Source organism: Melanotaenia boesemani, chromosome 10, assembly GCF_017639745.1.
Source record: "Melanotaenia boesemani isolate fMelBoe1 chromosome 10, fMelBoe1.pri, whole genome shotgun sequence".
NCBI classification, from domain to species: Eukaryota; Metazoa; Chordata; class Actinopteri; order Atheriniformes; family Melanotaeniidae; genus Melanotaenia; species Melanotaenia boesemani.
In genome coordinates this window covers 2,151,322-2,439,679 of record NC_055691.1, presented here as the reverse complement: position 1 = coordinate 2,439,679, position 288,358 = coordinate 2,151,322, and the positions used below count along the sequence as shown (strand labels likewise).

Below are 288,358 nucleotides of genomic sequence, written 5' to 3'. Positions count from 1 at the left end.
CGCTGCTGAGCCTTCTTGGTGATTGACGTGATGTTCTCTGACCAGGAGATGTCGGCCGAGATGATGACGCCAAGAAACCTGATGGTGTGGACCCTCTCCACACACTCGCCATTTATGTAGAGGGGGGCTGGGTCTGTGCTGAACCTCCTGAAGTCGATGATGATCTCCCTGGTTTTCTTGGTGTTGAGAGCGAGGTTGTTCTCAGAACACCAAGCAGCCAGCTTCAGGATCTCCTCCCTGTAGGCAGCCTCATCACCCCCGGAGATGAGTCCGACCACTGTAGTGTCGTCAGCGAACTTGACGATGAGGTTGTCATTGTGGGCCGGCCTGCAGTCATGGGTGTAGAGGCAGTACAGGAGGGGGCTCAGCACACAGCCCTGTGGGGAGCCGATGCTCAGCATGCGGGTGGAGGAGACGTGGGGACCTAGTCTCACAGTCTGGGGTAGTAATAATAATAATAATAATAATAGTAATAATAATAATAATACTAATACTAATAGTAATAACAATAATAATAATAATAGTAATAATAATAATAATAATAATAATAATAATAATAATAATAATAATAATAATAATAATATAATAGTAATAACAATAATAATAATAATAGTAATAACAATAATAATAATAATAATAATAGTAATAATAATAATAATAATAATAATAATAATAATAATAATAATAATAATAATGATAATATAATAGTAATAACAATAATAATAATAATAATAGTAATAACAATAATAATAATAATAATAATAGTAATAATAATAATAATAATAAAGTATAAATTGTTGAATTATCAGTAATAACTGATCATAATAATTATAATAATATTTGAACATTTTACAGTTGTATTCTTTGTTTTTACCATTTCTATAATTGTAATAATAATTTATCCATAAACATTGGTGAGTGTTATGATTGATGATTTTTAGGAATTATTGTATCAGAAAATATTAAATTAAAAAGCAGATTCAGTGTTTTTTTTTAGATAAATAAGCAACTTCATTTATTTGTCATTAATCATTCACACAATTTTCAAGTGTATAAATATAAAGTTTCAAATTTTTCCACAACAAACAAAAAGCACATACAGACAAAAACATTAAATACATAATTAATACTTTCACTTGGAACAATCAGCTCTTATTTACATCATATTTACACATGAAAAGAAAAACTGGTCCTCTGCAATTTGTTCTGACTGAAGGAGGTCTGACAAACTTTTAAACCGACATGGAAACAAACATTTAAAGAAAACGCGTCTCAAGTTGGATTTTCTGATTGAGTTTCACTGCAGAAATTTGTGGTGTATTTCTAAAATATGATGGGATTATTTCCTGAGGGAACTGAACAGCTGGGGCCATCAGGACTTCAGACGGATGAAAGTGGAGGAATGTTAATGAGGGGGTTTGGCCTCCGTCCTTCATCAAATAGACAGAAAGGATGAGTCCATGTGAACGAGTCTTGAAACACTCGTCATATTTAAAAAAGAAACCAAATAAAAATGATCCATCTGTAAACAGCTTTTCTGGGCATTTTAACCCCTATAGGTCATCGGGGACGTTTTAGTCCTTTCAGGTCATTTTTCCCTCAGATTCTGGCCACATTCCCCATGTGGGATGGTTTTTAATTTTCCTTAAAGGTCAACAGGACTATTTAACTATCCTGTTGGGTCATTAGAGAACAAGAAAGTCCTCTTCCAAAAGCTGCAGCACGTTACAGATTCTTTTTTTAATACTTCTTTGCTCACATCGCTCACTGACCTTCATTAAACCTGTAAATACCAAATGTGTGATTGCTGAATTTATTTTAACCCTTTAAATGCCAATTTGATCCAATTCACATAAAATTAGTTATTTTCCACATAAAAACATGTTAGGGGGTTGGATTAAATAAAAAATCTAAATAAATATTTTTACCAATTTTAATACATTTACAATTGATAGAAAAACAAAAACATGTATTTTATGGGAAATAACACTGTGTGTGTGTGTGTGTGTGTCATCATGTTATTAATTCCCCATTTAAAGTGTTAAAATAGTTAAAATCCTTTTATATGTGTTAGTTTTGATTTAGAATAAATCTGACTGAAAGATCTGAGGAAAAATAAAAGAAAAATATGAATCTGTGATGTTTTTATTGCCGTTTTAGTCAGAGGACTTTTTCTCCTCTAATGATCTGAAAGGGTTTAAATTAAAGTAAAACACTAAACAATCTAAGATAAACTAACAATGCATCAAAATCGATTCTGTTACTTTTAAGACTGATTTCAAAATAAAATCCCCTAAAGTCCCCTAAACTGTTTTATATGGAAAATAACTTTATTTTTCACATATTTGGTAGTTTTGATCTGGAATAAGTTTGACTAAAAAATTTGAGGGGAAGTTTGTGGGACAGGACATTTTTGTCCAATAATGACCCAATAATGGTCTTTTGTTAAGTGACCCACAAGGGTTAAAACTACAAACGGGAAGAAACGGGTCGGACGAAGCTCATTTCTGCTGGAAAAAAAATTCCACTTCTGGGATGATAAAATCAACCTCTTGTTTATGTGACTTTTCTCGTTTTTACCGTCAGCTTCTCTTCACGGGACTGACTCAATGTGTCTGGAATATGAACAAAGTTTACTTAAAAATATATATATATATATATTTACATATAAAGACTAAGTTCGGATCATTTTACTCTGAAAACAACAGAAAATGTTTGCTTTTATCATTACCTTTTAAAACAGCTATGCTATTAAGACTAAAGTAAAACAGGCAAAAACAAAAATCTCTGTCTGGTGGTCTTCATCACTACACTGATGAAGATTTGTACATGTCTTTTCTTTCCTGGCAGGAATGAGCTTCCATGTGACGACCGAACAGGAAGAAACGTGGATGTGGAACATTTTCTCTGAATAATAACATGTTACTGTTGATGCAAACAGACTCATTTCAGCCACAATAACCAGTGTGTATGCGTGTGTGTGTGTATGCCGACGTGTGTGTTTTATGAGTAGACAGTGCAGCAGTGTGTTCATCTGTGTGGGGGTCTATAGGACTTGATAGATGAGGTTTGGGTCCTGGCTGGCAGTTGGGGAGGGGACCTGAGCGGGCCCCGCGGCCGTCCCCGCCTCGCTGATGGGAGCTGTGGTCGGGGACCCGGGGCCGTCAGCGACAGGCAGCAGGCTGCTGTTGTCGGTGGAGATTCGCTCCACGATGCTGGACAGACAGTCCAGACTGGAGACCACAGAGCTCCGCTCGCTCCTTGGACCACCTGAACACGAGACAGAAACAGAACATCACTGATCTGGTATCAGCTCAGTTTTCATTTTATTCTATTATTTTATCTTCCATGTTTGAAAAAGATGCAAATAAAACATTTGATGATAAGTAGTAATCAATAAACCAAAACCATGAAGCAAAGAAAAGATTTTCCATCTGTTCAGCTGGAAGCTTTCAGCCTGTTAACATGCTGGTTTCAGACTGCTGGATTAATGGGAATGACAGAGACGGTGAGCAGTGCTGCCTCACCTGAGGCAGAAGCTTTGGTTTTATTTATGAATTTAACACATTTTTCACTTTTCTTTTGTCAAACTCAAGTTTCTCCAATTTACTGACAAAGTAATAAACAGAGAAAACAAATATTCTGCAGCTGTGTCCTCAAAAACTGAAGTCTATTTTATTTTCATTTCTATTTTAATTTTTATCCTAAAAATAAAAATAAACTGTCAACTTTAACTTTTTAAAAATATTTTTTCTTTTTTATCTTACTCCAGGTCAGAATTAAATAAAACAAAATAAAATGTACCTTTGTGAGTGTCAGAGAAATAGGAGCTGCTTTCATAACTTCCTCTTCTGGTGGACTGACAGCTCGGACCATTAAAATCAGTCTGAAAGGAGAAGAAGAAAATCATTTAGCACATGGAAACTCCACAGAAATGCTAAATAATTATATTAATTACAATATCCAGGCTAAGTTCATGATAACCCAACTACCCTATAAACAAAAAAAAAACAAAAAAAACAAAAAAAAACAAAACCACAATAAATAAATTCAACCAAAAACCGGTGATATAGTCTCATTACTGATAGTTTTATTTAATATATTTAATTCTTCTGAACGTTTAAGCAAAAAAAAAAAAAAAAAAAAAAAAGAAAAGAAAAGAAAAGAAAAGAAACTCTTGTTCCTTCACAGAAACATGAAGAAATTGTCTGACAGTCGTTTTGGCTCAACCTGGTTTTCATTTGGAATTTAAGAAAACGGAAAAAGTGGATTAAAAACATTTAGTATGAAACTCAAATGAACATTAAAAATGGCATCTAACGAAATAAAAACTTTAAAAACTCAGATTTGCACGAAGTCCGAAACAAAGTGTAAAAATATAATATATAAATAAACAAACAAATAAATAGAAATAGAAAATTATGCTGGGTTTTCGGCCGACAGAAACTTTACAATAACTTACTTAAAATACAAAGATGAGATTGGAAACTATTATTATTATTATTATTATTATTATTGTTATTATTATTATTATTATTAATGTTAAAAGAAACATTAAATTTCCAAATCGGCGCCATCTAAATAAGAAATGAATAACTGAATAATTATGAAGCAACAACTCGGGATCTTTTCTGTAAATTTGTCTGAAATTGACTTGAACATATTTGATGTCTTCTATGAAAATTATTCCGTTTAGTTATCAGATTTTTAGAGGATGACGTAAAAAGAAATATCTTATAGCTTCAATGTAAAAAGTCTGAAGTGACCCAAACTGAAGAATTTCAGACCAGAACTTCACCTTAGACCAAACAAGAGACCTGCAGAATCTCATATCCGAACCTCCTGTCGGTGGTTCTCCACTCACCATTCCGTCGGAGCAGTTGGACCGGGGGCTAGACGCGTCCGAGTCCCCGCTGTAGTGTTCCAGCACCGGGTAGAAGCCGTCCTCCTGGCCGCCGCGCAGCAGCGCCTGCAGGGACTCGATGTAGCTGATGGCGTTGCGCAGGATCTCCACCTTGGGCAGCCTCTGGTTCGGGTTGGCGGTCGTGCACCGCTTCAGGGTCTCGAAGGCGTCGTTGACCTTGCTGAGCCGCCGGCGCTCGCGCAGCGTCGCCGCCTTCCGCCTGTCCGCGTTGGTGGTCTTCCTCTTGCAGGCTTTACAGGCCCACAGCAGGCAGCGGCCCGCCTGGTGGTGCCCGCTGGGCGCGCGGACGTGCTCGTCGTCCTCCGCGTCGGCGTGGTGGTGGAGGTGCAGGAGCGAGGACGGGGAGGAGGAGGAGGTGGACGAAGGAGAGGATGAGGACGAAGAGGAGGAGTCATCCGGCTTCAGCAGACCCACATGGACCAGCCGCGGGTCCAGGTCTTCGAAGAAGTGCATGTCGCTGGTGTTGAAGCAGGGGTCGTCGTAGAAGTCATCAGGGGCGGGGATGGGGAAGGAAATATCCGACAACTCCATGATTCAGTCCAACACACTCCAAAAATCCAGCAGAGCAGATTCTACTGCCCAAAGCAAACTCTTCTTTACAGGAACGAAGAAGAACGAGGATGATGGTGAGGAAGAGGAGCAGGATCTGGGAGTTCAGGGGAATGTAGAGTCCTGTCACCAACTGGTCTGTACCGAGTCAGCTGCTGACCTGGATAGTTTTTATACCTGAGACCCGGGGCGGGGTGGGCTCAGGATTAGGGGCCCACTGAGGTCTGACCAATCAACAGGCCGCAGGAGGGGTTTACAGCTTCACGGTAATTAGTTTGGGCCTACAATTACCCCGACCCGCAGCAGGACCGGGACCACTGAGACCGAGGCCATGTGGAAAACCCGCAGTCTGACACAACACATACACATAATCTGCCTTTAGACACACACAGCTTTCACGCATTACACACACATATGAATATCATATGAAGCCCAAAACATTTGTTTTATCTTCATGTTTCTTCTTTACTTCGCTTTTGCGTATCTTACTTCTTTTTGTCTTCTTGTTCATTGCTGTTTATGGAGGCACATAAATAATAATTCTCGCTGCACACTGTGGAGTAAACGTTATTATTATTGTCGATTACAATATGAAAATACTCTAAAATAATAAATAAAGAATAATAAAGAAAATAAAAAAAAACGCAATTGGATTTTTTCTTGAAACAAGAACAACAACAACAATAATAATAATAATAATAATAATGTTAATAACAATAATAATAATAAACTGTACATAATTTAAATTGGGGAAACAAGAAATATATAGCATGAATACATTTATTTAATGATTATAGTTTGATACATATAACGATTTATTTAAAAAGAAAAAACTACTTTGAAATTATCGAAGATGTTCAATGTTGAAAGTTAAACATTTTCCATTGTTATTTAATAATAAATAATTTCTGCTTATGAAAAAGAATAACTCATCATTGAAAGGAGCTCAGAGCCGAACCCCCTGGAGGCCAACCTCTTACTACACAAACAGATTTTTTATTAATCTGATTGTAACATACTATCTCGTAGATGTGGATTTATTCAGTCATGTTTGTTCACGTTTCCATTTCCTACCTGAAGTGCCTTCAGCTGATGATAAACCAGACGATGAAAACAGAAAATGCTTAAAGATCAAACAAAACAGTAAATACAGCACATTTTCGTTTTCTACGGATCCAATAGCGATGAAAAGATTCATCCCACAGCGCTCATATTCCGTCGAGTCAAAAATATTTAATTCATTTAAAAGCGTAAATGCTGCATGGAAGTGTGTGAACAGAGCAATCACATGAAATGCCAGTTTATTTTTAGATCGAGTGTTTTGTCCACGGTGAGAATTCAGAGATTTGTTGACCTCCTCCTCTCTGTCTGCAGCTCCTCTCTCAGCTGTCATCGCTTCACCCACAAACATCAAAATGCACTTTTTTCTTTTTCAAAGTCTCACTTCACTTTATCAGCTGCAGTAAAGACGCGTCCCCGCTGGAGGGCGCTGCAGAGCAGATGGCCCTCCATTCATCCATCTGCAGGGCTGCGGGGGCCTGGAGAGCCCACCCCCGCAGATCACACACCGCCAGTCGCTGCGAACGTTTTCAAAAGTCTGTTGATAAACTTGTTCACAAGACTTTTAATCAAAGAAACTCACAGACTGGCAAATACATTTAATTAAAATTTAACCTTTTTATGTGTTTGTGTATGTGTGTGTGAGAGACAAGAGAAACAGTAAAATGATACACTGATGTAGGACAAATGAGGAACATTAGTAGTAGTAAAAAAAAGAAAAAAAAGAAAAAAGAAGCCTGTTGAGAGTTCATACATGGACACAGATCTTACAAATAATAATAATAATAATCATAATAATAAAATAATAATAAAATAATAATAATAATAATAATAATAATAACAAAATAATAATAATAATAATAATAATAATAATAATAACAAAATAATAATAATAATAATAATAATAATATATTTAACCCCTAAAAACCAAATGGTCCTTATCAGGACTAAATAAATAACATACATAATCATATACTATAAAAACTAATAAAACAGGATAATGGTGTTTATTTTATTTTAGCAATTTCATTCATAGTCCCATGTCAGATTAAAAAAAAAGAAAAAAAAGAAAAAATCATGAAAATAAAACCATGCACGGAGAGCTAAACAATGAGTTACAATAAACAAACAACTGAAGAGAAAAGAAGCTGAGAAATTACCCTGCACAGCTTGTATTTTTTCAGGACACTGCATCACTGTGCAGCTGCATTTCACTTAAAGGCACCACTTCACATGCTAGATGTCAACACTGGCTGTTTCATCAAGGCAAGTTTATCTGTACATCACATTTAATGTACAAGACAACTCAAAGAGCTTTACATAAAACATTAAAACCATTACAGTTGGATGCAGAAGAAACATTTCAAAACTGCATAAAAGAACCTAAAGAGAATCAACATGTTGTTAAGACATAACTAAAATGATGTGCAAAAATCCTAATATAATCATGTACATATCTAAATAAAATCAAAATGTTTAAAAGCAAGCAACAGTCTAAATAAGTTAAAATATATGGTGCTGATTTGATGCATAAGGCATATGCAAAAAGAAATGTTTTTAATCTGGATTTAAAAGTGTTTACATATGGTAAAAATTTAATCCCCACTGGCAGCTAAATGCTGCTTCTCCATATTTAATCTTTACTCTGGTCTGGACTGGCTGACCTGAGGCCTTGGCTCTTAGAGTCCTGCTAGGTTTCTATTCTCTGAGCATGTCAGAGATGGATTCTGGGATTTGTAAATGTCAGCTAGGATTTCAAATGTATTTTGTGAGACTGGAAACCAGTGTAAACATTTCAAAGCTGGTGTGATGTGTTCAGATCTCTTAGTCCTGGTTAAAACTCTAGCAGCAGCGTTTTGGATGAGCTGCAGATGTTTAATGCTCTTTTTAGGAAGTCCTGTTAAAAGACCATTACAGTAATCCAGCCTACTGGAGATGGATGCATGGATGAGTTTCTACTGGTCTTTAAGGGAGACAAAACGTTAAATTGTGTTAATGTTTCTGAGTTGGTAAAAAGTTTCTTAGTGACTGCTTTGAAAGGCAGATCTGAGTCTATTAACATACCAACGTTACCAACAAAGGTACAGAGCAAGAGTCAATGTCATACTGACTTTTACTGTCTGGAGAGATCTCAGAGAAGAGACATGAAGAAGATGGATGCTAAATTAGCCGACATGATGGGAGACCACAGTTAGAAAATCTTAAAAAGTTTAGTCATGTGGCTTAAAGACATAGACTTTTCCATAATTTACTTCCTTTAACTGACAGTACAGCTGGTAGAGACACAGTACATAAGGATGGCACCAAAGTCAGTGCTGTGTTAGCTCATGGAGAAACTTAAATACAAAATATTTTAGATTTATAAAGTTGTGAAAGCTAAAAATATTTCTAGGATGTTACATTTAGGGAAAGTTAGTTTCCTATAAAGAAAAAAAATAATAACCCTTTAACTTCCTTTGAGCATTAAATTCAAGATCAAATTTACTCTTCATATCATGAATCCAAGATTTCCAACAAACATTCATCTCACACTGAGATTTGAATAAATTAACCTTGGACTTTTATTTACCATCCTAAAAATTTCCAGTAGTCCAATGTAAACTTTTTCATCATCACCATGCCACCATTTTGACTTCTGGGTAAACGTATGTCAGCGTATCATCAGCTCATCTCTAAAATATAACCTTTCATTCATATTTTACTCAGCTTTTTTACTAACAATATTCTAAACCTTGGCTGTTTTTAAAGTATCCCTCACCTGGATGAAAGATTCTAGTCCCTAGTCTGTAAAATCTGTGATTTTTGCCACACTTTACAATAAAACTGGCACTGACAGCGTGGATAACCCTGACAGCGTGGATAACCCTGACAGCGTGGACAACCCTGACAGCGTGGACAACCCTGACAGCGGACAAAAACAGTCAGACTACCTGCCTGTGCTCTCACCAAACATCTTTTACCAGCAGTCTAGTTGCTACCCTCCTGAATCCCATTCTCCGCATCATCTCATTCCTGGGCTCTTGTTGCCCCTGCGTTGGATCTCATCTGTCTCCTCCGTTAACTCAAACCAACCGCTGCAGGCTCCCTGCTGGAGCCCATGTGTCCACCCCTACAACAGCTCATGGCTCCACTTACCTCTCCATCTGGCTGTGTCACCTGTGCCCACCTGGCCAATAAAATCGCTGAGCTGGAAGAAAGAATATCCACACTCTGTCAGATCCAGGAGGCTGACAAGTTCCTAGACACCATCATCCTTGGTCCAAGCCAAGCTGACTCAAAAGAAGTGTCTAATGCCACAGCTTCATGTCCTGCTGCTGGGGCTGCCTCTCCTCCAGAGTCTGACGTCGCTCCCACATCTCCTGCACTAATTGCTGTCCTCTATCCAAAGAAGGATAGTTCATGTGGGAACAAACGACACAGTCGGATCTGACCAGAACCAATTTTACTCATCTGCTTAACCTCATAAACAGTTTCATTAGTGGCCCAGTTCCTACTCTAGTTCGTAGTTCTGGACGTTTCAGCTGACTCCTAAGCCCCCACACCGGCTCCAGTAGGGCCCACAATGTCCAGTTTATTGACACCTTCAATTTATTCTGGGATTGTTCCTCATTTTTCAAGATAGACAGGATTTATTCAGACAAGCTGGGTAGTCGCGTGCTGGCGGCTCACATTACTGCACACGTGTATGACCGATCAGCCACTGCCCCTCTTCTTCTTCTTCTTCTTCTTCTTCTTCTCCTTCTTCTACAGTGTCTCATCTCAGTACTGCCTCCCATGAGATTGCCCCTCTCAGGCCTCAGCTGCCATTAATAGGTCTTGCTACCCAGAATATCCAGTCTATTGTGACTGACAGGGTGCCAAGGCCATACAATCATTTTAATGCTGCCAAAAAGAACAATCTAGCATACTTAAGACACAGTGTCCCAGTTTCCTTTCCACCTAATACCTTAAAGTTTGTGCTTCTTAATGTCAGATCTTTTATCAATAAGACTTTTATCATTGATGATTTTATAATTTCTCACAGGCTTAAGTGTATTTTTCTTACTGACATGGCTTGATGTAAGTGGTTGAAAGAAAGTAACTGTAGCATCTCCTCCCAACATTTCATCCCTGCATTGTTCCAGGGTTTCTGCTATATTCTTTGACAATAGTAAAAATGTCTTCTTTGGTAGCTACTCTAAGTTTGAGTACTTATGAAATCTGTATATCCCTGTCTAGGACTCACAGTTTATCTTCCACCAAGGCATAAAAATTACCACCATACCCCAACCTAGACTACAATCAATGAAATGACGCTCCATGCACACACACATTCAACAAGTTTTTTAATATACTTGCAGGTCACTCTGTTTTTAATCTCAGTTGTGGTTCTGAACAGTCCTCACTGCCTTTATGTGACAAATTAGTCAATACTTTTAACTACTTGGTGACACAAATTTTAGATGATATTACTCCACTCAAAATAAAGAATTTTCTAAGTAAATTAAAAGCATCTTGGAAAAATATATACAGTGTGAAAGCACTAAAAAAGATCCTGCTATAAGTCTGAAGGCAAATGGCGCAAAACTAATCTGCAGGATGATTATATCAATTACAGAGAACAACTCAAGAAATATAACACTGAAATAAAAAGATCTAGAAGCAATATTTTTCCTCAAATTATTACAGAAAATCTCCATAATTCCAAGTTTCTGTTTAATGCAATTAATAAACTGGTCAATCTATCCAAAACCTTCAGAGCTCTACTCCTCAGGAAAATGCAGGGAATTTGCCTCTTACTATGATCTCAAAGTTGCCAACAATAGAAACAATATTGTGGCTTCATGTGCTGGTAAAACTCAATACTCTACAACTCCACAGTGTCATACTGCAGTCACCCTCTCCAGGTTTAGTCCTATTCAAAACCATGAACTCCAAAACACGGTACGTCATCTAAGCTCCATAACTAGTGCTCTTGATGCTATGCGTACCAAGTTTTTTAAGCATGTTTTTAATTGTCTGGTAGAGGATGTGCTTGACACTGTTAATACTTTGCTGCTCTCTGGACTTTTCCCCACTGTTCTAAAACATGCTATTGTGACACCATTGTTAAAAAAGCCCAACCTAGATCCACTTGTTATTGGTAATTACAGGCGCATTTCAAACGTTCTATTCATGGGGAAAATTCTAGAAAAAGTTGTATGAGCAATTACATAGCCATCTGCTACAAAACCATCTATTTGACGTGTATCAGTGATTTTAGAGTCAACCACAGCACAGAAACAGCCCTTTTCTGAATTCTTAATGATCTTAAAATCAACTCTGACAGCAAAGTCTCTGTCTTAGTTCTTCTTGATATCAGTGCCACTTCTGACACTGTAGATCCTACTTTGTTTCTATTGGTGTCTATAAACCAACAAAGTTAGCAGTTTATATGGTGTTCAGCAAGGGTCTATGCGTGGCCCTCTTTTGTTCATCTGTACATGCTTCCACTTGGTTGCATAATCTGTAAGCACTACATTTCAGATCATTCCTATGCTGACAACACTAGATATACTTATCTGTTTCTACTGACCACCTGAGTCCAGTAAATGATCTCATTCAGTGTAGTAATGATGTTATACACTGGATGACCGAAAACTTTACAAATGAATGATAATAAAACAGAAATTCTTTTAGTGGACCTGAGGCACCAGATCGTTTCCTTACTAATGTCTTTCTCTGTTAAACCCAGTGAGCATGTTAAAAACTTGCGTGTGATTATGAATGCTGATCTCAACTTTCAGAAACATATTTCTCACAGAGCCAAGACTGTTTTCTACCATCCAAGAAATAAATCTAAAGTTAGACACATTTTATCTCTACTAGATGCTGAAAAGTTGGTTCAGGCATTTATTTCAAGTCAGTTAGATTATGGCAACACACTTTATCCAGGATTAACAAAACAAGCACTGACTAGAACCAAAGGTGTGAACATTTCACTTCAAATTTAGTATATCTGCGGTGGCTTCCAGTGAAGAAAAGGATTGATTTTAAATCTTTACTTATTGTTTTTAAAGCTTTGAATGGCACAGCTCCTCCTTACGTCTCCGACACGCTCACTAAATAAACACCAAACAGATCCTTGAGATAATTAAGTAAAGGTCTACTCTGTAGTCCCAGAATACAGTCAAAATCAGCTCATGGTGCTTTCGGTCACAGCGGTCCTGCTCTTTGGAATTCTTTACTACATGAACTCAGGTCCACTACAACAACACCTTCTTTTAAATGCAGACTGAAAATATTTCTATACTCTCAAGCTTTTAGTTTTTAACGGTGAACTTTTAGTTGTGGCTTCTTGTTCTAATCTGCCGCATTTCCCTTTTAAATTTCATCTTGTGTTTTTTAATAATACTCGTATTGCTTATGTAATGCTGTGCTATGCTGTTGAAGCACGTTGAGTTTGCTCTTGTCATATAAAATATGCTATATAAATAAAATTGACTGGACTTGACTTGCTTAGTGCTCTTATGTGTGTTTAACAATCAGCATAACCCCTCCTTTCAATCAGAATGAATCAGTGACTGGATCAGAATCTTCTGAGTAGTATGTTTATGTTTATAGTATGTTCCGATCTGGCTTTAATTCTGAATACTTGTGTCAATGTAAACATGGCTATTTCTTCAAACTCAAGTAGAGGAGTACGAATCTTTGTCCAGCTGTGGTCCACAGCACATGAGATGGATAACAAGGTGTCCCAAAATGCTGCTGACTGAGTGCAGGCCTCAGGCCTGCAGCAATTTTTCACAACTCATAAACCTGGGGCAGCGGTCGAAGACCATGCTGTGACGTGCCAATGCCACCGCCAAATCTGCCGGCCATCTGGAAACACCATCATCACCACAGTCCTTCTGCCGCAGCATTAATCTGGCCAATTTTCTGGAACTCAGAGAAATGTACACCCTGACCTGCTTATGGCCGAAGCTTAGGGCAGGTCTCCAAGGATTTAACCTACCCTCACTCTCTCCCTCTCCGGCCCCCCGTCCTATCAGACCACTAATGTTTGGCCCAAATGAAGAGCTTCGTTCCAAAAGAGATATCTGCTAGTTGGGAGAAAAAAAAACACCTGCTCTGACAAAATGATGGATAGCACAGGAGGAAAAATAAATCCTTGTGTTGGAATGTTTTGGGATGAACATTGGGTTGCTAGCAGCGTAAAAGGAGAAGGCAGTTACAGACTGAAGCTTCTCTGTCCCATAGATAGAATTCAGATCATAAATTTTCTTTCAAAATGGATCAGCAAATCAGCTCTTCGTAGAGGATCATCTGAGCAGCCATCAGGGCAGCAGAGCTCGACCCTTCACCCCCACACCCTGCTGAGGTGTCTCGAGGCAAAAAACAGTCATAACCCTGACCCCTGAGGCTGCGGGGAGGGGAAATAACGCCTTACATTTGATACTACCCAGATAAACTCAGCTAGATTAGACAAAATCATGTCTTCAGATGGTTGATGTTCCATGTAATCCAACTAAAACATAGTCTAGTTATAGAAAACTCTACAAAGGCCATTTATGTGCTACTTTCTGATAACATTATAACTGTATAAACACTTAAATGTAAGATTTTTTTTACACTAGCTATTTTCATATTTGAATACATTGCAAACTGGATGGATAGTTGCATTCAGTTTTCTTTTTCATCATGGCTTTCATTTATCTGTTTCCTGTTTCATTCTGTGCACTGACGTCTCGTTTCCTGCATCTTCCCTTCCTGCCTTCCTGTAATCAGCATCACTCTATTATCTTTCACCTGTGTCTCATCACTGTCTCCCCTGTCTGTGACAGTATATATACACTCCTCACTGTCCCCTGTGTGTCCAGTGTTACCGTCCCTGTGGTAATGCCTGTTTGTGTAATTTGCCTCACATTCAAACAATGAGAATACTTTCTGCTGCTCTGCAGCACAAAACTTTGGTCCAAAAATAAAAATCTGTCATCCAAGTTGTACTCAATCTTAACCATCCATTGTCTCAGCAGATTAAATAGGGAAGTGAGTCTGCGACAAGCCCGCCAAAGACGCCTTGTCCCAGACTCCTCCCCCTGACAAAATGGACAAGGGCTATCTGACCTTCCACCTATCCATGCCACATGTTTGCTTGTAGCCACTGCCCTGTCCACGATCCTCCACTGGAGATCCACTGAGCGATTCTCTGCAGGAGGCTTCTACAGCAACCTCCAGTTACCTCTGAGAAATGACAAAGGTGCCAACACCCCCAGCCATCTCATTTCTAAATAACTTTTGAGTTTACTTTGACTACACAATGGCTGAGAGGAAATTTAATTATAGTAGATGTTTGTCAGATAAAGCTGTTATCAAATTTAAGAAAGTTTCATTGTTATTTTCTACAATGCTGTGCATCAGTGTTCCATCCGAGCAATACTCCAACACAAGTTGATGAATTTGTTGACAAAACAATAGCTTTAATCCATACAACACTAAATTTAGGGTAATCCAAACTCAGAGTGATGCTGAAAAACTAGTCCATGCTTCCATTACTTCCAGATTGGACCACTACAATTCTTTATTAACGTTCTGTCCCAAATATACCCTGAAAATGCTCCAATGATCCAAAATGCTGTAGCAAGGATTCTGATCAGAACTAGCAGGTGATATCATATTTCTCCAGTTTTATCTTCTCTTCATTGGCTCCCTGTTAAATCTAGGATAGAATTTAAAATACTTCTCCATACATATAAAGCTCCCCATGACCAGGCTCCATTGTATGTCAAAGATCTCGTAGTTCCATTTATACCTAGCAGAGCACTTGGTAAACTGCAGGTTTACCTGTGGTTCCTAAAGCTGCCAAGAGTGGAATGGGAGGCAGAACCTTCGGCTATCAGGCGAGGGGCCTAGAACCAGTTCGCAGTTTGGGTTTGAGAGGTTTCCAGCCTATAAAAGCTTAAGATGAGGCTTAAAACTGTTCCTTTGATAAATCTTATAGTTAGGGGTGGTTTAACCATCCCTAATTATATATATATATGTGTGTTTGTGTGTGTGTGTGTGTGTGTATATGTACATAAATGTGGACAACTCACAAACATCTCACACTAAGTAAAGAATGTGTTTGTGTCCCTGCTCAAAATAGTCTTGTGTTTAAATTCCTCGTCCTCTGAGTCTCATCATTCATCATTGTATCATTTCTGCTTCATAACACCGCAGCATGCATTTGAAGCTCCATCTCTCACTGGGCTCCACTGCTCTATTTTTATCTCATTAATGAAGAAGGGGGCATTCCAGAGGCTTTCTGGGTAATCACTGTGTCTGCTACAAATGATACATGAGGGGGGTCTAAATGGGCTTCTGTGCCAACTTCAGGTTTATTTTTATCCCTTTGCAGAAGTCAAACAAAAACAAAAAACATCCACCAAATGGGCTGAGTTTGTTTGTGCATAATTTATTCTATTTTAGTCACAATAAGAAGAAATGAAGCAGCTCAAGTCATGAAATCAGAAGTATAGGGGCTGCTATCCTGTAACGAGGCAGACTCTGGTGTCGGGTACCGGCAGTCAAACGGGGTTGCCGGCTCGGGTGTCCCTGCATGCTGACGGAATTGTATTTACCTTGTTTCTGTCTTCCCTCCATTAAGGCCGGTAATGAGGCGAGTTGTGAGCTGAGGAGTTTGCTGCTGACGACGTTTTGGAGGATTCTTATTAGACAGCTGTTGGTTCAGTATCAAGAGAGGGCCTACTGATCTCTCTGACAGCTGTGACCCTCGTATGCTGGACCAGCTCAGTAAACCTGTCATGCTTCTGACATGAGGAATGAAACAAGTTTGAGTCCAGCAGTTTATGATTCTGGGCAGTAAAAAGAAACCTTTTAGAAATTAGGTGTTCATCATATGTGTGCATATCATCTGATGAAGCCCATCTTTTTTTCTCTTTTTGTAATTTTGATGTTGATTATTTATTCGGTGTAGAAAAAGCTAAATAAAAGACTTAAAGGAAATATAAAAAATAATTCTAAAAGGGTGTAATCAGAAATGTTTTAAATGTTTGTTATATCTTGCAAATTTTATCTGTCCGCTCTTCCATCCAGCCATCCATTCGTATATCCATTTATCCATCCATCCAACTCCATGGGGGTGTGCTCCGTAGTGCACACCACACTTTAAAAGACAAGAAGAGAGAAATCTTGTGCGATCTGTCTTTTGTCATCATCAAATGCATGGTCTTAAATCTGTGAAGATTTGAGGCCTTTAGACTGTAATAATGAAAACATGACTAAGGCCTGGCACACACACAAAGATTTTCGGGCTGTTTTTGTCCAGATTTTGCCCCTTCCCAACCAAAGATGGCAAATACTCAATTATCTTTAACATTATAAGATTTTCCTATAAAATTATCATGTGGTCTGAGGTGTGTTAAAAGCGAATTTGTCCTGATAACAGGTCGTGGCCAACAATTGGAAATATTAAACATGTTCAACATTTAATATGGAAAACCAACGACTCCTGAATTGTGACTGCGTGGATGGTGACGTGGAATGGAATAGAATGTAGCCAATCAGAGAGCGAGATGACTGGGGAGCAAAGAAGCAAATAAAGGCCAAAGGCAATAGCGACACAGGCTTGATCCTGGAAACATGAAAAGTAGGGTGAACACGGAGCGTACGGGGCAGACCAAGGCGCAAAGCCACCGGGTTAATGGTGCCCACTAAAGGGAAGGGACAGATGAAACAGGGAGCCAGTTTACGATTCTCCAACCGCAGAGGAAGCTGCTTGGTGGAGAGCCAAACCTTCTGTCCAATCTGATACTCAGGGGCAGAAACCCAGCACCTATTCACCGACCTGGTGTTTACAGCGGAGGTGTCTAACAATGCCAGACGAGCCCGCCGCCACACCCGTTGACAGCGCTGGGCCGCCGCATGGGCCGAGGGAACCCCAGCCTCCCTTTCCTGAACTTGGAACACCGGGGGCTGGTAACCATAGACCGCGTAGAATGGGGATAAACCGGAGGCACTGGAAGGTAAAAAGTTTATGGCATATTCCACCCACGACAGGTTCTGGGACCACATAGCAGGATCCTGTTCACACAACATGTGCAGTTTAGTTTCTACCTCCTGATTGGCCCTCTCAGTCTGGCCATCTGTCTGGGGATGGAAACCAGATGAAAGGTCCACCCGAATACCCAGAAGGGTGCAAAACTGCTTTTAAAACCAGGAAACGAACTAGGGGCCCCAATCGGAGACAATACTGACCGGAAGCCCATGGAGACAGAAAAATTCCTTAGAAATGATGACCCCGAGTTCCTTCGATGTTGGCAGTTTAGGGAGTCATTTTGGAGAATCAATCTACAATGGTGAGCAAAACAGTGAAATTGTTAGAACAGGGGAGACCAGTATTAAAATCCATGGACATGTGTGACCAGGACCAGTTAGGTATGGGTAGCGGGCGTTGCAGCCCCATAGGGGGACGACGTGAAGACTTAGCCTGGCAGCAGTGCCAACATGACAGCACATAGTCCTTGACATCCCTAACCAGTGTGCTCCACCAGAAATGGTCTCAGACTATGGACGGTGTCTTGTTAATCCCTGGATGACAATACAGTTGAGAGTTATGGCAAAAAGATAGTACATCAGAGACCAGGTGCCCGGGAACAAAAGGGCGGTCTCTGGGACATTGTGCAGGTACCAGGTGATGCTGATGTGAACCAATCACTAGCTGCTTGATTTCCGTCCTGGTCAGGGATATACGTATGGAGGGTGGCAGGATGTATTCTGGCTGGTCCAAAACGTGGTCGCCCTCCAGGGAATAATGGATCCTAGACAGAGCATCTGGCTTCACGTTTTTGCTCCCCGGCCTGTAAGACAAGGAGAAATTAAACCGGCCAAAAAACAGAGCCCACCTGGCTTGTCTGGGGTTAAGTCGCTTAGCAGTTCGTAAGTATTCCAGGTTTTTACGGTCAGTCCAAACGATGAAAGGTTTGGGGGCCCCTTCCAACCAATGCCACCACTCCTCGAGAGACAATTTGACGGCCAGTAACTCCCGGTTGCCCACATCATAATTGCGCTCTGCAGAAGACAGATTCCTAGAATAAAAAGCACATGGGTGAATCTTGTTGTCTGCATATCTTTGGCTGAGAACCGCCCCTACACTGGTGTTAGATGCATCAACCTACACAATAAATTGCCAGGATATATCTGGGGAAAAAAGAACAGGGGCGTGGTGAATAATGTCTTTAAGTGCTGAAACGCACTCTCCGCCTGTTTAAACCAGGGGAATCGGCATTTGGCGGATGTGAGAGCGTGTAATGGTGAGGTGATGGAGCTGAAATCCCAGATGAAAAGCCTATAAAAATTTGCAAAAATCCTAGGAAAAGTTGTAGTTGTTTCCGATTTTGAGGTGCCGGCCAATCCGTTACTGCTTTAACCTTGGCTGGGTCCTTGGAGATACCGTCCAGGGAAATTACATGCCTGAAAAACGAGGTTGACCAACGGTGGAATTCACACTTCTTGGCTATGACATATAGATTGTTCTGTAACAGTCTGAGAAGTACGGCGCGAACATCATCTTAGTGGGATTCAATGTCTTTGGAAAAGATCAGGATGTCATCCAGGTAGACAAAGACGTACTGACCAACCATGTCCCTGAGGACGTCGTTAACTAGCACCTGGAAGACAGCAGGAGCATTGGATAAACCAAACGGCATTACTAGGTATTTGAAATGCCCTGTGGGCGTGATGAACACTGTTTTCCATTCATCCCCCTCCCTAATGCGAACAAGGTGATAAACATTTCTCAGATCAAGCTTGGTGAAGAATGTGGCCCCTCGGATCTGGTCGAAGGCAGTATTCATGAGAGGCAGGGGATAACGATTCTTCACCGTTATATCATTGAGCCCCTATAATCAATGCAGGGTTGTAGGGAACCGCCTTTCTTTTCCACAAATAAAAATCCGGCTCCCACTGGTGACGAGGAAGGGCGAATAATCCCTGCTTTAAGGGATTCCTCAATGTAGGTCTTCATAGCCTGGTTTTCAGGACCGGACAATGAATACAAACGTCCTCTTGGAGGGAACATTCCTAGTAAAAGATCAATGGAGAAATCGTAGGGATGGTGAGGTGGAAGGGAAGTGGCATGGTGCTTGTTGAAAACCTCCCTGAGGTTGTGATAAACCGGGGGGGGGGGACCTCAGCCAAATTAGGGTACTCCTCGATCCCGGGCCTGGAATTCCTGGGCACCGAAGCCGCGTTACGGAGGCAGTTGGAAGAACAGTCTGGGGACCACCCTAATATCTCCTTACGGGTCCAATCTACGTGCGGATTATGCTTAGCCAAGAGGCTGCGAGAATGACTGGAACCTCTGGTGAGTATATTAACAGGAAGGAGACAAATTCGTGATGATTGCCTCCTATAATCATCTTCAGTGGAACAGTTTCCTGAGTTATGCAGTATAGGACATGGCCACCTAATGCTAACACCTTTACAGTTTTGGAGGTAGCTTGAGTTGTGAGATTTAGTGGGGCAGTAGTTGGTCCAAAAAGGGGCAAAATCCAATTAGGCAGAAATCAAGGCAGTCCGACTGGGGTTCAGGCATCGGGGAATCCAAGAGTGGTAGCAAGGTCGGCAACAGAGATATAGAACAAGACAAGAATTACTGCAGGATATCACACAAGAATTGTTGATGACCATCTGGCAGGAAAGAAGAAACTGAGGAGAGATGAAATAGGGTGATGAACAGGTGAGGAGAGTGAGCACTCATGAGGCCCAGGTGGAGCAGATGAGCCTGATTGCATGAGCTGCAGGGGATGCAGACCAGCCCTCATGACATTTAATTTACTATTAAGTACAATATGAATAACTGTGTCAAATGCTTTAATTCTAGACATATTCCAACCATATATTCTCTTCTATCTATTGGATCTGTATTGGGTCAATAAAATCCGTCAGTGCCAATGAAGTGACTACAGTCTTAACATGTTCTTGTCATCTGAAGTTTTGATGCCATATATTGTAGCATATAGACTGAAGTGTCCTGTGGGGCCATGATTAAAACACACACACAACACAGTTAAATATTAGTAAGTGTGGAATTAAACCAATGAAAAGTGACATAATCATATTTATTTTTACCATTGTTACCTGCAGTGTTGTTAGCAGGACTTCAGACCTTGTCTCAGAAACTGTATGTGACAAATGTGTCACGTTGGGCTCTTATGGGTTATCATCAATGTACACAGTAGACTATCAGATCCTCCTTTGAATACAACTTCCAGGTTCTGTAAAATGTTTAAGTTGTCCTCTTACCTTAGAAACCTTCAGTCTTCTTTCATTGAAATCTGACTTAGTTTTGAGTTTCTCTTCCAATCACAGTGAGGAAAGTGTGAGATATAAAAGGTGAATAATAGCTACAAGTTGAATTATTTAGATTCAGACTGTTTTGTTTCCTTATGCAGGTGTTATTGATCATGTTTTTCTCTTATAGGTGCTCCTGATGATTGTTTGCTTCGTTTTCTTACAGAAGTAGTATTTTCCTGTTATTATTCTATACAAGGGTTGCAGCTGGTTGTCTGTTTTTTCTGGTTGTCTGTTTTTTTCTGTTTTGGTTTTGATCATTCAGTTCTTGTTTTCTCTTCCTTCTTTTGTTCCTCTTGTCAGGTGATCGATCGATCAATCAATCAATCAATCAATCAATCAATCAATCAGTCAGTCAGTCCATATATAACCCATTCAATATTACAGCGAAGAGAGTGGAGTGTGGAGGGGACTTTGTGGGAGGCAGACATCATGTTGTTGTTGTGTTTAGCAGCCCAGCTGTTCGGTCCTGAGTATGAAGACATGAGGTCCGACATGAGCCCAGAGCTGAGAGTATTTCTAAACTAGGTCATATGATGGGAGACAAGGGTTCAGAATGAGAAGTGGTCCTACTGAGCAAGATCTGAGTAGATCCATGACTCTACTAGTGTCCTCTGAACAAAGCTACCCTGGTTTATGTCGGACATCGGGTTATTTCCATAATCTCACCCACAAAGAAAAAAATATATTTATATATTTTCCATTATTGACATTACCACCTGCTTTCACATCAATTGTTGTCAGACTCATTAACACCACCATTGTGTGAAAGTACTGTATTGTTTTCTTATTAGAAAGCATATGCATATATATATAGTAAAAAGTAAAATCGTAAACAGTAAAAAAATGATTGAAAGTCAGTTTCCTTCTGATCTAAATATTAGCTAGTGGTTCAAATCAAAGAAATACAATGAGAAGAAAACTGTGTGGGTGAATTTTCTGTGCCTGTTACATCATACTACCTCTACACACTTATACCATCAGTTATATTTGTTAGTACCAATTCACAACAAAGTTATTACAAAGTACTTTATAGACAATCATTTGAAGCTAATTCACTGTGGTCCAATTAACATGAATCCATATAAGTCCAATTTATGATAACTCTACTCATACAAGCCATAAAAAATAATTGCATTGAATCTTTTCTTCAGTTCTCCATCCTGAGCTGCACGGGGCAGTGGCCAACAGGGCGGGTCAGAGGTGTTAACAAGCATCAGAACTTTTAGCCAGGGATACCTGCTGCGAGAGAATAAGAAAAATACAAGGTAATGACATCAGTAATGTCATAAATGAATACAGAGTCTCACTGGGGTGTATTTGCTACCAGGGGAGAAGAAAGGTACACCTGGACACATCACAAGTCCATTGCAGGACCATTGCAGAGAGACCGATCACCAATCACACTCACTCCTAGGGAGTTTAGAGACACCAGTCAACCTAACATGAATGTCTATGGATGGTGGGAGGAAGCCAGAGTACCTGGAGCGAACCCACACATATCCAGGGAGAACATACAAACTCCACCTAAGGCCCAAAGATTCAAACCTCTCAGGCTAAAATAATAAAAATAAATCTCAAAATAAACATATGAATAAACTTAATAGAAGTGTGAAAATTAAAAGGTTAAACATTTGCAAAAAAAAAAAAAAAAATAGATTGTAAAAAAAAAAGTTTGATTTTTGTTTAGGGGAAAGGATTTAATGAGGTAGAGAAATATGTTCAATAAATCAGTAAATATTTGAGACTTTATAGGTTGTACTTCAGCAACTCGATGAATTTTAGCAAAATCATACACTTTCAACCTTCATGGACATTCATGGTTCATTTCAAACAAAGGCAGAGTCAAAGGCTAGAGAACACACTAGCAGAGGTGTTTGGAGCTGGAATAAAACTTTTAACCACAAACAGCAAAATGATTCATGATTCTGGCTGCCAGCTCCCAAAGGTTTTGTCCCACAGTGATGAGACAGACATCTTTGTAAGCAGCAGAGTCTCTGCTTTCATGTGACTCCTTGTTTGTGTGGTCTGCTTGAAGTGGAGAAATTAGCAGAAGCTCTAAAGTGGACATTGATGTTCTCATGTATTTGTTACATATAATTGCTTGGGGTTTGAACTGTGTTTGGTTTGGATGTCCATGGTTGATTCTTAGCGGAGTTTCTCCCCGTCCTTTTGGTATGCCACATGTTGGGATTGCTGCTTCCTAGTTTGTGCAAACATGCTCTGTACTGTTCTTACTTCAAACAATATCTGAATTACGAGATACAAATAAAAATTAATTTAAGAAGAAAGAAATTATTCAAATCCACATGTTGTCGGTGTTTTTATTCGAGCTGAACCCTGACTTAATGACTGCAGCATGTTGTGTGTTTATGTATGTAGCAGTAAACACTCTGTGGCTGTGTCACACAGCAGTTAATGTTGTGATGAGCAGAGAGCAGATCACAGTCATCCTTCACAGACTAATGAGACTCAGATTACACTGGACGTTTGTGAACTTTGTCATGCATGTGAGTGTGTGGGCATGAAGTGGCCGATCTCTCTGTGTGGTCTGCTACCCTTTAACCTGCAGGCCTGAGAAGTCAATGCACTCAGAGTCTCATGAAGCCAACCACCTTCATCTTCTGTCAACAGAAAGAAAACTTCCTCTTGTCCTGATATGTGTCAATAAGTTCAGATCCTGACAGAATAATTTGTCTTTTTTCATTTTTCATAAATAAAATAAATAAATAAGAACAAATGGAAATCTGTTTAGTGAAAAATGAAAACTACTTTGGTTTCTATAGCTAAGTAGGAAAATTATTTGGTTTGAGCCATTAAATAGGAATAAGGCTTCCACTATATCCCAATTTAATGTCTTCAAATAGAAATGTATTCTTTTCCATGATGTGAATATTTTAAAGCTCAACATTGAAAATGTAGTTCTGCCTGTTTTTGTTCAAAGAACAGATAGCTTTTCATTTCTTTGAGGAAGAAAATGTATTACAGTATGTATATAATAAAGTGTGGTTATTTACGTGTTCATGCACAGTAAAAACAATGTGCAGAGGACAGATGATGTTTGTTGGAAAGAAGGACCTTCATGTCAGTACAGGAGAGCAGCAGTGTATTTTTAAATATATTTTTTTTATATAAAAATATCCTCAATGTAGTAACCTGTATAATAGATGTATTATGTCAGTATGGTAGAATATAATAACACAATTATATTGCCTCCCCGGTCATAACATAAAGGTGAATTAAAAAGAAACAATGGATTGCATCCAATTTTTAACAAGTAGAATGACAATAAAATACTTTTTGGGGCAGGATTTTAGTGGTCTGGGCTGGTCAGTGAGGTGGCAGTTGTGGTTTTGGGTCAGGACTGGTTGTCCCCCTGCCCACTTGGCCCTTTAGACCTCAAATAAGATCACAGCAGCTTTGTGTTTATCTTCGGCATGGACCGTTTGATGCCGTGTTTCCCCTTCCAGCTGAGCTCCCAGAGGAACACACAGAGAGAGGATCTGATTGGACCAGCAGCTGAGAGCAAGCCAAACACAGCTCGAGGCCTGCAGCAGGCCGAGGCTGGACCAGCAGTGTCGTTAGATGATAACGATGGCTCAGAGGTGTCACGTCTTCTCTGTCCTGGTGGTCCACACACTTTGTTACAATCATCCTCTGTGCAAATGGTGACGTATCTGTCACATCAACGCCTCTGCAGGACCATTTGATGGACCTGCGTTGGCATTTGGACAGAACATTCTTTACATAGTTAGAAAAACATATCGTATCAAACAAGAAGCAAGGCTGAAGGATGGCCTTCCTGTTTGCTGCCATTTGGTTTAATAATGGTCAGTTAGATGACTGTTACATTGATGAATTGCTAAGGATAAACTTTATTATTTAGAAGATTACAAGTTAGAAAAAGAACTGTTTTATCAAAACCAAGATATTTTATCATCTGTACAGCAATTAAACACCCAGATGTTTCACCTGCAGTCAGAATTATGTCATGTTTAAGAATTACATGCAAGTTTACGAAATTCTGCAAAATCAATATTTATCAATTTTATGAAAATATACCAGATTATAACATCAAATTCTTTCTTTTTAACCTTTAGAAGCCAAGTCATTTTTTCTATCTTTTGGCCATCTGTTTTTTTTTCTTCTTTTTATTTATTTTTTTTATGAAAAAGTACAAGTAGAAGCTTAACTATTTTAATCCCAGTCAACATCCAGATATTATGTTTTCAGGACAGCAGTTTAAAATATGGGATTGGTAGAAAGTTTGACAGGAAGAGGTTTCATTATAATTTCTAGGTCAAAATAGAGCTTTCTTAGCAAAATAATAGTAAAGTGATCTTTTCATCCATCCATCCATTATCTGCCACTTATCTGGATGTTGGGTCACGGCTGGCCTGGTGTTCCCAGGTCAGCCGAGAGATGTAGTCCATCCAGCGTGTCCTGGGTCTTCCCCTGGGCCTCTTTCTGGTGGGACGTGCCTGGAACACCTCACCAGAGATGCGTCCAGGAGGCATCTTGACCACATGCCCGAGCCACCTCATCTGGCTCCTCTCGATGTGGAGGAGCAGCGACTCTACTCTGAGCGCCTCCCGGATCACCGAGCTTTCTCACCCTATCTCTAAGGGAGAGCCCGGCCACCCTGCAGAAAAAACTTATTTTGGACACTTATATTCGCGATCTTGTTCTTTTGGTCACTACCCACAGGTCGTGACTATAGGTGAGGGTAGGAACGTAGATCAACCGGTCAATCCAGAGCTTTGCCTTTTGGTTCAGCTCCTTCTTCACCACAACAGGCCGATGCCGAGTCCGCATCACTGCAGACGCCGCAGCGATCCACCTGTTGATCTCCTGCTCCATCCTTCCCTCACTCGTGAACAAGACCCGAAGATACATGAACTCCTCCACTTGGGACAGGACCTCATTGCCGACCCGGAGAGAGCACTCCACCCTTGTCCGGCTGAGGACCATGGTCTCGGATTTGGAGGTGCTGATTCTCATCCCAGCCGCTTCACACTCGGCTGTGAATCGCTCCAGTGAGAACTGAAGATCACGGCCCGATGAAGCCAACAGAACCACATCATCTGCAAAGAGCAGAGACCCAATCCTGAGGCCACCGAACCGGATCCCCTCAACACCTCAGCTGCACCTAGAAATTCTGTCCATATAGGTTATGAACAGAATTGGTGACAAAGGGCAGCCTTGGCGGAGTCCAACCCACACTGGAAACGATTCTGATTTACTGGCGGCAATGCGGACCAAGCTCTGACACCGGTCGTACAGGGACCGGACAGCTCGTACAAGTGAGTCCGGCACTCCAAAGTTCACAAAGCACATGTACACTGGTTGAGCGAACTCCCATGCCCCCTCAAAGACCCTGAAGAGGGTGAAGAGCAGGTCCACTGTTCCATGACCGGGACGAAAACCACACTGCTCCTCAACTATCCGACAGACCCTCCTCTCCAGCACCCCTGAATAGACCTTACCGGGGAGGCTGAGGAGTGTGATCCCCTGTAGTTGGAGCACACCCTCTGGTCCCCCCTTTTGAAGAGAGGGATCTTTTCTTTATTATCAAATGTCATAAATAATGTTATCATGATGGATCACTCATTGTGGATTAAACATATAGTTTCTGAAAAAACACTACGTGTAACATACGTGTAACACTGAAGACATGGTGATGAAAATTACCACTCAGTGTGCCTTAATGGGAAAGATCTCTTCTTCCTTTAATAATTATACACTTGTAAAACAAGCATTTTTTTTTTCTTGGAAGCAAAGTTACAGTTATATCTTCACTATAATTCCAGGTTACAATTTGACCAGGATGACCTGTATAGCATGTGTTTGTTTGACTCTCAGGTTAAATTTAACAACCTAGAATGTCAAACATGATCATGTGCAGGCCAACGTCTTCTTCTCCAAACATATTATGAGTCAGCAGAGCTGTTTGTGATCTTTAACAAGACTGAAGAATGTTGTGAGTCATGGAAACCAAACCCAGGCCTGAAACAGCTCCAGACTTCATACCAGCTTCCTGCCTAACTCTTCCTTCTTTCAGCCCATGTCGGTGAGGCACAGACTAGCATGACTGTGACAAAGCAGAACAATTCTCAGTCTGTCGGCAGTAAAAAACCCTCCAGCCTTGACTGCAGAGTTGTAATTGTAGAAAACTTGCCATAAACACCTGGCAGAGAGAGCGAGGAAGGCCTAAGAACCAGCAGAGATCAGGTTTCAGCTTCATGATGGATTTTACATCCTGAAGGCTGAGAGTGAGACACAAGCTGCAGACAGAAGAAAAATCTGATGGATAAGAGAAATTATGACTTATTCTCACTCTCATGTCTTAGTAATTCATTTTTCCTTCAGCTTCCATTAAAATGAATTAATCAATCAGTTGTAGCATGATGATTAATCCCGTCCATTCACACCAACAAAGTGTCAGAAGTGAAATGTGTCCACACGGTGACTCTTCTGTCTCCCAGGTTTTATCTCATGAAACTAAAGTGACAAAATGTCAACGTCAGAGCTACCATCTTCAGGGTGGAATAAAATCTGATTTGATCTCTTTCTAACTCAGTCTCTGCTGAATGCTTTTGTCTCATTTATATTTGTAGACATAAGTGTCAGTACATTTATTCATAGTTTTGTCTTCTAGCATTAACTTTTATTAAGTACTGTCTCGTTTTCATCAAAGGAAAAATATTTATAGTAACCGATAAAAGCTATCACTTAATAAAATGGACACCACTTCTGAGTTTGTCTCTCAGGTTTGTGGCAATTAAATCACAATCATAATAAAAAAATGTGTTTTTATTAGTAAATTTTATGTACTTTTTTCTATGTACATAAAAACTGACATCACATCCTGTTACTATGACGATAATCAGTACCAGCATACTGTGACACCTGGATCCTAAATTAAACTTAGAAAAGCATAAATCAAATTAAATTTTGCTATTTTTTTATGATAACAATGTGAAATATTGGTGTTATCATGGATCACTCATTGTAGATTTACCATATAGAGTCACTGAGTAAACACTGCATTTTGTAGCTGGATTCTAAACCTTCTGGACGGGATATAAATGCTTGGAAAACTTCCATAGATCATCTGAATGGAAAGTCATCCATCACAATTTACCCCACAGAGTAACACACTACCATTCCCGGGAATATGCTGAGATTTTGCTGGAGCTGCTGGCTATCTAGCAGTGTTTTAAGGGTTGCATTAAAAGATAAAATATTCATATCCACAGCTCCAAGATCACCTTGTACTTTGAATATAAAGTAGTGGTAAACACCAGCGTGGTACCATAACAAATTATTAGCATACTAGAGTGAATGTAGCCTGTATATAATTAAGTGGGTTAAGAGTCTTGTAGTTAGCCACCCCTTCGAGCCTCAGGACAGATTATCTCAAGTTACTTTGGATGATGAGGAACTATCATATGATGGTGTTCTGTTCAGGAGAGGTGACATGACACAGGTCCAGAGGGTTATCAGATGGTACTGAGCCAAAGGAAGGATCATTATTCTGGTTTTGACCCGCACACACACTCATACCACAGCATCTGATCTCACTGCCCCCCCCCGAACCCCCCCACCCCGAAGAGCTACAGTGTTTAAAAAATATTTTCCACTGGCAGATCCACAATGGCCAATGGACTGCCCCTCCATTTTTTCTTTTTTTTGTTGTGTTTAGGCAGTCATTAGCCTCTTGGCGCTCAGTTCACTTTGCATTATGGAGTTTGTTCCTATCAGCACATGTCCGCCTGCCAAAATCTGCCCTCAGCCCTTGGGTGGACAAACAAAAGGTCTTTAAGTAGCTGAGGGTTGGAAGAGGACCTGGACATGAAAGTTGGAGAGCGCTAGTGGCTCTCACAGAGGCGAAACACGAGATCGTGTTTTTCCAAAACAAAATTATACAAGATGTAAAAAAAGACACCGAAATAGAGGAGATGTGTGTGTATGGGGATGAGGAAGTCAAACCAGTTGGCTGTCATCTCCATTTGGCTCCCATCACACACTCTCCATTTCTCATAGTGAGCCATAAGGAAGGCCTCAGCATGACCAGTTCCCAGAATGCCCCTCTGCACTTTCCAGTGGCAGCCATTAATCTTTCCCCAGCACACCTCCTCTCAGCTCCACCACTCCCCAGAGCCCTCATTTAAACCCTCCGTTATGACTCGGATCAAGTGTCCCAAACAGTGTGGTGAGCAGAGCAAGGCACACTGACTGCTGAGGTTGAAGGTTTGATTCTCATTAGGACTGCAGACATCTGTGGCACAGTCATGTGACAGGAAGATACTTTACACAGGAAGTATCACGTTATGTGCGACAACTATTAAAAGTTCCAGCCCCACTGAGCACTATCACTGAAATAATTTTCTCAGGAACAGTAGTGTCTAACTCTGTGATCGATAGCTTACCCTTTAGATGATCTACAGAAGTTTTTTTTAATCTCGTCCAGCAGGTTTACAGTTCAGCCGCAAAACGTAGTGTTTATCCAGAGACTCTGTATGGAAAATTCACAACAAGTGATCTATGATAACAGCATTATTTATCACATTTTCATAATAAAAAAGATCACTATCACTACTACGTTGCTAAGAGACCTCTTTTGACCTGGATATTATAATGAAGCCGCTCCTTGTCAAACTTTCCACCAATCAGAGAGCTTAAACTGATGGTAATGTCCAACCATGAGCAGTCAAGGTAAATAGTTAAATAGCATAAATAACTGTACAAATCAAAGAACAGCAGGAGGAAAGAGTGTAAATATGTAAATAGTTTCTGTTGTGTGTTGTGTTAACGCCAATATATTTTTTCTCCTGAAGGCCAAGACTTGAGAGAATGACCAGATGAGAAAAGACTTGATCACTGTTCATCTGTGTGTTATTTCCACAAAGTTCTATTAGAAATAAATTCTGTTTTGTAGTTTTGGTCTGCCTTTATGCTGCTATATCTATTGACACATTCATTTTACATCAGTTTAGCCTCATAATCTGACAACTGATGATGTCCTAAAAAAAATAATGTCTGGATGTTTAGTGGGATTAAAATGATTTCACACACACACACATATAAATATATATATATATATATATATATATATACACACACACACAGTATCTCAGAGAAGGGAGTACACCCCTTGCATTTGCAATCTTTTCATTATATCTTTTCATGGGACAACACTATAGAAATTAAACTTTGATATACAGGACACAAAACTTTAAAAAAATAAACTTTGATATTCTGTATGTCAAAGTTTCATTTCTATAGTGTTGTCCCATGAAAAGATTTAATGAAATATTAGCAAAAATGTGAAGGGTGTACTCCCTTCTGTGAATTATTGTATATATATATATATATATATATATATATATATATATATATAATATGGCTTGGAGTTTTAAGGGTTAAGATTAATGAATGTTTATTAATCAGCTGTTTATTCCTGTGTGTCTCTTCCTGCATTCATGAAATATGTTTGTTAATGTTAGCATATTGTTGCATATTTCCATTTTCTCAGCCTTTGGTGCAGGGCTCCTGGGTTTTCTGAAGTATGTGATTATTTAAAATTTCACAGAACAAAATGAAAAGATCTACAATGGCCACAAAATAGATGCTGGATGATTACTAAAAGAAAAATGACATGATAAAAATGCAGCACCGCATTGCACTGATGCTGATATTACCAACAGGGTCTTTGTTTGAGGACATGTAAAAATGGTATTTACTGCAGCTTAACTAAGTCACATTTTGTGCTTCCAAGATTTGTCAGTTTTTATTATACACAGCACATTGGCCTGTCCTGTGTATTAAATGTGCTGTATAAAAAATAGCCTGACCTTATTGTGTTATTTGAATAGCTAAATACCATGTATGTTACTCTCATGTAAAACCAGAAACATCGTTGGATGTTTGTGATATATTTAGGCTTAGAGCTAGGGATTTTATTTACTCTGGATCCATTGAAGTCACCCAATCAGAACTGTGAGTTATTAGAATAATCACTAAGAAGATTTCTTCTTGAAAGGATGCTCCAACTCATAGCTGAACCTTCCCTGCAAAAGAAAAAGCCCAAACAAAGCAAACCAAATCATTCCTGTGACTGGTGGGACAATGCCCCGCCCAAACATTTATGAGATGCTGCTGCCACCAAACTGATGATGGGCTGATGTTTGTCATGACGTTTAACATTGGTTTGATGTTCTATTGTGAATTAAATATTGATTTATGATACTGACAGATAACTGTGTTCTATTTCATTTACATTTTACAAAATGGTCATTTTGTGGGTTTTTTTTTTGAGCAATGGGTCTTAAAATATTTTTAAAATAGGTTTAATTAAAACTTTTTCATGTTGTTGTCTTTTCACTATAAAAAAGGTCAGATTTCATTTCTCTGTTTATATCATTAAAATGTTTGAGTTTCAGCCTCATAAAGCTCCACCTGCTGCAGTCAGTGCCTGCCGCTTCACTCTCCCGCCAGCTGAATACCTCAAATGTTGGGTAATGGTGGTTCAGGCTCTTAATCAGACAACAGCTTCAGAAAACCACAGAGATCTGTTCTCTTCCCTGGGTCAGTGGATTTAGACAAACCCCAGGGTATAATCCCATTTTCCACTCACAGACGAAGCTCTGAACCTGGTGAGTTTTGTCCTATAAGTAACGGAGGCGCCAACTTGCCCCTCTGCAGCTCGGCACTCAGCCAGGGCAGGGTGGGGGGTCCCCCAACCAAGAACAGCAGGAACAGACCCAACAGGCTATCTGAGAGGGAGTGTGTGTGATCAGGAGAGGGAGAGGGAGCAGTGTGAGGTCCAAACGATGAAAGAGATGAAGAAGCTGTGAGAGCCGGCAGTTTTCTTGTTTGGTTTACCCCAGTGCTCTTAGATTAGCGTATACATTCACCATCCACTTTATCAGCTCCATCTTCTAGTGCCGGGTTGGACCTCAGTTTTCTTTCAAAACTGCGTTAGATTCTTGGTGTGATAGATTCAACAAGGTGGTGGAAACCTTCCTCAGAGGTTTTCTCCATATTAACATGACAGCATCACACAGCTGCTGCAGGTTTGTCGGCTGCATCCATGATGAGAATCTCTCGTTCCACCACATCCCAAAGCTGCTCTACTGGACTGAGATCTGGTGGCTGTGGAGGCCGTTGGAGTCCAGTGAACTCATCATCATGTTCTAGAAAGCAGGTGGAGATGATCTGAGCTTTGTGACATTATCCTGCTGGAGTAGCATCAGAAGATGGTAGACTGTGGTCATAAAGGGATGTGGTGGTTAAACCAGGCCACGTTGGTACTAAGGAGCCAACATGTGAGAAAAAACATGTTTTTCTGTTATCCAGATACCATAGTCAAGTAAGGAATCAAATGGATAAAAGGGGATAATCTATGTTGTTTCCAGGCTGTTTCCAGCAGTAATTGTAACATTTCTCAAGATTCCCGACATTTTTTCCCCCGACAGTATCCTAAAAATAAAACATCACATTTGTGACATTAATAACTTCACCAGTCTAATGTTGTTATGGAGTACTCAGACCAATTAATAAGTATCTGAGGACGAGTATTAATATTCTGTGAAATGTTTTAATGTAAAACAATAATTACAGGGTATCCCTATGAAGTAGCTCTTCGAAACTAATATTTAAACACTGTTGTCAGTCTCAAAGGCTTTAGATTGGAGATGATTTGAGCTTTTCCTTCTCCATAATTATGCAATTATGAAATAAAATAAAATTAAGTTAAACACTTTTAACTTTCTGTTTAAAGACAGTATTGTGTACTGACTTTACCAGTATTGAAGACATTAATACTGTCTTTAATACCTCCTCAAAAAAGTCTGTTTGTGAGTAAATGGGACTTGACATAAAGGACCTTAATGTCTTTTGCAGGCTGGGTTCTGCTGGTTATTTTATATAAACACTTGATGTTACGACCACCAGTCAGGATCAGGTTTAATATTAAAGCCACTAAAGCCCACATTCACTGCACCTCCGGGAGCTGCAGACTCTCGGGGGGTAACCTGAGTGGGTGTGGAGAATTAGCCAGAGTCCTCAGGTGTGTTGGACTGGGAACAAAGCTGCAATGATTCACATTTCTGTAGATTTACTTCATGTAAATGATGAAGAAGATTAACCCATAATAACATAACTCTGCTACAGTGCTGATTAGGATCAGTTGGTGGCGTCACTAAAACAGGAAAATATAACAACTAAATCTTCAGTTTATCTTATCATAAACAATATATTTTTATTTTATTTAAACAAGAATTAACAATAAATAATAAATAAAAAACAACAAGATAAATGTGTAGAATCTTTCTTGTTGCTGACTACTGGGTTTTGTAGAGGGTGTGAAATTTTAACATTTTAAAGATGCCAAATGGAAACCTTTGGAAGCGTAGAGCGGTCAGCCAAATAAAAAAAATCTAATAAAATAAATAAATAAATGAAAAACCTTGAGACCTCATCACGTTAAAATTTGAAAGTTTTATTCTAAACACGTGAAACGTATCATGTTATAACGTGAAAATTTTATTGTAAAAACATAAAATGTATCACGTTATGTCACTACATGCAGGCAGGTGACTCAGACCTGTTAATCCTTGACGAAAAGGATACAAATCTTCTGCTTGACAAAAATAATGTGTGTGTGTGTGTGTGTGTGTGTGTGCGCGCGCGCGCGCGCGTGCGTGTGTGTGTGTGTGAATTAAATATAAATTGTAAAATTATAGTAATATTCCATAATAAAATTACAATGAAAAACTGAATAAACAAAAGAATTGTCTTTCTATCATTTTCTGGCTTTATTATGCAATTTAATGGATTTTTGTTTTCAGCCAGTAAGTAATGTAATAAAATTATGTCACCAATAATTAAAAAAACTACATATTACAACTATATGAAATATACATCAGGAACAAAAGTTATAACACAATGTTTTGATCCCTTTTTCAACAACAAAAAAAGAGAGAAATATTCTGGAGAGGTCAAAGATTCAATCAGACCTAATCAGACATCAACGAGTTGAGGATTTATTACAGAGCATGAAATGATCGTCTCTTTTTCTTTCTTTCACAGATTATTAGTATTTATTTCACCTTGTCATAGGAGGGTGTTGAACATCAACACGGTGAAGCTGTTTGGAATAAAACTGATGAGTCAGTAGAAACACCTCCAGATGTCCCATGATGTCCACCCTTCATCAAGTCCTGTGTGCTTCACCTCAGATCCCGGATCCAGTGGGTGGCACTGAAGCGAGTGGTCTACCACATTGAGTCTGATGTAGAAAACAAGACTTCCAGGTCGCAACGTGCTGTTCGATTACACGGGAACATCATTTGTTCCCCCCAAGGAACTTTACCCCACACACACACTTAATTCCAGGAGCTGGTAGCTGTCTTCTCCAAGTCCTCATCCAGACCTGTGGCCCTTCGCCTGCTGGGGGTGGAGGCTACAGGCTGTGTCAGAGGTGGAGGGGGATGGAGTTTCCAGATGCCCTGCTGACACCACAGTTCACTCTGTGAGCTCTTAACTCCTCGATTTATTGTCTGGGCTTTGGTTTGATTTGTTTCTGGGTCACCTGTTCTCCCAATGTGATGTTTTTCTGTTTCTTTTTTAACCTAAACTGTACTTCAGAGTCACGCATGGCAGTTCTCTATTTTGTTTCTACCTGATAGTGACTGACAGGACTGAGACTGATCAATTTAGCTTACTTTTGCTAGTCCGTGGACAAAAACAACACTTAGGCTTCAAAAAGGCCCGTGGTTCCCAAACTGCTTGTGCGGGGCCCCTTTTCATCAACAAGGATAATGTCTATCTGCACCCGATGCTTCCAACGTGTGAAGAAATATGCCACCAAGTAGTCTTTAGCTTACTGGCTGCTACTTGTTAACTATAGTTAAAACCCGTTCAGTGGCAGAAGGAATTATGGATTCCTCTGCTATCGTGTGAGGCATTTAAACCAGGAAACTCTGCTTTAAGTACCATACCATATTTATTCATATAGCACTTTAAAAAAAACAACACATGGTTGACCAAAGTGCTGCACAAGAAGTAAAACACAGGACAGAAATTTCTAAAGTAATCAACAAGCTTTTTTGTGTTTGGGATGAGAGGTCCCCACGTGACTTCATACTGTCAGATTTTAATATTTTAAGACATACAACCAGTGTTGAGCACGTTACTTTTAAAAAAAAGTAATTACAGTTACTTTTAATTATAGTTAGTAACAGACTTACAGCATTATAAAAATAATTACTCATAAAAGTAATTATTTCATTAAAATGTTCAAATATGTTCCTTTTAATGGGGCTTCCAGATCATCTGCATGTTCATTTATTCATAAAACCACATATTAGATGTGACGAATGAATGAAATGGAAATCTAATGGAATAAATTACTGAAAGAAAAATCATCAACACTATTATCAGGCTGCAGGATGTCGAGACCGTCTCGTACTCGGGGGAGGTGCTTGTCATGATTTTAACTGCATAGTCACCATAAAAAAGAACTTGTTTCTGGCTATGATGAACATTTCTCATAACGTTCTTGTCTTTTAGCTCTTTGAGGGAAAAGTGATGTAAAACTCTTCCTGTGTTTTCTCTGGACTTGCTGCGTTTTCTGGTCGTTTGTATGAACAAAACAAAACAAAAGAGGCAATGGATCTCTCAGGGCGAAACTGATAATAAAAACAATAACAAGTTAATAATTAAGCCATAACCTTTTATTAATTTATTTCAGGTTGTAGTCTTCAGAGTGCAACAGTGTCCCTTGGCGGTCTCTGAAGATAAGGACAATTAGTTGGATTGGAAGAGAATTGCTGCCTGGAGCAGCTGAAAATAATAAAATCAGCAGAAGTTGTTTGAGGAATCATATGAATGCAAAGTTATGTACTGAACAAATAAAGGCCACACATCAACATTATTTATCAGTTTGGGATATTTTCTAAATTTATTGGAAAACCAACAGATTTGTTTGTTCCGTGTTTTAATAGGGCCGTTCTTGGTGAACAAGCCATCGGATGTGAGCGGGTCAACCCCGGCTGGTCGCCTGGTTTTAATAAATGAAAACGCTGCAATAAATAGAGAGACAGCAAGTTCAAATCGTGGCAGTGGCAACATGCCGTGGCACTTCCGGGAGATGCCACGACTTCCCGTGGCACTTCCGGGAAATGCCACGACTTCCCGTGGCACTTCCGGGAAATGCCACGACTTCCCGTGGCACTTCCGGGAAATGCCACGACTTGCCACAGGCTGCCAGAGCAGCTGCCAAGAGGTGCAGAAGTCTGATGGAGTAACAGAAAATGCCTGATTGCATTGATTTCCTCAAAGGTTTGTTCAATAAAATATTAGTTTTCCACACGGTTCAAAAGCAATATCAGGATTTTTATTTGATTTTTATTAACAATTTTTTTTTTTTCAATTTCAACTCATTCCAGTGACAGCTATATTTTTTCCTGATTTGATAGGAGGGTGCCTATACACTTGAGTCTAGATAGAGAATATCAAAACAAAAGTGAGTTTGTAAGAGGAAGATTATACTAATTCACTTCGAGTAGAAAATGACAAGGAGGCAACTGATCTGAAAAAGTTTGACACTGAGGCAAAAATTAAGTTGTACAAGTAAAGGGTTAAATGGGGAGAAAAGTTTTTTTTTTTCATTATTTTTTCTGAAGTCTTTATTTTGGCCTTTAACAAAATGTGGGCAAAAAAAAGGTTAGGGCTTTTTTTTTTTTTTTTTTTTGTATATTTACCATACCTTTCAAACCTCGGCTGGAGGGAGGTTCAAACCTGGGAACCGGTGAACTTTCTCTCTGGAGTTTGCATGTTCTTCCCGTGTATGCGTGGGTTCTCTCCGGGTATTCTGGCTTCCTCCCATCATCCAAAGACATGCATGTTAGGTTAATTGATCACTCTAAGTTCTCCCTAGGAGTGAGTGAGTGTGAATGGTTGTTTGTCCCTTATGTGTTGGCCCTGCGATGGACTGGTGACCTGTCCAAGGTGTAGCCTGCCTCTCACCTGTTAATGCTGGGATAGGCTCCAGCTTACCTGTGACCCATATTCAATTAAACCGTTCAGATAATGAATGAATGAATATATTCAAGTTCCTGTAATAATCAAACTTAATGTGCAAGCTAAAAAGCAAAAAAATATAGTGCCAAAGAACAGTGAGGACAGTAGTCTGTATAGTATGAGACCCCTTTGTAAATATTATCACCATTTATGGATTTGGAAGAAGATCAGAAGCAAGGTAAGTGTTAAATTCATTATTTGACTTAAGTATAATCTTTGCAAATGTGGGGTAACAAATGACCTTTCCATGATAAATTTTATGCTGATTTCAATCAATTTATATCACCACCTGGCAACCGCAGAGTGTGTAAACAAGATCAGAAAAAAGAGGAGTGCAGATACAAGCCATTTTCTGTCGTTTGTCCTGCAAGCATAAAACAAACTCTAGTGGATGAAAAGACTTTTGTGAGTACCAGAAATATCATTAGCTAGAAGCTTCCCTTATATTTTGATAAAAGTTAGGTAATTCTAAATAGCAAAAAAGACCTATCAAATTGTAAGCTAAAGTTAGCAATGCCGCAATCACAACTTTTAAAGTATTTTCAAAAGTTTGATTATATTTCGTTTTAGTCTTTTTCATTTATCGTAAACTACTGTTACATTGCTGTGTAAGGTTAGATGGAGTATAATTTCTTAGTGTAAGGGTTTAACAGTGTGTAAAAGCAAGGCTGCTGGTGACTTCGAAGAACCAGCTCGGGCGCTAATATCCAGGCGAAGGTCCGATACTTGCAATGTTGCTGGAATTTGACCAAAGCTGCCCAGAATATGTTGAAATATGTAGCTAAAGCCATTTTAATACAAATAGAAATGTATTAACCGAAATTAAGGTTAAAAAACAAACAAACAAAAAGCATGGTTGTATCATGAATTATTTATGCGATAACTGGAAATAGATGTGTTCTTACTGTCGCATTAACATATTCACAAAGTCTTGGCTTATTGGCTTTCTATTCCAATCACTAAGAAGTTTGAAAGATGGGAGCTGAGGGGAGATGGGAGTTTACTGAAATGCACTACATTTAAATGTCAGATTATGTACGTACTTCATAAGGTGTTTTTTGTGTGTGTGTGTGTGTGTGCAGATTCAGATCGGACGATCTCAAATGAAACATCATTCCTGGTCTGTACTGGTTCCCAGTGTGTGTTCTGTAAAAAGAACGAACGAACTTGCAAACACAGTCCACCTTGAAAAAAAAGCATCTGAGAGGCTTTATATTTTTCTCACAATAATAAAGGTGTAATACAGCTGAACTATAAAGGCTGTGATGCAAATTAAATGTTGACAGATGTAGTTTCTCATGCATCTGTTGTATGGACCTTCTTTTCTAGAGAAATGTGTGGTTGCCTGCTTCTGTAAAAACGGCCGGCCAGCATCCAGGGCTCCTTATCATTGTCAAATCAAATTTATATGGCACACAGTAGTACAGCTGCCACAAAAACATTAATATCTCTATGTGAGTGAAAATTAACAAGCAGTAAACTAATAATAGATAAATAAATAAGAAAATCATTATTTTTTAATCACTATATAGTAGCAACTAAAAAACATATCAACATTGTGGACCTATTTAAAAATGGGGGTAACTTGAAAATGAATAGTGGAGTGAAATGTCAGTGATTTAGTATTTCTGTCAAAGCTGTGTTCATGGTGTTACCTCTGAATAAGGTGTCTGTTTCTAGCATAGTCTTTAAAACTATCAAGTTTTCAAATTGTCTGTGTATAAACACAATGTTTATATCACAAGTTATTACAATATAAGCAGTGTTGTAGATAACAGCAACTGCACCAAGCTGTTTTTTTTTTTTAACTGCAAGTATTAAGCAATTATTATCCCAACCATACCCATCTGTATATGCTGAATATATATATTTCAGAATGTTTTTGCTGAACCAAAATAGCAAAATCATATGCCAAATAGAGATGTGACATTCATGAATGAATTAATTCTTTTGAACGGATCTTTTAAATGAACGATGGGAACTGGGTCACAGCTGTGAGTCGTGATGGGAAGACTGAAACGGTGTTCCAGTCCCTACTGAAACTGACGGGGAACGTTTGATGTTTCGTGATCTGAATCAAGACGTGGATGTACGATACTGTTCTGCATCGCATCCCATTGTGTCACCAGTTGTTTTGAAACTTCAGGTTGTTTCACCTGCTCTAGACCTGAAAGTCAGTGAAACACAAGTGAATGTGAAACGATCTTTTTGCCTTGTGCTCAAAGTGGAACAATGAAAAATATTTACTACATTTTCTCAAAGTAAAAAGGATCTAATTTATTAATTATTGCTCGTGCCTTTGCTGGCTTGGCAGATGCTCTCCTAACAGCCATTTGTTTGCCAAGTCTTGCCTCATTTATCTCAGTGTGTCGTACCGGGTGTTTTTGAGAAAGTTTGAATTGTCTGGAAATGGAAGGAAGTGGAAAGCGTCGCAGGTCAGCTGTCTGGGATCACTTCGAGCTTTTGACACTTCTTTTTTTTATATAAACTTCTGTGCAAACGTTGCTCCAGTCTCTTTGTGCCTCTGTGCTGCGCGACTCTCCCCCTCCCTCTCCTGTCGCTTCTTGAATCATGACCTGTGGGTGATCAGCTGATCGGTTTTTCTGTCCCAGCATCGTCTCTCTTGTAGTTTGTTAATCGTTCAGCTTGTTGAGGAGGAAGAAACTAACAAGATGTTGATGCAAAACTTTAGCCCATTTCAATTATATAGCCTTTTGTTTGCATTTATTTTCTATTATTTTCTTTATTAACTGAGGTTTGCTGGTGACAGCTGTAAAATCTGCTGGTCATAATACAGCCGGATGGATCAGGTTCAGATGTCTAATGACGTACAAGCTTAAACAAGAGGATGTTTTCTATAAATTATCGGTGCTGTTCAGATGTTGGACAGGCAGGTTTATTTTTTAGGAGCCATAAATGCAGTAAAGGGAAATTATGAACAGGTTCTGAAATCCAAATCAGAGCAGGACCTTTCTCTAAGCAGGTGGTTGACAGGTATTAGGATTTAGTGTATATACAGGGACAGGTACAGAAAAGTTTTGATCAGAGGACCAGGCAGGGAACTAACCAGGAAAAGGATGGCACTATTGAGAATTTTTTTAAGGCCAAGACTTTACTAAATAATTACATGCTTATTAAAACTTAAGGGGTCATCAAATGTGAAATGTGAAAAAAAATCTATATTTGTCAGTGTTGAAGTAATAAACCACATCCCCCACACTTTTGAAAAGCTTGTTACACCCCTGTGTACAGGAGCACCCCGTACAAATACTAACAGTCCTTACATACAAATATCACTACAAACCAGCACAAGAAGTTACAGACAAAACAACCCAAGGCACATAAAAACATTTCAGTTTATTGAGATCAATATTTTAAAATCACTGTTTTTGGCCTCCAGATGTCACCGTGGTGATGTGTTCCCAGCGTTCCACAAGATCGATTCTTTTTCTGGAAGAATTGTTCCAAACGATTCGCACTCCCAAACAATCCATTTCTGCCGTCACTAGCTGTGAGCCGCTCACTTTTGAGCCGTTCTTTTTATATACAAATTCATCACGTTTGTGACAAAATAGAAGTCTGATGTCCAACACGCTCCATTCATGTGAAGCATCGGTGCCATGAAGCAGCGGAACTGAGGACACAAATGCAGACAGTAAAGGCAGGAGGCAGAACGATGCAGCTGAGTAACATTTAATCCAGAATTCAAACAGGAAACAAGACACGACACGGATCAACATCAGGACCTGACAAAGACAAGTGAAAACTAAGTGGCATATATACACAAAGGGAGTAATGAGGAACAGGTGATGTGAATGAGGAATCAGACCAGGTGATCTAATGAAACAAAACACAGAGCACATGAGGAAAAACTACAAACTAAACTAAACATGACAAAAACCAAGAACTTAAACTGTGCTCATGACAGGACTTAAACCAAAACCAAATTATAACAGAAACTAAATATGGCAAAACCAGAACGATAACCCGCAAGCAAAATATGCCAAGCCAAAATAGAGAAAACCTAAACACAAGAAGTAAGACCGTGAAGCATTACACCCTGCATCAAGAAATAAATTCATCTGTTACAGAGCAGGTCAACTGTGAGCTTGCATCTGTGAGGTATTCATTGTGCCAAATGAAAGAGCTTCACTTTAAAGAGACTGTAAGGGTGTTGATTGATCTACACAATGAAGGCACTAACAGGTGTTTTAAGGCTGAAATGGATGCTGTGTGTAACTCTGTTAACTGTTGGGCTGAAGGGGATGTTGGGACTACAGTCTGCAGGTAAGTGGGAGATTTGTATGACTTAAACTAAATATTTGAGAAATAGTTCAAATATACGTATGGAAATTTTAAAATTAGAGTCTGTGCTATACACGGTATGATTAAATGTAATGACCTTGTTAAGGACTAAACTACTGACTGTATCACACTTTAATAAAGTAAATGTGTTTATAATTTTTATTAGGAATGGACAACCCTGTGTAACACGCCAAGCAGTCTCAACATCCATTCTGTCAGCTCTATGTAATCGTACTGTAATGGTGTCTCCCTGAGGACCCGGAAATTCAGCCACACACACAGTGATAGATTCCAAGAAAGTAATTTATTCAGTCCAGGTAATGGAGGAGATGAGCAGGGTTTGGTCCAGTAGGAAGCGGTGGCGCCTTCCTCAGGTAGAGCAGGGAATAATATCCTGAAAGGGCTCCAGAAACAGTCAGTATGATCCGCAATCCAAACGAGCAGAGATTTAAGAAGCCAAGAGTCATAAACAGGGGTAGCAGGCAGACTACTTAGCTGGGGCAGGCGAATATCCGTGGTCGTTCCAAAACAGGTCAAAATCCAGGAGATCACAAGGCAGGAGCAGTCCGACAGGGGATGAGGCAAGAGAAGTCCAAGGGCCGTAACTAGGTCAAACACAGGAATCAGAAAACAAGAGTAAACGCTGGACATCAACAAGGCAAAACAATGCTGACCATCTGGCAGGGAAGCAAGGACTGGAGTGAGCTTAAGTAGGGAGGGGAGCAGGTGAAGAGAGTGAGCAATCAGGATTGCCACAGGTGGAGCAGATGAGCATGATGAGGGACTGGAGGCCCAGCAGAGCAGCAACCATGACACGTCCTTTGTGGCACAGCAGTATTCTGTTGATAACAACGGCGAGGTGATTGATGAGTATCACGAATGGCGGCGGAGGTGAGGACCCAAATGCAGGCAGAATCATGCAGGAGGCAAAAATCGGTGCAGGTAAAAGGGTTTATTTTCAAAACGCAGGACAGGGAACCACACATGACAGGGAGTGGACCACAAGGATCTGACGAGAGCAGACTGAAAACCACGAGGAATATATGCACAGAGGGAGTAACAAGGAACAGGTGAAGTGAATGAGTAATTAGACCAGGTGAACTAATGAGCCAGAAGCAGAAACCACAGGAACACAAGAGGGAAAACAAGAAAACTGAATTAAACCTGAACAAACCCAGAACTATAAACCAAAACGTAAGACAAAAACTAAAACATGACACAAGCAATGATCCTAACAGAAAACTAGACACAAAAACCAGAACTAGAAACCAAGATGAAAACAGAACATGACAAATTACAAATGTAAAACAGTTCTGTTTTCTTCTTCTTCTCATTATTTATCCAGGATCAACTCAGTAACTTGTTGACTGGGTCTGGATAATTTTCAAACCTTGGCTCGTGCCGCCACACGATTTACAGGGTCCAGAAAGGACGTTGCCAGTGTGTGCCCACCAGAGCATTGGTTATGCCATGGATGAGAGATGATGGGAGTGTAGCTAAGTTATCTTCTTTTGGAAGTAACATTTTGAATAAACATAACTATCATACTTAAAATGACACTTGCTGCAAGAACATTTTTCATACTTAATGCACTTTATCACTTTGTTTTGGTGGTGATAACTGTTGTTTTATTTTTAGCCGGTTAACTATCAAGTTGTATCAGCTGGCTCAAGAAAACATGGATATATATTTCAATCTCTAAAACCTTTTACTTGAAATGTTAGTAATAATGTTTTATGCCTGGTATCTGTTGAAGTCTATTTTTATGGGTACATTTGATTTTATTATACGGAACCAAGAGTGGAAAAGAAATGGAATCATTAGCGACCAGACTTGCAAACACATCCCTGAATTTTTTTATTTATTTATTTAATTTTTTGTATTATTTGATTGATTGTACTATATACAATTTATTAATTAAATGTATGCACATTGTGAGTCAACCTGGAAATTTGCAAAAGAATGAATGCAGTGAAGAAACTGTTTTCTGCTTATTTTTCTTTTTGTTTGTTTTGTTTTGTTCGTACAGGTGTCAGACAAACGGTTCCTCCCAAGAATTGTGGGTCATTTGTGTCCGGAGGCAGGAAATCATTTCCTTATTTCGGTGAATCACCACAAAGCTCAGATTTTTTTTTTGTAATATTTTGCTTCCGAAGAGATAGATATGTAAATGCTTATATCATGTTCTGGGTTTGTAAAATGTTTGTGTTCACTTGGCCCAAATTTGTTTAAAAACAAAGCTAAAATTTATATAGCCAAGAAAGGTGTGTATCAATAGAGGTAAGATATTGTAATAATTTAAAAATATACTGCTCAAAAAATAAAGGGAACACTTAAACAACACAATGCAACTCCAAGTCAATCACACTTCTCTGAAATCAAACTGTCCACTTAGGAAGAAACACTGACCATCAGTTCCACATGCTGTTGTGTAAATGGAAAAGACAACAGGTGGAAATTATAGGCAAATAGCAAGACACCCGAATAAAGGAGGTTCTGCAGGTGGTGACCACAGACCACTTCTCAGTTCTGCTTTCTGGCTGATGTTTTGGTCACTTTTGAATGCTGGTGGTGCTTTCACTCTAGTGGTAGCATGAGACGGAGTCTACACCCACACAAGTGGCTCAGGTAGTGCAGCTCATCCAGGATGGCTCATCAATGCGAGCTGTGGCCAGAAGGTTTGCTGTGTCTGTCAGTGTCGTGTCCAGATCATGGAGGAGCTACCAGGAGACAGGTCAGTACATCAGGAGACGTGGAGGAAGCCGTAGGAGGCAACAACCCAGCAGCAGGACGCTACCTCCACCTTTGTACAAGGAGGAACAGGAGGAGCACTGCCAGAGCCCTGCAGCATGACCTCCAGCAGGCCACAAATGTGCATGTGTAGCTCAAACGGTCAGAAACAGACTCCATGAGGGAGGTATGAGGGCCCGACATCCACAGGTGAGGGTTGTGTTTACAGTCCAACACTGTACAGGACGTTTGGCATTTGCCAGAGAGCACCAAGATTGGCAACTTGGCCACTGGCGCCCTGTGTTCTTCACAGATGAAAGCAGGTTCACACTGAGCACATGTGGCAGACGTGACAGAGTCTGGAGACGCCGTGGAGAACGTTCTGCTGCCTGAACATCCTCCAGCATGACCGGTTTGGCAGTGGGTCAGTAATGGTGGGGGGTGGCATTTCTTTGGGGGGCCACACAGCCCTCCATGTGCTCGCCAGAGGTAGCCTGACTGCCATTAGGTACCGAGATGAGATCCTCAGACCCCTTGTGAGACCATATGCTGGTGTGGTTGGTCCTGGGTTCCTCCTAATGCAAGACAATGCTAGCCCTCATGTAGCGGAGTGTGTCAGCAGTTCCTGCCAGACGAAGCATCGATGCTATGGACTGGCCGCCCGTTCCCCAGACCTGAATCCAACTGAGAACATCTGGGACATCACGTGTGAACCATCGGAGCAGCTTCTGGCACGAGCTGTGGTTGAAGAGGAGGAGCTACGGGAGCAGTTCCTTCCCTCATCAGGTGAGGAGCAGTCATTTCCTGATTTGAGTCATCTGGCAGCTGGACAGCAGGAGGAGCTGTTGGCCATCATACCAAGAGAGCTTTTCAGTGACAAGCCAGGTTATAAACAACTTATACAACATGACATACGGCTTCGCTGCCCGAACCAGCAACCCATCCGGGATACAGCGTATCGGGTACCAGCCAAGCTTGTGCCAGCACTAAAGCAGGAAGTGACCGAGATGCTTGCTAAGGGGGTTATTGAGCCATCCAGAGGTGAGTGGTGTAGTCCTGTGGTGCTAGTGCCAAAAACAGATGACACCAGAGATTCTGTATTAATTTCTCAAAACTCAATGCAGTGTCGATTTTTGATGCCTATCCCATGCCAAGGGTAGGTGAACTGATTGAACGTTTGGGAAACGCCAAGTATTTAACAACACTTGACCTTTGTAACGGATATTGGCAGGTGCCTCTGACTGAATCATCAAAAGATCTAACGACTTTCAGGGTCCCAAGTGGGCTATATCGTTTCAGGACTATGCCTTTTGGACTGCACGGAGCTCCAGCTACCTTCCAAAGACTGGTGGATGCCTTGCTGAGAGGAGCGGAGGCCTATGCAGCGGCCTACATTGATGACATTGTGGTGTTCAGTGAAACCTGGGAAGAGCACCTTACACACCTTGCGGATGTCTTCCAACGGCTTCAAAGAGCAGGAATGGTCATCAACCCACGCAAATGTCACATCGCCAAGGCTGAAGTGGAGTATCTGGGATATGTGATTGTAGGTGAGGTCATTCGTCCTCGTGGGGTCATTGCTGGTTGTTCTCCACCCACAACTAAGAAGAAGGTAAAATCATTCCTAGGATTGGCTGGATGGTACCGTCGGTTCATCCCCAATTTTTCTGCTAGATCAGCTGTGCTGAGTGACTTGACTCGTAACTCCAGTCCCAACAAAGTAAAGTGGACTCTGGAGTGTGAAGCTGCTTTTACAGATTTAAAAGACTGTGTCATGATCCTGTGCTGCAGTGTCCTGATTTTACACGTCCCTTCACTGTACAGATGGATGTGTCGGGAATGGGGCTTGGAGCAGTGTTGTTACAAGGAGAGGGAGAGGACTTGAGACCGGTACAGTACATCAGCCGTAGGCTTTTTCCCAGGGAAATAAAATATTCAACTGTTGAGAAGGAGGCTCTGGCAGTGAAATGGGCTCTCAACACCTTGAGGTATTAGTTGATGGGTGATGAGTTTATCCTGGAGACAGATCATTGCGCACTGCAATGGATGGACAAAATGAAAGATACCAATGCAGGTATTACCAGATGGTATCTGTCCCTACAGCCGTATTGGTTCAGGATTCGGTACAGAACTGGAAACAAGAATGTTGTGGCGGATTACCTTTCCCGGACTTTCGAGGAATGACTGACGTGGGGGGGGTGACAAAGTGGGTGAGCCAGTAGTTCACCACTTGTCCCTATTATTTGGAGTTTATTTCTTCTGTCATCTGGTATACTCCTGTTTAACATTGTTCTGTGTTTGAACCCATATTACAGGCTAGGAGTTTGGGAGTGGCCAACCCAGCACTTCAGAGCTACAGGTGTGGGTGATTTAAGAAAATGGATTAGTCTAAATCAGAGCAGGTGTGTTTTTACAGGGGTATATAATCAGTTTGTTGGGGAAGCTCTCGAGAGGGAAGTAAGGAACCAGAGAATGCATGTGGATAGAACTGGATTAATAAAATTGCTTCATTACACACTAAAAACTGCTGGGTTAAAAATAACCCAATTTGGGTTATTTGGGTAACCCAGCGCTGGGTCCAATATGGACCGATCCAACGCTGGGTTGTTTTGGGTTGGGTTAAAGGTTTGACCCAGCATGTTGGGTTATATTTTCTACTCAATGTTGGGTAAAACTTACCATATCGGTTGGGTTAAATCTACCAAAACCTGAGTTGGGAAAACACAACCCAAATTATGGGTTATCATCATCATCATCTTCTTCTTCTTCTTCCTCTTCTAGCTATAGATTACTAAATGATTTCCTTCTTCTTCTGATCATCATACTTATCATTATAATACTTTTAAAAACGTGCACATATTGCATTCTTCCAGACTTCATTTATTAAAAAAACAAAAACATATATTTTTACAGTGGAAGTGTGACAAGAATTACAACTGATACATTGCTTTGAATATGAAAGTTAAACATATGTACATGAAAAACACAGCCATGCATGGCACTAACGGCATGGCTTGAAGCGGCAAAGGCAAAATGCATTACATCTCTGACAACTGGGCCCTCAGTGTATTCGATTCTTTTCCAGGGATGTCAAAGATAACAATTTGAATAAATTCCCACACTTGGACAAATTGTTTGGGGAAGCAGCAATCAAGGACATAAAATGATTTAAAACACAGGTCAGCTGCATATGTACATGTCAAAAAACACAGCAATGCATGGCACTAACAGCACGGCTTGAAGCAGCAAAGGCAAAATGCCCTTACATCCCTGACAACTGGGCCCTCATGAATTTCACAGTATTCGATTCTTTTCCAGGGATGTCAAAGATAACTGTTTGAATAAATTCCCACACTTGGGCACATTGTTTGGGGTAGCAGCAATCAAGAACATAAAAGGATTTAAAACACACATCAGCTGCACCCAAAAGAGATGGCTGCTCAAGGGCTGCCCCAGAAATGATCACAAATGCTTGCGAGCACACATTGTCCTCACCCAGCATCAACACAAAAGGGTAGTCCACCTGTGCCGAACTCAAGTACTGAACCATGTTGGTTCCGGTCTGGAGAGAGAGAGATAGAGAGAGAGAGAGAGAGAGTTGCATGATTCCACGAGTGCATTAATGTAAATTAGATTGACAAAACAATACAGAGCAGTAGCAGGAAAAAATATCTTCTTAACTCACAGGTTGGACATCAATAAAGGCCTTGCGCTTTTCCAGGCTGCTGGGGCGGAAGACTTTTCTCCCAACTTTATATGGGGCACATGGGAACAACATTGGAAGCAGCAGGAGAGCTACATCCCCTTGTGTGTCTGTAAAAATGAAATTGGTTAATTTTTTTCTAAATGCAATAACTTTCAGTTCTGATTTAAATCTAGTATCAGCATTTAATTCAAAGCAGAGCCACCACAATCATTAAAGAAAGTCTAAGAATAATGTTTTAATGAATACCTGCTGGAAGCAAATCTATATTGGCAGGGAGTTCAGCGACCTTCTCTTTTTTAGCTAATTGAATTAATTTGGAAGAGAAAACTGTGCTCCAATTTTCTGTGAGTCTTCCAGAGGACTCTGGGTACAGCACACCAAAATCCTGTGAAATCTTAAAACAGAAAAAGATAAAATGTTATTTAAAATACCAACCAGCCTGTTGATTTACTCTTCTACTACTACTACTACTACTACTACTATAAATAAAACCTGTGAGATATGCTCACCATGCCTGGAGTGTCCACCAAACGTGGAAACTCTGCAATGACTGCATGCATCGGTGTGTTGCCGTTGGCACGGATCCACTGAGCCCTGTGGACTGCTGTCTCCAGCATGTATTGGGCAACTTGGGCCGGAGGCCAGATATTGTTCTTAAACCACTCTGTTAATTGTATGGCTCTGTCTCCAGTTATATTTGGTTCTGTAATGAATAATGTAAAGAGTCATTTTTAACAGAACCACGATGGTCAAGTACTACAAGGTGTGTAGAGTAAATTGAATGCACTTTTCCAATTTCATCCAATGTTACATACATTAGAGTTCCAAAAGTACATGAACCTGAAATATCAGTTTATATTAAACTCGGCTCCGCTCTCCAAAAAGAACACTGCTGTCTGCCTGCAGTTTGATAAAGGTCATGTGACCAGAGGGCTGCTGGGATAATATGGACTTATGAGACCAGAATAGAATTATTTTAAATAAAGAGCTTAAAGGTACAGTGTGTAACTAATTTGGATTTATATTAATAAAAATCAAGTGTTGCTTTCATAAATACGGATTTTACGAAAGTCTATTTACAATCGCATCAAAATAAAAACATTCTCGTTGCTTAGAATGAGTTATTTACAAATACATATGTGGCGGCATGCCTCATACAAGGCTGCCATTTTGCATCACCATCTTGAAATACGGTAGCCAAAAGGGGACAAACTTGTTAGCAATGCGCGTTTTAGGGACCCCCGCCCCCCGGTGTCGTTGCTACCACAGTCGCTAGTACCTAGGGAGGAGAAGGAGGAAGTAAACACGACCGTGGGGAACACAATCTGTTCTTTTTTCTACTGACACGGAGGACCGTTTTTATTCTTTTCCGTCTGAGAGGGAGGTTAAAATACCACGAAAAAGGAAAAGACATCATAATAGTGAGAAAACAAGAGTCTTCATCGGGCGGCATTTATGACATGGAGAAAATAAATGAGGAGATGTGTGGCTAAAAACGGACACGGAGGTTGCTGCCTTTCTACTAGACGGGTGAGTTAATTCAATGTAACATTATAATTTATGTTTGTGCCATGTTAGAAACAGGGCAGAGATGGTCGGTAACTACTTTACTCCGGTTTAGGTCGGATGATTAACCATTACTTTCTATATAAACGCCATGCTAAGCAGCTGAATCATATGACTGAATTAGCTCATGTGCAGCATGCTAATCAGCTCTGCAGGCTGCTAACGAGACATTTCTATGATTCAGCTGTGTTGGAGAAGGAAAACATCTAAAAGTTACTGGGTAGGAGCTCTGGAGGAGCAGTTAGGTGCACCTATATAACTGTATATAAACAAACCTCGTCACTTAACAAGGCAGGTGATGCGGACGTTGTGTTGCGGTGCATTGTATCCCCTGATGGCTACCATATTCTTGGAAGGTGAGAGGCGGTGGGGGGAGGCGGGGGAGAGGGTAAAGTCCTTGTAAATCTGCAGTCTGACCATTAGATGTCGCGGAAATTACACACTGGGGCTTTAATGCTGGAAGAAAATACTGCACTCCAGAATATGAACCTACCCCTCTGTGAAATGTTCAGGGTTTTTGCTACATCTGAACTTGTCTGCACAAATGGCATAATGAATTCTTAATTACCAGGGAATTCAATATGGAAAACATCAGACAGTCAAATATCTGTCTGTGAGCTCAAGACAAAGTGGATGAAGTAGTAAGACAACAACCAGGCATGTTCTGAAATTATCAGGTCATTTTCAAACCTTATGCTTACTAAATGTTGACAAAGATCCTGAATGTTTGGTTCCTGTTGTTGCTCTACAAAGAATCACTGATGATACTGATAGGAAAGGTTAGAATACCTTTGCAACTCATACGAAACATTGAATCAGTTCCTTGAACAAATAAATGCCAAATTGAAATGTTTCTGTTTCATAAGATAAAGATTTTATTAATCCCGACAGGGAATTAGTTTGATTGTGTTCTCTTTTATAATTTTTCTGACTCCAAGGGTTCACAAGCTTTCAGAGTAGTATTACAATAAGATCAACAACACCTGAAAAGGCATCTACAAACCTGGAAATGTCATACTGGGGTGTTCTTGGGGTGCTTGTGGAGTTCTTCTCATTTGTGTGCTGCGCAGTCTTTTTCTAATATTACGAAGGCGCTCTTCAAGAAACCCTGTCGCAGGTCTGTGCTTTCTGCCTGGAGTGAACCATGCATCCTAAAGTCAGATGCAGGAACAGGAAACGACAAAAAAGGAAAAAAAAAAAAAAAGTAAAGTACATTATTAAATGAAAATAGTACCAACCTCAACCTAAGTAAACAGATCTTATACAGTAGACAGAAGTCTTTCTGCACTGCCATCTCAAGGATCAGGTCCTGGTTGGTGGCAGGAACATCAGACATCGGAAAAAAACATAAACCACGCAAACTGAAACTGAGTGTAGCTGAGATTGTATTCAGAGTGGCTGAATAAAATCTCAGCTACACTCAGTTTCAGTTTGCGTTGGTTTATGTTTTTCCCCATATATTATACAGTATAATGTATATGATATGATACAGCTTAAAGAAAAAGCTGGCTACAGTCTATGGACCCTTTTGGACCGAGCTAGTTCCAGTGCTGGTTTGGAGCCATAGCCAGACTTAGCACCAGTTCTTTGGTTTTTGACCGCCTTAGCACCGGCTCCTGGCTCTCAAAACTGGCTCTTTTCTGGCACCAACTCTTTCCTGGGCCAGAGTTGGAACTTGATCATTTAGCGGCTGTGGGTGGGGCTACCTAGCCACAGTGAAACATGCGAACAGCGTCTCCATACCAGGAAATAGGTAACGAACACAAAAAAACGGGTCGCAGGAGACCCAGTGCTTCTTTCTTCTACTCAGTCATCTGCAGAAATAAAAAATAAACTCTTCAGGACCCTCCTGACAAAGCTCATCTCTGAGCAGCTACAGGGGAAGACGCTGCAGCAGCTACGAACGTAGCATCAGCTAGCTGTCTGTTTAAGGGAGATTTATGGGACCAGAATAGAAACTGGGACGCAGCGGTAACTGGCGATTCCGGCCGTCTCTTTCTGTGGAAAACAAAACCACAGCTCTGGCACCAGCACCTGCTCCACGTTGGTGGAAATGAGGTATATGTAACATTTGCTTTGTGAGTTGTGAGTATGGTGCAGTTAGTAACTTACATAGCCTGTGCCAAGGGGGTCTCTTAAACATGGAAACTGATCCACAATTGATGATGCCAGCGCTGCCTTTGTACCGGAAGTTGGACTAGAGAACAAAAACAACAAAAAAATTTGCAGTTGTTACTCAAAAACAACCAGAAAACACAACATTAAAAATTTTACACAATTATTTTCCTAAGATGGCTGAAAAGTGGGCAGTAAATGAATCAATTCTTCATCAATTATTGAACCTGATGCATTTGACATATCAAAATGTGTTAATATAATGGCTTAAGGATAGGGAACACATCCTCGAGTCAATCCTGCCCAGGCAGTTTTAATGTTGTGGCCAATCAGCTGTAACCTGACAAGGACAAAGTGTAGGTCACCATAGCTGAAGATGAAACAGAATAATACCAAACCTCCTTTTGCATAGTTTAAGATTTTAGATATCTATTGTGCATTTTGAAATATGCCTTAATATGTGTATGTAATTGATGTGGAAAACTCACTTTTCTCCAAAGCGCTCGATGAGATGGGACACGAGTATTCGGACCATGGATCTCCTCTCATTAATTGAGATGTGATGGCTTTCAAGACTGGCAATCAACGCTCTACCATCAGGGGTTTGGTTGAGGATCTCATGGACATTCTAAACAAGGGGAATGAATAAAACAAAAAAGATTTTTCTCAATCAATTGATTTCTCATTCAATTGAAAAGAAATTGGCAGAAAAGGTCAAACCAAACTTAGAACATTTAAACTCACAAATGTTGCTTCTTGCTCAGCAGTAACACTGTGTTGCTCCGTAAGCAGTTCATTAGGTGATGTGCAAACAGCAAGCTCAGGTGCATGAGGGCTGGAAACCTTTCAAATATTTGAAATAAATCAGGGCATTTTTAAGTGTGTATGAAAGAGAATCATCTGATTTAATAGCTTAGTTTTGTTTTTGAACATGAAATACTTACCAGATATACAAGCTGCCAATAAACCTGAAACCTCTTCCCACAACAATAGTTATTCCAATTAAGACTTATTTTATCTGTTTAAAATTGTTGCAATAAAGTAAAACTAGATCATAGACAAGACAAACTGTAAATACTGACTGGCTATTACTATAACTATATACAGTTCATTCTATAAGTCACCATATATTTAAAAGAGTCTGTACCTTAAAGAAATAAAACTGTTGTTGTCTTTGTCATTGTGAGATCTGACAACATGGAGAGGATGAAAATCATCAATAGAATCAATATCAACTGCCTCGATTGCTGAGGTAGCGGAAACAGTAAAAGCAAAAAAGTGCCTTTCAAAGCCTGTTGTTTCCCATTTTTTCACAAGGACTTTGACTTTTGAGTTTGTGACAACAATACTCTTAATCGTTCCAAATTGAGGGTCCCCATCTGCAGAATGAGAGAGCAAAAGTGTCACACCTGGCCTGTAATTAGTACCCTTGTACTTAATCCAAGCTGCCAAATACACTTCTGTGAAAGCAGGGATTCCCTCAAACCCACTTCTCACCATCTCAAAATCATCCATGGTACCAAGGAGAGTGGTGCATCCTGGACCTACTTCAAAATCATGTGTGAACATCTGGCCTGACAGTAGGATGTAGCACATCATCATTTGATGTCTGAAGGCCTGGGTTTTACAGATGTTCCGAAAGTTGCAGTTCACATGGCTCACCTGTTTGAAAAACCCATGTTTTGCCTCAAAACGCATGGACCAAAAGTGAACAACAGGTCCCAGTTTCCTGATGGCACCAGGATAATGGAGCATGAAATGGTGTTTGGGCTTCAAGTGTCTTTCTGGGTACAGCTCTAAAAAGAGACAATGGTGCTCCTGAATACGATGACCCAAAAAGATGACTGCCCCTTGTGTTAGTTCAGGAGAAAAAATCAGCTCCATACAGCTTAGTAACAAAAGGAGCAGTTCCCAGTTCTGGTTTCCTTCTGGGACCAAATCTCCAATCATGAGGGGTAGCAGTCTTAGTAGACACCATGTCTGTGCTGCTGTTTGCCTTAGAGGCCCATCAGGATTTTTTAAATCCTGGGGTTTAATGGCAGAGGGCTTGTTGCGCCTGTCACAAAATCCATAGTCAAAGCTGGTCAGTCGGTAGTTCAGCTGCTCTAGTGTGACAACTTTCTGCTCAATTAATGAATTGAGCACAAGTTTCACTTCCAAGCCACCAATTCCCTCAAGGATGTCGTGCATAACATCAGGAGCTGCATTGTCAGTTACATGATAGAACTGCAGCTTGTTGAGGGAGCAGTCTCTTTTGATGCCAGTTTCACTTGGTTTTTTTAGCAGGTAGTCTGAAAGGTAGTTCTCTTTATTTCGCATTAATGAAAGGTCCTCAACCTTCTGTACCCTCAGAACCTCTCTGTGAACCCGACACCATCGGCACACGCTATTCCCTGCAAAGCTTTCTGAATAACCAAGCATGCCATTAAGTCCGAGGTTGTCGCCACAGACCTGAGCCACACCAGCCTTAACAGTTCCTTTAAAAACTGAGGTGTCAATCTGAATACCATGTGTTTCCATTGCCTTGATTTCACTCACAACAGGCTCTAGGACAGCATTCATTCCATATGTTTTCACATCATCAGTCTTGTACACTGCCAACAAGAAGTGAGACTTAAGGCTTGACAAATACTCTGGTGGCAAGCATCTAATGGTGAAGTAGATGAATCCAAGTTTGTGCACTGTGGTTTTGGAGCCAAGTGGATTCACCATTTCACAGTCATCACTGTACAGTGTCAGCGGAATAGCCAACTCTTTACAAAAGAGCTCATTAGTTCTGAAGACTGTACCATCTTTAAAATCTTCAAGGGCTATAGTTTCATGTTTCTGCCACTCTAAGATTTTTTCCATCGTGCCTGGGCTTTCCAAGATAACCTTCAACATATGTTTCAGAGGCACATACTGGAAGGTGTCACGAACAGCCACTTGTTTCACAGTTCCTGTCTCTCGATTGGTTTCCTGCATATAGGAAAAGCCAGGGAGTGGCACTGCCTCTGGCTGTATAAAGTATCCCGACTGAGTGAAATACTTCATTTGCTTGTATTCTGTTTCAAAGCCGTCAAATGGTTTAGATGCTAATGCAAACTGCTCTACCAATTCCTCTCCCTTTGGAGTGTCCAAGTGGCCTATCTCTTTCAAAAAAGACACAGTTTTTCTCTTTAGACTGCCAACTACATCTTTGACCAGATTAGATGTGTGTTCGACAACATTGCTGACCCCAGTGAATGTCTGTGAAGACTTGGACTTCAACCTAGCTAAGAATAGTGCAACTCTGTCTCTTATGCTTTCCCCCTCTAATTCATCCCAGTCTTCTACTGATGTCTCACTGCATTCTGCTTGACATAATACATTGCACTGTGGATCTGATAATCTGTCAGTAAATTCATATGAACAACTGCTCTCTGTCACACCGTTACCTTCTGTTACCATGTAACTTTCAAAGTCTATAGCATGGCCCAACAGGTGTCTCCGAAATGATCTCATGTGATCAAATGAACGATAGCATCCATCTTGAGCACACTGGAAGTAATTTGATGTTGGGTAAACATTGTGTATCACTCGCAGATGGGCAAAATAATGTCTGAGATCATGGCCTAAACATATTCTACACTTAAAGCACACATAACCCATTTTGTCTTAATCTATGACTCTAGGCATACCTCATGCAACTCTTTAAGATGACGCTGAAATTTCAGTCGTGGCCCAACGAGAGGAATCGGAGTAGACAAGCTGTCCCGATCAAGAAGAAAGAAGGAGTCTCTGTCAATTTGCTCAGCTGTAAAATATGATAGAGATATACACTATTATAGTTACAGACAGCTGTATCTACATTTAAAGCTATTTTAATAGCATTTACAATATTAAATTTATTTCAGGAACAAGTGATGTGTGGCAGCACGTACAACCATAGCACCTGTTGGTCCCAGTAAGGTAAACCAAAAATCTAATTACAATTTCTACATATTTCATAAACTTAATAATATCATATTTTAGTAAACAGTGTGCCATACAAAGCAGGCAATTTAATCATCAAAGTTATATCATAATATATAAAATCATATATCAGTGACTAAACTTCTTCAATAAGTAAATGGATAACAACATGATGTCTAATGGCTATTGTCAGACGAACATCAGATCGTGTCATTACTTTTAATGTAAAAATTTGCAAAATGGTGGGAAGATAATGTATAAGTGCATGCCAGTTTAGCTTACAGAATTGATCCACACATTACTTTTAAACTGTGCTTATTTTAAACGTCATTGATTAGTTTAAAGCAGTGTAACAATAGTTTACATACCTTCAAACGTGGGGATTAACTCAGGGAAGTTCCATTCAAGTAGTTTTTTTTTTACATACTCATCCATCTTTCAAAAAACAAAACACAAAACCTTGGGTCACATATGGTTTTGTATATGGTTTTATACAATCTTATATTGTGTACACAAAAGATGACAAAGGAGGCGACATATGGTAAACATAATAACATCTCACCTGGTCCTAAACAACTACTGCCTGACCAGAGATGTAAAAAGTACCAGACAGCCATACTTGAGTAAAAGTACAGATAGTCTACCAGAAAAACTACCTGAGTAGAAGTAGAAGTCTTCTTTAAGCACAATACTCAAATAAAAGTATTCAGTATTTTGTGTATAGTATAGATCTTTTTAAAAAAAAAAAAATACTTAAGTACATTAGTGATGTAGTTCTACTTGGTTACTTCATATCTCTGTGCCTGGCAAATATAATGACCATTTTTAGTAACTGGTTTCTGTAGACTCCATAAAGTTAAATTTCTGCAGCAATTAAAACTACTACAGTAATTATTGTCATAACCAGACAGAGGGTTTCGAGTGCTGTTCCCCTTATTGCCACATCCTGCAAATAAAAAAATATCTGGGTGGCGTTCTTACGTATGTCCAGATGAGCAATATCTGAAGACTGTATGCGCTGGATAACAAAGCGCATAAAAAACGACCCCTTCGCAATTTGTAAACAATGTGACGTATATCGGTGGGCTGGGCTCAGCTGGAGGCAAAACATTTTAGCAGCCCTAGCTTGTAAACGCCGGTGTCGTGCCAAGGCGCTTATCCCCGTCAGAATTTGTATCCCCTGACGCGGGAGCGCGCACAGTCGTTCAATAGCGTATGAGCGCCTTTCAGAGATGGATTACACCACGTAAATTGACAAAACAATATACAAGTTGCTGTTTTTGGTCGCTGAGATTATGCTAGTTTTGTTGTTGTTGTTGTTTTGAGCTCAAGTTGGCCGTAATTTGGCTATTTCTCTGTCCAATTTATTAGAGATCTGGTGGCGGCCAAAAATTTGGTTCACCTACGTAACGACAACGGGAAAACAACCACTGTATTCCCCCAATCATTTCCTTTCAAAATCACGGTTTTCATAACTATAACAATATCTTTATGTCGCTGAAGCTACATACCTATATATCAGTTCTACCCCTGCCTATATGACATATGGTAAATATAATCAGCACGTGATTTTGTCTGTTTGCTCTGTGGATCATTCCTGATATCTGCAGTAAATAAGATCAATATGTGTCTTCAAATAAAGACGTTAGACATGGGGTACAGATTTTCACAGACAGCATGCTTCAGCCTGTGAGAATCTGTACCCCCTGCCTATATGACATGTGGTAAATATAATCAGCACAAGATTTTGTCTATTTGCTCTGTGGATCATTCCTGACATCTGCAGTAAACAATCTAATCATCATTTAAGTTGGTCTATGTACACTTTAATGTCAGCACAAATACACTGTTTTTCATGCAAAATCTCCATTCACAACCTATAACAATGTCTTTTCAAGGCTGTTTTTTTTATTTAGAAACGCAAGTGGGACAGTGAAAAGCCTCGTCCACTGGTGGGTTTCCCACACACTCCTGGTGGAACCATCGGAGACAATCATCACACTGTATCTATAAAAAAAAAAGAATCTTGGTTAACAGAATCTCCTCAGCTGGAGACTTGACATTTCTTAATTCCTGCAGTTATCTTTGTCACTCTTTAACTATAAATTAAAATAGTAAATTTCCCAAATATCACCATCAACATTTAAAAAAAACTACCAAATATATACAAAATATATTTTCTATGACAATTTTATTCAAATGCTGTGCAGACAAGTTACCCAGTCCACATTTGTCTCGTGTTCCTCTTCCCCACAGTGATGGCAAACATCGGTGAGGTCATCTGATAAAAAAATCAAGAGTGGAATCTTTCATCGCATTTTGAACTGTTATTTGGCTGTCAGAAGACCTTGATAGAACGTTACTCACCAGTCTGTTGAAGGAGTGTAAGTGCAATTGTGAATCTGAGACTGTTCACAGCTTGTGTGTTTGTATCAAATTCAATGCTCTCCCCTTTCAGAATCTTCTCAGCAAACTGATATTTAATGAAACAAAAGCAATAAAATACATACAATTTTTATGTTATGTAGAAAGAAGATATTGTGCAATTTATAATTTTATCATAATCAACATTTATTTGAGCTTGTCATTGAACTGGGATTTTTGAAAAATTATACATACTGTCAAAGCAAACACTCCACATGAGGTCCCATCGACTTGTTTGGGATGTGGAACAGTGTCACAAGACCACCTGGACACACTGATCCCTTTCGCTCTCATGAAACCCCTACGAAAAAGAAATTGTCACTGAAAGTTTCATACTTTTGCATTTTAAATGGTAAAATGACTCTGGTTTAGTGATGAAAACTGCTGTGGAGTCTTCATAAAAAGACTTGTCATTAAGTGTAATCCTGAGAAAATTTTTGACATTTTTCAACTTGCTTGGGAGTTACAAGTTTGGCTTCTGGATCAAATGGAAAAGATTATATAGTTACAGCAGTCCTTACTGCCATCTTTCTGAGTGATAGCATGACTTGGGCAAGAAGAGTTGGGTATGAGGAGCCCCTTGCATCATGCCAAGTGAACTGCACAATTCTTTGGATCAAAAAGTGAAACTTAGAAATCCTATTAGCTCATTTAATCCACATGCATCCATATGCTTCAATCCAATAGGCACAGATAGAACTCATAATTACTTAAACGACTGGAAATATGTTAAAAACTTGTTTGCTCCCTTTCTAAAGCAACACATATGGTGCCCTCAATTAACTCTAGAGGGATACCTATGGACTAATTAAAAACTGCATAAATATTTTAATAGATCATGATATATAATTTTTACCTTGTTATCTCCAAGCACTTCTTGATGTCAGTTTTAGATTCTCCCAATGGATCCAGGAAAAGAGATTTTTTTTCTCTAGGATAAATCACCTGTAGTTTCATGGAATTAAAGGGAAAAACCCAATACTTGGATTATTGATATGTATAAAGCCTTAATTTCCAGGCTGTAAGGCAACACTTTGCAGAAAATCTAAATCCTTCAGCCCAAAGAATGATGCAGTAAATTTATGAATTGGTTTAGATCAACAAGTTTCTTTTTTAGCTTCATGCACAAAATCTTATTGTGGAAACCGCAGGTCAAAACATGTATATGATACAGGCTTCAAATTAAAGGCAACTGATATGGCTGTTAAAGAAGGATATAGAACTTCTGAATGCAGGTGCAAGGTTGGCTTATATTCAAGTGTTCAATAGCCTGGAAAGTACAAAAATCCACCTCCACAATTACACAATTATTAGACATTTGAAATTTTATTTACCACCAATGTCCAGTGGTGATGCTCATTGACAATCCCCATAATCACTTCATACTCCATGGGTTGGATCTACACCAAACACACACATTTGAATAAAGTTGAGTTCCTCATAATATCAGAACAAGTGTGATAAGAAAAATCCTAGACATGAATTTAAAAGGGTAGGAAAAAAGGACTTGGACACAAAATTTTGTCACAACATATGAGATTTATAAAGCCTTTGTTTTGAAAAGGTATGTGAGTTGCATAGATTTGGCACTACATATTTCAAGTTTATAGTGACAGCACATACCTTAAGTCTTGGTGTTTTTCCAGTCCACATTGAGCTCATGGCATAGGAATCGATGGATGCAGCCTTTTCCTTGTTCTGGTGGTTGTAGCTGCGCACCAGAATGGCCAAAAAGGCATTAATAGACTGTGGAGAAATAGTAAAAAGTTATTTTGCAGAAGATAAAGAAAAATAAAAATTAATTTACAGGTGACTTTTGGGATAGTTAAATCATAATCAATATAATACCTCACTTTCCAGCTCCACGTGGGGCCCTGTCTGTTTGATGTCCCAGTAGAAGAGCTTATAGGCCCCCACTTTTGAAAGGAGTACATGGGCAGTCTGTCCAGCCCAAGCATCTTTAACATCTGCAAAATATATATTCAAGTTTTTTTTTGGAGAAAATATAACTTAAAGGGCAAGTTGACATTAACAATAAAATAATGCCCCGTTGCTGTATATACTTTCGAAACTAAAATGGAGTCATGCTTTGAAGTCATTGTGTGTGCAATATGATAGGCTACATCTACTTTGTGATTGAAATCCAAGATAGTTTTCGTGGACAATAAAAAGTGTTGGTGAAGGTTTCAAAATGCAAATCTAGTTTCTTTTAATGAACAGAAAACATTTCTTCTTCTGCAGTCCCTGACAGCAAATTTAAAACTAAGCTACAGTGGGAAAGTATGAGGGGTCAATGTCTGTTTTTATTATAATTGAATGGTAACAATTAATAACATAAAACAGCTCTCACATTTCTCAGCTACAGCTTGTGGCTTAGATGCTGAGGGTGATGGTGGACATGCTGGTACTGATGCTGGAGCTCTTGGGACATCTAGCAGTTGGCTCTCAGGGTCTGGAGAGAATGTGGGCAGCTGGGATACAGGAGGTGGTGGGCTTGGTGGTGGAATAGTTGTAGTGTCCGGTGGGCTTACTGGTGGGTGGGTAACAGGCTCTGGTGGGCTTACTGGTGGGTGGGTAACAGGCTCTGATGGGCTTACTGGTGGGTGGGTTGTAGAAGCCAACGGTACTGTTTTTTTAGGAGCTCTGTTTAAACCCCTGTGTGGCACTCTGGGTACACTGTCAATGGCAGGTTTGAGCTGGTCAATGTTGATTTTTCGAATTATTGTACCCTTTGCATCCTGGAGATCAACATTCTTTCCTCCAATAGCTATTATGGTGAATGGTCACAAATAGCTGGCCTCCAACTTCCCACCTTTCCTTTGTTGGCTGCGCTTGTTTTCTCTCCACACTTTATCCCCTACTTTAAATGATGAAGTTTTGTCATCAGGCTTATTTTTGGCCTTGGTTTTTTTGTGTCCCTTCTCCAGGTTTTGACTGACGATTTCCATTATTTTTTTTTGTCTCTCCACATCTTGAGACAACTCTTCAGTGGCCACGACATCTTCAAGAGCTTTGTCAATCTTTGAGCAGAAAAAATTTGTTATCTAAAGTTGCAACATGAAGGTTATGTTTGTATGTTTATGATTTATACAGAGATAAGACCAACAGGCCAAGTGAATGATAATAAACCAACCGGGAAGACTTCTGGGACTTCTGTAGGGTAACGGGCCTCTCTCCCAAACATAAGAAAATATGGGGAGTACTTTGTGGTTACTTGCTTCTTTGTCCGAAGCCCGAACATCACAGCATCAAGGAGGCTGTCCCATATTTCTGGGTTGTCCCCAACCACTTTACTGAGGGCTCTGACAACAAGGAGATTTAGAATTTGTAATACTGAATGTAAAAAAGCCTTATTTTTCTGTTATAGTTATTTTCTTGTCTTTGGCAAAAAGATAAAATCAAATCAAAATTTATTTATAAAGCGCTTTTCATGCGAAGGCAACACAAAGTGCTTTACATAGTATAAATGAATGCATATTAAAATAAAAAAAGAAAAACACTGAACAAAAACAACAAGCCATTCACACATGCAGTTATTTGACACATTAAACACCCCCACTTACACACACACACACCCTCCTAATTTTTGTCTCTGGCTACCTCTCTAAGATACCTACAAATTGTTTAAAAAGTCAATATATTTGTGTGTAGAGGAACTCACCTCTGAATTGTGCCATTCATCCTCTCCACTAAACCATTTGTTTGTGGATGGTAGGGAGAACAGAGGCTTCTTTTTATATTCAGCAGCTGACATACTTCATTGTTGATCTGAAGTTTGAATATTTTAAGAAAAACTGTCAACATAGGCACAATAACATTCCAAAATATATCATGTGTGTGTATAATATATATATATATATATATATATATATATATATATATATATACATATTACTTACTGAATTAACAAATTCTCTCCCCTGATCTGTCAGGATTCTCTTTGGTGCTTCAAACTGATGCACAAACTTTATTATGCATTCAGTCACTTCACTGGCAGACATTGTTTTCAGTGGGTATGCCTGGGTCCATTTGGTAAAGTAGTCTACCATTACACAAATATACTGATTCCCTTTTTTGGTTTCTGTCAGCTTTCCAATGAGGTCCATCCCTACCAGTTCAAATGGCTGAGAAACCTTAAACAACAGCATATTTATCACATTAAAACTGTGTTTTTCTCACACAGCTTAATTCATACTGCCATGTTACAAAAGCAGGAATAATTGTAATAACAAGAAAATTCCAAAATCCTGCATTATAAAAGTGAACTGTGACTAATCTTTATTGGGGTGTATTCAGGAGGCTTTTTAATAACTTGGGCACTTGCCTGGCAAGCTTGGCACTGCGAAACCTGATAGCATGTTGCATAAAATGGGGAAATAATAAATCAACAGACAATGTTTTTACTGGGTCAAGGTTTCTACTTATCTTAATTTTTCCTGGTAACAGTGATGAAGTAAATAGTTCCTTTAATTTCAAAGCAGATGAAGCATACCCATTTTTGAATATCTACAGACATGCCAGGCCAGTAGAACCTCCTGGATATGGCTTCTCTCGTTTTGTTTTGGCCACAGTGGGCCCCTGTAGGGCTTCCATGAAAATCGGTGAAGATGGAGTTGGCCTCTTCTGCACCACGGACCACTTTCACCTTGAGGGCTTTGTCGGTGCTTTTGTTGCGCACATAAAACAGATCTTCTCCTAAATTGAGGCGATTGACACCACAAAAGAGCTTAAACAATGTAGAAATTTGTATTCATTGCAAATATTTTTATAACATTTTTCATGGAACCTGCTCAAAATGCACTATATGATAAAGCAAAACCACCAAGTCCTTAAAAAATACAATACTAACATTAATCTTGTCTTTGCTTGTTATACTTCTTGCTAAATCCTTGGGCAATAATTTTTTTATAGATCACTTAATCCAACTTTTTAAAATACTTAAGATTTTTTAAAATGCTTGGAGTTGAGAGTATGGTTTAGAACAGGATTAGTTCTGCACAATAAGCAACTGTAGTTTACAGCTGTTGATTCCAACTTTCATTGTGAAGAGACAGACTAGAGAAAAAAGGGTTGAGTAGCTTAATCCACAAAATCTAATCAAGGATACCAGATAAATAGTAGAAACTTTTAACAACAAACTATATCTAATCTCTTTGGAGAAATAAAAAAATAAGGCCCACATTATTCTCAACTAAACTGTGACATGTAAATTGACCTCAACAGGGTCAGGCTCAAATCGTGGCAGCGGTCGACACTTGCAGCAGCGGCCACAGGCTGACAAGGTGCTATTGCAGTCTCCACACGCTGCCATAACACGCTAGCTGTTGCCACATCAAAGACAACTGTTTATTGTGGAAAATGTGTTGATCAAAACAAATAAAATGAAGAATACTTTATCATACACATTCATGTGTGACTGAATTTACATTTTCTCTCTTACATCAGCTGATGGACCACCAGTGGCCCAATGCTTTTTAGCACTTCAAATTGAAGCACAAATTTAACAATGCAATCAGGAGTAAATAAAAATTAAAACAATTCAAACAACTCAAAGTACCCACTGGGACATTTAAAAATGAAAACTTAATTGTGCGCAGCCTAATTAAAGGTATACGCTAGTAATTATCCTAATGATTAGCCAACTATTGGAAGTGGCAGTCATGTAAAATTTATGACATTATTTTTAATTTAATTTGATTATCACCAGTTTCGGCAAACAGTAGTATGTTGGCACAGATAGGCCTACAGTTTGTGCTCACTCATTTAACGCTCCTGGATTTTAAAGCTTGAAATGGCTCATTGCCCATCTTACCTTCAATGTCATAAAGCCCTGCTTTTCTTCGGAGAAGTAATTTCTCCCTTTTGTCGAAGAAAGAGGGATACTCTCTTTTAAGCTTATATGCAATTATTCTTGCATATTCGGTCTCCTACATTTTTCAGCAATACCTTGCGGCTTGATCAACTAAAACTCTGCCTGTTACTTCGTAAAAATATTTAAGCGGCTATTATAACTAATTTGCATAATTGATTGGAACCTCGCGGCTTGAACCAAAAGTGAGCAAAAGTTCAATTTCAGCCGTTTACTGCAATGCTATATTTTAGCATAAAATCAAACATTAGGCTCCAGCGTTTGCCAAAGTAAAAAAATGACATTTTGAAAAATTTAACAAAGCATAGGTGAAAGCTAAGAAGGTGTAGGACTAAGAGTATGATGGTTCACAATCTCCTCACCCCCATCCTAGGTAAATTTGGTATATAACTGCTGTAATAATTTGTCTGTAAACTAAATCCTTAAAAATATATTTGATATGTCATATTGGCAGGGGACAGGTACCTGTGATAATCTGCACCCCATGTCTAACGTCTTTATTTGAAGACACATATTGATCTTATTTACTGCAGATATCAGGAATGATCCACAGAGCAAATAGACAAAATCACGTGCTGATTATATTTACCATATGTCATATAGGCAGGGGTAGAACTGATATATAGGTATGTAGCTTCAGCGACATAAAGATATTGTTATAGTTATGAAAACCGTGATTTTGAAAGGAAATGATTGGGGGAATACAGTGGTTGTTTTCCCGTTGTCGTTACGTAGGTGAACCGAATTTTTGGCCGCCACCAGATCTCTAATAAATTGGACAGAGAAATAGCCAAATTACGGCCAACTTGGGTTGGGTTATTATTTTTAACCCAGTTTTGGGTTAGATTAACCCAATCACTGACCCAGCAGCCTTAACCCAGCAAATGGGTTAGTAAAATAACCCAGCATTTTTTAGGGAAACAAAATCAGCAGTCCTGTGTTTCTTATAAGAAACACAGGACTGCTGATTTTGTTTCTTCCATTTTTTTGACCAGTTTGGCCGCTATCTTACACCATCCACCAGCACCACGTTGCACCACAGACTGTCCAGGAGTTGGCGGATGCTTTAGTCCAGATCTGGGAGGAGATCCCTCAGGAGACCATCCGCCACCTCATCAGGAGCATGCCCAGGCGTTGTAGAGAGGTCCTACAGGCATGTGGAGGCCACACACACTACTGAGCCTCATTTTTGCTTGTTTTAAGGACATGACATCAAAGTTGGATCAGCCTGTAGTGTTTTTCCACTTTAATTTGGAGTGTGTCTCCAAATCCAGACCTCCATGGGTTAATAAATTTGATTTCCATTGATAATTTTTGTGTGATTTTGTTGTCAGCACATTCAACTATGTAAAGAACAAAGAGTTTAATAAGAAGATTTCATTCATTCAGATCGAGGATGTTATTTTACTGTTCCCTTTATTTTTTTGAACAGTGTATAATGAGGTCAATCTTTACTTTTAGGTGTTTGACAAACAAGTCAAACAGATTTGAAAATATGATTCACTGTCCATTTACAGCAAAATCTGTGAGAACGACATGAATATCCTCAGGTAAGTAAGTAATTTGTAAGGTACTGATATTACCATCATAATGCTCTTTGTCTTGTGTAGAAGCGCATTCAGATCCTCAGGTTGACTTCAAGGTTGGACAGAGAAATATCCTCCACAGTGAAAGTGTGGAGTGAGTTGTCTTTTTCTTGAGCTAGAAGACTTTGTGCTAATTGAATGTGTGGTTGATTGGTCCATCAAAGTTAAACAGCTTTGTACTTATTAGGCAACTGAGAATAAAGTCCATAATACTGAAGTCAGTGTTGAGGCTGTAAGTGTCAGTCAGTGCAGGGCTCTTCGGCTTCACCCTGCCACCCAAAAGCTGAACAATGAGAATGCTGAGGTTAGAGCTATCAGTCTCTTTATATTTCATTAACTGTACCAGTAAAATAGTAATGCTGTACGTTTACATCCAAAATGTTTATATATAGGACTCCCCACCTATTGCAGAAGAACTGTTAACAATGGAAAAAAAAGAAATCAAACTACAGGAAACTGACCCCAAAAATACAGATTCCGGCTACCACTGTCTGGAATGGAAAATCAATGATATAATCACTTGTTTATTTCACCGAGCTAGTGGGAAAACCAGGTAAAAACAAGATAAATAGAGGCTCAGCTATTTTTTATTTACATAGAACTTCATGTAAAAATAAAGCAAACTAAGGTCAATGGGTAACTGAACTGCATTTAAAGTGAACAAACTTTACAGTCTAATGTATTGTTAAAAAATTATGTTGTCCTGCATCTTATTTTCCAGTGTTTTCCATGATCATATAAAGACGTACCAGTGGGTTCAGTGCTCAGCATGCCAAAACTGGCTGCATTTTGAATGTGCTGGTGTGGCAGGTGACTGGACCACCAAGGACTTTTTTGTGGATGCAACGTGGTCTTTGATGTGTAAGAAATATTGGTTACATGCCATATGGAAAGAACTAAAATTCTGTTTAATGTTTCTGATTCTCGGCTACGACCTGTTTTGGAGCCGATCATCGGGACAAATCTGCTCATAACACACCTCAGACCAAATGGTAATTGTACAGGAACATCTTATAAGCCTCACAATAATGAGGCATTGCCGTCCTTGGTCAGAAGGAGGCAAAATCAGGACAAAAACAGCCCGATAATCTTTATGTGTGTACCAAGCTTAAACAGCCTACAATGACACACGCAAAACATCAAACATTTTAGTGTGTAAAGCACGAGTGTTAAAATAAAGGAACTAATAACAAAAACAACTAACAGGCTAAGTGTTTTCTTTAAATAGAAGGTTTGTTATGAATTCACTACAGGTTACATTTTTTAAACTTTAGCTGGGTCAAATACAACCACACAGAACAAACTATCAGAACACCCCAAAACAATGTATTATGACCTCAGTTGTACGTATACAAGGACCACTTGTAGGTACAGTATCTGTGGCAGCAGCTGTAAACAAAGGCAGACCTGGTGCCAGGCAGCAGCAACTGGCTGGCAAACTGTGATGGGCTGTGGGAATAAAACGTTTATTTTACTGAGTGTAGAACAGAAGAGATTTGAGTAGCTAGAACTACAGCATAGTTTATATGACTGGGAGCAACAAAACCCAAAACAAAAGAAAAAAATGTGAGGATTAATTAAAGGTTAAGTAATTAGTTATTACACTAGTATTACTTGGAGGATTAAAGTACTCTTTATTCTTCTTTTTATTCTTATTAACACCAGCTTCCACAAACAAAACCAGCTGTATGCTGGCTGTGCCAGCTCGTGAAAACAGTGGAAAACATTACATTATTATAATGACATTTAAAAGTACTGTTTGAGTAATATTTGAAATTGGTTAGTGCTAGAAGATGAAATGTTTTTAGAAGTGAATTATATACATCCCTGTTGATAAAGGTAAAGTGAAATTTTTAGCAAAAGCAGGTGTAGCCATATAATAACTTTAATCTTTGCTAAAGTCTAAATTCAAATATAGTTTAAAAAGGGTCTTAGGTACAATTATGTTCCTACAAAATACTAACGTTGTTAACTGTAAATGAATGAATAAATAAAGTAATCTATGTTTAACAATAACAAATTTCTATACATTGCTTTCACGTTTGTCCTGTAATTAAACGTGCGTGCTGCTTGTTTCTGAAACATTTGAATTTCATTTATTAATACAGATGAAGCGCTGGACCAGACTGCTGGGCAACAGTTTAGGTCGATAAAGTTAGGTCATCAGCATAAATTACTGTTTTAGTATTTGTCAAAATAAATGATTAATCATTTATATATATGCTTTATAACAAAGGACCGAGACAGAAACGCTTCATGGCCATGATATCGCAATAACAGCCAATAAAAAAGACTGTTTTCTGTTTCCTGTTGGATAAATAACTTTAGAACCACTGTAAAGCAGATTTTCAACGCCATAACATTTACGTTTACTTAGCAGAAAAATCTAACATAACTCCAACTAATGTCTTTGCATGTGTTTCACTCAACCAGCCATCTGAGTCAGACCGTGGCCATAGAGAGACCTTTCCTACACGCGTGTCGACAATCAGTATGTAAGAAAAATTAATCTCAGTTTGTTTATACACAATATTTTCCATAATCTTGCTTAATTTTGTCCTTCAGCAGAGGAATAATTTTGGCCGTTTTCCACTACTGGAGCAGGTTCTTCATTTTGTTCTGAGTACAAATCAGAAAACAGATAAAGGTTAGTTATTCAGTTTTTATGTGGGCGTAGGAAACAAAAAGAAGAGAGAAAAAGAAAAAAACAAGTTTTTGTAGGTAAAAGGGAACTTCCTGGCTCTCTGACACACTCATCTCTTAATTAAAGACCAGAACAGTATCCGTCAGATTTCTGTACAGTCTGAACATGAGCTTCCTCAGAGCTGAAGTTCAGACCACAGTACGTTTCTTTATTTCTGTATTCAGGTTATGTTCCCCAACTCTCATTTATCTTCATCTCCAAGACATGTCTTCACATGTATGTAACATCATAAATCACATCTGATGATGTTTTGTCTCTGCTAACAGGTGCTGGGAGTTAACTAGAAGTTAAAGGCAGATAAGTCTTGTTACTTAATCTGTACCAGTAATTTAATTATAATTATTTAAAATATCTGGAAAAAGAAGCAGAGAGACCTGGTTTGGTTTACACTCGGGTTACATACTTTTTCAGCAGCTCAATACAGACAACATTTGTTTAGTATTCATTTAATCTTACTTTTAGACTCATTATCATTTTCTGTCACTATAAACACTTATTTTCTCTTTTAAACCGTTTAGATCAGATAACTTGTTCAGGAAAATATTGGCTTGGTTTAAATAAATACAGGGTTGTTTTTTAATGCCTAGACACATTTTATTTCCCATGGTGAGAAAATACCCAACCTGCTACTGGGTTTTGTTGGAGTTGATCATTTCTAAAGATTCCCTTTCTTCTGAAAGGTCAAACATTTTGATTCCTCAGTGTTTGTTTTGACAGGGTGACGTCCTGCACTGTGACCCAGCCTTCCTGCTTTCTGCAGCTAAAACGTGTCTTTAGAGAGCCGCCCATGTCTGTGGTCACTACTCAGAAACCTGCTCCACGTTTGTTTAATGACAGAAAAGACTGTGTCAGTGCTGAAGAACCACTATTGTCGTATTTCATGTATCTGACATTTTTTTAATACAATGTATTTATAAGCCTGCCTCTGAGAAGTAAAAGATTCTGCTTTTAATCTTTATACTTTGTATTTATATAAACATTAATGTGACATGAAAAATAAAGACTGCTTTTTATTCGATTATGTATGATTGGGGTAACGAATGAATTAATTAAATGAAAATAAATAAAAAAAAACATTATCAGGGGTCATATAGTAATAAAGGAAATGATTGTGTTCCTCTTTCTAACACGCTCACACTGCTGTGATAACTGTGATCACAGTAGAGAAACATAAGAAATAAAATCTGGATCATAAGGTGGAAATATTTTCTGAAAGGTAAAAAAGGTCCATTGAAAGGTAAACTGGCTGTTTTGGGGTGCAGTATGTGGTAGTTGGGGGATCAGTTCTGGTTTACTGTCTGGTGGTGGTGGTAGACTGGATCCTTGTCAGGCTGCTGATACTGGGGCTGGAGTCTGTCTCTGGGTTATCTGTGTCCTTCCTCTTAACAAAAAAGTTAAAAATATCTCCCTTCCTATACAAAATTAGAGTGATTACAGGTTATATTTCTCTAGATTTTTTATACATTAAAATCAACTAGCAGGCTTGCTAGCCTCCTGTTTAAACTGGACCATGATACTCTAGCTAGACCTGGATACTGAGGGGCTCTGAGCATCTTCAAAGTTTATTTTCAGCTCCAATGTGAAAATCTTGTTTAACTGGGTTGACATGTTGTCCCTTTCTTCCACTTTCTAAAGATTTTCTTACAGTCATGTGTGTTCTCATAGCCTGTGTATGAGGCCCATAAATAGGAAAATCCTGTCACCTCTCACGTGCTCGCTCCACCTTTTAGCGAATGTGTGCTCAAATGGGTGATTCTGAGATATTTCTCTTTGTGACCTCACAAAGGGAAATAACTACTATCCCCTGTAGTGGATGCTGTCATTGACCCGACCCTTGGCTAGCTGAGCCTGCTCTCTAAAATCACAGAGTGGGTGGATGCCTGTCCAGAGTGCAGAGTTAGAGAATTTATATCCAGAAATGTGGATAATGAAGCAGTGAAGTAGCATGGATGGAAGTTATTGTGCATATTGTGAATATTTCTCTCTCCTCACCATCTAGAAGCTGTGAGATTCTCATCCTGCTTTCTGTCTGTTCACCTGATGCTGATATTCATCACATATTGTTCCTTCTGTGTTTAGAAGGAAGCAGCTTCACAGCTTTAAATCCATCCTGCTGACTTTTTACCTTTTAGTTAGTAAATCCTGAACATTTCATCCTTCTTTCTCATAAATATGTGATTTTATATATGAAGAAATATTTTATCTGAAAATTGCTGCTAAACCTGTTTATGTGTTTAGTGCAGGGGTCTGCAACCTTTCCAATCCAAAGAGCCATTTTTCCCTCAGCCAGCTAAATAAAACTCCTTTAGAGCCGCAAATGTTACAAGACCTTTGGAAAAAAAGACAACTTATCATTTTTGCTAAATATCTACTATAGGAAATTTTTTGTCATGTTTAAAGGTTTTAAAAAAACATACAAATTTAGCAAAATGAGGATATACAGTCTTTTTCCTGTGGGATGCAGATGATTGTGCAAAATAATGTTAAAAAAAACTGCATAGTTTTCAACCTAATAACAAGAAAAAAAGATTATATATCGTAATGTTTGAATTTAAACAAAATGACTTACAAAAACTATAAAAAAAAAACTTAAAAAAAAAAAGTTTTGCACTGCCTCTAGCCCGACATGACAGCACCTGGTCCAACTGGACTCCCAGCAGTCTGACTACCACTTAATGATGACGTCCATCTTGTTTGAATTCATGCTTGTGTTGTTCTTCCTCTCAAATGTAAGTCGCTTTGGATAAAAGTGTCTGCTAAATGACTGTAGAATAGAATTACTGATACTTTTAGTGTCATTATGTTGTAGAAATTTAATGCAATTATTCCATGAAAAAAACTGAAAACTTGCTAAGACCTGAAGTTGTTATAATATCTGTATTTAAAAACATTAGTTAGTTCATTAGCATGTTTAGTCATGTGTTAAGAGCCATTGTGGAAGATCCAGAGACCCAGTAGGTCTTCTTTTAAAGGAAAAGTGCATAATAATGCAATTAATTGTGCTTTCATGCCATTAATCGCGATTAAAGGTTTTAATTGTTACCCAGCCCTAATATACAGTATATATATATATATATATATATACATATATATATTTCATTTGAACCTTTTATTTTGAATGCATTTTATTACTAAGCTTGTCAGTAACTCAGAGCGTACTACACATATAACTCATCTGTCTATCATAGTTCTCTTGGAAGCCCATCAGTTCTTACGACACCACCTTGTAAGGAGTAACAGCACAAGAACTTACACAACACAACAGCACCCCTGTGGTGAGCCTGTAGAGGAGCACATTTGCTGAGTAAATACCTGTTTACTTTGACCCTCTATTTCTTGTTTCTTAAAACGTTTACGATCCAGCACCTTAAATTACTGCTCACATTGAAATGTTCTAAAAGCCTCTGGGTTCAAATATGAGGTTGAATTGTATTAAAAGCTGAAGAAAAGTTGATGAATTAAAGCCGAGCATGACACCCACTCCCCTCAAGTCTTAAAAAATCTCATTAAGCAGAGTGAGTGTGGTATTGTCCGCTCCTCAGCTGGGTCTATAAGTGAACTGCAGTTTTTTCAGTTTCTCAAAGATTTTCCTTACGGTTGAGGTCAAAGCTGCCGGTCTAATGTCACACAGAGTGTGTGGAGAGTTAAGATTCAGGGATTGGGACTGCAGCAGCATCTTTCCATTTACTGGGGACATGCTATAAATGTAACTTCTGTTAACCTTTGTGCAGGAGAAAGCCTTTTTACCATCTTGTTCCACAGAGAAGTGCTGATTATTACACAACTCAAAACTCACTTCCTTTATCTCTTTGCAAAAATCAAACAATGTTAAAAAAAATTAAAAGCAGTAGAAAAATCAGTCTCTGAGTTGAAGTCAGTCAGACTCAGACTTGAGCTGTTTTTTCCTGGAGGCCAGCAACAAATTGGAGAATTGGTCTTGTTTGTGTTTGATTTTTAGACGTCATTGGCCGCGTGTCCATCATCTGACAGCTTTTAATTGAGAGACCAAGCTGCTCTCAGTTCTGAGTCTCTCTGCCATGAAAACAGATTTTACAAATATATCCGACCTTATTTCAGTCCCACAGTGCTATAAAGAAACCGCCAATTAACAGAAGTGTAAATCCCCGCAGAAAGAAGTCTGTGGCCTCCCAATGTCTCTCTTCACCCAGAACACTATTTCAAGAAGGAATCCCATCCGGGGTTTAGAGGTTATCCATAGCTCACATTCCCAACCAGAGGCACTCCAGTCTTCTGTCTTTATTTTGAGAACACCGGGTCCCCGGTTTGAGAACTTTCCCACCATGGCACTCTAACTCCTGTCTCAGGGCAGAGCTTCCTGTTATGTCATATTGTCTCATTAATATTAAAAATCTGCCCTTTACAGGCTGCAAATAATAACTGAATGTAAAAACATTCCTGCTTTATTACAGTGTAATGAGTTTAACAAAATTCATCATAACATTCAATAACAGCTCTGAAGTCCTCTTAGACATGATGGAAATAATAGATTAGTGAGAATATTTAAAGGTTCCACTAAAGGTGAGCAAACAACAGCTTACAGCAGATTAACATTAATACAGAAGAGCATCTGAAATTATAAATAATGTTCACATTACATCGTTCCAGTCCGGATCCAGTACATATCACAGAATCTGTTTCCAGACATATTATTCCATCCATCCATCATCCATCCATCATCCATCATCCATTCATCCATCCATCCATCATCCATCATCCATCCATCCATCCATCCATCATCCATCCATCCATCCATCATTCACCATCCATCCACCCATCCATCATCCATCCATCATCCATCCATCATCCATCATCCATCCATCATCCATCATCCATCCATCATCCATCCATCATCCATCCATCATCCATCATCCATCCATCATCCATCATCCATCCATCATCCATCATCCATCATCCATTCATCCATCCATCCATCCATCCATCCATCATCCATTCATCCATCCATCATCCATCATCCATCCATCCATCCATCCATCATCCATCCATCCATCCATCATCCATCATCCATCCATCCATCCATCCATCCATCCATCATCCATCCATCCATCCATCATTCACCATCCATCCACCCATCCATCATCCATCCATCATCCATCATCCATCCATCATCCATCATCCATCCATCATCCATCCATCATCCATCATCCATCCATCATCCATCATCATCCATCATCCATCATCCATTCATCCATCCATCCATCCATCCATCATCCATTCATCCATCCATCATCCATCCATCCATCCATCCATCCATCCATCCATCCATCCATCCATCCATCCATCATCCATCCATCCATCCATCCATCCATCCATCATCCATCATCCATCCATCCATCCATCCATCATCCATTCATCCATCCATCATCCATCCATCCATCCATCATCCATTCATCCATCCATCATCCATCATCCATCCATCCATCATCCATCCATCATCCATCATCCATTCATCCATCCATCCATCATCCATTCATCCATCCATCATCCATCCATCCATCCATCATCCATTCATCCATCCATCATCCATCATCCATCCATCCATCATCCATCCATCATCCATCATCCATCCATCCATCATCCATCCATCCATCCATCCATCATCCATCATCCATCCATCATCCATCATCCATCATCCATCCATCCATCCATCATCCATCCATCCATCCATCCATCATCCATCATCCATCCATCCATCCATTCATCCATCCATCATTCATCCATCCATCCATCCATCCATCATCATCCATCATCCATCATCCATCCATCCATCCATCATCCATCATCCATCCATCATCCATCATCCATCATCCATCATCCATCCATCATCCATCATCCATCCATCCATCCATCCATCCATCCATTCATCCATCCATCATTCATCCATCCATCCATCCATCCATCCATCATCCATCCATCCATCCATCATCCATCATCCATCATCCATCCATCCATCCATCCATCATCCATCCATCCATCCATCCATCCATCCATCCATCCATCATCCATCATCCATCATCCATCCATCCATCCATCCATCCATCCATCCATTCATCCATCCATCATCCATCCATCCATCCATCATCCATCCATCCATCCATCATCCATCATCCATCCATCCATCCACCCATCCATCCATTTTCTGCCACTTATCCGGAGTCGGGTCGTGGGGGCAGCTGTCTAAGCAGGAAAACCCAGACTTCCCTCTCCTCGGCCACATTCACCAGCTCATCTGGAGGGATCCCGAGGCGTTCTCAGGCCAGCCGAGAGATGTAGTCCATCCAGCGTGTCCTGGGTCTTCCCCGGGTTCTCCTCCCAGTGGGATGTGACCAGAACACCACACCAGGAGGCGTCCAGGAGGCACCCTGACCAGATGCCCGAGCCACCTCATCTGGCTGCATATTGTTCCTTCATTTAATTATCTATAATACTGTTTTATAAATATTGTAATTAAGCAGTGAGAAAGTAATGTACCTCGACAGCCGTTATTTATCGTCAGGCAACACATGCTAACTCTACCTATTCACATCAAGCTGTCCTATAACCCTAATCCAGGGCAAAGTAACTTTAGATCTGTGCTACAACCAGGTGGAGGGAACGCTACTTGATTAGATTTCTCTTATAGATTAATGCTCAACTTATTCTTGACTTATTTATTTAGCAACTTCTAGATGACTTATTAGCCATTAATTGGAAAACATGACCTTTACCAGGTAACAAAATCTCTACAGACTGCAGAAATCTTACTATTCCATTCTCTATACTATTGCTGTTGTGAAAGTGACACTGGAGCTTCTGTAGACTTAAAGTTAATTAACAATGCTTCTTGTTAATACACACTCTCCTTCGCCTTAATCAAGTCCACCAGTTCACCTGTTTGTTAACAAATACGTCTTGCTGAAGTTCAAACTGAGCATCAGAATGAAAAAGAATTGAAATTTAGAAGTGGAATCTAATTATTTAAACAGTTTGTCTTTCACTTACTGAGAATTGTGCTGTAAATGTTTATGTTTGTTGTGTTTTTCACATTTTCACAGCTTAGAATAGAAAACCACAGTTTTGGATGGTGGTAGTCACAAAAACAAACAAAATAATATGGGCAGTGCACTGGGTACATTTTCAGTTTTACTATTGTGTTCATGGATGTTTATGCCTGGATCATATTTATCTGCGTTGGTCCTGTGATGGATGGGCGATCTTTCCAGGGTGACCCTGTACCTTTTTCACATTTATTTCTGAAGAAATTCTTCATTCAAAGCAGGTTTCTACATGTCTGACTGCCTATTTTTAATGTTTTGATCAGGAGGTAAATTTAGTTTATCAAGTATCTTCATCCAACTCTGACTGTTGCAGCCAGTCACCATGGAAACTGTTCTTTGAATCAGCAAACAGCTTCTGTTGGCTCTTACAGGTCAAAGTTCACTAATGTATATATATGTATGCATATTTTTTATTTTAAAACTTTCACAGAAGAAAAAGCACACAAAAAGAAACATAAATAAATGAATAAATAACTATGTTAAATTTTTTGCACTAAATACATACATTTAAGAAAAACCCTTCACCATTATTGCAGAAACCTCAGGCCTCACATAATCGAGGTAAGGTTTCCAGATTTTCAAGAAGAGGTCCGTCGTCTGTGTCATGAGAGATGGTCCAGCGGTACTTTCTGCTGTGCAACAACAGCTGTTTTGTTGTTGATCCACTGTAGTAACATGTTGCTCCTTGCAGGACAGTAGAGTTTCTTACTTCTAGATGCTATGGCTCTGATTGAGAGTCCCCCCCCCAAAAAAAATAAAATCAAGGGTCCATTTCCTACTTCAAATACCTTCTCCATGTCCAAAGAGACATCTGGGCAATATTTTTGCAATATGTGGCATGACCAAAGACCATGAGTAGAAGTACCCACTCCCATCTCACATGGGTGAAATAAACAAATGTTCAACAAACTGCGATGTAAAGAGCAGGGGCCTCAGTTATAAATGCACTAAACAGTGCATGAATGTGGTATGCTACTCCCAACGCAAAAGTTGTGATCTATTTACAAACAAACGTGAAAACAAAAACGTGACGGAGAAATGTGCGCACCTGTATGTAAACTCTGACCCATGTAGCTACTTTGATAGAGGAAATACTGCATATCTTGTAATTTCAAATGCCACATCCCACTAAACAAGGTGATGTCTAAACGACATCTTTAAGTCATATCGGACGTCCAGTTTTGTCCCCACAACGTGCAGACTGTGACACCAGAAGACGTCTTTTTTCTGACATTTAAATAACGTCAAGTATTGACGTCCATGTGACGTCTGTATTAGGGCTCATTGTAGTCAAAATGTGCTTGTTATAATGCTTGTCATAAGGTAATTAAAATAAAAAATAGAATGACTAATGATTAAGATATATTAGTTCCCCAGTTTAAGTTATTAGGAACATGTCAGAAATCACTGTTGTACAGTCTAGTGGCCAAAGAACAAGGATTTCCTGAGCCTGAAAAAAACAGGACTAAGAAATAACAAAATAACTTTATTTATACATTAATTTCATCACCTCAGTGGCACATAACTGTAAACGCATACAAACATATAATTCCCGTTTCAAACCTGCTGCTGAGCTAAAACGATCCAGGAAAACTGGCGTTCCATCCTCTGCAAACACACGGGATCACAGTTACACACAGACTGACAAAAACAAGGAAAAATCACAATTCAGTCAACTCAATTTCAGTCTTATTTTTGTTGATTAAACAGCAGAACAAGTCGACACTGGTGGTAAACTGGTGGTCAACACTGGTTGTAAGAGAAGAAATTACACAGCCCAACTTTTTTGTGTTTGTAGGTTAACAAAAAATTGTAAAAATTAAAGGTAAACTGGGTTTTATCTCAAAACCCATTCAAACAACTATAATGGAGAAGAAAGAAACGGATTATATTTGCAGCATTTGTTCCTGAGTGATGGCTGTATATCCTCCACCTCCACTCTGTGGCGCAGCTTCAGATGCTCAGATGTGTGCATTCTTATAAAGTCTTCTGTTGCTGCATAAATAGAAAAAGCAAAATAATTAGTAATATGGAAAGTCTCAAATATGCTGCTGTGGCATTCACTAGCAATGCTGGTATAATGCAAAACCATCTCAGCAAATGTTAGATAGATAGTCGTGGTAGACATTTGGCATTTTTTCTTTGTTTTTTCAAACTTCTTTCCAGCATCACAGCAGCAAGACAAGTGGCAATCGTTTTCACACGTGTCTCAACAATGTCCACTTTTTCAGAACGCTCCCATTTGATTTACTAACACACGGGAGCACAACAGTAAACATTAACTGACCAGCTCGCTAGTAGCCTGAAAGTCTAGTTTGAATCTCAGGTGCCAACGTGTTGACCGTGAGCATCACCTCCGGGTGACTGAGAAGAACCTGCCGACTGACCAGGTCGCTTTTTTGCGTCTGCTAAATGCAGACATGTAAATGTATTTTTAGACACTGGAGGGTCGTTTTCAAGATTCATTCCAATTCAATTTCAGCACTGAAGGAAAGAGCTGTATGACAGTTGTAACCCAAGCAGGATTTAGGTAGTTTAAGACAACAAAGTGAAAACACCTGGTGCTATAAATACCTAATTACGCACCTTCATTTTCTGAGCAGATCAGAATGATGTGAGAACAGTTGCTGCTTCAGCTAAAGCATCAGCCGTAGAACTGCTGCCAACTCCTCAGTAAGAAAAGTAGCTATTGGCTGTCCTGACAGCCATATGACAGAAATACATCCCAACCAAGACAGAGTTCCATCCATCCCACCATCCATTTTCTATACCGCTTAGTCCATTTCAGGGTCGTGCTGGAGCCTTGCTGGCTTTCCACTAAGTAATTCAGAAACTTGTATCTCCATTCTGAACATTTGTAACACACGACAAGCTAAATAATTCTTAAAGACTATTTTACATATTTTATATGAATTGAATTTCGCTGGAGCTGAGAAGTTTCCAACTGGTTCCACATCATAGTGCATAATGAGCTTTAATATGAAAAATATATATATATTATTGTTTGTCACAAAATTCAAAAAAATTCAAAAAAGCCAAAATTGGCTGAACATTTAAAAAATTAGTTAAACATTTCATTCTGGCCATGCAAGTCTGATAACCTGTCAGCAGGTGTCTGGCCTTGGTTCTGAGTGCTTCTGGCTGTAAGAGGAGAAAACCTGACTCCACACTTGATGAAAAGCTCATTTAAAACTTCAGGCTGGGGTACATATGGTTGCCTGTTTTTAAGGATCTCTCTTTTAACACTTGGTGGATAAGTGCAAGGGAATAATCACTGCCGTGTGAGCTGGAGTCAGGTTATAAATTACTCCCAGGGGCCTGCTTTCAACAGACAAAGGCCAAGCTCTGCAGAGGGGGCTGATGGTCCAGCGGGCAGAGCACCTCAGGGACACCACAGCGCGAGCCACTGGATTCAGGCTGGTAAAGAAGTGAAACCCAAGCGTCATTGAATATTTCAGCAGCCATGTGGAGAGTCTTCGGTGTTTTGGAAATGTGAGAGCTTCGTGTCAAACTGTTGACTAGAAACATGGAGGAAGAAGCCAAGTTCAATGTCACGCCACAGAAGAAGCGAAAATTCAACATATGATGTTTATATGTTCAAACTAACAATGCAGGCTGATCTGGACAACTTGTTACTTCTGATTTAATAAAATGATTTAACCTTCTTGCCAGTAAGTGTCTTAAAAAGAAATAAACTGCTGATTAAAGAACTGAAGATTTCTGTATCATGTCATAACATGATCATTTTTATTGTATAAACATAACATATCAAGAGCTAACATACTCGTTTTTGCGACCTATAAATATCGAGGCATACAATACATTTTATGGACAAATGATGGATAGTTTGTCAAGGAGAAATATTTTAGCTGTTTTCATTTTGTTTCATGGGAGTTCTTCAAGTCATTTGTTTAGTGTTATTATTTATTGTGGTACATCCAGCAGAAATAAGTGACAGTTATGAGCAACATGGTATGTTACCTGTGAGCCACATCAGGGACCAGAACCACCTTTATGAGCCAAAGAAGGGACCGGAACCACCTCCATGAGCCAGAGGGAACAGAACCACCTCCATGAACCAAAGAAGGGAATAGAACCACCTCCATGAACCAAAGAAGGGAACAGAACCACCTCCATGAACCAAAGAAGGGAACAGAACCACCTCCATGAACCAAAGAAGGGAACAGAACCACCTCCATGAACCTAAGAAGGGAATAGAACCACCTCATGAACCAAAGAAGGGAACAGAACCACCTCCATGAACCAAAGAAGGGAACAGAACCACCTCCATGAACCAAAGAAGGGAACAGAACCACCTCCATGAACCAAAGAAGGGAACAGAACCACCTCCATGAACCAAAGAAGGGAACAGAACCACCTCCATGAACCAAAGAAGGGAACAGAACCACCTCCATGAACCAAAGGAACAACCAGGATGATTATTGTTTGCTATCAATAACTGTGTTTTGTATTTATTTATTAATTCTGTTTGTTGTTTAACTTGACATCAACAATTCAATGATGCCTTGAACCATGAAGAAAGCAGTTAAGTTCCTGGAGAGAAGACAGTCAGAGACTGAACTGGAAATGATGAGCATCTCTTCAGTGTCCATGACCTTTTAATTAGACATGAACCTGCTGGCTGAGAGGTCATGACCTTTCTGCCCAGTTCTTGTATTTGGTTTTAAGGAGTGACCACTTCAGAGCCAGCTGGGAATTCAGCCGTTTTCCTAAGTTAACTCACTGACACCACCAAAAGACAAGATCAACGGCATAAATATGTTTCAATCAAGGCTTTTTTTTTCTTTTATTTAAATTCAGAAATAATTTTGCATTCACATTTGAGGCAAAAAGTATGATTGTTGAAAAGACTAAAAACTGGACACAACCCACCACTATGCTTGTACATTTCTAACAAATACTTTTTACGTTCAGAGCTCATCACCATTTGCTTTACTCTCAGGTTAAATGGCCTTCCTCACACACTCGTCTCAGTGTTCACTCTCATCTATAAAACACTCCTCGGTCATTCACCTGCATATGTAACACAGCTTCTGCACCCAGTATCAGTTGCCAAGTACAGCACACAGTCTTCCCATCGCATCATGCTAGACATTCCCAAAACCAAGTCTTGCTTTGGTCAGATGACGTTTTCATTTGCTGCATCAAGTGACGGGAACTTGTTATAAAAACTAAATGATTTTATTTCTGTCTCTGTTTTTAAACACCTTCTATAGGAGATTTTAAATCACACATGTTTTGCTGGAACGGAATACCACTTTTAAAATGTTTTAAATGATTAATTAAATGTATGTGCTCTATTGTTAATGTTATTTTTTCTGCTTTCTGGTACTTGCCAGGCCGACACTGTAAATAAGAATTTCTTCTTAACGTTTTTCTTGGTAAAATAAAGGTTAAATAAGTAAATAAATAAAAAACTTTCAGTTAAACCCCTGCATTAGTCTGAGGACAGTTTCTTCTAAAAATTATGACTGAAGAAGTTGCTCATCTGATAGCTGAACGTAATACCATATCATACTAATTTATTTCTAAAACACTTTCAAAACAACATCCGACCAAAGTGCTGTACAATAAATTAAAAAGGAAAAAAGCATCAAAACCACACAAATAAAGAACAAGGATAAAAATGCGAATAAGAAGTACATACAACCGGATTCCACTGAAGACAAGGACGCTGGATGACGTAACTAAGGTCTGTAATGTGTGTTTATGTCCCACATTAACTACACTGAATATATCTGATTTTATTGATTTTGTTTCTTTTTAAGGACCAGAAGCAGCTGCAGACTCCACAGGCTGTCTCACTTAATGTGGAGGAAACTGGAAGGGAGAAGCTTTTTTTCTAGTTATATGTCTTTGTTGTTGCATCAGTTTTGTTGTAAAAAAAAACCATTTTTTTCCCCCCATTTCTATGGGACCACAAGGTGATACATGATTGCTTGAAGGCAGCACAGTGGCAACATGGGGAAACCTAAATTTCTTTTTTGGAAAGGTGGAGTTGCCTTATGTGTAGACGATAGGGGAGGAGAACATGGGAGAGGCTGCAGAGCTCTTCAGAAAGCTCCAGAAAGAAGACAGCGACAGTATTGATGAGCATGAGAGGGAAATTAATTTGGAGACTTTTAAGTTTATTTTTGAGAACATTTGGATGTCCTCTATATATAGGTTTATATAAAAACCTAAAGTGGAGGTGTCTTGAGACTGGAGCCTGCACTGTCTTGCACTGTCCAACATGTGGATGTTTGTGGATGTAGTGGCAGATTGCCAGGTTTACCTGTCATACTGTGAACGCAGAGCTTGAACAGGGCTGATCAGACACAGTTGTCAATATTTTCCTTATTAAAATCCGCTGATGGTGCCAAAAACATTCAAAGTGGTAATGATAATTAAAAGTGTGGTTTTATGAGCAGGACAGAAGACTGTATGCTTGTTTGACCATTGGGCTTAATTTTATTAATAGCATGATCCAGACAGGAAGACGGGGTTTAACCACACCGTTGGTTGATTTGTCTCTGCATTTTATTTTGAAAATGTTTTGTTTCTTCCTGTCTCTAGTGGAAGTTTATATATAATCACTATAGGTTTATATAAAAACCTGAGGTGTCTTGAGACTGGAACCTGCACTGGAACTACCTCCACAGTGGAGCTCTGATCCAGACTGTCTTGCTGGATACACATCCAGACAAACCATGGGTCACAGGAGGGAATGGTGCTGTCTTGGGAAGGCGTTCCTCTTGAATCTCAGCCATGAAGAGCTTATGTGGGTGGACCACTGCAGCGTTCATCTGAACCGGTGCCTGTCATCATCTTCACACAGAAACAAGCATGCACTCAATGGAAACTCGTTCCTTTCACAGAATCACTGAGCAGTCCCTTCAGGATTTTCCAGTGTATTTTTGTGATTGTTGTAACCTACAATGCATGATTTTGCCCCAGCTTTTGAAAAAAATTGCTGGAAAAATGATCTGGGTTTTTTTTGTTTTTTTTTCAGAAGCACCTCAAATTTATCTAAAATATTAATTATTACATTTTTAACATTCTTTATTGTAATAAACATACTGGGATAGTGTTTCACATTCAGCAAAGTTCTCTTGAAGCTGCAACTATCGTATAAACAGCCAGTACAAATAGAAAAGGAGCGGGTGGAGGGCTAGCCAATGCTCTGTTTGTTCCGCATTTGCAGATTTGGTGAAATAGAATAATAGAGATTTTGCTAATCTATTTGCACATTTCACACCTTCTCTGAGGGTGTTTTGCTGTAGAAAAATGTTAGTATATTCATGACTTTTGTTTGTCTTCCACCACAATGTTTCATGCAGCACAAAACAGCTCACTGTCACTTTCATGGCCACTATTAGGAGAGTCTTTTCAGGCTCTATGACTTTTATTGAACAGGAAAGCGAGGCCATAGAGAGTAGGGATGATATGCAGCAACAAGCCCCCAGCTAGGACTCAAAACTGCTCCGGCTACTTCAAGGGCCTGTGGTCTCTGCATGTGAGGCGGTCGCTCAACCGGGTGAGCAAAACCCTCCCTGAACACCTTGAGTATTCAGGGAGGGTTAAGTGTTATGCATGGTGCCTCACAGATATTCTAGACAGCAGATGTGACAAATATCTCCCTCATACGTCTGCTCGTTAATAATCAAAAACACAGAAAATTTGATGCCATGAAGAAACAAGGAGGAACACTAATATTTGTCGATGTTCCATCAAAGTCACATTATGTAATTTCCCGTCCTCTGCGTTCTTGACTTGTTTGACGGCACGGTGACATTTATTATGTACATTTCATGAGCCGAGGCTGAGAAACCACATCACTACTTTTTCTTCTGGAACGACGTATGATGTTGCAGCTGAGTTTTGCTCTTCACACCGTGCTAGCAAACGGATATCAACGCACCGCCCGTTTTGAATGTGTACAGGGGCTGATTTCACAAAAAACTCAAGAGGACTTTATCGATTGAAAAGAGAAAAACAGAGAGAGGAACAAACAAGGCCGGCTTTACGCAGGGGCAAGAGGGGGCAGTGCCCCCTCAAACAAACATTCTGCCCCCTCAATCAAATGCGCCGAAATGGGCAAATCTCTCCAAACGCTCTCTCCCCTCTGTACTGAACTCTGTGTGTCGGAGCTTCACAGGATCCATTGTACTGTCTTCAACAAGTCCTTCCCACCACCACAGAAAACAACCAATCAGTGTTTAGTATGCAAATGAGTTGACATACAGCCTGATCTTGCGGTGTCATATTTCTCCCCCTCGTAGAGAGAGCGGCTGCTGAGCTCCAGCGGTAAAACTTATAGAGTAAAGCTCTGTTAAATGTGTTGTAGCGATACTGAATAAATACTTATAATAACAGACGTATTTATTGCATCTATTCTGTCAACTGGGGTTTGTTTCTGTTCTATTTAAACGTGTCTACGCCTGTTAGTAGGAGCAGTGATCAATCACGCACGGGCCATAGATGTGACTCTACATTCCCGCTGCTTTCAGCAGTTCAGCTCAGAGCTTCATGTATGCCTTGTTGGTTCTTAAAATTTTGATGAAGGATCATTTAGTTTTTACTCATTTTCATTTATTATTATCATTATTTCCCCCTGAAGGTTCACTGCCTTATTTTGGTAGGGGGTTTAATTTTTTGCTCTGTTATTGTTGTGCTTGATAGTTATGATTCTTTAATCATTATGGTCTATATACAGACAGAAACAAACACACAGATAGTTGAGTTTATTGTTATTAGTTTCAAATTTATTCAAAATGCTTAGACATCTAATGGCTGTCCAATAGGGCAATTGTTATTTTGTTGGTTGTTAAAGCTTTGATAATGGATCATTCTTTTCTTTTTTCTTACTTCATTTTGTTATTGATATTTTCTGTTCCCCCCCTGAGGGATTGCCACCTTATTGTGGTCAGGGGGTTTGCGTGCCTCAGTGACTCTAAGAGCTATACCAGCAGGAGCTTTGGTTTCAGGTGGGACACCCAAGCTGGACAGGTCTTAGAGTAGAGGCCTGACAAAGTGCAATCCATTTCTTTGAAGTTGGACTCCACTAACAGCACAGTTCCGTTAAAGAAACACTTAAAAAACAACAACAAGAAAATGCTGAAGTATGTACTCATAATGCCCCCTTCAAATTTATGCCTGCCCCCTCATGTATGCATTCCTAGAACCGGCCCTGGGAACAAAGCAAGAAAAGACTGTCTTTCACTAGCTAGAGAGAGCTCACAGTACAGGTAGGATGCAAAATGGGGGGGGGGGGGGGGGGGGGGGCACGTAAAAATAAAATCTGCCAAAGTTTCATAGTACCTGTTTAAAGTTGCAGCTATTGTCCAAAATCCCAAGGTCAAGCAGAATTGCGAGAACAGGCTGAATTTGCGTTATTAGCTGCAATGACCTGGAGGAACGGGACTAAGGAAAAGAATAAAGGCAATGAATTGTTTTAAAGTTATAATTTTAAAAAGTTGATTAAAACTTAAGACTGAACATGTCATCACCATGTTACTGGTCAGATGAAACACTGATCATACAGGAATTAATGGCAAAGATGTTTAATTAGAGTTTAACTGAATATAACCACAAGTTTGAGGTCAGTATCTTTATTTTGTTTTGAAACATCACTTCCTCCAACACAATCTAGGCAATCTGACACTAACACTGTTTTTTGTATGTTCCAGCAGGGAAACACACCTGATGTCTGAAATTCACCATCACAATTTGTTCCCTGTGTGTTTAGAAGGAAGGCAACTTCACACAATTATATTTGATATTATCAAAAGTTTGAGATTTTCAGGAGATATTTCATTATTGCGGTGCTTTGAGAATACTGCTGTTAAAAATTTTTACACTAAAAGTGAACTGAACTTTTGTTCATGCAGATGGATTGGTTGTTTATAAAAAGGAAAAATTTTCAGGTAGTTTATATAAGTTTGTGATACACTACTTTTGAATCATTATTTAATTTGATTATCAAATTGATTAATCGCAATTAATTGCATAAACTTGTGCGATTTATTGCAATTAAAAATTTTAGTCATTGAAGCCAGTAAAATTTTCAGTGTACAATGTAATGGTAAAGCATCATGCTGGTACTTCCAACATCTGTCCATCCATTTTCAAAACCTGCTTGATCCAATTCAGGTTTGTGAGGAATCTGGAGCCAATCAGAGCTGCCATCAGACGAGAAGCCAGGTACACTCTGGACAGTCACCAGTCCATCACAGGCCCAACAAAGAGACAAAACAAGACAAATAATTAGAATCACCAGTTACCCAAATTGCATGGTTTTAGACAGCGGGCAGAAGTCCAAGACACCAAATATTCACTTGACACCAGATTAATAAAGAGCCCCAAAATGTGAAACAGTCTGCAAAAGCTACTTTATACACTTAAACTGAGTGTACTCAATTTTTCTGTCATGTCAACATAGAGCAGTGTCAAACTGTCTCGGTTTCTGTCAGGATTCATGTTGTGGGGGTTTAAAGTCCAGTAGGTCATAGACTGACCTTTAGTGGAGCCTCCACTCAGACAGGACACTAGATAATATGATTACCAGGGAGGAGACGTCGTCTGTCTGCTCATACAGCATCTCCTCCTCAGTCAGTGTGAGAACTGAGAAGGCTTTGTAGCGTAATTCGTAGGTCAGTCTGATACCTGAGCAGGATGCTGCGTCTGTTTACCCTGAGGTGAGGCCAGCAGCCGTTCTGAAAGTGATATCCCAACTCATGTTTACTCAACTGCTGTGTCATAACCCCTGTACCTACTGAGGCTCCCGACATGATCCACCTTAATACTGACAAATGACTTTCTGAACAGGAACTCCCAGAAACAGAGAGGGTTGTATTAAACCTGTCTGTGAAGGCTAAAAGTTTTCCTGAGTTTCATTGCAAAGGTGACATCAGACAGATTAGCTGTAACAGAAAATAAATATTTTAGACAAGAAGTAACCATTCTAGGCACTTGTTCTGATTTAAGCACAGGATCCGTATTCCATCACAAATTTCATCACGTAATCTTTCAGTGGGACAGGTTTGAGAAAACTCATACAAAAAGAAAAAATCCATCAAAACATGCAGCTTAATCGGGAATAGTGCGGTTTGACTTTTGTTAGCTATATTTTGCAAGGTGTTTATAAAAATTCAAAAACAAATATACATAGTTTTCCCCATGAAAACGTATTGCCAAAAGTAAAAAAGTAAGCCCAATTTGGAACCTGATAATTCAGGCATACTTTGATCTAGAGTATTTATTCAAAGTTTGACTGAGTGACAAATAAAGTGACAAAACAAAAGTTTACCCCTGAAAGGACTTTTTGTTGTATTTTATGGTTTTGGCACAATGACAAATGAAATGTGGAAGAATTTTGGCATTTTGGCTTTGATTTAACATTGAGTGTGATGATGCTATGGACTCAAACTTCTGACTTTGAAAATCATTCAGAATCAAACTTTTTTCGTGTTCAGTTTCTTCTATACATGCACAAATTATACATAAAAAACCACAGCATTCTGGTCTTCTTTCACTTAATGTGTCCACCATTGCAGTGGCCGTATGCTTTTCGGTCAAATGGTCTCAGAGTGCAGCATGCCCACCCCAACTCCCATTGACCTGAATTATGTTTCCATAAAGTGTAGATAATCCACCATGACTGCCCTTCTAGAGCCTGTATCATCAAATCCCTGTTCTCCTTTCTCTGTTCGTCTACTTACAACTACACACTGCCTCCCTGCCTACCCCTTCAATCCAAACAAACATCTCACTATGCAGTAGCTGCACTGATAACAAAATATCATCAGAAATGGTTTCGTTTTCATATCAGACCTGTAAGGCCTCATCTAAAATGACAGCAGATTACACATAAGCTTGGACAGAGGAGTGGCTCATCTCCTCCGATGGATGGATGGATGGATGGATGATAGATGGATGATGGATGGATGGATGGATGGATGATGGATGGATGGATGGATGGATGGATGGATGGATGGATGGATGGATGGATGGAGGATGGATGGATGGATGGATGGATGATGGATGGATGGATGGATGGATGGATGGATGGATGGATGGATGATGGATGGATGATGGATGGATGGATGGATGATGGATGGATGGATGGATGGATGGATGGATGGATGGATGGATGGATGATGGATGGATGGATGGATGATGGATGGATTGATGGATGGATGATGGATGGATGGATGGATGGATGGATGGATGATGGATGGATGGATGGATGGATGATGGATGGATGGATGGATGGATGGATGGATGGATGGATGGATGGATGGATGGCTGATGGATGGATGGATGGATGGATGATGGATGATGGATGGATTGATGGATGGATGATGGATGGATGGATGGATGGATGGATAGATGGATGGATGGATGATGGATGGATGGATGGATGGATGATGGATGGATGGATGGATGGATGGATGGATGGATGGATGGCTGATGGATGGATGGATGGATGGATGATGGATGATGGATGGATGGATGGATGGATGATGGATGGATGGATGGGTATTTGAAAGTTTTTAGCAGCAACACCATAAAGCATAATGAAATTCTAGGGCAGCATACCATTCAATACATAACACCAAGTGAAGAGGCTATCTGTGAGGGAGGTCCAGACACTCCCTCACTAAGCAGGTGCTTTATGGTAATACTTACACCTTGATACCATTTATTTGTTGTTTTTGTTGATGTCTCAGTTCACTAAAGATGGATCCTATTTGGTGTATTGGTGCATTGATTTGGGCTTATTTCCAGTATGTTTTGATTTATTTCTAACCTCTCTCTATCTCTCTGAGGTGATTTTGGAGTTCAGCACAGTCATGGAGGCGCGCCCATGAGTGTAGCTGACAAGAACCTGGTGTGCACACTCCAAGTGGCCTGGGGGGGTTTCGGGGAAGGAGTAGTTAGTTTTTCTTTACTAGTTTTAGTTATTAGGTTAATTTAAGTAATGGTTATGGTGTAATGTAATTTAGCCTTTTTTGGATGGTGTTTAGCATTAGTTTTGTATTGAATGTTTTTAATGGGCCACCCATGTAAATACACCTCTGCTTGTTGAGTCTTGGTGGTGGCCATAGTCTTTATATACCTTGTGAGAAATGTGAGTCGAGGAGAGGATGAATTTATGCACTATATAAATGCACCAAAGAAAGGATTAAAAAGAAACAGAGCTCTGCCAACTCTGGAGTCCCATGTGGTTTATTTTTGGATGTGCAACTCAGTGGACATCGCCATTCTGCATTTTTAAAGGATTTGGCTGGGGCTAAACCTTACACTATCCAATAGAGGCATCAGTAACACTAATAATGAAAACCATAAGAAGGTGTTTTACACATTTCTCCCTCCCAATAAGCTCTAACCCAGAAAGAAAGGAACAAAGCAGACAGATCTGCAGCAACAGAATCTGTAATAATTCATCAGACAAACTAAGTAACTCTAAAAAAGGAAAGTTTTAAGGAGGATTTAAAGGTTTCAGAGATGTTGTATGTCTGAGTGCAGCAGGTAAACAGCTCCATCAGGTGGAAGTTCTAATGAAAAAAAACTAAATTGCCCCAAACCAGAGATCGTTAGGAGGTCTCAATCTGTGAATCTCTTACCAGGTTAGTCAGTCTGAGGTAGATAGAGCGGGTGTTTAAGGCTTTAATTGTGAGGAGGACGATTCAGAAATCAACATGAAATCTAACAGGCATCAAAGCTTTTAGAACCAGTAATGAGACTTTCTACAGAGTTATGAGGTACTTTGGGATGGACATAGTACCTGGGTACAATGATTAATTTATGAACTTATGTGGAAAAACTAGACTGAACTCCATGTTTAACCTCAGCATTAAAACAAAGGTTAGAATCAAACATTCTGCTCTAGCAGTTTGGCTGATTTGATTTTGGCTGATAGTAAAAACAATAGAATAGACTTAATTTGAGTAACAAAGAGAAGGAAATAAGATTTTGGTTTTTCTTTTTTTTTTTTTTTTTTTGGTCATAGAACTGAAGGAGATTTTTGTCCATCCAGAATTTAATATGAGAAAGACAAACTGTTAGAGCCACAAAGCTGCTGAGATCTGTGGTTTTATGGTCGGGTACAGCAGGTAGTCTCAATGACACGTTCTTCAGTTCCAGCTGTAGACTTGTTCCACTTTCTGACAACAGAAACAGAACAATATGTCGATGAGAGAGGCTTTTATTTTATTAGCACAGGAAGTTGGAAAAAAGACGGTACAGTTGAATTCAGTGAAGTGCAGTAGATCCAAGCTCTTTCCCTGTCTGTCCACTTCTCCCTGAACCTACTTTATAGAAAAACTTTTTTCAGTTTTCTTTTGATGCTTGGTTAAGTTTAGGCAATAAAACTACATGGTTAGGATTAGGAAAACATCATGCTTATCTTAAAATGCAGACTCTTATAACATCATCTTCCCACTGGCTGACACAAAATTATGATGTAATAATTTACAAATGAAATGACAGATTTCAGTTGGTCTAGCGGGAATTTTTTTGTCTTTCCTGATGTTTTTACAGTAAGACCACATTTCTCTATCACTGGAAGCTTGAGACTGACTCTAATAGATTCTGTTTCTGGTTCTTGGGTTGTGGATCAGTGTTTCATTACTGTTTTTCTGTTCTGCTAAATACTGATATTTTTTTCTAATTGATCTTTTCTCAGGAGATATTTTGATAAATTATGTCAAAACATTTTATTATCAGCAGGCGTTTTACTGATTTAGCAAATTGAAATATGAGAGGGAAAATAAAGGTTTTCTGTTCTGGAATGAATGTTATGTTCTTGTTTTTACTTCCAATTTATTGTGCCAAATTTTATTTCCCACCCTTGTATTTTTACAATAACCCACATTTAAAGCCACATGCTTCTGTCTGCATGCTCCATGTACATTTAGTTTTCTTTTCCTTTAGAATAAAAAAAATGGCTTTTCCTGATTTGAAAATTTAATCCTTAATTGTTATCTTTTTCTAATTTGTGCTCAAAGCAAAAACAAAAAAAGGAGCAAACAGAAGCTCAGATCCTTTTTTTAATCTGAGAGAAGTCACATGACCCAGGAGTTCTCTCTGCTCCGTGTTCGCTGCATTGACGACACGTCAGGAACCGTGTGGAACTCATCATGACATACATTAGACCAGAGCTCCCCAGACTTCATCTGCTGGGCTTCCTACTCATTAACAACAGTCATGTCTTTGTTTTTCTTCTTCTTCCTTTTTTTTTCTTTTGGTTGTTGAAATGTTTGTTGTTGATTCATCAATGTTTGCCCACCGGTACTTTCACACATTTGTCCATGTTTTGCAGGCAGTAAATGTTTTATTTAGCCTAGTTTTCCCAACTTTCTGTACCAGTCAACACACTTTCCCACTAAATCTTATGGGTGCAGGATGATAATTACACTGGTAACATTTCCTGAAATCAGATAAACTATTAATACTCTACACAAGTGAGAAATATCTTAAAATAAGTGGTGAAACATTCATTCCACATCCTTTATTAAGCAAAGAACAAACAAAAAAAAACTATTATATCAGTGTTTCTTTCAGTGTTTTTTACTTTGAGAGAAAAGATTTTAAAACAAGAGAAACTAAACAAGATAATTCCTCTGAATTTAGGAATTGTGAAATTAAATCAGTTTAAGTAATGGTTTAGATTTATAATCTACCTTTTCTGGCTCACAAAGTGTTTCACATTACATTTACCTTTGAAGAAGCACTTCAGATTACCCCATTTTCTTTAACCTTTATTTAATAATAACTCTTCATTTGACTGGTTTCTCCAAAAAGCCTAATTTAATTAAAGCATTGCAGACATGACTGTAAACAGAAAAAGTTCATGTGTGAATTGGTACTGGAAGTCCTGGAAAAAGATTTCATATCTAAAATTGGCTATAAACTCCCCAAGACTCTGTTTCGCATCTCGGTAAGATGATTCAACCAAACATGTATGTGAAATAACAAATTTTAAGATTTAGTAACTAAATAAGAAATAAAAGACATGATGAATATTTTCACACAATCTGATCTTATTGATTAGGTTACTCTCTAAAAAAGATTAAAGAGACTTTTTGACTTGTATAAGATTGAAGACTTCATTAGATAGACATGTAGTCCTCATTACAAACTGTAATCCCACCAATAAATACATAATGAACCACAAATGCATCAAACTTCAGTCCACAATTTATTCAAAAGTCCTAAAACATACATCCCCAACCAAGTGGAAAAGATTATTATTATGAATATTTATTCAGATTAATCCCTGATCTCCTGATGTTCTACATCTGCAAACACAACTCATGTGCCCGCAACCAAACAGCATCTTATTGATGCTCATACTGAAGGTGTGAACATCCTCTCTGAAGGTGTGAACATCCTCTCTGAAGGTGTGAACATCCTCTCTGTATCATAACATTTCTTTTGTCTGTTTTTGTAACCGAGCAAACATCAGATCTGTGGAGTTAACACGACTCCACATGAACTGAAACTGAACCTTTTAAAATGATGGCTTGTATTTTTTTTGAGTACCAAACATGAGAAATTCCATAAATGTGTGGATTGCATCTCTGATAAATATTGTCTGAAAGAGTCCATAAGAAACACTGGAGAAAATAGACCTCACACAAACAAACACACACCTGTTTCTGTGTTTTGAAGCTCTGCTGTGATAATATATGAGTGGTTCCCATCGCTGTCTTCACACCACATCAGCACTTTTTCAGTAGGTTTCGAGTTCACTGGACAAAACTTGTTCAGGGGTTATGGGTCACTTCCTGCAGAGGAGCAGATGTCATGACCTCTCACTACATCATCTGGATATTCACTTTACAGTTTCTTCTTTATTCACTCACCTTGTTAAAAGACAATGAAGTCTGTTCAAACCACCAAACTCCACCTGTTTGTCCGGTGATGAAGGGTTTGACACCACAGCACCAGCTGTCTCCTCCGGCTTCTATCAGTCTCTGAGCAGATTTCATTCCAAATCATTCTGTTTTTGTACATTTTTCCCAAAAAATCAATGTCACTGTCAGTTAATATAATTATTTAATAGTAAAAATTTTATTAGGTTATACAGTTTAATCATTTGAATATTAATGAACAAGACGCTGATGATGAAACGTTCCTCTAAAATCCAGAGTTCCCGATTATTCTGCAGAACAATTTCCAAACATTAAAAAGGTTTTAAATGTGACATGTAGTATCCTGCCGGTAGCACCATGCCCATGTGCCACACCTGGGAGGAATCAAGAGGCAGACAAAGACAAGGGAGGTTAGCCAGCACTGAATTACAGATTTCGTTATGGGAAGTTAAGGGAGACGGGCTGTAAACTGTAAGAGGAAAAATACTAATGATGCCAATGCTACCATGAGGTATACATGGAAGATAAGGAGCAGAGAGATGAAAAGGAAGTGCTCAGTGCATCATGGGACACCTCTCAGCAGTCTAAGCCTATGGCAGCATAACTAAGAGATGGCTAGACCACTCCTGACTATAAGATTTATCAAAAAGTATGATTTAAAACCCGGTCTTATAGGTAGAGGGGGTGTGTGCCTCCTGAACCCAAAAAGTGAGCTAGTTCAATAAGCGAGGGGTCTAATAGCCGAAGTATCTGGCTCCCATTCAACTCTTAGAGATTCTGGGAACCACAAGTAAACCTGCAGTCTGAGAGCAAAGTGCTCTGTTGGGAATATATGGATCTTTATTTACAATGGAGCCTGGTCATGGAGAGCTTTATATGTGAGGCAAAGATTTTATGTTCTATCCTGGACTTAACAGGGTGCAAATGAATAGAGGCTAAGACTGGAGAAATAAGATCTCTCTCGCTAGTGAAAAATAATTCCAAGGTTCCTCACTATCGTAATGAAAACTACTTCACAACAAAGTCATCACAAAGCTTTTTAACAGTCCAATTAAATTCCAGTTAAAACAAATTCAGTTCAATCCTTCATCCTAAGCTGTGCAAGAAGACAGTGGAGAGGAAAACCTCCATCAGAACCAGAATCAGGAAGGACGGCCGTCTGCCTGGACCGGTTAGGAGTGGAGAGGACAGGAAAGAGGGGTCAACAAGAAGCGTAACTCTAAACCAGGGATTCCTGCTGAGACAGAAGGAGAGAAACATAAATTAACGACAACAATGTCAGAGATTTATACATGAGAGAATAAAGAAAGCAGAGAAATGCGTGGACATCAACTAGTGCCCCCTTGCTCCGGTCCAAAGCTGACGTAAAACTCAATACGTGAACAAGTTCAATGTCTGTCACAGCAGATCAGTTCAGACCTGGTTTGACAATGACAAACATTGATGCTGTTAATCTGAAGGCTGCTGGTACAAACTGGGCCAGTGTGGGTCAAAGATGGAAAGGAGGAAGACATGTCCATAGGCAGAGTGAGAAAAGGGAAGCTAGGAGTCTGGTCCAGGAGTAGGGACTTTAAATAACATTGTAGGAAAAGTTAATAGTGAAAAAGTAGCCAGGCTAAAAGCTGAGCAGCAGGATTGGAGCTGCTCTACGGGGTTGATGGCAAGAGAAGTGGAGCAGGAGTTATCATGAAGGAGTTTGTTAAGAATGTTTAATTTTTGTTAATCTTCTGAACGCCTGGATTTATTTACAGTGATATTAACAAAAATACAGCAAAAACTAAAATTAAAAAAATAAATGACTAATGTAAAAATAGAAACATTAATAAGAGTAACAAAAAAATTATAATACAAATTCATTTGATAAAAAATAGAAATAAAATAAAAGGCCAGAAGTGTTGTTTTTTTTTTTTTTTTTTGCTAATTTGTGACAACAGGTATCAAGGGGTTGATGGTTATATCCAAAGGTAGGATGGGGTAGGGTGAATTCACACATTTGGTCCACTTTAAATGGACCCAGATTCCGATGAAAACTACAGTAGATTTGAAAGTAAAAGTAAAAACAGAAACCAGACTGCAGAAATTTATTGTTATTTCATAGTTTACTTGCGGTGAAGGAGCTTTTTTTCTGTCCTAGCCAATCGATTTTCTTCTTTCTTCCTGGTCAGTGGTTGTTTCAGGGAATATCACTGCATGATGATTTCCAGGTGGTTTGTTCCTCTTGAGTAAAGTCCAGTGTGAAACCAAAACAAAGGAAGGTGAGAGGGTGGAAAGGATGATTTGGCTGCAGTGAGAACTTTCTTAACTGATTATGCTGAGAAACACCCCAGTGTGACTGTTCATGGCTGTAGATTGGCCGATAGCTTCAGCACATTAAAGTATGATCGAAATGACAAACTGTCTATTTGCAGTGTGAGACTAACTCCTGGGTTATTTTGAGATTTGGTATGTGGGGGATTCTGATTGGGTGGGGGTGGATTTGGGTTTGGAGGGGGAGATGGTTTTGTGTGCAGAGTAACTACAATTTACAAACTATTTGATCAAATAATTTATCTACAGCTGCTGAAAGAAGAAAACTCAGTAAACTTTCAGTTAATGTAGTTTATTTTTTGTTGCTGATGAGATACAGACCTGGTAAAGTTCAGATGCCTGACTGCAAATGAATACAGCATGTAATGTGTTTTTATGTTTTTATAAATGTTATTCTGCATTAATACTAGGCAAGGCAAGTTTTTCTTATAAATAAATAGAAATAAGGAAAAAAGGCGGGTTTGCAATGTGAACAGGTTTATTCCAAAAAAAATAAAACAAGTTAAAATGATCAAAATTTAGAAAAACAAAAGAAGAAGAAGAAAACAGCATAAAATAAGAACTATAGACTTCAATTTATAAACAAGCTGAATTCACACAAGGAGATGTCACTAAACCAAAAGGAAGTCTAAAAGCGGACCTGGAGTGTCAGTAGATCTTCTGCCCTGGCACAACACACACCTGATAAAATTAACACACACTCCCCAGAACCATTGCAGAAGATAAGTGTGATTACCACCACAGGGGAAAGGAAAGGAATTTCCACAACGTCCTATAAAACCAATCAAAAGCACTGGTGACCACTTAGAACCACAAATGGTGAATAAACTGAACTGAACTAGTTGAGGCCCAGAGATCTGAAATAAAACACGCTGTCCTTAAAAGTGTCATAAAGGCTTACATAAAAAACAAAACAAAAACAATATGATGAGTATCAAAGTTGTTAATGTGGCAAACAGCAGTGGCTCGTCCTTTTGTTGAGCAGATTTCAATGCAGTGACGTAGGACTGGTTTAAGACCCTTCTTCTTTAACACTAAAATCTGTAATTCAACGCGACTGGCCTACCTCGTTTAGCTTGTGTTAGGTCTGTGCCCCCAAACTCAGTGTGTGCCCCTTAAATACGCCCCAGGTGTAGCAAACAATTGACACAAGTCTTAGGTGTGGTGTTAATAGCAGGGATACATTAAATGTACTGCACATCACAAAATTGTTGTTGAAAATATGTTATTTACTGTTAGCTTTTACAAAACTGACTTCACGTTTACGATCAGATGACCACTTTATTTGTAATTATTTGCTTATTCCTAAAATCTAGGGGTGGGAGGGTTATGTCTGACGTGACTGTGTGATAGTGAGTGCTTATGGGTACAGAGAGGGTGTGAGTGTGGGGTTATATGGGGTGGAGGTTGGTGTAGGTGGAGGGCGGGCGAGAGGGGTTGATGGCGCCCTGGTTCACGGGGTGTGCACCCGGAACATCATGGGGTGTGCTGGCCCACGCTGGGTGGTTGTCTGGGGGGGCCTGGTTCTCCTGGGCATGGTGCGGGCCCTCTGCCTTTGGGGGGAGGGGGCTGCCTCTGGGTTCCTGGGGCCCTGTGCCCTTCGCTCGGGCTGCCCTAGGTGGCCGGTCCCTGGCAGGACTGGCGGCTGCTGATCTTGGCCCACTGGGACCTGTGCCCCAAGACCACAGGGGGCTCTGGCTGGGGCTCTCCTCTGCCACCCTTCGGGTGGGGCTGGTTCATCTTCGTGGTGGGGTAGCTTGGGTTAGTGCTCTGGGGCTGCTGCTGAAGGCCTGGGTCTCTGGGCTGCCCTGGTCTGACTCTGACCTCCATAGAGGCGTGGTCGCATTTGCACGATCTCACTCACCACTCTTCATCACTGATCACTCCTCTTCCTCTGCATGCTGACAGTCACTGAGTTGTCCAATGAGATAATTTCTCTTTTTTTCCCCTTTGAGCCAGTATCTGGTCGTTGTTGTACTACTTTTGTGATACGTCTTTTTGATTTGGTTATTATTTAAAAACTCTTAATGACTAGCAGCGCTGTTTCCAGTAAAAGTTGTAGGAAACTTTCTGGTGTGTTCATGTACAGGTGTAACAGTTTGTTGTCTGGTGATGGTGTGGATTGAAGGGTCGTTGCTTCTGTCTGTGGTGTTTTTGTCTCTTCTTTCTTCTTTCCCTTTTGCTTCTTTTTTCTGTCTTCCTTCTTTTTCTGTCCCCTCCAGTCAGGTCCAGCAAGATTACATAGATTCCGTGATTCAAAGTAAATAAATAAATAAATTAATCACATTATCAAGAGGAGCCTTACCCACAGGCCTATCCTTGGCAGAGCAAATTTGTTCGGCACGATACAGCAACCAGATTATCATTTTGCTGCTATGACGCTGAAAATCTATTCCTTTTTTTCATTTACTTTTTTAGCTTTTCTTTAAGTTATAATTTACGTGCCACTCTTTTTCCCATTTGTACCTTTGCATAGTGCCCCCATCAAATAAATTCTAGACCCGCCCCTGTCTGTGAGTGTTACACGTGACTAAAAACACATCACAAGGAAGCATTTCTTTATTGCAGGGGAACAACACAGTATTTGCAAAGAGAGAAGAATCCTCATGAGATTTGATCAATCTGATGTTTGCATAAATGTGGCCCAATGAGCAACATGGTGTGATGAGCGTGCACTGGATTCTCTAAAATGACGCTCAGCTGCTCACCCCTCACTCAGTTGTTCATATCAGTTATTTCACAGCAGAAAGAGAAACAATAGTTTTGTTGTCTTAATTGATAAAAATATAGTTTTAATTATCAATTAAATCAAATCATGAGGCATATTGCTCATGAGAAAGCATCACTTTTATGTGCCTGGGCTCAGCGCCGGCCCAGTTTAAGCCCTGGACTGACTCCTGACTTATGACTGAGAACAGGTTTAATAGCTTCATACTAGCTGTGCTAACATGTTCGGGTCAAGGTATCAGCTTACTGTTTACATGAGAGGAAAACAGAACTGAAACAGTTACAAGTTTTTTTCATTTACAAAAATATAGGAAAAAACTGAAATTTCTTCATTTAACTTTATTTAATAGATGCAGTACAAAGAAAGTGATTTTCAATGTCATCCCTGACCAACTTCAGTCTATTAAGGAAATATAACCAAGTGATTAAGTTTTAAAAAAAAGGCACCATGTTACATCAGGTCAGGCTCCGTTTCATGGCAACTGAAGTTAGAAGACATTATTTACTTAAAATCTCTCCACAGATCAGGAACCAGGAACCAAGTTATTTTAATTTAAAGACATAAATATGTATAGTTGACACACTGAATGAAAATATCAGCATAGAAAACATTTTCTCTGACTTCAGTTGTCCTGTAAATTCCCTATAAGTCTGACTCCTACCCAACCTGGAGAGATCCACTATGTTAGTTTTAATCACAGTTTTTTTTTTTGTTTGTTTTGTTTTGTTTTGTTTTTTTCCATTTGTGCTCAAATAAACTGTGTCCTGCAGAACAGACCAACAGTTTTTGTTTTGTTGTAGTTGTTTATTCCTATAATGGATGTTATACAGTGAAGATGTATTTTGGATTGAGCAAGCATTTGGCAGACGGTGTAAACCCGGTGTAAGCCAACACCGTTTTAGTGACGCCTCTTTACATACTCAGTGTCTAACTGCAGGATCACATCCAGAATTGTGTTTCCTTGTTGTTGAATGGATCGGGGGTCTTTTCCTCTGCCACACTGGGACTGAAGGAATGGTGTTTACTGCACAGAGCCAGCTGGACTGCAACACACACACTTCAGCACAGCCATTCAAATACAAGCTGTCTTTCACAAAGTTCAAGAAGGAAGTCAGATCTAAATTCTGCAGGTCTCAATATTTTCTTTCAGCAAAGACACACATAAACATGCACATCATGCATACTCAAGCTCACACATATATGCCAACCCCCCTCCCCCCCTGCCTTCCCACCTCGCTCCTGATTGGCCAATTGTGTCGTCACAGAGACAACAGCTGTCTCCAGGACGAAGAAGCTACTTTGAGGGTGCCAGCCAGTCTGCAGGCCTGCAACTGGAGATTCTCTTGGGTCCCTCATGGCCTTCAAAACATACTTACACACACACACACACACACACACACACACACACACACACACACACACACACACACACACACACACACACACTAGCATCAAAAGGATTAGCGCCATCTAGAGACGAAAGGGTTTTCCCAATCTGCACACAACAGTATTCGTTGTTCCCTACATTTATATCCAATAAAAGCCTCAAAACTCCAAGCCATCTTTATAAATTCAAGTAAAAGCTGAACCTTTTTAATCCCAGTCAAAATCCAGACATTATTATTTCAAGACTGCCTCAGCTGTCAGATTATGAGGCTAAAATGATGTAAAATAAATGTATCAATAGATATAGAAGCATAAAGACCGACCAAAACAAAACAGAAGCCCAAACTCTCCTGCAGAAGAAGAAGTGGGAGATGTTGGGTTGGACTGGTGTTGTTCAGCTTCATGTTATTGGTGAAAATTGTAGTTTGTGCTGCTGTTTTGTGTAAATCCTGTCGTTTACTGTAAGTTACTGAAACCACTGACTGAAAAGAAAAGAGTTCACAGTGTTTTTAATACAAACACGGCGCTGACTCACTGAAGGAGCTTTGTGTGCCAGCCGTTTGCATGTGTTGTTTTGGGTGGACTGCAACTGTCAGGACGAACGACCCGTCTAATCCGCACCTGCCACTGATACAGCAAATGTACGTCTACACACACGCTCATTCACTCAGCCGGCCCACATAGGAGCCAGACGGAGCCGAACGTCCAACTGACCAACTGCAGGGTTCGTTAGAGGATCCACTGAGATAACACAGAGCTAATACAGATCCTCTAACATCTCCTTGAATTTCTATTTGTGGACAATCATGAGTTTTTACCACAGGAAAAAAGTGTTTAGATTTTATGTTAATATATTTTTGCTGATATATGAGGCAGTTATCTGGTGAAATAACCAATATGCTGCCAAAACTCATTTTCATCCAACAAATGTGAAGAATTAAACCAAATAAAGAACACAACCACCTTTGACACATACAAACATCATGTCTGTAGAAGCTCAAAAGAATCAACATTTTGTTTAGTTTCTCTCATTTTTATTCATATATAGCTCATCTCATTCATAAAAACAGCCCACACACATGAACACGCTGACTGTAACCACACACTCGTGGCTGGAGACTGATTGACAGCAGTGGCAGGTGTTGCTTCTCTGTAGCAGTGTCCCACCTGTCGATCTGACCCCCTCCATGCCTGCAAACACGCACACCCTTCTTACCCCTTTTCCCCACTCCTTCAACCTCTGACCCTGTGACCAACTTCCTATCCCCATGGGCAAGGTAAAGACCCCCCCCCCCCCCCCCGAATGCTCCATGCAATCAAGACCCTGGCCACAAGTGTAGCTTCATAAATAAAACTTGGGCTGTACCTGCCTGCTGAAGCCCACCACTGCTGTTTACAGCCTCCCCATGTCACCAAAGACCTTTAACCCTCTAACTTCCCCCTCATTCTGACACCTCTGGAGAACCCCATCTTCATTTCACCACATAGACTTGTGATGTGTGTCATGAGGGGCTACTGGACAGACCACAGCAGATATGTGTCTCTGCTTCACCCAGAGTGATGTTGCCATCTTTAAGCTGTTTAATAAAGACTAGATTTACGTGCCAGCTTCATTTGATGACGTAAAAAAGAATCCAACGCGGTGTCAGTCGTCTTAGTGTTTCATCACCTACCTGCTTTGCACCACTCCCTGTTTATCTCTGCTCCATTAAAATGTTAAAACAAACAAAAATAAAAGAGGAAATGACACAGAAATCTGCGACTGACCTACACCTTAGCTCTAAATGCAGAAGAGACTCTAAGGATGCTTTTAAAGATACAGTCTAGTTAATTCAAATGTAATCAAAACTACTCTACTCCGCTTTAATATAACTAATTACAGTCCCCATTAGTCCACTTATTATTATTATTATTACTGTGTTCATTTAAAGTATAAAATGCCTCAGAAACCAAAACGACTGGATGAAATCTGCTATTTGATTTAATAGCAAGGAAGGAAAACCTTTATCACAACCTGAGCCTGGAAAGAAAACCTCCATCAGAGCCACAGTCATGAAGGAAAACCTCCATCACAACCAGGGCCAAGAAGCAAAACCTTCATTAGATCCAGGACCATGAAGGAAAACCTACATCAGAACCAGAGCCAGGAAGCAAAACCTTCATTAGATCCAGAACCATGAAGGAAAGCCTACATCAGAACCAGAGTCAGGAAGGAAAACCTACATGAAATCCAGAGCCAGTAAGGACAATCTTCATCACAACCAGAGCCAGAAAGGAAAAACTCCTTAACGGCCTGAGGCAAGAATGAAAACCTACATCAGAGCCAGAGCCAGGAAGGAAAACCTCTATCAGAGCCAGAGTCAGGAAGGAAAACCTTCATCAGAGCCAGAGTCAGGAAGGAAAACCTTTATCAGAGCCAGAGTCAGGAAGGAAAACCTCTATCAGGGCCAGAGTCAGGAAGTAAAACCTCCATCAGAGCCAGAGTCAGGAAGGAAAACCTTCATCAGAGTCAGAGCAAGGAAGGAAAACCTCCATCACAACCAGAGCCAGTAAGGAAAACCTCCATCACAACCAGAGTCAGGAAGGAAAACCTCCATCACAACCAGAGCCAGGAAGGAAAACCTCCATCACAACCAGAGCCAGGAAGGAAAACCTCCATCACAACCAGAGCCAGGAAGGAAAACCTCCATCACAACCAGAGCCAGGAAGGAAAACCTTCATCACAACCAGAGCCAGGAAGGAAAACCTCCATCTCAACCAGAGCCAGGAAGGAAAACCTTCATCACAACCAGAGCCAGGAAGGAAAACCTTCATCACAACCAGAGCCAGGAAGGAAAACCTTCATCACAACCAGAGCCAGGAAGGAAAACCTCCATAACAACCAGAGCCAGGAAGGAAAACCTTTATAACAACCAGAGCCAGGAAGGAAAACCTCCATAACAACCAGAACCAGGAAGGAAAACCTTCATCAGAGCCAGAGTCATGAAGAAAAACCTCCATAAGAACCAGAGCCAGGAAGGAAAACTTCCATAACAACCTCAGCCAGGAAGGAAAACCTCCATCACAACCTGAGCCAGGAAGAAAAACCTTCATAACAACCAGAGGTAGGAAGGAAAACTTCCATAACAACCTAAGCCAGGAAGGAAAACTTCCATAACAACCAGAGCCAGGAAGGAAAACTTCCATAACAACCTGAGCCAAAACTTCCATAAAAACCTGAGCCAGGAAGGAAAACTTCCATAACAACCTGAGCCAGGAAGGAAAACCTCCATAACAACCAGAGCCAGGAAGGAAAACCTTTATCAGAGCCAGAGTCAGGAAGGAAAACCTCTATCAGGGCCAGAGTCAGGAAGTAAAACCTCCATCAGAGCCAGAGTCAGGAAGGAAAACCTTCATCAGAGCCAGAGCCAGGAAGGAAAACCTCCATCACAACCAGAGCCAGTAAGGAAAACCTCCATCACAACCAGAGTCAGGAAGGAAAACCTCCATCACAACCAGAGCCAGGAAGGAAAACCTCCATCACAACCAGAGCCAGGAAGGAAAACCTCCATCACAACCAGAGCCAGTAAGGAAAACCTCCATCACAACCAGAGCCAGGAAGGAAAACCTTCATCACAACCAGAGCCAGGAAGGAAAACCTCCATCTCAACCAGAGCCAGGAAGGAAAACCTTCATCACAACCAGAGCCAGGAAGGAAAACCTTCATCACAACCAGAGCCAGGAAGGAAAACCTTCATCACAACCAGAGCCAGGAAGGAAAACCTCCATAACAACCAGAGCCAGGAAGGAAAACCTTCATAACAACCAGAGCCAGGAAGGAAAACCTCCATAACAACCAGAACCAGGAAGGAAAACTTCCCTAACAACCAGAGCCAGGAAGGAAAACTTCCCTAACAACCAGAGCCAGGAAGGAAAACCTCCATCAGAGCCAGAGTCATGAAGAAAAACCTCCATAACAACCAGAGCCAGGAAGGAAAACTTCCATAACAACCTCAGCCAGGAAGGAAAACCTCCATCACAACCTGAGCCAGGAAGAAAAACCTTCATAACAACCAGAGGTAGGAAGGAAAACTTCCATAACAACCTGAGCCAGGAAGGAAAACTTCCATAACAACCAGAGCCAGGAAGGAAAACTTCCATAACAACCTGAGCCAAAACTTCCATAAAAACCTGAGCCAGGAAGGAAAACTTCCATAACAACCTGAGCCAGGAAGGAAAACCTTCATAACAACCAGAGTCATGAAGAAAAACCTTCATAACAACCAGAGTCATGAAGAAAAACCTTCATAACAACCAGAGCCAGGAAGGAAAACCTCCATCACAACCAGAGGTAGGAAGGAAAACTTCCATAACAACCTGAGCCAGGAAGGAAAACTTCCATAACAACCAGAGCCAGGAAGGAAAACTTCCATAACAACCTGAGCCAGGAAGGAAAACCTTCATCACAACCAGAGTCATGAAGAAAAACCTTCATAACAACCAGAGCCAGGAAGGAAAACTTCCCTAACAACCAGAGCCAGGTAGGAAAACCTCCATAACAAGCAGAGCCAGGAAAGAAAAATTCCATAACAACCTGAGCCAGGAAGGAAAACCTTCATAACAACCTGAGCCAGGAAGGAAAACCTTCATCACAACCAGAGTCATGAAGAAAAACCTTCATAACAACCAGAGCCAGGAAGGAAAACTTCCCTAACATCCAGAGCCAGGTAGGAAAACCTCCATAACAACCAGAGCCAGGAAAGAAAAATTCCATAACAACCTGAGCCAGGAAGGAAAACCTTCATCACAACCAGAGCCAGGAAGGAAAACTTCTGTAACAACCTGAGCCAAAACTTCCATAAAAACCAGAGCCAGGAAGGAAAACTTCCATAACAACCTGAGCCAAAACTTCCATAAAAACCAGAGCCAGGAAGGAAAACTTCCTTAACAACCAGAGCCAGGAAGGAAAACTTCCCTAACAACCAGAGCCAGGAAGGAAAACCTCCATAGCAACCAGAGCCAGGAAGGAAAAATTCCATAACAACCTGAGCCAGGAAGGAAAACCTTCATCACAACCAGAGCCAGGAAGGAAAACTTCTGTAACAACCTGAGCCAAAACTTCCATAAAAACCAGAGCCAGGAAGGAAAACTTCTGTAACAACCTGAGCCAAAACTTCCATAAAAACCAGAGCCAGGAAGGAAAACTTCCATAACAACCTGAGCCAAAACTTCCATAAAAACCAGAGCCAGGAAGGAAAACTTCCTTAACAACCAGAGCCAGGAAGGAAAACTTCCCTAACAACCAGAGCCAGGAAGGAAAACCTCCATAGCAACCAGAGCCAGGAAGGAAAACCTTCATCACAACCAGAGTCATGAAGAAAAACCTTCATAACAACCAGAGCCAGGAAGGAAAACCTCCATCACAACCAGAGGTAGGAAGGAAAACTTCCATAACAACCTGAGCCAGGAAGGAAAACTTCCATAACAACCAGAGCCAGGAAGGAAAACTTCCATAACAACCTGAGCCAAAACTTCCATAAAAACCTGAGCCAGGAAGGAAAACCTTCATCACAACCAGAGTCATGAAGAAAAACCTTCATAACAACCAGAGCCCGGAAGGAAAACTTCCCTAACAACCAGAGCCAGGTAGGAAAACCTCCATAACAAGCAGAGCCAGGAAAGAAAAATTCCATAACAACCTGAGCCAGGAAGGAAAACCTTCATAACAACCTGAGCCAGGAAGGAAAACCTTCATCACAACTAGAGTCATGAAGAAAAACCTTCATAACAACCAGAGCCAGGAATGAAAACTTCCCTAACAACCAGAGCCAGGTAGGAAAACCTCCATAACAACCAGAGCCAGGAAAGAAAAATTCCATAACAACCTGAGCCAGGAAGGAAAACCTTCATAACAACCTGAGCCAGGAAGGAAAACCTTCATCACAACCAGAGTCATGAAGAAAAACCTTCATAACAACCAGAGCCAGGAATGAAAACTTCCCTAACAACCAGAGCCAGGTAGGAAAACCTCCATAACAACCAGAGCCAGGAAAGAAAACTTCCATAACAACCAGAGCCAGGAAGGAAAACTTCCATAACAACCTCAGCCAGGAAGGAAAACCTCCATCACAACCTGAGCCAGGAAGAAAAACCTTCATAACAACCAGAGGTAGGAAGGAAAACTTCCATAACAACCTGAGCCAGGAAGGAAAACTTCCATAACAACCAGAGCCAGGAAGGAAAACTTCCATAACAACCTGAGCCAAAACTTCCATAAAAACCTGAGCCAGGAAGGAAAACTTCCATAACAACCTGAGCCAGGAAGGAAAACCTTCATAACAACCAGAGTCATGAAGAAAAACCTTCATAACAACCAGAGTCATGAAGAAAAACCTTCATAACAACCAGAGCCAGGAAGGAAAACCTCCATCACAACCAGAGGTAGGAAGGAAAACTTCCATAACAACCTGAGCCAGGAAGGAAAACTTCCATAACAACCAGAGCCAGGAAGGAAAACTTCCATAACAACCTGAGCCAAAACTTCCATAAAAACCTCAGCCAGGAAGGAAAACCTTCATCACAACCAGAGTCATGAAGAAAAACCTTCATAACAACCAGAGCCAGGAAGGAAAACTTCCCTAACAACCAGAGCCAGGTAGGAAAACCTCCATAACAACCAGAGCCAGGAAAGAAAAATTCCATAACAACCTGAGCCAGGAAGGAAAACCTTCATAACAACCTGAGCCAGGAAGGAAAACCTTCATCACAACCAGAGTCATGAAGAAAAACCTTCATAACAACCAGAGCCAGGAAGGAAAACTTCCCTAACATCCAGAGCCAGGTAGGAAAACTTCCATAACAACCAGAGCCAGGAAAGAAAAATTCCATAACAACCTGAGCCAGGAAGGAAAACTTTCATCACAACCAGAGCCAGGAAGGAAAACTTCTGTAACAACCTGAGCCAAAACTTCCATAAAAACCAGAGCCAGGAAGGAAAACTTCTGTAACAACCTGAGCCAAAACTTCCATAAAAACCAGAGCCAGGAAGGAAAACTTCCATAACAACCTGAGCCAAAACTTCCATAAAAACCAGAGCCAGGAAGGAAAACTTCCTTAACAACCAGAGCCAGGAAGGAAAACTTCCCTAACAACCAGAGCCAGGAAGGAAAACCTCCATAGCAACCAGAGCCAGGAAGGAAAACCTTCATCACAACCAGAGTCATGAAGAAAAACCTTCATAACAACCAGAGCCAGGAAGGAAAACCTCCATCACAACCAGAGGTAGGAAGGAAAACTTCCATAACAACCTGAGCCAGGAAGGAAAACTTCCATAACAACCAGAGCCAGGAAGGAAAACTTCCATAACAACCTGAGCCAAAACTTCCATAAAAACCTGAGCCAGGAAGGAAAACCTTCATCACAACCAGAGTCATGAAGAAAAACCTTCATAACAACCAGAGCCCGGAAGGAAAACTTCCCTAACAACCAGAGCCAGGTAGGAAAACCTCCATAACAAGCAGAGCCAGGAAAGAAAAATTCCATAACAACCTGAGCCAGGAAGGAAAACCTTCATAACAACCTGAGCCAGGAAGGAAAACCTTCATCACAACCATAGTCATGAAGAAAAACCTTCATAACAACCAGAGCCAGGAATGAAAACTTCCCTAACAACCAGAGCCAGGTAGGAAAACCTCCATAACAACCAGAGCCAGGAAAGAAAAATTCCATAACAACCTGAGCCAGGAAGGAAAACCTTCATAACAACCTGAGCCAGGAAGGAAAACCTTCATCACAACCAGAGTCATGAAGAAAAACCTTCATAACAACCAGAGCCAGGAAGGAAAACTTCCCTAACAACCAGAGCCAGGTAGGAAAACCTCCATAACAACCAGAGCCAGGAAGGAAAACTTCCCTAACAACCAGAGCCAGGTAGGAAAACCTCCATAACAACCAGAGCCAGGAAAGAAAAATTCCATAACAACCTGAGCCAGGAAGGAAAACCTTCATCACAACCAGAGCCAGGAAGGAAAACTTCCGTAACAACCTGAGCCAGGAAGGAAAACTTCCATAACAACCTGAGCCAAAACTTCCATAAAAACCAGAGCCAGGAAGGAAAACTTCCTTAACAACCAGAGCCAGGAAGGAAAACTTCCCTAACAACCAGAGCCAGGAAGGAAAACTTCCCTAACAACCAGAGCCAGGAAGGAAAACCTCCATAGCAACCAGAGCCAGGAAGGAAAACCTTCATCACAACCAGAGCCATGAAGGAAAACCTCCATAGCAACCAGAGCCAGGAAGGAAAACCTCCATAACAACCAGAGCCAGGAAGGAAAACCTTCATCAGAACCAGTAAAGATGGCTATCTGTCTGGAACGCTTGGGGGCAAGTATAAAATTTAGATTTTCTAGAATTCCAGTAAGGACCTGGAGGAAATTATTTTGTTATCCGTAAGGAAATGATAAATGACAATGACAATTTTTAGCATTTCACATGCCATCTTTATAATTTTTATTGTATCAAAAAATGATTTTAACTTATTCCAAAGTCAAATATGAAATTATTCATATTTGCATATTACATTTTTCATATGTTATATTTAACAAAGACGCACACACACACGTTTCTGTGTGGAGTTTGTATGTTCTCCCTGTGTATGCGTAGTTTTTCTCCGGGTACTTTGGTTTCCTCCCACCATCCAAAGACATGCATGTTAGGTTAACTGGTGTGTCTAATTTTTCCCTACGAGTGGGAGTGAGTTTGAGTGTTTGATTGTCTCTCTTTGTTTGCCCTGCGATGGACTGGTAACCTGTCCAGGGTGTACCCTGCCTCTCACCTGTTAAATGCTTATCGCAACACTAAGCGGTACAGAAAATGATTGAATGAATGAATAAACACACACACACACACATATATATATATATATATACATATATATATATATATATATATATATATATATATATATATATATATATATATATATATATATAATTTTTTTTTTGGATATTCATTTTGGGGAAATTAGCAACCTGATGAATGAACATTATGACTGTTAACACACCAGTGTTTTATTGTGTGGTTAATTACTGTAAGCTGATCAAACTTGAGCCAAAAGGTGGTGCTGGAGGAAAAGTCTGGGATCATCTAAGTCACTTATTCAGGGGCCTTAAACATCCAAATACCAGAAGGTGATGGTAATCTATGTGGTAACTGCTGGTTATGGTGGACATGCGGCATAGATGGTGTTAATTGACAGAAGAAAAGGTGTAACTGGGACTGAACAGGACACAGGCGTTCCTGATAATCGGGACGTCATTATGTGTCCTACAACGGAATCAAACCATGAGGAATAAGTCTTTAGTTCGTTTCTGGATTAACTGTGTCTCCGGCTGGAGCTTAGAGTGTGTTTGTGGTATGTGGTATCACCTCTGTCAAGGAAACTGAGGAGGAATGTGTGTTAAAATAGAAATGTGTCAACATTATAATAAACGTTATTCAGCTGTATTTGTGCAAGACTTGAAGAAGCTCACATCTGAGAGACAAACATCTTCCTCCTAATTGTAGTGAAGTGATGGACACACCGACAGTAATTCTCTTTTTCTCAGTTCCATACCAGAGGTGGTGGTAAAGTGGAAAGAATGTGTGTGTCGGAGTGTTCAGCCTCCTCACCATGCAGAATTGGTGAGGTAATCCCTGTTTAAACAAGCCCTGACACTACTCTCCAGGCATGAGCATGTTTCACAGTGATGAGTTGGAACTGCACGGATGAGACAAACTGCTGGACCACATTATTCTCCAGAGTCCAACAGACTGGGAGCTTTTACTGTGATTCATGTGAGAAATTGATGGACATGCTCGCCCAGTACATGTTTACCCTCAGCATCCGCACTTAATACACTTACCTTTTAAAGTAAATTTTTAGATGGTATTTTTTATTTATTTATTTAGTTATTATTTTTTATATTTTTTATGTTTTACGTTTGTCTGTAAATGGTTTAATATTTAAATAAAAAAGTTGAAATAACTTTTTTAGTCCAGAATATAAATATGTGTTTGCCATCAAGATGAAAAGAGGTTAACTTAAAGATAAATACAAAGTTTTTCCTTGAAATAGAACAAACCTACTTATTTGTACTTTAACCTATAAAACTCTGCTAGATCTCCAGCACTCCCGAGCGCTATCATTTATATTATTCTCAGTTTCTCAGGAACAGTAGCGTTTAACTCTCTGGAGTAAATTGTGATGGATAGCTTACCATTAGGTGATCTACAGAAGTTTTCCAGGCATTCATATCCCATCCAGAAGGTTTACAATCCAGCTGCAAAATGTGGTGTTTATTCAGAGACTCTATGAGTGATCCATGATAACACCATTATTTATTACATTTCCATAGTAAAAGAAAGATGTCTATCCCTACTCTGTTGATAAGAGACCTCGATTATGCCCTTGAAATTTTGATGAGGCCACTTTCTGTCAAACTTTCTACCAATCAGAGAGATTAAATTCATTATAATGTCCACTCAAGTGCAACCAAAGATCCACAACTAAGCAGAAAGTTCTGTGTCGGTCTGAAAAGAACAAAAACAATGGTCCTGTATAGCTGGAATAAAGACAAGAAGATGATTTTGATCCACGGTGGCATCAAAACCTAATTGAGTTGGAGGTGGTTTTGTGAGGATAGTAGGTAAATAGTAGCATAAATAAGTACAAATAGCAAAAAACAGCTGGAGGGTAAATATGTAGTAAAGAGTTTGCGTTGTGTGTTTGTGTTAATGCCATTTTTTTCCCTCTGAAAGCCCAGATTTGAGAGAATAATATGCAGATGAGAATCAAATCAAATCAAACTTTATTTATAACGCACTTTTCATGCCAAAGGCAACACAAAGAGTTTTACATGATTTAAAACATTCATGCATATTTCAGTTCATTCATATTAAAGATAGAAACATAAAGTCTTTCACACAGATGCACACGTACACATGTATACCCATGTATACATGTATACTACCCCCCAAAAAAAATTTGTTAGAAGCTAAGCTAAAAAGGCCTCTTTTTAAAAACATCAACAGTCTCTGCAGCCCAGAGCTTCTCTGGCAGGCTGTTCCACAGACGAGGGCCGTAACAATGGAAAGAGGCATCACCATACGTCCTCATCCTTGGAACAACTAAAAGGCCAGTACCAGAAGACCTCAGGGTCCACAAGGGCTCATGATTTAAAAGGTCTGATAAATAAGAGGGCCCAAGACCATTAAGACAGTTAGAAACGACTAAAAGAACCTTAAAATCAATTCTGAAACGCACGGGGAGCCAAAGCAGCGATTTTAAAACTGGTGTAATGTGATCTCACCCTCTGGTCTTCGTCAGAACTCGTGCCACCAAGTTCCAAGTAGCTGTAGGTTTGAGATGGACTTTTTGGGAAGACCAGAGAACAGGGCATTACAGTAATCTAATCTACTAGAAAAAAAGCATGCATCAGCATCTCCATGCTGGCAAAAGAGAGAAAAGGCTTGGTCACTGTTGATCTGTGTGTTTTTTCTACAATAGTAATAAATTCTGTTTTTGTGTTTTAGGAGGCCTTCGTGGTGCTGTAGCTATTGATATATCCATTGTAGGCAAGGCAAGTTTATTTGTGTAGCACAATTTAACGACAGGGTGATTTAAAGTGCTTTACAGAATACAAGAATCATAGTTTAACAACAAAACAAAGAAAAAGGAAAAAGAAAGAACACTGGATTGCTAACAGTATTAAAACATGGTCAAGTTTAAAAATTCAAGTTTAAAAGAAACAGATGCCGATTCAGACTTCTATTTTACATTATTTTATCCTCATAATCTGACAAATGAGGCTGTCCTGAAAAAGAAAAAATGTCTGGATATTGACTGGAATTAAAAGGGATGAGCTTTTGCATGCATTAAAAAAAAAGCTGGGGGACCAAATATGGTGAAAATGACTCTGAGTTTTAAGGGTTTATTGATGGTGCAAGCATATTTATTCTACAAGGAATTATTGGATGAAGTGAAGAAGAACCAAGAAAACACCAAGCCTTTTGAGCGTTCTTTAGTTTCGCCTTGATTATGGCTTTATGTTATTTTATTTTTTTTCTGAAGCTGTGAAGGTCTCAGGCTGGCACGTTGTGGCCCCTCTGGCCCGCAGGCGTTTGCCCCGCGAGGGATTAGCCAACCACGCCCGGAAAAGACGTGTGAAATTGTAATGGGCACGAAAATAAAATGACAGAGTTTGTGAGGCTGTGCATGGAGGAGCGTGTTAGCTGTTGGCATGAACACTGCTCTGTAAGCTGATATATGAGCATGTGTGTGTGGATGCCCTGTAAGTAGTTGGGCCAACTGCGAGGCTGGTGTGAGTCAGAGGGTTTTCAGCGAGCTGAGGGTTCAGAGAGCTGTGATCACGGCTAATAGCAGGTGCTCCGAATGGGAAACATGATCAGCGCCACACACTGCAGCTGTATGCTGTAATTGATTAGAGCAAATTTTATGACAGTAAGCCTCAGGCATCCAGCCACAGCTCATGTCCAACAATAGCTTTTAATCCCCAGACTCCTCCTCAATAATTGTGTTTTTACTCATTGTCTAAAGTAAATAGAAAAGATTTTCATCCTCAGTTTTTTACATCCAGTAGGAGCTCAGTTCTTTTTACTGGAGAGGAAACAGAAGAGATTAGTTCTTACTATCCTTCATCTTTATTACAACTCTGGATTCTGAAGCTTTGTTTATTATTCTCTACTTGTCAGTGCACATGAAGATATCCTTTTCAGAGCTTATTGCTTGTTCTCAATCATGTTACCTTTGCAGCTTCACGTGCTTCCAGCAAACAAAGAAGTGATCAATCAAACCAGCATGTCTAATGTTCTGCAAGCATGATGCAGAGAACTTTTACAGTTAAGATGTAAGTTCTGTCTGGAACTATCTGCTGCTTCACACCAGCTTCTACACGGACAATGTAAATGTCTTGGTGTGTGGGTGGGTTGAAGCAGGAGGCAGCTAGCAGCTAGAAGTATGTTGGTGTTTTCATATCATTGTTGCTACGTGTGTTTGGTGAAAACAAACCATGACAGACTGCTTAACTCTATGATGGTCTAAATCTTCGTTGGAGTCCAGTCTATGTCGTCCTCATCAGAAAGATTGCTGGGACATCTAAGCAGCCACGGCTTTTATCTCTCCATGAGCTTTGATTCAGTCCCAACATCTGGTCAGCTAAGAGAAGGACCTTAACCAGCTCAAGTAAAGTGATTTACAAACCTTTAACCAAGTGATCACTGAAAACTCTAACTTGATCTGAATCAGCTCCTTTTGAGTCCATCCAAAGGTCCACAAAACACTTTTTTTTACGTCTTTTCATTAAATCCCAGGATCACTCTCATTTTTAGGACTTTATGAGGAATCCGGAATTCACGATGTAAACATCACAAACCTCTAAACTTACAGATTCATCATTGAATGGTTCTGCAGACTTTGTGTAACAAGGTCCATTTTCAAGAACTGTCTCAACTTTGACCGTTTTTATTCACATTCATCATGACTCCGAACAGATCACTGGGTTATTGTTTTCCCTTTTGGGAAAAACCAACAGCATGTTATGTTGTAACTTTTGTGAGCTTTTCCATCTTTTTCCTCGTTCATACTCATTTTAAATGTCCATTTTCCTCATTTGTCGTAAATGTGAAAAAAAAAGATAAAAGCTTGTGAAGCCAGACTGTGTCGAGGAATTAGGTTGGATTCGTCTTATTCTGGAACGGAAAGCTATCCCAACTGTCAAACAGCCCACCGCAAATGATCCCGTGGCTCCAAATCTCCACTCCAGCTGTGACCTAAAGCCTTGAGAATGATGCTGCCATCTTTGTTGTGGGTGGTCATGGAGAGAAACAAGAGCAGATTCTTCCCCTGATCTCTCCCGAGGAGTGACGGTCCTTCCATTTTTGATATCAGCATGAGTCATAGCAGGGAAAGATTACCAGGAAAAGTTGGGACACTTTAGAGTGGAGTCATTTATACGCAAAGCTGTATATGAGTAATGTTCAAGTCATGTTAAGATGATTTTTATATCATGTTACTTTATTGAAGGGTGACTTAGATTTTAACCCTAACCATTTATAGTTGTGGTGTAAAGCTGTAAAATGCATCATGCATCAATACAACACTAGTAATGGACCTAAAATGATGAGATAAACTATGTAGAGCTACGAGATCTCTGATTCATCATCACTTCTTCACAAAAAGTCTGAGATAACCAACTTGAAATTTAGGATAGAAGACATGACTTATTACATCAAATCAAAATGTCCAGACATCTCAGTTTTCAAACCTTAAACAAAGGCCAAAACAGCATGTGTCAGAGACTTTTATAGGTACCTACACAAATCTTCATTCAAATGCTCCCATAACTGGAATTCTGAGATATTCTTGACATCAGGTTTGAATGGTCCACAGTTGAAAATTTTTTTTAAAACACCCAAGATACCCCCAAAAGAATGTAGTTTTATTCTTGTTGTTTATTTTAACAGTAAGTCAGATAGTGCTTTCAGACAGACACTGTTCTGGTTCTGGTTCTGTTCTGGAGTCTCAGGACCTTAGAGGTCTCTGATGGACCACCAGGTTCTGGTTAAACTCTACAAATACCCAGTTTGTAGAAAACAAACACAATGTCCACAGAACTATTCAATGAGAAATCTGTTCATTGAGAGGTTTTTGTTGTTTTCATTGTGGATTCCTGGTTCCTCATAAAGTCCTAAAATATAAGAGTGATTTAATTTAAAGACGCAGAGAAAAGTGTTTTGTGACAGTTCCCTCTTCTTTGATGTGCACAAGTTCAGTTAAGGATTGGTTTGAGGAACGGCAACAGATCATCTTTCACCCACTCTGCACCTGATGGTTAAAATGTCGATTCCTCCAGTATTTAATTATAGTTACATTATCTATAGAAATACGCCTAAAAGTCTTCCCAGTAACCAGAATGGCATCTACTATGGTGCCAGCCGCTTTTTCACTAGCGCTTCTTTCAACATCCGTCACCGTAATCTGTGTCCCCTTGTCAACTGGCTATCACTTCATTCCCATAGACTGATCCACTGGTACCAGTTTATTTATAACAACCTTAATTGTAAAACCCCTGAGATATGCTCCAGTAGCTATATGAACTTATTCAGTGACTGGAACCAGTTACGCTAGAATGAAAGGAAACACTTACACCAATGTATGATGTGTAATTGCACCTGGGCCAGGTCATTCCTGGTTAAAAGAAATAAGTAAAAAACTAAAAATATTTCATGAATAGTGTAAACTAACACAAACCAGAGCCCTGTTTGAACATTAAAGATTATACACTCCCTGTCAGGTCTACCTTTTCAACTTCCTGTTTACACAAATATCTAATCAGCCAATCACATGGCAGCAACTCAATACATTTAATCATATAAACATGGTCAAGTCGACTTTCTTAAGTTCAAACTGAGCATCAGAATGAGGAGAAGGGGATTTAAATTACTTTGAACGTGGCATGGTTGTTGGTGTGAGTATTTCAGAAACTACTGATCTACTGGGATTTTCACACACAACCATCTCCAGGGTTTCCAGAGAATGGTCTGAGGAAGAGAAAATATCCAGCGAGCAGCAGTTGTCTGGACCATGGCTTTTGGAACGTAAAATGCAGACACTGCTTTCCAGCACTTGGTGATTACTGTATGTTATTCTCAGATTTGAAGTGCTGAAGGAGCAGGCGCCGTACTAATACAGAGTAGCAGTAACAGGACTGATCACCCTGTTTGCTGTTTTTCCTGCAACTTTAATTGGTACCAGCTCAATTATTCAGCAACTGAGAAAGAAACACTGGCTGTGTCCAAATGTGCTCCCTACTCCCTACATTGTGCCCTATAGGGGCCAGAGTGTCTGAATGTCCACAGAGAAAAAAGTAGGGCACTCAAAATTACCCACAATGCATCTTGAATAGTAGTGAGCATCGATGGTCATTAGACGGGTCAATATAGACCACAATGCATTGCGGGCAGAAGCTCAACATGGCGCAAGGAGGCGAAAAAATTGAGCTGCATGACATAAACTATAAGCAAACAAACAAAGAATAAAATACAACATAAGGAATAAAAATATTTACACACAACTTTGGATTGGATTTGGAATGACATCTTGTCGCCGATTGTGGCTGCAGTGGTGACGGCGGTAGTCACGTGGTTTGCGGCGACGAAAAAGTAGGCAGTTTCATGTCCGAATCGCCAAGAGAATGAGTCACTATGTAGTGTGCTATGAAATGCAGCCCTATGTAGTGAACGGGGGGTAAGGGAATAGGGTAGACATTCGGACACAACTGTCTTTGCTTTTGGTAGTGCCTAACTTTAATGTATGCATTGGATCCAGCCCTGTGCCCACTCAGGTGTTCACTGACCACAACATTCCTGGCCCGAATGTACAACTATAACCAGCGACAGAGATCCAATTATACACTCGATATATAGAACCTCAATATCCGACATAAAAAGGGTGCAGCCAATCACCAAGCCTTGTCCCGTACCTGATGTAATTTTGTGTATGGTTGTTCCTTTGTTTGGTATGTGTGGTGTTGTAAACCTTGGGGTCTGTGTTTTGAGGGAGGGGGTGATGTAGCCCTAGGCCTGCCAGCCTGTTGATTTTTTTGCAAATTGTCTGTGCCAGTGCCTGCAGGTGGTTGGCCGCTGATTCTGTGCCTCCGGCTCTGCCCTGCTTCTCCAGGATTGGTCGCCTGCAGTGCCCCCTCCTCTATGACTGGTCAGTCATGATTACTTCTTGCTACATAAGCACCTGTCCACCTCCAGCTCACTGCAACCCTTGCAGTTTGCCGTTGTGGTAAAAAAAACTAAGTGTGATAACAGCTCAGTTTGCCACTGAGGATTGGTTTTTGCTGTACTGGTACCTTGTCTGCTGCAGATTTATAGAACTCTATCTTTTGTTTTCTTTATCTTTAGCTAACTGCCCTTGAGTGGTTTCTTTTGTTCGGAGATTGTGTTTTATTTGTTAATGGGATATTCAGACGCCTTTTGTTTGCTAAGTGCGTAAAGTGATCCCATGGTTGGTTCACATCCTGTCTTCATCCTGACAATAAGTTGCTGTTATTATACGAGGCTGTCTTCGATAGTTTGTGTTTCAACCCCTTTTTCCCCTGGACCCCATAGGGGTTTTAACAATAGATTTCTTTTTCTTTTTAGAGTGTCAGTGATGAGGTTTCCTTTTGGCTTCACATGAACTTGGACAAATACGGATTCACTGCTCCTTTATTAACTATGTTGGAAGACCAATTAGCCCTTTTTTCCTCCTCCTGACCTCAGCAGAATATTGAAGTGATCATGTAGACATCATAAACTGATAACCTTCATCAGATAATGGCAGCTATCTGATTATAAGAAACTGGTTAACACTTCTAGATTCTCTCTGATACTCTTCATGCACGTAGACCCATACATCCAATTTATAAATTTTTTTACATGTGTGCATGTAAAAAAAAAAAAAAAAAACTTTGCTTCTACTTTATCTTTTTAAAATCTTCTGTTAAAACTATGTCAGGGGAACGTATAATAAAAGCATGATGGCGTGCAGCAGCAGGAAGTCAGACTATAAATGAAGTAAAGTATCGTGGGTTTATTAGCTCCCACATTAGAATTGCTAAGACTTTGGTCACTGGCATGTTTTGAAATTAACAGGAAGTTATGTCACTACGCACGTGCTCCGAAAGAAATCTGATGATGGACTAGAAAACGAAGACAAGCATTTTTCTTTTTTTAAATTGAGCTTTTTCAGAAGTGCATGTGGATGTATCAGATCTGATATTACAATTATCTAATTACTCCCAGTTTTTGGACTTTGGCGGTCATGTGAACAGATTCAGTGTCACATTTATATCGTGGAAATGGTTTAATCTCGTTTACAAAGGAATTGCTGGTGGACGAGCATATTTAGACAATGTCATGTTCCAGTGTTTCAGCATAGTTGCATAGCATAGCTGAGCATTTATTTATCGTTTGGAAAATGCATATTAAAACATGAAAAAGAAACGAGAGGAAATTTGATGTCCTCATTTTCATTTATTTTAAAACCATGAAGTGAAGAATAGCAATCATTAAAGATCTCCTTAAAACAGTGTATGAAAACTCAATCTAATGACTTGTTTTCAGAAAGCTGAAGAATTTCAACACATTAAAAATTTAATTCACATTTTCTCTTTTTATTTTCTTTACAGATAAATTCCTGCCAACAGTTTGAAACTTTGGGGAAGCTGCTTTCAGTTGATATAAAGCTGATTTATGGAGTCAAAGCTGATTCTGGACTCTGCAGGTGTTTTCTCTTCACACATCATCCCTGACCTTTGAACCACCATCCAGGCCTTGCTTATCCCCACTTAATGAAGCTGTACTAGTCACAGTAAAAGAGAACACCAAGCAGAAGATTTAGTGAGATATGCCTCTCCTCAAACAACATCTTTTTCCTCTCAGCAAGCTAATTAGAGGAGCTGAAGAGGACAAACTGTGCTCTGGGACTTGGCTGGACGTGTCAACAGGTCTGTTTTGATCAGGGGATGAGAGCGTTCTCGTTGCCGAGCTTAAAGGATTGGTAAAGAATGTAAATTCAGGTCTGCTGTGGTGAGGGGTCAGCAAGACAGAAAGGGAGGGGTCAGCCAGGCTAAAGTTACACAGAGACAAAAGTACCAAAGTCAAGGCTAAAGTCAGCGAACGCAGCAGGAAAATGCAGCTATCAGCCATGTGGGAGGGTTCTCTTCTCAGTTTTAAGCAGCAACATTTACAACTTTTGCTGTCTGACTGAGACATTTTATTTATTTATTTTTCAACATAAACTTGATTTATGGATTATTTTCATGCATACTTTTGAAAACAACTACAGAAAATCCTGGGTTTAGATCCAAAGACATTTATGCATTGTAAAAATGAAAGTTACCAATACTCAAAAATTCAAGACACCTTTCTCCACTGGACTTGTGAGTTTTAAGGTCAAGTTACAGTCCTAAGTTTGAAAGAAAATAGCTTCTACTTGTCCCAGTTAATTGGTTTTTGTTGGGGAAACTCATCATTCACATGTATGTAAACTTGATATTTTGAGTCCTATGAAAGAACAAGAAAAAAAAACTGCCCTCCTCAGCTGAGGTTCAAGCTAGTGACGTTCTGGCTGTGAGACCAACTATGTTGTGTGTTTGCAATGAAGGTACTTTTGTTGTTTATTCATTGTATCATATGCATGCGTCCTCTCCGGCTTCATCCCACCATCCACAGACATGCATGTTAGGTTAATTGGTCACTCTAAGTTATCTCTAGGAGTGAGTGTGAGTGTGAATGGTTGTTTGTCCCTGTCTGTGTTGGCCCTGCGATACACTGGTGACCTGTCCAAGGTGTACCGGCCTCTCACCTGTTAAGTGCTGGGTTAGTTTAATTGCATTTCTATTCAAACTGCAGCTGTGTTCTTTTGGACGGGGGAGGGGCCTGAGCCAGCACCACTGCTTGAGAAGAGTAACATTGCAAGGTTTCATGTCAGTCTCCAAAAGTCTCCACTAACACCAAAAAAGTAAATACATTTGGTGCTAGTAGCTTCTTTGAAATAGAGTCACTACATGGGTCGGAAAAAACTTGCTAAATAGTAGTTAAAGTAGGTAAATTGCCAACACTGATTTAGCGCCGAGGTGTGCATCGCTCTGATCGGTGTACCGGAAATGGTGCACAGACAAACGTTCTGCGTTGTTTGGAATGCAGTCTGCCATTACATGCGTTAATTTCTTAAGGCGTTATTTTTTTGTAATTAATTAATCATAATTAATGACTCTGTGTGTGTGTGTGTGTGGGGGGGGGGTGTGTGTGTGTGTGTGTGTGTGTGTGTGTATGGAAAGTGAGAGCGTTGGGCTCGCATGTTTTTCTTTTTTTTTTTATACTGTTTTCTCATGATAATGGGAACCAATGGAAAACAAGCATTGTTTTCTCGAGATTACATATTATTCAAACGCAAGTTGCGAGGGGGCTGGAGCTGCTGGTCCATCACAGAACCAAAACAAAGAGACAAACATTCAATCAGACTCCTAGCAAGAATTTAGTGCCTAACATACATGTCTTTGGACTGTGGGAGGAAGCCGGGAGAGACCCCATGCATACACGAACATACAAACTCCACACAGGTTACTCCCATAAACCTACTTGTTGTTAATATATAAGAATTATAAAAATAAGATATATTAAGTATGTACATTAATAAATTATATTGGATTTAATTGAGTGCATTTGTGGTCAACTGGTAGAATCTTAAAATCTTTTAACATGATAACTAGATTATCTGACCACAATCTAACTCTGGTGGCCAGAAAATTAACAAAAAAGAGTTACTCCATTAAAAAGGGACAGAGTTACATAAAATTCCAAAAAATGATTTAATTTCAAAACCATCATAGAACATACTAATTGGACAGTCAAATTTTATTAAACAAGTTACAGGGTATAATCGCTAACGATCTTGCCTTAAGGAACAAAGTTGTAGGGGAACTCAGAAAGGCTAAGGCAAATATTTTCATGGCGATAATTAAATAGGCTAAGGGTTAATCTAAAATGACATGGGATTAGTTGAAAAAACTCACTGGACAACACCACAATATAAGGAAACCAACTGAACTTAACTTGGATAGAAAACTGACACAGGTCCCAATGAAAGTAGCAGCTGCTCTTAACCAATATTTTTTGTTTCTTTCCTGCTAGGTTTATTGATATTAATATTAGCTCATCAGAACCAGTCTTTGTTATAAGACATGTTTCCAAATTAAAAATCACAAGTATAATTAAATTTCTTAAACCTTCAAAGGCAAAATATGTCTTTGGAATGGATGCAAATATGGTTAAAATCTTAATTTATCATTAGCTTCATCCATCATTAATCTTTCAAAATCTCAGGGACAATTTCCTTGCAACTGGAAATCCGCAATGGTTACACCAATATTAAAAGCTGGGATCCCAAGTCCATCTGTAATTATCGACCAATCAGTAACCTTCTCTCTTTGTCTAAAGTAGCTGAAAAATGGGTGGCTGAGCAAATCATACAATATCTAGATAATATTTGCTTCCCTCTCCATCCAATGCAGTTTGGCTTCAGATCGAACCACTCAACAGAGACGGCTAATTGCTTTTTCATAGAAAAGATTAAATAACTAATTTTGGATATCAAAAAAGCTTTTGATACTGTTAACCATAAAGGTCTCCTGTCCAAATTAGCTGTCTTTTTTTTTCTAAAATGGTTAGAATCTTATTTTTAGTACTAATTAATAATTATCAATCAAATGTTCTTGGTTTGTCTGCCGGCACTCCACAGGGATCTATATTGGACCCTCTTTTGTTTTGTATATATATATATATATATATATATATATATATATATATCAGTGATTTACCATCTATCGGCCCTGATGCTTATATACAAATATATGCTGATGACACAGTACTATGTGTACATGGTACCACGAAAACAGAAGTTGCAGCCAAGCTTACAAAGTGCATGGTTAATGTTACAACATGGCTGAAGCAATGCTGCCTCAGTTAAATATCTTAAAAACAGTTGGCATGTACATAACAAAAACAAATGACACTTGTGCAGTCCCAGATTTCTTTGTTTCTGGTGAGTGACTACAGATTGTAAAATAATAAAGGCCTGGGAACGCCTCGGGATCCCCCTGGATAAGCTGGTGAATGTGGCCGGGGAGAGGGAAGTCTGGGTTTCCCTGCTTAGGCAGCTGCCCCCGCGACCCGACTCCGGATAAGCAGCAGAAAATGGATGGATGGATGAAATATTGTCTAAGAAGCTGGTCATCAGCCAGTTCCACTACACTCAAACCACTGCAGTCTTTGTACACACAGAAACTTTCACCATTGTAAAATCATAAGGAAATATGGTCTCATGGATTGGGAAAATATAATTAAATATGCAAATATATGTCTTCTTTATAAAATCATGCATGGTTTAGCATGGTTTAGACCCCAAGATACATGAATCCTCCACTTGGGGCAGGACCCTTTTGCAGCCATGGTCTCGGACTTGGAGGTGTTGATTCTCATCCCAGCCGCTTCACACGCTTCTTTATGTGTGCATTTAATCACTTTTTGTGAAGTTGTTTTGCTTTGTGTTTTGGTGGTTTCGTCTCAGTGCTGTGTAGATTTTGATAATGTTATTATAAACTGTGTCTGATTTATCATCTCCTGATTAGCTTTACTTATTGACTAATCTAGTGTCTTTTCTCTATGGTGTTTAGTTTTTAACAAAGCTATTATTGCTGTTCCTGTCTTTTTTTTTTTTTTTATGTTTTTTTCTTTTTCCAGGGAGCCTTTGTAAAATCTGGCCAGGGATAATGGATAAAGATTAGCCCTTTGACTAAATCTGGCATATTTAGAAGTGTTCTTTTGATTTTTCTTTTAATATACTCTCTGTGCCAAATAAACTAAAATATTTTATGAATAAAAAATAAATAAAACCTCCACCAAGCGCTCCTTCATGCTTTGGATGCAGCAGTCTGGCTCTGAAGGACCTCTGCTCCAGGGTATGAGAGAGGTGGGGATGAACGCTGAGCAATTGTCTTCTTCTCCCCCAACACCTCAACTGGTGACAAGGGACATTCCAGTACAGAGCCGTTCTGTACTGGAATACCTCAGCACAGTAAAACTGATCAATACATCCGATTTTACTTCTATAAAGTCTGACAAAGGTTGACGTGTGACGTGTCTGACTGTTAAGTTTTACCAATTACTAATTCGCATAACTACACATCTACACATGACTGTGGCCCATCTATCTATCTATCTATCTATCTATCTATCTATCTATCTATCTATCTATACACATATATATTAGGCATAAAAAGTGAATGTAATACTTCACTACTGTGTTTCCAGTTGGACTGAAATCTTTGTTTCTAGCAGATCACATTGCGCCATCATCCATCCATCCATTATCTTGACCGCTTATTCCATTTCGGGTCGCGGGTGAACTGGAGCCTATCCCAGCATTTTAACAGGTGAGAGGCAGGGTACACCCTGGACAGGTCACCAGTCTGTCGCAGATTGCGCCATCAATGTAAAAAATTCTATCTGCATATAATGACTAATGGAAAATGTATTTTTCCATTTATCACTAAAATTTAAATGCAGTTATTTTTTTCTTAAATCTGAACAGATCTGTGCTGACCATGTTGATATGTACAATATGTTCTGTTTGCTAATAACTTGTCTGCTCTACATAGCTGCTGCACAGGCTGTTTCTGTTCTGAGCCTCTGTCAGGAGCTTGGGCTTATTGTTCAGGCCATCTGCAGTTTATCAAACATGGCCCATTCCTCTGTCTTCAACCTCTCTCAGCTCCGTTCTCTCACATTAGAGGGTGAAAAAAGGCTCTACAGCTGGACCTGAGGACTTGACTTTGAAACGTGAAACGTCTGCAGGCTTGTTTGCACAGCGTTTGGAAATGGTTGGCAGATTTAACATGGAGGACGTTAATTACTGGACAGGTTCGATAAGCCTCCCAAGAGAGTGGGACTTCCTGTGTCGTCTGTTCTAAACTCTTAGTCTTCCTACTGAGCTTTGAAAAGGAACTCGGCAGCTTCTGCACTAAGAGTGAGGACTCAACTGTTGCTGTCCTCCTGTTAGAAAAGACTTACACAGCAGTATATAATTAAAATTGACATTATAAAGTCATGTAGCCATTTTCTATTATCTAAAGTTAAGCAAAGAGTCTTTCAGATGCTTGAGGTGAAACCCTGCAGTGGTGTCTGTTGGGTCTGTTTCAGCGGTGGCTGCTGGAAGAAGTAGTCCCCTGCTCTGCCCACCTCTCAGCATCTTGTTAACATCCAGCTGGGTGATATGGGAGTGTTAACAGACGACACACTGCTGCATGTCATCACTGACTGATGGTTGAAGTAGTACCGCATAGTTAAACCTTTATTTGGTTATAAGAAAAGACAGGAAATAAAGAAGAAATAAGGAAAGTTTGCATACATACCTGCTGCTTACAGGAAGGTAGAGCTGCGTTATATATTTTGTTAATTGCTCCATATAGGATTTGGCGTAAAAATTGAAAACAATTAAAATGTACAAAGCTAATGAAAATTACATTTATTGTCATGGACTGTGAGCTCTGGTTCTAGTTTTGGATTAGTTTCTGTTGGACTTTCTTCTTTTTCGGCAGGTATCACTGGCTTAGAGTTACGCTGCTTGTTGACTCCTCTTTCCTGTACTGCACCCCCAACAGGTCTAGGCAGATGGCCGTCCTTTGTTCTGGTTCTACTGAAGGTTTTCCTTCTCAGTCCTGGTTCTGATGAAGGTTTTCCTTTCTGGTCCTGGTTCTGATGGAGGTTTTACTTCTCGATTGTGGTTGTGATGGAAGTTTTCCTTCCTGTTTCTGGTTCCACTGGAGGTTTTTCTTCTCTGTCCTGGTTCTGATGGAGGCTTTTCATCAGAATCAGGACTTATGGCAGGAGTTTGGCGGGAGCAGCCCAATAGAGGCCCAGATCTACTAACATAGATGCAGGCTGTGCAAAGAGACCTCTGATACAATCCAGCACATAACAGCAGGGTGTAAAATGCTGGCAGGAAACAATACATGGAATGCAATAACCAAGTAGTCTTCATCTGTGCAGAACATGGACTGGAGACCCACAGGTAACAAAGGGGAAACACCTCCCAAGGTGGTGGAGAATGAGATAGTGAAGATGTTGTAGGATTTCCAGGTAAAGACTGATAAAATGGTGGTGGCCAACCAAACCGGACATTGTAATCATGTATAAGCAGCAAAGGAGAGCCTAGGGATCGATGTAGCTATCTCCAGTGATGGAAATATCAGGACAAAGGAACATGTGAAACTGGAAAAATACCAAGGCCTGAAAAAAGAACTGTATGCAGTATATCACATTCAGAAGGCAAATGAATTCAATAACTATCAATGCTCAGACTGCTGGTGATTCTTAAACAGATTTTGTACATATTTAATAAAACACTTCTTTATATTTTACTTTAAACTGTTTCAGGGTTGTTCATTCTTTTAATTCCACATTCAAACTATTCCATAGTTTAGTTCCACAAACTAAAAAAGAAAAATCTTCTTTTTGTTGTATGGCTGGATCTAGGGCTGCAACGATTAGTCGACATTGTCGACAATGAAATAGTCGACTACTGTCGGCAAAAAAAAAAAAAAAACAACCTACAGAGTGAGACATTGTCTTCTTCCCTATCTCTGCTGAGAGTTGCACGTGTGCAATAAAGTCTGCAAGGGGAAAAAAATGGCGGCTGACCGGGCAATAGAACAGCGGCAGAGGACTTCAAAAGTCTGAAATAAGTTCACGTTAAACTTACAAAATAAATTAATTATATGTCAGATTTGTAAAGGGGACCTTGCGTACCATGGAAGTACGTCTGCAATGTTCGAACTTTTAAAGAGGAGGAACGTCGGACTTGCAGAACAACCTTATGCAAGATTTCAAAGCTGAAAGTGAAATAAGATCCATTTAATAATTACGAGATACAAAATCCAATTGGTCGACTAGTCGGTGACCAGTCGACTCTCAGAACAGTCATTAGTTGCAGCCCTAATATGTACTGATGTGGAGATGGTGGCATACACAAAAACTCTGCATCCTCCAGCATTCAGGTAAAGTAGTGAACTGCAGCCACTGAAGCTCAAATTCATCAAGCTTTGCATGCGTTTGTTCACAGCAGAAAAATCTGACTTTAGTTCAGCTTCAGTCAGTTTATATGGCATGGGTTTGCAACAGAAGCTGTCTCAGGATACTTAAAAAAAGGCAGAGGTTCATTTCAAATGAATGAATTTAGTTTCTACTTTCAGTGCAGTACTCCTGTACACCTGTGTTTGTGTGTTTCCAAGTATCTGCTGTCTGTCTGCGTGAGCTCCATTTGGATTTGTGTGGATCTGTTTCATCAGAGCCGCCTGATGTTTCATGTGTTCCAGCATTGCCAAGGTACGACAACAGAGCTCCAGCCCACTCCGCCTCCTCCTCTCATTATCCCATGCAGATGTTCAGTACCAGGCTTTCCAAGTATCAGGTGACCACAAATCTAATTGATATCAAAACTCTGGCCGGGGAAGCCTAAGCTCCTTTGCGATCTCAGGTTACGGTGTGTTATAAGCTCGGCCTGACTTCTGACAGCCACTTTCGGCGTGAAACATGCACTGTCTTCGCTTCAAAGGAGGCAAGCATTGAGAAAAAAACATCCTGCCGCCACCTAGGAGGAGTGCGCCGTTCTGCCTGTTTCCAGTGTTCTGACCCATTTGACTCTAAACCGGATTAATCACGCTCAGAAATTCTAGCAGTCTGAGTGGAGGACTTGTCTCTGCACTATAAACCAAAGGCATTAACAAACTCATCGGCAAACAGTGAGTTTAATATGGGAAAGTGATCCGATGCGGGGTATTACAATGCAGCAGAGAAGGGAATTGGAAGCTTAGGGAGAGGATGTGATGTTAATGACTTTAAGGCGACATAATCCTCCCCATCTGGGCCCGGCGATTGTTTGATATTTATGGTCGATGATCAGCCTAATAGGTTTGTTATTTTCTTGTGGGATGAATATGAATGGAGTGGAGCATGGGAAGGGAGTTGGGATTTGTTTTGTTTTCATTTTGTTTTGGGTTCAAACTACAGATCAGTTTCAGAGTCGAGCCTGCTCTTTGTCTCTCAGCACAGACTCAGGGAGGGAGGATTTTCTTAGACGGGGTGGATTTTCTGAATCCCAGATTGACTGGTTATATCCTTTGTGTCTAAAGTCAGATCCAAGTAGATGGATGAAATGGGGGGTTGGGGTGGGTGGTGTGGGCGGATGGGGTGTCACTGCACCGTTGTCTGAGATCATTTAATTCAGGTCAAGGTGGCGCATCACCTGGACTGAAGAATTTTTTTTGTTCACCTCCACTTCTCAGGTTGTGATTTGATTTCACAATTATTTATGAAATTGATTAACAGCAAGTTTTTAATTAGTAATAAAGATCCCTCAGTATCACCCAGGACCTTCCATAAAGAATCATGTCTGAACCATATCATCAGATGAGGAATTAAAAAACAGTTAAACATCATCTGTGTGTTACTGGTTGTGTTGTTTTGTTTTCCCTCCATGTTAGAGTGGTAAAGTACAGTAGACGAAGTTTTCCCTCCAAACCAATCATCATTGTCAGATTTCTATGGTTCTAAATAAGTTAGCAAAGTGTCATTGTGGATGAGGATAGTTCCCTTGTTCAAACATAACCGACTACATGACGTCGATGCCTTTTGGCTATCACTGTTCAGTGGTGTGTATTTAATTCCAGGTATCTGGTCTTCAGAATCAGAATCAGATGAAGGTCTCACCTGCAGCCTCAGTTGGACTAAGACCAGCCTCTCGAACATCTTCATTACATGAGATGTGAGAGCTGTAACGTGGGTGGAGAGGACCCCGTAGCAACACAAGTGGATCTGGGTAAAAGGTAGAACAATCTTTATTAACTGTCCAGGAAGAATCAAGCAGATCTATTAGTTGCAACTGGATTAGCACAGGAGGAGTCAAACCCTGATCAGCTGCTTCCCAGGTAACCTCGTATCCAATGGGCCAACAGGGCTGTGAATAGACAGCTGGTGAGAACACAGTAGTCCAGGAGATCGCAACAGGCTTAAGAATGTGGAATAAGAAATGACTCACTGTGATAGACTGTCTTTCCGTACGTTGTTCAGATGAATCTAAAAATACAGCATGGAAGCAAAGACAATCTGGCAGAGAATGAGTGAAACAGGCCTGTTTTTATACTCGGAAAGCAAATGATGTGAGCAGGTGATGAGAGGGCGTGGCAGAGCCAGAAAGCAGGAGAGACAGAGCAAAGTGTGACAAGAGCGACTGGTCGATGGTCATTCAGACAAGGATCGGCTTCTTGGGGACAGAGACGAGGCAGGAGGTCTTCCACAGCACCGGAACTTTCTCCAGATTCAGACTCAGGCTGAAGAGACTTTGGAGAACTGGAGACAGCTGGTTGGCACAGTTCTTCAGAAAGCTGGCACTGATGAAAACCTGATCATGTTTAATACTGTTTCTAACCGACGTTCTTTCTTTGTCCTATTTTTTTTTTTTTTTAGGTGAGAAAGGGTATGGTGGGGATGAGTACTGCAGCTTTATTACAGAAGAGTGGGTGGGGAGAGGTGAGAGTCCTGGAAGCTGAGGGTGTGTGGAAGCGGGTGGAAGCTGTGAGCTAAACCTGCTGAAGAAGTGGTTCAGCTCATCAGCGCTCTCCAGGCTCCCCGCCGGTTGTCTGGACCTGCCCTCATAGCCTGTGAACTCTTTCATCCGAGTCCACACATCATTCACGTTGTTCTCCTGGAGCTTGGCCTCCAGCTTCCTTCTGTACATATCCTCACATTCCCTCAGCTTTTTCCTCAGCTTGTGCTGCACCCTCTTCAGATCCTGTTGATCTCCTGACCTGAAGGCTCTCCTCTTCTCATCCGGGAGTACCTTCAGGTTGTGGGTTATCCATGGCTTGATGTTTGGAAAGCAGCAGTCTGTGGTGCCATGCAGATCTCCTCACAGTATTTACTCTGTGAAGCAGTAAGTTATAGCATTGATGTCTTCCCCTTGCAGCACACAGAGCACGTCCCAGTCGGTGCACTCGAATCAGCCCCTTAATCCCTCGGTGGCCTCAGGAGCCCATATCCTTACAGTCTGTTTAGTACCAGGCTGCCGTTGGACAGTTGGTCTTGTTTCTAATAGAAGCTGAGAGCGATTGTGCTCGACTATTATGCTTTCTTAACTGTCATACTTAGATACCAAGTTAAATTTCTCATTACCTCGAGATAACGAGGAGAGTTTTCTCATGATAAAAGGGATCATTTATCTTGAGAAATCAAAGGTGGGTTTCAACCTTTAACCAGGTAAAAAATGTTTGAGAACCAGATCTCATTTGCAAACATGACCAGGCCGAGAGGCCCCAGCAGGAATAAATAACGTACTTACATACAAACATACAACTGTGCATACACAAGAACCACAATACAACAATACAAAAAATACACCTAACAACGCAGAGCAAGTACAAATATATAAAAATGAAAGGGGGAAGGGAGTAGGTCTCAGTATATGGGACAGATCTATATGAAAGAAAAAGTAGTGGACAAATGTTTGTATCTAAGTGAGAGTCAGCATCATCAGCGGGAACAAGTTCAAAGGTTAGTGGTTACTATGTTATACCTGGTTTACTACACAATGATTAAAACAGACCCCATGACAGTTGGGGAAGGCTACAAGTCAATTTGTTAATCTGAAATTCTGTGAATGAGTTGTTGGTAAAACGTAATTGTCAGAGACGTCGCAGTTTCAGCCTTTGTCAGAATTGATAGAAGTAAAATCAGATGCAATCTGATGTATTGAGCTTCCATCCGTTGCTGGCTTGACTGTACTGGGGTACTCCAATACACAGCTCTGTAGCCTCCTTCAACGATAGCTGAATGCACCTGCAGCAGCAGCATTACTAACTGGTGTTAAAACACTTAAAATGGATTCTGGAGTCAGTTCAGGCCTGGACTGGCCCACGTGAGGAGAGTGACCATTCCTGGTAGCCTGGACCAAATATAGCAGGACTGACTGGCCTGCTTGTTCAAAAGAAATCACTGTGCATTGTATCGTTTTGGCTCATTTGGCTGCACTGATATTTGAGCAGAGACAGAACTATTTGTGCTTGTCAGTTGTTACTAATAATGGTGAATAGTCAAAATGACAGTAATAGTAACAGTAATAATATATATATATATATATATATATATATATATATATAGACAACACCATCAAGGCATGCGGACGTGGAGCAGCTGAGATGCTGAGGATTTTCCATGAGCCTTTTTATGTACCAGCCATAATTACCCTGGCACTACTTAATGTAATAGTAACCCTGCTACTACTAGCTGGAATAATGGCCCTGGTACTACTACTCTCAATCTTTGTTTTATTTCTAGATAGATTTGTTTTATAGTCATTGTCATAAACTGTAAAAACTATTAGATAGTCACAGATCTTTAATCGTCTTTTGTACTATTTATGATGTCATTTGTGAATATATCGTCAATTAGAGTAGCACAGTGGTAAGTTATTCTCTTGAGCCAGTGTTCTGTTCTGATGTCGACCAGTCCGGTTTTCGACCCCACCACAGCACTAAGATGCTCTAGTTAAGGTCTTTAATGACATCCGTCTGAGCACAGGAAGCAGGAACATTTCAGTCTTGGTGCTGCTAGATTTCAGTGCTGCATTTGACATCTTACTAGACCAGCTGACAAATTGGGTAGGACTTTCTGGTACTGCAATAATTGGTTTGAATCTTATCTAAAATACAGGTAGTATTTTGTGTCTATAGGGAACTATAAATCTGAGCGAACCAAAATAACCTGTGGAGTTCCCCAAGGCTCCGTCCTGGGACCACTGCTGTTCAACATCTACATGCTGCCACTCGCTCACATTATGGAAAACAACTAAATATGTTACCAAAAGTTATGTTGATGACACACAAATCTACCATCTCACCAGGAGACTACAGTCCGATCCAAACTCTGACCAACTGCATCGATCAAATTAAAGACTGGATGTACCAGAACTTCCTTCAGTTAAATGAAGACTAAACTGAAATAAGTTTTTGGAGCCAAAGAAAATTCTCAGCTTCAAACAGCAAAGTTCAAAACTAAAAACCAAGCCAGAAATGTGGGAGTAGTCCTGGGCTCAGACCTGGATTTTAGCAGTTATATTAAAACAGCTGTGAAGTCAGCCTGTTATCACTTAAAGAACTTCTGGAGGATTAAAGGACTGATGACTCAGCAGGATTTAGAGAAACCGGTCCATGTATTTATTTTTAGTAGAGTGGACTACTGTAATGCTGTCCTCACAGGTCTCCCTAAAAAGTCCATCAGACACCTGCAGTTAGTCCAGAACGCTGCTGCTCCAGTCCTCACTAAGACCAGGAAAGTAGATCCTGGAACTCCAGTCCTCACTAAGACCAGGAAAGTAGATCCTAGACCTCCAGTCCTCACTAAGACCAGGAAAGTAGATCCTAGACCTCCAGTCCTCACTAAGACCAGGAAAGTAGATCATAGAACTCCAGTCCTCACTAAAACCAGGAAAGTAGATCCTAGACCTCCAGTCCACACTAAGACCAGGAAAGTAGATCCTAGACCTCCAGTCCGCACTAAGACCACTGGCTTTCTCTCTGTCATATAATTGATTTCAAAATCCTGCTGTTAGTTTACAAAGCACTGAATGGTTTCATTTTAGCTTTTTTTTTGTTTTTATATAATTTATTTTAAATGTTTTAATGCACTACTTGTTTTCTCCTGCACCCTGCTGTAATGCTTTTAATGTTTTATGCAAAACACAATTGTGTGCTATATAAATAAATCTGCCTTACCTTGCCTAAGCATCAGTGATACTGGGCATGTTTACTTGGAACTGGATCAATACCAGTTTTTGAAGTATCACTCACTATTAGTTGCTAGTTGTCCCCAGGAGGGAGAATGAGTGGTTGTTATTCTCTACATTGGTCCTATAATAAACTGGTCATCTGTCCAGAGTGTTCTCCACCTCTCACCTGATAGAAGCTGGGATAGGCTCCACCCCACAGTGGCCCAGAACTGGATGAAGCAGGTATGGAAACTCCAATGCACGGCCAACCGGGGACCACATTAACACTCTCTCTGTTCCCTCTGTGTCTTTTACGATGACATGACTTTTGACACCAGTAAGAAACATCAATCTGAAATACTTTACATTCTGTAAATGCATAGGTTAAACTGCAAAGCATTCTGGGATTTTCCTGCCATGCTCAGTTTTATCTCTGTAGTTTCCCTCAGCTGCCAGCTCATCACTGACCCTTGGCTTACATGTTTGATGAATGTCTTTTTGCTTCTATTTTAGTTGGGAGCGTCACTGATGGGCCCCGGCTAGAGTGTGTGACCTTTCTGTGAGTATGTCTTGTTAGAAAAGATGCATCAGAATGAGAGATGAATAAATCACATGCAGAGCTGTCACCAGAGGAGGGAGAGGACATGGTACCTAACACCACCAGAGGTCTGTCATAAAATAATACAGTTAGAAATACATGAGAAATACTTCTTTTTTTTTCATCATCATCAGTTTCAGTCCAAAACACTTAAATATAGATGTGAAGTCAGCTAAGCTCTCATATTAAGCCTATCTTCATCTGATGTCCAAGGTTGTATTTTTGTATTCTTGTCCCAAAAACATGTTTCCTGATTTGGTACGAGGAAGAGGACCAAAATGAATCGATGATAAGATGCTCAAACGGTTTACCCACAACAGGGATCAGGTGGAGCGGGACTTGAGGAATGGATTGGTTCGTTTTCCTGACAATCTGGCAGGTGTTTCAACTAAAGCAATGTTAGCCACATCAGCTTTTAGACCGGGTCAGTAGAAGTGTTTTAACAAGCATTGGTATGTTTTTGTGTTTCCCAGATGTCCGGACCAGTCACTGTCATGCGCCAAATGTAACACTTGAGGTCAAAAAGGCACTGGTACAACTATCTGACTGACTACATTCCAGTCAGTGTCAGGAATTACAACTGGGCACGAGCATTGCATCAAAATGTCTTTCTCGATATAAAAGCTCCTAGACTTAGCATTTGCTTGCTTGGCACTCACCACTTCCTCAAAACCTTTCTGCAGAGTAGGATCCCTCTTCTGCTCGGTCGCGCATGTGAAACCGGAAGTGTGAGGTCAACTGGGGGTCACAGAGCCGCCTGGTCTTTTACGCACGAGGCTGTTGTGCCCTCTGCAGTATCCTCCACATCAACTTTTTCTTTTATTAACGTGCTTGGGCGCGAGTTAGTAAACATGTTGGGATAACTTTGTTTTCGATACCAGATTTTATCAGGATGTCAAGAACCTCAAGGGCAGGAATTATTCTGCCACCAGCAATGTCATTTCCTAAAAGAAGGGAAACACCGTCAACAGGCAGAGCTGAACACACAGCCATCAGATAAATTCCAGTTTAAAATCAGATTTCAGATCCACGGGTCGGGGTGCATATCCCATCCCTACCCCTCAAAAGATGATGCTGTACCCAGAATAAGATGCATCAGAAAATGGTAATGTGTCGGCGAGTGTAACAGTTTGAGTTGCACAGAACACGTACCTGTTTGTCCTCAGTTTGGTGGTCCGACAGCAAAACTGTTCCAAAAATCACAAAGAACCAAAATACATTCAGGATCTTCTGGTTTGTTTTGAACCAACAGATCCCTCAGGTCCTCAGGGTCAGGTCTACTTTCTGTTCCCCGAGTCAGAACTAAACATGAAGAGGCAGAGTTCAGCATTTATGCTCCTGGAAAACTGCTGTCTACTGAAACTCTCAGGGTTAAATTAAACTAAATAAGGGTTAAAAACTTTTCTATTGACTACCTTTAATCAACACAACTGTTAATTCCTCACACTTTTTATCTATTTCATTTTAATAAGATGCATCAGAAAATGGTAATGTGTCGGCGAGTGTAACAGTTTGAGTTGCACAGAACACGTACCTGTTTGTCCTCAGTTTGGTGGTCCGACAGCAAAACTGTTCCAAAAATCACAAAGAGCTGAAAACAGTGATCAAAGGTGCAGTTAACTGAGCTCACTTTACCTGGCTCTGGGTTTAATGAACCCACCCTTTTTGGTTTTGATGGAGAGGTCTGAGTGTCACGCTTTAAAGGCAAACGATTTGAGATCAGATGTCCAGTTTTGTGGCAGTAAAAACATTCCCTCTCCTCCTTTTTCTGGGTTTTTACAACAAGGACAGTTTCCTTTACAGAAGCCATTTTTCTCACAGTTGGATGAAAAACAGTTTCATGTGTCAAAACATATTCGTCTGCCAGTACAGCAGCAGAAGACAACACGTTCAGTTTCTGTTCATTTAAGTGAACCACAAGACTCTCAGGAAGACAACTTGTAAACTCTTCTAACAATATTGTTTCTTTAAGAGTCTTGAAGTTAGTGATGCCTCATGATGAGCACCATCTGACAAACAGATTGGCCTTTTCCCTGGCAAACTTTTCTTATACGCTCTAAACGTCTACCTATAGGCTTCTGGTACAAGCTCATAAGCTTTCAAACCTGCAGCTTTTACAATGTGGTAGTCCAGGCTGCCACAACTTCTTGAGCTTTCACACATAGCTCGCATTGGATGAGAAGGGACCAACTGTCCCGGGGCCACTGCAGCGGATGCGCGATGTGTTCAAAGGCCGTAAAATAACAATCCAGTTCTAGCTGGTGTAAGTGCATGGCTTTCTCAGCCTCCATTTCCAGCTTCTTGATTTCAAGCTGCATTTGTCTCTGGTGGGCTCCTGGGCCTCTAACTGCAGCCGGGCAAGACTCACTCTCAACTGAGCCTCAAGTTGAGAGCCAATAGAGCCACTGCCAGAGAGGGGATGAAAGTGTGGGAGAGTGACAGGAGTCACGGGCCAGTTATCTCCCTCAGTGTCCTCCTCAGGTTCCCAGGTCAAGTGTCAGGCGCAACCTTGACAGGTTCCCCCTCCGCTCTAGATCAAACCGAACCATATCACAAGCCTCAATTCTCATACAATGTAATCACAAAAAAAAAATAAACACAAACACAAACAACGTCACAGGGACAAGCTATTCCTTTAAGCTCCTAGATGAGCCCCTAATATGTTACAAAACCTATAAGGTCCAGGGGAAAAAGGGTGGCACCACAAACTGTTGTAGTTGAAAACCATACAATAAAAGTGGATTTATTTACAATATGTGTATAAATAACAGGAAACATTAATTAAATATACAGAAAAATATTCAAATATCTGTTTTACTAAATAACTAAACACCAACTCCAAAAGCACAATAACAGTTAACATAAAGCGTCCTGTGCAGGAGATAAACACCCACAGTAGCAAGTAGCAAATCAAAAAGAATAGAAAACAGACACAGATACGAAATTCTACAGCACAAAGATTCAGCAAAAGGCAAAGGTCTCTGATGCAACCGGAAGTGAGCCTCTACAAAGCCAAACCCAGGTCCACAGCAGCAATCTGACACGGCTGCCCAGATTGAAGATGATCGGGAGCTTATATCAGTGATCAGGAGTCTTCATGACTGGCCAGCTACAGAGGAGACGCAGCGGATGGCAACCAATCCTGGAGGAGGGTGAAGCCACGGGAACAGCGGCCAATCACCTGCAAGTACTGGCACAGTTTCATTTACACACAAGGCCAACAAGCAGACAGGCCAAGGGCTATCACACCCAGCCTTAAAACATTATCAGCTCATGATATAATAGAGGGAAAATCCTGTTAACATGAGCTTCCAGAATTCTTTCGATGACCTGCTGGGTAGTACTATTGAGTGTCATCAACACAAATTATCTTTCTGAAGGATGTTTATGTCGTTCATTCAGAACGATGCCTGTGTGTTTGTGCAGAATGGTTTTGCATGATGAGCTTTCTCCAGTAATTAGAGAAATGGTGGTGAGAAATGAGTGTAATGATGGGTCTGCTGACAAATGCAGAAAAATATATCTTGGAAACATATCGTAATTGCCCCTGAAGGTTTTCATTTGGACCAGAGAAAGCCACGCTCCAACTGATGATCTGGTTAGCATTTATTTTGTCACAGCAATTAGCAGATCTTCTTATATCACTGGGCGTGACCAACAACTTCCACGGCCAACCATAAATCACCAGGAAAAACTAAAGCAAAGACAAATATCTCTTTTATCAGTAAAACAAACACAAATTAAACCAAATATACAATAAAATAAATGCAGTTACCGTGTGCACCTTCTGACCAAACATTCAGGAGTGGTTAGTCCGTTTTTAGAGCATTTTCTTCGCTCTTAGTACGAGATACATCTCGGTGTCCATATAGTCTCATTTTAGTCCTTTCTCTCTTTTCTGGAAGCACCTGTCCCTCAGTTCATGTGTACGGCGCATGTACATGTAATTCTTCTTTTTTATCATAAGAGGTCAGAGGTGGAACACAGAGTAAAAGCCCTACATTTCTTACATTCAAATACAAATAATATTCACCCCTCTGGGACAGTTACACATATTATAGAGTGGCATTTCTGTAATATTTTAATTTTAATCACCTTATTAGGACCAACCTGCTTGCTAGTAGTTGAATAAACGAAATCGATGAAAAACAGTTTAATTTTTCCCTTGAGGAAAATTATAACGTTTGGATCTGTAATATTGGTATTTATCTTAAATAACAAAACTCTTTGTACTTCACCAAAAGTTATCTGAAAATCTGTCAAAAACATTACTGTAGTTTAATTATTGTATTTTATTAACAGAAGAGCAGAAAAGAACACAAATGCTGATTTTGTTTGAACGTGTTGGCTTTCAGATGTCCATAAGAGTAGTCGTTAGTGTTCATAGGATTCGTACTTAGCTAAGAACAAATCCAAGATATGAATATTTTAATGAATGCCACATTTTTTTTCTAAAATGTTCATAAGTAAGATTTAAGAACAAAATTGTTCATAAGAACAGTTGGTGAATGAGGCCCATTTTTTTCAAGGACAGCCTAAGTTGTCAGATTACGAGGCTAAAAAGTTGTAAAACAAATGTATCAATAGCACCAAAAAGGCCAACAAATCCGAAGTTATTACTAACAAAACTTTGTAGAAACATCACACAGATCAGCAGTGACCAAACATTGCTCCACTTTTTAATGAATGTGTGCTCAAACGGGTGAGTCTGAGATCTTTCCCTTTGTGACCTCACGGAGGGAAATAACTACTACCCCCTGTAGATGATACTGCCATTGACCCGCACCCCTAGCTAGCTAAGTCTACCCTCTAAAATCACAGAGCGGATGCCAGCAAAAGCCAGATCCTCTCTGAGAGAGGGGAATGGAGTGGGTGGACAGGCACCACTCAAGAACATTTAAAGGTTCAGACACAGAAACAGGTCGTTCTTAGTAGAGCTCACTAGGACACATTTAGAATGGCTGAGATGAAGAACCAAGGCTGAATTTGGGGTAATACACTTTGAAAACAATGTTGTTGGACCTCTGACACCCATATGAAATTGTTTAAAAAAAGTATAATATGGGACCTTTAATATAAATAACAACTCATTTCATGTTTTTGTCTGTAACCACTTTAATCACATTACCTCACAAGGGTTATTTGATACAATTACAAGCTGGCAAGCACTAACCAAAGGTTTATATACAGCCTAGAATTAGAAAGAAAAGAGTTATGACAAAATGTTTAGTATTTACTATCATCATGTGTACTCAGCCCAGAGTCACTGTTAGCTCACTGCTCCCTCCTGAGGCAGTGGGGAGCGCTGCAGCGGCTTTCCTGGCATGATGGTCAGTGTGTTTACTAATTCTCAGTAAGACCAAGGACATGCAAGGAATGTATCTATCTCTCTCTCTCTCTCTCTCTCTCTCTCTCACACACAAACATACACACACACACACACACACACACACACACACAAACCTAAATAGATTGTCTGTTTCAAACATTGTCAAACGTACTCCCACAGACTCCCATGCATGGCTTACGTTGCCGTGAGTGTTAGGGAATGATCCACCAGAAGGCAGTGCAGAGTTCAGAATTCACTCCTGAATTCTGACGTCAGTTTCAGACAATAATAAACATGATGGTGGATCATGATATTGTACATTTTCAGAAAGAGACATAAAACAATGTGTTTGTACTTCTGTACATGTTTGCACAGCCTCTCATCAGAAAGTCCCTCCATGACTGTTTTGTCATCTTTGTTCCTGTCGCTGATTGCATGTGGGATATAAACCAATCTGGCTGCTGCTTTCTGTGTTGCACTAGTCCTAAAGACTCACCTAGTGGTGATGCAGGCATCAGTGCAATAATGTAAACTTTGCTTCATCTGATAGAAACTATTTTTAAAAATTTAAAACCAACACCAAATATAATCTGATCTTTAGATGGTTGCACTGAAGCAATGAATGATCAATACACAGTTACCTAAAAGTTACACAGTTACCTAAAAGTTACACAGTTACCTAAAAAAACAAGAAAGAATAAAGACAATTCTACGGATGTACGTAGATGTCAGCAGAATTTATTTTTCTCTCCTGATTGATCCTGTGACCCCATACAGGGTCACTCGAGGAACCTTTCATATGTTTGTTATTTTACTTCTTCCAGCGTTGTCTCTCTCTGTGATGTGTTAACAGTCAGGGTTGATGCTACCCTGCCTCTGACAGGTGAGATCGACTCCATGACCCAGCACATGATTAGGCAGGTGCAGAAATTTAAGGGATGGATGTTCATTTAAAAGAAAAGGACAATCACATCCAGCAGGTAGAGAAGAAGTGCAGATAATGCTGAAGTTTGTTGATCTTCTTTCAGATCCAAACATTATGCTTCCTGGATCTGCACTGTGATAGGAAATGAAACTGGATCAAAATTATGCACACCTGCTGCACGGATTGTTGCTGGGTGTCTTAAAGCTGCACACATCAGAATAATTCATGCACTACAACTTGTATGGCACCTGAGAGCCTGTTTTCCCCTTCATGCTCTGCTCTGAAGCTGGCATTAAATATCCAGACCAAGAACTGATAAGGAATTATTGTCAGCATGTTTGTTTCATCTGTAAACAGGGTGCAGAATGCTGCATCATTTTCATCCTCTCAGTATGTATGTCTGTGTTCTGGTTCCAGCATCAATCTGCTGTTTCTGACTGTGGAAAGCTGTGAGAAACACCAGTCCTTTGATAAACCGTTGTGTTGGCAGGGATCTGACTTACAGCCAACAGTAACTTTTTGCTGTTCTCATAGTTACGACCAAACATGTGGCCCCTTTTTATCTTAACATCTAGTTCCATGTCTTTAGACATAGACGTTTGCAAAGCTAATCCAGTTCAAACACCTGACGAAGCTGAAGCACAAAGTGGAGAAGGTTACCTGACTGACCTGACTCTGTCTCCATATGTCCATCAGTGTATATATCTGAATTTACATGATCGCTGTCATAAAACATCACTGATGCTCTGTTTCTTTAAGGATGTGATCATGTCTTTAGGTATCTATGTTTAAAGATCTGTTGATTGTTTTTTATCTTCTGTTAAAATACTGATCTCTTCAACCTGCCTCCCTCTTCACTTCTCCTTGATCCCGTATTTGGCATGTCCATGTAACATGCGTGTGAGTATTTGGCGTGCAGAAGGCAGTCTTGAGGTTCAGAGGTCCAACTTCTTTTTTTTCACTTTGTGACATTTGTTCCTGCAGCTGAACATGTGCAGGACAATTTCCCGATTCTTCCAGCAGTGGACAGCTGCGCGGTGAATTACACTAAAGCTGCAGCTTCAGGGGGATTAGGCTGTGGACTCCAGGGATATGTTAACCCTGTACAGTCAGAGGTCCTCCAGGTCCACAGCCAGGACCAACTTTTATTGCATCATGAATAGTGGGCTCAACTAGTTTCAAACTAGTTGATAAAATCTAACCATTTTCATTATATTTAACCCTGAAATGTCCAATGTATCATGTTTGAACTGAGACCTTTTCTATCACTTTATGGTGAAAACTCAGAAACCTGTTGTACACAATCTGATACTTGTCTTCTGCTTCGTGGTGGATACCTTTTGCACTGTAATAATTTGACATATCACACAGTAATAAATGGCATATACACAAAAATTATTGTTGTTGATTATTATTTTTACATTTTTTTTAAAGTGCCAAATAAAGACTTCAGATTAAAAAATTTGAATTGTCTCCCCATTTTTCTCAGGTTGGGCTTTGAAGGGTTAAGCTTAGATGAGGAGAGATCATCCAGTGTTTTTACATAAAAAACGTCTGTCTCAGTTTCTCATTCAGTTTAATATAATGAGGTTAAGCTTTTAACAAATAAAACTTTAAACAAAGAAAATAAAACACAGTCCACCTAATGGAACACAGTATAAGCAGTGAGCAAAGAATGTTTCCTACAGCTTCAGGCTATGATAAAAATATAAACTGAATGAAAATGATTTTTCATTCATTCATTTTGGAGCCATTCCCCTTTGAATTTCCCACAGGTAGAAAAACTATTAAATCCTAGTTTTTTAAAAAGTTGTGACGTCTCCCTGCTTCAGTGTGACCTTTGTTTGAGGACAAGATGATTTAAATGATGTTCTGAAACATAAAACCTCGAAACTAATAGAGGGTTGACTTTCTTTTCCATATAACTGGAACCTCTGTGATCTGATCTGGTCATAGCTGCTGACCACAAGCTGGAAGTGGCCTACCGGTTGAGAAATGATCTCCAGCAGATCTGCCAACATTCTTTGCTCACTGCTTGGCAATCAACAGGAGTCAACAACCAGTTCTTCCTTTAGTCATCAAACTAGTTGCCCAAACTTAGAGAATGAAAGTAGTCACAGGGGACAGTCAGTTGTTGGGGTGAAACAACTGAAAAAACAGCTGAGGAAAAAAACGTCAATATGTAAATAGTTTCTATTGTGTATTTGTTTCAATGACTTGTTTCAATGATTAAAAGCTTTTACATGCATATATATATGTGTGTGTGTGTGTGTGTGTGTGTGTGTGTGTGTGTGTGTGTGTGTGTGTGTACTATGTGTGTACGACCAAAAATAGGAAAAAATGTGATTGACTGTCCCCTGTAACTACTTTCATTCTCTAAGTTTGGGCAGCTAGTTTGATGACCAGACTTATAGTTTAAGGGTTAATGTAATGAAACATGGCCGAAGGAGGACCAACAAGCAGAAATTAACAGGAATCAAATGCCTGGAAAACTTTCGCAATTCACCCCACAGAGATACACAGTACTGTTCCTGAGAAATTGATGATAATATAAGCGCTTGGGGATGTAGTGTAGTTTTAAAGGTCAATACGATGACCACAGCAGCCACAATTAAAACCTACAACAGTCAAACTAAAAATGACATTGACATGACAACTCTCCCATACAATCTCCTGAAAACCCAATGATGAATATATCTCCAAACAGAAATGATTTTTAGGTAAAATGTGGTGATAAGTACAGTATAACTGAATCCACACTTGAAGGCATGATGGAGACATGAAGTCATTATGACAGCTATGAGACTGGGGAGAAGATTTTGGAAAAGAGAGCGACATATCTGTGGATATTTTTTTAAAAAGTGTGTTTGTGAAACAATAAGAAGTGAGAGCTTGTGCAGAGTAAACACACTGATGATGGGTCATGTCGGCTGCAGATTTCTGTGTCGGGAAGAAAATATTGTCATCAGTATCTGTTTAAAACATTCACTCTGACACACAGTAGAAACATCTGAAGAGTGAAAGTGAATCAGTGGTGTGGAGAACTGAACCGACGGACTGACCTCTGATTCAGTTTGGAGGAATCTGTTTTTTGGCCTTGCTGTGAAACACAAGAACAGCATGTGTGACACAAACTAATCTCATAACTGTTCCAAAGCATAGAACTTTATCTTATCAACACAACACCTACACACCATGTTTTCTTCCTCCTCTTCATCCTCCACACACATTTGGCTTCCATAAAAAGAAAAACAGCTCAGAAGAAGACTCTTCTTTAAGGCAACATTTGACCTGACTGAAACACAATATGACCTTTTCCTTTTTTAACAGGTGAGTAAAACTGCATCTGAAGGTCCATCAGCAGCACAAGGTTTCTTTTTGATTTATTTGTCTATCAAACACCCGTCGTAGAAGTAAAAACCACCTGAGTGTGTGTGTTTGTGGGGTGTTGTTTTCTCTGAATGGCACACCATCTGAAGGTAATGGGCTCTTTAACAGGGCTCTTTTATGCGCTAGGCAAGTGGCGACACTGTGTGCCGCCACGAGGATGACTTTACAAGTGACCACACACGGAGGTGGAGGGAGCGTGGCCCCGGTTTGATGAAGGGCCCTGGCCTTTTACTGCTCTACTGTTTGGGCCTTTACAGCCTCTGAAAACACAGAGAGGAGAGGTGGAGATGAGGATCAGGTTGACATGTGAAGTGGTTCTGGCGTCTATGTGCTCATGCTTAAGGTTTAACAGATGGACAACTGCTGCAGTTATGGATGCTGAGGTCTACAGACCTCCAATGACCTCTGTGGTCAAGTTCAATGCAAACAAGTTCTCATTTTTAGATTAAGAAAAGAGTAATAGTAAAACTCATAATCTGACACTAAATTTTAAGGTCATGCAGATGCAACTGACAGAGAAAATATTACATTTTTTGTTCATATAACTTGACAAACAACTTATTAAAGTAGTTTTCTCCTTGACCCCTGAAACAGAGGGTATGCTCTTATGCCTGGATGAAAGATAAAGAGGTTGGACCAAGGTAGGAGCTGGAATAGGGCCTTCAGATACCAAACCTTAACATGTGCACAGAGATCAAAAGACCTGCCTGTCATTTTTCCAAGATATATTAATCAACTTGAAAAAACACACATATACCTTTATATATATTTAGGACCTGTCCTGGTTCTTCCCTGAGTCCCTTCTCCTGATGGGACATGCCTGGTACATGTCACCAAGGCAGCATCTTGACCAAACGCACAAGCCACCTCATCTGGTTCCTCATGATGTGAAGCACAGCGACTTTCTGAGCCTCTCCCGGATCACCGAGCTTCTCATTCTATCTCTAAGGGAGAGCCTGGCCACCCTGCAGAGGAAACTTATTTCGCCCGCTTTTACACGCAGTCTCACTCTTTCGGTCACTATGGAAGCTGAGAGCGGCCAGGCTCGCATGTTTCTTTTAGCTCCATTTTCTCAGATAACGGAATCATTTATCTCAATATCTTTTCTCGAGATCACAGATTGTTTAAATGCAGAGTTGCGAGGGGCTGGAGCTGCTCCTGGTCCATCACAGAACCAATGCAGAGACAAATCTTCAGACTTGCAATCATTCCTAGCAAGAATTTAGACTCAAATCAGCCTAACATGCATATCTTTGGACTGTTGGAGGAAGCTGGGAGAGAACCTCAGTACAAGCTAACGTCAGATCACTAATCAATATGCCCGATTTAATTTCTGTCTGGCAAAGGCTGAAATTGCGGCTGGCCTGTCTGTGTTTTACCAATCAGTCATTCACATAAAAACACAGCTACACCATGACTGTAGCCCCTCACATCAGCCGTCATGGGGTCTGTTTTCATCGCTGAAATCAGGTGTCACAGATTTACTTTTGAACCCACCTCAATCATCTCGTTATCACGAGAAAACAAACTTTGTTTTCTTGAAATAACAACATAAATGGTCTTGTCATCACAATAAAAACGGTCCTCGTTATCTCGAGATAATGAGAAAATTAAATTATCTTGAGATAACGATTAGGAAAAGAACAATAGCCGATGACGACTGCTTCCGGCTTCTGTATGGTCGCTACCCACAGCTCGTGACTGTGGGTGAGGGTAGGACGTAGACCAGCAGGCAAATCAAGAGCTTTGCTTTTTGGTTCAGCTCTCTCATCATAACAGACTGATGATGCTTGTATGGGTGAATATTAATCTACAACTATGAGTCCTATTACGTTTCTTAAACTCAGATTTGAAGAGCCTTACATTTCTTTTCATCTGAGCCTTAATTGTTCCCAACTATCTGAAAACAAACGGAGGATCTGGGTAATTAGAATAAACACATTTAGCCTGAGTAAAATATCTAGAAACTCAATTCCATTTTCACCACCTAAAATATTCTGGTACAGGTTATTTGTATATATACTCTAAAACCTGCTGCCAGTTTAGTCAAATCTGTCATGTTTTCAGGCTGAGGTGGTTTTCTGAAGACTGCCCGTGAACATCTGAGGCAGCAGCAGCCACAGTGAAGTAAAATGACAGCTCCAGGTGGTCGAGCAGCACTTTGGAGAGAAGAGGGAGCACAGCAACTGTTGGCCCAACGCCGGCAGATAAATAATAACGTAACTGTGTGCTGCTCATCAAGAACAGAGAACAAGAAGTGAGAGGAAGAAGAGCAGCAGTGTAAACGTCTGCACCCCTGGTTTGTTACAGATTGGTCAGGGTTTGTTTTATAATGAAAACAGATGTTGCTACAAATTCCTCAACTTTGGAGCAAATGTTCATGAATAAATAGTGTATTCACTGCAAAATGCTTAATTTCAGTCAATCATTCTCATGTTTTTAATCTTTTAAATTTATGTTATTTTATTAATGTTCCTGGTTTTGCTATAGATACCCTCAACTTGACTCCCCAGTTATCTTATTTAAAACTTCAGCATGTTTATGTTTGTGTGTACACTGAGTAAAACAATCAGGACAGGATCAAGTCCACACACAGATTATGTTTTACTGTGCATCATGCATGTAAACCTGGTCTTCCCCCTGAGCATCACCCAGTTCAGACCGTTTTTTATTTAACATGCTCCATCTTTTACTGCCTTCACTGTTACTTGACTCTGATTAAATTTGGGTGTTATCTGTGTTACGCTTCTAACCTCTTAATGTACAGCTCTATTTAAGTGGATAATTTTATGGGGGAAGGAGCCACCACACTTAACTAAAGGCCATATTGAAAGAAAAATACTTAACTTGCATTTTTATTCACACTTACATTGGTCTCATCTACAGGAAACCCTTTCTTCTGACGGCTTAAAATTAGGAGCACCAATCATGGTAAATGGTCTGTATTTATATAACGCTTTTATCCAAAGCGCTTTACATATACGTCACATTCCCCAATTCACACACACATTCACACACTGATGGTGGAAGCTGCCATGCAAGGTGCTCAACCACGACCCACCAGGAGCAATTAGGGGTTCGGTGTGGTGCTCAGGGAGACCTCGACATGAGCTCTCCGGGCCGGGATCCTTGGGCTACACCACGGCCACTTTACCCACTGAGCCATGCCGCCCCAGGACTCCAGTTTCCATGTTATACTGGTTTTATTTGTATTCAACAACTAAACCTAATCCACTTACAGTTTAAGAAGCTAAAGGCTTGTCAGATGCATTAAAGATACTATAAGATTGTCATAAAGACATTTACTTATCATGTGTACCTGAACCTGACAACAAGACAACCAACGGACTAACAATTCATGGAATAAAATCAAGGCTGCTACAAGAACAAACCCAAAAGCTGAAGTCAGGATTATTAAGACAAAAACTACTAGTTAGTAATTAGATTTCACTACAGTAAAAAGAAAAAAAGAGACTTACAAAAGCTGATGAGAAAAAAATGGAAATTTGACCAATAAAATTATACAATGATCAAATAAATGTATTCAAAATAATAAAAACTCTAATTAAATTAAGTGTAAATAAATGTATAGCTCATTTATATGTTTAAATGAGAAAAAAAACTGGTCATTTATAAACTTATCCTAAAACTTTGTAAGCGTTGCTAGACATGACAGTCATTTTTCTGCATCTGTAGCTCACTAAGCATGGCCACAGCTCTGAGGTTGAGAATAACAGGTCTAAAGCAAAGAAAGAAGATTTTCTTCTCTAATTTGCCCTTTTTAAGTCCCTTCTTTTTGTCAAATTTTGGTACAGACAATTAAACTGTGTAGTAGTGTCACAATCACAACCCATTATCCATACCCACTTATTCCAGTGCAGGAACCTATCCCAGCTGTTATCAGGCATGAGGCAGGGTACACCCTGGACCTGTTAACAGCCAACGACAACCAACCACTCACGCAGAATCATCAGTTAATTCACATACAAGATTCAGACTGTGGAAGGAAATCGGAATACCCGGAGAACCCACACATGCACTGGAAGAACATGTTGCGCTAAACCCCTCAATATGTTGCTCATGTCACAGATCTTCATGTATTTCTGAATCCTAACCTTCATAATCTGAAAACAAGGGGCACATCTGACTTACAACATTACTGGACCCCACCGTGTATCCCTCCGTTCTCCCAACGCTTTGTGACCATCAAGGGGCAGCTGGCTGGAAATCTTTTTTAACTTTATGAAGTGAAAATTAAATGTTGTGTCTCAGCTGCTCCACTCATGCTCTTTGCCCACCTGCCCTGCCTCTGGCTATCATGAGGCAGGTTTATCTGGCTGGAGGCTGCAGTAGTTCCCTGTCAGACTGTCTTTGTTGCTATGGGTGAATGTTGGCCATCCAGACTGCCTATAGCCTGTTTAGACTGTTCAGTGACTAAATTTCCCTCCATTCTTTCCCGTTTACCTGAAGATAGCTTCCATAGAGCTTTTGCCCTCCTGAAGTTTCTCTGTTGTTTCAGAACATTCGCCTGCCTGCACCTGAAGCCCTGCCAGCTGCCACCGTATCTTACTGCCTCCCACTTTCTAAGAACCCAAGTCGGACCATCTAACTCTTTGCAGCTTTAAGATCATAGTGGCTCCCTGCTGGGACAAGTTCTAGTCTTGATTCTCCTCCCTGGCAGAACCCCAAGTGAAACCAGTGAGCGCCTCCACCCTCTGCTCTGCTGAGACTGCTTGTTGCAAAGATTAACCCACCTTTAGTGTTTCAACCATTGTTTGCGTTTGCTCTTTTTTTACTACAGATGTGTCAGAATTAAGATTTGTGTTACTGAGTAAATTCACCTGGAATACGCCAGACAATGTGATGTAATGGGGTTATCTCCTCCTTAAAGGGGCAATATACAGAAATTTGTCATTTCTAGATTGGAGGAATTAAAAAATGGCTATGTGAAGAACTAGAGGTGTGATTTTATCTGGAGTAATGCATGACGTCACACATCGTCTCCAGCCCTGTGTTTACCAGCCGGTCTGGTCGTGAGTTTATGTATGTTCATGTGAATTACCGCCTCCTCTCTTCACTCGGAACCCTCGGTCCCCTAAAAAAATATTTTTAAAATTGTCATTGGCGAAGAAGTTGTCGGACAGAGAAAGGGACATAATTCGGATTAACCTTGGCCTTGTATTTCCAAAATGGAGAGCACTGCGAGAGCTAAAGAAGCTACAATCTGACTCGAAGATAGCTCTTCTCCTGGAAAGTAAGGAACAACATAAATGTTAGAAAAAATGGTGATATTGTTTTGCTCAGTGTGTTTGTACTTTCATTTGCGAACAAGGCGAGCAGGGGGAAGTTGTAGAGGGCACACATCTTGGTCTACAGGCAGCGCACAACAGCAAACCTCATGGTGAAGAAGACAGCATTACTTTCAGTGAAAACCCGAGGACACCCAATCCATCTAGTAAGGTAAAGCAGTCTTAAAATGAGTAAATGTCTGATGAGGAACTGTGCAAAACCCTGAGTTTTTGTCCCACAGTGATGTAGTCAGCAGTGCTTTCATATGACTCCTTGTTTATGGGGTTTGCTTGAAATGGAGAAATTATCAGAAATATCAGGCTCCATGAATCTGGACTTTGTTGAACAGCTTGTTTTTGTAGGAATGTTAACGTCCCCCAGCTTGTGTGACGAACTGAGTGAAGATTATGTGGTAGAAGAGTCACCTGCTCCGAGATTTACAGCAAATGTTTGATGCGCTGACTTGACGACCAATCACATGTTGGCGGTGTGAACGGCTCAAACTCTGACACGTTCCATTAGAAGGACGAATCAGGGGTTAGCAGGGGAGAGTGTAAGCTAGTCTGGTGTTGGGCTGTTCACTGGTCTGCCACCCCTCACCCTCTCCCATTTGCGCCCTTCCAGATGCCCCATGATGACAGAGCTACCACCCTCCCCCACCCCACCCCCCCATCAGCCGCCTCAGGACACTTGGCACTGATGTAAGCTGCTGGTGCTCCCTAAGGCCGGAGCGTGCCAGGCAACAGCTGCAGCGTTCAGGGTCTCTTGACATAACAACCCCCCCCCCCACCTCCCAAAAAAACTCTGCATCACCCCCAAACCCCTCCATTAGACTCTGTCTACGCCAAGCCACGTGGGGCAAAGGCCTCCTCAATACAGCCATTGTTGTGCTCTGGGCCAGCTAAGCCTTGAATATAAGAGGAATGAAACCCCCTCATGGCACACACGCACACAGCAGTGGTCATTACTGTGGTGGTGTGTTAACACAAGGCTGAAGATGATGGACTGCACTTTGATAACTCAGCAGCTGTTTGCTCTGTGGACACTAAAGAGAGAAAGTCCCAAAAATCTGCAGAGAAGCAGAACAAAAAGCAAAAGAATGGCAGTTTATGTTTCTAGCGAGTCCCAGGCTGAAGTTGAACCTTTTTTGGACTAGAAATCTTTTATGCCGTATCTGTATATTCAGGAAATATAAAACAGCCTCACATCTGGGTGAGATGACAATATTGTGGCAGCACCAAGAGGAGCATACTATACAGGATTGTTGATTGGAGGTCACGTGTTTTTCCATATCCATGTCCTCTGTCCATAAAACCAACATATGACTGAGTCTCTGCTCCCTCTCCAACATCCCTGATCTTTTCTGTTCCTGTCCAAGTTACCTCATCAACAGCTGCAGGACGTAAGATAAAAGTTTCACATCTGAACTGATGAAATCTGCTTTACAAAGAGGGGATTCGAACCGTTAGATTGATTACACTTTGGGGATTCAAATTTTTAAATGAAGTTTAACAACAAAAGACGATTAATTTTACCATTAATAATGATGTTTGAGGAGGGATTAACTTCAGTGTAGTTTTTAAATTACCAATGGCTTCTTCAGTAACCTGAGAACCATCAGCTGAAGCAGTGGACACACATCTCTGACCTGACTATAAATTTAGCTGGTTAAGTGTTAATGGTCTTTTAATAGCTCTTTTTAACTTTTAGTCACAAGAAAGGGCTGAGTTTATTGTTTACAGGAGAGATTTGCTAAAATTTTAAATTATTTGTCTCAAAAATATCTTTATTTTTAGATCAGGTATTTATTACTGTTTTCCATGCCCATTTACAAGCCTTTGAAAAATAAAAAATGCTGCAAAAGGGCTGAAAATAATCTGCATGTTTACTTGCAGTGGTTTTTAACTTATTTCAGCGAAGGCTTCGTGTACCTAATGGGAAATGGAAAAACTTTGCAAATCATAGAAAATATTTAAAAGACTGACCAGCTGTTTCTGGTCTGGACCGATAAACAAAAACCTCACTGACATTACTGTTGCTCTTCTCCTCAAGCTGAGAGCTTTGGGTTTGGTTGAATAGTACAAAAAAAGACCTGTCGTCTTTTTTTAAGCTCCTTTTCTTGACCTCGTAAAACGTCCTGGGAATGTTACGTTCGGAGGGAACCACTCAACTGTGATGTTGGGTCTGCAGCTCTGAAACGTAAGATAATCAATAACTATTCTACAGAAAAAGCTCCAGATGCTTCATCTATAATCTGACACTGAGACTATGCATCATAATTGTATGTTAATATGAAACTATTTATTCTAATGGTTAACATTTTGGAAATAAAAAGTCACAGCTTCTAAACTCACTCATCTGTCCGCATATTAACCCATATCCATCACGGTGTGAGTAGCTGCGTTTTCATTACAGCAATATTTCTAAAATTTCAACAAAGTGACTCGTAAAACGATTTCCATCTCCTCCTACATCGACTCCATGCAGCAATGAAGGCTTCAGGACCAATCCAGAGCAGTAAATTAGTTTTCTCATGCAAAATATCGGTGTGTTATTATGAGTATAGCAGGTCAAGAACTCAGTTACCCAGCATGCCATGGGGGGGTTACATAGCTATGCGGATAGCACTAGACTGTTGCAAGTTACAAAGATCAGCTAATATGCCTCATCTGCTTATTGCAAGTTTAGGGTTAGGGTTAGCCATGAAGGGAAAAAAAGTCTCTGGTCGAGTGAGTGGAACATGCTAACAAAGCAACATGCTAACAGAGTTTGCTGCAGTGTGTGATGGCTACAAGCAGCGATGGAAGTGAAGAGGAGGATGAAGGACAGATCAAACTCATGTTTAAGCGAAGAGCTCGAATTGGAGGACAACCAGCAACAGCAAAGGGCTGGAAGTCCCAGTACCCAGATATGCAGTCATGGATAAGCTAAGTCTACCCACTTCAATGCAACTGACTGGTAACTTTGCTGATAACTGGAAGCTGTTTAAGCAAAGATTTAATATATAGCAACCAGTGGAGCAGGGGGTGATGTTGAAAAACTGATAGCTAACATCCTTTTGCATGTTATAGGAGAAAATGCTTTCGACATACTGTATATAACAGCCTTCAGCTGGATGAAGCTGATCTGACTTTGGCAGAGTAAATGACAAAGTTTGAAGAGCACTTTGTGCCTAGTCAGAACGTGACCTTTGAGATATACAAATTTTTCACCCATGACCAAAAGCAAGGAGTACATTTAAAATACTTAGCAGAGAACTTACACGACAAGCAAAACGTGTGAATTTGCCACTCTGAGAGATTCACTAGTTAGAGACAGGATCATTTGTGGCACAGTGAAGAATGGACTCAGAGAAAGACTGCTCAGATAGACTAAACTTACGCTAGACATGTGTGTGCAGAGCAGCAGAAACCACTCGAGCACAAGCAAAGAGCTTCGAAGAGGTGAAACAACAGTGCATGCCTCACATAAAGAAGTGCTAAGTGTTGCAAAGCAACTTCAAAAGATGAGTGTACAACCAATCCTGGGACTCAGTCATGTATAAAGTTCAATCTGCTCAAAAGAGTGTTTGTAGTTACTGTACATCACCAGATGCTGCAAATGATCAGGACTCACTCATGGAGGAGTGTGAAGACTGATTTGAAGGACTCGGATGTCTACCTGGAAAATACTAAATACATGTGGACAACAGTGTGTCTCCTGTTGTGCATTCCTGCACACAAGTTCCATTTGCACTGCGGGAAAAGCTGAAAGATGAACGAGGCCATCGAGAAAATAGATGAGCCAACTGAATGGTTCAGCTCGCTGGTTATTCTGCAAAAGAAAACAGGTGCTATGAGAATGTGCTAGAAGAAATCAAAAGAGGACATTTTAAGTTACCAACCATAGAAGAAATCATGGCACAGTTTGCTAGAGTTTAGTTAACTACACGCTTCATCTTTGTTCTGGCAGCTGAGGCTAAATGAGGAGAGTTTGAGGCTGAACACATTCAACATGCCTAAGGACAGGCATCTGCCGTACGGCATCCTGACAGCGCCTGAAGTCTACCATGTTCACATGATTTTCGAGCACATACCAGGTGTAGAGACAATGATGGATGACATCATAGTCTGGAGGATTACTCGAGAAGAACACGACCAAAGGCTGTGATAAGTGCTAGACAAGACAAAAGAAGTGAATCTGAAACTTAACAGACAAATGTGAGTTCGGAGTGAAAACACTTACTTGTGGGAGATGCTGTTAGTGAAGAGGGGGTGAAGCCAGAGCCGAGAAAAACGTCAGCAATCAACAACCTGGAAAGACCAAACAACAAAGATGAGGTCAGACGGTTCCTAGGGATGGTCACCCTACTCGCCAAGTTTGTCCCACAGTTGTTTGCACAGTCAGCACTTCTCAGAAGTCTTCTCAAACAAGACTTGAATGAATGGATCTGGTCCCAGGAGCAGGAACAATGTTTTCTGAAACTCAAAGAGATTCTGGCACAACGTCCCGTGTTAAGGTTCTATGACCCAGAGAGAAGTACCAGCGGGTGCGTCACAGTAAGGCCTGGGAGCGGTGCTGTTGCATCAACACGATGAGCAGTGGCTTCCTGCTTGACAAACGATGAGTCCAGGTACACTCAAATGGAAAAGGAGCTGTTAGCATGTATGCATGTGAGCGTTTCAGTCAATACGTTTATGGGCAAACTTTTGAAGTGGAAACTGACCAAATAAACCTTTGGTGTCCATCATGTTCAAACCTCTGAATGACTGTCCCGCACGGATACAGCTCATGTTAATCAACATGCACATGAAAAATACAGGAAAATACATGTACACCGCCGACACCTTGTCTGGAGTCGTGGATAAGGGAGAACGTGAGGACAGTGAGAAAACCGCAAAAATACAGGCGTATGTGGAGATGATTGTGACGTCACTGCCAGTAACTGCTGACGAAACAGAACAAATACAGAGAGAGACAAATGCAGACGAAATAATGAAAGAACTCAAGCACACAATACAGAAAGGCTGGCCTAAAAAACAAGGATTGCCCCGTAAAAATACAAGACTACTGGAATTATAGAGCAGAGCTCAGAGTGGTGGGTAACAGTGTTGAAGGGGAGCAAATTATCCTCACTACGTAAACAAATGCTCCAAAAGATACATGATGGCCACCTCGGAGAAATCAAATGTAAACGCAGTGTGAGAAATGTAATGTACTGGCCAAGAATCAACCAAATTATCAGCCAGACAGCAGCGTCATGTGAACTCTGCCCCACCTACAGGCCGAAACAGCAAGCTGAGCCACGGATAACTCAAAAGAATAAATAAATAAATAAATAAAAATAAAATTTTAAAAAATAACTCATCCGGTGCCTCACAGAACTTACTACAAGGTTGGAAATGATCTGACTTTGTTTGCGAATCTGATTTGACTATGATGGAAAGAGTTACATACATATACATATATGTATATATATATATATATATATATATATACATCACTGAGGATCTGGTAACAGTGTGGTTGCAGTGTCACAGCTAATAGTAAATTACACAGCGTGCTTCACTGACACACACACACATTCTGAAACGTGTCCGTGAGGAATGTGCTGGTGTTGGGATTTAGTGGGAGGTTGAAGTACTCCTGAACTTCATGACCGAGATCATAAAAATGATGAGAGTACTTAGCGTCTTAAAACCTGATCTGTTTCTGCATGACACCTGAACACTCAGCTTTTAGATTTATCTCCCTTAACTTCTGTTCTAACCCATGAATTGAGACAAGGACTTCATACATTTTTTTTGTATTTTTTGTCATTATTATTATTTCTATTCATTTTGCATCTTCTTTCTTCTTTATGTGGGTCTACATTGGTTCCTCAATAAGCAAGTCAACACCTTTCAGGACCAGTCACAGTTTGCTTATTGTCATGGGTTTGGGGTTGCAGACCTGCTTCAGGAGCCCATTCTCATGTGGGCCAATCAGGCAGCACTTTAAGGATCATGTTCTTTGATCTCCTGTACCTTGCAGCAGACCCAAAAGCACCTCTGACTGAACACATTCTATTGTTTTTCTACTGTGTTGTCTTCCAGTCTGGTCTGCTGTCCAGCTCAACTTTGTCTTCTTGCTTGAGAAAGACAGGAATGAGACTAATGTCACATCCTATCGTCCTGTAAGTCTGTTAGACAGTGATCAAAAGATTATCACCAAAGAGCTCGCAAACAGATTAAAAAAGTACCTTGGCTCTCCGATTCATATTCTCTCCCCACAAATTACAGGTATGGGTATTGGGATTCTTGCCTGCGCCACTGGATGCTGATATTTTCTCAGCCTTAGCGGATGCATCATCATCTCTTTCCCCTCTGCTTAAACTCATTGAAAAGTTTGCTCTTTGGTTTTACCATCAGCTGGGGCAAGACTGTGCCCTTGTCTGACAACTTTGAGCCAGCCTTTCTTGCTGATTAGAAATTCATAATTACAACTGAATATTTTGATTATAGGTGTTTAAATTTCCACAATTTCCAAACTATTGTTCAGATTGAATTGTTTAGACCTACTGAATAAGCTTAAAAGTTGAAAGAGGTGGAATCTCTGTCCACTGTCTTTGATTGGTTGTGTTAATATTGTGAAGATGGTAATACTACCCAAGTTTCTTCACCTTTTTCAAAATATGCCTATTAACCTCCACAAGTCTTTTTTTAAAGATGATTGATTCGATAATTTGGTCCAACAAGCTGCTCCATGTTGCCAAGATACATTTGCTGAAGCCCACTGAGGGGAGGGCCTTGGCCTTCCCATTCTGCATAATTATTATTTGGAATTTAATTCCAGGGAACTGGGTTTTATATATCATGCCTCTTCTGATGGTCAAAATTCAACAATCTCCCCCACTTGGCCAGTTATTAAATCCTCCAACTCAGTATTTCTCACCCAGGCCTTTCTTTGCACTTTTCTGTTTTCCACCTCTAAGCCTCCATTGAATCGTTTTAAATATGATTTCATCCTTCATAATTCCTTTAGGATCTTAAGACAAATGAAAGAAGGCCTTGTTCTGTCTGAGATTTCCCTATTACACACCTTCACGTAACAAAGCTTCTTTTCAACATGGGTTGATGTATGAGGTCTTTGAATCTAGGTCCACCATCAAGGTTTTATATGTCGATACTCATTTTGCCTCTTTTGCTCAGTTGAAGCCCACCTACCTGCAAATCACCGTTTTCATTATTGCTTATGTGGTTTTCAGAATTCCTTGTTATGTAGGAATGTAACCGTACTTTTTCAGTACTCTAACCCCAACTCCAGTCCTTAAGGCTCACAGTCCTGCAGACATTCAATGTTTCCCTGCTTCAACACACCTGACTCAAACAATGGCTCATTAGCAGACTTGTGCAGAGCTTGTCAGACAGCCGTTTAATTTGAATCAGGTGTGTTGCAGCCGGGAGACATAGAAGACCTGCAGGATAGTGGGCCTTGAGGACCAAAGCTGGGGACCACTGCTCTAAGGGAACAGATGCAAACATAAAACTGCTTAACTGTGGTGTAAACAAGAACATGTTTAATGACATTTAAAATTAAAACAAAAACAAAAAAGAAATCTGCATGCATTAAATTCTCCAATTAAATATTTATTAAAAGATATTGCATAAATACAGATACTTCCCCTCTATTTTAATGGACAGTATCTGCACACACAGTAGATATAAGGGAGGGAGGGATGTTTCAAGAGAAACATGAAGATAATTCTCTCAGACCTGTACAAATATTAATTGAATCCATAGTTAAATGATTTCTTTTAAAAGTCAAATTTTAATTGAATGTATGTTGTAAAAGGTAAAGTAACATATGATGTGTTGCAAATCTATGACGTATGGTTAATAAAACAAGTGTTTGGATGAACACACATTTTCAGATAAAGTCTGTATTCAAAGTAAAAATCCTTCAACTGTTTTACATGTTTATTTACTTTACAGTATTTGTTATCGTTAAAGACAAAAGTTGTCTGAAAATATAAAAATAAGAAAGTCCTTTTCTACAGCTCTTTAAAATAGAAACTATTTAAATGCTGGCCTTCGTGCTTTCAGTTGTGATTTCGTGGTTTGAGAACAGTTCACCAGAACGAGTTTTCAGAGAGCTCGCTTCCATCCACTTATGGAGGGACTTCTCCTACAGGAAGAACGAATCTCCACCACAGCTAGACACAATCCACGTGTCTTTGTCCATTTACACACTTCACTGGGAAGGCAAAGTGTTCCCAAACAGGAGATTTTAACAACAGAAGATGGTCTTTAAGCTCTGGTTGCTAGCCATCACGTCGGCTGGCCGGTGGCTGGAGCCATATTGCTAGGCAGTTACTCTTCCATGTGGGAACCCGGTAGGCCTCTGTTCTGTATTAATGTTCCATACAGAAAAATACAAATACATGTACCCGAACGCCTTTAATTATTTGTCTTATAAGCATTATTGTAATTTATCTGGATTGTGTACTCCTCAGTAGTCATTTTCTGTTACTTGCAAATTGCCTGTACTTTGTGCTCTGTGTTTTTTATTTTAAATACATTTTGGAAACTGTAGTATTGTTTTATTTTGCTCTCATCTGGCAGATTTGCCTTTATTATTAATATAATTTTTAATGTGTTAATTTTTAATTTTTATAACCGTATCTTATTTTTCTGTCTTATTTAGACATCTTGTTATTAACGTGTTGTTATTTTGAAAGTTCTATAAATAAAAAATAAAAAATAAAAAAAAACCTGCATTTTTCTGCTGATCATTTAATACCTGAATGTAAGCAATTCCTTACTGACAGAAATATTAAATTTGTGCTAAAATCAATGAAAAAAAAAAAAATAATCTTTTTTCCTTCAATGTCCATAAAGTCACTTTTTGGTCCTTCAGTCATGTTGGATGATTCCAATCAGACTACTGAGTTGAGGGGGAATTGTAGATGATCGAATTTCCATACAGACTTCTCTCCCATAAAAGTCAAGGCTCAAAGTTCATTCTTGACCTTCGGACAACAGCTGACTAAACTGGTCTCAGTTCGACACCCAGTTAGTTAAATTGTTTGAATGTTGTACCTCAGAGCTAAGTGATTAACTCTGTTAGACCAGTTAATCTGGTGGAAAAATAATTATTTACTGGTGTACAGTCGCAAACCTGTATTCACATACACAGAATTTGTTCTCTTTATTCAATATTTTCATTATTATTTAAGAATCTGGAAAATAAGGACAAAGAAAAAAAGAGAAAAAACTAAAGGTTTTAATAAGAAGCGTGCATGAATCCAAAAATATGGAAATAAAACTGTCCAGGTCTGCGAGCAGATTTTTATGGCTGCCGTATGGACAGAACAGCTGTGAACCATGTGACCTGCAGAGGTCTAACAAGTTCAGTTCAATTCAGCTTTATTCACACATCTCCAATTTACAACAAAGACATCTCAAGGCAGTTTTACAGACAGACTAAATCATTGTAGTCCAATTAAAACAAATCCACAAGTTCAGTTTATAATAACTGTGTTCATATAAACCAAATAATAAAAATAGCTAAGGAAACCAACAGACTGCATCAAATCTTCTCTTTGATCATCCATCCTGAGCTGCACAAGGAGAGAGCAGGAAATCAGAACCAGGAAGAACAGCCTGCATTGGAACTCCATCCCAACCAGAACCAGGAAGAACAGCCTGCACTGGAATTCCATCCCAACCAGAACCAGGAAGAACAGCCTGCATTGGAACTCCATCCCAACCAGAACCAGGAAGAACAGCCTGCATTGGAACTCCATCCCAACCAGAACCAGGAAGAACAGCCTGCATTGGAACGCCATCCCAACCAGAACCAGGAAGAACAGCCTGCATTGGAACTCCATCCCAACCAGAACCAGGAAGAACAGCCTGCATTGGAACGCCATCCCAACCAGAACCAGGAAGAACAGCCTGCATTGGAACGCCATCCCAACCAGAACCAGGAAGAACAGCCTGCATTGGAACGCCATCCCAACCAGAACCAGGAAGAACAGCCTGCATTGGAACTCCATCCCAACCAGAACCAGGAAGAACAGCCTGCATTGGAACGCCATCCCAACCAGAACCAGGAAGAACAGCCTGCATTGGAACTCCATCCCAACCAGAACCAGGAAGAACAGCCTGCATTGGAACGCCATCCCAACCAGAACCAGGAAGAACAGCCTGCATTGGAACGCCATCCCAACCAGAACCAGGAAGAACAGCCTGCATTGGAACTCCATCCCAACCAGAACCAGGAAGAACAGCCTGCATTGGAACTCCATCCCAACCAGAACCAGGAAGAACAGCCTGCATTGGAACTCCATCCCAACCAGAACCAGGAGGAATGGTCATCCATCTGGACTGGTTGGGGTGGGGAGGACAGGAAGGAGAGGTCCCTTTGGAACCCTTCATGGACAAAAATGTCCGTGCACAAAATCTGCTATAAAATCAAACATTTTTTCTTTTTTTTTTTTAAATAAATCCTTAAGGAGGTTTTCTTGGTAGTATTTGTGACTACATGAAAAATACTAATACAATAGAAACAATCTTGCTGCTAATCTTTGACATAACATGACTTTCATCAGCACCAAAGGCCCATCCCCTGGTATCTATTATATGTGGGGAAAAAAGTTTTTTTTTTTGTTAAATTATTATTATTTTTTTACAATGAATTATTTCGTATTCAAATAATTACGCAGGCATTTAAAGGGTTAAATATTATTGACTGTGTTGAGCAGGTCTGAAGTAGTTGAAGTGATGAAAAAAAAAAAGAAAGAAATATTAATGTCTGATCATTTTATAGCAGTTTTTTTCTGCTTTTTAATGGTCCTTTATCGTTTTTATGCACCTATTTGTTTCCAAAGCTTAGAGCAGCAGTCACTGTGGGTGTTTGTGTATTTTATATTGTCCTTCTGTGTCTGTGTTTGTTTCTGGTTTACTGTGTTGTTTGTTCTTTGTTTGTTTGCTTTTTGTTTTGTTTGTTTTTACAGGATGGCCTCTCCTTCTTTACTGCAGAACAAATCTAGCTTTGGGTATTATCTTGAACCCAACACCATAATCAGAATGAATAAACACATCAATTTGATTTTTACAGTGTAAATTAGGATAACATATGACACAGCACAGTGATCTGTATATAAATATAACACATGTGTATTAAAATATTGCAGAGATATAACTAAAGGTGTCTAGTGAAGGGATTTGCTGTGAGGTATGTGACCTTGTCTAACTATATCACACAACAACATAAGCAGCAAGCAACAGTCTGGTTAACAACACGTGTGTGCTCTACTGCTGTTACAAACATGTTCAGGTTTTAGGTGGTTTTGATGAACTGGATCAGTGCTGACTGTCAGACAGTTGGATGTCTGGTAGTAACCTTCTCGACAGGCTCGCTGTTGGAGGTTAGAACAGTTTAACGTGAGTTAGTTTGGTTTGATGGAGCCACCGGCCCCAACGCTGGTGGAAGAAGTTGTACGTTGCATCTTTTTACACCAGAGGGAGCTGTTGATTCATGATGTGCAGGGTCAACATTGCAACTTCTTTGTACAATGCTGTATTTTAATTTACCTAATGTCGGCCGCTACCATTGTTTTACTGGCTGTGTTTGATAGTTTGTTTGTTTTGTGGTATACTATGTATTTGTGGTTGTGCTGCCTTCTTGGCCAAGTCACTCTTGGAAAAGAAACTTCTAATCTCAGTGAGGTTTTATCTGGTTAAATAAAAGGAAAAAAGTAACCTCATCATGGAGGCATTTCATTAAAATAATAATAATTAAAATTGCAGTTTATATGTAAGAATCTCAAAGCATCTCAGGATTTTTAGTCATGATTTGCTTTATTGATTTTATCAGCTGAACTTTTGTGAAAAGCCGCAACAGCATGATCAGTTAGGAGACAGTGTGCAGGGAGTAATGCAGCAAAAGCCAGGGGGTCGGTCACAGCAGAGAAAGATCACATCTTCTCTGACACTCTGATCTATTGATCACTGTGGTTATTCTTGGGATGTTGGTCAATAATTAATGGGATTCTGTGAACTGCGAAACCACCAAACTGCTGCCGACAGACCTGCTTTTATTGTTCCATGTGATTTTTACATCTGCACAGCTGATCACTGTTTGTCTGCATATGAAATCTGGGGGATGGAAATGTGGAAGAAGGCACCATATTTCACCAACGCCATGTTAAAATGAGGGTTGTTTGATTAGGAGGGACAGATCTCCAGGCGTGGCAGTGATAAGTGTTAAAGCCCTGAGACTGACTCATTACTGACAGCAATGACAATGCAAACAGGAAGGAGGTGGAACAAAGTTGGGCTTCTAGTCTGGTTCTCCAGCTGTGCTAAGGCTGACCAACAGAAGCTCCAGTAGGTAGTAAAAACGACAGGGAGTTTGACGGGGACCAGCCTCCCAAAGTTACCTCCATCTATACCAGCTGCTGCCTGAGAAGAGTTCGCATCTTCCTCCATGACACAGAACACGCTGCACATTACGTGTTTCACCTGTTGCCCCCAGGCCGATGATACAGGTCCATCTGGGCCAGAACCAGTAGACTGAGCCACAGTTAGTACCCCCAGGCTGCTTAATGAGCATTTTAATGAATTGAATTGAACTGAATTGAACAGATTGCATGGAGATAAAAAGGGGGTTAGGATTTCTCCTCGTGCTCTGATATGATGACTGTAGATCTAAAGAAGTTTTGTTTGTTTGTTTGTATTTTGTCTTCCTGTTAATGTCCCAGACCTCAGAGCTGCTCATCCTCCAGGTCACAGAGAAACCAAACCCAGAACTGAGCCCTCCGTGGGTCAGTCAAGTGTCTGTGTATTGTTTTTCTCTTTAGTTAGTACTTCGTGTAATTAGCTCATGGTGAATGTGTATGTGTGTGTGTGTGTGTGTGTGTGTGTGTGTGTGTGTGTTGGGGCATCATGTTAGCTCCTCCCTCCGACAGTTCTGATTGGCTGCAGGAGAGTCTGTCTCCAGAAATTGCTCTAATCCTCTTAGATAAAACAGAGCCTTCATCCAATCCCCTGTGCCAGTCCTCCTCTCCCTCCCCCTCATCTCTCTCTCCCCGTCTCTACCATGTGAAACAGAGTTTTTAATCCAAGTGGATTATGTTGCAAATTGGGCGACAGTGGATATGAAATCGGCAGCAGACCTGCGCCGTCATGACTTCCTGAATATCTGTAAAGTGGAGACACGGAGCTGACCCTTCAGAACCGCTTTTAGGAGCAGCAGGTGGAGGCAGGAACACTGTTCCAGCTGTGATTCCTGGAGTCTGTGGGATGGATTTCTAACATGACAACATCTTCTTCTTGCACCAGAAATATATATGGTATTTTCCTCAATCACTTGAATAATGGCTTTAAAATGTCTTTCCTGAGGATGAGAGGTTAGACCAGGAACCGGAGAGAAGATGCCAGCTGCAGGACAGGTTTATCCAGACATGACACAAAGCATTCCGGGTCAGAAGCACATCACTGCACACATTGCGGTCTGTCGTCTGTAGCAGAAATGAGGAAACCATTTCCAACAAACTCTTTGTCGTCTTCTTAGACTTTCAAAGCTGCTCTCATTTTGTAAAACTGCCTTCTGAATTTAGGAGGAGGAGCTGTGTGAAAAAGAAACATGGGGGGCAGGACACCTGGAACCAGGAACCTCTTGAGGATTCTGGGATTTTTCTGTTTATGGATTACAGCTGAGACTCAAATGAAAATCCCACCCGAAACGTAAGTACCTTCTTCCTTCTCATCTCCTTCTGGATACTAGCTTCCATTTGGCCCTGTGTTCATAGAAAATACTAAAAAAGATTTTTTAAAAGTTATAATCTGGTGAGGTTTAGTCCAGAGTGGTCAAACTTATTTTAGTTCAGGTTCCACATTCTGATTTCCAGTTGGTCGTACATGTAAAATAACAGAATAATAATGACACATTATTCCCTTTGTTTTATTACAAAGAAGTACAAGCACACACACACACATACACACACACACACACACACACATATATATATATATATATATCCTGAAGGCCCACTATCCTGCAGGTGTTAGATGTTTCTCCCTGTTGCAACATACCTGATTTAAATTAAATGGATCTCTGACAAGCTCTGAACAAGTCTGCTATTGAGCCATTAATTTAAGTCAGGTGTGCTGCAGCAGGGAAACAAGGAAAGTCTGCAGGACCGCGGGCCTTAAGGTCCCATGTTGGGGATCCCTGCATTAATGCCTTAATTTTGACAGCTCTATAAAATCACCAAGCATTCAATCACAGGTATCTGGAACTGAACAGTCCAGTATTTCACATTATGATCAGACTAGCTTTTCAAGATCTAGAAGTTATTTTAAATGTAGATACAGTACGTGTACATTTCCACATGCGTGTAGTAATCCTGACTCACCTCATAATGCAAACTGAAGTCAGATCTATTATGTGAGGAAGTTATAAAAGATAGAACGTGTTATCCACTCTGCCTTGGAAAAGTAAATATTTTTCACATGTACCAGTTTTCTCCTGCTGGCCAGATTGGACCCTCTGGCAGGCCAGTTTTGGCCCTCCCGGACCGTATGTTTGACACCTCTGGTTTAAACAGTGAAATGCCACACTAACATCTTCAGGGGTGAACAGGAAGCATATATTTGCAGATTTGTAAAGACAACTGGAGGTTTGGATCTTGAAAATGAGAAGTAAAGGAGACTTGGGCTCCTGTGGAACAGGAAGCTTCTTAGCAGAAGGTGTTCTTACCTTTGAGAATCAAGCTGGACATAATTCTTATAGCTTCTAACTGGACTTGTTTTACATAACTGAAGCTACAGACGGTAAACTCTGTTTTTCATCAGTGTCCTGAGGGAGTTAACTGTGTGTTAGCAGGCTTTACTTTTCCCTCAGGACTTACTGAAATCTGCTCTCCTTTCTCACTCCGAATGAGCAGCCAGATTATTCTGTGTGCTCTGGCAACATAATCTCATGAAAAACTGTAAAAATACCTACAGTGGTCCATGGAAAGAAAAATGTAGCCGTTTTCCTGTACAGGCACAGAATTTTCAGTACCTGCGTTTCGTTTCATTGGTCCCCTGCGATTCAGCATCCGCTCAGTTACTGAGGATGTTTCTACAAGTTCAGGTTTGCAACCTGGTGACATTTACAGTCTAAACAAGGACCAGTGAAGACTCCTGAAGAGAAGTTCCTAAAGCTGCAAAAGCCATGTGCTACCTGAAACAGCAACCGAAGATAAGCGGTCCGGTGGCTGAAGAGATCTGCTGCTCCTGATTCTCCTGAGGCCAAGTTTGAATCTTCTGTGCGACATTTTTTCCTCTTTATTTATTTATAATTAGCAGTCACTGATTAGGTTTTGAAAGCAAAACTACTTGGTTTGGTTTTGTTCAATGAAAAGATTTGGAACTCTGATCTAATCTCATCAACCCATATTTTATTGTCATTAGAGCATCTGAGAAACTTTACACTGAGAAATTTGACTTTTTTTATTGGAAACATGAGCTAATTTGAAATCTGATGGCAGCAATACATCTGTAAACAGTCAGAAGAGGAGCAGCAAAAGGCTGGATAGTAATTGGTACAAATCAAAAACAACTGGAGGAACATTTGACAACTACTAAGGTGAACTGGCAACAGGTCAGTAACATGACTGGGAGTATAGGATCACTTTTCAGAGAGGCAGAGTCTCTCAGATGTAAAGATGGACAGAGGTTCACCAACCTGACACAAACTGGGGCTAAAAATTGTGGAACACTTTCAGATGTAAAATTGTGAAGACTTTGAAGCTCCCACCATCTACAGTGTATAATATCATCAAAAGATTCAGAAATCAGGAGGAATCTCTGTGCGCATGGGATCAGGCCAAAGTCTAAACTGGATGCTGGTGATCTTGGGGCCTTCAGGCAGCACTGCATGAAAACCAGACATGACGTCCAGAAATCCCTGTCTTCAAACATAGTTCACCCTGAAATCAGCAAATGCAGGTTAAAGCTCTGTCGTGCAAAGAAGTCATATGTAAACAGGATGCAGAAACACAGCCGTTTTCTCTGGATCAAAGCTCATTTAAAATGGTCTGAGGCAAAGTGGAAAACTTTTCTGTGGTCAGATGGATGAAAATGTGTATCCTGCAGACTATAGAGAAGCGGGAGCATCCAGGTGGTTATCGGTGGACAGTTCAAAGCCTTCATCTCTGATGGTGGGGGGTGGCATTAAATTAGGACACAACTTATGTTAACTAACCTTTACATGGATTTTTCCTCACTTTTCTACGTTATATTATCACTTTTGTTGTAATAACAAATTTAATATTTCATAACGTCTAGACCTTATAAAAAAGCCCCCCCCCCCCCCCCCCCCCCCCCCTTTCCAGGCAAAATTTTCTAGACTCACCACTGCATAGCTGAAGTATAAATCCTTTTTACCACCTGTCAACTACCTTGTTAGAGAGGGGTCCTGCTCTGATTTATATCTCAGAACCTGTTCATAATTTCTCCCACCACATTCATGACCCCTAAAGATCAGACCTGTGTCTTCAACATCTGCACAGCACCAGTTTTTTAAACTAACCTCGCTTTGTTTTTTGGTTGTTTCAATGTCACTAGATCTCTGAACCTGATCTAGATGTGTGCATGGCTATCTCATGACTAGTCACTAGCAACCTTCATTAATAGTGAAGAGAAATATGAAATAAAGGAAAAAAACTAAAACAGGCTGTTTTTTCATTCTTCAGCTTCACATGATAGTGACACGGATCTGACTGACATGAGACTTCCAGTGAATGTTTTACACATATGACGGGCTGCTGCGGTGGCTTTCTGGCCTACCATTGCAAATTCCTTGCATTTGTAAAAGCATTTGCCAGCATTCGTTATTGCTGCTGTTGTTGCTCTTGTCCTTTAAGGCAACAAACTCCTCGTGCTCTTTCACGTGGTGACAACCCAAATGTTTTGTAAGGTTGCTCGTGTTAAATATGGAAGCATTCATGCCGCCCCTGCATATTAGGAGTGTCACTCCTTTGCTAGCAGGATACTAGCCTTACTAGCCTTACCACACTTTTGGCAGAATTAGCGAGTATTTCCGATGCTAGTATTGGTATCAGGCCAACTCTATATGTGCTATCATAGCAATAGTGAAACCTTTTTCTATTTTCTAATGGGGTTGAAGAAAGGCCAGACAAATTGTCCCAGTGACACCGGATCATGCAGTGAACAGATGGGCCGGCTACATGCTCTGTCATGATAGCGTCCCTGCTTATCCAACCAGTGGCACAGTCACAATTGTTCAGCTCATAATTGGTCCATGAATATGGCCAGATGTTTGTGCTCCTTGTTGGTGGGACACACATATTTTAATCCCTTTCATAGACTTTATGAGTTATAATCACATCTTTTAACATACGGAGAGCTGAGTGTTTGTATTTAGATGGATCTGCTTACAGATGCTCTGCTCTCCATATAAAGTGTGTTTGGAGTCTAATAGTTTGGGTTTTACCTCAGAAAACTATTAACAGCTTTAAGAGAGTTAAGATCAAGAGACAAAACTAGTCTCAAATTCTGTCATATTGAAAATGTTTTTTCACAAATCCAAAATCACTTTAAGTTGGATTTCCATGCAATATTTTAAAACACTTCCACAAGGAAATGAAGCAAAAGGATTTTTTCAAAGAGATTACAAGAGAAGCAACACACGAAACAAACAATTACTCAGCATCACTGCATTGGGATTCAATAAATAATACAGATTTTTAACAGTGTGAACGACGTCACAGTGTAATTTCCCTGTAGAGGACATAGCTCCTCAACCATCTGGAGAAAAGTCCAGCTTGTAGGCTTACAGAACATTAAAAAACAAGAGGAGACAGAAAGTCAAAGTTTGAGATGTTTGGGTCAAAGTGTTTATGTTTAACATCAAATAAATGGACCTATGAATTCTCATGGTTATTCTATTCTATTCTATTCTATTCTACAGTCATTTAGCAGACGCTTTTATCCAAAGCGACTTACATTTGAGAGTAAGAACACCACAAGTAGGAATTCAAACGTCATATAGGAGGTCATAATTAAGCTGTAGTCAGACTGCGGTGAGTTAACTCTGGTTAACTCTGTAAAGGTCGGAGGAGGGTTAGTGATGGTCAGGAAAAGTTGCCCCAGACGTGCTCAGCTAACATGGACATCACCTCATTTTGCACCTTTAGTGCATTGTTTCATTCAGAATGAGGACGTTTTCCTGTTCCTGACAGTAAGGTTATGAAAACTTGAAAATGTATGCGTTTCTAACTTTGGAAGGTGTTGTGCATTTTCAGGATGTAGTATAACACATGGTTTAACATGAAATCCTCACTAATGTTAGCACTTATATTCTTCAATCCACAGCTAGTATTTATGTACCTGCGTTATTGTTGATGGTGACGCTGTAGTTTTGGTGCCGTTAGCACAACGCACACATAATTATTGCTCTATGACTTTCGGCTACTAACTCCACACAAAATTCAACTTTACCCCAAATATTATGTCAAAACTTGCATCTTGATTAGGTATAGCTATGAATTTTTCTGTACAAAAGTCTTGTGGTGTTTACGTTATTCACAAAAGACTCTTTTCGTCCCGTAGGAATGAATAGGATCTGGCCGAAATGAGCCAAACACCCAGGCCAATTTGGAGAAATACAGCTCAAGTATACTTTTACTTAGAAACATCATTAAAAGTTTAAATGGGTCATGAGTGATAACATTTTAACTGACTGAAAGGGCATCTTTATATCTTCTATGGTTTTGACACAATCACAGGATAAGTTTTAGTTATAATCAGAAAATTGCCCAAATGATTAAAAAATTCTCAAACAAGTGTGTCTTGTGTTTGTAGTTTTTCCTGTACATACACAAATTATATAATATCATATTTAAGTTGGCTTCAAATGAACCTCCACTGTGAATGTGCTAAGACTAACAGATTTTAAGCTCCATTGCTCCAAGCATCAGAAAGTCTACTTTTTCTCCCAATTAACAACGATTAAAAAAACAAAACAAACAAAAAAAAAACTCAGACCAAAACACAATTTTCATGTGTTTTAGGCTTTCTGCCATTTTTTTCCCACCATTTTAATTCTGTTCACATTAGAGTAAAATAAATTACATTCATGAGTTCCACCGACCCTGTTGATGCTCGAGGTTGAAGAATTACAGGACTTTTGTTTGTGAACAGCGTTTGGTTATTCACTCACTTTTCTGTGAGCGCCAAGTCTGTGTTTGTTTCAGAGTTAAGGCCTATTTGTGCTTCCTTACGTCAGTAAATAGGAACGTCGGTTTAAAATGTTGTCTTATGTCGCTCTTACTTCCATGCTCTTACATTGCCATGATTATTAGGTCAATTCCTCCACAACTGGGCAGTGGTGAGTTCAGAGTTCACTCCCACGGTCCGACGTCAGTTTCAGACACTGGTTGATGGCGGGACTGCACCCAAATGATGTCGTTTCCAACCACCTCACACACCCTAAACACTTAGCCTTTCTTCAGAACTAACATAATTTCTACCATTGTTTTCCTCATCTTCATTCTTCTTTTGCTTGTTTTTTTCTTTTTCCTGTTCCTCTTTTACTTCTCTGGTTTGTTTCACGCGCTGCTTGCATGTCATTAATTCTGCTCAGCACCTCCTTCACTATTTCTGGTTTTCTGCATCAGACGATGGATGGCTAAGCTCTGTGAAAAGGAACAAATTACGGGCACAACTGACGCAGGAGACAGACAAAACTGTCTTCGTGTCCGTCTTCTGCGTCAAGCATGAAGTCAGCAGGCAGACGGCTCAGGCTGCCGCTCAGACAGTCATTACAAAAGAATCCGATATCAGTTTGAGAATAAAACGCTCAGCAGTCTGCAGTTAAGATCAGATGAGAAAAGGTCCAAGTTTTTTTTTTGTTTGTTTTTGAGAAACAGCTAAACTGTTTTATCCCTCTGTTGAAGTCCCAGGTTAAGTACATTTAAATGAGGGAGGATATCAGTTAAAACGTACATCTCAGAGACAAATTTCCCATCCAGCATATTAGTCAGAAATACTTCAACCTTCCTGTGCTTGCAGTCGCAAACAAAAGTGATAATTTCCTCCCTCAATTCAGACTTTCTTGAGTGAGTTTCCTCGGTTTAACTAACAATCTCACGCTGTTATGCAAAGTAGGTCAAAGTGCTCAGCTGACATACCGGCAAGAAGTTTGCGAAATCGTCTGTGTTGTAGACAACATGTTCTTATAAAGTTAATTCAAGCCATACAGAGTCCATGGTGTTTTTAACTCACGCCTTAATTGTGGTCAAAGGACTCTCTGATGGATGAGGCAGTGAAGTGACTTATTTTTGATGCAAGAGCAGTCCAGTCTGCTGTCTTTAAAGAAGCAACAATCTTTTGGAAAGTTACTGTCATGATTGCTGCTCTGCTGAGCCTCCAGCTCCTCATCAGGCTCATCTGCTCCACCTGATTACTGCCTCTCCTCACCTGTTCGCCGCCCTACTTATTCACTCTCCAGTCTCTGCGTCCCTGCCAGATGGTCAACTTGCTTACTTTGTCGAGACCCTGCTTTGCTCTTGTTTCAGATTCTTGTTGTTGGAGACTCTGTTGTGTACCCTGAACCTCTTGTGCCTGATCCCCGTCGGACTTTTCCTACCAAACGTAATTTAGATATTGACCCCTGCTTGGAACGACTGCCCCCTGATAAGTAGTCCGCTCTCTGCCTCTTTGTGTTTGACCATTGCCTGCCTTACGACTACGTCTTTTTGGATTTGTGGATCTGCACATCGGGAGTCTTTTCAGGATTCTAACCTCACAGCCACTCAGGATTTCTCCGCCACTCCTTATTAGACTTCATCTCATTTCCCCCCACAGTCTCCTGGTTTCAATAAATGTTACGCTGTTCCTTCATTCTGTGTATGTGTGTGGCAGAATTCCCGGGTCTTCAGGGATTATTCATTACAGTTATTTCTCCGGATGTATGGCCTTCCAGTGGTATTAAGCCAGTATGTCCATTTTAAAACGGTGAATATCGCAAAAAATCGGCCAAAGTTGAGCTGTATCGTACTTATCCATAGACTCATCTAAATCCTGGGAAATAAATTCAGCTTTTTTAGGGGGGTTGAACAAAAAAAGGCTCAAAAGCACCTGTAGCTAGAACATCCACCCTTATCGCAGCTGTTGTATCCGATGCAGGACCTGACTAAATTGAAAATATCACTTGCTGTCTCACTTTGTCAGCTGTTACCGCCTCATTGACAGCTACTTCTACACATTCTTTAACTGTTTCAGCGTCTGTGAATGGCCTTTCTTTTGAGTAAGTATCCATCTTTTTCTTCCCGATGCTCAATCATATCAGAACTGCTTCTTTTATGGAGCTCAGGCTGCTGGTCTGACCTCTGATATCAAACGATATCGAATCTCCATATTTCCCTGTGTGCAGATTACAGCCAGAGGCCTCAGTCTGTCAGACAGATCGCCCACAGCACAGAGGATCATCTGCTTTGATTCTGGGGGTGATCTTCACAAGGGGATTTATTTGGGGGATTTTTAGTTAAAATCTGTGACAGATGGGAAAACACTGAAGGTAGATTTGCCTCAGTCATTTAGACAGTGGTTTTTAATCTGACTGGTCACATTAAAGGGATGACATGTGCTGAAGTGAGCTGACAGAAATAACTGGAAAAGCTCTGAGATGAAGTGTGTACAGGGAACACTGGAAGCACAGCTGATCAGACTAATGACTGAAGACCCTGATTCACGAGTGTATCCGCAAGCAGCGACGATGGGGGCGTAATCATAAGGAGAGGAGTGAGAGTCAAAAGGTGAAATGGGCTCAGATAGTAATGGGCAGGATTTTTTTTAAGACAAACTGTGTGTTGTGTAGAGTTTACTGTTTAAATAAATGTGTATTTTTAAGCATGCAGATGGTGAATATTTGTGTGTTTCGCACTTACGGGATTAATGTTGAGAACAGATAAACTCCTCCGTCTATCAGTGTATGTACTAATCACCTCTTTTAGCTTTCTGAATTATGTTATTATTATTTTCTATAATAATTATATATTAACACCATGGGTGGTTTGACAGGTTTTGACCGCTACTCGGCTCTCCGCTTCTATGTAAAAGTACCTAGGATTTACTCAAACTACCTAGCGTTGATCTTCAATAAGCAGGTATTTCTGTTATTTGGAGTGGCACTTTACTCATGGCAACACTTATTAACTCAGGTTTGTCCCACCAATGAGATGAAAGATTTGTGGAAGCTAACAAAAAATTGCTGACTTGTTGGAGGACATCAGTTGACTCGGCAGTGAACTAAAAAGTAAAAATGCATTACTTAGATAAATGGAAGTTGCTCACGAATATTCACAGCAAATAACTTCACTAACAGCAACCGCTTCATGACACTGGATTTAGGATCCGATACGATATTCAAGTGATCTGGGTTTCATTTGAAAAAATCGGATTTGTGTCGTTCAGACTGTTATGAAAAGATCAGATACGGGTCGCATAGGGGTAAAAAGTTTGGATTTGGGTCACTTCAGCCTGCAGTGTGAACCTAGCCTTAAACCTGGCGGGATGCAACCAGTTTTTATGGTTTGTGTGTGTGTGTGTGTGTGTGTGTGTGTGATTTCTCATTCTCTTTACCTGCTCCTAGTTACTCCCCCTGTCTACAAATACCTCATGGTTTTCAGTCAGATCTGTGGTTCTCCCCCTGCCATGTGTGGTTCCCTGTCCTCCGTTTGACAATAAACCTTCTACCTGCACCGATTTTTGCCTCCTGCATGATTCTGCCTGCATTTGGGTCCTCACCTCCGCCGCTACTCGTGACAACCAACAGTCAAAGAGGATTTTAAGGATCTTTTTAATGTTTTAAAACACTGTGAGAAAGAGGAGAAAGTATACGAGAGGAAATGTTATGCCATAGTCCAAAGATACACATCTTAGGTTAAATAGCGAGTGTGATTGGTTGTCTCTCTGTGGTGCCCGTGGACTGGTGACCTTTCCAGGACGAGTACCCTGCCTCTTTCCTGGTAGCTACTAGGCTTCAGCCCTCCATTGGAGTACATGGGCTTAGAGAAATTAGATGATTGAAAAATAGTTCAGAAAATAAACACATGTAAAGATATGCTGATTACTGTTTACCTTACGTTCTCAGCCTCTGTTTAAACCCCTCTACTGTCCCTGTACCACCACCTGTCAGCTGCATCATTTTGAAAACCACGGTTTTAATGTAGACAGGTTTATGATTTAGCTTAGATTTAGCTGGATTATGCAACCATCACCTGGACAAAAAAGTGGTGGAGCAACACTCCAGAGGTACACCACTGATCACACCATTTTAATTGATATGCAGTTAATTACCACCTGAGAGGCACATTTTCATTCTGACACCAGTTTTTGTCAGCTATCTAAACCTGTGTGATGGGTTCATTCAAATAAAAATCATGTTGTAGCTCTAATCAAAACATTTGTCTCTGTTCACCAACAGTGATCTAATAGTTGGTGCCCAGTTTCTTTGTTGGTAACACACAACAAAACCTGCTTATTAGTTGATTTACTTACCCGAAAAATCAAGAGATAACCACAAATTTGTGTGTTATTGTTGTATTATTGTTGTATTGTTGTGTTATTATTGTGTTATTGTATTGTGTTATTGTTTTATTATTGTGTTATTATTGAGTTATTATTGTGTTATTGTATTGTGTTGTGTTATTGTTTTATTTTTGTATTGTTGTGTTGTGTTATTATTGTATTATTGTGTTGTGTTATTGTTTTATTATTGTGTTATTATTGAGTTATTATTGTGTTATTGTATTGTGTTGTGTTATTGTTTTATTTTTGTATTGTTGTGTTGTGTTATTGTGTTGTTATTGTGTTATTATTGTGTTGTTATTGTGTTATTATTGTGTTGCTGTATTACTGTATTGTGTTATGTTATTGTTGTTTTATTGTTGTTATTGCTGTGTTGTGTTATTGTTTTATTTTTGTATTGTTGTGTTATTATTGTGTTATTGTATTGTGTTGTGTTATTGTTTTATTTTTGTATTGTTGTGTTGTGTTATTATTGTATTATTGTGTTGTGTTATTGTTTTATTATTGTGTTATTATTGAGTTATTATTGTGTTATTGTATTGTGTTGTGTTATTGTTTTATTTTTGTATTGTTGTGTTGTGTTATTGTGTTGTTATTGTGTTATTATTGTGTTGCTGTATTACTGTATTGTGTTATGTTATTGTTGTTTTATTGTTGTTATTGCTGTGTTGTGTTATTGTTGTGTACTTGTCTTGCTATTGTGGTGTGTTTGTGTGTGTGTGTGTGCTACTGTTGTGTTACTGTTGTGTTTTTGTGGTATGTGCTGTTGTGTAGCGTATCTCGGTGTAACTGCGGGACACCTGCAGCTCCCTGCTGTGACCCAGATGAAGAACAGATTATCTAAATCTCTTTTATCATCGTCATATTTAAGGGTCTTTTCTGCTGCGCTGTAGCATCACCATGGCAACGAACAACTACACACAGCAAGAGCTTAATATCATTTTATGAACTGTTATCTGAGATAAAACGTAGATATGACGTCCCTGAGACTGGGATAACTATGTGTCAGATGCTGATACAAATACAAATTGAATTACATGTATTACTACAATTGTAGTAATTGTAGTAGTATTACTACAATTACTACATTTGTTTTAGTATTACTACAATTACAACTACACTTGCTGCAAAGTCTCTAAATATTTGTATAGTTTTTGTCCTCATGTCACTTTGCAGTTTGCATCAAAGTTTTATGTTTTGTTTTATGCCGTCCGTCCTGTTTGTCGAATGACAGCTGCAGCTGCGCTCTTTTTATTTTACTTCGTGTCCATTAAAACCATTAAAAAATGGTTCATTAATTTAAGCACACCAGTCAATAAAAAGAGCAATCTCTTCATCAGTAAGATGAATTTACTGAACAGGTGGAGCTCAGTGAGGCATGCTGGCCCAGACTGGGGCACAAATCAGGACAATCCAGGACCTCTCTAAGGTCACCTCAGGTCATCAGAAAACAACCAACCAACTCAAACAGTTCATTTCTATGAAGCTACATGTGTGAGTACACCTGTTCTGAAGGAAGGAGGGGGCCCAACCTGGTACTAGAAGGCAGACCTGATGACATGATCAAAGAGCAAAGTTTTATTAAAAGCTAGTTTAGATTATGTGAAGGATACATGGGTCTCAGATTAGTGTTTTTTGTTTTGTTTTGTTTGTTTGTTTTTGTTTCTTTAATTAAAAAATCATCTACGGGAAAAAAATTATATCATTTGTTTTCTTTATATTTAAAGACAATTTATTTAATTGAAACCGTTTTGAATAGTCAAAAAGTCCAGAGTTAGTTTCAGTAACGAGATTTTTAAAGTATTTGCTGGAAAGAAAAAGATTAGTGTCATCTGCAAATAAAATAAAATAGGAAATATAGAGCTAGATACAACAGCAAGGTTGTTTATGTAAACCAAAGTCATAACGGCTTTGTTGAACATAAAATTACTGAAATAAACAAATTGGCTTCCATTGACATTATAACTCTCAAACCATATATAAACATCACCTTGAAAACCATTTCTGGTCTCCAAGCGCCACAGATGCCGCCCCCCTAATGCAATTTAAAATTGCAAATAAAAAAAGATTTAAAGCTGTCAAAAATAATTTGTTGCTTACTAATTTGATTATGATGACATTTGTAACGTGTGTGAGGCATGACAAGGCCAATGCATCCATCATTTCTCTGTTGTGATGACGGAACATGGAGATGGAACAAGATCAGCTAGCTGGCAATGGATGGATTTGAGTATTAAAAAAAAAAATAATGGAATGACCCATGGGTGGATGATTTTAACACTCATACCTTTCTTGGGAAGAGGGTTCAACACATACACTTTTTCTGTGTGTTTTGAAAAACTTTTCCCAGAATTTTGCATAAAAGTGGCCACTCCTCTCCCCCTCCCTCCCTCGGCTTTCCATAATCAGCTGATCAGTTTTTCTGTCGCAAGTACCGTCTCTGATCTTGAGTTTATTGTTCAGCAGATAAGGAGGAAACTAGTGATTGATCGTTCACACAAACACATATTTACCCCAATTTCTTCTTTTTGGCAGAACTCTGCTCTAAAAAAGTAGCTGAAACAGGTGGTAGAAAGGATTTATATGTCAGATATGCAGGGGCGGGTCTAGAAAAGCTTTAATGGGGGGCCAGGCAGGGGTACTGACCAGGAAATGGCTGGCACAAATGAGAATTTTTTTAAGGTCTAGATTTTTATAAAATATTGAACTGATCATTACAACTAAATTGATCATCTAATGTAAAAAAAAAAAAAAGAAGAGTGAAGTAAAACTTGTAAAAAAAAAAAAAAAGACATAAAACAGCTAATACAGTATTTTTATCTACAGTTGTTTAGGTGATGTTGTGTTGTAGGAATTTTATCACATGCACAAAGACTAACACTTGGATGATAAAAAGAAAAATGTGTTTTTAGCCGTTTTAGCCAGATCATCCGTTATATCAGTTTTTTTATCATTATACCATGGTCTGGGTGAATACTCGATTCTGATTGGCTGAATGGGGGGCCATTAAAAAGTGATAATGGACACCTATGAAAGAAGTTCCATTCAAATAGACTTATTGTAAATTATTGCGCTGACTAAACGGTAGTTGGTAACCGGGGCAACAGAAACTCACCGGGCTGCAGACGAGCCAGATCATGTCTGACGGTGCATCGCTGTTAAAGCAGGTTGCAGGCTTTTTGGGCTCCGTCAGTCCAGGAGAGACGAGAATGGAGCAACATTTCGTCGTACAGCAACGTCCCAACCAGCAGTGGTCAGGGTCCACAAACGTTAAATCTCCGTCCTTCAAACACCACAATGGACATGCCAGTATCTTTATGAAATGTCACTATCAACGGCAACGTTGCATTTAATTTTAAATAGGTCGTCGTCTGTCTTCCTGTCTTGAATACTTTACTTGCTTGATTGATACAGAGTGAATGGTGGATAACTTTATAAAAACGTTTAAGAGTCCCTGCTGGAGACACACCAGATCATGATGTGGTATCGCTGTGAAAGCAGCCTGCAGGCTTATTAAACGATGTAGGAAACGATCTGTGGACTTTGACTGTTTGAAACAAAATGTGGCATCATCCTGTGGACACGCACAAGCTGTAAGTGCTGCAGCCGCCCTCTGAAATGATTCTTTGTGTCAAGTAACATAACGTTAAGCAATCATCTTCCTTCCTTCCACTGATCAGGTCTAATACAACAGCTGACCAACCGAACGAGCTGAAGGTTCCGTGTCAGAGCCGGTTACCTTGGCAATGCATCACAACGAAGTAGTCCACTCAGCCCCTGCTTGTTAGGATTGTAACGGTGAAAAACAACATTAACGTAATAATAATTGTTTTAACATTTATTTCTTTCATAAGTGACCATAGTACAAGCAGGATAATGCCCTTCAAGGTGGCCATTATCATAAATGAATGGACGACGTGGTGGCGTTCGGTGCAATATCAGATTATTATTTTCTTGTTAATTATAGTATATTATAGAGTTATAATATAGAGTTATTTCAGTAAATGTAGACTTGATGTCTTTAGTTTCTGTTTTAAGGTAATCTCTGTGAATGAAGTGGCTGTCATCATATACAAACCACCACCTGTCTTTCCTTTCCGTATTATGGTGGACTGCAGTGTAATCTGGCAGATCTTTTAGAGATTCTACATTATTTAAGAGCCATGTCTCAGTGAGAGCAATAACAGAACAATCATGTTTCAGACAGGATAAGTAAAGAATTACAAGGTTATATTTTTAGGCTATATATATATATATATATATTTACTATATGAAAAGGTAAAAATATCATTGAAACCTCTTCTTTTAGGCTTCTGTACTGTACTTCAGTCTAGACCAACATGTTTTTATTCTGTTATTATTGAACAAAATACATTAAAATCAGGGTCAAAACAACCATTATACAAAAAGTCTGTTCACGCCCTTCCAGTGGGCTGAAAGCTAAGGACCCCTGTTAAGTTCTTCTGGATGTAGCAACTATCAGTGCTCAGCAGGAGGCCAGAAAAGGTGATATGAAGACCAACTAAAAATTCTGAACAAAAATATAAACTGAACCCAACCCAGCTGGAGGACACTGTCACTCAACGCTCCACCTGGCAAAGTCTCTGCCAGCAGGGAGCTTTTAGACTTGAGGAGGACCGAGGTGATTGACAGATCAAGAAACGCCAAAGGAGACATGAAGCTGGTACCGCATCTGTATTCCCAGTCTGTGAATTCACCTGTCCTCACTGTGGCAGAGCTGCTGCTTTAGTTGGACCCTCGCATGTTTCTTTCAGCCAGATCTTGTGAGTCATTTCTCACTCTGACAGCATCAGCTGGAGTCAGGATGTCTCAACTTCACAAATTAAAACCCCAGTGTCAGTATACATCTGAGAAGAATCCACTAATTTTGTCATTGCCAGTATGCAGCAGCTGAGTGGGTTAGTTTTAGTAAGAATTATGAACACTAAGACATTTTTGAAGAATTTCATTTCCTAAATTTGATGAAAATGTAAAATAATATATATGTACCAAGTTCTTTTTTTCTCTGCAGCTTTTGGTGTACTTTCATATTGGAAGGCCTGTTACATTTGTACAAAGTGTACTATAACATCAGTCCTTCATGTTGTAGTACATTTGTATAAAGTGTACTACAACATCAGTCCTTCACGTTGTAGTACATTTGTATAAAGTGTACTACAACATCAGTCCTTCACGTTGTGGTACATTTGTATAAAGTGTACTACAACATCAGTCCTTCACGTTGTGGTACATTTGTATAAAGTGTACTACAACATCAGTCCTTCACGTTGTGGTACATTTGTATAAAGTGTACTACAACATCAGTCCTTAACGTTGTGGTACATTTGTATAAAGTGTACTACAACATCAGTCCTTAACGTTGTGGTACATTTGTATAAAGTGTACTACATCATCAGTCCTTCACGTTGTGGTACATTTGTATAAAGTGTACTACATCATCAGTCCTTCACGTTGTGGTACATTTGTATAAAGTGTACTACAACATCAGTCCTTCATGTTGTGGTACATTTGTATAAAGTGTACTACAACATCAGTCCTTCATGTTGTGGTACATTTGTATAAAGTGTACTACAACATCAGTCCTTCACATTGTGGTACATTTGTATAAAGTGTACTACAACATCAGTCCTTCACGTTGTAGTACATTTGTATAAAGTGTACTACAACATCAGTCCTTCATGTTGTGGTACATTTGTATAAAATGTACTACAACATCAGTCCTTCACGTTGTAGTACATTTGTATAAAGTGTACTACAACATTAGTCCTTAACGTTGTGGTACATCTGTATAAAGTGTACTACAACATCAGTCCTTAACGTTGTAGTACATTTGTATAAAGTGTACTACAACATCAGTCCTTAACGTTGTGGTACATTTGTATCACGTTGTAGTACATTTGTATAAAGTGTACTACAACATCAGTCCTTCACGTTGTGATACATTTGTATAAAGTGTACTACAACATCAGTCCTTAACGTTGTGGTACATTTGTATAAAGTGTACTACAACATCAGTCCTTAACGTTGTAGTACATTTGTATAAAGTGTACTACAACATCAGTCCTTAACGTTGTGGTACATTTGTATAAAGTGTACTACAACATCAGTCCTTCACGTTGTGGTACATTTGTATAAAGTGTACTACAACATCAGTCCTTCACGTTGTGGTAAATTTGTATAAAGTGTACTACAACATCAGTCCTTCACGTTGTAGTACATTTGTATAAAGTGTACTACAACATCAGTCCTTCACGTTGTAGTACATTTGTATAAAGTGTACTACAACATCAGTCCTTAACGTTGTAGTACATTTGTATAAAGTGTACTACATCATCAGTCCTTCACGTTGTAGTACATTTGTATAAAGTGTACTACAACATCAGTCCTTAACGTTGTAGTACATTTGTATAAAGTGTACTACATCATCAGTCCTTCACGTTGTAGTACATTTGTATAAAGTGTACTACAACATCAGTCCTTCACGTTGTAGTACATTTGTATAAAGTGTACTACAACATCAGTCCTTAACGTTGTAGTACATTTGTATAAAGTGTACTACATCATCAGTCCTTCACGTTGTAGTACATTTGTATAAAGTGTACTACAACATCAGTCCTTAACGTTGTAGTACATTTGTATAAAGTGTACTACAACATCAGTCCTTCATGTTGTAGTACATTTGTATAAAGTGTACTACAACATCAGTCCTTAACGTTGTAGTACATTTGTATAAAGTGTACTACAACATCAGTCCTTAACGTTGTAGTACATTTGTATAAAGTGTACTACATCATCAGTCCTTCACGTTGTAGTACATTTGTATAAAGTGTACTACAACATCAGTCCTTCACGTTGTAGTACATTTGTATAAAGTGTACTACAACATCAGTCAGGTTGTATGCTGTTTTTTCACCATGTGTCTTATTCTTTTTCAGGGTGCAGCAGTGGGCGTTAGCATTCTCCGTTGAACTTCGAGACATTACAACCAAATACTCCGGCTCCCTGCTGCTGCAGAAGGTAAATGAAGTGAAAATGAAAGATTCCAGCACACCGAGTTGACAAATCAAAGCTTCAGTTTTACTTGGATAACGTAGATGAATTTATGATAGATAGATAGATAGATAGATAGATAGATAGATAGATAGATAGATAGATAGATAGATAGATAGATAGATAGATAGATAGATAGATAGATAGATAGATAGATAGATAGATAGATAGATAGATGCTGTTCCTTCTTCAGCATACTTTAAGTTCTGTAACTCTATGTGTTATATTGTGATGGATAGTTACCCTTTTAGTTGATCTAAAGAAGTTTTGCAGACATTTAAATCCCATCCAGGAGTTTTTATTTAACTACTTTATTTGGTAGAAATTTTGATGAAGCCACTTACTGTAAAACTTTCCACCAATCAGAGAGATGAAACTGACTGTGATGTCCACTTACGAGCAGTCAAAGATCCACAAATAAGCAGAAAGTTCTGTGTGTCTGAAAGAACAAAAATAATGGTTCTTCATGGCAATGTAAGGCCAGGAGGACATTTTTTAACAAGATGAGAAAAGGCTTGGTCGCTATTGATTTTTAAGTTATTTCTACAAAGTACTGTTAGCAGTAAATTCTGTTTTATTGTTTTGGATGACATTTAGCTATTTAGCCTCATAATCTGACAACTCAGGCTGTCCTGAAAGAATAAGTTCAGCTTCTACATGTATGTGTTAAATAACAAAAATAAAATAAAACAAACAAGGAGAACATAAGTAGGAAAAAATTGCTTGGAGTTTTAAGGGTTAAAGTGCAGAAAATGCTGCTTATGGTTTACATGACAGAAGTTTGCACTAATGCTGGATATTATTTTTAAATGTAAGAGTGAGTGTTGGTTTTGTGGGGACTCAGACGATTGAGGGTAAATCTTTAAATCTGGAAGAAAACATAATGATAATAAGTAGCTGAGCATGAGATAAATAAAAACTGTGAATCTTTGTGTGAGACTGTGCATTTGGATCTGCTGATGAATGTGTGTGTGTGTGTGTAGGATAGTGTCCATCTGTGTGTTTGTACACCAGGACACACACACACTCATAGGGATCATGGTAATGCGCAGATTGAGGACCAAGCCCTCTTTACCGGCGTCAGGATTTGTGGCCTGTTCTGATTTTAGACATTCATCCATTTATCTGTCAGATTTAGATTCGTCAGCCAGCAGTTGGTCTGCTTTCAAACACACAGCCGCCTCCTGGAGCTACAACAAACAGCACAACATCTCTGTGATGCAGCATCAGTGTCAGCTGAAATAGTGGGAAATGACTTCCACTTATAAGCTATACAAGACCTTCCTTTCACACGCTGTAGAACAGAAAGATGTTCCCCCTCCTGTCGGTGCGTTTGGTTATATTTTGCTTCCTCTGTTCAGATGTACTCTGCAAGTAGAAGACGATTTGATTGAATGTAATAGGATTTAAATGTAAATCTGGATTAGAGGTATGTTTTGTTGTTTTATTTAGTAATGATTAGGACAACCACTTGGGATACTCTCTGTTTCCTCCTTCTCTAAACAAGCTAAAGAAAACAAAGATTAAAAAGCAGATTTTTTTTTCAAACTGCTGTCACTGCTTTAAGGAGTTAAGCTGTTTGTATCTATAGCCATGCACAGCAAACTGTACAAGAAGATCCTAAAAGCAGCAATTTACAGTTTAAATAAATTAAAATTCTTACATATAAGTAAAATATAAATTATGTCCAGTTTTTCATTTACCTACACAGTCTTCAGCACTGGAAGCCAAGTAGCTGCAGAATTTTTGACAATTACCTGATTTCTGTTTGTCTCACTGTTTGTCGGCTGTGGGATGAGACACGTCCTCTAAAGCAGGACAAAATATGAAGTTTATACTTATTCAAACTTAGAATGACCAAACAATGTTAAGTACAGCAAGCTAATAAACCCGTTTAACAGCAGAGGTTTACTAAATGTTTGGCTCTGCAGGTATTTGCTTTAGTCCGCAGGCTGCTTGGACTAATTGGAATTAGTGAATGACTTAATAAAGATTTGCTCAGTGTAAGTAACCAGACAGGACTGGTGGCTGACCTACCTTAAGCTTCCTGATTAATAAAAACACACCTGGGCCCTCATTTATGATTTTTTCATTAGAAATGATTTAAATTCTCTCTTGGGGAAAAATATGCTGGTCTTATGTGTCCTAGTGAGTAATCAGAGTTGATAAATCCCACTTTCTCCAAAGCACCATGCTTGTCCCTGATCACCAGTCAAAACCATTCAGTTAACTCTACATGACATCCTTTTAATATCCGAGGGGAAATGACATGTTTCTCCAAGAAAAAGGAACTTCACTGAAACTGAGATGGGGCTGCTTGTTGCTGTGGTTGATACATACAAACATGTATGTCTATGATGCGTAAGGCAACACAGTGTGTTTTACACCAAAGCCGACAGAACATCCATCTTTGGACACTAATACGGTCTCCAGCCTCACACTGGAGAGGGTCAGTGGGCAAAAGTCTCGTATGGACACTAGGATTTACACTGGAACAGCTTATATGCTGGTCGTATCTCTGCAACACAGATCCTAAATTACTGCATAAATCTAACAGACTGGAACAGGATCAGCTTTGGGAAACAAAGTCAAAGTATCTTTATTGTCCCATCTACAAAGATCAGTTTACAGTCAGGACTGATAAGAGACACATTAGACATTGGCGGTCTCATTAATTAAGATTAACTAAAGCTACTTCCATCAAAGTCACTTAAAAAAGAGACTCAAGAAATGAGTCAGACTCAAACTAATGTCATCTCCTAATTAAGCCTCAAATCATTCCTCAAACTCAGCTCAGCTTTTTTTCCTCCTATAGTCATGCTCAGTGCAGCACCCAGAATCCCTAACAAGCCCAAAGGAATGGCCGAACAAATGGTTGTAGAGATGGGTTTGGGTATGTTGCCCAAGCCGGCTGTCGACTGATTATCTCAATAGGCACTGATTCTGCCATTAAATATTGTTCTTTGATCCTCTAAAGCAGGGATGCCCAAATTCAGTCCTGGAGATCTACTATCCTGAAACTTTTAGATGAAACCCTTCTCCAATACACCTGAATGAAATGGCTCTATTCTCTCAACCACATGTCACCCAGCTCTGCAGCCTGGTAACGAGCCAGCCATTTGATTCAGGTGTGTTGGGAAGGGTTGCATCTGAAAGTTGCAGGATAGTAGATCTTGAGGACTGGACTTGGGCACCTCTGCACTAAAGTTCTTTAAATTCTAAACTTAACTGTATAAAAAAAAAAAAAACCTCATCTTGCCTTTACATTTTTCTAATAGTGACTATGTGACTATAATAATTACTATTCAAGCACAACAGGAAAAAGTGAAGAAATTAGTAAAAACAAGAAAATGAGCAGCATCTATGTGGCTTTCAATGATATTAGAGGCTGAAAAGCTGAGAGCAGAATTTGTCAAATGAAAATATCTCATATTATCTAAAGTGGCATAATGTTCAGACTTTGGTCTTTATTTGCTTGATGTGTTTGCTTCTGTATTCAGTTGTGTTTTTATAGTTTTGATTAAAATGTTAAACATGAACAAAAAAATAAAGTTTTTATGAAAAAATGAATAAGAATAGCTGAGCAACACACACACAAGTTCCCAGTAATTCCAAATGAAGCTAAATTTAGGACCCAGAAGCGCCAGCTTGTCTGATGGATCCATGAAAAATGATGAATGAAACAAATCAGTACTAGTGGAAACTTTCGGTAACTTAGTGAATCTACCAGCCTCATAGGCTGGTCCTGCCTTCTTGTCTCCTCCTCGCCTTGTGACATCTAACTAAACAGTTTGAGGCAGTATTAGTTAGAGAAAAGAAGAATGTATGTGGGCTGTACGATGGTGTGGGGGTCAGCTCTGTCTCCTCACAGCAGGAAGGTTGCTGGTTTGAACTTCAACTGGTTCTTTGTGTGGAGTATGCATGTTCTCCTTGTGCATGTCTGGGTTCTTTCTGGGTTCCTCTCAATGTCCAACAACATGTATGTAAGGTGACTGATGTTTCTGCAATGACTTTAGGAGTAACTGTAAGTGGTTGTCTCTGTGATGAATGGTGACCCTGCAACCCTGTACTGGAAGAACCAGGTAAAGGAAACAGATGGGCTTATTCCTGGCTTATACATACACATCTATGCATATGCAGGGTTCATAAGTAAGGGCCCCGAATACCTGAAATGTCCTTTTTGTAAGCAACACACCCTAACGATGTGTAGGGGAGGAAACAGGAGGTATATCTACAAACCTCATAAGGAAATTCTGAAATAACCAGCAACACAGTACGTTTGCACTTTTGGGTTATTGAGGAGGATTTTCTCACAATGTGGTGCATGAAAATCTGGTGTAGCTGTATTAACAAGAGTATGCATACAAAAACTTCTGTTCATTTTTACTTATTCAGTCGTGTTTCAGTTGTTACTCTGGAAGTCTGAGCATCAACTCGGCTTCTTTTTCTGGGATCTGCTGAGTACAAAGATTTCTGGATGCAGAATGTTCACACTGGATTTTCCTTCCTCTCAGAAACTGAAGGATGTGGAGTCCATCGTCAAGATTGTGGAGCTGAACGGAGATGACCTTGTGAAGGACTACTCTGATGACATCGAACGAATGTTGGGAAGTAAGATGAAGTCTGTAAAGGTGAGGAACAAAAAGTTGGTGTTTCAGGTTTGACATGACTACAACCATTACTCATCAACAACCTAGGTGCTGTTGATTTTCCCTCAGGGGGTTAACAGATCAGACATCGCTGTGTCTCTTTAAGGATGTAAACTATGGTACCAAACATGGAAATAAGCCAAACAGTAACTAAAGTGAAGTGAAACCTTTTGAAAACCAGGAGATAACAAAATACATCGTTAGACCTCTTCAGATGGTATATTCTAATCTTTCCTGAATCCTTGTTTAGGTTGTTTATGTTTGTTTTTCATATGTTAGCGGTTAGCAGAATCCGCAGAGGATGCTGACCTGTACCATGAATTCAACGCTACTTTACAGGTAAGGACGCCACATGGACAGTAAAACTTGGGCAAAAAATAAATGATTATTTTACAGGATGATGAGGATGATTCATTCCATCTTCTCCGCCGTGAGCATCTCAGCCTGTGCTGCTGGATGAATGCTAACTAGCATGCTAATTTTGTGGGTCAGAGGCTGGGCTGGTTTGCAGTTGATGCTGTAACAGATTGGAGCTTTAAAGCTTCAGCCGACACCTGAAATTAGATTAAACCAAGCTTTGCTTATCCTCTGAGGAAACTCGGTCAACCCCACAGAAAAGCTTGACACACTAGTTAAATACAGCAGCATAAAAAAAGTCTTGTCAGCAGTTTAAAGGGGGAGGAAAACTGTGGAAAGGATGGCAGGAGGTAAACTTTAGACATTTTATCAGGACCTTCAGTTTCTTATTTTAGATAAAAATCTCTCTGCATATGCCCTGTGAGCATCTTACTTTTCCTGAGTTTACTTTTTGAAAACATAGACAAAACCTCCTAAAACCAAAGGAGTGGTTAGACCAGGGCTATTCAACCGGCCCCCCGCCCATCTACTACATATTAGTAAACTAATAATTTACTAGGAGCAACTAAACTGTAAGCGCTGCTGTTTACTGTTGAAGCAAGGCCAAAAACACCCTTTTCTTATGAAAATGTGACATTCAAAAAAGAAGTTGATTGCAAAAATAGAAAATTTAATAACAACTGGACTGATACACAGTTATGCCAGAGCGGCTAATCGTGAGGTTCTCAGGGGATTCCCGGTGGGAACTCTTGGGCCGGTGTGCTGGTAAAATAAATGAATAAATAAAGTGGGTAAGAAAGAACGGGCCTATGCTTTGATCTAAGTAGCTATCTCTATATGCGGATCAGTACTGAAATATTAATTGTTCCTATACCAACATTTATATTACTAAACTTTCAGGATAGGTAGGAACTAATTTTTCTTCCGCCTTCCGTATGTGAAACAAGGCGCAGCGTCAGTCCAACGCGCAGTGAGGAGTGTGTGATTTCCGTCTGCCTGCTGCTAGATTTAAGTTTCTGTGCTGATGTTTCCCTGGAATCTTAAAATAAAGGCGTCCTGTTTTGTTCAAATATGCAGTAATAAATATGGTTATGTAATAAGTAATCTAATAAGTAAATACTTATTTCATAATGCCCACATCAAAAATGCTGAGGGCAATCTCAGCATCTGCTCAATGAATAAATAATATAATCAGCAGAGATACTTGACCACATAAATTTTGACAAAGAATATCCACCAGGTACAGAAACTCGCCAGACAAAAAACAAAACACAAAACTTAAAACTACTACTAAAGCTCTTTTTGCACTGAAACACAGAAGTGGCCTGTGTGTGTTTTGTATTTATCTTAGAGAGCTTTGATAGGTATAGAGAGTTTTAAACCATAAACTGGTTATGTTTACTTTTCTTAGTTGCACTGAAAGCTACTGTGATTTTAAGTGACTGTGGTTTAAATAAAAATGTACTGGTGCTTTTTGTTAATTGTACATCCAAAATAAGTTGAGGAGGGGGTAGAGGAGAATGTGCAGCAAATCCAAAAAATTGGCCCATGAGAAAATGTATTTGAAAAGCCCTGTAGAAGGTAGGGTAGGTAGGTAGGAGGTTAGACCTTCTGCTTTTTAAATAACTGAGTTTGTCCTTATGTTCAGAAATGTTCGGGTACTTAGGGATGAAACTGTTGATGTGGATTGTTTTGACGTGTGCATCAGATTTGGTCAAAATGGGTTAACACATATGCTACTAATCAACTTATTAAAGTTCTGTTCTGTTTAGGTAAGGAGCCTTAATCAGTGTGATTAGTATCACCTTTTAAACGTGTGTCTCACAGTCTCTCAGCCACATGGCCTAAAGCAAAGATTGTCAAAGGAAGTTTGAAATCATGAGAATTTGGAATTTCAATTTTTACATTTGACATTGAATTTTTCTGAAGGAAAATTAGAAACTTAAACTTACTTAAGATAACTGTAAAATAAGACAAGTGGTTCATGAAAGTGTAAATTCTGTTCTGAGAAAAATCCGATCTAAAATATTTAGTCTGTAAGGTTCAAAATGTTAAAGCTTACATTTCTGGTTCGTTCTGAAGATGAGCCGACAGTCGAATCAACTGTCAGAAATACATCACAGACATCATGGAGGAGAAGACTAATCCACAAATTAATTTACAAACTGATAGTGTGACTGAAAACTGTTTAAGTTAATGACACCAAGATGGCTGATGGAGAAAGTAACACGAACACAGAATGACATCACATAGCGGTAAACAGATGATGTATCTAGTTTATTAAAATCTAAGATGAAGTCTCAAATGAGACAGTTTAGAAAGGAAGTCAGCAAATATGATCAGGAAAAAGCTAATATATTAGCTAAAATACAGTAAAATGTAGCTTAATTCAACTATATTGAAACTCAGATGGTATATGGACCATTCTTACTGACATCACACTGTTTATTTACGCCACCACGTCGGGTGGTAAAGCTAGCTGGAACACCCACTATGGAGTAACTGTGGTGCACGGTTCTGCACGGTACCGGAATGGCGTGACACGTGTGTGAGGTCACTTCCGGTCTGAAGATGTTTTGTGTGTGTGGCCATGAGACTGAATAAAGTTAGTTGACTACAGCGCTGTGATCCGCGTGTTTTCTCATCAGGAATGGCACTAGTGGACTTCACACTTTCCAAACCAGTTAAGCACTTATGTGGTCAAGTCAGACAGCAATATTTACAGAAAGTACATCGACAGTCGGATCAGAACTGAAACTCAAAGAAATTATGAGCATGTTAAAAACATGTAAACATGGCTATTGATAAAAGATAAACGTTTCCTTTATGACTTCTATGTAGAACGAAGAAACCAGAAAAATACCTTCAGGTTTGTCATTTAATAAACCAACTGACTTAATGAACCTCACAAAGTACACATTAAATACTTTAAACCAGATTTTACTCAGAACAGAATTTATTATTTTTATTAATGTACAACTTTAGATAAATAAGCAACTTTTGTTGTTGTACACATGTTGATTGACAGTTATCGTACCTCATATAACTGCACCTAACCAACACAATTAGAAGAAGTCAAACTTACAACTTTCTCTCCCCAATGGAGGCATGAATAGTTCAGTCCGGATACTGAGTAAGTCACCTGAACTGGATTTATGCAATGCTCTGTGAACGGCAGAAGTCCCATTCACCCATTTACACCCATTCCTACGGCTCTTTACATGGTCATCAGTGAGCAGATTTCTCTATCACACAGTCTATCACTTCACCTCATGACCCACAGCAACCTGCCCTGGCAAGGTTTTCATTGGCTGCTCTAGTGTTTTGAATAACTAAAAAAAGAAAAGAAAAAAAAGTGTGTTTCCTAGGTTTAGACCCTTAAAGTGCAGAAAAGTAATTTCCACATGCTGTCTCAGTTTGATTACTACAACTCCATGCTGATCAACACGGTGGATGAAGATGGAAACAACATAGAGCTGGGTGGAGAGTTTCCCCTCGAAGAGAACGAGCATTTCAACAAATTGCCTGTGAACACGCAGCAGAGCAACATTCAGGTTCCCACCAACGTCTACAACAAAGGTTAGAGGTGGTTTACAGCCCAGAACACTGCTGCTAGCCAAGTTCTGCAGCGTTGTAATTCAGGAGATTTTTGTCTTCTGTGCAGATCCAAACATTCTCAACGCCATCTACAACTCAGAGGCTTTAAATGACGTCTTCATCGGTAACTTCCAGAAGGATCCTACACTGACCTGGCAGTACTTTGGCAGTTCCTACGGCTTCTTCAGGATCTACCCTGGTAGGTTATAATGCTCCAGCTGTGACCACCATGCTTTTTTGTATTTCTAATTCCCAACATCTGTATTCTGTTGAATAACTAGTTTGATGGATTGATCTATTAATTTTGTATGTTTTGCATGTTAATTCTACATGAACTGTTAGGGAATATTATCTGCGTGTGAACGGACTCCCTGTGTTTTCTGTAAGGTATTAAATGGACTCCAGACTCCAACGGTGTGGCAGCCTTTGACTGCAGGAACAGAAACTGGTGAGTTTGGTCCAAGTTAAAATTAAATTGGTTGATACTATCTAAAACATCCTGGTATGAATGTTTTCTGATTCACAGAATCAGAAAGGAAAGGTAGAAAGGAAATTAAAGCGGAAACAACAGGAAAAATATTAAAATAACTAATGCAGTAGTGCCTCCATTAGTTCCAGCTTCTGTAGTGAATGTCTGTAAAGATTCTGGTAAAATGAAGCTGGAGTATGCAGTGACCCTCAAATTTCCATCACTGTGAGTCCAGTATGACCTGCTGTGCACATAATATGCTCTATGTAATGACAAACAGAGCTTACTGATGTAAAAAGGATGCAGTGGAAGAATCCAGCCACTTGTATTCAATCACATGACTTGTGCTGGCTCATGTACTTCCTGTGAATGAAGTGTTGGTCAAACAGATAAAAATGTGAGATGTCAGGTTATTTCCAGAGTTTAGATGTGAGTTTAGCTTTAGATACATTAAAAAGTTGGTCTGTGTAAAGCCACAAATCTACTTCCTTTATGTTTTAGATGCGTTCCTACTTCAATGCACCTGAGTTAGATTACTGAGCGTCCTCATCAAGTTCTTTGCAAGTCTGTTAACAAGCCATTAATTTCATTCAGGTGTGTTGAAGTAGGTTCCCTTTAAAACATGCAGGGCAGTGGCTCCTGAGAACTAGGATTGAGAAACACTGTTCTACGTTATCCAGGAATGATTTAATCTCTGAATCAGAGCATTACCCTTCAACTCAATCCCTAATATTTGCAGCTATCTGCTACTTCAGACCAGCTTCGACACGGCCAAGCAGATGAAAACATAGAAAACTCGGAAGTCTAGAAGCCCTTGGTGTGTGGATGGATGGAAGCAGTTGGGATTAAGACCCTATCCACATGGGGACAAGTATAGGGGGTTCTGGTACAGGTGTCCATTGTTGGGACGCTTCATCCACACAAAAACGGCGTTTCTTGAGTCAAAAACCGTTGCTCTTCTGAAATGGTTCCCAAAGTCAATAAATATCTCTGCAAACATCATTTTCTATACCTTAAACAACCTACAAGCATTTCTTTTTACAGTCCATTGACTCAACTGCCCCAGAGCCCTTTTACTCTGGCTGCAATGTTCCCACAAAGGTTGTGTTACATGCTGTGTTTCAATAAAGTTAAGAGCAAAAAACAAAGGAAAAAAATGCTTGACAAAATCACCAAGCTTTAGAAAGTGATGAATACCACAACAGAAAAAAAGAAAGTTGAGCTGGACGTGGTGTTAATGTCAATCTTTCCAGCTACAACTTAAGAAGTGTACCAAGTACAGCCTCCGCTCCCATTTATCAACATCTTCTTAATACGCTCAGAAGAAATTCGCAAGATGTTGGTGTTTACTTCTGGAATGAAGTCCTCCCACTTTGGTTCTGGTTAAACTGGTGTGAACGCGAGCCAGTTCCGTGTCTTCATCCCAGTTTTTGCTGTATTTGTGTGCCAGTGTTGTGGTGTCACTTACAGGCCTGGCATTCATAAAACAGCATTTTACCTGGAATTGTGTGGATGCACATCTTTCTGGAAAAGCTTCTTCTTCATGAATGAACACCTTTTTTACAAAAAAGCTAAACTGTTTCCTCTCTGTGTGGATGTAACCTAAGACCCTTCATGACAACTCCTGCATTGCTTCTACTCCTGGAAGTAAGACTTTAGGTCTTTTTATACCACTGTTGCTGTGTGTTTGGTGTAAACAAACCACTCTATAAAGGTCTGCATCCTTCCTAGGATCCCAGTCTATGTCATCTTCATCAGAAAGATTTATAGGACCCCAAGCAGCTACAGCTTTTATCGCCCCATGAGCTTTGATTTTGTCCTAACACATCACCCGCTAGAGAAGGACCCTACCCAGCTGAAGCAAAGTGATTTCCAAACCTTTGACCAAGTGATCACTGAAAACTCTGACATGATCTGACTCCTTTTGATCCCAGCCAGATGTCCTCAGGACACTTTTTCTATGTCTTTTCACTACTATCACATTATACATTACATTACACATTACTATCACGTTATAATGTGATATGTTTCATGTTTTTCCTTGTTTTGGTGACAACTCCACACTTCCGTACTTTGGCAATTAGCTCAGCTCCAGCATAGAAACCCCCCCCCCAACCCCCCCCCCCCCGTGTCTCCCCTGACATTAAACCATTGATTGACTGCGACTGTTACTTTGATAGTTACTGATGTCTCTATTGTGTTTCCCATGTGTTACACAGCTGCACTATTCAAAGTCTTCATCCACAGGCATGACATTAATATAGAAATGCATCAGTACAGTGCTAATCAGATAAGAAGTTTCTAATAAAAACTTTATTTAAGGTATTGAAGGTTACATTTATAGTAAAGAAAATACCTTCACATTTGCATCCCTTGGCTTATTTTTCAATGCATCCTTGAATTTGTGACTGTTGTGTTATATAAAATTACACTGAAAAAAAAAAACTTGTCAGGTGAATGTAATAAAATTATGAAAATAATTCCACCTAAATTAGATTCTTTAGTGAGAAAGAATGTTGTTGACTAAATTGAATGTAAATATTCTGGGTCAAGTTAATGTATTTGCATTACTGTTAAGTTAATTATATTTAAAAAGGAATATCCCTTTAAATGCTGTGAAGTCTATTTTCAACACGTTAATCCACTGACACTGATAATCCAGCAGGTTTTCCATGTATCCCTGCACCAACACACCTGAGTCAAATTAATGAGTCATTGTGTAGAACCTGATTGGCTGTTAGAGCCACCTAATTTGACTCAGGTGTGTTGGCGCAGGGATACATGGAAAACCTGCTGGATTGCGGCCCTCGTAGGACCGAAGTGAGTATCAGTGCGTTAATCCCTGAGCTTCCTTTTTTAACTATTAAGATGATGATGGTCTAAGAAGGCAGAGTTGACATGTTTACGTCAGAGTTTCAAGGCTTCTCTTTTTTAACATACCAATTTTGTTTAGAAAGCCCTTTACAACAACCACAGCTGAAACAAAGTGCCACACATAACTCAATACTAAACCCTATAAGAAACTACAGCTGGAAAAGAAGTTTACATACAGTGTAAAAAACACACATAAACCTGTTTTTTCCTCACTGTCAGATATTTAATTAGACTAAATCTCTCCTGTTTTAGGCCAGTTAAGATTACCAAAATTATTTCCATTTGATAAATGGGAGAATGAATATTTCACTGAAGCTTTTACTTTCTTCAAAGTCAGAAGTTTTCATATATTTCCTTAGTTTTTGGTAGTATTGCCTTTAAACTGAATGACATGGGTCTTACATTTTGGGTATCCTTCCACTAACGTCTCACAAGTGTTTGCTGGAGTCCTGGCCCGTTCCCACTCAAAGAACTGCTGAGTCAGGTTTGTAGGCCGCTTTGCTTGCACATGTCTTTTCAATTCTGCCCACAAATTTTCTGTGTAGTTGAGATCAGGGGTTTGTGATGGCCACTCTAAAACACTGACTTTGTCGTCTTCAAGCCACTGTGTGAGTGCTTTGGCTGTATGCTCAGGGTCACTGTCCATTTGGGACCCCTATTTGTGTCCAAGCTTCAACTTCCTGGCTGATGGGTTGAGATGATACTTCAGTATTTCCAAATAATGTTCTTTCTTCACGATGCCATCTATTTTATAAAGTGCACCAGTTCATCCTGCAGCAAAACAGCCCCACAACATAATGCTGCCACCACCATACTTCACAATTGTAATAGTGTTTTCTGGATTACGAGCTTCCCCCTTTTTTCCTCTAAATGCAAAAGCTAACTCCTGCTACTAGGGCCTACATTGGCTAAACAGCCCTGTGCTAAGGCCATAAAAGAGACTGCTGCTCTGGAGGGCTGCAGAGGAATACAGAAGACCAGGCCTGGAGGACCTATGAATCAGAGAAAGTTTAATTAATTTGAATGAGAAGAGGGATCATGTGTCACAAGAAGCAAGCCACACATACCAATCAAGCAATACTTGTAAGCTCCGGGGAGGGTCAAACAGCTCAAGTCTATCCAGTTAGCCTGCTCCTAGGAGCAAATGCAGTTATCACCACTGGTAAGTCCTGCTAAAGATAGAGGTACATACCAGCAGGGATACACAGGTCTCCCAGGGACAGCCTGTTCCAAAACAAGCTAAAAAAAAAAAAAAAAGAAGAAGAGACAGCCACAATAACACAACTGCACTACAGGGCTAAAGAAAGAACATGCTGCAAAAGTAACAGCAGACATACATGCAGCACTGTCAGGGGACAGGCAACCAGGAAGTAGGCAGAGGTATAAAATATTCCTACATGGCCAATGATATTTATTCAGATTAGTAAATATAAGTTTAATATTATCTACACTGGGTCATGGCAAAGCCAGCAGTTTATACAAAGACTCACTGTGTTAGTCAATTTAAATTCAGTTCAGATCACTTCAGTTTAACAGGTTTTATTGGCATAAAAAACATACATTTAAATGTGTCATTCTTCTTCTGAACACATTCAGCTAAGCCAATCTGTTAGCATAATATAGATACTAAAAAAAGGCGAATTAGATAACTTTCTGAACGTAAAAATCAACATTCCTGACATCTTTTATGTCTCTTTCTGGAGACTCCCCAGCAGTGTCCTGAGGCAGAGAAATCGCACTATGCAGCTTATTTCTTCTGGGTCGCCATGTGGCGTTGCAGCCAAGTTTTCCTTTTGTATGCTTGCAAGCAGTTATAAACACACTGGCTGTTTTCAAGCATGGCTGATTCATAAAAAAAAAATCAAAAACCAAGAAGACATTATTGAATGAGAGAAGAAAAGAGAGGGAATGGGGCAAAGCAAGAGATAAGACAAGAATCAAGATGAAATTGTCTTTTTCCTGGCTGGAGAAATCTAACCTTACAGGTAGGATGCAAGAAGGATGCTTTGTGCTCCCTTGCGTACATAATAGATACGTACATTTCAAGCGTTCTTATACGTCCCCCCCTTATAACTCCTTTCATCTTTTACGTGTCCATGGTTATGAAGTCAATTCATTCACAGCAGTGCTGAGTTCAAGGTTCACTTCCAGAGTCTGACTAGTTTCAGACACCAGTTGGTGGTGGTAATCCACCGCTATAATGTTGGTGGCAATCACCCTAAACGCCCTCAACACTCACACAGCCCTTCTTAAAAACTCTCACCATCTCTACAGTTGTTGTTGTTGTTGTCTTCTTCTTCCTCTTCCACCTCTTGTTTCTCTTCCGGTTTGTTCCTTTTGCTGGTTGCATGTTGGCTTTTCTAATCAACACTGACCCTGCGTTTTCTGGTGGTATTGCTGAGTTTACTATGTCAAGCAACAAATCTACAAGACCCCTGAGAACGCACCAATTATGCACGTAATCGATGCAGGAGACGAAGGAAAGGGTCCGTCTGTCTGCGTATCCATCGTCTGTGTTGAGCAAAAATGTTGAAAGGGGGTGTCAGGGAGAAAATCTGCAACGTTCTGTAGTGTGTCTTTAAGTTTTCATATCACAGTGACTAACCACTCCAGGTGTGTTGTGAGCTCTCTAAAGTTCATACTAAGAAAAACACGAGAGAAAAATGTTCCTTTGCATTTACTGTGCTGATTTAAACTCTTTATGCATGGTGATGCTTTTCATTGTCTGGTTCCTATTTTACTTGGCTATACTTCTAGTAGCACCTTCGAAAGCACCTTGATTATGTTGCTGCTATATAAAAAGTGTAGGCCCCAATTTTAGTTTATTTTATTTACTCATATTTATGTTGCACCTTGAACATGTTGCTTCCATGACAACTCATCTTCCCCATGGGGTCAAAAAAGTATTCTCATTCTGATTCAGTTATAGCACCATTATCTTTTAACAAAGAAAATATGTTGTACCAATAGTGAAATGGTCAAAACTTTAAACAATAATGAGATAACACTTACTGTTGGCATTACATACCCAAACCAAGTGGCAGAGATCAGGCCGGTTTATTTCCACAAATTTTAAAAATAGTCCTTTATAGGCACAGAAAAATGCAGGACCTTAAAGCGTTAGGGTGGATGTAGCATCCTGTATCTTTATATCACAGTGCATTTGTATTTTATTTTTTATACTAAAAAATTATACTGAAAAGTGGGGCGGCAGCAGTTTGCATGAAATGTTGTGCCAGTATTATGACTGGGGAAATTATTTACATCCATCAGACAGGAGATCAGACTGTAAGGAGTTCAGGACGAAAACATGAATAATAAGATTGTTCTTCAGCCAGAGTTGAGGCTGGAGTCCCTGTATGTCAGACTTAAATGCAGCTCAAGTCACCACCTCTGCTGTTCTGGATGTTTAAACTCACATTAGCATAATTTCTCTGTTTCTGTGTCTGATGGAGGTTTGACAATAGCTGGTTTGCTTACTGAGTTTGGTTTAATACTAATTTAAACTAATAACACCAGCTGTGGTGTTCTTGAGGTGGTGCTGTGTGGGTTGCCAAGTTTATCACTTTTATAATAGCAGCAGCAAGTGCAGGGCAACATAACATCCCGACTGAGTAACTCAGTGTAACTACAGCAGGGGTAGCCAACGTCGGTCCTCGAGGGCACCAATCCGGCAGGTTTTCCAGATTTCCCTGCTCCAGCACACCTGACTCAAATTAAATGGATCAAACAGCCTATAAGGATCTCCACAATGACTTGTTAGTTTAAGTCAGGTGTGTTGGAGCACGGAAATCTGGAAAACCTGCCGGATTGGTGCCCTCGAGGACCGACGTTGGCTACCCCTGAACTACAGTATCTGCTCATCATCAGAGCTAAACAGCAGGACGACTGTATTACATTTGTGATTACAAGAAAAAAGTTTATTTTAAAATGTTGCTGTGACCATTCTCTCTTTGTTAATCCCATCAGTGTTTCATGAAAAATAACTTCCTGTGCCTGAAAGTAATCCAGCCATTAATTAGCCATAAAGCAAGTGTGCATAATAAGTGCACACTTGCTTTTTGGGAGTAAGGAGGTCTCCAAAATCACCAACACATGATGAGTTATCATCTTAAGGAATGAAATCCACATATTCTTTAACATTTGGATTCTTTGTTGTGAGGTGGTGCTGTGATGTTTCCACTCAACTCTATAAATACGCTATAAAGCAAAAATGATTGCTGTCCAAAACTAAAGAGAATCCCATTGAATTAGTCCCTCCTCAGCAGTTCTACCTCTTGTTGTGGTGGCTGAACGGCAGCCAGGCGGAGTCCTGATCCTCTGTAAAAGACGATAAGCTGTTCCTTAGCCAGGTCAATGCAGCCCACATGGCACCGTATGTGACTGTTCATGCATTTCTAAATAATACCACAGACATGCACGTCCCTGAACACCTCGTCATGGAGCATTACCACAGCTGAGCTGCTAAAGCTGCAACATGCATCTGCAGTTAGTTTAAGACTGATGACAGGTTGTAATACAGGTATAATAGGTAATGATATGTGTAAAATAACTAATATTTGCAAATTTGAATGGTCTGAGACTCTTTCACTGCCTTTGTGCAGGTACATCCAGGCAGCTACATCACCGAAGGACATCATCATCATGGTGGACATCAGTGGGAGCATGAAGGGCTTGAAGATGACTATTGCTAAACACACCATCAACACCATCCTGGACACACTGGGAGAGAACGACTTTGTCAACGTCATTGCTGTGAGACTCATTACCTGAAAAAGTCCTTCATCAGAAAAACAGTCATATTTTATTTCTTAGAACATCATTTAAATGGAAAAAAGTTTTCTTTGGGCAGATGTGAGACGAGATCCATGAAGCTAAAGGAGCCGCTGGGTTCACCGTTTTATTTCATCATGTTTTATAATTCTCACAGATAAACGCCGTTGGGCTTTCAACCATTCCTCCCTCACATGGTATCACATAGCTAAAGCTAACCCTCTTTAATCAGCCGAGTTAAATTTATCTGGTTAAACCAACCCACACTGAAATCCATAACTATCTTTCCTAGTATTTTGATTTCTCACAGTAAGTCGGGTTGTTGGTACGAAAACGTTTAAAGTTGTGAACTACAAGAAAGGCATCCAGAGAAGGTTTGGTTTCTATCAGGACATGTAAAACCAGTGCCTACTGTATGGCCAGTATGTAGTTTCAATACATGTGCTTCTGAAAATGGAGTGTGTACACATTAAACACCATGCATACGCCCTTCAAACACATCCCTGAACTGCTGAAGCAATCTCCAGAATGTCAGAGATATGCAGGTAAGAAAGGAACAAATAAAGGAACAAATGAAAAACTCCCACAAGCCGCAGATATGTGTAACATGTAGAGTTAATACAGCTGAAGCAGACGCTCTGTTTTCTTTCTGTTGGTTGTTTTTAACCAGAGCAGCGGTGCTGACGCTCTGGTAGAGAACAAAAACGAAAAACTGTCCCAGAGAATGGAATAGAAAAGACTCAGAGTCGATTTGCTCCTTGAAAAAATAAAGTCTGTTTAAATTTGGGGTGCTGTTGGTTGACATGCTCAGTGTAGGAGTCATTTCAAATTAAACTTTTTCTCCCTGTCTTTTCCTGTCTGTAGTACACTGACTATGTCCGCTACGTGGAGCCATGCTTCAGAGGAACTCTGGTCCAAGCTGACTTGGACAACCGAGAGGTAAGACCATTATGTGATTCATGACGGCTTAAAGAGCTGAGGAGATCTCATTACACACATGCACACATCTACACATGCACATACCTACACATGCACACACTGAGGGATACCCTCAGAGGCGTCATCAGATCACCTGCTTGGCTGGCATCTTGAGTTAACTCCAGAATTAGGCCGGTTCAACCTGGTTCTGAGTGTGTGTGTGTGTGTGTGTGTGTGTGTGTGTGTGTGTGTGTGTGTGTGTGTGTGTGTGTGTGTGTGTGTGTGTGTGTGTGTGTGCATTTTTAGTTCCTGTCTGCTTGTTCAGGTCAGTTTGAGTTTATGAGATCTACAAAACGAGGACATTTCTCTTTGTGTCTAACAGAGGACACATGTTGACAGTGTGTCTTCGTTCTTGGGACCCACCTTAAAGAAAATCTGAATTCTTTATGAATATAAATGAAAAGTACAGATGTGTAAAACCTTGTACAAATAAAGGCAAAAGTATTATCTATTGTGTTTCTAACAGTTCTCTAATGTGCTTCTTAGATGTGTTACTGTGTTATTGAGTTTCTCGTGTGTTACTAATAAGTTTCTGTCATTCCTACGGAGTTTCTACTGTGATTCAAGGAGTTTCTACCATGTTCCTGGGGAGTTTCTATTGTGTTTCTATAATTTCTAGGGAGTTACTACTGTGTTTTTATGTAGCTTTTATAGCTTCTAGAAAGTTATACATTATTTTTTAGAAGTTTCTACCATGTTTTAGGGAGTTTGACGCTTTCTAGACGCATGCTCCAAAGGAGTTTCAGCAGTGTTTCTAATGTGTTTCTACCATGTTTCTAACGAGTTTCTTTCATTTCAAGGGAATTTCTACAGTGCTTCTAAGTTTAAACCATGTTATAGGGAGTTGTGGTTTTTAATGAGTTTCTATCATTTCTAGGGAGTTTCTACTGTTTCTAATGAGTTTTTATTATTTTTAGGGAGTTTCTGTTAAGTTTCTACTGCTTTCTAAGGGAGTTCCTACTGTATTTCCAATGAGTTTCTATTGTTTCTAGAGTTTTTACTGTGTTTCTAGGGAATTTTCACTCAATTTCTAATGAGTTTCTACCAGTTATTTTAGGGATTTTCAACTGTGTTTCTAATGAGTTTAAAAAATTTCTAGGTAGTTTTTAATTGTGTTCTTACAGGTTTCTATCTAGTTTCTAATGCGTTTCTACCATGTTTCTGAGTTTCTATCTATCTGGCTTAGTGGAGATTACAGCATAAACACAAAAAATCAGGAAGTTTATGTTTAGCTAAGGGAGAGTGCAGTTATCCAGTTCACCAAGAAACGCTGAGCCAGACTGAATACCAACAGGAGAGTATTACACAGGATTTTAGAAACATTTTTGGAGTCACTATTCCAATTTTTATGTGTGTTTCTCATTCCTCTGAAGCCCCATTCTTACCCGTTCTACCTGGTTGTAAAGGTGACTAATCAGGCTTTTTAACCATGTAGAATACAACACCAACTAGGATTATTAAAGGGAGGATTGATCAGCCAAACACTAATTCCCTTACATTTGGGATACATTTAGTTACTTTCCTGTTTTCCTCTCTCAGCACTTTAAGTTGCTGGTGGAGGAACTGCATGTCAAAGGAGAAGCAAAAATCAAGAATGCCATGAAGGAATCCTTCAAGATCCTAAACGAGGTTTGTACACCTCTTTGCTCTCCGAGCTTTGAAGCCTGTTGACGTTCTTGTGCACCAGTAAACTCTCTGTTTGTATGCAGGCCAGGGTGAATGGTCAGGGCAGCATGTGTAACCAGGCCATCATGCTGATCACAGACGGAGCCATGGAAGACTTTGAGTCTGTCTTTGAGGAATTCAACTGGCCTGAGCGCAGGGTAAGGAATGGGGCTAAATTTGGAAAATCCTTCGGTTTTCCAATGACCACATGAGCCACAAGAACCTGTGATAGCCTGTTTGTCTTTATGCATGAGTGTTACAGGAAACCATATCTGTTAGATCAAAGCTACGTCTCTAAACCACCAAGATAGCCAGAAAATATGGCTGGAAATTTAAATCTGCAACCATCTCTCATCCATGTAGAGATTTTACAGCCTGGTTGAAAGATTGATAATAAAAACACAGGGAGTTGGGAGGTGGGGGTTGTAATATTATGCAATTATTATATTTAAATTTTTGTAAACCCCTGTCACCAGCAATAGAAATGCCCACAGGTGTTTTGTTGGTGTGCATGTCCACCCCAATTCCAAAAGTTATAAATAAAAACCGAATACATTAACTTCTAGATCTCATCCAGCAGCAACAAAACAAAATCAACACATCAGATGTTCAAACTGAGACATTTTGCCATTTCATGGAAAATATTAGCTCATTTTGAATTTTAAGGCGGTAACACGTCTGCAAAAAGGTGGAACAGGTGCAGCAAAAGGCTGGAAAGTAATTGGTACAAATCAAAAACACCTGGAGTTGCACTGAGCTGGTATTAATTAAGTCATTAGAAACAGACCTCTGTTCATTCATCTTTCTTATTTAGTCATCTGTTTGCCATCCTCTGGGATTAGTTTATATGGAAATCAGCCCCACTGTTCCACGGTGTAAATGATCATGCTGCTGACTACATGTTTCACCCAGTTCCGGTCCTTAAGGCCCACTGCAGAACTTCCATGTTTCTCTGCTGCAACACACCGGACTCCAATTAATGGCTCAGTAGCACACTTGTACAGAGCTTGTCAGACATCCATTTAATTTGAATCAGGTGTGTTACAGCAGAGAAACGTCTAATAGCTGCAAGATAGCGAGCCTTGAGTACCAGGGTTGGGGACCGCTGTTCTAGTGCATAGGTGTGAGAGTACTAAAATTATCCAGAAGACTTTCCTTTCACTGAAAAGCTGAGCAGTGACTTTGTTTGCAAAGAAGGCTCATTTATTCTCCTTTTACGTTTGTAACTGGGGTGCACGTCAGCTATGCTGCTCAACACTGCCCCCACAGTTTATGGTGGTCCTCCTTCATTTGTTCCATTAGGGCACACATCCAAAAGAGCCCAGAAAACAGTCCAAATTATGCACATAAATGATGCAGAAGACGGACAAAATGCTCCAGCAGTGGGTCCCAACTTTGGGTCAGGGACTCCCCCAAGGGAGTCCCCCAAAAAACACAGGAGGATTTGGCTCTGAATGTTCGAAGCCTCAGGGTCCCCCTGTGTTTTTTGGGGGACTCCCTTGGGGCCATTGCGATTAATTTTAACTGTCCCTATTTTAAGCAAAAAAAAAAGTCAGGTTATATGTTTTAATTAAACTTAGGCTTTATGGAAGGACAGCCAGAATAATGTATTTATGGTGAGAATCTCACTTCTGGTTTCAGCATGGTTTCAGCATGGTTTCAGCACGGGCTGGGGCAGAGTGTCCATGGTCTTTTTGTATTTGCATAAAGGGAAAACCGGCTGGGAACCACTGGCGTAGAGCAGGTTGTTCTGTGAGATTAATGATGTAGTTGTCTGTTCAGGTGAGAGTCTTCACCTACCTGATTGGCAGAGAGATGACCTTCGCTCAAAACACCAAGTGGATCGCCTGCAACAATAAAGGTTAGTGTGTGTGTGTACGTGTGTGTACATGTGCGTGTTTTTGTTATTACTTGGCTTTACACACACAGAACGTGTTCATGTTTCCAGGGTATTACACACACATCTCAACGCTGGCTGACGTGCAGGAAAACGTCATGGAGTACCTGCACGTGCTCAGTCGTCCCATGGTCATTAACCACGACCATGACATCATCTGGACAGAAGCCTACATGGATACTGTGGTAAGATAAGCTGACCAATCAGATGGCTTCATACATCACATAAAAATACCTTTACCATATTTTCATTTTATTTCCATAAACATACTGTGCAGTTGGCATCATCATCATCTCTCATCTTCATCATTTCATGTTCATCTGTCTGTTTCCTGCTGGTGTATTTGGGCTCATAAAATCTCCCATGATCCTCTGGGCCTTCTCTTCCTTCACTCTGGCAGCTTCCCAACACAAATGAGGTAAATAGCAAGGAGATGAAAAAAATGTAGTTAAAAAAAAATACTTATTTCCTGAACAGATTTATTCAGTAACATATCCTAACTCAAGTTTAATACTCTAGTACAGTTGTTCCCAAAGTCTTTGAGCCACAATCCCCAAGATAACATACACCCGTTTTTACCAGCGGTCTGGCAACCCCCTGAAATTATCACGGGACCAAGATAATGTGTGTGGGAAAAGTTTCACTAGTTTGAATTAGCTTAATTTGGGTTTTAGGGGTTTTTTTTTTTTGGTTTTTTTTTAAAAAAAAGAAGAACAAAGATTGGAGGGACATGTTTTTGTGTCAGATTTTAGACCATATATGTTTGATTCTTTAGCAGCAACCTGATGCCTTGACTTCTGACGACTGCTGGACCTGCTTCATGACAGGAAAATATAAAACTGTGTTCGCTTGCACTTAGCAGATGCACTGCTTTCTGTTTTCTGCTATTTGTGAGGTGTGAATCGCAGTAATTCATGCCATTCTATATTTCTAAGCTGAAGAATATGTAAAATATCATGTAGTGCTAGTATGTCTAAAGCATTGTTACACTTCTCCCTCTGAGTTATTTAATGATCTACTGAAATGTATTGTTATCAGTTGAAACATCGCTGTTTTTAAATGATGCTACAAACAAGCCAACGGCACCACCTGGAGGTTAAACTGCACCAGGACTGTCTCACAAATGAGACAGGAGAAAAGTCCCACAATAAAATACGTAAATACTTTATATAATTAATTAAATGCATCATTAATTTATAACAACTACAAATAAACATATTGATAAATTGTTAAATATATTATTAATTTGATTATAATATGATTTAACTTTCACATAAAAACAAACCTCATATTTTGATGTTTGTCTGGCTCTACACAGATCTTTTATTTGGGATTGATTTATAGTAACTTGCAGAGCAGGAAAACCAGTCAGATGTCACCATCTGTTGATGAGCTGCAGTGGCAATTAACTCGTGATGCAGCTCAGGAAATGTGAAATAATTGTGTTTTTAATTACATGAAAATACATTTAATTAATTATAAATTTAATAAGTTTTTATTAATTTATTTCCAGTTTGTATTTACTGCTGAAACCTTTAAGTAATTAGTTATATTTTTCCAGTTTTACCTAATTATTTACACATTTAAAAAGTTATTGATTAATTTATTTAATCCATCCATCCACACATACATTTTCTAGACTGCTTAGTCCAATTCAGGGTCATGGGGGGCTGGAGCAATTAGCATGCGAGGCAGGGTACACCTGAACAGGTCACAGAGACAAACAACCATTCACATTCCCTCCTTCTGGGAATTTAGAGTAACCAGTTAACCTAACAAGCATGTCTTTGGACGGTGGAAGCCGGAGTACCAGGAGAGAACCTATACATACTCGGAGAGAACATGCATGTTTATATATATATATATATATATATATATATATATATATATATATATATATATATATATTGATAGAGTTGCATCAATTATATCAGAAGTCTACTACACCATTTTAGACTTATTAATCATTTCCTTTTTCTTATTTGCTATAAACACTGATGTTCCAACTGTTTGTCAGCTCTTCGCCACCAAAGCTCAGAGTCTCCTGCTGATGACCTCAGTGGCCATGCCCGTCTTCAGCAAGAAGAAGGAAACGGTCAGTAACAACCTGAAGAAGATCGTCATAAGATGAACAGCATGTTGGCATCTTATTGATGTTTCTCTAAACAATAGTTAGCCATGTTGACATGTTGATGTTTGATAATGTTGATGATGTGTTTTCTTTGGTCCGGAGTTAAACAGATAAACTAGTATGATACTTCTGGAAACATGGACAATCCAAACACACACACAGAGCTATTAGTGTTCAACCTACAAGCTCATTCATCATGTTAACAAAGCCTGTTGGATGTCTTCTGGAAGATTTTTAGTGTACAATTATAAAGAGCACACAAACTAGTAAATAATAGATTTTATTTAATTAATTAAAAAAACAAGTTTAAACTACGCAGTGAGTAGGCTTTAAGAGTAGAATCTCAATTTTATGTAAGGGTATTCATATTCAACCCCACTGTTTAAAGGGTTCAACAGGTGGACTGGTGTATGTTGTTCCTTGATTTAATTCCCACACAAATGTTTGGAGTTGATTGGCAGTGTCTGCTTTGCATTTGGAAGCTACAGCAATAAGGCAAGTCACCAATAGAGCTCTCCAAGGAAGTTAAACTGGCCACCCTTATTTTTCAAAATAAGTAACAGTCCATCAGAGATTGGTTTAATCGGCTTATTGATGTTCTGCTTGAACCGGTCTGCTTGACTCTGTGTCAATCTCGTGACCACACCAACCGAGGCCAAGCGTTGACCTGCTTCATGGAGTGCTTTGAAAGAGGTTTCAACATCACAACTTTATAAAGTAACAATTACTATAATGAGCTCCCTTTTTCTAATATTTTTGCCATTTAAAAAAACTTCCAGATGAGTTATTAGAATTTAAGTTGTACCATAATCTTATAATGTTGCCAAATGTTCAATAACAGAAGAAAACAGGAACACGGTGTTAGGACATTTCCTTTTTTAAATGCAGTAGCTAAAACCTAGTACACACATAAGGATTTTTTTTAATCTTATGAGATTTTTTATCAGCTCGAGACCTCACACTTGAAGATAAAAAAATCTGGCATTTAACAGTTTTAATTATAATGTGATCTAAAACCGTAGAAGAACAACCATAGCAACAACTGGTAAAAAAAAAAACAAAGAAGAACAACCATAGCAACAACCGGTAAAAACCGAAGAAGAACCATAGCAACAACCGGTAAAAAACGAAGAAGAAGAACCATAGCAACAACTAGTAAAAAACTAAGATGAACCATAGCAACAACCGGTAAAAAACAAAGAAGAAGAACCATAGCAACAACCGGTAAAAAACGTAGAAGAACCATAGCAACAACCGGCAAAAAACGAAGAAGAAGAACCATAGCAATAACTGGTAAAAAAAAAACAAAGAAGAACAACCATAGCAAAAACCGGTGAAAAATGTAGAAGAACCATAGCAACAACTGGCAAAAAATGAAGAAAAACCATAGCAACAACTGGTAAAAAAACGAGGAAGAAGAACCATAGCAACAACTAGTAAAAAACTAAGAAGAACCATAGCAACACCCGGTAAAAAACGCAGAAGAACCATAGCAACAACTAGTAAAAATCGAGGAAGAAGAACCATAGCAACAACTAGTAAAAATTGAGGAAGAAGAACCATAGCAACAACTAGTAAAAAACTAAGAAGAACCATAGCAGCAACCGGTAAAACACGTAGAAGAACCATAGCAACAACTAGTAAAAATCGAGGAAGAAGAACCATAGCAACAACCGGTAAAAAAAAAACAAGAAAAAGAACCATAGCAACAACCGGTAAAAAAGCGAAGAAGAAGAACCATAGCAACAACCAGTAAAAAACGAAGAAGAAGAACCATAGCAACAACCAGTAAAATACGAAGAAGAAGGACCATAGCAACAACCAGTAAAATACGAAGAAGAAGAACCATAGCAACAACCGGCAAAAAGCGAAGAAGAAGAACCATAGCAACAACCAGTAAAAAACCAAGAAGAAGAACCATAGCAACAACCGCTAAAATACGAAGAAGAAGAACCATAGCAACAACCAGTAAAAAGCGAAGAAGAAGAACCTAGCAACAACCGGCAAAATACGAAGAAGAAGAACCATAGCAACAACCAGTAAAATACGAAGAAGAAGAACCATAGCAACAACCAGTAAAATACGAAGAAGAAGAACCATAGCAACAACCAGTAAAATACGAAGAAGAAGAACCATAGCAACAACTGGTAAAAATTGAAGAACAAAACATGCCAACAACCAGAAAACACAACACACAGCATCGAATAGGGTGCACAGGATGAGGGAATGATGGTGGTTTTGGGACTATTGTTAACAGAAAAATACAGAACTGAAATTAATAACAGACTGGAGACAGCGTGCACACAGACTTTATTTACTTTATTGTTCCCCAGCCAGCTCGCTTTCTGATTGGTTACATTCTGTGCCACGTCACCATCCACGCAGTCACAATTTAGGAGTCATCGGCTTCCCTCACACATCCACGTCTACTTTTTACATTTCTGTATGCATTTCTGCCTCATTATGTAAATGAGGGGGGTGCTTTTTTCAAGGCGTGTCTTGGGCCAGATCCTTGCCTCAAGACTGAGCTGAGCTTCCTGCATGGCTGCCTGGCTCTGCCTGGTAAAAAGGAAACAGAGAAAATGAATATACTTGGAAAAGAAAATGTAAAAAGAAAGTAACACAAAATAAATACAGACAAAAACTAAAGGAGTAAAGAATATAAAACCACCAAATAAATTAATTAATTAATTAAACTGAAAATGACACAGAAAAGTAAATAAATAGGAATATTAACATAAGGTTAATTTAAAACAGCTGGAAATGACAAAAGAAATATACATTTGTGTCATATTTTATAGGTTTCTTAATGGAAAAACATTTTTTTTATATGTTGTATAATTTATAGGTACATCAGTTTGTTTATTGAGCCGTTTTTATATTTCTGAATTTATTTATTTATTTATTTACAGTTTCAGTCCTCCTAGTCTAAATGATAATTGTACAGAAAAATCTCATCATAATCAGGCGTTTGTCGTCCTCGGTCGGCAAGAAGAAGAGACAAAATCGGGACAAAAACAGCCTGATAATCTTTATGTGCGTATAGGGCTTAAGTCAGGGATCACCAACTGTGGACCTTGTAGCACAATTCAATGACAGGGTGGTTTGAAATGCTTTACAGAGACATTGAAGCACCAGAAAATAGGATGCATAATTAAAAACAAAAAAAAAAATGGAAAAAGAAAGAACGTTAGATCAAAACATTAGTGATCTCTGAGCTAACGCTGAGTGGAAGGCATAATTAAAAGTAATGGATAAATAACTTGATAAATTTACTACAGAATTAGCTGACAGTTTAAAGCAGGGGTCACCAGGGCTACCGTGCTTACACGCTGCAACACACCTGACTCAAATTCATGTGTCATTAAGAGGCTTGTGCAGACCTTGACCTTGGACTGGATAGTTTGAATCAGGTGTGTTTGAGTCGTCCTTGCAGTCCTCCAGGACTGGAGTTGGTGACCCCTGGTGAAAAGTAAAAACTGTTTAACATTCACCAAACACACAATGCCTGGACAGTAGACCTTTAGTAAATCTTAAAGGTCTTACAGGAATCACAGTGCATTTCCATCATCTTGATCGTTAGGTTTAAGGTGGTAATCTGTATTTTTCCTAGTCTTGGTCTGCGACAATATCAAACGTTTTTGATATTATCACAAGTCGCAGTGACATAACACAACCAACAACCAATAGATGAGCTCTGACAGCAGAAGCAGGAATCCTGACAGTCAGAACAACAGCAAAAATGGACGCACAAACAAATAAAAAAAAAAGAAGAAGAAGAAGAAGAAAATAAATAAATGAAAATAGGACGAACGCCGTATGTTGACCGTCCAGAAAGAGGAGCGGGTGGTGGAGCTCGTGGCAGATCAGCCCTGTTCGACATCAACTGTCCAACATATCACAAAAAATGCTGAAAGATTCTAGCTGTAGTCTTGTAAATGGTGATTCACAAGATTCACAGTCTTTGTAAAATCTCAGTCTGAGACTCGGCAGATGTGAGCAGGTGTGAGCTGATAGTTTTCCATGAGTCTTTTCCAAATCTTTTCAGTCTTCTGATGTAAGCCCAGCACAAGTTTAGTAAGTGTTGCATTAGGTGTATAACAGCAAAAAGTTTAAATATCTTTTAAAATAATGCAAATTTCACATATGTCAACTAAAAATAACATAAGTAGATGACAAATCTAGACTAAACCTAAACATGAACATGGAAGCACATGAAAGAAACTGTTATTGGAATTTGCTTTTGCAGAGTTAAGATCAGGCCACACTCATCAGTCCTTAAAGATTTCTCTGTGGAGCCAGTCGTCATCTTATGTAGAAAGAAAATCCCATCAGAGATCAACAGAGAACCCTGAAATTACTCCAGTGCTAAAGATAACATTTTGATGAGATGTTATGTTGTAAATGTCTGATTAACTAGAGCTATCATGATGCCTTTGTCTTCAGCTGTCTCATGGGATCTTGCTGGGAGTGGTAGGCACAGATATTCCTCTTATGGAGGTGATGAAGCTTGCACCCAGATACATGGTGAGTTCCAAACTGCAGTTCAACATCCTGCTCCTCATAAAAAAATTTTAAAAAAGAAGAAGAAGAAAAAGATGAATGCATGCTTTGTTTCCTACTACCTCTCAGCTGGGAGCACACGGCTACGCCTTCCTCCTCAACAACAACGGTTACATCCTGGCTCATCCTGACCTTCGACCTCTGGTGAGTGCTCTTCCTGGCCTACAGGTCTTCTGTAGATACAGTAGATGTTGCTAAAGAGCCCTGCCACAGCAAATCAGTGTTTACCCTGTTTAAAGGAACCGTGACTAATATGAATATGACTGATTTATGCTTACTCGTCAGTTACTCACTGTCCATTTTATCAACTTCACTGTTAAATTCAGGTCTCTGTTGTCCGTTTGTAACATAGCTGAGATTCAGTTTTGTTGCATTTGAATTAGTTAGTTTTTTATGGTGTCAAACATACGGTCCAGGGGCCGGAATCTGCCCGCCAGAGAGTCCAATCTGGCCCACAGAATGAATTTGGTAAATCTGAATCAACATAGAAGATATAAACTGTAATATTGTAATGAAAGTAACTTTGATTCCTGATTTGGGATAGCTGTGGCACATGTGGAAATGGACACATATGTACATTTAAAATAACTTCTAGATCTTGAAAGGTTACTCTGATCATGATGTGAAAGACTGTTTTATTCAGTTCCAGATACCTGCAGATTGTTTGGTGATTTTGAGGTCCACTGTGATTTGTAGGTGTAAAATAAATAATATATATTACAATAAATTTAAATTAATTAAAGTAATTTTTAAAAATTGTATGAAAGTAATAGAATTTTACAAATGAAATTATTTAAGAAACTATTTTATGAATAAGATTTTTATTTAAAAATGTATCAAATAAGTAAAATTATATATATATATACATATATATATATATATATATATATATATATGTATATATATACATAGTGTTACTTAATTGTGATAAAAACCTTTTTTTTTTTAGTTTATTTTATAAATGGGATTATGTGGGTAAAAAAAATCTACCATCCTGCAACTTTTAGATGCAACGCTTCTCCAACACGTTTGAATCAGCTGTCATCTGAATGTCATTCAGCTCTGCAGAGGCCTGGTAACGAGCCAGTCATGTGATTCATTGGAGAAGGGATGCATCTAAAAGTTGCAGGATGGTGGATCTCGAGGACCGGACTTGGGCACCCCTGCTCTAGACGGTGTAGGATCATAGTAAAAATGCTGCAGAACATTCCTCCTTCTGTTTGATTTTTGTAAATCAGTGGTACGTAAACATGGAGCATCACCTGTTAGCTCTTTCCTGAAGAACTGCTGGTCAGATTACAGATGTGGGTCTTTAAGAAGCTGTTTTTGCTCCTTTATTGTAGGAAAGACTTGATTTACTTCCATGAAAACATCATGTGAGGTTGGATGCATGTCTTTCCTGCTGGCTGATACAAGTTTGAGTGTTATTATAAATGGAAACTGTGTGACTTTTTGTAATCCCTGTCCAAGAAAAAGTTTTTTTATCTGCTGCATATATTAGCAATATGAGGCAAAATGTAGCCATCAAGCAGCTATGATTATTTTGTGGTCGGTAAGTAGTGGATGTGCCTGATCTGGCATTAAGAGCACAGAGAGATTTAACATCTGGCTAAAGAGAATTATCCTCATCATTACCAGATGTTTTTCAGTGTGTCAGTGGTTCAGTTTGATCTGGAAATTCTGGATCAACACATTTAAAAGAGGATCATTAATTTCTGCCAAAGCTTTGGCAGACATATTTTTGTTTTAACATGCAACAATATCCACACACCATACAGACTGTTGGTGTGCAGAGGCCATTTGCAAGTTGCAAGTGCCCTGAAGGGTACATTAAGGGATTAAGAATTTATAAGGAGAGTTTCTAAAGTCTTTCCCTCCACCCTTCCTCTCAGTAACAGTGCCCCTTCTCTCCTACAGTATAAAGATGGAAAGAAACTGAAGCCGAAGCCAAACTACAACAGTGTAGATCTGTCTGAGGTGGAGTGGGAAGACATAGATGAGATGGTAAACGCAAACCCAAAATAACTGATGTTTTTCTCATATTGCTACACTGTGTTGTGGTTATAATTTTAGTTGTATTTAAGCTAAAGAGTACTTCTGTACTTCCAGCTGAGAACAGCAATGGTGAAAGGAGAGACAGGCAGCATCACTCTGAGCATCAGAGCGTCTGTGGATAAAGGGGTAAGGGATCCATCACATGGTTTTGACTTCATTCAGTTTGGAGACAAGTTATGACGTTTAAACCCAGAGACAAACAGCTCTCATTGAATGGTGATTATTAGTTCTTGTTGACTGTTTACACTAATGTTCAGGTAACAGCCATTATCATTTATAACTGGTGTTGCATGCTTTATGATGCCAGTTAAGAAAAAAATGTTTGTATGTCTTAAAGGGACATTGTGTAAGTACTACTACATCTAACGTTGGAATCGTGTATCGTATTCTAACTTATTGTGCATTATAGTGTCTCACTTTCTCAAACACGTATTGCAACAGCGGTAGTCTCCGTATCTCAAAACGACTCAACAATACCTATAAAAGCATGTGATCCGATATATCGTTCCTCTGTGTTTCAAAGTTTCTCACAGGGGAACGGATCTCAACACAGCACCTACTTTTTAGCTTATAAAGCCGTCCCACTGGCTTTTAGTCCTGCTTTACCACGACTATTAAGTTGGTGTTTATCGTGACTATGAAAGCGACTGAAAGCATGTAAACATACACTTCTGTACCAACGAGGCTGGTGTGTTGTAGCAGAAACTACTGTTATGCTGCCATGGTAACTAATAACACTGTCTAACAAAACCATATGAAAAAAGTTAGCTTTAGGCTAATTTAGGCAGCACCGTTGACTTACTTATCGTGGAGAAGCTGCAACTTCAGCATCCCTTTTTAAGTCGTTCTCCTTCTTGAGCTCCTTCTTCCTCTAGCACCACAAGGCTAGCACCATGTTTTCTTTTTTGTATCGTCTGGTCGCGCTGCTGCGATGGTGAAAAAAAACGGTTCCCTGCTGCTGCTGCAAATGCATGGTAGAATAGAATAGAATAGAATAGAATAGAATAGAATAGAATAGAGTTTATTGCCGTTTGTACAAGTTTAAAACAGGCACATTGGAATTCTTGTGCATGTCCTTGAAGTAGCAAACAGAAAAACTGTGCATTCAAGACAAAAAGGTGCATAAGCTGCAGAAACTAAACATTATAAGTAAACTACATATTATAAATAAAACAATAAAATGGCACTAATGAATTAAAAGCAGTAATATAAACAGATATATAAACACAGAACACAAGATTTGGCCCAAAGTGGTTCAGTGTCTGAGTGAGAAAGTGAGGTTTTGATGTCCTGAGCCTCTGGCCTTAGAGCAGCTGGGAAAAGCTCTTGTCGGCCCTGTGAGTGCTGATTCTCTCAGGCCTGCGATGTCTCAGGTTGTAGCCTGACTCCACCCACTGGAACAGTGTATGGGCTGGGTGGTGCTTTTCTCCTGCTGCGCTGCTTGAAGATGCTGTCTATGGAAGGGAGAGAAGACCCTCTCTGCAGTTTCGATGACCTGCCTCAGCTTCTTCTTCTCATCCTGGGTGGTGTTTCCAGACCACACTGTTATACCACTGGTGGTCCTGCATTCTTGGGAAAAACAATTTAACAGATTCTCCAACTTGCTGGGGTAGTAAGCCGTTCTCGTTTATCTTTGCCCATGTCTCACTGTGCACTGGCGTGCAGGCAAAACACATTGTTGGTGCTATTTGTCTCTTGGGGGTGGCTCTAATTTCAGGATAGCAGACCGTCATGGTGCTGCCCTACTGGCTTACCCGTCACATGTATGAACAAATCTAAAATTCTTCACTTAGGAGAATGTGTCAGGTTCATTAGCGGAGGTCATGATACACCAATGATAACACATATAAACATTCAGACATCGATTTTGGCCAGTAAACAACTGAAATGTTACACAGTGTCCCATTTTAGGGGTTTGTTGCCTGTAGGCAACATTGTGCCATTATCATGTAGTAGTGAAACAATTATTTATTTATTTCAGAATCATGCTTCAACAAGTTGCAATAAATACAATTATAAATGAAAAGCCTGATAAAAGGAAGTGTTCTAGAGGGATTTATGTCTGAGTGATGTTGGGAGGCAGCATTGGGTCTTTGTAGAACAAATCATTAAAATGAGCATGAATCTAATCATCATTTTTCAAACTACATGTGAAAACAAAGATCACAACCATTTACTAAACACAAAACTGGAGTCAGAATCCAGCTTTTGTAGCTCCAAGAAGCAGTTTTTCCGCTAATTTTCTATCTTCTTCTTTCTAGAAACAGAGAATGTGGCTGAATTCGTTCTGTAAATGCAGGAAAATGTTTGGAAATTATGAGTAAATAAGAAATACTGTAATAGTTGACTATGTCCCACAGAACATGACTTGTTTGTATCAACATCACATTTATCCTTGTTAAATTATAAAGATCAGAACAAAATTATAATAAATGATGATCAATGATCTGCTTTTGAACACAGAATATACCTAAACACACAATACAACCATTTCATGTAGCCACGTTGGTTCCATGACAGCTCAATGTCATTTTAAGCATCATATGCATTTTCCATCAGGGCAAGAGTTGAATTTTAACAGGTTGTTATTATTTAATTAGTAAATAACTTGTATCAAACTGTCACAAGTAAAGGTTTATTCTCTTTGTAGCATGAATACATTATTTTCTAGAAAGTAAAAGTTAGGAAATTATGTTTTTAGACTCTTTTTTTGTGGAACAAAATAGCAGAACTATTTCAGTATGGCTTCCTGAGACACACGTGACAGATTAAAGCATTGTTACTGGTTCCACGTGGCCTTCCTTCCTTTTTTAAAGTACTGCATCATTCAAAGGGTTGCATTTAGGAAGTGTTCCAGGCCAAAACAGTGCAGCTTCCAGATCAATCCTCAGAACTCACTGTTCTGTAGCAGAAACTAGATGTGAAGTAAAACTACCTGAAAAACAGGAAGTGAGACAAGACGGTGACATGAGTCCATGTTGTAAACATGATAAAAACATTGAATCACAGCTCTGATCAAACTCTAACCCGATTCTGTCGTTGTCAACAGAAAAGACCCCTTTACCTGGTCAATGACTATTTCTACACAAACATTGATGAAACGCCTTTCAGGTAAATCAGCTGTTCATCTTTTTTTCTTTTATCTTTCTCTATTTTGTTACATTTTCCTTTATCCATATCAGTGTCCTTCAGTTATGTCTGTGTGATGCGACGACTAAAGGGCAGCATGACACGGTTCGGAGGTTAATGGAGCGTCCTGATGGATCACTTTACCTCGTTTTGTTCCCACTGTCTCCCTGCAGCTTCGGCATGGTGCTGACGAGGGGTCACGGCAGTCTGATGTTTATGGGAAACGTGTCTGTGGAAGAAGGTCTTGTTTTCCATGATGACCTTCATTCATATCCCATTACAACTCATATGAACTGATGAACCAGTCAGGATGCTGTTTTTGTGTTAAATACGGACAAGCTCGAGCATGATGAGTATATTTACTCAGACACAGAACAGCCTCTTAAACTGAAGTGAAATGAAAAATAAATTAAGTGTTTGTGTTTTCACCTAAACTAAACAAACTGGTTTTATTTTCCTTTTCAGGGCTGCACGATCTGACCTCCCCAGACCTCAGGATTGCCTCTGAGTGGTACGCCTCAGTTCAGAGATCTTATTTGTCCTTTAGACCAGTGGTGGTGCCAGACTTTTATGCTTGGGGTGGGGGGTGATGCTGGGAGCTGTCGGGCTGCTGATACTGGGGATGTGTCTGTCTCACCTGATCTGAGTTCTTCCTCTTTATAAAAAATCTGAAATACCTTCCTTTCTCTTTATTCTTATGTCTTCCTATACAAAATCAGACTGGTTGCAGGATATATTTCTCCACTTTTTTATGCTGTAGCTGCTACATGTGCATCAACTAGCAGCCTTGCTAGCCTCCTGTTAAACTAGACCATGTAGCTTTAGCTTAGTCAGCGTTAAATACCTGGATAACGAGGTGCTCTATGAACATCTTTATAGTTTATTTTCAACTCCAATGTGAAAATCTTGATCAACTGAGTTGATGTGTTGTCCTTAAACACACTTGCTGAAAACCTAATGTGACCTGGTTTCCCCACATTATCTTTAAACTATTGTGCTACCATATATTGTAAATAGATTAATCTTGCTACGTGCATGCTAACATCAAGTTAATAGCTTTACATAAAATTAGTAGTAATTGTACTTGCACAGGGACAAAATCTCTTCAAGAAATCTGCAGTCAAAGATCAACATTTTAAAAAGATGAATACTACTTTCAAATTGACCTCAAACTGGTGTAAAGATACTGGTGAGCCAAGCGTGACAGGCCAGTGCCACCTGGTTCTCTCCTCTAGCTCCACCCCTGCTTTAGACAGCTATGGTAAACTGAGACTGAAAATGATCAAATTATATTAGGATGCTATTATTGGTGTTTGTTGCAGAAATCTTACGACATCTTCTTTCTTTCCCAATTTTTCCTCTAAACATTTTTATTTGGACTATATGTGAACTGGTTTGGTTCCTGAATTTTTCTCCCCGTGTAATAAATCTGTTTTCCTCAGGACTTACTGTGAGACGGACATTGATCCTGCTCACCGAAAATACTCTCAGCTTCAGGCTGTGGTTCGCTACCTGCAGGGGAAGGAGCCTGACCTCGAGTGTAGGTTTTCCACATAGACTTTGTTTTTATGAATAAATATGTAAAAATGATCCTTGTTTCTCATTCATTCAGTTAATTCTGCATCAAACATGTCAGCATGCACTACTACTCAAAAGTTTGGGATCACTTTCTCATTAAATTCAGTGGGAAAGTGACCCCAAACTTTTGAGTGGTAGTGTGGGTTTGGGTTCAGTTTCGCCCTGATTTGCCCATCTGTTGCCCAGGTGACGAGGTGTTACTACAGCAGTTGTTGTTTGACGCCGTGGTAACGGCTCCAGTGGAGGCCTACTGGAATGCCTTGCTGCTGAATGACAGGTGAGAACCACCTTTACATTTTTAGACTTGATGTGTGAGGCATGAAATGTTTAAGGCAAGGGTCAGGGTCAAGGCCAGGTTGTGACTTGCCTTTCAGAGATGTCTTTAATCTTTAAAACTTGCTAGCTCTCCGGCACCCCCAACCTATATCAGTACATTTTCGACAATTTCTCAGGAATTTTCTAGCTTACCCTTTTGTGCAGTGATCCTCCACCCTGATCCTCAAGGCCCACTATCCTGCAGGTATGTTTCCCTGCTGCAACACACCTGATTTAAATTAAATGGATCTCTAACAAGCTCTTCACAAGGCTGATATTGACCCATTCATTTGAGTCAGGTGTGTTGCAGCAGGGAAACATGGAAGGTCATGAAGGGCAGAGGGCCTTAGGGACCAGAGTTGGGGATCCCTGCTTAAGGCGATCTACTGAGGTTTTCCAGGTATTTATATCCACTCCAGAAAGTGTACATTTGTAAATAGTTTCTGGTGTGTTTGTTTCAATGGCAATATTTTTTCTTCCAAGGCTTGAAAGCCAAGACTTGAGAGAACGATGAGATGAGAAAAGGTTTGGTCACTGTTGGTCTGTGTGTTATTTCTACAAAGTTCTGTTAGTAATAAATTCTGCTTTCTTCTTCTGGTCGACCTTTATGCTGCTACATCTATTCATACGTTCATTTTACATCATTTTAGCCTCAGAATCTGAAGCTGAGGCTGTCCTGAGACAGGTGGTCCAAAATGGGGAAAAATGGCTTGGAGTTTAAAGGGTTAAACTTTTCCTCAACTTGTGTTACAAAGCAAGCGACGGACAGTGTAAATAATCCATTCCTGTCTTCTTCTGTCTGTCATTTCTATCTGCGGGTGCAGGGTGGAGCCAGGGGTGGAGACGGCGTTCCTCGGCACTCGTTCTGGACTGATGAGGCACATGAAATACGCAGGGATGGAGATGAGGGTGGCGAAGTAAGATTCAGATAGTTTTTTATGTACGGTTCTGAGATTTTTCTCAGAAGAGTTTCACTGTGAGAGAAAGTCAATCTGTTTAATAACTGACTCATATTGCAAAAAAATTTACATCAAGGACACAAAAGTAGCACTTCACCTGCTTCACATCGCTTTCATGTTAATGCTAATTTGCATCTTTGTTTTACATCCCAGCAGTCAGAAATCAGTCAGTATCATCATACTGATTAGTTTCTGTCTCATTCGGTCACAGACAGCATGAATAACACTTGCTGCTGTAATGACCTCGGGTGGTACACATGAAACTAATGCTGCTGGTTGGACTTGGAACTGGGACAAAGTGATAACATGATTTGTATCTCACACTAAAAGGCCACTGAGGACGTTGCAGTGCTTCCAGATCTGTTATTCCAGCTAAGCTGAAGCAAACTCACAGAAACAAACAAACTCACCTTTGTCAACAACGCCTCTTCCCAAAAATCAGCTAATGAAAAGTGGACTTTAAAAACAGAGAATGTGTTTGCGGATGTAAAGGACAGAGCTGTGTGTCTTCTGTGTGGAGACAGTGAGGCTGTAATAAAAGAATACTACGTAAGAAGCACCAGAGTTTTAAAAAGTTTTTAAGGCATACTGTAAATGAGAAAAATATGTTGAATATGAACCAGAGTTTATGATGGCAGGAAAATGTCTCATCTAATTTAATATTGTGGCTTTACAGGTTGGCAGCCGTAGATTCTATAACTTTCACAGTGAACTATGATATATATATATATATATATACATATATATATATATATATATATATATATGTGTGTGTGTGTGTGTGTGTGTGTGTGTGTGTGTGTGTGTGTGTGTGTGTGTGTGTTTCTTGGATCCTGGTGGTCTTTGTTGGAATTATAGCCTCCTACATGTTGGTTGATTGGTCAGTCACATAAGCTTTTGTCTGTTTTGTGTTGTACTTTGTCCCAGCAGCATCTTTGTTTGATGTACACTGAACAAAATCCTGAGACCGGGATAAAAAGTACAAGTACACTAACGTGCTGGTGGATGTAACCAGGTTGCAAGTAGAGCTTTGAAATGCAAAAAGAAGAAACTGAGGCATGAAGCAAATAAAAGAAAGTTGGCAATTTATTAAAAAATACATTTAGACTCGAAACAGGCTGGTCCACACCATCCCCTTCAAAAGTTAAAATCTACACAAAAATCTAGCATTTATGATTTTTTTCTTTCAGCCATTCGCTCTGTCATGACCTGACGGTAAAAACGACTGTTGAGCTGCACAAAGTATTGGATGCAATAAAACGGCCATTTTACATTTCCTAAAAGATCCTGAGGGTTGTGAGACAAAAAAGTCAAAGCAAAAACAAACAAACAAAAAAAACAAAAGAATTTCCCATGCGCTGAGCTGGAGGACCCCGCAGGCTGTCCACAAAGACACCGGCTGACCCTCAACACAGACTGAGGTCCTACTGATGCTGACTTAGGCCCAATAACCATAAGATGGCATCTGTTAGAGAAAGGCTTTAAGAAGAAAAAACATCTTCAAAGGTCTCCTCTCACGTCACAAACTTGTCTGTTCAGCAGCAAACATGGGACACTGAAAGATGGAGGGAAGTTTGAACCTGGATGGTTCTGATGGCTTCCACCATTACTGGCATGATGAGGAAATCCCACTGGAGACTGGAGGCTCCATCATATTATCAAAAGCTTTTTCTTTAGTGGAACTAATGAGTTTCAAGTTGTTTCAGGTTGTCCAGCACATCAAGCTGCTGCTGGCTAGGAGGTGTTGCAGTGGGCTTCCCTCTTTCCTGAGGACCGGTGTCTGTGCGGTAATGATGGACAACGTTGCAGTTCATGATGCTCACAGACTACTTCCTACAGAGTAACATCGCTTTGTTGGACCATCCTGCACGTTTTCCTGATCTGAACCCCAGTGGGAGCATTTGAGGATGGGTGACTGGGGAAGTTTACATAAACAGACGTTAGTTCCAGACGGAGGTTGCCCTTCATGAAGCCGTCTCCACCACATGGAGCCACATTCCCATCAGCCTACTGTAAACAGGAAGTGGGCGGCTGAAAGGAATTTTTGGAGTGATCAACAAGAACGGTGGAGCTACTGAGTCTTTTTAGACACTTTTAGTTCTATTTTGGGTTTTTGGGTGATGATCTTAAACTTTTGATCAGCTGATGAACATCCTGTTTAGTCAGAGTTTTCAGTAAAGTCCCCATTTTTTGTCTGCTGCTCTTGTTTCTTGAAGCTCTACTTAGAACCAGGTTACGATCCACCTGTGTCAAATTGGAATACCTGTACTTTTCCTCTGGTCTTATGGTCTTAAGGCCATAAACATAAAAAAATTTCTTCTTCACAGGAGGTTCCTGACCCCATCTGATAAAGACAACCTGTTCACTATGGACCACTTCCCCCTGTGGTACCGCTTGGCTGTGGAAAACACTCCAGGGACATTTTACTACTACCCTGTTAACGACAAAGGTTGGTCGATCAACGTCATAACAACTATAAATATTTAGTTCTTTGGTCCTAAATCTTCTGTTCTGAGCAGAATTTTCTCTCTGCAGGAGTGAAATATATCATAGCAACGACAGCAGTGGCGGTTTCATCTGGAGGAAAGATGGCCATGGCAGGAGGTGAGTTTCTCTGTTGTAGCTCGTATCCAGTTATTCAGTTAATCACAGTGTTGGCTGATTTTAATGTGAGGACATCATCAGATTAACTGGTACCACACAGGTTACGCCCCTCTGGAGCAGATTTCTATTGACTAATCATTTCACTTTATCATCATTCCTACATGGAGACCAGAGTTTATTGGAAAGTCATGTCATGAGAAAAAGAAGTTTATGGCATGTTTTTCTGACTTTATAGTAATAATTGGAAATAATCTTTTCTTGATTTGTTTTTTAAAGAATTTCCTTAGATAAATTGTGGTTATGTTTGTCCTTAACCTCACTGAAATCCTTGTGGGTAACTTTGAAAGTTTCTGCACCATATGTTACTACGAATGATGTCACACATGCAGATCACTTCCACTCCCCATCCCCTTATCAGGACCACCTTGCTATTACCAGGTTGGACCTTTTTCCGTCAGAACTGCCTCAATTCTTGATATTATAGATTCAACATGGTGATGAAAATCTTCCTCAGAGGTTTTCTCCATATTAACATGACAGCATCACACAGCTGCTGCAGGTTTGTCGGCTGCATCCATGATGAGAATCTCCCGTTCCACCACATCCCAAAGCTGCTCTACTGGACTGAGATCTGGTGGCTGTGGAGGCCGGTGGAGTCCAGTGAACTCATCGTCATGTTCTAGAAAGCAGGTGGAGATGATCTGAGCTTTGTGACATGGTGCATTATCCTGCTGGAAGTAGCATCAGAAGATGCTCCACTGTGGTCATAAAGGGATGGACATGGTCAGCAACAATACTCAGTTTAAAAGGGAAGTAGATATGGTTGGTGCAAGGCAGCATGAATCCATGCTTTCATGTTTCTACCTAATTCTGACCCTACCTACCATCTTAAAGTGGAAACTCATCAGACCAGCAACGTTTCTCCATCTTCTATTGTCCAGTGTTGGTGAGTGTGTGTGAATTGTAGCCTCAGTTTCCTGTTCTTAGCTGGCAGGAGGCACCCGGTGTGGTCTTCTGCTGCTGGAGCCCATCTGCTTCAAGGCTGGACGTGTTGTGTGTTCAGAGATGCTGTTCTGCAGACCTTGGCTGGAACCAGTGCTTATCTGACTTCCTGTTGTCTTTCTATCATCTCCAACCAGTCTGTCCATTCTCCTCTGACCTCTGACATCAACCAGATGTTCTGGTCCAGACAACTGCTGCTCGCTGGATATTTTCTCTTCTTCAGACCATTCTCTGGAAACCCTGGAGATGGTTGTGGGTGAAAATCCCAGTAAATACTCAGACCAACAACCATGCCACGTTCAAAGTCACTAAAATCACCTTTCTTCCTCATTTTGATCAGTTTGAACGTCAGTAAGTTTTCTTAACCATGTTTACATGACTAAATGTATTGAGTTGCTTCCAGGGCTGATTAAAACTTTGTGTTAACAAGCAGGTGAACAGATGGACCTCATATGGTGAATTTCTGATGCTTGTAAGATTATCAGCAGAACATGCAGTGGATGTTTATTATTTATACATTTTTTACTAATTTAAACATATGCTGGCATTTCCAAAGGACCCCTCTTTCCTATCAAAAACATAGATGAGTTAATGTGTTGGATTATCTAGTCTGTGTTTATATTGATGGCTGAATCCTTCATCCTGTGAACTTCTATTGGGTTTTGTGCTTAGATAAATATCTTTGTAGCAAGAAAAAAATGCCATTTAGATAAATAGAGTTTATTATCTTCAGCTTGATTAACAGTCCTCCAGATGAATTTGAGACAGTGCTTGATGTGCTTATCAAAGAACATAAATTCAGACACATATTTGTAGTCGGAGCTTGAGTGATGAGGATGTGGACAATGTGCCACACTGGGCATGTTTTATATTGGCCTTTAGGATTTGTGCTGGTTAGAAGCTGGTGTAGCTAAAAGCTTGCCCTCTAGGTGGCAGTAGAAGTCTAGGATTGTTTAAATGCAGCTAATCTGGCATTACTCTGAGCAGCAGCCTGTTCATCTGAAGGAATTCAACAGGGTATCAAACAAAGGAACAAAGAATTACTTTAAAAGTTGACAAATATTAAATACACACATCTGACAGAGAGAAATGGAAATCTATGGAACAAACAGAGAATCTGACAGACGTTGCTACTTTAGGAGCTTGTGCCTTTTTGTGCTCAGATGCAAAGACAGACAACCTGAACAAAAATGTACTTTCACATTTCTAAGAAATAAGAACACAACTGAAGAAGCTGTAATGTGCAGAATTGGCAAAACAGCAACTTCTAAAGAGTTTAAAAGTTGGCTGAGAGATGCAGCGCAGGGAACAAGGATTCACAGAGCATCCACACAAAGAAGAGCTGCAGCATTCAGCCTCACTGGGCCCAGTCCAGCAGTTCATCAGAAGTGAGCTGCAGATGTTGTCTCAGCAGCGAAGCAGAAGCAGTCAGAACATCTGGGAAGGATGCATCATCAGCGTGCACAAGTGTGTCAGAAGCTGCTGATTCTATACCCATGCACGAAGTCGCAGGTCTCTTTGGGTGGCGACTCTGGCGTGTCAGGAGACGACATCTGCCCGTCCTCCAGGTCCGTCTCAGCAGCAGACTCGGCCATCAGAGGCTGCCCACGGCTCTTCATCTCTTTCTGGTACCGTGCCATCAGCGAGGCATACACGCAGCCGTAAGTTGCTGCGACCACCATCATGATGCACACTGTGCCACATACCACTCCCGCCACGATCTGCGTGCCATGTGCCCGCCGCACGCTAACAGGCCTGTAGCGCTGGCGAATGCACTCATCTGAGCTGCTGACCCGGCCAGGTGGGCAGGGGGGCCTGGTGGCGTGATCTGACGCCCCCTCCTTGGTGGGGCTCTGCAGGCAGTAGCTGAACATCTCTGCTGGCACACTGCGGATATCCCTGCCCTTCAAATCTCTGGGGAGGCTGCACTGCATCACATCTACCAGCCCACCTATAAAAGAGTCAGAGATGGGGGGACAAACGAGAGCAGGAAAGAGAAATAAAATTAGGAGAGACAAGGGAAGAGATAGAGATCATTTGATGTCTTTTCACAGCATACATCCAATCTGCCAGTGGGAGATTAACCTTTAAAACTCCAAGCCATCTTTTTGCTATTTTTGGTTCACCTCAACCCTGCTAATCACAGTCAACAACCAGACATTATTTTTCCAGGACTCAGCTGTCAGATTGTGAGGCTAAAATGATGTAAAATTAATGTATCAATAGATATAGCACCATAAAGTCCAACCAAAACGACACACAGATCAACAGAGACCAAGCCTTTTCTCTTCTGTATGTCATTATAAATCATTATTATCAAAAATACTGGCATTGAAACAAACACACAAGAGAATCTATTTACATATTTATACCTGTTTTCTCCAGCTGGTTCTTTATTCCAAGTATTTATGCTATTATTTATCTACAATCCTCACAAAACCAACGCAGCTTGTTTTTAGTGCTACTGTACAAAAAGACATCTTCTTATCTTTATTCCAACCATAGAGGACCATTATTTTTGTTCTTTTCAGACAAACATAAATGTTTCTGCTCACTTGTTGATCTTTGGCTGTTCCTGATTGGACATTGCCGTCAATTTAAACTCTCTGATTGGTGGAAAGTTTGACAGGAAGTGGCTTCATCATAATTTCCAAGTCAAAATAGAGGTCTTTTGGCAACGTACAGAAGTTATGATAGTGATCTTTTTTATTATGAAAATGTTATAAGTAATGGTTTTATCATATATCACTCATGGATTTACCATATAGAGTCTCTGAATAAATATAAATGTAACTTTTGTAGATCACCCAAAGGGTAAACTATCCATCACAATTTACCCCACAGAGTTACACACTACCGTTCCTGGGAAATTTTTGATGTTGCACTGTTGTGATAGTGCTCAGTGGTGCAGAAGATCTAGTGGAGTTTTAAGGGTTAATTGCTTTAATAATTCAGTTTTTGAACCACAGACTCAAGATTTTCAGCTCTGCTCACCCCTGTAAATCATCCACTCCATCCAGTGCTTGAAGTCCCTCAGTTTGCAGTTACACTCCCAGGGATTTCCCACCAGCCTCAGCTGCTGCAGCCCCACCAGGGGCTCGAACGTGGCTCTTTCCAGGGCTGCCAACCGATTGCTGGCTAGGGACAGCCAAGTGAGTCTCCGAAGCCCATCCAGCAGGCCCTTAGGCAGCCACAGAAGACCATTGGAGGACAGGTCAAGCCCCTGCAGCTGCCACAGCCCGTTAAAAACCTCCCTATTTAATCCGACACTCCCCTGACTTCCATTCAGGCTCTGGACAATCGGTGAGCTGCTGTTGAGGTCAGTTTTTGCCAGTTGTACACCGAGGTAGTTGGAAGAGAGATTTAACCAGTGAAGGCTGCTCAGGCCTAAAAAAGCTCCAGGCTGAAAGCTGTAAAAGTGATTCTGGGAGAGATCCAGGAGCTCCAGGCTGCTGAGGTTGAACATATCAATCTTGGCCAGGGAGGAGAGATTGTTCTGGGAAAGACGGAGAACCAGAGAGTCCTGGCCCAGCAGCTCAAGGACGGGGGTCAGAGAAAGGAGGCCAACAGCAGAGCAGTCGGTCGTGTTACCATAGCAGGAGCAGACATTCGGACAGCCGCCAGCTGAGCCCAGAAGGCCCAACAGGACCAGGACCAAACTGGCAGGGGCCATGCAGACTGAAAGAGACATGAGAAAGAAACAGATTCATCATTTAAACAAAATCCTGCCATTTGCAGCATGTTTGGTCTGTGATCCTGAACTCTTTTTTTTCATTGTCATATCATTAACCAAATGTTTTGATCTGATGGCTTAAAGGGTTCATTTATACATGCACTGACAGATTTCCAGTTGTTCTGAAGATTTTCCAGCTCAACTCGCTGATCTTGGGAACGGAGAAGCTCTGATTACTCAGTGATGGGGAACATTTAGAAGTAAAACATAACTTTATAACTTTATTTAAAAAGAGTTCTTCATGATGTGTTTCCTCAACATCAGTGGATTATGTAAGGAAGCAGATTATGTTAAAATGCTGGGAAAAGAGCCTCACTGTAGATCCATCTCTCTGAGACACTGAGCATAAATAAGAATAGTATGGTAGTTGGATTTCTGCTGGGTGACGGATAAATGGGTGGAGACTCACCCAGACTCTCCAGATGCTTTGGTCCATGCTGGTCACAGTTCTTCATGTCTGGACATCAACTCTGCTTTAACATGAGGCTGGCATCTGGAAAGTCTCGTCTTGTTCTGGGTCACATCCAGCTTCGGAGAGCATCCTAAACAGCAGAAAAGGAAGGAAAAGCTATTCAGCACCATGATTTATGGCTGCTGATTCCAGATCTAGGAAATTCATTTCAAAAGCATCGAATGGTAGATTTTCACAAAGAGAATTCTTAGAATGAAGCTAACAAGTGTTTGGTAGATTATTTCTTTGTTACTTATCAACACTTCTTGATAATGAATCTCATACTGTTGGAAATTTGTAAGGACAATGCATTTTGGGGTGAGCAGCAACAGTTTGGTACCTCCTCTTCATGCTGGTCACCAGTTTGGTTACACACTGCTGTGGCATGCCATCCCATTCTCAACCAGCATCCAGCCAATGCAGCTGTGTTGGTCATGCCAACAGCAGCTCAAGCTGATCCCACAAGCGTTCAATGGGGTTTAGATAAGGACTGCAGACAGGTCATCCATCCTCTGTAGGTAGCTGAATTCAGTTTATTTGAATTTGACTTTATTTATTTGACATGGACATACACAACAATACACGGATCTAAAAGGGAAATATGTTTTGTTTCAGGCTCTAGCAAGTCCCTGCAGTCCCTGGCCAGGTAGAAGTTAAAGCACTCAGTAAAAAGAAACAACATTATCTATTAAAACATACGCAGAAATTTCCACACAACAGTTCATTAGCGTGAACAGGTTGGATAAAAGCCAATCTTTGGTTGGGCATGAAAGCATCTTAAAGTTTGTGCTCATGATTAATTCAGTTGAAAAATTGATCCACCGACTTGTGGCTGTATAAGTGATGGAAGATTGGCCAAATGTGGTTTTACGTCTGGGAACACCACATTTGCCTCTTGCCGTTGACGGTGTCGTCCTTGGGGTTTTCTCTGATGTAAGAATTAGGAGCAGCGGAGCTCTGAATTATTTTAAATAGAAGGCAAACCTCTGAGTATTTGATGATATATATGATGTTTTTAGGATATTTCAATGGTAGTACAGTCAGTTTTTATTATAAATTTTGAGTGCTCTTGTGTGTGGTAGAGATTTACATTCCTGAGACCAACTCGTCTCATGTCATGTCAATCAAATTGTCAATCAAATTTTATTTGTATAGCTCTTTACATTAACAAAAGGTACTCAAAGTGCTTTACAACAGACTCATAAAAAGTACATTAAAACTATGCATAGAAACATAAAATAATTGGAATAATTGGAAAGTGCTGCAGGGAATTAAGAGCCTTCCAGAAATGAATAAAACGGACGAAAAGGTTTGCTTGGGGCCCCACCTTACCTTCAACTGTCTGCAGCTCCACGAGGACTCACTTTCATTTATTGCATTGGTACTATGTGAAACAAAAGCATTACTTCTGGACTTCGGGGTTGGTACTGATCTCCTTCCAACAAGCCTTTTTCAATCTCCTGAGCAGAGCCTGATGTGTAAGGAAGAGGAAGAGGAGTTTTATGTGCCGATTAAAGAACATCTCCAGCCCCTCACAGGCCCAGCTCATGTTATAATTCTTGTTTATCCTCAATCTGTTTCATTTCTTTTTTTTAAGATTAAAGAGAACATAGAAAGTGGAATAATCCTCTTGAGTTTTTCAGCAAGCAACATCAACAGAAATGTTAATGCCAACTTTTCCTCTTCTTAGCGCCCAGGCTGGCCATTGTTACAGCCCGTTTTTATTTCTGTTTGTTTTTAAGTCGTTTTCCTTCTCTCTGATACCTTTGGCAGTTTTTGGATGTACAGATATGCAGTAGGAAGTGTGCAGGAGAGATAAAGCTGCAGACAAAAAGAAAACTACCATCACTCTATCATCTGTCTGTAACTGCTGTAAAAAGCCGGAGAAGCGCTGCCTCAAGGTCTTTCTTTTGTTCCAGACCTTTCTTTTATCAGGCTGGCACAAAGATGCCAGTCACTCAGCTGCTGACTGCATCGGGCAGGAAGAAGCCTTCAGGCCACAGCCGACTGTACAAAGCCAGAGAAACTGCAATGAGTGGGGGGGCATTTGAACTAACTGAGAGGAAAGTGGGACTCTTAAAGCACGTTTGACGTAATTTTGTATCATCAAGAGACTAAAGCTTACAAGTTAGAGCCTCTGTCCTGAGGTTAGATGATTTCATTCAATGTCTGCAGCTTTTCTATTTTTTATTTCCCTAGATTTGACTGCATGTTTTAAACCTTTTCACAAAGGACAGACGTTCAAACTTGCCTCTTTTTTTAGTTATATGTGTGTATGTATGTGTGGGAAAAATTAAACAGCTGGTAAACAACTGGAGGCCACATTGGTTTCAGGATGAACTGGGCATTGATCAGCTTGTGGAATATCATGTAGAGAAGATGCAGATGAAGTCTGCACATGTCTGACAGAAAAAGGAGGATAGAGTTATGTATGTGCATCTGATTGATTTGGGACCAACGCTGTGCCTCATGAAAACTCTCGAACACCAGTTCAGCTGCAAGCCCAGGACCGGGGGCAGGGGGAGGGTCCAGCGTGTCATCTTCTGTTTATCAAGAGCTGAAGTTGCTGCTGGTTGCTTGTCGTTCGTTTGTCCTCCTCTCTCTCCGCCCCACATGAAGTGTCTTTCTTTGGACTGGTGACATTTAAGGACTCCACTCAGAGTCCTGAGGCGGCTGATTGACGGTCGAGGATTATCTTTACCTCACAGCTGCTTTGTTGCACATTTATTTTAATAACTTAAAGAATAAGATGCTTTTGATGATTAGTGTTGGTAGACTGAGCCTCAAACTTTGGAGGGGTTGAAATTTCCCTCCAGCGCTACAGACACATTAGTTTTGGAGTTTTCAGTAAATATCTTAACATCTTGAGGGTGGATTAATACAGAATATTGTGCATCCTGCCCCCAGTTTGTAATCACTGAAGTTAGGATGCTGTTGTTGTGTGCACTTCTTGATCAAGTAAATCATGTCCTACCCTCTTCTCTGCTCCTATTACATGTTAACAAGTATTTTTCCTGTAAAGACCTGAGAGGAACCCGATCACTGAAGTTGTTACATGACATAAAGCATCTGCTTATATGCAACTGTGTATTTAAATCTATGAAATTCAGGTTTACCGGAGCTTCTGGTTTTCTTTTTGCATGTTAAATCCTCTTTTTTCTGCCCTACTTATCTTCTAAATGAAGTCCAGGGTTTGTTCAGTAATTACTGAAATGAGGAGACGTCAAATGAAGCGACTGAGATGTACAGTGTAATTACAGTGAACGTCTCAGTGGGTCTGCATGGAGAAATCTTGCCATCCTGCCCCGTGTGTCAGCCAGCCTGATTAGCAAAAAAAGTAAAAGTATATTATAGGTCCTCATTTCCATTAATCCATCTGGCAACGCATGTTTTTATTTTTAATCCCAGAAACATCATTCAGAATTCCTTTTCAACCCTCATGGGTTGCCTACATTTACTACACGTTCAGGTCATTTTAGGACGAAGAAGTCCTCTCCCAAAAAGCTGATATAAAACATTACAGAACAATTTTTTTTTTTTACTTTTTTTTGCTCAAAGCTTCAGCTCTAATCAATGCTACAAAATATGTAATTATTCAAATTATTTTAAACCTTTAAATAACAATTTGATTGCATAGTGTCACCACTGGATGACGAAAAAAAACACACATAGGAATTATTTTTAGGGGTCTTAAATGGACTTAAAATAAGTAAATAAAAATTTATTTTAATCTTTAACTGAAATTCCAATCCCCCTAACATGTATTACAAGAAAATAATTGTTATTTGTACTTAAACTTACAAAAAATGGTGACATGTGATCAAACTATATCAAACTGATGTTTGTGATGGATTTTATCACTCCTTAAAAAAAAAAAAAAAAACTGTGAATAAATCCCCTGTTAGAGAAAGTAAAGAGAAAATATCTTTCAGACTTCTCAGAGGCCATTAGAGCAGCTTGTCAAATGCGCCATCATCCAGCTTAGACGCTGGCCGCGCAGTAGGGACGGGTCACGGATTAAAACCTCCAATCCCCCAGCAGGACCGGAGCCTGTTCAGGAGTCCAGATGGTGTCAGAACAACTGGCCCGCTCAGTACTCTGCTTTTACAGCCATACCAGCGCCACCATCTGCTGTTTTGTTTAGGTTTTTGTTTGCAGGACTTGACAGGATCAGCAGTAAATGATGCAGACGGCCTTGTAAATGCTGAAGCTGCAGGAGGAGAAACGTGTGATGGCATGAAGCACTTTCTGCTCCATCATCAGGAACCATGCTGGGGCTCTGCTTCAGGGGAACAGTTAAACTCCTGAATGCATCTCTTGATGTGACCAGTTCTTTTCATTCCATATCCATTTGTTTCTCACCAAAGAAAAACACTTTATTACATTCCTAGTATATTATTACTGCAGGCTTAAATGACTATTTTTATGTATTCAGCTATTATATTAAAGCTTATAGATGTGTAGCAACCACTGATGTACAAAGTGCAATAAGGCCAATAACATAACTTGACATTTAATATAATTCTGCAAATGGTTGTTTTCTGACCTTGTATGAAAAAAGTCTGTGAACATGTAATAACTGCAGCTGAAGCTGTAATAATACATAAATATGGTTGTATCTTTCAGAAATATCTAGTATTGTTAGTAGTTTTTGTGCAGTTTTCTTAAAAAAATAAGTATGAATACATTATTGTCAACATATTATGTTATTGGCTTCAGTGCATAATCAGATGGTATAAGATGGTCCTAGTTAGTTGTTGCTATCGCTGTTGTAAAGTCATCTTCCCATGTTCCTAACACTGCGTCTTCCTCTGCCCATAAACTTCACATTATGTACATAAACATGGATTAGGAAATGATACAGCAAAGGTTTCTTACTGACGATGGTCTTCAGGCTAAAATGTCTTCTTCCTCACAGGCTTTGTTTTTAAATGAAGTGAACCACGGTTCATATTCTGGTGAAGATTTTTTTAATTTAATATAATCTGTTTGTGCTAAATCCAGAAGAAAAAAAAGAAATCCAGAGTTCTGCAGGGGCATTGTTCTGCATAACTGTTCCCCTGAACGCCCCCCTTTTCTGTTTCCACTTGTTATAAAGAATGACTGCAACTGTAAAATGAAAAAGAAGAGCACAGAAAAATATCCCTGATGCTGCTCCTACAGTATGTCTCCAGCAAATATCCTGACTGTGCAGAAACTCAAGTTCTCTGTCTTTTATCCTTTCAGTGTGTGTGCTTATTGGTTGAAAATGTGGTACATGAAGCAGCTTACAGGAGCAGCTTTCCCTTTATGTGGCAAAGTGGAAGGCAATTATTTCGATTTAATGCTCCACTGTTGGGATTTTGCCGTTGAAGTCCTGCCATGCCATGCTCGCAGCTTCATCTGCAGTGCATCGCTCCAGTTTCCTGGGCTCTAACCTGGCACCCTGCTAGCTGCTTAATGGCCTCTGACAAGCAGCGTCTCTCCTCCCCGTGGCTGCACTTTTCCTCCAAACAGCCTGGGAATGAGGCAGCCGAGCATTCGGTCCAAAAAGGCCCAGAGCACAAACACACTGCAGCAGAGATGAGCAGAAAAGCTACAGAGTAAACAATAAGCATGCAAACACTGGCTGCAGGCCAAGCAATCACACCCACCGGGTTTCTGACTCTATTAAAGCACGGACATTAAGATGTTAGCTGAAGAAGTCAGTCTAAAACCTGCAGAGGTGAACTTTAGAACCTATTGGTTCAGTTTTTCCCACACAACAGTTTATTTAAAGAGCTTTTATTGTGGCAGAAATATGATTTGTGACAAATTAACACAAAGTTGAGACAACATGGTTTCACTCTGCAGCTCAAAGTTTCATCCACTGCAACATTTCCTCACTTCATGGAAGTTTTTTTTAGTACTGAGCCTAATTACTCCAGAATTAATCATTAGCTGCATGCCTGCCTTGTTGCAGCATTTATATTTCAGAACAGTAAAGTTCCTTCAAGTAAAGAGGATTGTGATAATATTATTGGTTTCGCGGCACATGAACACCAATGTTATAATATTTACTGCACACAGAGGAGCCACTCACCATCTGCAGGGTTGTTTCAGCCTCCAAAGACAGGAAGACAATAGCGTTCTCCTTCTCCTTCATCTGCAAATCCTTTTTATGAATAAGGAATTAATCTTAACAAGAAGGTACCCTGAATGCACCACTCTGGTCTCAGTTTAAAGTGACAGAAGCACAAAGCTCCGACGTGACTTAGTCCACATCCAGCACCGCTCATAATCGCCCTCCTCCTCTTCATCCACATCCCTCACTCTGCCACCTTCCTCTGATGGTCTGAGCGCTCGCTCCAACACACTCCCAGCCCACCGACTGAGGAGGGGCAGAAAGAGAGAGAGACAGAAAGAGCTGGAGAGGCCACATGATGCTGCTGATGGTGTGTGGTAGTGTGTGTGTAATGTGCATTAACGCAGTTTGACAGAAATAGTAACTGCAGAGTGTGTTTGCAGCTGCAGGCTGTGTGTTGGTTCCTCACTATTTTCCTGCCCATGGTAAACATTTCAATTACATTTAAAATAAACTTTACACCTAAAATAAGATCAAAATGAAAATTCTCAAGTCGAGTGTGGGCAGGGGTTTTGAGGATGGGCAGCCATCAATAAAAATAAACGAGAGCCATCACTGCAGCTGGAAACACTGTCAGTGTACACACCAGAGCAAATACACACACTGTATGGAATTTATGCATAGATGCACAAGAAAATAATTGTTTTTAACCTGGATTTAAAAGTGTCAACATTTGATGAAAGTTTAATCTCCGCTGGCAGTTTGTTCCACTTGTTTGCAGCATGAAAACTAAAGGCTGCTTCTCCATGTTTATTCCACACAGACATTTCAGTTAGATTGTAGTAAAACCTTTACAAATGTCTTTACAAAATGTCTCTAAAAACAGACAGAAATAAAAAAGTGAGAATTGGTTTTGGGGATGTGTAACATGATAAGATGTGAACACCATTTTTTGGCTGCAGGGGTAGAGGAGAAGCCAGGGTAGCGGTGCCCACCTCTGAAATCTGATTGGACAGTATAGTTGCCACCTCAGGTGATTGACAGGCCACTGGAGGAGGACAGAAACATCTTTTGAGACCGGCATGGATCACCAGTATCGCTTAAAGTAGTTTCCTTTAAAAACTTTGAAATTTGGCTGTATAGAAGACATTTTGTCCCTGTGCAGCTACCACCAATGTGATGCAAGGCTATTAACCTGACGTTAGCATGACACGAAGCAGTGCTAACTGGTCATAGCACCAGATTAGTTTTAAGATAATGTGGGGAAACCATGTCATATCTGAACATAAACTATAAAGATGCTCAAAGAGTACCTCAGTGTCTAGGTATTTAGCGCTGACTAAGCTGGAGCTACAAAATCTAGTTTGATTGAAACAGGAGGCTAGCGAGGCTGCTAGTTGAGTCAGTCTTGGTGAATTTGTGATGAAGTTCATGATGGTTTGTCATCAGTAAACTTAAAGACGGAGTTTGGGTTGTGTCTGGAAGTGTAATCATCAGTGAAGTCAAGCAGGGGCTGAGGACTGTGTTGACCTAGCCACAGATGGGGTTCTCCAGACCCAGAGCAGTGGGCTTCCAGACCAGCTTGGTGGAAATGATGGTGCTAAGTACATATATAGTATATAATCAATAAAGAACATCCTCTGCACTGATCTTCTGGAAGGGGAATGGTTGCATTTACATGATCTCACGCATCATTAAACACAATTCATTTCATGCATATTACACTCACATTCACTAACACATAAGCAGAAACAGCCAATGTTGTCCTGCAGGTTTAATCACCAGTAGCTGCAGCTGTGTTTCCATTAATTTGCTTTTCTCTGTCTTCCTGCAGGTGCTCCTTAGGATTGTCTGCTTTGTTTTGTTACAGAGGTTGTAGGATGTTTTCCGCTAGGTTTTTTTTACAGTGGCTGGTGCTCTGTTGTTGATGCGGATTTCTATCATTTGTATCATTTATCCTTTTTACTTCAAGATCTACTTTCTTTTCCTGTCCAGCATGAATTTATAATTCAGCAATAAACAAATTAAAAATTAAGAATAATACTTCAGTATCAAGAGGAGCCTTTTATCCATCAGACTTCTCTTGGCAAAGAAGTTTCTCTGTCATGAAGATGGACAGGAGAAAGTTGGAAAAAAAAAGACACGGGACCAATCATTTAAAAATATCCAAAATAAATCCCAGTTTCATTTCCAACTGAAGCAGATTGTAGATCCAGATAAGTGAATGACAACAAAGCAGTGCGGAACATGTTAAAATACTTAGAACTTTCATTGTTTTAGCTGGCTTTGACTTTCCAGCCAGCAGATACTCACTACTAACTCACCACTCACTCCTAACGGAGCGTATCAGGAGAGCAGGCTCTAAAATATGTGTGTTATGAACGTTGAGTCGTGAATCATGACTAAATGTGTCGGGGGTATTTGTTCCATTGTGAACTCGACCTTGCGGACTGCAGCAGAAACAGTGGAGCTGCAGTGCTGAAGGGTGGCGATAAGGACGCTGCTGACGGAAAGGAGTAAAAAGAATGATGAAATGAAATCAAACAGCACAGCACAACAGGATCGCTCTAAGTCTGCAGGAGGCTGTTTCATAAGGATGCAGGAGAGTGATGCCTACAGAGGTTTAATGGCACTAAAGGTCAGGATACTACATGAACACAAATGCAGCATTACTTTACATTTTCTCCTTCCTATAAACCTGCTTCTGTGCAGTTAGCATCAGTAGTTTCAGTTTAATGTTTCATCATCTGTACGTGAAAGCACCAACGTCCCCATAAGTCTTACTGGATGCTGAATGGATTTCACCAAGACCCAGAACAAAGTGCAGGTGATACCTGACTACCATGCCTGTGGAGAGGTTAGTGAAGTTTATAAAAACAAAACTCTAATCAGTCAATCAAATGGCAGCAATGCAATAAGTTTAGACATGTAAACATGGTCAAGATGACTTGCTAAAGTTCAAACTGACCATCAGAATGAGGAAGTAAGACCACACCGGGTGCCTCCTGCCAGCTAAGAACAGGAAACTGAGGCTACAATTCACACACACTCACCAACACTGGACAATAGAAGATGGAGAAACGTTGCTGGTCTGATGAGTCTCCATTTCAGCTCCACATTCAGATGCTCGGCTCAGAATCTGCTGGAAACATCATGAAAACATGGATCCATGGATCAGTTGCTGCTGCTGGTGTAATGGTGTAATGGTGTGGGGGATATTTTCTTGACCCACTTTGGTCTCCTGAACGTGGTTTAACCAGCACAGCCTACCTGAGTATTGTTGCTGACCATGTCCATCCCTTTATGACCACAGTGGAGCATCTTCTGATGCTACTTCCAGCAGGATAATGCACCATGTCACAAAACTCAGATCATTTCCACCTGCTTTCTAGAACATGACGATGAGTTCACTGGACTCCAGTATATTGCAGATGTGATGATGACAAGAAGTGAACATTGATTTGAGAACATAGGTGCTGTACAGACCTTCCTCACAGACTTGATTAGAGTTTATCCACATGCTAACAGACTGCTGGGACTACTTGCTACCCTGTAAAGTTCCTTAGATCTGCAGGCTGTTGTTTTTACTCGTAAATCTCTCCAACTACATCATTTAGTTGTAGTTAGTACATGATCAGTGGTTCATGCAGTCACTGCCCACCACTTCTTGACATCACTCGCTTTTTTTAAACAGTATGGTTTATTAAAAGGATGATTTATCACATTATTCTTTTCAACAAACCTGGTTCTTTAAGTTCAGCTAAAATGTCAGTCTGATTTTTGACATTTAATGTTCTTTATCAGAGTTCTTCTCCAACTTCTTACTGAAAGCAGTTTTATGTTCCAACTAAATATATATATATATATATATATATATATATAAATGTATATCTGAAGTCTAAAAGCTAAATAAAATAGAGATGATTGCAGCCTGCAGCTGTGTAAGGCAGAGTGGTGCTGCTTTATGTATATATATATATATATATATATATATATATATATATATATATATATATAAATATATATTATTTCTGCATCAACTTCTTCCTGTTCCTCTTCCTCTTCTCTGGTTTGTTCCTTTCGCTGGTTGCATGTTAGCTCAATACTAACATTATTATAACATTATTTTAGTAAATAGGTAGTAAAAAACCAACGTTTACACTGCAGTGGTGCTAAGCTGATTGAGAACATAGATGCTAACATTGACTTTCATATTACAGTGACTAACCTCTCCATTTGTGTTTTAAGGTGAATGTGGTGGATCCAGCGTCCTAGATTTTTTTTATACCACATATATAGCAGTTTGTTTCTCTTGTTTTGGTTCCTCTTTATTACGTTTTTAATAATCAAAACTTAGAGTGGTTTTTTAGAAATAGGTGTGTTGAAGCTGCTATGCTGCAGTTGTGATTGACTGTTCTTGTGTGACGTTGGTGTTCCGTCTGGAGAAATGACAGCACACAACACAGACAGAGAACAGGGAATCAGACAAAAAGAAGATTGTGAAAAAAAATAAAATTGTTCACAAGTCCAAGTCGAGTATCAAGTCTTTTTAGTGTGAGTTCAAGTCGAGTATCAAGCCACTGGCAATGCAACTTAAGTGCGACTCTCAGACGCGAGTCCTCATCTCTGGTTGCTATACACATCACTAAAAACAACACAAATCCTGCTACAGATCTCTGAGGAACCCCAAAAACAGTTAATGTTTGTTTATTTATGTAAGCTGAATAATTTATTACATTTTTGTCAAAGTCTATAAATGATAATCTAGCTCTAAATCTAGCACAATTCCTTAATATTTCATTAAATACTAATAACCTGAGGTGGTAATATACTCTCATAAAAAAAAGATATGTAATCAATTTGAAGCCAGCAAAAAGACAACTTACAACATACAGTATGAGAACATCCCTTCACTTGACATTAACAGATTACCTAAAGGCTATTTTTGGGCCTGGCTCTTCATTCAGCTCTCTCCTAATTGTTGCTTGTGGAAATGGGTTTGATATTCATGGTGATAAAGCTGCTACATCACTGAGACCATGTCTTTATGTAGACCACAGGGAGCTCACACCATCAGACTCATCAGTGTTTACATCCATTCATTAGCGTCAGGACACGACAGAAGCGAGGCCAGGGTTGGATTGATTTCCTGTCCTCCTTCCTTACTCCACAAACACAGCAAACTGTTCAGCTCTGCCTCTGCAGAATCCATCCCATCCTGCGTCTGTCTTAATGCTGAATGTGTGTGTGTGTTTTCTATTTTTAGCTATCGGGGTGCAGATGTCCTTGGATTTGCTGGAAAAGAGGTTCTGGGCCATTGCCAAGCAGGTGACCAGAGGACTCAGATTCACACACATCATCAGCTGTTGTTTTTGGAGGCAGTACACTGACTTTTACTTTAGAGGCTGATGCTAACCTGAACTGACTGATCACAGCATCATCTGACCACAACAACACACATCTGATAAAACCACCCTGCAGAGTTTAACAATGATTATCCTTCCTTAAAAAAAGAGAAAACAAAACAGCACACAACTGAATTTATCTTTTTTTCTTTTTATATAAAAGATATAACAAGTTTTCATACCCCTGTTCAAGCTCCTGGTTTACCAGAATCAATCATTTCCCCTCCTTTAATGTGACCTTTAATGACCTGAACAATTCTGGAAAACAAACTGATCTGTTTGAGGAGAAATATGAAAGATAAAGAATGTAAGCTGAATGCATAAGTATGGACATCCAAAACTAATACTTACCACTGAAACTCACTCTAAGTCTATCAAATTGTGAAGACATCTCTGGATCTCATCCCTTTTTGAGTCACCACACAGACTTTCTGTTGGATTCTGGTTCTGGTTCTGGACCGTTCCAGAACTTTATGTTCTTTAGTTGATCTGGATGTCTGTCGTGTTAAAAGGTGAAATAATAATAATAATAATTACAAGAGGGGAATGGCGATAGGAAAAATACCTGAATAAGTAAAGCAGGAAAACGACGAATAGATCTGAAAATAATTAAATTAAATTAAATTAAATTAAATTAAATTTTTTTTCTTTTTTTTTTGTCTTGGATGATTTTCTTAGTCAGAAAGTGGAGTTGGGCTGATACCGATATTAGCGTGGGAAATACTCGCCAATCCTTCCATTAGTAAGGGAATCAGGATCAGCAAGAATTTATGTCTGAACACCACAGGTTCGAAATCATAATTGCTTTTTCCAGCCCAGCCCACCACACACAGACACAGGAAGTCTTGTATGAAGATTGTTCTAAGCTGCTGGGCGGAGAAGCAGCAGCACGTGAGTCACGGCTGTGCTAACATTTAGCATTAGTGGTACATCAGCAATCTGGCAAAAATCTCAAGCAACATGCCTAATCTAATGGGCTGATGTTTCTACACCAGCAACCTTATAAAACATTTGGGTTGGCATCACTTTAAAATGCACGAGGAGTTTGTTGACTTAGAGGAAAAGTTCAATGAACCGTAGCAGCAACAAACACTTGTAAATGCTTTTAAAAATTCACAAAGGAAAGCCAGAAAGACACTTTAATAACAAAGAGAGTTTTACCACGTATTGTCCTGGACGACCAGTCTCTGTTCATCGTGGAAAATGTTAACTGTAAGTCCAATTCCAAGATTATTTTTAAAGAAATTCTTTGATTTCTTTTTATCTACTGGGTAATTTATGTGGCAATCATTGTGTTCATGTGTTAATTCATGTTTTATAATTTAACTATGGCTGTCAAATGATTAACATTTTTAATCAGATTAATCACAGCTTACAAATTAATTAAGTAGGGGATCATGCCCGACGAGGTTGCCATTATCATAAATTAATGGACGACGCAGAGGTGTGAACTGTCCGACACGAAGCGGAGGAAGGTTGCCTCCGCGAAGTCCAATAATTTATGATAATGGCCACGTCGTCGGGCATTATCCCACCTATACCATGGTCCATTAAGAAAGATAGAAATATTAAATAAATTAATAATGCGTTAATGTTGTTTTTACAGGTAAAATCGTAGGTTTTTCACAAGAAGCGGTTGAGTGGACTATTTTGTTGTGACGCGTTGCCAGGGTAACCGGCTCTGACACAGCACCTTTGTGTCACGGCCGCAGACCGTTGCTGTAAGTCTGTCTGCAGCCTCCCTGACCAGTTTTCATCTTTCCATCGGTTTGCTGTCTGTGAAGCAGGACTTCTGCTGCAGCAGGAAACTGAGGAAATGTCTAGAAAATCCTCAGAAGACGGCTAGACTTTATCTGAAGTTAATCAGTCTCTTTAGGTGATTGAAGTTACTGGTTGTAATTTATTTATTTTATTTTGGTCTCAATTTATATCACAGACGAGGTGTTTATGATATAAAAAAAGAGACTTGTAACATGAGTGTCAAAACAGTTTCTATCCACTGTATGTAGAACTAGAATAGATGTCCATGTATTTAGATTTTCTTGGTGTACTTCTAGATTGCTACAAATGCAACTGTGAAAACGATAGAGCTTGATGCAATCAGTACACAAACTTAAAAATAGAGAAGTTTGAACCCTTTTGGAGAGGATATAAATGTTAATGGTGTCCTCCAGATTGAGCAGAGGGAGAAATCTGGGACTGAATCAGCTAAACTTGTTAAAATGCATCAACATCTCCACAGGACACCGTTCAGTTTGTCCAGACTGGGACACAACAAGCTGACTTCAGCTTTAGTCAACTTTAACATCATATTTTGAGTTTGTGTCACAAACTCCGGGACTCAGGAATGGTCTAAAGTTTTTGTTTTAATGGTGGTGAATGGAGAAAGTCTGTGAATTCACTTAGTGGCAGCTTTAAAATGAGTATTATAGCGTGTATGATACAGTCTGTGATAGAGTCCCGGTGAGGATCAGCAGATAGAGAATGAATTATTCATTCCAGCCCTTTGCACTGCTGAACTTTACTCTGCACACCAGCTTGTACCAGTGTTTGCTCTGTTTGGTGGATCTGAAATGATGTTTACCTCTGAGGGCAAAGAAAGTCAGATTGGGCAGAAAGCAGGAAACCTTTATGTTAGCTGTTGCTCGAGTCTAAACTAATCCACACTAACATTTCACTACAAACCCTCACCATGTGCATCATCAAGTTTCCACAGATAAGGAGAGAGTTTCTCTGTGTGACTGCGGAATAATAATCCTCCAGATTTTGACGTCATTTTTTTTCCTCTGTGTTAATTTGAGGAAAGAAGCCATTAAGAGCAGGTATTAAGTTTCAGACTCTTCATTAAGATTAAAATTGAATGTGTGCAGGAAAAGGTCAAATAGGTTTAAAACTGCTGGATTTTAGCCTCAGCAGACCAAACTGTGGTCACAGTCTTTGTTTTTGCTCTCACTGCTGCATGCCGTCACAGCTCAGCTGATTTGGATGGATTTAAAGACACCACCATCTCCCATAAACCCAGTGTTTGTTAAACACTTCTCACCTGATGACCAGAGTTATGCTATTTTTATGACCTTTTACTACTTTTTAATGCTTTATTTGCATCATCTGTAATGCTTTTCACATTTTTTGTAAACACTTTGAATTGTCTCACACATGAATTGTGCTATACGAATGAACTTGCCTACATACGTCCTGCTGAAGCTGGGAGCTGAGGCTGATCCTGGGCAGATGTCTTGTAGACGTTGACAGTGTAAATAATGTTATTAATGGAAGCTGACAGCTGCAACAGGACAAATTAATGGATTTACAATACACCATGAGCTCATCTGACAAAACTAACTCCCTCTCTGAGAATCAAATTGCTAATTCCTGTCATTTTAAATTAACACTAAGCCTCCTGATGAACATGTTCATTTTTCTGGTTGTGAGAAGGGCTGGGTATCAGCACTAATTCCCTGAATCGATTTGATTCGATTTACAACAGCCTATTTCAATTAGATGTCAATTAAATCCGATTCGATATCGATTCATTTACATCTAATTATGTAACACCACCTATTTTTCTTGAATATTAAAGACGATGTCGGATGGCTATTTTTTTTTTTTTTTTATTATAAAACACTGAGTGCATTTACTTGACAATCAAAATCAGTTATCTGGGAGTAATCAGATTACTGTAGTAATCCGATCTGACACATCTACATTCATTTCTGAAGTACCAGCAGAAATAAAAATAAAAAAAATACAGGACAAAAAAATTAAACTTCATAAATGTCCTGATGACAGCGTTTAATTCAGTGGAGTCGTTGTAAATATTCTTAAAGTTCAGAGCTCAGATAACGTGTTGATGTTAATAAAACCTACAAAGAATACTGGATCAATTTAAAATCATAATATGATTCAGAAATTCCTTCAATGACGGCGATTCAGCTTGTTCAGCTGTGCGAGTTGCCGTGACGACTGTGATGGCGTAACACCGGAGCAGGAGAAACACTCCATCTGCTCCTCACTGGAGCAAGATGCTTCCATCTTCAGCTGCCTGAGAGAATCTAGAAAACTCATATTTTTGTCTGATTTTCAGCTGGTTGATGTGTTTTCGAACACGTGCACCCTGTCCTCTGACGAAAACCGGTGTGTGCGTTCATGTGTGTGTGTGTGTGTGTGTGTGTGTGTGTGTGTGTGTGTGTGTGTGTGTGTGTGTGCTCACTGCCCTGGACACAAAGCAGCTATGACATGCCGTCATGTAAATCAGATAAACAGCATCAGACTGTTTACTGTTTCGTAAAAGTAAAGCTGTTAAGAGGAAATGTGACTTGAAATGACCATATTGGAAACCATGTGCATGGTGACATCACTTCCTGATGTGAAACGCGGCAGCGCCCGTTAGCATTAGCTGCTAATATGAGCAGTAATACGCTGAAAAAGACTTTTTTGCAGACCACACTGGTGAATGAAAACACCTGAACTGGAGGTAAAACAGGAAACCAGTTGTGTGTATAAATGCTAAGATCCTGCTGAGCCTTAAGTCCGCCAGAGTAGGGTCACGTTACCGGAAACGAGGACATATAAAAAAATCGATCTCCAAGTTTTATGAATCGATATTGGATTTATTTAATTGAATCGATTTTTTTGACTCAGCCCTCGTTCTGAGTCATTCTTCTTTTGGGTGGAAACCAAAGCAGTGACACTTCTGTAATAGCTGAGGCAAAGTTTAGAGGATGTTTATTTATTATTTATTTATTTATGTTTATTTACTCTGATGAGAGCTCAGCGTCACAGAGTTCATGTTAGCATGTTAGCATGTTTTGTTTTGGGGGATTTTACTCACATCATTTTTCTGTGTTTTTTTCTTTCAGCCTGCTGATACAGATGTAAGTTTACACTTTAATCAATTCATTTTTATTAAGTGTTTTTGAGTTGTGCCTCCTAATGTCTCCACCTCACCTTCTTTCCTTTTCTCTCAGTGCACCAACATTGAAGGTGTGTGTCCTCTGAGCTGTGAGAGTGACGTAAGTACTCAGCTGAAGATGTTGTGCTCTTCATCTAACCTCATCACCATCATATAGAATAAACATCTCTGTTTCTTTCTGCTGCTTTCAGGAACTAAGCTGTTTCCTGGTCGACAACAACGGCTTCATCGTGTTGTCCAAAGAAAGGAACGATGTAAGATCCCTCACCTGACCACATGCCTCTTATTCCAACGAAAATCCTCTGAACAAGGAAAATATGACACCCAGAAACGGTTTCTTCTGTTTTAAAGGAAAAGAAAATGGAACAAGACAAGCGTTTAATTTCTGTTCATTTTTAAGATGCACCAAATTAGAACAACAGGCATGTAAAATATCACAATTTCTGGTGATTTACTAGATTGAAGGTTCATTTCAAACATGTTCTGTCCTTTACAGTATTTACACCTTCTCATTTTCTTCTCCTCACATGTCTGAGAAGCAGCAGGCAAAAGTATAAACTCATATATCTCTACCACATTTCCAAAACACAAAACTTAATCTCATCATTCATAACAGAAGATTTACAATAACAGATTTCCTCCCCAGAAAAAACAAAAACACCAAACCATCTTGCTCATCACCCTCATTAATGTCCCGGATCAAACCGTTCGGCTTATATTTAATCAATATTTAGATTTTGTACAGTCTTTTAATATAATTAATGTTTTTACTTTATCTGTTAAACCTTTCCACTATTTTTACCTCTGATAATGAAAAACATACTTTTAAAAGTCTTCCTGACATTCTGCATTATTAAATCAACTTTCTCTCTTAAATTATACCTCCTGCTCTTTCTGAAAACAAATTCTTTATTTTTATTTTAAAGTTATTTATCTCTAGCTTTCACCATTATTTTTAAACTAAATCAAGTCTGGAAATTTTACAGTTTGTATTAAGAAAAGTTCATTTCTGTGATCTCTATATCCTCCATTATTTATCAAGATAATGTCCCTTTTCTACCATTTATTTATTGTTTGTATATTGTTTGGGATGTATTTCTCCCCTACAGTAATACACAGTGTTCAAGTATGACAAAATGAATGTACAATATAATGTTTCTGATTTGTTATAAGCCTCATCTTCCCACTACATAATTAATGTAGTTTCAACAACAGATTTTGTGATACAAGATGATGACAAAAAGAAGATTTGATTTCATGAACTCGTTCAGTGTTTACATCATTAATAACAAATCTTTACTTTTATATTTCTCTTATTTTTCCAAACAAGTTCAAATTCATTTGATTGTTTAAAGAAATTCATATCTAAACTATTTTGTAGTTTTAGTTCCTCTGCTGCAGTTCAGTCAATTTATCAATCAATCAATCAATCAATCAATCAATCAATCAATCAATCAATCAATCAATCAATCAATCAATCAATCAATCTTTAATTATAAAGCTCTTTTTTGTACCAGGACAATTGCAACACAATGTATTTTACATTAAAAACAAAGAACAGACGACTAACCGAGTCGCCTATACACACACACACACACACACACACACACACACACACGCACACACACACACACACACACACACACATAGTTCCACACCTGAACCAAACGCGTGTCCTTCAGCCTGTAAGAATGAAAATGACTGTTCTGGTAGTAAATGTTGTGAAAGTGATCATTTGTTTAGGTTTCTGTTGTGTGGAAGGGTCGATTTGGAGGTTAATTACGTTTGTCTTCTCATTTATTTCCTCCTCTGGTAACTGTGGTTGTGTAACTGTGTATTTATGTAATTGTGAGTTTTGCTGACTTGTTGGAGTCAGGAAGTGATTTTCTTTTCTGGATGATAATCTGCTCATGAACAACATCTGGACGGCTCATGGACTGGATGACAGTTTGGGCTTTAATCTGTGTGTTTTAGTGCATTAGTAGTTATTACAGCAGCTGTTGCACCTGCTGCTCTCTGACCCTGGTGGAGCTTTAACTGAGCGCGACAAGCTGCCAGAACGGCTGATAGATTCCACTAATTCTGTCCTACAATTTGCAAAGTCTGAAAGGCTCTTCATCATGTCCTTGAGACTAAAGTCCATAATTAAATTTCTAATTCTAACTTGTGGCATTCTTCAGATAGTTTGGTTTAGAAAATCTCAGGTTTGAGTTTATTTCCATTTAAAGAGAAGCTTCTTCCTGTGTGCAGATGTGCAAATTGCCCATCTGAAAGCTGTTAGATCCGGATTGACCCTTAAAACTCCACTAGATCGCCAGCACCCCTAGAACTATTACTTATATCATAATCGGTTTCCTCAGTGTTATGAAGGACCTCACAGAGACAGATCAGAGTTAACAAGGAGTTTCATGCTGGAGTTGGTCTCAATCAATAGGTTTACGGAATCAGCCAGGTGAGTCGGAGCCGGGAAGGGGTGGGGGCTGGTTTGGTTGTGGAGCTGGAGTATATAAAACCAGGTAGGTAGATTGACTTTAGGTGTGAATGATCAGCACACGGAGACTGACTGCTGAGGTGCATGGAAGGAAGGAGAGGGTGTGTCTGTGGCAGTGGCTGGTGCGGGTGTAACACTCAGGAACAGTAGTGTGTAACTCTACAGGGTAAATAATGATGAATAGTTTTATAATCAAGTCGCAAAATGTTGTGTTTATTCAGAGACGCCACAATCCACAGTGAGTTAATTATGATAACACCACTACTTACGTTTTCATAATAAAGTAAAAATCACCATCACTACTATGTTGCTAAGAGACCTCTATTTAGACCCACAAATTATGATGAAGCCACTTCCTGTCAATCTTTCCACCAATCAGAGAGCTTAAATTGACAGTAATGGCCAATCAGGAGCAGAACTGCCAATTGAAAAAAAGTCATGTCAGCCGTGTGTTTTTTTCAGGTTTGGTTACTCTTGATTTGTACTGTTAGTAATAAATTCTGTTGGTCGGCCTTTGTGGTGCTACCTCTATTGATACTTTAATTTTACATCATTTTAGCCTCATAATCTGACAACTGAGGATGTCCTGAAAATATTGACTGTCTGGATGTTGACTTTGATTAAAAGGGTTGAGCTTCTACGTGTATTTTTATGTAGATAGACCAAAAATAGCAAAAAAAAAAAAAAATGCTTGGAGTTTTAGGAGCACTAACTCTGTGGATTAATCTGAGCCAACCATGTCGCCATAAATACACACATTCAACAAACACTCCCCATTCACTCCTAATATCTTTAAGAATAATCTTTACTGTTATCTGATTTTCATAAAGTTTCTTTTTTAATCATTTCTACGTTTGTCGCAGGCAGTTCTGCTGAAATGTGTTGTTGTCTCTGTTAGAGATGCAGCTTCTTCTCAGAAGGTAAACATTCTGCTGCAGACTAGCCTGAAAGTGAGACTCATGTGCTGCAGAAGCTTATTTTTCATTATTTGCATGTCTCCTGTGCTCCCAGTGGCCTTACTAAGCAGATACAGCACATGATGAAGTGTTCCCTCAATGTTTTGCTGAGCCTTGCAGGAAGTTTGTGGAAACACCCAGAATCCTCCTAAGTGTTGCTGCCACTGGTGTGTGAAGGTGCAGCTCATAGTGTGTTGCAGGGCACCATAAATATTTAATCTAGACTGAAATTAAGTTATTGCTGGTTAGATAAAATAGGTCAGCTTGGGGAATTGTAATAAGCAGAGGGTGTGGAGGTTGTGTGTGCAGTGAAAATTCATTTATACAGCACTTTTCATGCATCAAAGTTTGGCTCAGACTTCAGGTTTTCTGGTAGTTTGTTCTAGATTTCAGCAGCAAAAAAACTAAATGTTTAGTTTGAACTCTTGAAAGAGTTTAAACATTGAAAGAATTTGAAATTTAATTCAACATCTGTGACTCGGTTTGTCTCAGAATGACATTTTGTCAGTCTAAGCTACATGTTATTTGCTTTTGCTGAATTTATAATCTTACAGCTGCTAACATGACAGCTGCATTGTTGTGCTTCATTTTTGCTGTGTCCCATTTTTTAGGTTTGTGGATGAGTGTGTTTAACTTGTTGTTATGAGTCTGTGGTTTAATTCAAAACTTTTATTAAAACATACACAAATTCTAATTTTTACCAGTTTTTTTTTAATCTGGGGACATAAAAGTGCTGTCTCTCAGATGTCTCCTGTTAACAGTTATTTAGTGTACATGCTAGTCTTAATTGTCAATTCTGTTATTGTTACTAACTGAATTGGATTTTTATGGTTGCAGCCTACAACACCAGCGTTGTCCTTTGTATACTTTGTCCTTGTTTACTGCCAAAGTTCTAGATGAGTTCTGAATGGACCATGTTTGCTGGTACAGTAGAGGGTCCAAAGACAGGGTGACTAGATAAACATGCTCAAGGCTAAAGTTTGCTTATATAAAATAAATAAATTATTAAATAAATGCTATTTTGACCTTAATACAGAAGCATCATCTCTATTTGGACATAAGAAACAGTTTAAATAGAGAAGGAAGTGTTCCTTCAAACTGCTTTTGTTATCTTATTATAAGAGCACAGAGCCAATGTTGTCTCTTATGTTTGCAGTGATGAGTTTATAAAAGAAATGAGGTGAAGGTTTGTGAAGTTTCTGTATATCAGACAGTTTTGTTTAAGGCATTTTAGAGGCAAACAGAGTCGGTGTGCTGTTCACTGCACCTGCTCCTGTCTGGAAAACAAAGGTTCAGTTTTTGGTACAAACAGCATCCGACAGCACAAACTCAGCAAACTGAAAGTCCTCAGAGGCTGCAGGAATTTCCCATCACGACCAAGATGAAGTGTGGGCCAGGAGCAGCTTTAAAATGTGAACAGAGCTGCTGAGACCAAAAGCTCTGAATAATTCAGGTACCGAGGGCAGAAAGACACACACACACACACAGGAATGACTTTAAAACCCTGTAAAACACACTTGATAGTCTTTATTACTGCTCAGTCCTCTGGATGTTTTTACTCCACAGCAAATGTTTTCCTTACAGTTGTATTACTGATCCAATAGCATTTATGTAATGTACTTTCTTTTGATGCATGAGAGGAGACAAAGATACAAGTTTCCTTCACAAGTGGAAGAAATTTCCTCATCAAAGCCTCAGCCAAGTTACACCAAAGGTCATCCCATTCCACCAATATAAACATGACCCTTATCCAGTTAGGCCTAGTTTCTTATAATTGTATTACAAGTTGTCTAATAGCATTTATTGGTTTCCATTATACGTCTGTGACAGAACTAAATTTGTCCAAAAATGTTCAGTTACAACCACCTCCAGTCCACAGCAGAGTTGCCCGGGGCTCTGTCCTGGTGCTCCGCCTCTTCATGGTCTATCTGCTTCCCTTGGTTCGGTTTTTAGGAAATACAGCGTTCACTGTCACCTCTATGCAGATGACACTCATCCTTTCCACCGAACCCACTTCCATGCTTCCTTTGGTTTTCTGTGATGATTCATTGCCAAAAATTAAAACGTGGTTGTCCTGCAGGTGGTGAAACATATTGGATGTATTTGCTCTTTTATGGTTGCTTTACAGGCGGGTGTATTCACACATATCAGAAATCTGAAATGGATGATTTAATCCTTTAGTTTGGAGGGAATAACTCTTCTTCTGCCATAATTTCCCTCTCTAAAAGAATGAAAACAAGGCAGCAGAAGCAGTAACACACACATGTTGTTTTACTTTGTTCTTTGTTGAGTGTTTTTAACTTTGATCTGATAAAATGCTTCAGGTATGGCCCTTTATGGAATCTTTATGATAAATTAATCTTGATGTTTAATTCCACAGTTAATCGTAAAATCAAGCAATCGTGACATCCATAGATCATGCACATATTTTCTGATTAATCTCTGAGACTGGTCTTGAATTGTGCCAAGTCATTTCTTTTCCTACCCCTTGGGTCTCACCTGAGGGCCTGAGCAGAGGTGATTAAAACAACTGTTACTCAGTGCTGGTTTCACAGTTTCAGAGGGTGATGAGCAGAGAATGGGAATATACAGATATGAGTGAGTTTATTGTCTCCTGTTTAAAAGGAATAATCAATGTTGTTTGTGTTTCTGGTTGTTCTATAAGTTGAGATTTCTAAAGAATTCATTGTTTGTTCCAGATTGGCCGTTTCTTTGGTGAGTTGGACGGCTCCATCATGGCTTCACTAATGAAGATGGGAATGTACAAAAAGTATGACTAACTCAGAAACACATTTTCTGACTCACTTCTAATGAAATGTGAAGAATACTTTGAGTTGTTGTCACTGACGCTGTCTCTTTGGCTGCAGAGTGTCGTTGTTTGACTACCAGGCCATGTGTAAGAACAGCCACCATCACGCCAGCAGCGCCCGACCTTTGCTCAGCGTGAGTTTCATCAGCAGTCGTAATGGGACGGTAGTGTGTAACCCTGTGGGATGAATTGTGATCAATAGCTTAGCCTTTAGGTGACCTACAGAAGTTTTCTAGGCATTTATATCCTGTCCAGGGAGTTTACAATCAAACCACAAAATGTAGTGTTTATTGAGATTATATAGCTATATAGCATATCCACAGTGATCCATGATAACACCATCATTTATCACATTTTGATCATGTTTAAAACATTGCTATCACTACTATGTTGCTAAAAGACCTACTTTGATCTGGAAATTATGATGAAGCCACACCATTTCAAACTTTCTACCAGTCAGATAATTTTATTTGATGATCAGGAGCAGCTAATAATCGACAAGTGAGCCAGAAGTTATATGTTAGTCTGAAACCAACAAAAAATAACGGTCCTCTACGGCTGGAATAACCCAAGAAGATGTTTTTGATGCAGGGTGGCATAAAAAACAAGCCAAGTTGAAGTTGGTTTTGGGAGAATGGTAGGTGAATAGTAGCATAAATAACTGTGAATAGCTAAAAACAGATGCAGGAAAAAGTGTAAATTTGTAAATAGTTTCTGTTGTGTGTTTGTTTCAATGCCAATATTTTTTCTCCTGAAAGCCAAGACTTGAGAGAATGACGAGATGAGAAAAGGCTTGGTCACTGTTGATCTGTGTGTTATTTCTACAAAGTTCTGTTAGTAATAACTTTTGTTTTGTTGTTTTGGTCGGCCTTCACGGTGCTAAATCTATAGATACATTAATTTTACATCAGTTTAGTCTGAAAATTTGACAACTGTCAAGGACAAAAATATGTTTGGATGTTGACTGTGATTAAAAGGATTAAGCTTTTACATACATTCTTATATATATATATAATAAATTAAAATAAAAAATAGGCGGACCAAAAATAGCTAAACCTTGTTTTAAGGCTTAATGTAAACTATAGTTATGTTCTCCAAACCCTTCTATTCATGGCTGACAAACACAACAAATAGTAAATTCTCATCTTCCTTTCCTCTGCAGCCATTCTACGTCATGGTGGCCTTGATAAGATGGCTCTTTTCCAATGCAGTGATGTAAGTTTCAGCTGAAGATGTTTATAGTTTGTTTCTGGATTTTCATACTGTTGCACATAGAGTATAACACATGATCTCTGAGGTCTACTCACGCAGAGATGGAGTTGAATCGCTGTGTGTATTCCCCGTCAGGTTCCTCCTGGACTTTAACCTCTGTGGTTTCTGGCACTCTGATTACTTTGTGGACGGTAAGATGTTTATTTTAAATGACACATTGGCTTTTGTACCTGGAGTCACAATGAGCCCTTGTTTTTATCCAAATGAACTCACATCCGCATCACACACAGACAGTAGGCTGCTCATGATGTCTGTATTGTATTTATCTGTCAGGTTATTATAGATCAGTTACAGCCACATTCATTTATTGTATGGGCTGCATATGAGAGGAGAGATTTAGTTCAGATTTACATACACTGTATTAATCCCTGAAGGGAAATTGTTCCCATTAGAAAGACAAAAAGTAATTATAAAAGTAATAATAATAATAAAAATGAAAAAACACACAAAAACATATAGAAACATAAAATTAATGAACACAATAAATGAAAATAGGATGAAAAAATTGTCTAAAGAAAAATTAACGACAGCAACGATGGTAAATGGTCTGTATTCATATAGCGCTTTACTGTACCTGGAATGATACCTGATGTCAGATATTTATACATGGAGAGTAAAGAGTGAGGGAATCATGGGACGTCCTCCAACAACCTCGACCTGTAGCAGCAGAACTGAAGAGACAGTAAAGGGTCACCAAGCCAGACCTACTAAAAACCTTATCAGAAAGGAAAGTTTGAAAACTGATGAAGGTAGAGAGGCAGCTGGTTCCACAGAGAGGGCTCTGATGACTGAAGGTCCTGCATCCCGTTCTACTTTTAGAACTTTTCACAAGTAAACCTGCAGTCTGAGCGTGAAGTGCCCTGTTAGGAAAATCTGGAACGCTAAGATCTTTAAGATCCACTGGAGTTTGGTCACTAAAAGCTTCATATCTGAGGAGAAGAATTTAAAATTCTAGTCTGGATTTAACAGGAAGCCAATGCAGTGAAGATTGTCAGAAACCTTGTTGCAGCATTTTGGATCAGATGAAAACTTTTCAGAACATTTGTGGGACAGAACATTTATCAGGAATTACAGTAGTCCAATCTGACAGTAATAAGATCCAAGGACCAGAATTTCTGTTCTTCATTTTGGGCATATTATGTAGTTGGAAGAAGGTGGTCCTAGAAACCGGTTTTATATGTGAATCAAAGGACAGCTTGGTCCAGAATAACTCCACGGTACCTCACTGTAGTACTGAAAGCCATGTTATACCATCCAGAATACTTCCAGATAGACAGTGTTATCCTGAGGTTCTCAGGTCCAAAGACCACAATCTTAGTGTGTTTAGAGGGAGAAAATTCAATGTCATTCAGGTCTTCATGTCTTTCAGACGTTTTTTAAACCTCTCTGTTGCTTCTCTGTGCAGACATGTGACTTGTTGTCTGCTGATTGGAAAGAATATAAAAAAATACAGATGAAGATTATAAAATTTGTTTTTGTGATGAAGGCTAAGAACAGACCAATGTGTCTGTCTGGTGTTTCATTATGTCACTGCCCTGTGTCTCATTTTCCTACACCACACATCAACGGCTGCCTCCATCATCATCCTCCCTCCATCATCATCATCATCATCATCACCCTGCTGTGTTCTCTGTGCCCGCTCTGATCTGAACTCATTCAGCCAAAGCTGGTTATCACACATGTGAGTACATGTCTGTGTGTGTGTGTATGAATGAAGGAAACATCCAGGGAGGAAAACGTGATGACATTCAGGATGATAAAACGTGTAAAATGTGTGTGTTTCAGCTCATAAACAGAAGAAGGTGGAGGCGCTGGTACCATGTGACACGGCATATCCTGGTTTCATGTATGACCCATCCGTCAGAGAGGCCAACAGCCTCATCAAGTGTGGACGCTGCCAGAAGTACGGAGCACACACACACAAACACACTATTTATATGCGTTATTTTCTGGAGCAACCTGCTCATTCAGGATGGATTTTACTGAAAAATGTTTTCCCAGAGGTCTCTACAGTCGTGGTGTCAAACCCATTTTAGTTCACGTACCACATTCAATCTGATCTCCAGTGGGTCAGACCAGTAAAATAACGGTTTAATTATCTCTAAAAATCCTTCCTTTTTTTACTCCCTCAATCCTCCGTTCAACTTCGCATCAGCCGAAATGCAGAAGTGACAGCTTTCTGCTTCGCGCTGCTCTGCGTTAACCATGACCACCTGAAATGTCTGACCAATCACACACACTTCTGGAACCCCACAAGAAGAAAGTTGTGCTCGGCTGGTGTGTCAAGATTAAGCCACAAAGACTCCCAAACCTGGGCAACGAAAACAAAAGGATGATACGAATACGGTGCGAACAAGAACAAACTTCTTGCTTCTCACTGAGTATGAAGCAAGCATAAGCTGAAAGAGTCAGTGACTTCATACACACACACACACACACACACACAAAAGAAAACCCCTTTTGCACATCCGCTCTCATCCACTTCTGACATCCTCACCTTAATCTAGAAAGAAATTTACTATAAACAGGAGTAAATATTCTGAAGTGTTCTAGCACCATTTCCAGCTTGTTTATTTTATCCAGATTAGTTGTAGAAAGGTTGAATTATCAGTACGTCTCCATGGGAACCTATCCAGCACAGACCGTCGTTAGAGGAGGAGGAGGGCTCTCTGAATCAGCTGTGTGCTACACAACAGGTGGCATTTAAGATGCGACGTACTACAGTGGTAAATCAGTTCACACCAACAGTAAATAAAACATTACCTTAGTCTTGTCCAGAGAACCATCTTGCAGAACTTTAAAAATAAACATGTTATAGATCCATTCTGTGGCACATTATTTCTGCACCACTTTCTGAAACTACACATGATGCGTTAATCGTGCATGAAATTAAAAGTCCTACAGCAGCATCATCAAAGTAAACAACTGTTGATAAACTATATCATTGGCTGTTTGTTTATCTTCACCTTTTTGCATTAGATGATCACTTTAGTTGTAATAATCAGTTCAATTTTTCATAAAATCTAGACCTAAAAAAATGTCTCATTTGTGCCCCCCTTTTCCTGGTCAGGGCTCCTGCCTGGTCCCGCATCAAGACTTTTCTAGACCCGCCCCTGCATAGCTGAAGTATAAACATTGTCTACCACCAGCCAACCACTGTGTTAGAGAAGATACAGCCAAAAACAATACTATTGGTAAATATGTGATGGTGTGAACCATCTTTCCTTCTTAGCTGAACCATAACCAAACGCAACAAGAGAGAAAAGCTGAACAGCTGATCACCGAGAGCCGGCGTGATTCATGAGAGGAGGGAAGAAGCAGCTGCTTCAGAGAACAGACACGTTGGTGCAAAACGCAGTTTAAGATATAAAAAAAGGCAGTCAAAGGGCGGCTGATCTTTTCCGTCGTGCTTCTCCACGTCCCGCCGTCATAACAGAGAAATGACGGATGTACGGGGCTTATCATGCTGCGCATGTGTTAAACATATTAACACAATTATTTAAACAAACAACTGACCTCAGGTGTTTCCTCAAGAGGACTGATTAGGAATTATGGTTACTTATATATATATATATATATATATATATATATATATAAAACCTCTTAGATGTTATTTTCATATTTACCAAATTCATCCCGTTTTGGACCGCTGGCCATATGTTTGAAACCCCTGGCTATGGGGTAAGATTACTGTCTGTAAAGGTGAGTGTGTGGCATACGTAAATATGTGCACTTTTATCCAAAGTTGTTCATAAGAAAATATGTGGAATATTTCAAATCAGATCTGAAATGTTTAGTGTGTACTGTTTCTGTGAGGTTCAAAAAGTTTAAAAAAAACTTTATTAAAATGACAAATCTGAAGGTAAATTTCTGGTTTCTTCATTCCGATTAAGAGCAGATGTTAGAGAAGATCAACCATTTCCACATACTGATCACTTGGACATTTTTTATTCACACTCATCTTAAGATGAATATTTAGATATATACGCTTGTAAACACACGACATAACTGACAGCGATTTTACACCATACACTACCTTCTGCAGCAAGGCAGCGTCCAGTCTGGGACATGTTTCACTTTATGATGAAATATTCCTAAAATGCTGGACTTAGTTTGTGTTCCTGGGTTTTACCTATTTTATTACAAACAAATGGAGTAAAACAGGTGACAGCAGGCATAATATGTCGATGATAAAGGAAACTGAAAGTTTACAGCATTAAAAGTCAAGTAAACCTTTTAACAACTTTATACCAAGACCTTCAGACATTTTTACATACAGCAGCACATACTGCAACTCAAAGTGTTTCACAAAGTAATAAAACAAGAAATAAGAGCATTAATTTAGCAGAAAAAGTACGGAAAGTCTGATTAGTCACCTTTATAACCAGTTAGAACTTGTAAGGTGGAGCTTCTGTGGATTCCACAGATTTAGCAACACAAACCTGCAGATTTCTAAATTCCTTTAATGGAAAACTAAACAGACACATTTAAAAAAACGTACATCAGTGATGGTAGCGGACTGGACTTTGTGCTGATGCATGACTGTAAACCTCCTGCTTCTGTTTCAGGATGTTTGTGGTGCAGCAGATTCCTGACAGCAACCTGGTTCTGGTTGTGACTCAAGCTTACTGTGACTGCTCTCGACAGTATGGATCCATCCTGCTGGAGCCCAAAGAAATCAAATATATCCTTCACTTCCTCTGTCAGACAGAAAAGTGCCATGATGACATACATAAATACCGTGATGAATAATTAATTAAATGTGTCATTAGGCGAGTGTGGTAAGCTAGAAGATACAGAGGTGGGTTTGGGTCTGGAGGACCAGGGAAATATGGCAGCCTATTGATCACTAGTATATACTTGAGATTGATAAAATGCAGAGCAGTAAAAGTTATTATTAATATTATGAGTTGTTTTACAGTTTTGTACAGTTTTGTTCGCTCTTAGACTGCCTCCTCCTGGATGTAGGCAGGTGCTGCAGGGAAGACATTTTCAGACATCAGATTATTTTTATTCCAGCTGAACACATTCATGTCAGGCTGTTGGACTTCATGTTTATTCTCTGTTTCACATCTAAAAAAATAAATAAAAAGACAAACATCAGGTAAATTATATGAATTCATCTTGTAAAATTTCCAGTAAATTCTCAGTCAGAAGTCAGAATTCAGTTTTCCTTAATGTCTGTGAACATAACGCAACAGTGAAGTGCAACAGGATGAAATCTCAGAAGGTGCGGCGGCGCCCAGAGTCCTGCCACGCCTACCACCCAAAGGTCAGTGCTGAGGGTCTGAGATCATCCCAGAAACCCCCACATACATTCAGACTTCACAGAGAACATCTGCAGGGGTAGATGAGTTCAACATACACTGCCTTAAATAAGTTTTCATACTCCTGAACTTTTTCACATTTTGCCACCTTACAATCACAAACTTGAATATATTTTGTTAAGATTTTATGTGCTAGACCAACACAAAGTAGCACATAATTGTGAAGTGGAGCTAAAATGATGCATGGTTTTCAAAATTTTAAAGTAATATACATCTGAAAGGTGTGGAGTGCATTTGTATGGTCGCCCTGGAGGAGCTGCAGAAATCTACAGCTCAGATGGGAGAATCTGTCCACAGAACAACTATAAGCCATGCACTCCACAAATCTGGTCCTTATGGAAGAGTGGCAAGAAGAAAGCCAGTGTTGAAAGAAAGGCGTAAGAAGTCCCGTTTGCAGTTTGCCACAAGCCATGTAGGGACACTGCAAACATGTGGAAGAAGGTGCTTTGTTCAGATGAGACCAGAATCTAACTTTTTGGCCTGAATGCAAAGCGTTATATGTGGTGGAAAACTAACACTGCTCATCACCCTGAACACACCATCCCCACTGTAAAACATGGTGGTGGCAGCATCATGCTGTGGGGATGCTTTTCTTCAGCAGGGACAGTGAAGCTGGTCAGATGGGAAGATGGATGGAGCTCAGTACAGGGCAATCCTGGAAGAAAACCTGTTGGAGGCTGCAAAAGACTTGAGAGCAGGAAGGCGATTTATCTTCCAGCACTAGAATGACCCTAAACACAAAGCCCGAGCTACAACGGGATGGTTTAGATCTAGGAATATCCATGCGTTAGCAGGGCCATGTCAAAGTCCAGACCTAAATGCCATTGAGCATCTGTGTCAAGATTCAGAAACTGCTGTTCACAGACGCTCTCCATCCAGTCTGGCTGAGCTTGAGCTATTTTGCAAAGAAGAATGGGCAAAAATGTCAGTATCTAGATGTGCAAAGCTGGTGGAAACATACCCATAAAGAAAGGTGGCTCTAGTATTGTAGAATGCATCATTTCTGTTCCACTTTACAACTATGTGCTACTTTGTGTTGGTCGATCACATAAAGAAAAACATTTAAGTTTCTGATTGTAAGCTGGCAAAATGTGAAAAAGTTCAAGGGGTAAGAAAACTTTTCAAGGCACTCTAAAGACTGTAAATCTCTTCCTATTAATGAAATGTGTCCAAACTGTTAACAGGAGGATGCTACAGAGTGTGGGGGGGCGTCAGCTATCTCCATGTCATCGCCTCTCTTGTCCGCCTCTCTGTTCGTCTCATCGGTCCTCCTCGGCTGGACGTAAACCAGGACAAACCTGCCAACAGGAGGAAACATGATCACATCCCGTTCTGATTCTGATTCCAGAGGAACTCTGACGGACGACTCTGGATGTTCAGACTGACAAGGACATAAAGGGCTTCTTATAATTTCCTTTTGGAATAAACTGACACTGAATGAGGGGGGTAGGCACCCCTGCTTGACAGGTACAAACTTGTGTGTGGAGACGTTGCCATTAATGCTTATATACGAATGTAGCATCTTTTGCTTTTTGATACAGATTTTTTGTGTTCAGATAGTTTTACATTCATGTTATGTAACATAAAAACACCTAGGATGTCAACACTGAGACGTGGACAGAAAAACATGAACATGAAGCCAAAAGTTAAAAATACCAAAGCTGTGTGATTAAAGACCAGGATGTGGAAGTGAAGCAGATTTTTCAAAGATAAAGTGTAATGTTTGGAAACTAGATTTTCTGAGTTTGCTGTGTCTGATGTGTGAAATGTGTCAGAACAGTGGAGTCAGGACCCTGAGTTAGGGTCCATGAATCCACACATGCAGACTTCACTTTGTTTACATGAGAAAGACAGAAATCTGTCCAAAGGTACAGCATGTATATGTGGGGCTGTTTCTGCGCTTTATGCTAAACTAAGCGGCTGTATTACAGAGAAGCTGATCCTCCTATCTACCCAAAAAACAAACCAACCTGTTTGCCTCATGTTTACATAATTATCTAATCAGCCAACCACATGGCAACAACTCAATACGCTGAGTCATGTGAACATGGTCAAGATGACCTGCTGAAGTTCAAACTGCATCAGAATGAGGAGGAAAGAGGATTTAAGTAACTTTGAATGTGGCATGTTTGTTGGTCTGAGTATTTCAGAAACTGCTGATCTACTGGGATTTTCATACAACCATCTCCAGGGTTTCCAGAGATGGTCTGAAGAAGAGAAAATATCCAGCAAGCAGCCGTTGTCTGGACCAGAATGTCTTGTTAGGGTCAGAGGAGAATAAGCAGACTAGTTGGAGATAATAGAAATGCATCATGAAGTCAGATAAGCACTGGTTTCAACCAAAGTCTGCAGAACAGCATCTCTGAACACGTCCAGCCTGGAAGCAGATGGGCTCCAGCAGCAGAAGACACACCGGGTGCCTCCTGCCAGCTAAGAACGGGAAACTGAGGCTACAATTCACACACACTCACCAACACTGGACAATAGAAGATGGAGAAACGTTGCTGGTCTGATGAGTCTCCATTTCAGCTCCACATTCAGATGCTCGGCTCAGAATCTGCTTGAAACATCATGAAAACATGGATCCATCCTGCCTTGGATCAACGCTTCAGGCTGCTGCTGGTGTAATGGTGGAGGGAGATTTTCTTGGTCCACTTTGGGCCCCTTAGTACCAACATGGCCTGGTTTAACCAGCACAGCCTACCTGAGTATTGTTGCTGACCATGTCCATCCCTTTATGACCACAGTGGAGCATCACTTTGTTCAATCTACGACACCAAGAATAAAGACAGTTCTGAGGGAAAAAGGGGTCCAACCCGGTACTAGAAGGTGGTCCCGATAAAGTGGATGGGGAGTATTTTTTTCTTTAACAGCACTGTTGTGGGGGGATTAACATGCAAGCCCTTGTCAATAATGGCAGTTTTTGTTTTTATATAACTAGTGTTAAAAAAAAGTTAACTTCAGAATTTCTTAATTTTGACATAAATGTGACAGAATCAGATTTCTACAAAAAGACCCAATTAGATAAATATTTAACAACCAATTATAGCCAAAAATGAAAATGATTAAATATGACGCTGATTTGTTCAGTTTTATACCTCTTACATTAATTCCTATATGATCTTCCTTTTTTTAAATGAATAAAGTATTTAAATTAAATCTGAGAGGCATCTGCATTTAGTTCTCAGATTAAATTAGACTGAGGTGATTTCAATCACTGCAAAGACAGTTCATCAGTCCGAGAATGAAACAAGCAGATTTCTGCGACTTCAGAAAAGGCTCACAAACCCCAAGCAGAGAGCAAATATTCAGGCTTTCTTTGGTTTGACGTCTCTAAACTGCTGAAAACCTAAAAGTCTAAATGAATTATAAAGACGTAACTTAATTTCTTGCAGAGTTAAAACTGAAAATGTTTAAATACATGGAAAAACAAGGGATATTTATTCATTTATTTAGTTATGAATAAAATGTCTAAATACCTTTCTCATCATGTACACAGAGTGAAAATGATTCCCAGGATGTAGGTCGTCTCTTAGCGGGTTGTGAGCCGCTGTCCTGTTCATTTTATCTCTTCGTCCATGTTCAGCTACATCCCAGCAGCGAATGACGGCCCACGTCACCGTATATCTGTTAACGCTTTCAGACACCGTTCTGGTTCTGGTCTCACACCCTGGGGGCTTCCCGGCAGATTAACCAGAACCAGAGTGGAAATAAACATCTACATGCTGAAGATCTGGTTCTGAAAGCTGGCAGTTTCTGATCAGGCTCCAATATGACCCACAGTTCCCCAAAATAAACAACATGGTGAAAGAATTTCATGTGTCAGCTGACTCATTTCTCCCACTCAGCATCATGTCTCTGTTTGAGGAGCTGAAATAAATCTAATGTCCTCCCATCTTTGATAAAAACAACCTTAATAATAATTTATCAACATGTCGTTACTTGTTCAGAGTCTGAAGTCACAAAACGGAACCAGTTCCTGAACCGGTTCAGTCCCACTTCCTGGGACTGAGCTGGTTCCTGAACCAGTTCAGTCCCACTTCCTGGGACAGAACCAGTTCAGTCCCACTTCCTGGGACGGAACCAGTTCCTGAACCAGTTTAGTCCCACTTCCTGGGACGAACCAGTTCCTGAACCAGTTCAGTCCCACTTCCTGGGACGGAACCAGTTCCTGAACCAGTTTAGTCCCACTTCCTGGGACTGAGCTCTTCCTGCTAGCGGCCATGTTTAGTTGTTTCTCTGTGGGAGATGAGCCCTAGAAGAAAGTTGGTGGTTCAACTTAAAACTATCAAAATAAATAGTCATAAACAGCAAATGAATCAAATCGATTCCCTAACCCCCCGAGACGTGAACTGAACATGGAGGAGTGGTTTTCTAGGTGTATTTGGACATCGACTGCAGGTTTTAGTCCTGGTTCACTGCAGCCATGAAGACGAAGAAGCTTCTTTTAAAGTATGTTGATCCCTTTTTTTTTTTCCAATTAGCATAACTTTCCAGAGAATTCAATCTTTAATATTCCTGTTTTATGATGCAGGAGCCTCCTGCCCATCGTCATCATCATCATCATCATCATCATCATCATCATCACACAGAATTACATGATGGTGGTTTTACAGCATCAAGTGTCTGTAACATGAATCCAAACAGCTGCTGTGGAGCGGAAACACGTCGCTGTCAACCGTTTCTCCTGCAGCACGACGAGAAAACCTCCCTGTTCACATAAAATAAATAAGATGAGTCTGTACTGCTGGGCTGAGCATCACTCCGTTCAGGAGCTATAAAGCTGCTGTGACCTGGTCTGTGGTCTGTTTGATGAGTCTTAAGGCAGGTTGAAGCTCAGAGAAAAAAGCTGAACTCCTCTGAATCAGTTTGGATTGTAAAAAGATGACATTTATGTCTCTAAATAAATAGATTCTGCTCCTGATGCATGTTTGTTCACTGCATTCATGTGAAAACATCTAAAATCTATTTCCTTCCATCAGTCCAAACCTGACGAGGTTCCTATTTGGAGCTGAGGGAACGAACAGGATGCCAACAACTGGATGGAAATGAAGTCAAGTCAATGAAACTTCCTTCAGCCGCTGTCAGACCCTGTAGAACTGAATCAGCCCCGAGCTGGTCTTTGGAGCTGGGATGTTTGTTTAGTTGTCCACGCGTCTCGGGGCTTTAAATGGCCTGCTTCTGGTCCTTGGTGGGGCTGGCCTCCTCTCCTTCCTCTCCTCTCTCCTGGTTCCAGTCCCTGAGACCCTCCGGCAGGCTGGTGTCCTCCTCAAAGCTCCCCGTCCCCTCAACAAACTCCTCGTACGTGGACTTCTCCTCGAACGGCCGTGGGCCCAGCAGCTCCAGCATGTCCGCCTTGTCCAGCACCTCCCTGTCCAGCAGACGCTTCCCCACCTGAATATGAAGTCAGAGATCAATTATTCAAAGAATCTTTATTTCTAAAGCACTTTTCATACAAAAAAAAGGCAACACAAAGTGCTCGACACAGCCGGTTGTATAAAAAACCATCCTTACTCATCTAAAACCCACCAGCCACACATAAAAACATACACACTCATATAGAGACACCATCCTGGGGAAACTACAACTACAACAATTTAAATAAAACATGACATGTAACATAATAAAATAAAATGACCAAATGAAAAGATGAAATAAGTCATTATTAACAAGTTAATAATGAAAACAATATGAATGTGTAAATAAGTCATTCACAAATAAATTGTAAAACACAATCAGAAAATAATAAAAAACAGATTTAACATCAGAAACTAGGAAAAAAAGGTTGATAAAATATGATTAGGAATACTAATAAAAATTTATCAATTAAATTTTTACTAAAAAGGTCTTACGCTTCCCTTTGAAAACATCAACGCTCCCAGCTTCCCTCAGGAAGGCTGGACTGGAAAAACCCAAATGATGCGTCTCCATATAATAAACAAGTGGCCAGCCCACAATAACAGAGGACTCTGGGAGGTTCATCAACTAAAAGCAAGTTAGATAAATACTTAGGACTAAAACATTCCATGGCTTCAACAACAACAAAATGATTTTAAAATGAATCTGGAAGCAAACAGGAAGTTAAGGCAGAGATTTTAAAACTGAGCCGTACATCAGTTTGTATCTCCTGAAAACAGATTCATCAATGCTGGAGAAAAACTGAACGAGATGCTGCCTGAACCGAACAGGATAAGAGCTCCTCACCATCTCCACCAGGTCCTTCTTGTCCTGAATAAGCTGCAGGGTGCGCTCGTACGCCCGGTCCACCAGCGCTCTGACCTCCCCATCGATGAGCTCGGCCGTGGCCTCGCTGTACGGCTTCTCCATGACCATCTCACCCTGACGAGGGAGGTCGAAGGAGACCTGGCCCACCTTCTCACTCATCCCAAACTGAACCACCTGAGCATCGGGAAGCAAAGCCAGGGTTGAACAAGAGTCCTCTGCTGCACCGTGAAGCAAATGAAACCAGCAGGTGTGTGCGTACCTGAGCGTAGGCAGACTGTGTGACCTTCTTCAAGTCATCCTGAGCTCCGGTGGTGATCCGACCGAAGAAGACCTGCTCTGCCACACGGCCTCCCAGCATCATACACATCCTGTCAAACAGCTGCTCTTTGCTGTACAGGTACTGCTCTCTGGGCAGGTACTGGGCGTAACCCAGACCCTTCCCCCGCGGGATGATTGACACCTGAACACACCGTCACACAAAGCGTCTCAATACATCTTAGGATGTTTAGGATCATTACTACTATTATAGTTATTTTTAGTGTTATTATCAATACAATTACTATTATTCTAATAATTACTATTAGTTATTACTTTATTATTACTATTACCATTATTATTACTGTTGTTTCTTCATTTTCTATCATTTATTTGATATCATATTTAATTATTAAATGCCATTGTTCTCATTATTTAAATAGCTCTTACTTCTTCTCTAAATCTCAACCTTTTCATTCAGAATAACTTTTATTTTTTGTACTATTTTAGTTTTCTGTGTTTCCTCTGATCATTCGCCATGTTTACAGCTGTGATGTTCATTTGTTAGAATATCACTGACTTATTGATTGCTGACTTCTAATCACGGATTCCGGGTTTTGCACCTTAAGCAGCGGGTCGGCGTGCTGCAGGAACCATCCGACGATGGCGTGACCGGCCTCGTGGTAAGCTACGGTCTTCTTCTCGGTGGGCTGCAGGACTTGAGTCTTCTTCTCCAGACCTGGAAACACGACAAGAAGCCACAGCTCAGGCTGAAGAACCACAGACTACGACGGCACCTGACGGCAGCATGGAGACGAGACGAAGTTAAAACCTGAAGCTCATCCATCAGAAGACACTGACCTCCGATGACCCGATCAATTGCTTGCTCGAAGTGTTTGGCGGTGACGCCTGCGTCCAGGTGTCTGGCGGCGATCAGAGCCGCCTCGTTGCAGACGTTAGCGATGTCAGCGCCTGATTCATACACAAACAATCAACATCAACATCTCGGACCACGACTACTGAACTTAGATAGAATTCTACATCAGAGAGGCACCGTCTGAAAACTTTCTGTTATTATTATTAATTAAAGCAAATGTTTCCGGAGACTTGGTGCAGGAAGTTCTGCCTGCCGGGCAGCCACCAATCACACACCCTCTGGATGTGTTTCAGGACATTTTATCTAACTGAAGGAAAACCAGCAGAGTTTTTCTGCTCAGTAAAGAGAGAAGTTGGAAGAGATCACTCAGCACCGCTCAGAGGACCACGATCTGGACTCACGATTCTTTCCTGAGCTCCTCTAAAACTGTCTTTATGAAACCAAATCAGTTTATTTGCTTTAAAACAAACAACAGAGACAAACATCCGGACTGTTGGAAGAGTTTAGAAAAACCATGCAGGTGTTACACACCAGTGAATCCCGGCGTAGCAGCGGCCATTTTCCTCGCCAGAGCATCTTTGTCCATACTGGGGTCCAGTTTAATTGGTCGCAGGTGGACTTTAAAGATGGACGCTCGACCTTTGATGTCAGGAGGACCTGAGAGGAGACAGAAATGAAATCATACGCTTGTATGGCTGATGTAGCCAGAACAGAGAAATTAACTTCCTATGTCTCCATTTAAAACTCTAGTTAGTACAGATAGCGATCACATCATGGACTCATTCTGGAATACAGATTTACAAACATTTGTCTCACATTTTACACACCTACTCAAAAACCACATTTCTGTCATCCCTAACCAATCACAGGAGGAGGAGAGAAAAATTCTGTGTCCACAACCAGGGACGTCACCGTTACTTGATTTCATTATTAATCTGGGTAAGAAACGCCACGATTAATAATCATACATATCATGAATTTCCCTAAAGGACCATGTCTGAACCGTACCAGCAGATCAGGAAGGAAAACAAAGTGTGTGTCACTGCTTGTGTTGCTTCGTTTTCCCTCCGTGTTAGAGTGGGAAGGGTTTTCCTTCCAAACGAACAGATTTCACCTCCTGCAGGATAACCTGCAGCTTCGTAGGACAAAGTAAAGGTAAATGTTCAGTAAGTGGGTTAAATGATGTTAACGCAGCTATTCTCAGGTTGAAAAGAAATGTTCAAAACTGCTCCTAAAACGTTTTAATTATGTAGTTTCCAGAAAGAAGCCTCCAAGTCCACGTAGAGGAGCTTTTGTCTTTTCCACCAGTTTTCTCTGAGAGATCCTGAGTTAATATGTAGGATTTACTTATTGTTTACAGCAGAGAAGATTTAGCAGGAATTAAACTTCTTGACTACTTTACTTTGTTTGTCTATTATTTTGTTATCTTGTCATAAAAAGACAGAAATAATAATAATAATAATAATAATAATAATAAAACATTTTATTTCTTGTAAGTGAACCCAAGGTCACCTTACACACAAAGAAAAAAGGAACTTTTTACTTAGAAAATAATGATAATAATTTAAAAGACATTAGGACTAAAACAACATAAAACAAACAGAAGAGTTATAGTGAGTTTGAACAGATGGGTTTTAGGTGCAGATTTGAAAGAAATGAAACTTAAACCTTTAAGTAGTATTCAACTGATTCTACACATTCAGTGTTGGAAAATGAATTAAAGCTGAATAATCGTGATAATTTCTCTGGCAATAATCATACCAAGAGAATCTATAATTGTCCACAACCAAACTTTCCATTGTGTAGAAAAGTAGCGCTACGCCCGTCTGGCCGCTGCCAGCGAAGCGTTAACCGCCAGTTTATGGAAACTCAAAGGTTTCTTTCTGAAAGGAAAACATTTCTTTACTATCAGCTATATCTGCTAAGAGTTCTTAAATGTTTTATTTGTCCATAAAGCAAATCCCATTTAGGGAGCTGTGATGGTTTTGGTCAGCTCTCTGTGATTGGTTAGGGATTAGAGAAATCTGATTGGTTCTTAGGTAAGTGTGTAAATGTGGGACAAATGTTTTGTGCTTGTAAATCTGACTTCAGACTTGTGGATCTGACTTGTAGCTGTGCTGTAGAAGCTAGAAACGTATGTCTCGCTCCATAGATGCAACACTCGTACAGTCTCAGGTTTTTATTAAAATTGCAGTAAAACTAAACTAAATTTCTGCTCAGTAATGAAGCTCGGACCAGGAATTTTTTTTTTTCTCAGGACTCAGTCATTGCAAAAGAGGCCACAGGCCGGTGGTCTACAGATAACACCAGTTTAGAACCAGTAAGATGCATAAAAACGTCCTGTACCGATATAAATCTGTCTGTCGAAGCGTCCGGGCCTCATCAGGGCTGGATCCAGGATGTCCGGCCTGTTGGTTCCAGCCAGGACCACCACGTTAGTAGCAGTGTTAAAACCTGAAGAAGAAAAACCAGATGTGATGAGTTAAAACGTCTCATCCAGACTTCAGGTTTGAACCTGCAGAGTCAGAAGCTGTTTACCATCCATCTCCACCAGCAGCTGGTTCAGGGTGTTCTCCTGTTCACTCTGACCACCAAAGTTCCCTCCCCCCCTCTTCCTCCCCACAGCATCGATCTCATCGATGAAGAGGATGCAGGGCGCGTTCTTCCTCGCCATGGCAAACATGTCCCTCACCTTCAGAGAGTAGCTCAGTCAAGCATTCAGCTTTTTAGCAGCATCACTTGATGGTTGTTTGTTGGATTTTTTATTTACCCTGGCCGGGCCGACGCCCACAAACATCTCCAGGAACTCAGAGCCGTTTACGGTGATGAAGGGTACATTGGCCTCCCCAGCAGTGGCTTTGGCCAGCAGAGTCTTCCCCGTCCCAGGAGGTCCGGACAGCACCGCACCCTGGGACAACATCAAGGACAAAATTCAGTCCACATGGACAAAAAACCGTCCCACCGGGGCTGTGTGTTTGTGCGTGTCTTCACCTTGGGGATCTTGGCTCCGAGGTCCTGGTACTGCTGCGGGTTCTTCAGGAAGTTCACGAACTCCATGATCTCCAGCTTGGCCTCCTCACAGCCGGCCACATCCTTGAACTTCACTTCGATGTTGTCCTTCATCATCTTGGCTGTTGACTCGCTCATGCTGAAGGGGCCCCTCCCACCGCCACCGGCTCCTCCCATCGACCCTCGTCGCAGAGTGAAGAGCAGAAAGCCGATCAGCAGGAGGGTGGGGATCATGCTCATCACAAAAGAGCTGGGAAGAGGTTTGGGAAGTCAAGCATTTCCACTGGTTAACGTGTTACTGTCATGCTGAGCTAGCTGAGTGTTTTCAGTGAAGATTAGCATCTAATCAAGTGTGTGTAAAAGTCACCCGTCGCTCTCAGAGCTGTAGACGACAGCTGCTCGGTGGGTCGATTCCAAGCCCAGCTCCATGTGTGCAGCCTCCAGGTTCCTCTCAAAAGTATCAACACTGCCGATGTTGAACCAGACGTAACTCTGAGGGTCACAGAACACACACACACACACACACACAAAATCACATTTCAGCTCACATCCCCTTGACTGCAGCTGAAACAGGGAAAGTAGCCACATATGTCACTAAAATCCATCATGGATGGCATGATGGATTTATAGCTTCTTTTGTTGCTTGAAGTGATTTCTGAAACGTCTTCAGTGTGTTGTGTCCAGAGATGGGCAGTAACGAGCTACACTTGCTTGAGTAACTTTTAAGAGTAGTGGGTTAGCTCCGTTACAAGGGGCAACATTGGACTGCTCAAATAGAAATGATTTCTTTTTGCCAGAGATGCTGCCAGTTTCACCAATCAGACGTTGCCATGCAGTCACATGACCAACACAAACCATAACAGCACAAACTCTTCAGCAGTTTATCAGACAAGGAATGAAAACAGATGTAAAATATGAGAAGCAGCTGTCTCTGTTAAATCTGAGGATGATGAACACTCCTCTTTCACTTCCACACGGTGTAAAAGAACGGTGATTTAATGCCGTGTCTTCTGTTTCTGCCTAAACAAAAACTCAGCACCTAACGCGAGGAAACGTGGTGGTTAAGTTTTACCCAAACGTGTTTTCTGCTGCGATTAGGTGGATGCTAGTCTGGTTCAGTTACACAATCCCAGTCTGAAAGTCTTTTACATAGAGCCTTTTAGTGTTTGGAAACATTTCTTTAAATCTTGCATTAGCTAATCAGACCACTATACATCTTCAATAAAGGAATGAATTAACGTCACATCAGATTATGAATGGTCAACCCGCCACCTTACCACAGTGGAGGCGGTTTGTGTGTCCCAGTGATACTAAGAGCTATGTTACGGCGGCTTCATGCCCCTGGTAGGATCACCCATGGCCAAAAGGTCTGTAGGTGAGGTTACAGATCAAGTGTAGCCTGAAAGATGCCTATGAAGAGCAACGTTATTGATCTCAGGTTTCCCCTGCCTAGACTAATCACAGAGTCCCTAGTGCTGTGCAGCTTCACTGGTCTCATGATTCAATTGGGATTATCTTGTCAACGATTCAATTTGATTCAGCGATGCATCACGTTACATCACTATGTTGCATCCTCAATTTTTTTTCACTTGCAACTCCATCAATGAATACAAGCAGTAAGATAATTATGAACTCCTTGTTTATTTATAATTAAATCAATCTGACCGTCCTGATATTGACAAACATCATACACATGTAAATAATGATGCTATTTTCAACTTCATTATTGAACTTTATTTTTCCATTTATTTTCTGCATGGCTAAGTCTAAATAAGGGTTACAGGGAAGCTGCACCAATACCAGCAAATAGCAGGCAAGAGGCAGGGGGGATTTAGAGTAACCAGTTAACCTGCATGTCTTTGAATGGTGGGAGGGAGCCAGAGTACCCGGACAGAACCCACACATACACGGGGAGAACATACTAACTCCACACAGAAAGGTCATTGTTTGAACCTCCCCCCAGCCAAGGCTCGAACCAGTGGCCTTCTTTCTGTAAGGCCGCAGTGCTAACACCACACCACCATGCGGTTTTTGTGTTTCCATTGCATTACTGTAATGTGATGTTGTTTTCAAAATTTCTTGCAGTAAAGCACTGTGTTTTGTACCTTCAGTCTTTCCGTAGTCAGTAAAGACAGAATATGGAAGTGAAGAGGATGCTTTTCATGCTCTCCTTTATGGACACAAAACATTTGCCTGTAAGTATTCTGGTGAATTTGTAACTGAACACAGATAACATTGTTGAGGTAAGCATTCGTTGATGCACAAAGTTGTTTAAATCACATTGTTAACATATTTTCTGTATGTTTGCTTAGTTTTACAGTTTTCCTAAGTGAAGGTTTCAAAACGGATTTAGCCTCGGATCTGCCGAGCTGCTTCAGCAGATACAGATGTGGACTAAAGTGTTGGTACCCTTCGGTAATCGTTTGATTGCAGTGGTTGCCTCAAAAGGTTGAGCAACAAAATATTAAGTTAAGGGTACCATCGTTTTTGTCCAGGCCTGTTTCATGAGTTTGTTTTTTAAATAATTCTGTTGAAGCATGGTTGAAAAGCAATGCCTGACTTTCACTGGTTAAATTTCATAGAATTTTTATTTATTACTACTTTTGTCAGATTCAAGTTATTTCTGTGACCATTGTTTTTCTTTCATTAACCGAAGGGAACCAACAGTTTTGTCCACGTCTGTAGATCATGCCAAACACGCAAGCAGCAGCAGAATATATACTTATTATAACTGAATATTTTCTGTTGCTGCATCGATACAGAATTGTCCACATCTGCATCTTGATGCATTATAGAAATAATTAAATTCAACGAGGCCCCCCTCTGAAGCCAGACCTGGAGCTGGGACACAGAGGCAAGCACCTGTGTCCCAGCTCCGCCCTTGGTCCACATTGCCAACAAAAAGTCGCTTTCATTTCCAGTGAGGTTCAATTTACTGTTCATAACTTGGGTCTCTACTTTTTCCAGATAACGTTGTTCTGTTGGTTTCATAAGGCCGTGATACCCAGTTCTCAACGGGGTGTTTCACATCCGAGTATAAAGCCGTTGGGATGAGAAGCAGCACATCCAAACCCAAGGCCATGGTCCACAGCCGGAAAAGGACAGAGTGTCCAGTCTGGGCCAGGAACGAGATACTGCCCCCAGTGGATGATCTTGGGGTCTTGTTCACGAGTGAGGGAAAAATGAAGCGAGATATTGACAGGGAGATCGGTGTGGTGCCGCCAGTGATCTGGACTGTTGTGGTAAAGAAGATATTGATCCAAAAGTTCTTGATTTACCAGCTGATCTACGTTCCTACCCTCACCTACGGTCCTGAGCTGTGGGCAGTGACCAAAAGAACGAGATCAAAAATATAAGCGGTCAAATTTAGTTTCCTCTGCTTAGGCTGCCTCCGTGGTGACCTGACTCCGGATAAGCAGATAAGCGGAGGATAGATGGATAGATGGAAGATGGTTTTGGTAAGTTACAACTGACTCCAGGTCTGTAATGTCAGACGGTGATTAGGAAACATGACCATATGAACGTTTGGCTCTTTTTTGTTTGTTTTTTTTATGTAGCATTAGCATATGTGATAGACATATAAGCTACAGGCTAAAATGTAGAAGTTTATAAATAAAAAAGTATTTACAGAAATGTGGCAACCACAATAGCTCGTCAGTGAGGACTCAGATTTCAACCATTAATTACAACTCATTTAATTCATTTCATTTCTGAATGTTTAATAATGTGTATTTTAATGGTGCGGAGGAAACTCATCCCCTATCCTCAAAGACAGATTTTTTTTCCATCAACAAATTGAAAGCGTAAACAGAACTAATAGAAAATAAAAGTGCTCTTCTACCGAAGCACCTTTAAAGAAAGAAAACAGCGGAAACAGGAAACCTTTATGATTTACGTTGTGAAAAAAGAAGATTTTAAAATTGTTTTACTGCACCTGAATTTGTTATTTTACAAAGATTTATCTTTTACTTTTCCTATTTTCCTGTTTGAAAAACTCGAATTTGCACATTATTTTATATTACTGGCTGTTTACCTTATTTCTTAAAATGAATCAGACATTAAAATCAAACAGTAACTCAGGACCAGAGTAGCCTTTTCAACAAATACTTCTTTACTCGAGTAATATTTTAGATTGCTACTTTTTATTTCTGCTGAGTATTATTATTTTTAAGTAACTCTACTTTTACCTGAGTACAGTTCTTGCCTTCTCTACCCATCTGCTCCCATTCCAAACACAAGATCCTTCCCCAGAAACTGGTCCAGAACTCACCGTTTCAGCGTGGGCTCCCGGCACCAGAATGACTCTGACATACTGTTTGTTGACCACCTCCAACCGTTCCACCTGCACACAGCACAAGATTGCTAACCTAAATATTTTTGGGGGTTTTCTTGGAGCCAAATTCAGAAGAATAACAATCTACTTTCTCCTCACCAAGCCTCTGCCCAGGTAGCGGTGGACAAAGTCCTTCCAGCTGATCTCTCTGCCGTTGTCTCGGAAGTAGAAATAGAGCAGAGCTGAGCTGACTCCGGTCACAGTCAACACTATGTAACGGAAATCCTTCTCATCCCAAGGAAAGTCGCCCTGCAGACAAACACAGAGACGTTACAGAGCGTTGAAGCTGGTGGTAGCAGCTGCTACTAACCACAGAGAAACTGGCTATGAAAACTGATGGATCCGTCAGCATAAACAGAGAAGGTATTTGATTCATTTCCATCCTTCTGCAGAGGTTGTACGCAGTTCTCTAAAAAGCAGCTGCACAGTGTAGACACAGTGAATTAGTACAGGTGAATCACATCAACCACAGTTCACCTCAGGCTGAGAACCAGACCAAGATTTTATATTTGGTGTCTTTTTAGTTTGTTATTAACCCTCAAATCTCTGCTAGATCTCTGCTCCCAAGCACTATCACTTATATTGTGAACACTTCATCAGGAGTAGCAGTGTGTATCTCTGTGGGGTAAACTGTGATGGATATATCTATTGATAGGTGATCTACGGAATTTTTCTAGACATTTATACCCGTCCAGGAGGTTTACAATCCAGCCATAAAATGTCTTTATTCAGAGACTCTATCTGGAAAATCCACAATGAGTAATCTGTGATCACATTTTCATAATAAAAAAGATCACTATGAAATAAAAAATACTTCATTATTCCCAGAGGGAAATTGCAATGTTGCAGTAGGTTTTTTCTTCTTTTTTTTTTTAAATATGTAAATAGCGTTTATTGTGTTTGTTTCATTGCCAATATTTTTTCTCCTGAAAGCAAAACTTGAGAGAATGATGTGCAGATGAGAAAAGGCTTGGTCACTGTTGATCTGTGAGGTTTTTCTACATAGTTCTGTTAGTAATAAATATATATTATATACACAAGTATATACAAGTATATGTATATATATACATATACTTGTCTGTTGGCTTTGATGACAGAAACATGGCGTCCATGTCTCCCATCCATGGTGCTAAGAATGAAAGTTTAGAGAATTTATATCCAGAAATGAAATGAAAAATGAATGAATGAAAAATACTTTATTAATCCCAAAGGGAAATTCAATATTGTAGTAGTAGTAATTTTTTTTTTTTTTTTTTTTTTTTTTTTTTTTTTTTTTTTTTTTTTAAACAATCACATTCATTAATTAAGGGCTTTGTTCTTCAGCCTGATAGCTGCTGGAAGGAAGGATCTTCTGTATCTCTCTGTCTTGCATCGGACTTGAACAAGCCTCCCACTGAACACACTCTGTTGTTTCGTCACGGCGTTGTGTAGAGGGTGTGAAGGATCTTCCATTATCTTCGTCAGCTTGTACAGAATTCTTTTTTTGATGATCAACTCCAGCGGCTCCAGAGTTACTCCAAGCACAGAACCAGCTTTCTTGATCAGTTTGTTAATTCTTTTCAAGTCTCTGGTTCTGATGCCGCTGCCCCAGCAGATTGCTGCAAAGCTGATTGCACTTTCAACAACAGACCTGTAGAACATTTGCAACATTTTGGTGCAGACGTTAAAAGATCTCAGCTTCCTTAAGAAGTAGAGTCTGCTCTGACCTTTCTTGTAAATGTACTCAGTGTTGCTTTTCCACTCAAGTCTGTTGTCCAGCTGAACTCCAAGGTACTTGTATTCCTCCACCACCTCCACCTCCTCTCCCATGATGGAAACACTTCTATGTGTGTTCTTGTTCCTCCTGAAGTCAACAATCATCTCCTTTGTTTTCTTGGTATTCAAGATGAGATGATTGTCACCGCACCATTTCACAAACTGACCGACCAGTTCTCTGTACTCTGCTTCTTGTCCATCACTGATACACCCAACAACTGCTGAGTCATCAGAGTATTTCTGCAGATGACAGAACTCAGAGTTGTACTGGAAGTCTGAGGTGTACAGCGTGAATAGAAATGGTGAAAGTACAGTCCCTTGTGGTGTTCCAGTGCAGCTGACCACCATCTCAGACACACAACCTTTCAGTCTCACAAACTGTGGTCTGTTTGTGAGGTAGTCGTAAATCCAGGTGGTTGTGGAGGCATCCACCTGGAATTTCTGCAGCTTCTCACACAGCAGAGCAGGCTGAATCGTATTAAAAGCACTTGAGAAATCAAAGAACATGACCCTCAAAGTGCTGCCTGACTGGTCCAGATGAGAGTGGGCTCTCTGAAGCAGGTATATGATGGCATCTTCAACCCCAAGCCCATTACGGTATGCAAACTGTAATGGGTCCTGAAAGGTGTTCACCTGCTTGCTGAGGTGAGCCAGTAAGAGTCTCTCCAGGACTTTCATGACGTGAGATGTCAGAAACCTGGATAATGAAGCAGTGAAGGTGCATGGATGGAAGTTATTGTGCATATTGTGAATATTTCTCTCTCCTCACCATCTAGAAGCTGTGAGATTCTCATCCTGCTTTCTGTCTGTTCACCTGATGCTGATATTCATCACATATTGTTCCTTCTGTGTTTAGAAGGAAGCAGCTTCACAGCTTTAAATCCATCCTGCTGACTTTTTACCTTTTAGTTAGTAAATCCTGAACATTTCATCCTTCTTTCTCATAAATATGTGATTTTATATATGAAGAAATATTTTAACTGTTGGTGTTTAAAGAGAAAACTGCTGCTAAACCTGTTTATGTGTTTAGTGCAGGGGTCTGCAGCCTTTCCAATCCAAAGAGCCATTTTTCCCTCAGCCAGCTAAATAAAACTCCTTTAGAGACGTAAATGTTACCAGACTTTTCAAAAAGGTAAGTTAATATATATTTTAATGAAGAGCCACTATAGGATGTTTATTTTTTAAGAACCACATTTTTATTTCTATTTTTAGGTTTTAAAATAAAGAAAAACATAAAACCTTGATAAAAAGAGGATAGACAGACTTTCTTTTAAAGGATGTAGATATTTGTGGAAAATAATGTAAAGTAAAAAAAAAAAAAGTCCCTGGTTTCCAACCTAATGACAAGAAAGATATTTCAAAAAATATTTTAGCCACGTATTTAGAGGCATTGTGGAAGGTCCAGAGAGACACTTGAAGCTCCAGAGTTGCAGGTTGGAGACCCCTGATGTTTATAATTATATATTTTCTTTATACAGCCGTAGGCCTTCTTTTAAAGGAAAGAGACATTTTGCGCGTAACGATGTGATTAATCGCGATTAATCGCAGCATGTCATGCGATTAATCACGATTAAAAAAAATTTAATCGTTGCCCAGCAATAACGTGTGTATATATATATATATATATATATATATATATATATATATATATATATATATGAATAAATCAATAAAAATGGCAATGGATTTAAGGATTAAACCAATATTTCCAACAGCACCAAACCTCCACTCACTGTGTAGTTTCCCCTCAGTAACGGTGGGATGTCTTGGTCCAGGAGGAGTAAGGCAGCTTCCAGAATATTGTTCTCTCTTCATGTCACTGTTTTGTTGTTCATACAGCTAGTGACGTTTGTCTGACACAAAAGCCCCAAAGCCTGCATCAAGTAAAGGAGGCGTGTCCAAATGAAGCCTGAAGTGAAGTCTGTATTATTTTTTTTTAAGACAAATGAGACCCTGGTTTCCCTGATTTACGCGAGTGTCTCATGTGATTCGGCTGCTTAAAAAGCCGCAGAAAATACAAGAAATGCTCTGCGTAATTCCAGGTGACAGTAAGGCGACATAACACATGCAGTACTGACGAGAGCAAAATACATCAGCAGTTTAGGAAGGAAGGAAGGAAGGAAGGAAGGAAGGAAGGAAGGAAGGAAGGAAGGAAGGAAGTGCGGGCGGACAGATATTACTTTATTAATATATTTTAAGATAATTATAGATTTACAATACAGTTGCATCATTTTGTTTACATTTCCACCAATATGTATTTTACAGGACTGCTGGACATCAAAGGACCAGCAGATGTCAGAACTACCAAATGAGCTGTTAAATGGGGCCTCCAGCAACGACACTTGTGGCCATGCAATTGGCCAGAAAGACTCAACACGTTGACGGGTTTCATTAAACCATCACTACGTACAGCTGCATGCTAGACTTCCAGAAGTTATTTGTTTTAGGAAGATGAAGTTTTTCTCTTCATTTGACCAGATTTCAGAACAAACTGTGTTTGCCATTATTCCACTAAACAAAGCGTGACCTCTGATTTCAGCACAAAACCATTTTCATTTCAGCTATTCAGAACATACCTTCTGCATTCGACTCCACCAGTCTTTTCCTCCCGCTCTCTTCCCTCCACCTGATCTTCCTCCCGATGATCCCCCTTTTCCATCTGAAATTCACATAGTCGGGTTTGTCACAATGTAAAAATAACCAGTGGCGGATATTCTCTGTACAGTTCAGCTGTTTGAATATTATTTCCAACAACCGAACAAAGTGGAATAGAAAAACATCTTCATTTGAGATGAGGTATAGTTTATGAATTGATTTATAGGACAGATTTCGTATCCTCAGATGCTCTTGCTGCTGTTTAGAACAGCATAATCCTTTCAGCACATCCATCATGGGGTGGGATACATTGTTTTTGTGTTTTTGATTTTCATCATTTGCATTTTGTACTTTCTGCTTGATTTCAGTTTAGTCTGACTGATATTTCACAGCTGTACAAGCAGATAAAAAGATATTTTTAAGTTTAATTAATCTAGCAAATCATCTCCTACGACTCTGCCTTTGATTGAAATGACTTTGACCACTGATAAAGGTGTCCATCATCATCATCATCGGATGATGGCTTCCTGAGATATTTACCTGCATAACACCTCTTTTAATCATCTGGAAAACAGATCAGGTTCACTGTTTCCTTCTACTGCAGCACAGTTCCTCACCAGACATTACTAACTGTTAGGAGGAAATACCATTTACATTTTCTACTGTGTTCCAGGTGAATTTCCTGACACAGTAACACATATCTTGATTCTGATACGTCTGTAGTAATCTCACATGTCTCAACTTTCTTTTGAGACAGAGGTCCGTATTCCTAAAAATTCTACCAATTTAGCCCAAACGTTCCTAGCAAGGAGTCTTAACTTCGGACAGAAACTCCTATGAGGAGGTGTGGTCGACCCCGTTGCTCGGTATGAGTCATCATTTCAAAAGCTGTGAATGGCTGAACCATAAAATCTAAATAAAAATACACGTTTGGTGATAAATGGTATAGAATGGATCATCCAATCAATAGACTTAATCATAGACTCTAACCTCTATGAATACTGTGTAATTATAAATAAAATTTTACATAAAAAAAACTCTATTAAATTAATAGTAAGCTATACTTTTGAAATGATCCTACAGAACATATGGAAAGCCACACCAGCTTGCACAGTATTCATAGTTATATTTATTTGTTTAAATGTATTTACTGTTTATTTACTACTTTCAACTTCTCATCTCCATTTTGTATTAACAAGGGTAAAACGTCTCAGCTTCATCAATGTTTGTGATTGCTGACCGGCCTACAGGAAGCAGTGTTGGCTGGCATTCAAATCTACCACAAACCAGTGAAGAGCAATGGAGAACAAAGAAGGAAACCCAACTAGACAGAGGGACAGTGGTTGCTCCTGGCTCAAGTGGTCAATGAGCATAAAAATGTTTTGACAGGTAGATTTCATAATCAACCATGAACACGACTCCAGCACCTCTCTGAGCAACTCCTGAGCTGAAAATCGTTAGAAATACGGCCCCAGGTTTATACATACAGCCCTTGTAGTTAAAAAATATACTACTCAAAATAAAGGTAACACGTAACCATTAGCATATAACTCAAAGTCAGTCACACTTCTGGGATATCAGTCTGTCCAGCTAGGAAGTAACACTGATTATTAATCATTTTACCTGGAGTTGAACAAATAGAACAGACAACAGGTGGAAATTCAAGGCAATTAGCAAGACAATCCCTATAAACGAATGGTCCTGCTAATGGTGGTCACAGAGCATCTTCATCCTTTCTGGCTGATTTTTGGTCATGTTTGCATTTTGCCAGTTCGCTCAGAGGTAACCTGAGGCGGTGTCTGCAAGTCCATTTAATATGGCAAGTTTTAGACAGATCAGACCATATTTAACAGCAGAGGCAGCTAACCTCTTTGTGCTTGCCATGATCTTTTCCCGCTTATCCTTCTGTTTTACAAGTCGGTCTCAAACAAACAGGACAACTCAAACCAACAGAGACTCAAGTTTATACAGATGCTGAAAGCACTGGATCAAAAACCCACCAGTTACCATCACCGCCATATGATTAAAAAATAAATATACATATATATATATATATCATATAAGATATGGTAATCTTTTACATTTTTAGATCCCTGTGTTATTTTTAAGACATTACATGAGTTTGCACCTCCCCCACCCCATGAGTTTGTAAAGCAGAAAGATAGCAGTGGTAGGGAACTACAGCAACCACCAGGGAAACTGTGTTGTCCAGTACAGACAAAGAACTTGGACAAACAGTCTTCTCAATAAGGATCGCAAATTACTGAAATAGTTTACCCAGTGAGTAAAAGAAAACACCAGCTATCCAAATTTTAAAGCCAAGCTTAAGAAATGGATTAAAAGTATTCAAACTTGGTCTCATACATAAGAAGTCTATAAAATATTTTATTATAACTCCATATGCTGTTTTTATTAGAGATGCACCAATCCGCTTTTTGGAGTTCCTATCAGATTCTGATATCTGAAATTTAAATATGGATTGAAACCAGTATTTTCTAGTACTAAATCAGTTTAGTGGACGTTATTGTGATTATGGTCATTGCTCACGTCTGTGCTGTGAAATTAGCCTGTCATGCTCAACAAGCTGCAGCGTACGAGCAAAACTACCCAAGCTGGAGATTCCCACGTCTTACTTCACCTTCTTCATGCGAGTCACATTGGCATGCAGGATTACAGCATTTTAGCTAGCGAACTTTTCCAGACTTTTCTTTAACAGATAGAGACTGATTTGCCAGAATGATGAATTAGAGCAACTTTTCTGTGGGCTAATCCCTTCAGTTTCTACATCACTGGAAAGCTTTCCATCTTTCTGCTCAGCTGGAAAGCTTCAGGATGTCTGCTGTGTTATTTCTTCTTCCCTTTGCTGCAAACCTTGTCTATAGACACATTTCAAGTTACCGTCTTACTTTATGTATGTTTCCAGAGTAAAATATATCCAAATTAGTTACATGCTACATTAGCAAAGGAAGCTCATTGTTCGGTGACGCTGCGTCAGAGTAAACAGATAAAACATATAATTATTTTTATATATGAGCTCTAACAGAAATACTTCTGCATCAGCATATTTGTTTGGCTTAAATCTTCATAATACATATAATTTGTAAACACAGGACCAAAGAGGTCCCTCTGCAGATCTGTGAGGTGGATCTGGGAATTCAGCCCGACATCCAATCTGTGTCTCACGTCAATATTGGAGCCTGATACCGATATTGGATCAATTTGGTCCCAACTCTACTTTTAATGTTACCAAATACTTTGGCACTGCATCACTTATGTTTTCTGTTGTAAAGTAAGTAATGTATGTTGTTGTGTTGACCTGCCAGGGCACTACAGAAGAAAAGTGGCTCATTTGCTAATTCTTGGCACATTTACATTTTAAAGGTCCCATATTATGCAAAATTCCCTTGCTAAAGGTTTTCTAACAGTCATATGTGTCCTCATAGCCAGTGTATGAGGCCCAAAAATAAAAAAATTCTGTCGCCTCTCGCTTGCTTCACATTTAAGTGAATGTGTGCTCAAACGGTTAAGTCTGAGATCTTTCCTTTTGTGACCTCATGAAAGGAAAAAACTACTACCGGTAGTGGATACTGTCACTGCCCCACCCCGTCCGGCTAGCCGAGCCTGCCCTCTAAAATCACAGAGGGGACGCCAGCGTAAGCCAGATCCTCTCCCAGAGAGGGGCGTGGACAGGCACCACTCATAAACATTTAAAGGTTCAGCCACAGAATTTTATTTTTTTTATTTATTTAACCTTTATTTAACCAGGTAAAAATGTTTGAGAACCAGTTCTCATTTGCAAACATGACCTGGCCAAGAGGCCCCAGCAGGAATAAATAACGTACATGTATACAAACATACAACTGTGCATACACAAGAACCACAATACAACAATACAAAAAATACACCTAACAACGCAGAGCAAGTACAAATATATAAAAATGAAAGGGGGAAGGGAGTAGGTCTCAGTATATGGGACAGATCTATGTGAAAAGATAAGCATAAGTGAGAGTCAGCATCGTCAGCAGGAACAAGTGTCGACAATAACAGCCGGTTCTCAGTAGAGCCACTTTTGGAATGGCTGAAATGAAGAACCAAGGCTGAATTTAGGGTAAAAGAGTTTGAAAACAATGTTGTTGGACCTCTGACACCCATAAGAAATTGTTGAAAACATGTGGGACCTTCAAATCTAAACTAAACTGTTGATTAATGTGCATTGTCCCTTTTTAACAAACTATAGGGCTGCAGAGGTACCAGAGTGAGATCCTCAGACCCGTTGTCCTGGGTTCCTTGTGATGCAGGACAATGCTCGGCCTCATGTGGCTGGATTGTCTTCCTGCATGACAAAGGCATGGATGCTATGGCCTGGCCTGCCCGTTCACCAGACCTGAATCCAATTCAGCAACTCTGGGACATTATGTCTTGTTCCATTCGCCACCGCCATGTCGCACCATAGACTGTCCAAGGGTTGGCTGAGGCCCTGATCCAGTACTGGGAGGAGATCACTCAGGAGAAAATTCATCATCTCATCAGGAGCATGCCCAGAGGTTGCAGGGAATGTGTACAATGTCTGGGAGGCCACACATACTAACAAACCTCATTTCTATTGTCTTGAGGTTTCTCCACAGATGTTGGGTTAGCCTGTGATCTGATATTTCCACTTTTATTTTGAATATGATTCTGAGTTCAGACCCCCATGAGTTAATGATTGTTTTCCATTCATCATTCTTATGTCAGTTTTTTTAACACATTCCACTATGTAAAGAATTAAGATTTTCAACTGAAATATTTCATTTATCAAGATCCAAGTTGTGTTGTTTAAGTGTTCCCTTTAGTGTTTTAAGCAGTATACATAATTTATTTTGGGTATATCATTTCAAACAGGAGGCTGAAAAAATAGGCCTCATCAAGAAGAAGTTAAATGGATTGAAAAGTTTCAGTCCTATTAAATATATTAACTGAACATGGGTTGATGTGTGCCACTGGTTGTTATCCAAGCCCGAACACCAGCCTCATCTCTGGGATGTTCATCTAACAATGGCCTTGTCACGTTGTCATGTGAGGTTTTATTAAAAGAATTGGAGACAGACGTCTGTCTTCAGACTCGTCTTTTGCTGCATCATGGTATTAAAATGTATAATAACAAATCCCATAGAAATGAGCTTCTGCCCAGAGCAAGTCTGTTAACACCAGCAGTGGACGGCTTCCTGTGTGGAGACATTCTGGGTTGAGTAACATGCCATCACTCTGCCTGACACACAACACAGAGAACAGAATCTAGACCAGGACAGTGGAACCATTTGAAACCTGAACAACGATGTCGTTCGCTGCCTTTTGGCTCATTTCGTCTAAGAGCCAAGTAGTTTAAAAAATAAACAGCATTTTTTGTCATTTGGAAACACCAGATTTTCTTTATGTGCACACGACATATTCTTGTTCACAAGAATTACTTACTGACATCTGTATTTTCTATTTTTAAATGATCTGTTAAGGACTTTGATTAGTCTTTTTTATTATTCAGTTTGAAATGAGATATTAATGGTATTTAAATGGTAAATGGTCCATATTTATACAGCGCTGTACTGTACCTGGAACAATACCCAAAGCGCTTTACATCATACATCACATTCACCCATTCACACACACATTCACACACTGATGGCGGAAGCTGCCATGCAAGGCGCTCGACCACGACCCATCAGGAGCAATAAGGGGTTCGGTGTCTTGCCCAAGGACACCTCGACATGAACTCGACTTGGCCGAGGATGGAACCGGCAACCCTCGGGTTACGAGACGACCGCTCTACCTTGCTGAGCCACGCCACCCCACCCCACCCCATTTAACTTTAATTAAGAGAGCTACAAATAACTATTAAAATGCAGCATCCTTGTGTAACTTTAAAGACAACCAGGCTGCTGTAATAGTGTCCTCTTAAATAAGATTATTAAACATTTAATTAATCCATATGAAAGTTGGAAAAGTATTAATATGTGAAAACAACGAAAAGACATCCTGCCAGCCAGGTGCTGACTCACCTTTGGGCTCAGTAGAGTAGAGCCGTCGCTGAACTGACTGGAACCTGCGACAGGTCAGGAAGTTAGCCGGTGATCGACCGAAAAGACCACAGTTCTAGAAAACGAGAGAAAGAAAGAAAAACATGGTGACTTTTCCAACACTGATCAGCTCCAACAGTTTGTGAGGCTTCTCTGTGACCCCCGACAGCGCAGGACCACAACTGAACACACACCACCTGACCTGTGACACAGCAACACACATGACTCACAGTCCAGAAGTAAATGGACAACATTGTCCTTGTCCACAATACATGGATGTCCAAAAAGACATCAGTACAGCTCTGAGGAGACATCACTGTGGATATGTGAAACCGAAGGTGAGGCTAGAGGAGGTGGTCTGGAGGGGTGCAGGCGACCCCAAAACATTTGACTGACCCCCCAGGTGCCACCCCAAGAACAATCAATCAACTTCTAACGATTATAAGATCTTTACCTGGGTAAACCTCAGATGTTCGAATGTGTGAGAATGCAGCATGTAGTGTCGTTCTATAGGCACTCTTTCACTGGTACCTACTAAACTTCAATCAGTTTAGGTCAATGGCCATTACTACTGAGTAACCTCAAAGTGGATGGGGTCCTTATAGCAACATGGCTCCAATGTCTTATGATGTCATTTTTATGCAAGACAGTTATGACACACCAACAGAGGACATGGAGGTGATTGTATACCTGCTGTCCAATCTATGGATTTTGGGGGAATCAGTCTAAAAGAGGTGCATCTACTCCCAGGAACACCCTATAAAAGTCGGGCTGAGTCGAGTTAATCCAAACTGAGTAAGTATAGAAAAGGTTAATAAGTGATTTTCTACACTAACACTACGATGTCTCATAATGCTGCATTATCTCACCAGCTCCCCATGTTCGTGATAATATCTGTCTGTCCTAACTGTTTACATTTAATGAAGGGGATGTAAAAGTGTATCACATTTGGACAAAAGTTCATATTGATTTAATGGGAAAGTGTGGCTATCTGGCTTTTTTTTTTTTTTTTTTTTTTACATTAGAATATCAGATGACCACTTTTTTTGTAATAATCAGCTCATTATTTTCTAAACTCTAGATCCCAGTAGATCAGCAGTCCCACTTTATTAACCCTGAGTACAATGTATTTGGCTTTTTAAGTCAAATTTCCTCCAATGATGATTAGTCTTTGACGGACTCTGAAGAAGAAGAATAAGACTGTAAACACTGGTTTTAAGCACCGTTGTTCCCCAGACATCTATGACAAAGCCGACACAATAACTAAATGTAACCGGTAATGAGTTCAACAATAACTTAGAAAAATTCCACTCCGTAATTACACAAAAACACAACTATCCAAACAGCGGCTGGCAGACGGCTACTGTAAACACAGTCACCTACCCGAAGAACCACGCTCCGGTATCCGGCTGCCCGCATCGCCGATAGCCGAGCGGAGGTTCCTATTGCCCGGCTGAGAGGCAGCGCGGCTGTCGAGAGAAGCCTCAACAGCTGAGACATCCTCCCTGTGCCGCCTTGCAAGTATATGAGTAAAAAACCAAAGCGCTTAATTTTTAATCAGACCCTCTTCTTCCTCTGAACTACATTCTGTTGTACTTTCTGTGTGTTATTGGGTAACAACGACGGAGAGAAAATGTCAAAGGGAGGGTGATGTAAAAGACCCGTGAGATTCATCTTCGACTACCTGAACGAAATTTTTTAACAGTAAAAGCCACTACATCTAATTTATAAACAATATTGTATCATGATAACTTTATTCACTCTGTAGTAAAAACATTTCAAATTAATTTTGAACTAAATCGACTTATATGACTTCAATATCTGTTTATTAAATTCAGGCACCACACCGGACAACAATGGGTCCTCATTGTACACCTTCTATCTGATTGGTTGAGACAGAAGTCCCTGCCGTCAACCTCAAGTAAACCATGAAACAGCAAAAAAAAAAAAAAAAAGTTACCTAAACGGTGTGACGGTGCAGTTTTCATCTGATATTCGTTACATGGCAAAGACTAATACTAAATATTACAGACCTTCAACTACAAGTACAAACATGTAACTGCTCGGAAAGGTTTATTTAATAGTATCTAATCCTTATTTTGTATCATCAACAATTAAAATTTGGTTTATTAGACAGTAATAATAATTCAGTTTTGTTACAGTTAGATATGATTGAATAAATGTCATTCCATCATGTCACTGAATAAATCGCACTTCCGTGTAATATTTAAGAGTTTAATCACTTCATTTGAAGCATACCAAATCTAACCCTAAACATTTGCTCATACAACCATGACACTTTTTCCACATTTATTTATTACAGTAAAAATTTATAAATAAACATAGTGAATTTGTCTTCTTACATTCAAGTATGTCAAATTCAACAGCTTACAACTGTAACAGCTGGATTTGGACATGAAGAAAACATGCTCAGAGCTCTTAGCTCCCTCTGTAGGTGCTGTAGGAGAAACGACTCATCAGCAGAGGGAGGTGAAACTTCTTTCCTGGGTCACTGATGTTGAAGACCACCTGGGAACACACACACACACATATAACATTAGATTACATTACATTTTTTTAGCTTTTACATCAGTGGTACTCAAGTTTTTGTACCACCTCAGAGGATATCAGGTTCTCCATGTTCTCTATGACCGATATTAAAATATAGTAAAAACCCTTTTACATCAGACTTCAGACAGATGTAGTTTAGCACCAGAAGAAAATATTATTTACTATTGAGTGGTGACAGCTATCATTGTAAAAGGGGTTCATCACCAGAATTATTCAATTCAATATAGCTTTATTTGTATTGGACAAACTCACAACAAAGTCATCTCAAGGTATTTTAAATTAATTGAAGCCAATTCATCATGATCCAACTAAAACAAATCTACATTAGTCCAATTTCTAATAATTATGTTCATGTAAGCAAATTCATAAAAAATGATAACTAGTCTAAGGTAAACCTGACATTTAAATTTTGTCATTAACCCAAAGGATAACCCTCAACAAAGTCCTGATAACGCTAGGGCCTCTGAGACTTTCTTCTTGTTTGAATACTTTGAAATTTGCCTTTGTCTGTTTGGTATCCCTTTTTTCAGCACAACTGCACCTCAAATTTATTTCACTTTGACTTATTTTATTAATCTAAAGGTCCCAAAAATATGCAAAAGTCATAAAGTATTTTTTAAGTATTATTTGTTACAATAATAATCCACAAACACATTTTTCAGTTTAGTAAAAAGTTAAAAATGCTGAACATTTCAAAAGAAATGCAACACCTGTACATCACAGTGTTACGCTCAGATAAATAATTTTATATTATCAGATGAAAACCATCAGGTCTTTGGTTTTAATGGTCCATCAAAATAAAAACTAAAAAAGTGGTTGAAGAGAGGTCTTCATCACGGAATCTGACACATTACCCAGAGTGTAAAGGCAGAGACGTTTTCCTTGGATCTGCGATCGCGCCGGTGTGATGATCGGACCATGTGACCATAGTATGAAACCAGGTCACCTGGAGCTGCTGTGAGCTTCACTGCAGAGTTCAGATCTGAAACTCTGCCAGTTTCTGTTTGACGCTGATGGACCATGAAAAACCAGAGATATGATGGTTTTCATTTGATAATACAAACATATTTATCCATAAAGAGTTCAGATTGATTTAAATTCTTCTCAATGTCAAATTTGACAAGATATGAACAGCAGGTGCTGATTTATAGTTTTATGTTGTTTTTTTTGTCTTATTTATAATATTTAAAACATATTCATGATGACAATAACTAAAGAAACAACCCTTTCTATAATTCTCCATTCACACTAGATGTTTCAATGTGACTGAATCATTTTATTCTGTAATATGTCAGTGATACATCATTTTTCAGAGTACTGAATCTCACCTCTACATATGGGTAGAAGGAGGTCTGACCCAGACCCTCCCAGTACGAAGCCGTCTCAAAGCGCAGCTTGTACATGCCTGGGATGAAGGCTTCCCGACTGATGAGTCCAGGGCAGCGGCCATCTTCATTTGTTGTCCTGAAAGTCAAAGAAGCTCCGTTAGTTTCATCTTCTTGGTCTTTTCTGACAAATAAACAGAAAACAACTTACCCAACACTTAACATGGTCCAGATCATCATCTTGGTGTCCAGGCGATGCAGGCTCAGGGCCATCTTGGCCCCTGGGACTCCATCATTAGTGTTTAACACATGAGTGGTCAGAGGGCTGGACTCTGCTGCTGCCATGATCTGATGGACAGGAAGTTACTGCATCAGCACCACCTGTACAGCCTCGAACTCAGTGGTTCCCAAACTTTTTCTGCAGGGCTCCTTTTCATCGACATCAGTGATTTCAAACTTTCACAGATTTGTCTATGTTTTGTTAGCAGTACAAAAACTATAAGTTTCATTTAGCCTTGCTGTGCCCCCCCGTCAGAACTCTGCCCCCCAGATTTAGAACCACTGCTCTAACTTCAGTTACAAAACATGTCAGGTTTCTTTATGACTCCTGACAATGGAAAAACTGACTGAAGTAGCCTGAGTGTTTGTCCATCCTGGTTATAATTGTGATTGCTGTGCTGCCTGTGGTCGCCATGGTAACTGCTGGCGTCAGTGAGGTTGTTAAACAGCAAACAAAACCTTTGATTAAACTATATTAAGAGACAAATAACCTGTGTAGCCCTCTGGATTTGGCAGTTGGCCACAGATGAACTAAAGGTAAAAAATTATAAAACACCCCAATTTCACCAGGGTTTCTTTCTTTTTTGCCCTAATAATTTAAAATGGCTTTAAATGGTACAAAACGTATTAATAAACTGCTAGAGGTTAAAAAAGGAAAGGTTATTCAAAACTGAAGAAAAAGGTACATTTTATACTTACAGAAAATGGAAAAAGAAACAGGTTTACAGTGAAAGCTTTTCTACACCAATACAGATGTGGTAGCCTGGTAGATCCAAAAAGCTCTGGAACCACAAATATGATCAGCTTTCTGCCAAAGGAGGCTACTTTGATGGGTCAAAAGCTTAGAAAGAAATTTGGTTTATAAATAGATTTCATGATTTCTTTGTTAACTTCAGTTATTTATTTGTTCTATACTTTTCTTTCAGACTACAATGATTGAACTGAACTAATATTTAAGTATTGATAAAGGAACATTTGGCTGACACACTTTATTTAAGAATATCATGGGGTGATTGTTATGAAATAAAATAAGTTTCCTCCAGACAAACATAAATATTGATGCAGGTCTTGTCTTTTGAATTTGCTGTAACGTCTCTTCCAGCTTTTTAAACCCTTGTAGGTCATCTGGAACCGGTTTGTCCATTAGGGTCATCCCCCCCCCCCAGTGTTTGCCCATCGTTCTGGTTCGGTTTCCCCATATGAGATGATTTTTGCAAGAAAGTGTTTCTCTTGAAGAACTGAAATTCCACTTTTAGTTTTTCCTCGAAGGTCAACAGACCACAGGGTAGAAAACAGTGACATCATGTGATCACAGAGAAACCATTTGTATGGGTTGCGATCAAATAACCATCTGCTGCTCTCTGTACCGTTTACCTGCAGGGGCCTTTGTCTTCTCTGCCCCTTCCACATGGAACATGTTGCAAAAGGACTGGAAATTAACAAAACGCATTTAATTGAATGACTTTAAATCCAGACTGAGAGCCCTTAGAAAGCCTGTTTTCTTAATTTGTGAGCAATTTTAATTGTTAATTGTTGTAATTGATACTTTTTGCTGCCTCTTGGCCAGGACTCCCTGGCAAAAGAGGTCTGTAATCTCAGTGGGACTTTCCTGGTTAAATAAAAATAAAATAAAATCAGTTTAAAATTTAGAGGGTTAAATAACCTGAATAATATACATGTTTGGTAGATTTCATAAGGATCTAAGTTAACTGAAAGACTTGAGCAACAAAGGTGGACAAATATTAATCTGTGATGTTTTTATAGCAGTGAGAGGACTTTTTGTCCACAAATGACCTGAAAGGGTGAGAAGCTGAAGCATCCCATAAGGGTTGAAGGACTTTATATTACCTCCTTGTTGCAGAGTGCAACAGAACTGAAGTAAACTTGTTCTTTAACTGTGAGAAGATGGTGAAACATCATCAATGAGCTTTTACTTATTTCCAAAAACCTTTATCTGTCGTCTTAATCTGGGCAACACTGACCTTAAACTGAAGTAAATATTGAGTTTAAAGACAAAACTTCAGGCCTGTGTGCGGGTTATTGTAAGAGAAGTCCTACCTGTGGGGGTCCTGTCTCGCCAGCGGCAGTGAGGTCTTTAACTCATCCAAATGGTCGTACATGCCTGCTCACAGATTCGACTGTAAACAGGGCTGGAGTCAAAGTTCGTCTTGGCCCTAATGAATCATTACAACCAGCTTCCCCTCTGTCAACAGCATGTGACTCAGTCAAAGGTTGGGACTGTTTGTGTCTGATAAGGTCTGATTTAATTAAACACATTTGTTTAATTTCACTGCTTTCTGAAAACTTTGAGTCTTTATTCTTCTCGTTCAGGTTGTAAAGAACTGAAAATGTTCCCCTGTTTTTCTTTACATAGAGATCATTTTTCTAAAAAATTAAAAAACATTTCTAGATCCATATTAACATTTGTAAGACAGCAACCAGTTTAACCACTGTTAAGGCTTCGCCGATAACAGGAAATCTGCTGCTTTAAGCCCAATCAGACATTTTATCACAGTTCATTTGGCATGTCTGAAAATTAACTTCGCAGTCATCACATCTGCCGTTTGTGACTCATTTATAAAATATATCACCTACATGGACTGATGGAGAGATGATGCTGTGTATTCAAAAATTCCAAATTATTTGTCTTATTTACTTATTTTTATTCTTACGCTGTAGATGATTTGCTCTGCAGTTTACCTACCAGCGCAGTCACCGGCAGAGAGCCCATTTGCATCTGGATGGTGGTGGCATCCCTGTGAGAGTTACTTTCTTTGATTTTTTAGATGTTTTTAGCACCATTTAGCCACTGCTGCTGGTCTCCATTGTCTCCACCAATCAAATTCAAGACAATCAAATTCAAAACAGTTGTGTTAACTGACCTTTACCTGGTAAACCTCAGATGTCCAAGTGTCAGCAAATGCAGTACTTCATCAACTCCACCATGTTTTTAGATCTGGGCTGTCAAACTGTCCCAAGGGCCCAATCTGGCCCTCACAATGAATGTTGTAAATGGAAATGATGTTAATTAAAATAAATAAATAAATAAATAAAAATTTAGAAAGTGACTCCATTGACGATTCCTAAATTTTCAATGAGGTTTCTTTTTTTATGTTAGCATTTAACACATTTACATGGCAGGGGAATAACTTGTCCTATCTCTTATATCTTTCTTACTTAAAATTCTAACAGTCATCTAAGTGTAACCAGGTGGTATTGTAAGATCTAGTAAGTTTATCTCATAGTAAGGGTAGCTGATGTTTCTAATACTCTGTTTGACCATCTCGAAGGTGAGGCAAGGGATGAGATCAAATACAGACCCACAGTGGACTGAAAAGATCCCGAGAGAGTGTTTACCATTTTAAAGGAGGTGTATGGTTGTCAGGACTCATATGTGTCTTTACAGGACGAGTTCTTCTCAAAGAGACAGTTAGATGGTGAAACATTGTGAAGAATTCTCTCATTCACTGTTCTGTCTAATGGATAAGATGACCAGTTTGCTCAGAATGTGTATAATCCTGATTTACGTAGAGTTGAAACACTATGTTCTACCCTGCTGGATGTTAGAGCTGAGCCCATTACCTGGGAGCGTGAAGGGGGTGGGTGGCAAAGAAGAGTGTTGTATCTTCTTCTTGTGCAGTGCAGAATGCCGCTGTTCCTCCTCAGGTCGAGTCACCTAGTTCCACTGTTTCACAGCTAGTGACGTTGACTGCTATTGATCAAAAGCACCAGGAACAGTTGGAACAGTTCACCAAGACTCTGGCAGTTATGCAGCCGTCACCCACGCTTAGGTCTCCTGGTTCCGGCAATATAATTTGTCATCGTGTCAGCAACCGGGCCATATTGCCTGTCATTGCCCTGATCGTTATCGGCCCTCACATCCAAGTAGCTCCTCACTGCAAGCCAGTGTTAGCTCTCCACTGTCGGAAAACTAAACCCCCCTGGTGTCAGGAGCCAGACACTAGGAGGGGTTGGTTTAGGCTCATCAGATCCGAACCTGGATGAGACAGCAAGAGAGAGTTTGATTGCGCCTTGTCCCCAGGTCATGGTTAAGTTATCTGGAGTGCCTGTGGTGTGTGTTCTTGATACTGGTTGTATGGTGTCTACCAGCTCTGAGAGTTTGTTTAGAGAACACTTTCCAGATAAACTGAAGACGAGTCATTGGTTGGAGTTACAGGCAGCCAATGGGTTGAGTATTCCTTACCTGGGTTACTTTGGGCCTGATGTTGAGGTATGCAGCGTGGTAATTCCCAGGAGAGGGATTTTAGTTGTTAGAGACCCCCCAGGATGGGCCGGTACACCTCCAGCCCCAGTTATTATCGAGATGAACATTATAAAAGCGTATTATCAGCAGCTGTTTTATCAACATGGCCCTGGGTTGTTTGAACTTCTCAGTGGGCACCCCTAAGTTTATAACTGCTACCTGTTCTGCTGAGTTAGCATCTGCTGATACTGCGTTAGTTGAGCCCCTAGACGCTGCATTAGGTTTACCAGGAGGGTTGTTAGTGTACCCATCTTTGATACGGATTAGCAGGGGTACGGCGTATGTCCCTGTAGTAAATGTGGAGGTGTCAGACATTACACTCAAGTCGCGTTGCCCCCTGGGAGTTCTGTCCCCTGTGGAGATCATTAGCTTGCCCGCGAAATTGCAAGAGGTTCCGTGTGTACAGGAGCAGGTGGTAGCACGGTTGGGACACACACTGCTGAGTCCGGTTCTATTAAGTAGATGATTTTGTCTCTGGATCTCTCCATGTTTACTGTTGCCAAGCAGCATGACGTGAGAGCATTATCGTGTAAATACGAGTCAGTGTTTTCTGTGTTCGATGGTGATCTTGGCTGCACCAATTTGATCACACATAGCATTCTGTTGTCGACGATGTTCCAGTGCGACAGCGGTATCGGCATATTCCTCCGTCCGAATATGAGGCCGTGAAGTGTCACATAAACCAACTGTTGGCATCTCAGGTGATCAGATAGCTATGCGTTCCCAATCGTCATGGTGAAGAAGAAGGATGGCAGCCTTTCTGTTCTCTAAATAAGATTTAAAGCAGTGTAGTGCAGTGCCATTGAGGCCATCCCAGTTCTGTATTCAAACATATGTCATTAATGACTTTGGTCAGAGCAGTCTGAGTGCTGTGGTGCTGTCTAAAACCTGACTGGAAGACATCGTAGCCGTTGTTTTGTGTTAAAAAGTCGTTTAGCTGATGAAAAACGGCTTTTTCGATTATCTTACTTAGAATAGGAAGATTTGAGATCAGCCTGTAGTTGCTCATTTGTGTCTTGTCTAGATTGTCCCTTTTTAGCAGAGGTTTGATTATAGCTGTTTTTAGACGTTCTGGGAAGACGCCCGAAATTAAAGACCAGTTCACTATCTGTAACAGATCTGGCTCCAGAGTCTTTGAGACCTTTTTGAAGAAATCTGTGGGCAGGATGTCCAAGCAGCAAGAGGAGGAGTTCAGCTGACATAAGATGTCGCCCAGATCTTTGCTATTAATGTTATTAAACTGTGTCATGGTGTTTAAACTGTTTTTCAATGGACACAGTATGTCTGTTAAACCTGCTGTTGATAAACCAACTACTTGTCTGATATTTTGGATTTTTTCTGTGAAGAATTTGGCGAACTCATTGCAGACCTTGGTTGAATAAAGTTCAGGTGCTATTGACACCGGAGGGTTTGTTAATCTGTTGACAATAGCGAATAAGACCTGAGCTTTATGATAGTTTCTGCTAATAATGTCAGAGAAATAGGACTTCCTTGAATTCTTTAGTTGTAAATTAAAAGAGTGAAGTTTCTCTTTATACATGTCATAATGAACCTGTAGATTTGTTTTTCTCCATCTGCGCTCAGCTTTCCGACACTCTCTTTTTCCATTTTTCACCATTGAATTGGAATTTCTCCATCGAGACTTTTTCTTTCCAGAGACAACCTTCATCTTAATAGGAGCAATAGTATCCATAATACTTAACATTTTAGCATTTAAACTAGTGACAAGCTCATTGACTGAACCCCCTGATAGGACAGGTGTTAAAGAGAAGACCTGGATAAACATCCCACACGTGTTTTCCGTTATACACGTTTTGTGATCACCTCCATTGAGACATTTGTGTGAACAGGAACTGTACACTCAAAGAAAACACAGTAATGATCAGACAGGCCCACATCACACACAGTTACCTTGGAAACATCCAAACACTAAGCCTAGAGTGTGTCCTTTAGTGTGCGTGGGCTCTGTTATATGCTGAGTCAGCCCAAAGTTCTCCAGACTGTTACCCAGATCTTTAGTCGCTTTGTCCTGAGGATTGTCTACATGGATGTTAAAACCACCAACAATAATTACACAGTCAAAATCTACATAGATTGTAGCAGCAGTTCACTAAACTCATCATGAAATGCTGCACAGTGCCCTGGTGGTCTATAGAAATTAAAAAATTTTAGAATAAGCTTTCAACTGAAGAGCCATGTATTCAAAAGAAGTAAAACTTCCAAAAGATAACTGCTTACACTGAAATGATTAATTAAATAAAACTGCTACTCCTCCTCCTCTCCTGTTCAGTCTGACCTCACTGATAAAACTAAAGTTGGGAGGGGTTGATTCAATAAGAGCAGCTGCACTGTTATTTTGGTTTAACCAAGTTTCAGTTAAAAACATAAAATCAAGGTCAGATATAAAATCATTAATTAGAAATGTTTTCCCTGCTAATGACCTAAAATTTAATAAAGCCAACTTGGGTTTGAAATTGTTTAACCTATGTTTGGGGGCACACTGTGGCTCACAGGCTATGTTAACTCTACTTGGAAATCTTTTAGAAAGCAGCTCTCTGTGTTCTGACCGAGCTACTTTTTTCCTTCTGCTACCAAACAGTACAGATATTTACCTTCTAATAAACAGGGATCCAGCTGGTCCTGGGAAAAATCAAGACTGCCATTATCTATGAGGCCTGGACCCTCCACACATCATACATCCAAAACATGAAGCTGGCATGGTGGTACTGGAGGGGCTGGGTGCCCCCCCTTTAGCCACTCTGGTGGGGGGTTTATGGGGGACAAAAACATACTGCGGCATGGGGTTAGTTTGATCACAATAGTGACCAGTTCCTTCATCTGGGAGGTGAAGTCCAGGAGGGGTCGGGAGGATGGGGAGAGGGAGGGTGACCTTGATGGAGTATAATGAGATGAAGGATGTGGGTCCTCACTGAGAGCTTCACTCCTGACCTGTTCAAGAAGAATCCATCCTTCATTAAAAAGTGCCTGCGGTCCCAGAAGAAGCTGAAGTTGTCTATGAAATGAACTGGATGTGTGGTACATACAGCCGACAGCCATGCATTCAGACTAAACAGCCTAATGAATTTCTCCATTTCTCCTCTGATGGGAGGAAGAGGCCACTGATGAATATCCGGGCATCCAGACAGCTGATCGTATCCAACAGTTCAGTACAATCCTGCTTCATCCCCTCAGATTGATGTTTTATAACATCATTCGACCCCACATGCAGGATGAGGTTTTCCACAGTTGGGTGCGTCGCCACAATTTGCGTAATTTTGCCTCTTACATCTGATACCATATCCATGGGAAAGCACAGTACTTTTGTACATTTTCTACACATATTTCTCACGTTTTCACACCGAAGTTACCAACAATCAGAGTCTGAGGCCCAGACATTTGCTTTTCTTGTTGCCTTTTACTTTCTGAGTTGTTTTTTGGTCTAACTTTGGTGTGTAGGGAGATTTCATTCTGACCATTAGATGTAGATCCAGAATCCTGCAGCAGTGGAGCAAACCTGTTCTGTAGTTGCATGTCCGTTTGTTGTGGAGTGGATTTGTTAGTTTTCCTTCTGATAACTGGCCAAGACTGTGTCTTGCTAATGAGAGGGGTTGAGGATGTGCTTGGTCTGGATGGCAACGCAGGCCAGCCGGTCACGTCACTAATCTCAGCAAACTGGGCTCTGCCTGTTACTCGTCCTCCCATTTCCCTGTGGGATGATTTACTCTTTGGCTTTGCACCAAGAGCATTCCAGGGAGGACTATCAGTGAAAGAGTTATTACCTTGTGCATTGTCCTCCTTTTTCTTTCCAGCTAAGTTTGTACTAATTAGCTGTGTGTTTGCACAATCTTGTCCGCTGTTTTTTATTAAAGGCAAGGTTGTTTTGTTTACACACAATCCATTCACTTCCACATTCACCTCAAGCTTTTGAATCTTTGTTTCCAATATGTTGATTCTCTGTAGAAGTTTGTAATAGTCATCTGTAGAGAAGGGCGGCATTTTGCAGCTAGTTAGGTTTAGCTCCTGAGTAACTGTAGATAAGGCTTCTGCTATTTGTAGGTCACGCTGATGTGACACTGACAAGATTGTAAGAGTCTTAAAAAATAGTAGTATCCAACCAAATCTACCACAAAATACAGTCCCAGTGATTAATGAGTATCCAGGAACCATTGCTCATAAGTTTCTTGAGTAGAAAAATAAGAATATTTACAGAAAAACGCAAGCAGAGGGGAGAGCGAAGCAGCAAGCGTCAGCAGGGGACAGAAGCAGGAAGTTAAACGTAACTTCTTCACCTTCTGCTGAACTGGACCCTTCTACACCAGTTAATACTGTTTTGTTTTGTTTGTTTTTTCTAGCTGATATAAATGTTTTAAGGGAAAGTTTATTGTTGACATTTATTTTTAAATTTCATGCAAAGTCCTTTATTCTGAAATTATGATAATTTAAGCTGCAGTCAGTGATGGTCCAGCTCTTCCCTTTATCAGATCTTATCAGCTGTAATTAAAATGACGGTTGATGTAGACTGGTGGGTAACTAGTGAGACTGGTGGGTAACTAGTGAAACTGATGGGTAACTAGTGAGACTGGTGGTTAACTAGTGAGACTGGTGGGTAACTGGTGAGACTGGTGGGTAACTAGTGAGACTGGTGGGTAACTAGTGAGACTGATGGGTAACTAGTGAGACTGGTGGGTAACTGGTGAGACTGGTGGGTAACTAGTGAGACTGGTGGGTAACTGGTGAGACTGGTGGGTAACTGGTGAGACTGGTGGGTAACTAGTGAGACTGGTGGGTAACTGGTGAGACTGGTGGGTAACTAGTGAGACTGATGGGTAACTAGTAAGACTGGTGGGTAACTGGTGAGACTGGTGGGTAACTAGTAAGACTGGTGGGTAACTGGTGAGACTGATGGGTAACTAGTGAGACTGGTGGGTAACTGGTGATAAATATTCAAGGGTGATTTCTTCTTTATGCAGCATGATGATTGAAATGTTTGCCAGATAAAGTTGGTTTGTTGTATCAAACAGCATTTTGATCCAGTTAAACTTTAACAGCCATGTTTTCATCCACCAGGTGGTGCAGTATCTCTGGTGGAGAAATGCTAAGAGTCACTTTCCTGTTATTACAACAGAGTAAAAACAGAAAAACAACATGATAAAACTCTAGCAGGATTGTCCTTTTATTCTGTTCTATTTATTTCTATTTATTATACTTTTATTTTACATTAAATCCAGTGATTACATCTCTGTTTCTCACATTTATGCACATTTACTCTTTCTCCTTGCCTTCCTGTTCAGAAATGAATGGGTCCTTCCTCCTCCTCTCCAGCTCGATGGTACATCCCTCAGACACACTCAGTGGGCACCTCTCTACCTCTATCTCAGTAAGGGTGATTCAGTCTCTTCAACACACACAGAGTCACCAGGTTTGATTTTCTTTCCTCTTCTTTTTCAGGAGTGACTGCCACCAAGACAAATGTAAGTAACACACACACACACACTAGCATCACTATGTTTTAGGAGTTAAAGTAATGGTAATGGTTCACTGTGACCATAGTAATGCTTCATTTTCAGATGTGTGGTATCTGAATTTGAAGATGCTCTAACTTCACCAAAGTTAAGTGTTGACAGATAAAATTTTTACAGGAGTACAAAAGACAGAGCTCTTTCTGAGACAGCTGATACGAGGTCTGTGCAGAAACATGACTGACTAAACAAACCAAATGTCCTCAATATTATTTCTATTCTTCTCCGAGTATCTTAACATGGACACAAGTGTCTGGTCCTGACCCATTTTAGATGCTGTCATAACACTGAGCGATACTCAGTGATATGACTACTGGAGAAAGAAAACATGGATGGAATTCAGACTCGTTCAGCACATTCCTGTTACCGGCTGGTGCAGATATAAGTTTATAAACTTGGATGTGATGTTTACAGACAATTGCTTCATGATTTTATTATTATATTATTGTGATTTTTACTTTGTTGCTGTTTTACTACTTTTTAATGC

The 288,358-nt window shown here is 39.9% G+C and overlaps 5 protein-coding genes across 6 annotated transcripts in view; 1 reads left to right on the top strand and 4 right to left on the bottom strand.

Annotated features, from left to right (window-relative positions):
* The window catches only part of myod1 (myogenic differentiation 1), a 21,823-nt gene extending 16,230 nt beyond the window's left edge, over positions 1 to 5,593 (bottom strand). The window contains exons 1-3 of one of the 2 annotated variants that reach the window (XR_006011894.1): positions 4,865 to 5,593; positions 3,805 to 3,886; positions 1,991 to 3,270 (exon numbers count right to left, since the gene is read on the bottom strand). Coding sequence is in view for 1 of the 2 variants with exons in the window: in XM_041997527.1 (XP_041853461.1) it covers positions 3,047 to 3,270; positions 3,805 to 3,886; positions 4,865 to 5,455 (897 nt within the window). In the remaining variant the exon portion in view is untranslated. Of the gene's footprint in view, positions 1 to 1,014; positions 3,271 to 3,804; positions 3,887 to 4,864 lie in introns of those variants that run through there. The other variant, XM_041997527.1, reaches the window with a different exon arrangement.
* Positions 5,594 to 158,813: 153,220 nt separating this feature from the next.
* LOC121647109 (voltage-dependent calcium channel subunit alpha-2/delta-4-like) lies at positions 158,814 to 250,194 on the top strand. Its single transcript, XM_041996274.1, has 38 exons — positions 158,814 to 158,894; positions 175,706 to 175,787; positions 180,335 to 180,451; positions 180,749 to 180,808; positions 184,243 to 184,405; positions 184,491 to 184,622; positions 184,811 to 184,871; positions 192,371 to 192,521; positions 193,404 to 193,478; positions 195,057 to 195,146; positions 195,227 to 195,340; positions 196,965 to 197,043; positions 197,131 to 197,264; positions 199,097 to 199,174; positions 203,657 to 203,737; positions 203,843 to 203,917; positions 205,691 to 205,777; positions 205,883 to 205,954; positions 208,878 to 208,939; positions 209,131 to 209,198; positions 209,423 to 209,468; positions 210,400 to 210,497; positions 210,722 to 210,812; positions 211,675 to 211,767; positions 214,137 to 214,245; positions 214,326 to 214,413; positions 230,909 to 230,970; positions 236,015 to 236,059; positions 236,151 to 236,213; positions 242,106 to 242,176; positions 242,274 to 242,349; positions 243,378 to 243,430; positions 243,563 to 243,618; positions 245,148 to 245,168; positions 245,273 to 245,390; positions 248,056 to 248,171; positions 248,677 to 248,759; positions 249,999 to 250,194. Exons 1-38 carry the CDS (start codon positions 158,875 to 158,877, stop codon positions 250,098 to 250,100), a joined length of 3,192 nt encoding a protein of 1,063 aa, XP_041852208.1. The 5' UTR covers positions 158,814 to 158,874; the 3' UTR covers positions 250,101 to 250,194.
* Positions 216,155 to 225,704, bottom strand: LOC121647111 (leucine-rich repeat and transmembrane domain-containing protein 2-like). Its single transcript, XM_041996276.1, has 4 exons — positions 225,661 to 225,704; positions 219,558 to 219,690; positions 218,410 to 219,093; positions 216,155 to 217,366 (listed from the first exon to the last, which is right to left on the bottom strand). The coding sequence occupies exons 2-4, from the start codon at positions 219,601 to 219,603 to the stop codon at positions 216,888 to 216,890; spliced, it is 1,209 nt and encodes a 402-aa protein (XP_041852210.1). The 5' UTR covers positions 219,604 to 219,690; positions 225,661 to 225,704; the 3' UTR covers positions 216,155 to 216,887.
* A 2,055-nt stretch (positions 250,195 to 252,249) lies between the features above and the next one.
* On the bottom strand, positions 252,250 to 275,567 carry afg3l1 (AFG3-like AAA ATPase 1). Its single transcript, XM_041996275.1, has 16 exons — positions 275,297 to 275,567; positions 273,896 to 273,989; positions 267,845 to 267,927; positions 263,613 to 263,762; positions 263,451 to 263,522; positions 259,548 to 259,672; positions 259,163 to 259,430; positions 258,942 to 259,079; positions 258,710 to 258,863; positions 258,518 to 258,625; positions 256,703 to 256,828; positions 256,156 to 256,266; positions 255,918 to 256,033; positions 255,299 to 255,499; positions 255,019 to 255,213; positions 252,250 to 254,208 (listed from the first exon to the last, which is right to left on the bottom strand). The coding sequence occupies exons 1-16, from the start codon at positions 275,411 to 275,413 to the stop codon at positions 253,981 to 253,983; spliced, it is 2,286 nt and encodes a 761-aa protein (XP_041852209.1). The 5' UTR covers positions 275,414 to 275,567; the 3' UTR covers positions 252,250 to 253,980.
* A 455-nt stretch (positions 275,568 to 276,022) lies between these two features.
* urahb (urate (5-hydroxyiso-) hydrolase b) lies at positions 276,023 to 280,232 on the bottom strand. The gene is made up of 4 exons (XM_041996278.1): positions 280,147 to 280,232; positions 278,021 to 278,157; positions 277,813 to 277,948; positions 276,023 to 276,442 (listed from the first exon to the last, which is right to left on the bottom strand). Exons 2-4 carry the CDS (start codon positions 278,152 to 278,154, stop codon positions 276,353 to 276,355), a joined length of 360 nt encoding a protein of 119 aa, XP_041852212.1. The 5' UTR covers positions 278,155 to 278,157; positions 280,147 to 280,232; the 3' UTR covers positions 276,023 to 276,352.
* Between the last annotated feature and the right edge of the window lie 8,126 nt (positions 280,233 to 288,358).

Coding starts and splice junctions, on each gene's coding strand:
- LOC121647109 (XM_041996274.1), top strand. CDS start 158,875: ATGAAAATCCCACCCGAAAC. Junction 180,452..180,748: donor GTAAGATGAAGTCTGTAAAG/GTGAGGAACAAA, acceptor TTCATATGTTAG/CGGTTAGCAGAATCCGCAGA. Junction 211,768..214,136: donor ATGGAGATGAGGGTGGCGAA/GTAAGATTCAGA, acceptor TCTTCTTCACAG/GAGGTTCCTGACCCCATCTG.
- LOC121647111 (XM_041996276.1), bottom strand. CDS start 219,603: ATGAAGAACTGTGACCAGCATGGACCAAAGCATCTGGAGAGTCTGG. Junction 219,094..219,557: donor AAAGCATCTGGAGAGTCTGG/GTGAGTCTCCAC, acceptor TGTCTCTTTCAG/TCTGCATGGCCCCTGCCAGT. Junction 217,367..218,409: donor GGAGTGGATGATTTACAGGG/GTGAGCAGAGCT, acceptor ACTCTTTTATAG/GTGGGCTGGTAGATGTGATG.
- afg3l1 (XM_041996275.1), bottom strand. CDS start 275,413: ATGTCTCAGCTGTTGAGGCTTCTCTCGACAGCCGCGCTGCCTCTCAGC. Junction 259,431..259,547: donor TACAGCTCTGAGAGCGACGG/GTGACTTTTACA, acceptor ACCTCTTCCCAG/CTCTTTTGTGATGAGCATGA. Junction 254,209..255,018: donor AGAAGGACCTGGTGGAGATG/GTGAGGAGCTCT, acceptor CTTCATATTCAG/GTGGGGAAGCGTCTGCTGGA.
- urahb (XM_041996278.1), bottom strand. CDS start 278,154: ATGGCAGCAGCAGAGTCCAGCCCTCTGACCACTCATGTGTTAAACACT. Junction 277,949..278,020: donor TGGACCATGTTAAGTGTTGG/GTAAGTTGTTTT, acceptor TTTGACTTTCAG/GACAACAAATGAAGATGGCC. Junction 276,443..277,812: donor CCTTCTACCCATATGTAGAG/GTGAGATTCAGT, acceptor GTGTGTTCCCAG/GTGGTCTTCAACATCAGTGA.